Source organism: Hirundo rustica, chromosome 23 (assembly GCF_015227805.2).
Source record: "Hirundo rustica isolate bHirRus1 chromosome 23, bHirRus1.pri.v3, whole genome shotgun sequence".
In the NCBI taxonomy this organism is placed as follows: Eukaryota; Metazoa; Chordata; class Aves; order Passeriformes; family Hirundinidae; genus Hirundo; species Hirundo rustica.
The window spans coordinates 3085539-3362397 of record NC_053472.1 but is presented as its reverse complement, the minus strand read 5'-3'; the positions used below and the strand labels follow the sequence as shown (position 1 = coordinate 3362397).

The 276859-nt window shown below is 53.6% G+C and overlaps 8 protein-coding genes across 19 annotated transcripts; 4 read left to right on the top strand and 4 right to left on the bottom strand.

The window, feature by feature from the left end:
• Positions 1 to 38069: 38069 nt before the first annotated feature.
• On the top strand, positions 38070 to 75811 carry B3GAT1 (beta-1,3-glucuronyltransferase 1). 5 transcript variants are annotated; one of them, XM_040085201.2, is made up of 7 exons: positions 38070 to 38615; positions 58225 to 58343; positions 58502 to 58648; positions 61317 to 61789; positions 66540 to 66836; positions 72302 to 72419; positions 73496 to 75811. In XM_040085201.2, exons 2-6 carry the CDS (start codon positions 58340 to 58342, stop codon positions 72386 to 72388), a joined length of 1008 nt encoding a protein of 335 aa, XP_039941135.1. In that variant the 5' UTR covers positions 38070 to 38615; positions 58225 to 58339; the 3' UTR covers positions 72389 to 72419; positions 73496 to 75811. The 5 variants fall into 5 exon arrangements, with proteins under 5 accessions (XP_039941135.1, XP_039941134.1, XP_039941136.1 ...); XM_040085200.1 differs by having other exon boundaries at positions 61281 to 61789; XM_040085202.2 differs by having other exon boundaries at positions 58225 to 58360; positions 61281 to 61789.
• A 491-nt stretch (positions 75812 to 76302) lies between these two features.
• Positions 76303 to 100463, bottom strand: LOC120762615 (beta-galactosidase-1-like protein 2). Its single transcript, XM_040085187.2, is given in 20 exon segments — positions 76303 to 77013; positions 77436 to 77552; positions 78450 to 78509; positions 78511 to 78565; positions 80863 to 80950; positions 82116 to 82197; positions 82880 to 82951; positions 83326 to 83472; positions 83820 to 83926; positions 84116 to 84196; positions 84800 to 84937; positions 85872 to 85956; positions 87680 to 87744; positions 90737 to 90818; positions 93287 to 93379; positions 93691 to 93799; positions 95224 to 95319; positions 95603 to 95671; positions 95841 to 96038; positions 100365 to 100463. Coding segments are annotated over 20 exon segments (1914 nt in total). The 5' UTR covers positions 100448 to 100463; the 3' UTR covers positions 76303 to 76926.
• Positions 100464 to 102739: 2276 nt separating this feature from the next.
• On the bottom strand, positions 102740 to 110063 carry ACAD8 (acyl-CoA dehydrogenase family member 8). Its single transcript, XM_040085124.1, has 11 exons — positions 109972 to 110063; positions 108544 to 108644; positions 108042 to 108211; positions 107299 to 107408; positions 106984 to 107060; positions 106582 to 106719; positions 105807 to 105942; positions 105608 to 105705; positions 105248 to 105400; positions 104295 to 104397; positions 102740 to 103531 (listed from the first exon to the last, which is right to left on the bottom strand). The coding sequence occupies exons 1-11, from the start codon at positions 110045 to 110047 to the stop codon at positions 103479 to 103481; spliced, it is 1215 nt and encodes a 404-aa protein (XP_039941058.1). The 5' UTR covers positions 110048 to 110063; the 3' UTR covers positions 102740 to 103478.
• On the top strand, positions 104306 to 115252 carry THYN1 (thymocyte nuclear protein 1). Of its 2 annotated transcripts, none has more exons than XM_040085127.1 (8): positions 104306 to 104457; positions 110951 to 111097; positions 112060 to 112280; positions 112712 to 112780; positions 113430 to 113522; positions 114087 to 114182; positions 114794 to 114944; positions 115027 to 115252. In XM_040085127.1, exons 2-8 carry the CDS (start codon positions 111055 to 111057, stop codon positions 115071 to 115073), a joined length of 720 nt encoding a protein of 239 aa, XP_039941061.1. In that variant the 5' UTR covers positions 104306 to 104457; positions 110951 to 111054; the 3' UTR covers positions 115074 to 115252. The 2 variants fall into 2 exon arrangements, with proteins under 2 accessions (XP_039941061.1, XP_039941060.1); XM_040085126.2 differs by lacking the exon at positions 104306 to 104457 and adding an exon at positions 110138 to 110306.
• A 2066-nt stretch (positions 115253 to 117318) lies between these two features.
• Positions 117319 to 126718, bottom strand: VPS26B (VPS26 retromer complex component B). The gene is made up of 6 exons (XM_040085194.2): positions 126443 to 126718; positions 123012 to 123168; positions 121746 to 121910; positions 120231 to 120406; positions 119457 to 119599; positions 117319 to 118975 (listed from the first exon to the last, which is right to left on the bottom strand). Exons 1-6 carry the CDS (start codon positions 126663 to 126665, stop codon positions 118841 to 118843), a joined length of 999 nt encoding a protein of 332 aa, XP_039941128.1. The 5' UTR covers positions 126666 to 126718; the 3' UTR covers positions 117319 to 118840.
• Positions 126719 to 127067: 349 nt separating this feature from the next.
• Positions 127068 to 158004, top strand: NCAPD3 (non-SMC condensin II complex subunit D3). 3 transcript variants are annotated; one of them, XM_040085028.1, is made up of 35 exons: positions 127068 to 127132; positions 128297 to 128451; positions 128780 to 128942; positions 129719 to 129894; positions 129983 to 130156; positions 130641 to 130702; positions 130951 to 131038; positions 132354 to 132487; positions 133164 to 133236; positions 133524 to 133646; positions 133790 to 134042; positions 134589 to 134651; positions 134829 to 134912; positions 137626 to 137699; positions 138628 to 138762; positions 139890 to 140110; positions 141501 to 141692; positions 141960 to 142057; positions 142154 to 142269; positions 143681 to 143788; positions 144721 to 144835; positions 144927 to 145028; positions 147641 to 147879; positions 149736 to 149815; positions 151021 to 151158; positions 151474 to 151607; positions 151751 to 151950; positions 152386 to 152496; positions 152899 to 153057; positions 153792 to 153961; positions 154255 to 154394; positions 154475 to 154552; positions 156998 to 157072; positions 157190 to 157250; positions 157342 to 158004. In XM_040085028.1, the coding sequence occupies exons 1-35, from the start codon at positions 127072 to 127074 to the stop codon at positions 157448 to 157450; spliced, it is 4464 nt and encodes a 1487-aa protein (XP_039940962.1). In that variant the 5' UTR covers positions 127068 to 127071; the 3' UTR covers positions 157451 to 158004. The 3 variants fall into 3 exon arrangements, with proteins under 3 accessions (XP_039940962.1, XP_039940961.1, XP_039940960.1); XM_040085027.1 differs by having other exon boundaries at positions 134589 to 134672; positions 152899 to 153054; XM_040085026.1 differs by having other exon boundaries at positions 134589 to 134672.
• Positions 158005 to 159867: 1863 nt separating this feature from the next.
• On the bottom strand, positions 159868 to 189539 carry JAM3 (junctional adhesion molecule 3). The gene is made up of 9 exons (XM_040085029.2): positions 189453 to 189539; positions 166489 to 166554; positions 165618 to 165731; positions 164636 to 164788; positions 164255 to 164457; positions 163898 to 163997; positions 163439 to 163568; positions 162092 to 162146; positions 159868 to 161482 (listed from the first exon to the last, which is right to left on the bottom strand). The coding sequence occupies exons 1-9, from the start codon at positions 189502 to 189504 to the stop codon at positions 161447 to 161449; spliced, it is 909 nt and encodes a 302-aa protein (XP_039940963.1). The 5' UTR covers positions 189505 to 189539; the 3' UTR covers positions 159868 to 161446.
• A 36208-nt stretch (positions 189540 to 225747) lies between these two features.
• Positions 225748 to 265115, top strand: IGSF9B (immunoglobulin superfamily member 9B). Of its 5 annotated transcripts, none has more exons than XR_005703955.2 (22): positions 225748 to 225826; positions 233458 to 233655; positions 234882 to 235028; positions 236500 to 236651; positions 237732 to 237849; positions 238690 to 238831; positions 238961 to 239106; positions 241416 to 241558; positions 242335 to 242475; positions 243644 to 243760; positions 245366 to 245458; positions 245564 to 245714; positions 246278 to 246401; positions 249104 to 249279; positions 249847 to 250073; positions 250906 to 250990; positions 252272 to 252433; positions 253160 to 253205; positions 254517 to 256148; positions 257648 to 257693; positions 264259 to 264380; positions 264788 to 264802. XR_005703955.2 is itself a non-coding variant. In XM_040085294.2 (21 exons), the coding sequence occupies exons 1-21, from the start codon at positions 225763 to 225765 to the stop codon at positions 265009 to 265011; spliced, it is 4398 nt and encodes a 1465-aa protein (XP_039941228.1). In that variant the 5' UTR covers positions 225748 to 225762; the 3' UTR covers positions 265012 to 265115. The 5 variants fall into 5 exon arrangements, 3 of the variants coding, with proteins under 3 accessions (XP_039941228.1, XP_039941227.1, XP_039941229.1); XR_005703956.2 differs by lacking the exon at positions 264788 to 264802 and adding an exon at positions 256518 to 256843 and having other exon boundaries at positions 264259 to 264350; XM_040085294.2 differs by lacking the exon at positions 257648 to 257693 and having other exon boundaries at positions 246278 to 246389; positions 264788 to 265115.
• Positions 265116 to 276859: the final 11744 nt, after the last annotated feature.

The following is a 276859-nucleotide window of genomic DNA, read 5'->3' as shown; positions in this document are numbered from 1 at the left end:
AAATAACGAAGAGCACCAGTGTGCTCTGGGCTGCATCCTCATCGGGGTCCTCATCTGAACCTTCTTCCAAACAATTCTCCTTGGGACAGAGTTGAACCACTGCAAACTACTCTCCCAATCCCATCACCTCCAGCCTGGCCTGCAGATACTGATGTAACTCTTGGATGGTTGTTTGGTTTGGTGTTTTTATTTTTCCTGTTTTTTTCCCCCATGGGAAACCACTGGATGGCTCTGGTGGGTTTTATTTTCCCTTTTTAAACCGTGAACCAGCCACACCCAGCAAGGCAGCGGCTGCAAACCCTTCAGGTGTGTTACGCCTGGCAGAGCACTGGAAGCCGTTCCCTGGCCGAGCCTGCCGGATGCTGAGCACAGGGTAAATAATAATAATAATAATAATAATAATTACTAATAATGGCTGAGTAGCTGTCTGCAGCTCTGCCATCGGGGCTGGCAGCAGTGGCAGGGGGTGGCTCAGTGTTGCCCAAACAGCGTCTGCAGGCTGTGGAGAGCAGCCCTGGGCGAGCCCCTCTGGGCTGGCTGCAGGAGGCTGCCTGGGGAAGGGACACCCCTGGGCTTGCTCTCGGAACTCCAGGAGGGACAAACATCCACAAAATAAAAATGCTGATCCACAAAATAAAAACTACAAGAGCAGGAAGCCAGGAGAAGTAACAAGTCACCTGTCCCAGGAGCTGCTAATTCCCACCTGACACCCTGAGGCTGTGTTTTCCTCTGTTTCTCTTTTGTTTACAAAAGACATTTTTATAGCTTTAATCCCCTTTTCCTTTGCATTTCCCTCACACACAGAGGCAGTTTTATGGGTTTGGGTTCTCTATCTCATGCACAGAAACACCTGTGCAGAGAAGTGCACAAACAAGGTATTTTAATGGATTTTTATAACTTTTGTATCTGTCCTGAGAAGGCTCTTGTGGCTTTAGTTATATTTATGATTATATATATACACACACACACACATATATATACACACAATCATAAATATATGAAAGCATATATAAGCATATATAAAAGCATATGTAAGCATATATATATTATTATATATTGTATATTATCTATTATTGCATTGATATTATATTATATTATATTATATTATATTAATTATATTATATTTATAATATAATATAATATAATATAATATAATATTATATTATATTATATTATATTATATTATATTATATTATATTATATTATATTATATTATATTATATTATATTTCTCTCCCACACACATTTATGCCTCTTTTTCTTCAGTTCTGTCACTCAAAAGCAGGCCCTGCTCCTTTTGAAAGGCAAAAACTGGGTTTTCCTACCTTTACATTACTAAGATCAAATTAAAAGATGTTTTCTTTTGTTTAGTCCTAGGGGATGGAAATGCTTCAATTTAAATGAAAGTACTGGGCTCAGCAGATATAAATGGATATCATTGTAAATGTAACATCTGTGATATACAAGAGATCACCTAAAAAATCAGCTGGCTCCCTCTTACCTTCAAAGGAAGGTTCTGTTCTCTCTTGTAGTTTACTTCTGGAAGAAAGAAAATGTCAAAGCAACAGAAGAATTTGTGGTGATATCATTTGTTTTTCTGCTTTTCCAAAAGGTACAGGAAGCTGAAAATGTGAATAAACACAAAGAAAAGCTCTTTTTTTTGAGTATCAGATAGCTCTTTGCTTTGCAGCAACTTTGTTCTCTTCAGGCTTTTCAATTTCAGTTAGACCCAAACAAGCATAGCAGTAAGAAAACAAATTTTAAAAAGTATTCCAAGGAAATTGGGGAAAGGAGGGAAGCCTTTTTCCCCTTAAGATTTTGACAAAAAGAGTAATAACCACGTTTTTAAACCAATTTGTCCATAGAAGCTTCATCCTGTAATACTTTTTTTTTTACCTTTAGTACTCACCTGGTGTACAAGGGGGGTTTACATTCTCCATTCCAAGTGGGGCTCCTGCCTTGCTTAGCAGACACCTGTCTTTTCCAAACCAAGACAAGTGGAGAGGCTGGACAGGGATTAACCACAGGAATTCCGCAGGGGTGAATATTGCTCCAGCAGAATTTTTAGCATCTTAGCCTGGGAGAGGACAGGGAGCTGAATCAGTGGTAATACCCTGACGTCACGTTAAATGATCTCAGAGCTCTCTCTGGTCACACTGCTTATACAGTTTAAGGTTTGAAATGGTGCAGTTGCTGCTATCCCAAGATAAGACACAAAGAAATGCTGTCTGTAGCCAGCGAGGGTTACTTCTGTAAATCAAATTATTTCATGCTGCTAGGTTTCCAAATGGACTCTAATTCAATTAAACAGCTTTTTTTTTTACTTTTTTTTTTTTTCTTTATCACCACAGGCAGATCGAGATTGCGTTGCAATTATGAGGGAAGATCTATATTTATAGCGTGGAAAGAATTTGTGCAGGAGCCACGGTTGTCTCTCTGTGCCTGACAGGACGTTTCCATTCTGCACTAACGTTGTGTAACCTTTGGGTAAGAGGAGCAGGCACAAAGTATTTACCAGCACTGGCAAGACAAAGCTTCAGGTCTTTCTTCTTTTGTGCTTAAAATATCAGAGCAGCAGCTAAGCCCCTCTCTAGTTAATATGCTGGTGGCTGGAGGTTGAAAGCTGAAATCCCGCTTGCTGACACGAATGCGAGGAGAAATATCAGGTATCCTGGGTGGCAGGAGAAAAATACACAAGAAATCCAATATCTGCCGAGGAATTCCAGCTCTGCTTCGGCTCTCATTTGCTATCTCCCAGGGTTGTGTCTGAGCAGCCGATAATCCTTCACGGACCTGTCCCCGGAACATCCCCGTGAAGAATTGCCAGCCCGCTTTCCCGGGAGCCACGAGGGAGATTGGCAAGGGGAGTTCATCTCTTTTCCAATATCAGCCCTTCATCAATCCGCTGCTGGCAAAGGTTACGCTGCAAAATCGCTTCCCCCCCCCCCCAGCAGGAGAACAAAGCTTTTGGAGGCATTTCAGTATTGATGAGAGGAGCTGTGTGTGTCACTGGCCTTGGCCAGGGAGCTGTGGAAGCCCAGCTCGGTTTGTCAGAGCTGCTGGAAAAGCTGGGCTCAGCCCTGACTCTGGCAGAGGCTTCCTCAGTGGAGCTCCTCGGGCAGAGCGGGTCTGCCTCTGTGTGATATATGTCCTAAAGTTAATTCGTGTTAAAAGATATAAAATGTAATGCCGTCCCTAAAAGTATAAGTTTTGTTTTAATCCAATATGCTATGAGTTAACTCAGAAGAAAGCAGCTCAGTAAAGGTACAAGAATTTCTCTAGCCTGAAAAGGCATGGGAGGGACACGAGGAAAGCTTGATTGGAATTACCAGAAAGGAGGACAGAAGACTGTCACTGCCAGGAATCGCTGAAAAGAAATAAAAAGCAACGGAAAACGGGGATGATAGCCCGGAGGACCCGATGATTGTATCAGATCCGTATCTAGATGGTCTCCGTCTGGAATTAACATCTCCACACCACACCTGGACCCGACCATTAACAGCATTGTCCTCCTCCGCTGATCCATTCAGACTCTCAGAACTGAAACCTGCATGTTTAATGAGGATGCCTCGGAGGGAGGACCGTCTCATTCCCGAGCCTCTCTCCGCGATCCAGTGTATAAAAAGAGACTGCTGCAAACCGAAGATGTGAACTTGGGGATAACAGACTGGCAGAGTGTGTTACCATTGTTCACCCAGCGGCGACCCTGGGCTCGACGCTGTCCTTTTAATTGTGGCTGTCCGAGACTGTCATTTTGTCTCTCAATAAAATTCCAAATTTTGATTTATCGGATTTGGTCCATCTCATTTATAACACTCTGCTTCTCCAGGTGTGAAAATCACAGCCTGCTCTGACTAAGGACCCTCGTTAGCGCTCCAGATGTGCTGGGATGTTCAGTGCAGCAGTTCCTGATGCTGTGAATTCCAGCAGCGCTTAGCAGACACCATTCAGACATTCCCCCGCTGTCCCTGAGCTTGTCACCTCCTCATCACCATAATCAATGCAATTTACACCCAAAATAATCAATGAGTAGCTATCAGGAGCATTGGGAGCTGTGTATCCAATCTTCTGCTCCAGTTCTCGCTTTTTTCCTTCACTCCAGCTTGCATTGCTATAAAAATATCTGCAAGTTGAGCATAATAAGATTAAAAAAAAAAAATAAAAATATTCAAAGTTCAGGGTGCAGCTTCGTTTAAGGTTCCCAGAACAGCTCAGTTTAAGCAGGCACTTGGAGTCAGCTTCTGTGTTGCTATCACAGAAATATTTTTAATATATTTTTTCAATACTTAAAAAAAAAAAAAGTCTACATGCAGAACTCAGATTCTTCTTGGCTTCCTGGTGATAAGAATTAAGATTAAGGAGATGTGGAAATTGGTCAAGGGATCAGTTGTACCAAATTATAATGTTAAAATGTGCCCTTTTTTTTGCTTTGCTGCATTTTTCTTTATCAAACAGTGAGGTTTTTGCCCTTTGCTAAGGCTTCATCACCCCAACCACCCCTGAAAGCCTTCATCCTATCCTTTGATTGGATTCAGGGAGCAATTTGCCGGGGAAAAAAAAAAAAAAAAAAGGGAGCTGGGGATGGCTGCTGTGATTTGCTCCTGAAAACAAGCACAGGAGGGGACACTGTGGCTCACAGGGACAGTTCGTTCACCTGACACCTGAGGGACCATTTGGAAGCAGGGACATCAGGAGCAGGCTTTGTGCCCAGAAAATTGTCCCTCTGTGATCGGTGGCTGCATTCAGAGATGCAGCAGCACTGCCCTGGGGGGGAACTGATTCCTTCGAAGGAGGAAATGACCTGAGTTTAAAATCATGCTGTTCCTGGCCCCCAAACAGGCATTGCACAGCTCATCCTCAGCTCGGGGCTCTGAGGGAGCTCAGCTGCCCAAACTCCCACAGAGACTTAAATCCCGCACTGGGAGCAGGAGCTGTGTCCTTGGCAGCTGCTGCGGAGCCGTGGTTTGGGGAAAACCAGGATTTTATCCCCCTCTCCCAGGTTCTGCCCAGCACGAGGGATTTGTGAGTGGCCTAGGTCGCAATGCAGGATGTAACCAAAAGTATGTGTTCTGTTATCATCTGCTGAAACCAGGTGTGTCACTGTTCTTTATCCCTTCCAGCACCCATCCTCCCTGCAGGGATCTCTGCTGTTCCTGGCCCATCCAGGCTCACTGCAGGGCTGAGACAATTCCATCCTCCCTTGGGAGATGCTGCAGCCAGGGGAGGAGCCCGGCATTCCCGGCTGGATCACACCTGGCCCTGGGAACAGCAGCACAGCCCGTGTGCACGGGATTGCCAGAGGAGCCCCGGAGCCATCCCAGCACCACGGGAGCTGCAGAGGGAAACTGCACCCTGCTGCAGGATCCTGGATCACAGAACCACATCTGTCACTGCAGGAGGCTGGGCTGGGCTGGGACCAGCACCCTGAGCAGCACCAGCAGGGGGTCAGGCTGGGCTCTGACTCTGACAGGGTTTTCTTTTTTTGGTTTGTTTGGGGTTTTTTGTACTACTGCATTTTTATTTTTAATTTTCCTAGTAAAGAGCTGTTATTCCCATTCCCGTATCTTTGCCTGAGAGCCCCTTAATTTCAAAATTATAATAATTTGGAGGAAGGGGGTTACATTCTCCATTCCAAGGGAAACTCCAGCTTCCCCTGGCACACACCTCTCTTTTCCAAACCGAGACAGTGGGCAGGGACAGGCTGGGGGAGAAGCTGAAGGAACTGTCTCTCCTTTTCCCAAGGATACTTCCAGACGACTGTAGGAGCTTTCCAACCAAAGATTCACAGCCGTGTTCAAGGGAATATTTGCAGCCAGAGAGGTCTGGGACATCTTTCAAGTGCTGCCTAGATAAGCAGTAAATTAAAAACCAATTAAGACCGAGAAGACAGAGGGACAGGATGCCAGGTGTGGGGAGCAGTAGCCCAGGATCTGTTTAAACTTGCTGCTCTCCCTGTCACACTTGGTGGCACTGCCAGCTGTCACAGCAGGCTGCCTGTGCCCAGGGCCTCGAGGTGACAGCACTCGTGCGTGTCTGAAGTGGGCATCTTCTGGAAAAACATCTCTGCTGCCTCATGCTATTTATCACAGAGCCAGCTCTGTCCTCCTCCTCAGCATTCCATCCCTTGCTGTGCATCCCCAGCAGCCCTCCTGGCTCAGGATTCCCTAACCAAAGCCAAATCTCCAGTATTATGAATCCAGTCTCAGGATCATTATTCAGTGTGATCATTTTGATCATTGGGAAGCCACTCCCAGGTTCCTGGGTTTGTTCTGAATACCCGGTAAACAACAGCACCATTCCAAAAAAAATAACCCCAAATGTCACAGGTAACCCAGATGAAGCAGGTCCCTACTGCAGCATTTTCCATCCTGTAATACAGTCTGACTTCCCATGTCCAACCCCATTGAAATCAGCAGGAAATTTGACAAGGATTCCATCTCTCGTGGCCTGAGGGTCACCCGGAGCAGGTACTGACATTTGGGGCTCATCTTCATTCAGAAGGGCTGAATTTATTTATGTATGAGTTTCTTTATTTGGGGTTTTGCTAATGAACAGAGATTCCAGAGTTTACCAAGCTCTTGGAATAAAAACTCCTTAAGATGTCCAGGAGCCTGGGCTGCTGACATGCCTCATATGATCTGTTTTTCAGGACTGGATTATAATTCCAAACACGGCGCTACTTATTCCACTCTGTGGAGTCTAATTAACTGTCAGAAATGCATTGTTGAAGGGATGATGGATTATACCAAGGAAAACATTAATGAAGCTCATTCCAGGCAGCCCATGTGAAGACCAGAGCTGATGTCACTAGCTGCATGGGAAGTCCGTTCCTTTTGGTTTCCAAAGCCTGGAACAGGGTCTGAGTGCCAGTCCCACCCAATTAAGAGCTCATTAGCTGCACCCTTTGCTCTCGCTGTCATGATCAAGGTGATTTTCGCCTTTGTGAGTAGCGGAGGCTGTGGAAGTGAGCACTGACTGGGGGAGTTCCTCACTCTAAGCTGTCAGTGCTCCCTGAGAGCAGAACCAGAGTGAGGGAATAACTCTGCCTGGCCATTCCCACATCCTGGAGAGTCGGGATCTGCCTCCTTCAGTGGAGCTGGGAGCAGCTAAAAGCTCTGAAGAGCCAGTAGAGCATCCATCCTTTCCTGCTGCCATCACACCCTCCCAGCTCAGGTGACACTCTGGAATTGTCCTGCTCAGCTCGTGAGCTTCATGGCTGTGACCTGGACACAGCCCCCTCCAGCCTGGCACTGGTATTTTCCTTTTTCTGTGCAAAAATCCTGCAGGATCAGCTTTTTCCCCCCTCCCTTCCTGCAGCACCACCCCCAGCAGAAACAACCCAGCCGGGGCTGCGCTTCCCCACACAAACTGGGGAGCTTTTTGGTTTGATGCCTTTTTGGGAGACCTAAAAAGCAGAGGCCAGACAAAATGAAGAGAATAAAAAGCAGTTCTGTTTATTGAAGGGCCCTCAGGGACATTTAGGGCAGACAAAGCCCCCCAGGGGCTGCACCCAAAATGGACAATGGTCACGGGTTTGCACACTTTGATCCCTTTGGGCCATTTGCACATTGGGGTTCATCTCCCAATTACAGCTTCAGCTAATGAAGTCATTGACCCCAAGTTTGCTGCCCCCAGCTCACTTTTGTTTCCATCTCTCAGGCCTGAGGCAGTGAGGTGTCCTTGATGGCCAGGCCTGGAGAGGAATTGTTGTGTGTGAGCAAAATGGGGAAGCAGCAGCTCCCACTGTGTGTGGAGTTTGGAGTTCTGCACTAAAGAACTGCAGGGTTATAAACCAGGAAGGTTTAAATATAATAGAGGAAAAATAGAAAAGCTAAAACCCTAAGGCATCAGTCTGGCCATCCATCCTCCCACTGGTGACAGCTCCAGTGTCCCCCAGCCTGCACAGCCTGGTCCCTTGGGTAGGAGCTGCTGGGATCAGGGCAGGGAGCATCCTCTCAGCACTGGCCACCCCTGGGCTCCTGCTGGCCGCGGCTGGACCCTCTGCTGCAGGCAGCCAGCGCTTCCTCAGCCTCTCTGCAGCCTCTCTGTGCCACTCCAAGGCGGCAGCAGCCAAGGTGACAGGGTGTAATTAAGTGGGAATGGATCCCCACACGAACCCAGCAGACAGGGGTGAACATAAAAGCCTGGCAGAATTTTTCTCACCTCATCCTGAGCAGATGGCACTAGATTAGTCCTCTTTCCTTTTTTTTTTTAAGCTTTTAAATAATGAAACCACAACCTGGCTGAAATGGCCTCATCTGGATCATATAATCCTCATCTTCCTCCAAGGTTAAGTGCAGGCTATGTCACCACGAGCTGAGGTGACAGCGTGGGCAATGGCACACAGATCCAGGCTGCAATTCCTTCCTTTCCACCCCTGGTAAAGCTGGGATTGGGAATGCCCCCATTCTGACTGCAGACCTTTTACCAGAATCCCAAATCATCGGGTATTCCACTGCTGCCTTTCTTCCCCATTAGCAGTTCTCACCCCACTCATTAAAAACGCAACAGGCTGGAAGAACAAACAGAGCCTCACTCTAAATTCAGCTGAAATCCCGACCCTGGAGCTGCCCTGAGGCTTGTCAGGGCTCAGGTCAGGGCATAGGTTGTGGTCTGTCCTCTGCTTCTACTCCAATTTCTCACCCAGATATTTAATTTTGTGTAGTGGGATGTCCTGGGGATTAAATCCAAGACTTGACTTGAATCTCCTCCTTCCAGAAGCTGCAGGAAAAGCCTGTCAGAGGCTGTGAGCAGCCGGACAGGAAAGGGTTTAAGGGTGACGCAGAAAAATCTGAAAAAAAACCTAGCGGGATTAAATAAAGCACTGAGAGTTTGACACAATCAGGAATTATATCCTATTAGACTACAGGATAATCCCAAGAGAGGTGGCAGAATGCAGCAGGCAGTTTAAACCAAATTGCTTATACCAGCCTGTGAATACTGAAAGATAAAAGGCAGCAGATAAATTAATTAAAAATCCATAGTTCAGACAGGCCTTGCTTTGCCTCTCACTGTCCCTGGAATTCATGAGGAGAGAGAGAACAGCACAAAGCCAATGGCACAAGGGCAGGGCTGAGGCTGGTGTCTGATTATGGCAGTTAATTTAAAGCAAGGACGCTGCACCACAAAGAAAAAGCGTTCCAGCAAACAAAAGTCGCATCCGAAGGAGCCGTTTTTCACTTTTTTTATGACTGCATTTAAAAGGCAATCTCTGAAACAAAGTTCACCCCACTTACATCTCATCACGAGGACCTGCTGCCTGCTGCAATGAAAGCAATTAATTGAGGTCCTTTACATCACTTTCTCTCATGCATCATTGAGTTAATTATTTAATGACATATAAATCCTAATGGTTCAGAAGGTCTGGGGCTGCGCTGCAGCTACATTGCAAGGCTGTCTTTCATCTCCCTCTTCTCACACAAGAGACACTCCCCTTCCCTGTGAAGAAGGAGCTCTCTCTTTGAGATATTGTTGTGGCAGCCATCAAAAGGTGTGATATGAAATGTTTATTCACACACAGATAGCAGATATTAAATGAAATGAGACATATGTGGTTGCCTGTTTGTTTGGTGTTCCCCTGCTCAACCCTCAAGACGCTTCCCAGTCACTCTCTCTCCTCGGATTGGCTGTGGAATGGGATATGTCTGTTTGATCTGGTGTTTTCACTTCCATTAGATAATGCTTGTCATCAAGGAAACACCACAAATTAATTAATTTGTTCGAAAGACTGAGTGCTTTCTTAACAATGCCTCGCATTTGTTTGGAACCTTTTATGTAAGGCTCTTGGAAAGCTCTGCAGAGCTGAATTAATTAGCGGTGAGGTGGCATTTTCTGTCACGAGAATGTGAGCTTGGCACTTTTGGGCCCACAGCTTTTTGTTTGTGCTTTAAATTGTGTGTTTGGGCCCAGCCCTGGCAGCTGCTGCGGGTTTCCATCCCTGGGTGATGCAGGGACGCTCTGCCCCTCTCACAGCCTTCTGTCCTGGCTAGGAGAGGTTTTTGGGAGCAGTCTGGGTTGGACATTCAGCCTGGTTCGTGTTTGTGAACGAGCTCTGCAGACAGCAGCCCACAGGCTGAGGTTAGGTCTGACTTTGCTCCCAGCAGCAGGAGATGCTCTGAGCTGGGAGCAGCGTTTGGATCAGCTGGGGGCGGACATTTGGCTTTGATCTGCCATGCTTTGCTGAGTCCGGGAGCAAGAGCTGCACACAAACCGAGCCCACGGGCTCAGATTAGTCTTGACTTTGCTTCCAGTGGCAGAGAGATGCTCCTGCAGAAAAAAAAAAAAAACAAAAAAACCCCACAACAAACAAAAAAAAGGAAATGGAAAAACACACATGGCCAGTACGAGTTTCCTCCCCAGAACATTTTCTTTCAGCTGATGCTGCCTTCTTCTTATTTGTAGCCATTGTGTGAACGGCTTTGAATGCCTAAGCTTCACAAAAAAGAGATGTCTGTTTCTCAAACCTCCCCTTGTCAGGCTCAAAAACAATCATTCTTCATTGTAAACCGGACTTTATAACGTGTGAATTATCTCGTGGCCCCTTACAATCAGCTGAAAACCTGGCATGGCTGCATCCACTGTGGCTGGGGGAATTCAAACATCCCTTGTCTGCAGAGGGAACAATGGGCACAGCTGCCTGGAAACTGCTCAGCACCAGCTGCAGGCAGGGCCTGCTCCTCTGGGAGGTGACAGCTGGCGAGGGACAGGGAGAGGCAGTTTGTGACAGGAGAACACCCTGAACTCTGACACGGGGCTGGCACACCTCGGGGAGCTGCTCTGCACCTCCACCAAAGAGTTCAACTTTCATCAAAGTATTTTGTTGGGGTCAAATTGTTCTGTCTGGTGTGATCTTGGTTCCCCACCTGCCTTGGAGGTGCAGAAGAGCTTCAATGCACAGGTTGTGCGCAGTGGGGATTGGGGTGAGGTGGGAAATCGGCAAGATCTCAAAACGAGGAGGACACGGAGTTTTAAATGCCCACCAGAGTGGGGTATTTTCAAGAGCCAAGGATGTCTGCTAAAATAATGAGCCAACCACACGGCACTCAATGCTCTGGTCTGGTGGAGGTGGTGGTCACTCACAGGTTGGACTTGATCATCTTTGTTATAAATAAAATCGACCAGATTCGATTTATCAGAAATTTAGAATTTTATTGTGAGACAAAATATCAGTCTCAGAAAGCCACAATTAAAAGGACAGCGCCGAGCCCGGGATCGCCGCTGGGTGAACACGGATATCAGCTTCTGCCAGCCTGGTATCCCCCCAAGTTCACAACTTCGGTCTCCAGACACCCCTTTTTATACACTGGATCGTGGAGTGAAGTCCGGGATTCTGACGTTCTTCCCTCCGAGGCGTCTTCATTAATCATGCAAGTCCCGGTATCGGGAGTTTGAATGGACCGGTAGGGTGGAACAATGCAGCTGATGGCCGAGCCCGGGTGTGTCGTGGATATGTTAATTCTCGACGGAGACGAGTAGAGATATCCATCTGAAGTGATTATCTTGGTCTCCGGACTTGTATCTCTGTTTTCCATTGTCCTTTGTATCCTTTCAGGGATTCCCGGCAGCGATAGTTTCTAGGCCCCCTTTCTGGTAATTCCAATCATACTTTCCTCGTGTCCCTCCCGTGCTTCCCGAGTTGAGGAAATTCTTTTATTTTGGTTTTTCCATTTTACTTTTACCCATATTAGTTTGAACAAATTTTTAACACTCATATTTATACAGTGAACATTTACCCTTTATAATATGATAACACGAATTAACTTTAGCACATATATCACAATCTTGGAGGTGTTTTCCAGCCTGAATGACCTGGGGAATGCAGCTTGGAAGAGGCTGATTCCCTCCTGCCCAGTTCCAGCCCCTTGCTGTAGGAAGGATCACTCTGGCCACGCTGCTTTGCTGTGCCACATCCTGCAGTGCAGGGACTCCTCAGTTCAACACCATTCCTTCAGGAAAAAAGCTGTTTCAGCCCAGGGGGAAGCTCTGTAAACCTTCTGTTTGGGGACTGAGCTGCAGCCACGTCAGCTGGAATTTCTGTTCCCTGGGCTAACCCTGCTGCAGGGCTCTCCATGGAGAAAGAGGAGCTGGGGGCTTGGGTGCTCATCATCTCTGCTACATCTGCTCCTCGCCCTGCCCTCCTCAGCTGAAAGGAGAGGTGTCCACAGCAGTGGGGATCACTAAATAACGGAGAGTGGTCTGAGTGTCTCACTCAGGTCAAAACATGGAAGAAACAGTGAGAATCCATGAGGAAATGTGATTTTTCCAGGCTGTTTGCACCTATGTGAGAATGAGAAGTCACGGAGTAACGCTTGTACAAATTAATAGAGGGGGGAAAAAGGAAAAATGCATTGTGGACTCTGAAATACAGAGATGCCACAGGTGAGTGGAGAATCTCTGAAATCCCCATGTCTGGAGGCTGTGGAATCATCTTGGGAGAGGAATCCTTGCCCCTCTGGCTGCAGTTGTCCCTCCACATTTGGATTTACCCTCCCTGAGAAGTACCTCTGACAGGGTGGGCTTTTCGTGGGATTTGGTGAGATTCTCCTTCTCCCTCCTCCACTGAAAATTCCAGCAAATCTCTCCTGGTCTGCACCAGAAGTATCGGTCTTTACCCCTCACTCAGCAAACTGCCACGCCAGGACTGATTTTTGCAACAGAATGTTTTCCAGGGCATGTTTTTTAATTAAAAAAAAAACATCCCAAGGACCCCTGCTAATAAAGAGATCAAAGGCAAAGCTTAGCTGGTACAAAGGCAGCTGTAGACACATGTGTCCAAATGAAATGTGAACAGAAATTAGCAAGGAGAGCGAGGATTACCCTGAAAATAATTTGTTTGATAGAACAAGAGCCGTGCAGTTTCAGTAATTATTCCTACAGCGCTTTTGGGGAAATACCCTCTTGTTTTCTGCTCCCTGGTTTCAGCCTCAGCTCACAGGTTCTCTTCGCTTGCCTTTCCTCAGGGAAGGGGCTGTAATTGAGAGAAAGGGGAGGATGAATTAAACGGATCCACTTTGAAAGTGAATTGTAGCTTTTCAGGTTTCCCAAACTCAGGCAGACAAGCTGCCCTTGAGATAAAGCTTTTGCATCTGTGGGGGAGAAACAACTGGCCAGGAGAACCATTTGCAACACATTCCAGCAACACTTTCTAAATTAAGAGCCTTAAAGATTCCATTTAGATTCTGTCAGGCAGTTTCTGGGTGTTAATTAAATACTGACTGATTATGGAAAACTTATTTATGGGAATCCTAGACCTGCTGATGCCTCTAGAAGCATTTTATAACACATCCTACTTAGAAATAATTTTTTGCATTGATTTTTCTACACCCTTTTTATTTTTTTTTTTCCCACTTATTTTGAAGAATGTTATCAGGAAAAGAGAGATTTCTTTCTTAAAAGTTTTCCTGCCATAACTTCTAAATTCTATGGTTCTTACTGGATGAGTAGGAGACTGCAGGTGATAAATCACAGGCTCCCGTTAAACATTTAAACTCTGGAAACGCAGCCACTGGAATTAAAAATGAGGCATAGAAACCTTTTATTCTCTTGATTTGTGGGCACCCATTTTGCTGTGAACAACCCTATTCTGATGGTGCCAGCACCAGGTTAACCATCTCAATCATAGTTAAAAGCTGACAGAATTAGAGATTCAGTGGCTCAAAGTAGTCACAAAAGCAGGAAAAAATTCATGCAACTGCAGCAGGTGGGTTTGGAACTCTGGCAAATTGTCTCAGGAACAGAACTGCTGGGGTTGTCGCTGGGATAGTGTCCTGGTTTGGAAAGACAGGCGTCTGCTGAGGAAGGCAGGAGCCTCCCTCGGAATGGAGAATGCAAACCCCCTCCCTCTGAATTATTATAATTTTGAAATTAAGGGGCTCTCAGGCAAAGATATGGGAATAGGAATAACAGCTCTTTACTAGGAAAATTAAAAATGTAGTAGTACAAAAAAGCAAACAAAAAGAGAGTCAGAGCCCAGACTAACACGCTGCTGCTCAGGGTGCTGGTCCCAGCCCAGCCCAGCCTCCTGCAGTGACAGATGTGGTTCTGTGATCCAGGATCCTGCAGCAGGGTGCAGTTTCCCTCTGCAGCTCCCGTGGTGCTGGGATGGCTCCGGGGCTCCTCTGGCAATCCCGTGCACACGGGCTGTGCTGCTGTTCCCAGGGCCAGCTGTGATCCAGCCGGGAATGCCGGGCTCCTCCCCTGGCTGCAGCATCTCCCGATGGAGGATGGAATTGTCTCAGCCCTGCAGTGAGCCTGGATGGGCCAGGAACAGCAGAGATCCCTGCAGGGAGGAGGGATCCTGGAAGGGATAAAGAAAACACCTTCTCAACCAGTTTCAACAGCTGGTGACAGAATACAGACTGCTGGTGACATCTTGCATTGCCACCCAAGACAGATTGTCACTGGCAGGAAGCAGCTGAGGGAACTGGCTGTGCTTGAGGAGCTGCTGCATTGTTCTGTGGGGACAGGAGCATCTCTGCGACCTCACGGTGCTGGATCAGTGACACAGCTCCTGCTGCAGCACTTCGGGGCTGAATTCAGCCCTGAGGAGCCTGAGTAATTAATGCTGTGTAATACACCATGAAAGGACCTCCAGATGTGACTCAGGCACATGGAGCCCAGCTGAGCACCAACATTTCGCTTGAAACCATTAAAACTGAGCTCAGCAGCACATTCCAAAGGGCAGGGATGACAAACAAAGGTGACTCGAGTAAGTACATCCCTTCCAGGCTGGCATTGGCCCCACAGAGCCAGATGAGCATCCTGACTTTGCAAAAAGCACCAGAGGTGGTCAGACCCAGGTTTAATGCCGCATCCAGGGAAGTGGGACCTGCTCCCTGATCCCAGGAGCTTCATGTGGCTCCGCAGAGGGCTGGGGCTGGGCACACACACACACAGCCACATCCATCATCATTCCCTTTTATTTAATACACAATAACCCTGCCTCTAAGCCTAAATTAATTGCACGGTCGTACATATGAGTCACTTAATTGTAATTGTTATTACCTTAATTTCTACAATTACAGTGGGTAAACAACAGGGCTTCATTTTCCAAGGGACGTGGCTCCCGTTTGGAGCACGTTTGCTTCCTGCCTTGCTCATTTCTCATGGCAGTTCTCTAGAAAATGTCATGTACATCCTCCCAAGTATGGAATTTGAAAATATTCTTATGGTGATGCCTTGTGAGGGTCTCTGGAGCAGAGGCTGGGCAGAGTTAAAGGAATAAAGCAGGGATTTATTAAAAGGATTTTATAGGATACACCTTGGGCACCACAAGAACCTGGCCAGGCTACACCCAAGATGGACCAGGGGTCATGAGTTTTCCCACATTTATAAGTTTTGGTCCATTTCCATATAGGGGTTCACTGTCCATTACACCTCAGGTGATGCAGTCCCACCCTCCCAGTTTGCTCTCCTCAGCTCTCTGCTGTTTGCACTCTTTGGGCCCGAAGCTGCAGCGGTGTCCTTGGTTCTGGGGCTGGAGAAGGATTGTTCTGTGTGACTGAGCTGTGAGGAGAACTGGCCAACACTCTGTGTGAAGTTCAGAGTTATGTACCGACGCGGTGCAGAATCTGGAAAATACGAAAGCTGAACCTGAAGGCATCAATGGTAATAAGTTCTTATGGTAATAAGAACTTTCCCTCCAGCTCTGGCCAGCTCCTGGGTGGGACATGGTGACTGAGTGACACCAACCTGCCCCACAAGGGGACAACTTCACCAGCAACTGATGTCCCCGTGCCAAGAGCTTGCAACTCGTGCCTTCCTTTAGTGCCTGCACGCCGCAGAGTGGTTTGTAAATCCAGATTTACAGATTTTCCAAACACTGACCTTTTTTAAATTTGAATTTTAGAGAAATATTTTGTAGGTCTTGCCCTGGGCTGTTTGTAGAGGCTGGGAGACGTCTCCTGCTGATGGAATGGGGCAGTGCCTCTCCAGCTCCAGGTATCACAGATCTAAAGAGCAGAGTTCACCAATAACTCTAATTCCTCTCCTCTCCCTTCAAGCTACAACCCCTTTAATTACAGGCCTGTAACATTTCTCAGTCGTTCTCACTTCCCAGCAAATAGTTTGGCTAATAGTTGTTGTATTGATGGACCCATCCAGCAGAGCAGAGAAAGAACCAAAGCTCCTGGATTTAAAATGAATGGAGTGTTTACCTGTACATCATTTTAATGGATGGTGAAATTCATTCTCATGATAGACCCATAAATGTCACTTTCTGTCTGCCACAGCAAAATACTCGTGTAACAAATGGCATGCTGCATTAATACCCAACAAGAGGATGTTCAAAGCAGCTTGACTTGCATTACACAAGCTAATAAAGGCTCAACCTGGGATTTTATTCATTCTGTTGGCTCAGGGAGCAGCAGAAACACATGGGTGGAGGTACAGCAAGAGGGAAGACGAATGATATGAAATTAAATATAAACTAGTCTGGTTCCCAGAAACCAGATCCCTTTGTTGAGCTTGGGTTTATTCCAGGTGCTCCAGTAGAAATTATTTTTATTTGTTTGGGGTTTGGTGTTTTGTTCGTGCGTTTGTTTTTGGTGTTTTGTTGTTGTTGTTGTTGTTTGTTTGTTTTGGGGGGGGTTTTTTGTATGTTTTTTGTGGGGTTTGGGGTTTTTTTGTTTGTTTGTTGGGGTTTTTTTGTTTGGTTGGTTGGTTGGTTTGTTTTGTTTTGTATTGGGATTTTTTGGGTTTTGTTGTTGTTGTTGTTGTTTTTAACCACAATCCTCTGTGGGTTTGCTCAGCTTCGAGAAAACCTGGAGACTGATATCAGTTTCTTCCATCCTTCAGTGGAAATGCAGCCACATCCCTGAAATCCCAGTGTCCAGGGAGATCAAAACCCTCCAGGTACACACAGAAGAGCAGTCAGGGCCCCTTTTTTACATCCTGCTCTGCCCCGCTCTCCCAGGGCAGCAGCAGGTTTGGGACACTGTGGGCAAAGAGGAATCAGCAAAACATCTCCAGCCTTTTGCTTCCCGTTGTTTTCTCTCCAGGAGAACTTTTCCTCAGGTTCCCTTTCCTGGATTCCCCAGGGTTGGGAAGCACAAACGTTGTCCTCTCCTGGGCCCAGGGATGGGATGCAGCTAAGACCAGCACAAGCCCAGCCCTGTGCCAGGAGCCAGCTCTGTGCCTGTCCCTCTGCCTTTAACGAGCTCACAAATGCATCCTGTGGGATTTCAGAGGGGTGAAACCAAAGGAAATTTTAGAATTCAAAATTAATTAACAAAGAAGCCAAACCCTCTGTGGTCCTATAGAAATCAAGAACTTTCTTCACCTCCAAGTCACCCTCTAGGCTTTAACAGAATTATGAGAATAATGTCTCATATAAAGGACGGTAACAATAGGTACAAAATGCAGGGAAAAAGAGGATTTCTCTCTTTCTCTCAAGTTCCCCATAAGCAGCTCTTATCTTGGGATTTGGGATGTTCTTATCTCCCCGTGATGGGAAGAGCTGGGTGTTCCATGAGCCACAAACAGTCCCACCACTACTTTGGGGCTGAGGAAGACACAAGTCCTGTGAGAGCTTTCCTGGATCAGCCCTTTATCCCTCCAGAAAGTCGCTGATTAAAGCTGCTCATTTAATTCATAGGAAACTCCCCCCTCCCATCCACTGCCAATTTTCTGTTACGCCCTTGGTTTCATCTTTATTCCCTTTGGTTTAGTTCCAGCTCCCCTGTCCCTAAACTCTCAGACTGGAGCCCTCCTGCTTTTAGAGAAAAATGCTGCAGCTCAGTTTCCAAGCCCTGTTCAGCTCCGTCAGATCATTTAAATATTTAACTGAGCCTGGATGGACCATTTGTTAATTAGAGCTTTCTGTGTTAGAGAAATGGTCCTTAATTTGCATCTCCCAATATAAATATCCCCTGGATACCAGCGCTTAAAGCTGCAAACCCCTCCACAGGAAGAAGCTGTCAGGGACAAAGCAGGATGGGATTCCCCTGCTTCCCAATCCCCAGGATCCATGGCCCCTCAGCTTGGCTAAGAATGGAAATATCCCAAAAGGAGTGCTTGGGTGGAGCTCAGCTCTGTTGTGTTTTATCTTCTTTTTTCGCCAGAGTCAGGTTTAATGTGTGAGATGGTGTTTCTTGTTCAGACTCAGATGTTTATTAATTCTTATCAATGTCACAGTCTCACAAGCTGTGAGTTCTACAGCACTTCAAGCTGACAAACTAAAAATGGCCCCTATCTCTCTCTCTACAAGGTGTTTTAAGCACAAATTGTCCAATTATGAAATGACACCTAAATTATTTTCACTTTTAATCCAATAACCAACCACCCTTGGCCTGCAATGTGGATTTTCCTACCCAATTACAAAATCCCACCCAGACCCGTGAAGAAGAGGGTGAAAAGGAAGGATTCAGCCTCTGCCCTAAATCCTCCACCTTGCTCTATGTATCTATTACTATATTCTAAACCCTTAAACTCTGAGTTTTCCACCCTGTGCTCTCACACACTTCTATCCAAACTCCACACCCACAATCCCAGCGCTGTCACTCCATTTTGGAAGCTGTTCCAGGTCCAATGCAGTGTTTGTGGGGGGTCAGTGCCTGGCAGCACAGAAAGCCTGGAATTCCCAGTGCCCAGGGTTCCCACAGTCCGTGTTTGGATTATCTCAGGCTCCATCACAAGGAGCACCAGGCCCTGCTGGAGATGGGATCTGAGATGTCCACCTGCTCCTGTTTTCTCTCACTGAGCTGTTGCAGGAACATGTTTGAGGCATTGCTCCACTCTGATGGCCTCTCAGCTTTCTGTGCGAGGAGAGCGGTAATTCCACGCTGATATTTCAAGAAATATCGCTGGCTCTCTGTATTTCAGGGCTTTGGATCGCAAAGAGAAAGGGGAAGCGTAATCTTCTTACATTATCATTAAAGGCATCAGCTAATCCTGCTGCAAAAGGTGTGATCTGCTGATGGAAAGGGGAAACCTTGCTGCTGCCTGGGAATGCACCTTGCCAGGTGATGAACACTTCTCCCCCCAGTTCCTCAAAAGCTTATCTGTGCCTGATAAATTCCACATCCCCGCCTCGTTAATGCACAATCCCCACCTGGCAGCTGCTGTGGCCCTTTCTGTAAACATTTGCTTTCCCACTGCTGAGTGAAAACAGCAGAACCGCTGGGGCTGGGATGTGGAAGTGCTGCAGACCAGGCAGGAGGTGGCACAGTCAGGTGGGCAATCATCAAACCAGCCAGGGTCACACACAGGGTTTTCATTTTGCTGCTGACTTGATCTGCTGCCTCAGGCAAAGCACTTCACTGCTTCCTGCTTCCAGTTCCACCCACCGCGAAAATAAATATCACTACATCCAGCTTTGTCCCACTGCTTTGGAAAAACAAAGGAGGTGAGATCTGGGAAGAAGCGTTCGGGCATTTAGCTGGGTGGCAGTGACTCTCAGTGATCTCTGCCTCTTTTCCAGGCAGGATGAGGGAAAGTTTAATTGTTCCTTCCTCACTTTGCAGACGTGGGACTCCTGTGCCATCCCCACAGAAGGGAAGAGGGATGTGGGCAAGGTTTGGGAGCCTCTGGCACAGGGATTTATGGAGGAAATAGGCTCCAGTTGGCTGACAGAACGTGGTTTTCTCCTCCCTTGATAAGTTTTTTACCACTGCAGGTGCAAATTGGTCAGATTTACCTTGTGTTCCCAGAGTTCCATCTGTAGCCACAGAGCAAATTGCTTCTGCTGATGACTTCCCTTTCCTCATATCCTACACACATCAACCATTCTCTCCAGCACTCAGTGGCTTCCAAAAAAAAAGTGTTCCATGGCTTGGAGAGGCTCCGCACCAGGAAAAATCCCGGCCAGAATGCTGAGGGGTGGCTAAAAATGATGTTAATAAAAAGGAATTTCGGGTTTGGTGCAGGGTGTTGAGGTCCAAGCCCAGAATCCTGTAGGGCTGAGTGGGCTGGGGACAACAACAGGATTTGGTCCCAGGGAGTGAAGGTTTCACAGGTGGAGGGTTTGTGCAAGCAAGGTGAACCCAAAGAGGGAGTTTATCACAACTGTGGAGGAGTTGAAGCATCTGAGATATGAATAAGAAATAACCTATGAAGAAACCCCAGGCTGGTAGGGAGCAGCAGCTGTGTGACAAGAGCAAGGATTGTCCTGGACACGTGGCTTGACCGTGCCCAAAAGCAAAGATAACCCCAGGAGCTCTGCTGGCAGCAGAGGGGAACTCTCTGATTTCCACATTTATTTCATGTCAGGGTTCCCCACTGCATCTAAGTGACTGCAGCACAATTGGAAAACAAACACAATTATTTTGGATTTCCCATTCCTTATCTCTGTTGGTTTATTTTATTTTTATTTTATTTTATTTTATTTTATTTTATTTTATTTTATTTTATTTTATTTTATTTTATTTTTGTTCCTTAATGGCTTGTTTTTAGTCAATGAAATGCCCTGAAGGAAAAGAAAGGAAAGGAAAGTAAAGGAAAGGAAAGGAAAGGAAAGGAAAGGAAACCAAAGGAAAGGAAAGGAAAGGAAAGGAAAGGAAAGGAAAGGAAAGGAAAGGAAAGGAAAGGAAAGGAAAGGAAAGGAAAGGGAAAGGAAAGGAAAGGAAAGGAAAGGAAAGGAAAGGAAAGGAAAGGTTGTGATTTCCAGCCAAATGTGTGTGTGTGCCAGTGCCTGTTAGCGCAATACCCTTCTCAAATTTGGGCAGGGATCTGAGTGAAGGAGGCTGATTGAAGGAGCAGGACATGAATTTCCCCTTGTCTGGCTTTTTCTGTGTGATCTGGAATTGAAATTTAGAGTTCACTTTTTGATTTGAGACCTGAAAGTGCCCGTAACCATCGCTGATCTGGATGGACACGCCAGGAACGGGACTCTGGGGAGGAAATCAAACCTTCTGAGCTTGGAATCCACACCTCCATCTCCCGTTGGGTTGGACACAGAGGATTTGTAGAACCCTGGTTGAAAAATGGGCAACAGCTGTGATTAAAAAGAAAAACCCTTTGTCAGCTTTCTTGAAAGTGATTTTATCCCCCATGTGAGGAGAAAAGGGGGGAAGGATGTCTTTGAATAGCTCCCGTGCCTTGGAAACATTTTTAATATCCCTTTAAGTATAAGCTGCAGCATATTTCTAGCTGATATGAATTGCTCTTATATTAAAAATGTAGCAGTGGTGTTTTATGAAGGGGAAACATTTTTAATGCCAAAGTGGTGCTATTTTAAAATGAGTTGCTTTTATGAAATGGATGAGGTGGTTTTATTTAAAAAAGACCATTTGGGAGGGAAAACTGTGGCTGTATTTCTGCCTTACAGTGTAAGACAAAGCTGCATTTTTTACACCACCTCGGGGTTTTTTTGAAAAGAAGGGGCTGGAGCTGAAATTTTTGGGGTTTCCATGGAGTCTGTTTAGGCTCTGCCTGCACACAAAAACACAGTTTTGCATGAAGGGTGTGGTATTAGAAATAGTCAAAGGTGTTTCTTTGGCCCAAATACAAAGTGACCTTGCGGATAACTGCTTTGGAGCAAAATATGCATTTATACTTATAAATGATAATTATAAATCCTTCACCTCTTGCTGTGTAGAGGTTGCTGTGGTAGCAAATGCAGAGTTTTAGCCACGGCCTTATCCTGCCAAAGGAATTCCTGAGGAGAGGGCAGCACCAGCCCCACTTTGCCTCCAGTTTTGGGCACCCCCAGGAGAGGAGGCAATATAAACCCTGGCAAATTCAGTTAAATGGAAAGGGAAGGCAAACTCATCATAACAGCTCTGAATAACAAACCCCAAACCCAACAACCACCCCGAAAACAACAAATCACAGCTGCTTTTTTTCACAGGAGCATCCAGGACCAATCTTCCCTGGATTTTTCCAGTGTTTCCCCCAGGGGAAAACAGCAGCAGCTCTCCCAGCACGGCTCACACCAAGCTCCCAGGACAGTGTGGGTGATTGTGTCTGCACGGTCAAAGGGGTGCAGGATCCTGAGCCAGCCCAGCTGCTCACAGGCAATAGAGACAGCAAAACCTTCACCCCACAACCCACTGCTCCTTCACCTTTCCATTTATCCAGGTGCACTGCTCTGGATGTGCTTGGGGGTGTTACATTGCGTTTGTGCACCTGAGAGGCAGGGCTGGAGCTGTTCTAGCTAAAGCGAGACTTTCCTGCCACCTGGGAGCACCCACTCTGCTCTCAGCTTGCTGAACTGCTCCATAATCCTGGCTTCTCACCTTTGTTTCCTCATTAAAAGCTCAGGTTCTGCTCCGTGATCCTGGCTTCTCACCTTTGTTTGCTCATTAAAAGCTCTCCTTGCTGGAATTACGTTGATTTGGTTCTGTGATTCCTTTCTCACCGTGCTGCTTTCTCTACCCCACCCCTCATCTCTCACTTCTTCCGGCTTGTGGGCGGAGGGAAAACCTTGGCACTGCACCCTCCAAAGATATTTAAAAAAGAAAAGTTAAAAGCCAGGAAAACACTTTTTTTTGAGTGTGCTTTTTTGCACCAAGCTGAGTGTGGCTGTGGCTGTTGGGAAGAAGAGTGAGGCCGATCTGTGCTCGCACAGAATGATTTGGAAAACGGACTGTGGGTGGCACAGGACCAAAGGGAAATTGAAACACTTTTCAGAGGTGAAATTCCTCCTTTCCTAAATGACTGTCTTGGCTTGTTTTAGGGTCTGAGTGGCTCGCTGTGTGCCCTGGAGAGAGGCTGCCAGAGCCCTGGTAATGCTTTGGCAGTCCTGACTGACCACGGGTGCTGCTTCCACCATTCGTCCCAGGAAATTTGTGTTCTTGAGCAGAGGGAGAAATCGTGGGTCCTGTCACCCAACAGCACATTCCATGTAGGAATCTCTCTCCCTGACCATCTGGGCTGGAAATCAAGAGCTCACACGGCTCTGCAGATCAACTGGGTTGCACGCAGGGTTTGCGTCAGGTTAAGTTTCTGCAATTGCTGGAGCTGAAAGGCAAAGGGGAAAAAACTCAGCGGTGTTGGTTTTGCCTTTAATCACTCCTGTGCAAAGGCAGTTCTCTGGCTCCCTGGGGTCTGGCTGGGTGGTTTTGCATATCTGAGAGATGCAGTGTTGGCCTCCCCCTTCCCTCTCCATTATTTATCTATTCCTTTGTGTCGGGTCCAGCTTAAGTTGTGAGCGTTCTCTGGGCTGTGGTGATAATTATATTTATTCCTCTGAGATGGTTTTCCTTGGGTTTTCAAACAAGACAGGGGCCTTTGAGATCCCACTGTCTTTGGCTCTCTGATACCTTTTGAACCATTTGTGAATTTCCAACAAATTTCCGCAGCGTGTGTCAGTCTCAAAGAGAACTCGCCCAGGATGTTATTTTTATCACCCCAAAGGACTGGTAGGATGCTATATTTCTATAAGTTTCATAAACACAGGTGGGAGAGCAAGGGGTGTTAATTCTATATTTCCATAGGCTTTGTAAACACAGGTGGGAGAGAAGAGGGTGTCAATCCTACTGCTGGGGATGAGGGCAAGGTCACCCTTCCAAGAAACCAGAAACCATGTGGGAGACATCCCGAATGTCCCAGGAACAGGAAAAGCTGCTTTGTACCTAAACTTCCGTCCATCTCCACGGGAAATTCTGGGTTTTGTGGTTCCACCACCCACAGAGCGACCTGAGCCTTACATATTTAGAATTTATTTTGTCATGCTGCTCCTTCCGCCGTTTCAGGAATCCGACTGGCATCCACCTCAGCGTTTGCTCAGCGCTTCCCTGAGAAAGGAACGTGTGAGCCCTGGAGGCAGAATGAGCTATCCGTGTTTGGGATGGAGAGGGCGGCGTGCGAGGAGCACGCACCTCGTGTCTGGCGTTTTGGGAAGCGCAGAACGCCCTGATCCCTTCCCTTCCTGCAGACAGAGACGCTTTCTGGGCGCATGACTCAAGTGAACTCAAGGATTCTGTCTGCCTGCCATCCTCGGGGGCTGGCACAGATGACCTCATGTCTGGGATAGCACAGGGCACCCTGTCCTCTGCTTCCTGCACGAGCAAATCCTCTCCCTGCGTGTTCCCAGACCTGACTTTCAGTGCTGCTCCCTGCTGAGCACCCCCATCCCACAAAAAGTTGTGCAAAGCCTTCCATGTTCAGTTTTCAAGGGAATTCCTTTGTGAGAAAAAGGTATGTTCTAGATGTGGAGCGATTACATTTGAATGCTTTGTTCGTTTTAAAAAGAACAGTTTATTCCTTTCCTCCCTTAAGAGCTGCTTGGGTGATCTACTTCAGCACCCATCAGTAAATTCTGAGGGACAAAAAGGCTCTTGGGTGTGAGCTGGGAAGGGACCTGCAGCCTTCCTGCCTTGTGACACAAGGACAGCCATTGCTCTTCTCTGTCAAAAGCTCTAATTCCTAATTTAGGAGGCAATTCTAGTGCAAATTAGTGCTCCTTGCAGATAGAATTAGAGTCTGTGTGATGATTTGGAAAATACAATCAATTTACTCCAATTGTTTGTACATGTCAGATCTCTCTCCAATAATGAAGGATTTACTCCTCGTGCATGAGTACAAACAATGAGCCATTAGCCACGGAATGAGAGACAGAAGCAGCAATTTCGGGGTGCGATGGGCTCCTTTGGAACCTCGGGGCACAGAGGATACTTCCAGGTCAGGGGGGACGTTCCCAAACTGAAATCCCAAACCATGTCCTGTGGAAGGCAGAGGAGGGTGATTCCTCCTAGTCGGGGATGTCCCTCCCCTGTCCAAAATGATGTGGGAGGAGGATGAAGGACACCCAGCCCTGCTGCTCCAGCGGGGGAAGGGAATGCAGTGCTGGGGTCAGGGTGGCTCTGCTCCTTGCAAGGGACACCACGTCCTCGCCCTGTCCCCAAGCTCGGCTCTCACAGCGTGGCTGCAGTGGCCCTGTTCCCCAGCCAGGGGCTTTCCCACACTTCCTGGGCTCCCCAAAGCCTTGCTCTGCCTCCGGAGCTCCTGAAAATTGCAGTTATTGAGATGTCCCGTTGGGCACTCCGTTGTGACCGTCACTAACGATGCAAGAGTGATTTCTGTGCTGCAGTAATTCATCCTTTGAGGCTTTGCCCTGTGAGGAAGCCAGGCTGGACCTACAGCCGGTCCCAAGGGCTCTGGACCATTTCTAACACCAGCAGAGTGTGTCCAGTGCGTCCCTTGCAGAGCTCCTCCAGACTATCCCTTTGTTCCACATCCACCCAAAGCTCATTAGAGGCTACTTGGGGAGTGATTGTTGCTCTAATTCTTAATTTCTGATCTTTTCACGGCCTGATCAAAATAGCTTTTCAGAAAGCAAACAATATGCATATTTCATGACATTCAGCTCAATATCTGTTTAATTGTGAACGCCCTCAGTGAGTTTTCAGGAGCTGCTCCAGTGAATCACTTGAGCTGACAAACAGGGAAACTGGGAATGAATTTCTAAACAACGAGCCCTCATCTCCTGTTCCTCCCCCTCTTCCTTTCACAAATCAGCTCCTTTGCCTTTGCCTGATTTTTTTTCCCAGCAGTGTTTCATGGTTTTGGACTTTGAGCAGCTCCTAGGGAAAGGCCATTCCCAGGAAAAGTTCCCTTTAACCCCCAGGATGGCTGGAAAAGGCTGCTTTATTGTAAAGGTTTTGGTTTCATCAGGGGCTGGAGGCCAGGATGGTTTGTGCTGGCTCCAGGTAGGAGAATCCCGTGCCTGTAAATTCCTGGGGCATGCAGATGTTCCAGCATATGTACCCTTAATGCTGGGGGGAACGCACGAGATGGTAAAACCCACATTATCTGGGATTTAGGATGTTTTCTTGGCAGAACAAGGGATTAGAGGATAGAAAGCCGAAATGACCATCTGTCTGCAGAAAAAGGATCCCGTGAATTCAAATTTCCACGGTCGTTTTCCCTAATTTGCTTGACTTCGCTTGATACCTTCGATCAGAGCTGATGTCCTCGTGCCCCAAACAGTGACAGAGTTCCTTTCCCACACATGGAAGTTCTCTCCTACTCGTCTTTCTACAAGGAGCTCTAGAAACCATTTATCTGCCACTCTGGGGTTTCCCATTGTTTGCAGCTCATCATTTCAGGGCTTCCAGCACCTTCTGCCCTCAGAGAATGAGAGCTGGGTTTGTATTTCTTCTACATCTAGAACTGAGATGTGTTTTCCTCTGGGGTGGGATGACTCACACTGTTGGACCCTATCACTGCACAAGTTTAATCACCAATTCCTGCTGTTTAGACAGCATGTGCTGTCAATTTTTGCCACGTGCTTGTGAATCTGATGGTATTTAATGTTTCCCTGTAGAGCCCCTGCTCCTGGAAGTGTGGGAACCTTGAAGTTTTGGGTTTAAAAAAGCTTCGAGGCCTTGTGGCTGTCGAGGAGAAATCTGGAAGTGTGTTAAAAGTGCTGCCTGTGGATTCACAACCCAGAGAGCTTAAAGCCCCGAGTTTATTAATCTTAAATCTCATTATCTTTAAGAGCAAATTCTATTTTCCTTAAAACAGCAGAGACATAACAGCTGCAAAGAGGCAGCAGATCCTTGGTTCTGTGGTGGGGCTGTGCACTGGGAGGTGCAGAAGCCTCTCCCAACTGATGAGATACTCAGAGCCTGAAGGAAATAAAGTTCTTTGCTATGTTTTTAAACCTTGCCTTGATCCCATTCTTTAGGATTTTGTTCTGAAGGCAGAGAGCCTGCCTGGGAGACCTGGATTCAGGATATCTTTGGCAAGACAAAGAGGTTGCTGGGCACTAATCAGCTCTGCTGGAATGGTTTGGAGCCGTGCTGGCATTAGCATGTGCTCCCCAGGGGCTCCCAGGTGCCTTTGGAGTGAAACACCAAATAGATTGGGGTCCTCACCCCAGTGCAGGCTGCCTTGAAGCACAGAAGCTTGAGATTTATTTTATTTTTTAAATTTTTTTTCTGTACTCTGTGTTCTGCCTTTTCTGCTTTCCTTCTCTTTTAGCATTTCCTTGTTTACAGCAAGGTGAGTCGTATTTACAGCGCCGGGGAATTTGTCAGGAGCTGCATTCTGCTCGTCATCTGTTCCTTGCCCATTTCAGAAAGCAATTAGCAGGCGTAGCATGTGAATAACAAACTGTGCTGGAAGGGGCTGCTCAGCCAAGTGTGCCGAGCAGAACTGCTCCTGTCAGAGCTGGGAGCTGACAGCTCCAACCCTGGACACAGCCAGGGCCAGCAGACAGAGCTGCAGGGAGAGGACAGGGATCCCCAGCTTTGGGGACACTGCTTGGGGACAGGGAGTGGCCATTAGGGACAGATATCAGCTGCAGGGAGAGGACAGGGATCCCCAGCTTTGGGACACTGCTCTGGGGCAGGGAGTGGCCATTAGGGACAGATATCAGCTGCAGGGAGAGGACAGGGATCCCCAGCTTTGGGGACACTGCTCTGGGGCAGGGAGTGGCCATTAGGGACAGATATCAGCTGCAGGGAGAGGACAGGGATCCCCAGCTCTGGGGACACTGGTTGGGGACAGAGAGTGGCCATTAGGGACAGATATCAGCTGCAGGGAGAGGACAGGGATCCCCAGCTCTGGGGACACTGCTTTTGGACAGGGAGTGGCAATTAACATCAGGTATCACTTACGTGGTCTTTCTTTTTCTGGTAGAAGCTGGTGAGTTGTGCATCCAACTCTCAGAGGTGTCCTGAGCTGTTTTAGTCTTATAATCAAAGAAATAAAACTTCTGTGCTCAATTCTGCAGCCTGGGCTCAGATGGAGTGTGTGACTGGGGGTTTAGCCAGGGGAGAGCTAAAAGGTGTGGGTAATATTTCATAGGCACTTTAAAAAGTCATCTACAAATATAAGTTAATATTTCACTTTGTTTGCATGGGATGTTTCCCTGCCCTCAGTACCGCACCGAGTTTGGATGCTGGAATCAATCAGGGCAGGGTGAAGCAGAGGGATTTGAGTCTGCTTCAAGTGCAAATGTCTGTGCAAACTCAAACATGGAGCTGCTACAGACTTTTCCATTATTCATAAATGGGTGCCTTGCACTGAGGTTGAACTTGGTATCTCCAAAACTCAGCCTTTCCTTTATCCCTGTTCTAAACCAGAGGATGTTTTCTGATCCCTGTGGTGAGGGACCAGGAGGAGAGGAAACACCATCCAGATTTTTGGATATTCCCGGTATTTTCCCTCCCTCCCAGGTTTCCTGTGCTGCCCTTCAAGCCAGCAGTTTGAAAAGCGAGCCCACTTCACCCAGCCTCGCCTCCAGCCGCCTTCCCATGAAATAGTAATCCCGGCATTTAGGAAATGAAACCCATGAGTGTCGCCCGAGGGCAGGCGGTGCACCGGGAGAGTGGAGAGTGTTTGCTCAGAGCTGGGGAGCAGCAGCAGGATGGAGCTGAGTGCAGGAGACAGCTCTGAGCCTGATGCTTCCTGACGGGCTCTGGCTGCTCCCTCCATCAGCCTGTGCCCGAGGGAATCCATCCCACCCGGGGCCAGGGTGAGGAAAGGTGAGGGAAGGGTGGGTGGGGAACAGCCCCGGTGTGTGTGGATGCAGAGCCTGGTGTCAGGAAGGATTCCCAGGAGCGGCTGTGGGCACAAAGCCCCCTGTGGTTGATCCAGGTGCGTTTCTGGAAGTGGTTTGCCCGGTGGGAACGATGCTGTGATCACAGAGGTGAGAAATCTTTGTCTTTTCCAGGCTGCTCCTTGCACTTGTTCCTTTCATCGCAAGGGAAAAAAGTTATTCCTGTCCTGCCTGTTTGCTCCTCAGCTGCTGGTGGGGGATGCTGGTGTGTATCAGAACTAATCAGGGTGATATTTAATTTACCTGAACAGGCATGAGCTGCTGGACTGTCACAAAAGCAGAGCCTGGTGTCCTGGTGCTGCAGCTCGGAACCTGAAGGGCAGCGCCGTGACCAGCCAGGCTCCAGGTGAGCCCTGATGATTTGATTCCCTGAACAGCTGCATTTCTCGGAACAGAGAGGGGAGGAGAAACTGGGTCAGCATCCAACACGACGTTAAACTGGGCATTTGCAAGTTTATTAGGTTCTGGGCAGACTCTGGGCCACTTTGAGAACCTCCTTGTGGCCCGAGCAAGAGCCCAGCCCTGTTGCTGTCTGTGCTTGTGTCAGGGGCACTGCAGCAGCTGTGCAAGAGGGCTTTGAGACCCAGCAATAAAGTGGTCATTTAGGAGTTTGTCATTTTTATAACAGTGTGGTGCTTTGAAATGCTGGGCTGAGCTCCCTGGGAGAGGCAGCTGCTGGCTGTGAGTGCCCCCAGCCCTCCCATCCCTGCACAGAAACATTCTGGGAGCTCAGGGCTGCAGGGACAGAGCACCTCCGTGTGCCCGTGCCCCTGTCCAAGTGCTGAGCCCTTCCCTGCCTGTGCCTTAGGATTTCAGCTTTTCTGGTTTCCATCTGTTTGTAACCCTGCAGTTCTTTAGTGCAGAACTCCAAACTCCACACACAGTGGGAGCTGCTCTCCCCCATTTTGCTCACACACAACAATTCCTCTCCAGGCCTGGCCATCAAGGACACCTCACTGCCTCAGGCCTGAGAGATGGAAACAAAAGTGAGATGGGGGCAGCAAACTTGGGGTCAATGACTTCATTAGCTGAAGCTGTAACTGGGAGATGAACCCCAATGTGCAAATGGCCCAAAGCGATCAAAGTGTGCAAACCCGTGACCATTGTCCATTTTGGGTGCAGCCCCTGGGGGGCTTTGTCTGCCCTGAATGTCCCTGAAGTCCCTTCAACAAACAGAACTGGGTTTTATTCTCTTCATCCTGTCTGGCCTCTGTTTTTAGGTAGTCCCAACAGGGCAGCAGTGTCATCAGTGACGATGGGAAGGAGATTGCTGCCCCTGCTCCTGCAGCAGTGCAGTCCTGCAGGCTGCAGCCAGGCTTTGGGGTTTTTTTCCTGCAAGGACTTGGGCAGTTCCTCCCCTGGAGTGTGCTCTGTTCTCAGAGGGAGCACGACATTATCTCACTTTTGGCTGGAGGTTTGTCTCTGTTTCTTTCTAGACAGGAATGAGTAGCTGGGAGATGGGGGAAGGAAGAGGAAAGGATTGTCAATAATTAGAAATCCAGACAATTATAAATGGTTTGGGTTGGAAGGCACCTTATGGATCATCTGGTTCCACTCCATGCCGTGGGCAGGGACACCTTCCATTATTCCAGGTTTCTCAAAGCCCTGTCCAGCCTGGCCTGGAACACTTCCAGGGATGGGGCAGCCAGTACGGCTTAACAAATGTTACATTTCTGTTTATGAAAAGGCTCTTTGGTGAGCTGGTGGCCATTTAAAGAGCTCCCTTAATACAGTGCAGTCTCTCAGAAAGGCCAGCGGTGGATTTGCAGCACCTGAGATGGATGAGATGGCTCCTCTGCTTTCACCAGGAACAATTTATTTACGGGGTGAGGCTGTCAGCCCTGCATGAACGCTGCCAAAGCTGGCAGGTCTGCAGGATGAGCTTTTGTTGGGTTTATATTTCCAGCTCCTTCAGCCAAAGCAACCCTGCTCGGGCCGTGGCTTTGTTCTGAGAGGGATGAGATGGTGAAAAGACAGCTCCTGGTCCCTCTTGCCAGCTCCTCCTGCCTGGTGCCTCGTGTGTTTGGCATCAGGCTGTGTGGGATGGCTTGGAGCAGAAATGAGAGCTGCAAAGGTGTTGTTGCTCGTACCTCCATGGAGAATCAGAGCCTGATTTTTCTCCTTAGCTGGGAATTAGTTGGGGGAGTGACTCACTCTGCTGTTGAAGCAGCTAATGCTGCCTGCAGAATTATCCTGGCCACTGCAGCTTGCACTCCCCACTCACTCTGTTCCAGTTGCTCTTGGCCGTATTTAAGATTTGTTAATTGTGGTTGCTTTTGCTTTGCTGCTTGCTAAGCTGATGAGGGGATCAACAAGAGAGGTGGGAGGAATTGCTGGGAAAAATCAGGGATTTCATGGCATTGCCTGGCCTAGCTTGTGGGCTCCTTTTTTCACCAGGAGAGATCAAACACCATGAGCTTTGGATCTGCTGCCTGTAGCAGATTAATGTTTCTGTTCCGCGGGAACCTATGGCTCGGAAATAATGACCCGGTGAGAGGCACATCAAAATAGTCCATAGAAAGGTCATAATAACAATTACAGGAGCGTAATAAAAGCAATTAAGTATTCACAGCAGCTTATTCCTTGGTAAGGGTGGAGATCTCCCATTTTGGAGAGGAGCAGAGGTCAGGCAGCAGGAAGGTGAGGAGCATATTTGATGTGGCAGGTAATGAATTCCCTGGCTTGAGCAGGGTGAGCGTCCTTCTCATCTGTGCTCGGGGCCGGGTAGGAGCAGGGATCAGCACAGATTATGGAGAATCCTTCTTTTACACCTGCTCTGAAGGCTGTGAGGCAAAAAATCTGCAGGGCTTTATGCTGCGGAGAGGCAGCGAGAATTTTCGCCAAACACCGGCGGTGGTGAAAGTCCTTCGGGGAGAGGGAGCAGCGGCAGGATGCCAGAGCCTCCTCCAGCAAGGAGGGGAAGGAGAACACCCTCCGTGCCTTCAGCAGCTCATTCCTGGGCTGAATGGAGAGGGATGGGAGCATTCCTCACGCCGCAGGCTTTATCTGCCGCGCTGCGGGCCCGTTCCTTCAGCCCTGCCAAAGGGTTTGTAGCCTGCATCCTCTGCTGTGCAAAGGCAACACTTCGCTGCCAAGGCGATGGTGTAACTGAGATTGAAGGCCTGTATGTGTGCAAGACCCTGCAGGGTTTGAAATGGAAGTAGGAGCAGCCGTCCTCAATCTGCTCCTTTTTTTGTTGTTGTTGTTGTACGATTCGCCAGGGGGAATTCCGCGCCTCGGAAAGAAAAGGCGTTTCCCGTTCCGAAGGTAAATGTTTATTGCCACGCTCCTGGGGGCAGAAGTGGTGTTTGCGGGGCAGGATTGATCCCCCAGCGCTGGGTGAGTGGCTGTGTGCCCAGCCCATCGCCTCCATCAGTGATAACGATTCCAGGCTGAAGAGGCTGAGGAAGCAGGCTCGGATTTAAGCGCCCGGCGTTGGGATCCGCAGCAGGGCTGGAAGTAAGAGCCCGGCGCCTGGGTCCTCAATCTTCTGCTCATCACAGCGCCCAAAGTGAACGAAGCCTTTCTGCAATCTTCTGGCGGAGTGGAGATGGGGAAGGAGAGCCGCCAGTGCTGCCTGGGGCTGGCAGATCTCCTGGTGCTGGGCTCTGGGGTGCCGTGGGATGCTGGAGGGACCGGAGTTACACTCCCTGCTATTAACCCCGAGCTGCTCTGTCCGCTCCTCCCCACATCCTGCTGGCTCCCTGCTCGTTCTCTCTGGATTTTTTGTTTAGCAGCAATTTCACCTTTGCTGCCCGAGCCTCGAGCGGGGCTGGGCCAGAGGCAGTGTAATTAAAGTTTGTTCAGACAAAGGCGCTCGGTGACGAGATGCAGTGTTGCTGAATCCACCAGGGGCACAATTAACTGATAAGAGTAAACTAATTGTTATTCATATTAAATTAGGGCACAGGTGATTTGGAAAATCTATAGACACTCCCATATGCTTTGCAATTTTGCATTGCAGATTATGGTTTTATAAGGCTCTTCTGGGATTCGGATTAGAGAGGCAAAGTGTGGAGCTGTATCTAAACTGAACATACTCCTTCCTGATTAACTACATGACAAAAACATAAATGTGACCATCAGAGGATTTATCACTGTTTGCATGCTAATTTTTCTTTTCCAGGCATGAACACAACAGGTTTCGTTGTTTTTTTTTTTATTTTTATTTTTTTTTAATATATCTCGGTGATTTTGTTTAGTGGCAGCTTGGAAAACCCAGACAAGGTGATGTGATTCCCGTGTTGTCACATAATAGTTTGGAGCTGGAGGTTAATAGCAGGGAGAGGGGACGTGGCAGGGACGTGACTGCCACAGGAGCTGGTTCTTTTGTGCAGTGCCCTCATGGTCTGTGAATATTTGCAGGGCTGTGCTCACCCTGCCGGGATGAGGTGAGGCTGCAAAGAGCTGAAGTCTCTCCACACTGCCTGGGAACACCAGGCTGGAGCTTTTGGAGCAATTCTGTATCAGGCTCTGTCGGTTTAAAACATCTCTGAAATGAATATTTATAAACGGGACACGAAAAAAAAGAATCTAAATTGCTTGTGTGATCTTGGGACGTGAGATATTATGATTATTTATGTGCTTCTATGTCTCGCTTTATCAGTTCATTGTGTTGCATTCCCAGAGTGTCACAGGCTGCTCTTGAAGAAGGTTCTCTCTCAGTAAGAGCCAAAGCTGCCTGGAGAAGCAGTGGTGGAAAATGCGGGGACAGCAGAGCAGGAGATGTGGCAGAGGATGCACCAGCAGCACTGGTGGAGTGTTAAGGAAGAGAGAGAAAGAGGCTTGGACTGGCTGCTGAGCCTCCTGACCCCTAAAAACAAAGGGTCTGTGACTTTTGTCATCCTGAAGTCCCCATTTGGGGTTGTCTCAGCACACCCAGAGACGCAGCAATAATTCCAGCAGTGCCTGCATGTGTTGGCTTCCTCTCCTCCCTTCTCAAGCCGTGGCATCCAGCAAAGACCAGAGTTCAGAGTTCCTGACCTGTGTGAGGGATGCAAGGAGGGTTTGGAAATGGAGCTTAATCACAGAGCAACGTGGAGAGAGCTGGTGGAGTTTGTTTGCTGAGAGGGTGCCGCCCAATGAAATTCCAGCCCCTCAGAGAACAGTTTGGTGTAGGATTTAGCACGGTCTCTGAGCAATCTCTGCCTTGGAGCCTGGCCAGGATAACGATCGGGGAAAGGCTGGAGCTGGACAAGGAGTCTGGAGGCTATTGAAGCACTCCTGCCAGCCCCCAGCGGTGTGTTAAACCATTTCCTCCTGGATGCTCCCCTGAGCCCAGCTCACCTGTCTTTAGCCCACGAAGAGTTTCTTCCAGGAGGTGAAGGAGCACCGCTGTCCATGGGGAGCTCCACGCAAAGCTCTCATCTGCCGGGCCCTGAGCTCATGCAGGCTCAGCAGGGCAGAGAGGGGGCTGAGGTGTCTCTACTGGAGGAAATCCCGGTGGAAAAACGCCAGGCTGCGGCTTAATTGAAGGGGAGAGCACCACCTGCTGATACAGCATCGGGGCTCCTCTGGTCTCCTGTGCCTCTGACCTACTCCTGAGCCTGCTGTGAAGCATCCTGAGGGCTGCACCAGCAGATCAGGGGGTGCACACATCCTCCAGCCACTTCCAGAGCCTTGAAGGGGTGGACAGCTCCTCCCTGCTGCCGGGGAAGAAAGTGTCCCCCCGTCCCCGAGGAGGGGAGGAGAGCCTGTTGGTCTCTGGCCCCCGAGGAGCAATAGCCAGGACAGCAGACGATGGCTGGAGGATGTTTTTGCCCATTGTGCAAATGACAGCTGAAGGAGGAGCAAGGATCTGTTCCAGAGGTTGGGATGGGCTGGGGTGATTGAAGGGAGCACCGTAAACAGTGGGATAGGGTTGGATGGAAGGTGAACATGATTTGTTCGTTTGGTTTTGGGGTATGAGCAGCTACAGCCACTGTGGGAAGAAGGGGAATGGTGTTAGTTTGGCAAATTGGCCAGACTTCGGCATTATTTTCCACCACAGCTTCTTGGTCCCTCTTGCCTGCATGCCAAGGTGAGTGGGACCATCAAGTGACAGAGAGACACACAGAGGCACTGCTCCATCCCTCTGGATGAAAATTACAGTGTGATGCCCCCAGAGCTACTTTTTGTGATCAGAACAGCAGAACAACCATGCAATGACACCGCCCTGACATTTCCCAAGGTTGTCCCTTTGAACCTTGAGGGTTCGGCCCTGAACCAAGGTCAGGGTTGGGTCTAAGGAGCTCAGGCTGGCATTTCAGCCCCTGGCCCACCCCACTCCTCTCCCCGTATCTCCAGTCTGGCACCACGAGGTGATGATAACCTGAGGAAACTCTCTGAGGGGAGGTAATTCCCATGTTCAGGCAGGAAAACCAGGCAGTGTGAAGCTGGGCTGGGGCAGCAGCAGAGCCTGAAGATGCAAACGGGGATCTCTCCAGCTGCTCCCAGCACCATGTCTGTGCGTGCCCTGCTGAAACGTGCCCTGCAATTTCCTGAGGGTTTGCCCTCGTGCTGCTCCCTCTGCCCCTCACAGCCTCACCCGGGGAGAGGCACCGCTCGTGTTCGTGCCTGGCTCCGAGCACGGATGCTCCCGGCGCTGCCAGACGGCAAACACGGGGGAGAGGAGAAAAGGGAGCCTCAGCTCTGCTGCCTCACAGGAGAACGCCTGGTGGGAGCGTGCCTGCCCCCACTCTGCTGCTGCCTGGCTGCGGAGCTGGGGAGGGCAAGACAGAGCAGGGTCAAGGACTGAGCCCCAGGGTGGCTGGGGCAGGCACAGGGTGTGGGGCTGGGAGCGTCTCCTTTAGCTTTCCACGTGCCTCCAGCCCCGTGGTAACAAACCTTACGTAAACCTCGCCGGAAGCACAGCATTAATATTTTAAAAATATGACATTCGAGGCATTGGGTCTGCGCTGTATTCTCCAGCGGAGCGTCTCCGTGTTTGCGTGCGCGCGCTCGCGCTCCGGGCTTTGTTTTCCTTTTATAGTGGATTGTTGTGTGTATGTATTTTACTCGGGGTGTTTTGTGCTATAATAAGAAGGGGGAGGGAGCAGGGAAATGCTGCTCTGTTTATACACGCTGCTGTCAGCAGCGATGCTGCCTCTTCCAGATTCACACGCTCCGCGAAGCTCCCTGGATCCGGGCGAAGAGCACACATTTCCCCCCTTTATCCCAGGATCCTGTGAGAGGACTGGCTGAGCCTCTCCTCCCAGTCCTTTCTCCTGGAATTTGGCCCTGGGCAGCGTGGCACAGCCCCATCCAGCGTGCATGTGAAGGTTTGAAGGGACAGCCTTGGGAAATGTCAGGGCAGTGTCTTTGCATGGTTGTTCCGCTGCTCTGATCACTAAGAGCCGCTCTGGGTGCATCATGCTGCAATTTTTGTCCACAGGGATGAAGCAATGCCTCTCTATGCCCCTCCTGGGCTTCCTTGATACTTTTCCCAACGCTTTCCACCTTTGTGAGTCTTCTGAGGCACTGGAGCAGGGCTCAGCCTGAAATATTACTGCTCACCCATAATTTTTATAAATCTCAGTTGCAGCACATCTCCCTGCCCTCCTCCCTGAATTTTTATGAGTTTAGGTTTTGTGGCAGGAGCATTTTTATGCCTCTTCTCAATTTTTTTTTTTTTTTTTTTCCCCTGAAATATTCAACGAATGTGCCCTTTTCTCGTTCTGATATGGGCCTCAAGGGACAGATCCTTCTTATCCATCTCCAGCATGCCATAACAGCCTGGGACACGCTGGAAAAGCACCGGGTCTGAATCCACTCTTTTGATATAAGTGGACATTATGCATTTTTAATGGATGTGGAGCTCAGTGAAACCCTTAGTACTAGCTGAGCTGGCACAAAATTCCCAGGCAAGGAGTCTTTGGAGCTGATCTCTCCCTAGGTACCTTGCAGAAAATGAGACCAAGGACAAAAAAAGGCCACGTTCCCTTTGATTGCAGGAGCTGCCGTGTTTTGCAGAGGAGGTGGCTGAGCAGGAGCTGCCTGGCTGTGCATGAAGGACTCTGGGCTGGCAGTCCTTGCTCATGCTGTTCTTCCACAGCGGGTGAAGCTTGCAGGGAGAGGCTGTTTAAAGCTCCTTCCTTCCAGCATCACCCTGGACAGTGTTTTCGTGTGGTCTGGAGGTGTCAGCTCCCTGCTTTGTCCAGCACAGACTCTGCCAGATTCAGCAAAGCTCATTTCCAGCTGAGGCATTGGTGTGGGGTCCTCCAGCTCGCTCCACTTCAGGAATAAGGAGTATGGGAATCCCTTCCCTGTCCCTCTGCTGATGCAGCAAGAAGCCTCCATGGCTGATCATTTGTGAGCGATGTTTGGGTTTCCAAACTTCTCAGCAGAAATCGCTGGAACCCCTGGAGATGTACAAGTTTAAACTGGACTCTGAACACTGTAGGTTCAGAACCAAAAAGTCCAATGAAATTGGTGGGAATCCCTGTGAGGAACACCGAGGTTGTTCCACTCTATGGATCTCAAATCCCTGTGTGCTCGAGCTTTCCCCAGCCACCAGAATGTGGTGGGGGGTTGTTTTGTTTGGTTTGGTTTTGTTTTGTTTTGCTTTGCTTTTTTTTTTTTTTTTTTTTTTTTTTTTTTTTTTTTTTTTTTTTTTTTTTTTTTACTTTGTTCTTCCTTTTTTGGTAAAGCATAAGTAAATCCGTCTATACCTACAGGTTTCCATGGCACTGTAACCTTACAGAGAGGGAACAACAGGGGAGTATCTGTGGATCTGTGTGCGTCCACTGTGGAACAGGAGGACGTGGTGGTACTTGGAGAGGATTAATGTGCTCGGAAGCAGCTCAGGACAGGGGAAAGGTGCCTCACCCCCGAGCTCAGCAGTGGCTTGTGGCTCAGGTTAAACTGCCCAGCCGTGGCATTTGGAGACACGCTCACTGTGGTGTTCAGGCAGCTGGGAGAGATCTGCTGCTGAGCATGAGTCAGCCCTGCTGGGTCAGCTACTCGAGGGCAGCATCAGGAGATATGACCTTTGCTCTCCCTGCCCTTTCAAGCCCTGCCTCCTCCAAGTGGTCCCTAAGGAGGGAGGGAGCATCCCTGTGGTTCTGTGCATGGATGGAGGTCACACACGGGTCCGGTGTCCCTGCTGGGCTGGGTGCAGATGTCGTAGCTTAGGGGCAGCCCTAAGGGGATGGCAGAGTGGAGAAAGGCGGGTGCTACAAGAAGGGGAGTGGGATGAGACGTAAGGAGTGCTGCCCACTGCTCCTAAAGCCCGTGTGGGCTCAGCTGGGGGCCACCAGCTCAGCCACGGGCAGAGAGGAGCCGAGGGTGCAAGTGCAGCCCAACTCTGCAGGGGAGCCTCACCTTCATCACCTTCCGAGCTTCCTCCGAGCATGCTGAGCCCCCTTGCCAGCCAGAGCTGCCCCATCCCCGTCCCATCCCATCCCATCCCATCCCATCCCATCCCATCCCCATCCCATCCCATCCCATCCCATCCCATCCCATCCCATCCCATCCCATCCCATCCCATCCCATCCCCTCTCTCCCCGAGCCCGCCAGCTCGGTGGGTGCTGAGCGTGAGGAGAGCAGGAACCAATTCCTCCGGGGGCCATCTGGGAGCCTTCCCTGGCTTTTCCTGCTGGCTGTCGCAGGGAGCGGAGCCCCTGCCGGAGCGGGATGAGTTGGTACAGACCATTAGCAGCGCAGGTCCTCCTCTGGCAGGGAGAGGCTTGTGCGCGCTGCTCTGGATACAAAGCAGCCACGCTCTGGCTCCTTCCTCCTGCATCCCGCTGGCCTCCTCCTCCTCCTCTTCCTCCTCCTCCCTGCTTGCTCGCTCCCTCCCTCTCTCCCTCTCTTTCTTTCCCCGACCGCCACGCTGCAGAAGGCAGAGCTGCGAGCCGGAGCCGCACGGAGGCGAGGCAGGAGCGGCGAGCTCACCGAGGATGTTCCTTTGCCAGTGAAACACGGGCAGGGATGCGATGAAGCAGCGTCGTGGTTGCTGCCTGGATTAAGAAAGAAAACATTTTTTTTTAAAAAAAGAAACACACAAAACAAAACAACAAAGCCACCACAAAGCCGGACGCAACAAACCAGGAGAAAAGGGAGGAGAGGAGGAGGCGGAGGTTGCCGGGGGAGCCGCTTTGAATCGTGCCTCTGTTCCCAGGGATTAAAGCATGAATGGGAGCAGCTTCCCGGCCGCGATGGAGAGAGAAGGCGGCTCCGGCTGTGCGAATCAGGTAACTCTCGCCTCCTCTCGCTGCATGGCTGAGCCGAGCAGGACACAGCTCCTTTATGCACAGGGCGTGCGGATGCGTGGATGCAGCGGGCAGGGAACGGGAGGAAGCAGGAGACGCTCCGAGCGGCTTTTCCTACCCCTCCCAGCGCGTTTAAAGGACGCAGAGCGGGTCCCGGGGGCTGCAGTGCCGGAGATCACTTTGCCCCCGCCTTTTGCCCGAGCCCACCGAGCCGCTTTCCCTGGGGAACGCTGCCTGGCTTGGGGGAGATGAGCCCTGCCAGCATCGCCCTCCCAACCCTGCGCCTGCCCCGGGGCTCCCCTCGGGCTCTCGGGGACCACGGTGGCCCTGCACCCTTCCGTGCATCCGTGCACAATCAGGGCAGGGAGAAGAGGCGACCCGGAGTTGCTGTTCCCTTCCCTCGGTCATCCTCTGCCTTTTCTTCGCACCAGGAAGGGATGGGGTTCAGGAGGTGGGGGAGCTGGAATCGCTTTCATTCGTGCCAGCGGTGCTGGGAGACAACTTTGAGGCTGCTGAAAGGGAAAAGCTTCCCAAGTGCTGTGTTTGGGGGGGACAGGAGATGGCTGAGCAAGGCTTCGCCTTCTGAGGAGGGATCTCTGCTCTGTGTTATGGAGTGGGAGTGGGAGGGGATGGAAAACAGCGATTGTGAGGGAGAAAGTCGGTGCTGATCAATGAAGCTGCCCACAAATGATGCTTTCCTCTCCCTGCTGGGCCTCTCTCTGACTCAGTTCCTGGGTCTCTGACCCTGAAACTCCGAATTTCTCTCAGTCGGAGCAGAGAGCACAACTTCAAGCAGTGCTGGGAGGTGTCCTACCCCAGATGTTTGGGCAAGCCCCGAGGAGAGGCCGATGTTTACAGCTGTGGAGCCCCCATCCAGTTATTCCCAGCGAGCAGAGCTCCTGCCTGGCCGTCCCTCACTGCCCTGGGCAGGATCTTGCTGCTGCTCCATCCATTTGCTCCGTGCTGTCTGCCACATCCCTCTCCTCCCCCTGCCTTCAGGAGGCTCCTTGGCATGGGCTTAGGAAGAGTTTGCTTTGATTACTGAAATAATGACGTGTCCCAGAGGTCCCCACAGGTGACAGCACATCCTGAGCCCCCGAGTGCCATCAGTGGCTGTGAGAGCCTGCACGAACATTCAGAGAGTTTGTGGCCCCATGTGAGGGACTGGCAGAGACTCTGGAGTCTCTTGCACTGATCTGCACACTCTTGGGTTGTTGGTGACCCTGAACATCCACATCAGTGAGGGGATTCACCGAGATTTGGCTGTGAGGTTACGAGGGCTGCGATTTCTTGGCTTACCTGGCAGAGGTGGGACTGAAAGGGTGTGGGAAGGAAAATGGAGGCACTGGGGAAAAGATGGGGAAAATATCTTCATTCGGTGTGAAACTCCAAACTCTGGTTTCTGTGCCAGCCTCGGGGAATGTAGAAGGTGTTCTGGTGAAGGGATTCAGTAATTAGGAAGAATGTTCCTCCCAGGAGAGTTAATTCCGTGTTAAGGGCTTTGGAAATGGCCAAAGCCAGCAGGACACCGGGTGTTGCTATAATGGGAAGGCAGCTGATCAATGACTTTATTTTCCTGTTTGAATATTTATGGGTGTGGGGAAAGCAGAGGAAGAAACATGCAAGCAGTGATGTTGGCTCTGAGTGCATTCCCATTCCAGCTGGATCTCAAGTCCTTCCCTGCACCCCTCCACAGGCATTCCTAGGGAAACGCTGTGGGATTCCCAGCAGTGCCCTGACAGCTTCAGGGTGCAGCACAGGGGACACAAGCCTCACATTTTGACTGTCCAGGACAGAAAAACCAGAGGGTCTCCAAAAGGGTCTCCCCCAGTGTGAATGTCCACAAGAGGAGACAGGGAGAACTTTCCCACCCGGCTTCCCAAAGTTTCCTGACCCACTGCGGTGGCTCAGAGTGGACAGTGAACACCAAGTGTCCCAACCCCGGCAGGAGCTGTCACCCTGTCTGTGTCACAGCTGCCACTGGGGTCAGCCAGTCTGTGCCTTGTCCTCATCAGGGCAGCGCCTCCAGAGCCCAGCCAGGCTCGGGGCTGTTGGATTTCCTCCTCCCTGCCTGGTTGTCGTGCATCTCTCCGGGGTTTCTCTGCAGTTATGCACCTGCTGAGGCGAGGAGAGCTGTGAGTGCCTCCAGAGTGCAGGGCTGCTTGGCTTTCAGCATCCTCAGCCCTGCTGCATCCTCCTGGCAGCCCTCTGGGAGATCTGGCCTGAGCTCACCAAGAAACCTTCCAGGACCCGAGTGTGAGCATACACCGTCCCCTTGGCCAAAGCTGGCTGTTCCCTGCCAAAATGATGCTTTCTGAACCCAAAACAGGGTCTCGACCCTTCCAAACCCTTCCAGTCCCCTCCTGTTGCCACAGCAGAAGCCTTGGGAAATGAAAGAACTGTCTTAAAAGGGGCAAAAGTTGCATCTCGTTTTTTCAGAGGGGTTTTTTTGCATACTTGCCTTTGGAGATGATTTTGCTCTCGCTTGCCCTTGTTCTATTTCTACCGGCTCAAAAAAAAAAAAAAAAAAAAAAGAAAAGTTGCGCAAAGAAGCAATTTTTAGTTCCTCCAACAAAACCCAGTGGCCAGATCTGAATCCAGAGGAGGAGTGGATGTGGTCCTTTCATGCATTTCTGCGCATTTTCTCTGGCAGGGATGAGCAGTGCCAGAGGCTGCCTGGATTCCAGGACTGCTTTTCAGCAAGAACCCTGACTTCTGGGGATGCAGCAAGCCTTGGTCAGCATCTCCCTCTGTGGCTTCCTCACCCTCCTCTTTTCCTGCAGGCCTTTGTTTGAAAAGTGAAGTGGGCAGCAGCTCTAAGCTGTGTTTAGCTGGAGGAGCATTTGGTGAGGCTTCAACCCACCCCAAGGCAAAGCTCCTTCTGGAATCAGTCCTTGGAACAGTCCAGTGCCCAGTGGCTGCTTTGTGGGTCTTTTTCTCTCCTGTGATGTGTTGTCTGCTCATTTTTGCCTCTGGAGATCCTGAACCAGTCACCTGCCCGTGTTTTGCTGCTGTGGTGGCAGAAGTGACCCGTGCCAGGCACGAGGGCTGAAGGGAGAGGAGGGGCTCTCCCTTTCCCTCCTGCACTCCTTGACTTTCTGTGTTCGGGTCGGCAAGTTGACATCGGGGCTGGATTCGCCTCCAGGAGCTGAGGAGGGATTTGCTGAGCAGAGGTCATGGGGTGGGGCTGTAATTAATCTCCTTCTCCTGATGGAGACCCAAGGATCACCCCAAGAGCTGCCAGTGACACGGCGTGCTGGTCACCGCAGAATACATCCCAGGGAACGAGAGAGTGGGCAAAGAATTCACAGATCCTGCTCTCCCACTGCTCTGTCCCAAACATTTCGCCAGTTTAGCCCTCCTCCTACCCTTACCCCTCTCCTTCTGTGGGTTTTTTTGGTTGTACCAAGGGACACTTCCCAAAGGACATTGTTCACAGGAGCAGAAAATGATTCCTGGGCAGTAGAGCACCTTGGGGCACACTTCTACACCTGTTTTTTCCATCCTGGGAGGGAGTTCCTTCCCTCTGCACAGTTCTGGGCAGTAAAACACCTTGGAATACACTTCCACACCTGTTTGTTCCATCTTGGAAGTGAATTCCTTCCTCCTGAGCAGTTCTGGGCAGTGAAATACCTTGGGGCACACTTCCACACCCATTTTTTCCATCCTGGAAGTGAGTTCCTTCCCCCTGCACAGTTCTGGGCAGTAAAACACCTTGGGATACATTTCCACACCCGTTTTTTCCATCCTGGAAGTGAATTCCTTCCCCCTGCACAGTTCTGGGCAGTAAAACACCTTGAAGCATCCTTCCACACCCGTTTTTTCCATCCTGGAAGTGAGTTCCTTCCCCCTGCACAGCCCTGGGCAGCTGTTCTCCCTCTGTTCCTGCCCTGCCCGGGTACCACAGAGCCCTGGAGCAATTTCCCAGCTGCAGTGGTGCCTCTGAAATCCCTCCAGCTCTGCTCTCCCTGTGAGCCACGGGCAGCACAAGGCGATATGCCTGGCTGTGACAGCAGAATAAATAGGAAATGCTCGAGATTCCCCTCCTGCCTGGATCTGAGCTCTTTCCCTAAAGCCAGGACAAGAGCTAAGCTTCTCTGCAGGGATTTTGGTGCTGTTCTTGAAGAGCAGTGGAGAGGGAATTGAAAGCTGTGGCTCAGAGGGCGAAGTCTGCTCACCCCCAAAAGGTGGGGAACCCTCTGCTTTAAGTGCTCTGAAATTGGGGTGTCACCTCAGGTAGGTTAAGCTGCAAAGAAAAATAAGAATTTCCAAGGTGGAGCTGATCCAATCTGAAGGAATTCCCCGAAAACAGACCAAATGAACTCTTCCTGTTGTTTGCAAGAAGAATAAAGACAGCCAGCTCTGCTGAGGAAACCTCCCTGCTCATGTGGGGAGCAGGAGAATGAGACACTCTTCACTCTCTGACAGGAGAAAGAGCCACGGGATCTGTCTCTGTTGCCTTGCTGGACATCATTCCTCAATGCCCTGCGGGTTCCTCTGCAGATTTGGCACCTGAAAGGCAAAAAAAAAAAGCCTAAAAAAGGCTAATCCAGGAGAAAGAGCCCGAGTCTGCCTCACCTTCCATTCAGCCCCACAGCAGAAGGATGGGTGCTGAGGCTCTGCTCTGGATTTCATGAATGGACGAACGTAGAGACGCAAGACGGGATTTTGAGGGGATTTGGAAGCCTGCTCCAGGATTTGTCTGGCACACAGAGCTTTTATAATACTTCCAGCATTATCATAGCATAATCCAGCATGATTTGGGGCCCACTTGGGCTCCCAGTGAATAAAAGCAGCACTCCTGTCGCCATCAGAGGGTCAGGGGTCTCACTTTGGATAGGCTGGAGATCGCACAGCCCAGACTCTTGTGCTGGTGGCACCAAGCAAGGGCTGAGATGCTCTCGTGTGCTGCTGTGAGGGGTGGGGCTGCCTGAGTGTGTGTGGGTGCCAGTGTGACAGTGGGGTGGGTGCCAGGGTCACCTCCCCTTGGGCCTGGCTATGAAATTCCACCTTGGAGTTCTGGCTGAGCTCCTTGCATTTCACCCTTGGTGTTTTCCATCTGCTCAGCAGCTCCTACAGCTGAAGAGGAAACTTGTCCCAAGGAGTTGCTCTTCCCAGAGGAGGCTCTGTGAGGGCCAGGAGTGTTCTCACTGGGAAATGTCCTTGGGGGAGTCCTGATTTTCAGGGAAGGAGCAAAAGCAAAGGCTGGGTATGGACACTGCCCTGGTCCCACAGGCTGGGTGATCTGTTATGGTTGTTCCACCTGAATCCCAGAGACTGTGACACAGAAAATAAACCTGGAACCCTGCTGGGACCAGTGCATCCAAGTGAGCTTTTCCCAGCTTCAGCTCATGTCAGCCTCATCCATCCATAAGGAAAAAAAAAAAAAAATTAAAAAAAAATTTAAAAAGCCACCCAACAGTCCTGTGGTAGGAATTTGTCCCATGGAATCCTTTCCCCAAGGTCTTCCTTGCACAGCAGAAACACCTCAGAGTGCCGCAGCATTTCTGGGCGCTCCAGTGCAGGATTTAAGACTTCTGGAGTGTTTTGCTCTATTTTAGGAGGGCTGTGAGTGCTCAGAGTGCAAGGAGACACTCATGGAGCTGGCACGTTCCATCCTGCTCCTGCTCCCCTGCCCAGGCTGTGCCCCAGCACGGGAGCAGCACTGCTGGGAGCATTTCCTGCGCCTGTGGATGGGGGAAATCACCCACGGCGCCTCGCTGGCTGCAGGAGCCGTGGTCTGACCCAGAGCAGGGATGAACTGGGTTAAATCCTCACCACCACACCCGGGTTCATGCTGGAGGGAGGCAGGAGCTGGTTTGTGGAGCTGTGGCTGGACGTGCCCCGGGTCTGTGGTTTCAGTCCGTGCCCTCCCTGCCCTGCCAGCTCTCTGTCCCTGTGGGAGCTCTCTCCAGCCCAGGGGAGAGGCTGGAATTTGTGGAGTGTGCAGCAGAGGAGGGACCCTGAGCCGTGGTCATTGGGCAGACGATGAGGGAGAGGCTGCTCCTCCTGTCCCTCAAAGCCATAAATCCCTGCGGAGGGATCCTGGCCAGAGCAGATCCGCTCTCCTCTCCCTGAGCTCAGGCTGGGAAGGGAGCACCCAGCAGAAGGGATTTTGTCAGGCTGGGTGCAGGACCTGGAGCTTATTTTGGCTCATGAATAACTTGATATTTCTCCTGAATAATAGATGCACGTGATGGTTGCTGAGAGGCAGAGCTGTGAGGGGGCTGGGTGTCGGAAGGAGGGAGGGAGGCTCAGGGAGTCCTGGGCTGAACTGGGAGCTGGCTGGGGGCTGGAAAACTGGCAGAGGTGATGTTTGGATGTAAAAGCGCATGACTGAGGCAGAGAGGGGGCCTGGCTGGTCTTTTTGTGTCTCCTGCAGTCAGCAGGAGTAGATAAGTGTATATTTATATAAAAATTTATAATATATTAGTGCAGCTTGGGCTCTGGGGCTGGGGAAGGCGAATGTTTGTACTGATGCCATTTCTGCACCTCCAAGAGGGGCTTCCTGCGGCTGTGTCCATGGCAGGAGAACCGTGTTTAAATCACAAGTGCTGTAAATAAATCCCAGCAGTTTATGCTGAGGGTCAGCAAACCCAGGACAAGCCTGCCAGGGCAGGTTTGGGACAGCCCAGAGGCTGGACCCGAGAGCTGTGGGGATTTTTTGGGAGGCACTGGCTGCTTCGGGCCTCTCTCTTCCTTGAGAGACAGCTTTCACCTGACTTTCTAGTGGCACATTCTGCTTCTAATTTGGGAGAGAGAGAGAGAGAAGGATAATCTGGCACAAGCCTGCCACCTTTGAGAGGCTGCCAGCCAGTTTATGGCACTCTCCGTCTGCCTGCTCCCTGCAGCCTCGGAGATGCAGGAATATTCCCTCCTGCCATCCCTGGCTGCTGTGGAGGCTGCAGGGATGCAGAGCTCCAGGAGAGGCTGCTCTGGCTTGTGGGGACAGCCAGGGGTTTATCCAGGTGGGCTGTGATCCACCCGGGTGAGCAGCAGCTGTTCACGGAGATTGGAGGCACACAAGTCACTGCTGATGAATAATTCCTCGTGTCTTTCTTGTAATAGTGTCACATTCACCAGGCATGACTCGGACATATTCATCTTCCCAGCGAGTGCAGCTCCTGGAATGACCTTCTGTGAGGCTCTGGCAGTGTTTCCTCCTGTTTGTCAGGTGGAGGAGCATCGTTCCTGACGTGATTTTTAGCAGGGACAAAAAACTGCAAGCGCCAAAATGGGGAGTGTTGAAAAGATGAGTCGGAATCTGTGTGGGGAAGGACAACTCTGCCTGAGACTGGGCAGCAGCCTGGTGAGAGCTCAGCTCGCTCTTGGGTGGCCCAGTTTGAAGCCTCATCTTCCGTGGAGTTAGTTACTCAAAGTCATTAAATCATATTCCTTTAACTCCGAAATTCTCCCAGGTGCCAGCAGCCAGAGTTCAGAGAGGAGCGCTGAGAAGGGGCCTGGCGGGCACAGCTGGGGATAAAACCACTCTGAGATGAATCCCCTGGCAGCACGGGGGTTCTGCCTGGATCCTGCAGGTGTAGATGCTGTCCCTGCCTCCAGCCTGGCCTCAGCAAAGAGGGAAATGGCAATAAAAGGTGCCTTTCTATAAATAAAGCCCAAAGGAGGGGAGGAGGGAGAGCTGCCAGTTTCTGCCCTTTGTGGAGGAGTAACTGGCTGTGGCATTGAGAGGATGCAGGAATTCCCGTCAGCGAAATGCTGCACCCCATAAATCTGTTGCTGCGGAACGTTTTGGGGGTTTTGCAGCAGCAGGAACATGTGTGGAAGGGGAGCAGGGGGATCTGAGCTCTGTCCCTGCCACTGCCCCTTGGCTTTGGGAAATTTGGCAGCTGTGAAGCCGCCGGTGGCAAAGGATTTGTTGCAATCCCCAGAAGCTGTCACCCCACACGTGCACCTCCTTCCTCCACCCGTTTGTCTTTTGAAAATGCTGCCAGCTCTGTCTCTGCCTCGCCTGGCAGTGCTTTTTGTCTGGCTCCAGAAGGCTCTGAAGGCAAGAGGCTCAGAGTGAGTAACTCACCTGAGAGCCTGAGTTGCCCTGGTGCACAGCAGAGCCTGGACAGAACCTGGGGAAGATCCCACATTTGGGATGGGGTCAGCACGTGCCCCCTCTGCTGCTCGTGCTGTGGGACACTTCCAGCTTGTAACGCTTGGGATGCTCCCCAAAGCTGTGCCACACTGGGTGGATGTGGGAAAAGAGAGGATCAGGGAGTCCAGGGAATCCTGTTCCAAGGGCAGCCCATGTTGGGAACCAGCACAGAGAGGCTGGGACAGAAAATCCTCTTTTTCTGTCAGCATGGCAGCGACTGGGAGGAGCAGGAGAGCCCAGATGTCCCCAGTGATGTCCCACATCCCCATCTCCACAGCCAGATTTCCCAGGAAGCCCATTCTGCAGAGTGGCCCCATGCAGCACTTTCAGAGCCCAGGCAGCTCTCGTTCCTCCCTCTCTGTCTCAACCATCCCTTCTGCTCTGGCTCATTATCAACTGAGTCAATGAGTTTAGTAACTCATGTTTTTAAAGATTAGTCATCTGTAGGAATGACATTTGAAAGACTGACAGTTCCAATCAAATCACAAGGGCTGCTCTTGTGCTTGAAGATGGTTGTTTAATTAAAAAGAAGAAAAAAAAAAAAAAAAGAGGTAAAATCAGCCTGACTAATTAAGTGTGGTACCTTGAGATGCAGCTCTGGGAAGGACAGATGTGGTCCTAGGAAGGAGGAAGCTGCCAGGCTGGGGGGCTGTGTGCTGGGCAGGCCTGAAGGGAGTGTGGTGGAGCTCTGTGGACGTTCCCGTAGCCCTGCTCCCTCCTTGGGCCTGATCTGTGCCAGGCGAGGCTGGTGACAGCCGCGATAATAACGCTGTGATTTGCCTGCTTGATTCGAGATGCGCCATAATTACGGCGTGATTACAATATTCTTAGAGCAGCCCTTGCAAACCCCTCCAGTTCCTCTGAGCTCCCCAAGGGCTTATCTGGCACCTCACCTTGCAAGTGAAAAAGCCTGCAGGGGAGTCTGGGTGTCCCTGAGGCACGTCTGCGGCTCTGGCTGTGTCAGATGAGGGGTGTGTGCCTGCAGCCACCTGCGGATCAGAGCTCCCTGCTGCTGGGACACTCTGCGGACCACAGCGAGTATTTGGCAGCAGGATGGTGCTTGGCCAAGCAGGACAAGCTTTTCCAAGGGCTGAGAATGCTCCTGGGAAGGGCAGGGGCTGGGGAGTGATGCTGGCAGGGGGCCAGTGCTTGGGGATGCTTTTCTTCCTGTGACAACCTCGTGCTCACTGAGTTACGAGTTGTGAAACTGTCGGCTTCATTCTGGCTCCAGATTCTGTTTCGATGCCTTATCAGGGCTACCTAAAAACAGAGGCCAGGCAGAATTAAGAGAATAAAAAGCAGTTTTATTTATGGAAAGGACTTCAGGTACATTTAGGGCAGACAAAGCCCCCCAGGGGCTGCACCCAAAATGGACAATGGTCACAGGTTTGCACACTTTGATCGCTTTGGGCCATTTGCACGTTGGGGTTCATCTCCCAATTACAGCTTCAGCTAATGAAGTCATTGACCCCAAGTTTGCTGTCCCCCAAACCCATTTTTTTACATCTCTTGGGGCCTGAGGAAGTGAGGTGTCTGACCAAAGTCGGGAAGCAGCAGCTCACACTGTGTGTGGAGTTTAGAGTTCTACCCTAAAGAACTGCAGGGTCACAAATAGACAGAAAATAGAAAAGCTAAAATCATAAGGTACCAGTTTGGCTCCTCCATTTCTCATTCAGAAGATCTGGATGGGCTTGGGCTTTAAGTGATCCTAAAATTAGGAGAAATGACCTTCTCCAGGCCATGGGATTGTGAGAGCTGGGCTCAGCCAGCTCCTCAGGCGTCGGTGCCTGTGCCACCGCTGTGCTCTGAGCTCCCTGAGCCTTGTGAGTCCTGGCCAAAAGTGGGCAGTTGCTCCCATCTCACCTCCAGAGCAGGCTGAGGTGAGGTGAGCCAAAATAACTCAGCCACAGGGAAGCCAGAGTCAGAGGCAAGCTGTGGCTGGAAGCTGGACAAAGCGGTACATTCATCCTGTGCCTTTCCCTGCCAGAGCCAAATCCCATTTCCTCAGGCAGTGCTGGAACAGCTCCGGGTTTATTGGATTGGCACACGGGCTTTTATGCTGCTAGAAGAGAAGGAATGGTTCCCTGCCAAAAACACCTCTCACGTGGAAGCTGGGCCAGGTTATCCTGACACATCAAAGGTCCCCAGGCAGGCAGGAGTTCATGCTCCCTGGGAGCCAAGGATGATGAGAGCACCTCAGGAAGCTCTGGGTGATCATTTCAGCAGGGTCACAATTTGGCCAGGGACTGGAAACCCACGAGAGAGACAATTTAAAAATGACCTTCCCAGCAGGGTGTGGAGGTTTGTGGCTGCACTAATGGACTGCAGGACTGCGAGCACCAATTGATTGCACTGCAAGCTGCTGAATTACAGTTTGGCATCTGCTTAATCATGCCAAATTCCACCCCCCCTGCTTCCCTTTCCACACTATGGCATCAAAGGGTCAACGTTAGTTCCTCAGTCCCATTAGTGACTCCTGTTTGGGCACCCAGCACGGAGCAGGGATCAGGATTTGAGCCTCATCCCTTTAAAGGAGCCATCTAACAGGGATGGGAGCTGGGAATTTTCTCTCCAGGCTGATGTAGTGGCTGATTTCTTGTCCAGCTTTGAGTGCCACGCTGAGCTTTGCTGGAGATGTCCTGAAAGGCCATGGGAGTGAAAACCTGCTGGAAATGCTCCTGCAGATGCCTTATCAGGGCTACCTAAAAGCAGAGGCCAGACAGAATTCAGAGAATAAAAATCAATTCTGTTTATTGAAGGGCCCTCAGGTACATTCAGGGCAGACAAAGCCCCCCAGGGGCTGCACCCAAAATGGACAATGGTCACGGGTTTGCACACTTTGATCACTTTGGGCCATTTGCACATTGGGGTTCATCTCCCAGTTACAGCTGCAGCTAATGAAGTCATTGACCCCAAGTTTGCTGCCCCCAGCTCACTTTTGTTTCCATCTCTCAGGCCTGAGGCAGTGAGGTGTCCTTGACGGCCAGGCCTGGAGAGGAATTGTGTGTGAGCAAAATGGGGAAGCAGCAGCTCCCACTGTGTGTGGAGTTTGGAGTTCTGCACTAAAGAACTGCAGGGTTACAAATAGATAGAAAATAGAAAAGCTAAAATCTTAAGGCATGACTGTGACTGGCACTGCTATGCCCTAAATCTGTTCCTGCAGTGCTGGGATGTGCTGTGGTGCTGCTGGGACAGAAGGGATCAAGGACTCAGGCTCAGGGTGCAGCAGTCACCCCGGGAACCTTGGCAGCTCCTGTGCAGTGAGAAGATGATTTGGAATAAGGCAGAAATTTCAACCTGAATTTACAGCCCAGACACTCCTCAGCCCAAATTCCCAGTGTGGCTGCTCTGGGTGCTTCTGACAGTCAAAGCAGCTCCTCGCAGCTCCCCCAGCTCCGAGCAGCACCGTGGGGAGGAGCAGGGAGGAGATCCAGGGTGGGAAACCATTGCCAGGAGCACCCTGCCTCCCCCGGCAGGAACAGCCTCCCTCTGCTCCCGGGGCAGGGATCGCTCCTGGCTGTGTCTGGAGCATCCCCCAGCCTGGACATTGCAGAGTCCAGCAGCTCCAGCTGCAGCTCCTGCAAAGCAGTTTCTGCTTCACCTCTGTCTTCAGGGACCGGTGCCTGAAAACAGCTGCTGCTGTTTCCAAAAGTGATGGAAAATTCGGATGCCTTCACTTTTTTTTTTTTTTTTTTAAAACAAAACAAACAAAACACCTCTAAGATATTTGATGTTTGCTGTTGAAAAGAGAATAATCATGTTTTTAAAAGCTAAATCCCTTTCTAAGTTGTTTAGAGAGCCCTGTGGTGCCTTTCTGCAGTGGGAGAGGGCGAACTTGCTCACAGCTCTGCGAGCTTCTCTCTCCCCTTCTCTTTTATACATTAGAATCAGGTTATTAATAACTCTTTTTAAATGGAGCAGGATTTATTTTCTTCCGGGGGTAGGGAAGAACTGTTGAATTAAAAGTGAGTGCTGATGGCTGTGGGGCTGCTGAGCTGCTGCCAGGGGAGGCCAAAGGTGTGTCCCACCCTGGCACTGGGTGCGGGGGGACAGCAGTCTCCTCTCCAGGTCTGCAACTGAGAACTTTGGGAGATGAAATTGAGAATTTGGGACTTGTGGCTCGCTGGGCACAGCTCTTCCTGTCTGATTTGATTTTTTGGATTTGTGAACTTTCCCAGGTGCCAAGGTGAGGAGAGGCAGCTCCCAGCGTGTCCCACCAGCCCAGGGCTCCAGGGGCACCCACAGAATCCTCCAGCATTCATTCACAGAGGGTATAAAAGCCTGGGGCTTCTCTCAGCCATCACCAGCACAAGCTGTGGGGTGGTGGAGGTGATGGAATCCTTGTCTCAGCATCAGTGAGCACCAGCCTGGCTCCTTTTATTGTTCTGCTGCGTCGTACTCGTTTGGCTTCCTTGGGTAGAGGGAGAAAGGAAAGTCCTGAGGAAGCCTTGACAGATTTGGCTCGATGATTCAGCCTTGCATATCCTGGAAAAAAATGCAGTTTGCTGGCCTGCAGGTTGGAAAGGTGAGGCTTTTCCTCTGGAAAAGTGAGGGCTGGTGACGGTGACCTGCCACCTGTTCCCCTGAGGCGTCACGTGGCAGCTCGTGCCTTCAAACCCCTTGGACAAAGCATATGCAAAGCCTGTTATGGAGGAGTGGAATTGAGCCCAAGCACGTCGAAATTGGGTCATCCTTTGTTAATGTCACTTTTTCAGATCCGTGGCAGCCAGCGGTGCACAAAACATTCAGAGCAGTGCAGACCACAGAGGTGGAGATAGAGAGCCTGGGAATGTGTCTGATGCTGGCAGGGCTGATGTGGTCTGAGCTGAGCAGAGGGGACAACTCGAGGTTTGTTTTGTCACCAGATGAGGAGACTTGGATGGAGAAACCCTGAAACAGTGAATTGCTGGAGCATTTCCCCAGCACTCACCCGTGAGCAACCCTAATGAAATTCCACCAACTTTCCCCAAAGAAAAACAACTCCCAGTTGCCTTTCTGTTTTGGAAGTGGGCTGTAAGTCAGGCAGCTTCTCATCTCGGGAGAGATGCTTTTTAAAAAACAGTGGGAAGTGCAGCCATTTACTGGGGAGGGTTGGGTGCTGGAGAGGTTTCCAAACCCCAGATCTGAGTCAGGCCACAGCTTTCCTGGCTGGAGGCAGTGCTGCCAATCCTGGCAGAGCAGAGCATCCTCTGGAAGCAGAAAGGGTCCCTAAAGCGGTGCCATTCCCTGGTGAGGCTGTCCCAGCTTCCAGGAGCTCACCCCTGCTGCCGCCAAGGCTGTGACGTTTTGCTCCTGCTTTGCTCAGCACAAGAAGCAAATCCCAGGTTCAGCCCTTTCCAAAATCACTCAATGAAAGGATTCCTGCCTTTTCCAGCCTTGGAAAAGATCCCTTTGGAGCACAGAGAGGAAGGGCAGTGCCTGTAGTTAAGGAGGAATCTGGAGAGCGCTTGGGCACTGCGGTGATGAGTGCAGCGCGAGAGCCTGCACAGGAAAACAAACACGTTTAGGATGATAAATCCAATCTTTTCAAGCTTTCCCAGGAGATGGGCCTCGCTGTCAGAACCCTGGGATTGTGTCACAGCATAAGAGCAGCGCCACCACACCTCCTGTCCTGATTCTACCATGGAAGGAGGGATTAATCTGGAGAAGAGAAGGTTTCTGATGCTTGTTAAAATTTGGCTGAAGCTCCGAAACTCAAGGGTTTACATGTTTTCCGAACTGGTGGGTGGTTCATTCTAATTCTGGATATGCAGTTTATTCACATACACAACTAATCCTTTTTCGAATCCTGTTAAGTTCTTGTTCTTCTCAGTATCCTGTGGCAATAAGTTCCAGCAGCTAATTGTGCTTGTGTTGAGCTCCCTTGATCCACTTTACTCATGCTTGCTTTAAAATTTAAGTGTTGTTCTGAGAAGCTCAGTTAATATTTTTATTTTATTTTTCTGTTGTTGTTCTGGGAGATAATCTGCATTCTTGATCCTATTTGTGGCAACAGGGCTCAGGCTGGAAGGGAAGGGTGGGTTGGGTTTTGCCACAGCTGTTGCAAGGTCAGGGAAATTTTGTGCCTCAGTTTCTGTGGCAGCTTGGAAAACACAAGGAATGGCTCCGTAGCCAAGGCAAGTGCAGTGGCTGTGGTTTGTAGGTGAAGCTGGAGAAAAATATTGAGTGAAAAAAACAGAAACTCCAGAAGCTGAGCTTCCTTACCAGGCTTTTCCATTATCTCTGAATTTCTGAGATCTTAAAAAAAAAAAAAAAAAAAAATATATATATATATATATATATATATATATATATATATATATATAAAGGAAGAATGCATTATTTCTGTATTCCTGGCCATAGGAATTGTTTTAATTTTTATAAGAAGGAAACAAATACTGGGTGAAGAGATGAAGCAAACCCTCACCCTCCATTGCAACATTGGCTCCAAAATTTGGATTCTCATGGATGAATCCGGGCCTCCTCTAGCTGGAAGGATTCTCCTAGAGGCCTGAAACATTTCTGATCATTCTCCTTCTCTTTGCTGGCCTGCACTCCAAGGTTTGTGCTGCACACATCAGCTCAGGGATGGCTATTCCCCCTCACAGCTGTCTGGGAGCGCTGGCCTGAAAATCCTCTCTCCTTTTGTCCCCTGGATTGGGAGAATCTGAGCTTGAAAGCACCACCCCTGGTTAAATCCTCCAAGAAGCAGCAATTCTGTGTGCTCATTACTCAGTTCTGGCTATGTTCTGCTTAATAACTAAACACTAATTAGCTGCACAGTTTTGCTACTATACTTATAATAGCCCCCATTAAAGTTATGGGGTTTTTCGGCAGTAATGGCTTACAGAGTAATTAACGAGCAAGAGGCTTTTATTGCTACCTTTATTTTTAGCCTGTGCTTTATAAGCCTGTTCTGCCAAACACCGAAAATCTTAGACAGAGGCTTGGAGTGCCCATCCCCTGCCAAGCAGCGTGGAAAGGAGCAGGGATGAGTGTGGAGCACCAGAATCCCAAAATTCCAGCCTGGTTTGGGTTGAACTTAAATCTCATCCAGTCCCACCCCCTTCCCCGGGCAGGGACACCTCCCACTACCCCAGGTTGTTCCCAGCCCCATCCAGGCTGTCCCCATGTCCTGACCCAGCCTTGTCCCCAGTGTCGGCTGTGCTGTGACCACCCCGTGCCTCAGTTTCCCCCTCTGGGCGCAGGACATCCCTGCACTCGCACCCTTGGGGTTGATTTCTGTGCCAGGCACCTGCCTGAGCCTGGATGTGAATTCAGAAGGGGTTTTGGGGTCACAGGGGTTGTGGGGTGAGGTGGGAAGAGCAGAGGGACCAGCTCTGTCTTGTGCCACTCCAGCATCACTTTTCAGCAGGGACCGGACCCAGCTGCTGTGTCAAAAGTGAAAAGAACCAAATCTGTGTTTACATTTCGGGAGGGAAAAGCTTTTGGAGAGACCATCCCGAAGTGTGAGCGTTTATTTCCTTTGCAAAGCTTTTGTTGCAGGTTTCGGCAGTGTTTGTTTGTTATTTCCTGGCTCGTTTGGAGCGCAACAAAGTGTTTGCTGCGTTTGTCTGGGGAATTTTTTGGGGTGTGTTTCTTTCACATCTAGACAGCGTTTTCACTCCAGTAAGATGTATAGGTACAAATTCAAATCAAGCCGTTCTTTAGTCTAACGTTTTCTAAATCACTTCTCTTCAGTGTGGGCAAACCAAGGATTAATGACACTGGGGCTGAGCAGCCCCAGAGGAGGAATGAAGGTAAAACTGACTATAAAGGTTGCAGATCAAATCACTCCTTCCTATGGCAAGTGTCAGAGCCGATGCCAATTAACTTGATTTAAAAAAAGAACCTTCAGTGTTTAATAATCCAGCGTGTTACTAACACGTGGCTCCAGGATTTATTAAAGCTTTTTTATTATTATTATTATTAGATCTGTGCCCTTTCGGTATTGTCATTCCTCGACACCATTGCCCTCTGCCGGAGGATGCGGATCTCTTTCATCCTGTGGCACCCGATTCTTCCCAAAACAGTGCAAAACTCCTTTGTTTTAGGGGGGGTTTAACCCCAAAATTGCTTATGTTCGAGCCAGTGATTTGCGGCTCTCACCTCACTTTTCAAAATGAACAAAAAGAAAAAGGCAGGATATTTTCTGCAGTGGAAAATAGAGTTTGATTGTTTTAATTGGTGTTTAAATTTCTTCTTCCTCTTTCATTTCCCTGGGGAAGAGGAGAAAGGAGAAGTTTAAAAGTGACGATCTGAATGAAGCAGGTTTTGTTTCAAACAATTTCAGTGGGAAAAAGAGACTAGTGTTACGATGGGGAAGGGGTAGAGTGAATGCCTTGAAGAGGAACATCATTTTTCCCAGGCCAATTTTTGTCTCATGCCACAAACAGCAACTAAAATCCTCGCCTGGCTTTGGCAACGAGGGAATTTGGGGATTTAGGGCAAGCCCTCTGTCTCGGGCTGCAAAGCTGTGACTCCTCTCAGCAGCAGTGTAAAATCACAGGCTCCCATGCAATTCCTGGCTGATGTTCACAGGAGGAAATTGATTTCACCTTTGGCAGCTTTGGCCCGTGATGAGACGGGGGAGCGTGGCTTTGTGACACTGAGAGCCCTCGGGGGCAGCAGGGTGCTGAGAGGGAAGCTTGAAACGCTCTGGATGGAGATCTCACAGTGCTCACAGCTGCTCCAAAGGAATTCTCACCACGTCCTTCAGCCAGGATCATCAATAAAAGCGAATCCCTTCAGGAATTTGCAGTGAGGAAATGCTGCAGAGCAGAGCCCCTGGTGCTCTCTGGATGTTACTGGGCAGCTCGGGGTGCAGAGCGTGGCCAGAACTGGGGTCAGGCACAGGCTCCACATCCCTGCCAGCCACCCACCACCCTCTGGGACCCACCCTGGGCTCGTGTCCCTTTGGGGACATCCATGGCAGCCGCTGCGTCTGAGTCGCCTCTGCACCCAGGGCACAAAGGGAGCTCAGCCAGCTCCGGGGGGACAGGGAAGGGAGCACTGGAACATTCCCTGTGCCTGGCAGCTCTCCCTGCTGGGCCAGGGTGGGCTGTGCTGGAGCTCCACAGTGACAGCTGAGTGACCAGGGAGCTGCTGGATGCTCCGGAGCACACGGAAAGGGATCGGCACCGGGGACAGAGCAGAGCACAAATCATTGGAACCTGCTCCTCCTTGGTGCTGAGGGGCTGGGAAGCAGAGCAGCACCCCGGCACAAAGGGGATGATTTTCCATCCTGGCAAGCTCAGCCTGGCCCACGGGAGGAGGCTGAATTGAGCATGGATGGGCAGGAGGCAGGGGAAAGGAAAGTTTTATGTTGGGGCGCTGTGTCTGGAGGAGGCTGGCCATGACAAGCAGGGCGTTTGGTGATGCCAGCCCACTGTGGCAGCTCGCCAGGGGCTGTGAAGGGGCACTGGGTGGCTTTTTTAGCTGTTGTTTCCTCCCAGCCCCTCTCCAGCAGCAGAATCCTGTCCTTGGTGCATTTCTGGGGAAGGTGTTCAGCCTTTCCAGCTGCCCCTTACGGCCCTGTCCTGCAGGGATGCTCAGGGAACATGTTCCAGCTTTATCAGAGGATTCCAAGGATGCCAACACTGCTTGTCCTCTCTTCAGGCACAGTCAGCAACCACAGGGACAGCAGGGCACTGTGCTTTGGCAGGCCAGTGAGAATTCTCTGGCTCCAGGAGCTGGACAGGGATGCAGCAGAAGGCTGATGCCTGCTGGAATAATTCCTCCTCTTCCTCCCTGGTTTATTTTGTCTGAATGAGGGTGCTTTCACCAATTCTGAAAACAAATGAGAGAGCTCTGACTGGGGAATTGGCTCTTTGCTAGAGCTGGAAATTTTCCTACGAGTTTGGGTTTTGTATGCATGGGGGAAAAAAAAAAAAAATCACTGAAACTTCAGTTGAGGGACATTTACATGACACTTTTAAGGACAAAGCCCAACCTATGACCCTCTTCTGTCTTGTTTTCCCTGGTAAATCAGTACCTTTGTGATTGAAGTGCTAATTAGGAAGAACCAGGTTCTGTCTAGCCACTCGAATATTGCTTGATTGCAAGATTCCTTTCGAGGAAAAACCTGTCAGTTCTTGGAGCCGTTTCACTCCAAGTGGGCTCCGTGCTGGGGGCTGGCTGTGCAGGAAATTCGGATCAATCCAATTTGGGCTAATCAGGGATCTGAACCTGGATTTCTCCACGCCTGCCCCACACAGCCAAGAAGAAGCCAGTTCTTGGAAAACATTTACTCAAGTAGAGCAGCACCAAGAGCTCCAGGAGATTTAAGGAGGGGACCCGATGACTCCCAGATCACAGTCAGTGGGACAACAGCGCTTTTCCCGGAGCATCCTGCTCCCTCTGCAGCATCCCTGGGCTCTGCCTGCCTGCGCTGCAGCCCTCTCAGCAGCCTCTAACGCGTGTTCCCACGGGGGAGCAGCAGCGCTAAAGCGCTACCCGTGTTTGCAAACTGCCCACCGAGCGCGGCAGCCCCGCGAAGCGCCGTGCTTTGCTCGCCGGGCTGAAGCACAGCCTGCTTCAATCTTGTATGTGCTCAAACTAAACCATCGTGGCACTTTAATATACTCCAGGCACAGCACCTCCGAGAGGGAGCCAACCTGAGCAGGCTGCTGGAAGCCTGAGCTGAAACGGTGTTGGAGCTGCCCGCAGGATGGGCTGAGCTGAGGGGATACTGATGGGAAGGATGCCTTTTCCCAGGGCTACCTAAAAACAGAGGCCAGATGAAATTCAAATAATAAAAAGCAGTTCTGTTTATGGAAGGGCCATCAGGGACATTTAGGGCAGACAAAGCCCCCCAGGGGCTGCACCCAAAATGGACAATGGTCACGGGTTTGCACACTTTGATCCCTTTGGGCCATTTGCACATTGGGGTTCATCTCCCAATTACAGCTTCAGCTAATGAAGTCATTGACCCCAAGTTTGCTGCCCCCCAAACCCACTTTTTTACATCTCTTGGGGCCTGAGGAATTGTGTCTGAGCAGAATGGGGAAGCAGCAGCTCACATTGTGTGTGGAGTTTGGAGTTCTGCACTAAAGATCTGCAGGATTGCACAAAGCTGAAATCCTCAGGCAGCAGGAAAAACACAGACTCACATTTCTGCGCCCCAGGAGCTGAGGTGCAGCCACCCCGAGAGCTCTGCCTGGCCAAGGGAGAGGATCTGGGGGCTCACAGCGTGTGCTGCTGTGTCAGTGGCGTGGTTGTGGCAGCCCCTGCTCCTTCTGTGGGCTTGGCTGGCTGGAGGGGAAGGCTCAGACTGGTTCCACTGGCTCAGGCTCCACTGGGATGGCTCAGACACAGCGGCACTGAGCAGATTTTGCTCTCCTGACAAGAGGGACTTGCTTGACAAGGGCATGTGAAGGGAAGACAATGCCCTGGACACGCAGGAGGGGTGGGACACTGCTGCTGCTCGCTGCTCAGCGGGGTTTGCCCTTCTGCAGGAGAACTCTGCTACTTTCTCTGCCTACTGGCCTTTGCTCTGTGTTGCAGGTTCCCTTCCACATGAGTCCCTGAGGTTCCTGCTGGCAGCTCCAGCAGTGCCCTGCAGAGGTTCCCTCCTGCTCCTGGGCTCAGCAGCCGAGGCCCCTCCAAACCTGCTTCTGCAATGGGTGGGTTGTGAGCACTGGTAAGACCCACGAGTCGTGTCGCCTTGGCTGCTCTCTCCCTCCTCTCTCGCGTTCTCTCTCTCTGTCCTTGCTCCTTCCTGCCCATTTATTTCTGTTCTCCATGTGCTCTGCTGTTCTGTCTCTGGGGTTTTCACTGTCAGGTAATGAGGAGCTGTGGGCCCAGTCAGTCTTGGAGATGCCGAAGAGACGAGACATCCTGGCTATCGTGCTGATAGTTCTGCCCTGGACACTCCTAATCACCGTCTGGCACCAGAGCACCATTGCTCCACTGCTTGCAGTGCACAAGGGTGAGAGAAACCAAACCAGCCCATGCCAAGCCCGTGCATCCCCCGCTTCGTCCTCATCTCCTCTCTCATTTCATTCCTCCATGGCAGCCATGCTCATCTCAGCTCCCAGACCATGCCCATGCAGGAGCCTCCCCACCTCTGCTGTAGGAACAGCCCAGTGCCCGTAGGGCTCCTTCAGAGGCACCCAACTGCACGCCATGGGATGTGCTCGCTGCGCTTGGAGAGCTCTTTGTGGCCTAAATCCAGAGTGCTGCCTCTCTTTGTTCCCCGGGAGAGGATTCCCTCCCCGCCGGCCTTCGCAGCGCTCTGCACACAAAAGTTATTCCGGCAGGGAAGCAGAGAGAAGAGAGAGCGGAGGAAACAAAGCTGCCACTCGAGGCAGCTGCTCTGGGAGACGGGAGGCTGAGAGCTCTTTTTAAGGCAAGCAGGAAAGCAGTGCTCTTGCACTTGAAGGAGAAGGCAAGAGCCAGACCTCACCTGCCTGCAGGTGTTAAAGTGCTCGGAGAAAGCTCCTGTCACACTCTGCAGTAAATACAGCCCTGGTCCAAATCAGGGGGCTCCAGAAGGTTCTGAGGGAACTCTTTTGGCCAGAAGTATCCCAGTTTGGTCCTGCTCTTGGCAATATCTGAGGGCTAAAAGGGCTCTTGGGGGCTGGAAGAAGCCACGCTGCCTTCTGCCATCTTTCTTCCTTCTGCTGTGGGGTCGCTTGTCTGGGGAAAGGAAGCCAGCTCGGTTTCAGGACCCTTTCATCCTCTCTGGTCCATTTCTGTGAGGGATTCTCTCCCCTTTCAGTGTTTGTCCCCATCCTCCACAGCTGCTTATCCCTTTGCTGGACACTCTGATGTGCAGTTTGGGTTGCAGGAAATTCAGTCTGTACTGAGCAGTTTTCCCTTTCTCCTGACGTCCACCTCTGAGGCTTTGGGCAGGGAAAAATGACTGTGATCCCTTCTGGAAGCTGGGCAGCATTTCAGAGGATGAGGGATCTAAAAGAGGACTTGAAAGATGAGCAAAAACACTCTGCCTCTCTGTACAGCAGTTTGATCACTGCCCTAAAAGCTGTTTTCTGTGAATGGCCTCTGCAGTTACAGCACAGAGACTGCTCCAATGGTTCAGTCAAGGACTCACCAATGACTTTGATGAGACACACCTCTGCTTCTCAGAGCCCCCAGTGGAAAGCAGAGACCAACCCGAAAGCTCTTGAGAGGAATCATTGTGTTCTTGCGTTTCTGAGATGTTCTGCTCACAGGTGCTGAGGGAGATGTGCACCTCCAGCAGCATTTCCCCGTGCCAGGGCTCACAGCTGAGCCTCTGACCTGCAGGCCTTTGCAAACTGTCTCGGGCGCCGTCCTGCCTAATTACATTTGTGTCTGTGTCCAATGCATTTGGCAGGTTTATTTCTGATTTGATTCTCTGCTCTCTGAGAGCTCTGCTGAGCGATGCTGAAGTGCTTTGCAGCACACAGGGCCTGACAGCAACACGTGTCCTGTTCCCTCCCCCAAATATCCACCCTTCTCTGTCAGTGCCATGGGGTACAAAGCCTTCATTTGGTGTAGGAATCCAAGTCTGTGCTGCTGGAAGAATAGCATGCTATGAAAAAAGCCATGGGTAGTCCCCTGCTGGGTCAGCTCTAATGGCTCTCTGTTCCCATTCTTTCTCATCTCAAGTTCCTGGTTAAAAAAAAAAAAAAATAAAATAATCTATGGCTCAAAGTGTTCTGAGCCCACTGGAGAGGCAGCCTTACATCCTGAGTGGGTGTCCCCCTTCATCTCTGCAGACTGTGGCATTCCTGTCACTCTGCAGTGGAAAACGCAGAAGTTTCACCCTGGAAAAGCGGCAGGTGTGTTCAACACTGGTTTTCCTTGAGCTGGTTGTGAACAATTTGCAGGGATTTTATACATTTGGATCAGAGTATCTGATCTTTAGGCTGTTCATTGCTCACATCTGCACCCCTGAGGGGGCAGCTATGTTCAGGGGCTGGAGGGGCCTTTTTGAGGCAGGGGAAAGTCTCTGCAGAAAAAACCCCTACAATTACAGGCTTTCATTTCCACTCTCCATTTCTGGATTTGAAGTGTGTTTTTCCCCACTTCTCTGTGCCTGTCAGAGAGCAGTGGGCACTGCAGTGTCCTGCCCAGACCGTGCTGCTGGGGATCTTCACTGGCCTGGTGTTTTCCACCAGTTTTTTCCCTGCCTCCCAGTCCTGGTGCTCCAGTTCCTGAGTGCAGACCTGTGAGTCCTGCCCCACCGAGTGTGGTGCCAGAGCACTGGAGTGCTTTAGAGACGATGGCTCATCAGTCCACAGGGAGCTATTTTCTTTATCTAGATCTACTTGCTCTACAATCCCATCTCTTCTGGCTGGTTTTTGAAGCTGTTTGTAGTGAGCATTCAACCCAGCTCTCCAGGGCTCTCAGGTGCTGGTTTTCTAGAGGCAGAATCTTCTCTTCTCACGTGTGTTCGTCCCTGATGCCTTTATTTATCCGTGCCCTTCTCTATGAAAGCCTCCACCCGAGCCTGTTTCCTCTCCTGGCACCCACGAGGGTGACCCGCTGGTGGCCGCAGCCCGCCGGCTCAGCCCCGGGGGCTGCCGGACGCCCGAGTCCATGCGGCTTTCTCTTCTCTCCACGCCCTTGCCCAGATGATGGTGGTGACTCCCAGCGTGATCTCGCTGCAGGCTTGGACTCCAAGGAATACTGCCTGTCGGACCGGGACATTGTGGAGGTGGTGAGGACAGAGTACGTTTACACGCGCCCGCCCCCGTGGTCGGACACGCTGCCCACCATCCACGTGGTCACCCCAACCTACAGCCGCCCGGTGCAGAAGGCAGAGCTGACCAGGCTGGCCAACACCCTCCTGCACGTGCCCAACCTGCACTGGATCCTGGTGGAGGATTCCCAGCGCCGCACGCCGCTCATCACGCGCCTGCTGCGGGACACGGGGCTCAACTACACCCACCTGAACGTGGAGACGCCCCGCAACTACAAACTGCGCGGGGACATGAGGGACCCCCGCATCCCCCGCGGCACCATGCAGAGGAACCTGGCCCTCAGGTGGCTGAGAGAGACCTTTAACAAAAACAACAGCCAGCCCGGGATTGTTTACTTTGCTGATGATGATAACACCTACAGCCTGGAGCTCTTCGAGGAGGTAAGAGCCTGCTGGGGGGATGAATGTGGCTGATTGGGCTGGGGAGGGGGTGAGAGATGCTGTGAGTGAGCTGAGGAGGTGCTGGGCATGTTTTCTCCTCAGCTCTGGATCACTCTTGGCTCTAGTCACTGCAGCTGCGCTCTGGTTTTCTTTGGTTACCCTGTGTGCTTCCAGAGTCAAAGCATCCCGTGGGAAGCAATGGGAACCCTGGTTTATCTGTGGCGTGTGATCAGGAGGCAGCTCCCATGGAAAGGGAGCTAATGAGGAGCTGCCTTCCCCTGTGGGGAGCCTTGTTAGGGCTGGAACATCCCCCTGCTGTCCGACGTGCAAAGCAACCTCAGCCATGCTCCTTCCTCGCCTCATCCCGGAGATTTCCAGCTGATCTGGTGTTACCCACCCTCCTCCTCCACCACTTGGCTGTCTGTTAATTCCCGTCTGCTCTTATCTGAGGGATCCTTTCCCTCCCCTGCCGTTGGCCTTTGCCTGCTCCCATCCCCGGGTTAAATTCCTGGCTGTCGGGAGCCTGCTCTGCACAGACCCTGGCTGAGGCAGCAGCGCCCTGTCAGAGCCACCCCTGGGCTGTGTCAGCGCAGCCACGGCCTTTCCAGGACGTCCTGGTCAGAGATGTCCTCTGGCCTTGTCTCTGCCTTGCTGCACACACGAGGAGCAGGAGTTTGTCAGAGATTTTGCTTCCCCTCCTGGAGAAGCAGAGCCCTCCCTGCACTGCCTGGAGGAGGGATGTCTCTGTGCCAGGAGTTGTGTGCAGTTTTTCCCCCTGGAGCTATTCCTATTCCAGCACCTGGGTGTGGATGTCTCCCAGGCTGCTATCAGCAGGCAGAGGGGCTGAGATCCTCTCCTGGAAGTTTGCAGCTCCAGGGCTGAATCTCAGCGTGTCCTGACAATCTGGTTGGGCATGAGCAGGGGAAGCTTTGCCATGGGCTTTTCCACCTTTGCTCTTTGTTGCAGCCCAGCTGGGGCCCTAAATGAGCTCCTGTCGTCAGGGTTGAATGGTCTTACAGTGCCAGGTACCTCACCTGGCTTCCAGCTCAGAAATTACCTGTTCCCTTGCTCTCTTGAGGCCAAACTCTTGCAGCAAGGAACAAGAAAGTAGGATTGCTTCCTTCCCCACCAGCTGCCAGTTTTCATAGCAGGGGTCTCCTATTTATTTCCTCATGCATGCCTCTTTCCTTTCCCTGAGGGCTCTCACTTTAGTTTGCACAGCCACAGGAACACGCACGCTTTGAAAGCTGAAAGTGAACTCAGACTGAATTTCTTTCTTCCCCCGTCCCCTTTGAGGCTGGCTCTGGCAGCATCTTGAGACAGACTCCTCACATGAATAAAGCAGAAAGGGTTCCTTCATTCACTCGTGTGCTGTGCTGGTAGAGGCTTCTCCTCTCAGATATGTCTCTGCAGTTAAGGTCACTGAGCCAAGGAAATGTGCTGTGAAATGCAGGAGACACACATTATTGTTCCCTGTGGACGGGGGCTGCCGTTAGCAGCTGTATAATGCAGAAGGGCAAGTGCCAGAGCTCTTCTGCTCTCGTTTGCAGTAATTAGCAGTGATGAGATTAGCTCTGGGAGATCCCTGATCTAAGAGAGCGAGCTGAGAGCAGAACGGGAGGCTGAGCCTGCCAGGGAGCAGGGCAGGGTGCTGGGGGGGAGTGGCACTCAAAGCATCTGCCGTGGCAACTGCAGGTGGTCAAAGGGGCCCCTGGTGGCTCCGTGCCATTTCTGGGGACCACAGGGAGCAGAGGCACTTTTGCTCACCCTGAGGTCCAAGGAAATCTCTCAAAGGGATTCCCAAAGCGGAGTCACTGCTAACTGAGACATCCTAGGGGCTGCACGCTCTCCAAGGGAGCGGATTGTCCTCTGTGGGTGCTGTGGGGAGCACAGCGTGTCCCTGTGTGTGCTCCACACTCTCAGTGAGTGGATTGTCCTCTGTGGGCGCTGTGGGGAGCACAGCGTGTCCCTGTGTGTGCTCCACACTCTCAGTGAGTGGATTGTCCTCTGTGGGCACTCCGGGGAGCACAGCGTGTCCCTGTGTGTGCTCCACACTCTCAGTGAGTGGATTGTCCTCTGTGGGCGCTCCAGGGAGCACAGCGTGTCCCTGTGTGTGCTCCACGCTCTCAGTGAGTGGATTGTCCTCTGTGGGTGCTCCAGGGAGCACAGCGTGTCCCTGTGTGTGCTCCACACTCTCAGTGAGTGGATTGTCCTCTGTGGGCGCCGTGGGGAGCACAGCGTGTCCCTGTGTGTGCTCCACACTCTCAGTGAGTGGATTGTCCTCTGTGGGCACTCCGGGGAGCACAGCGTGTCCCTGTGTGTGCTCCACACTCTCAGTGAGTGGATTGTCCTCTGTGGGTGCTCCAGGGAGCACAGCGTGTCCCTGTGTGTGCTCCACGCTCTCAGTGAGTGGATTGTCCTCTGTGGGTGCTCCAGGGAGCACAGCGTGTCCCTGTGTGTGCTCCACACTCTCAGTGAGTGGATTGTCCTCTGTGGGCGCCGTGGGGAGCACAGCGTGTCCCTGTGTGTGCTCCACACTCTCTCAGTGAGTGGATTGTCCTCTGTGGGCACTGTGGGGAGCACAGCGTGTCCCTGTGTGTGCTCCACACTCTCTGAGTGGATTGTCCTCTGTGGGGAGCACAGCGTGTCCCTGTGTGTGCTCCACACTCTCAGTGAGTGGATTGTCCTCTGTGGGCGCCGTGGGGAGCACAGCGTGTCCCTGTGTGTGCTCCACACTCTCAGTGAGTGGATTGTCCTCTGTGGGCGCCGTGGGGAGCACAGTGTGTCCCTGTGTGTGCTCCACGCTCTCAGTGAGTGGATTGTCCTCTGTGGGCGCTCCAGGGAGCACAGCGTGTCCCTGTGTGTGCTCCACACTCTCAGTGAGTGGATTGTCCTCTGTGGGCGCTGTGGGGAGCACAGTGTGTCCCTGTGTGTGCTCCACACTCTCAGTGAGTGGATTGTCCTCTGTGGGCGCTCCAGGGAGCACAGCGTGTCCCTGTGTGTGCTCCACACTCTCAGTGAGTGGATTGTCCTCTGTGGGCGCTCCGGGGAGCACAGCGTGTCCCTGTGTGTGCTCCACACTCTCAGTGAGTGGATTGTCCTCTGTGGGCGCTCCGGGGAGCACAGCGTGTCCCTGTGTGTGCTCCACACTCTCAGTGAGTGGATTGTCCTCTGTGGGCGCTCCGGGGAGCACAGCGTGTCCCTGTGTGTGCTCCACACTCTCAGTGAGTGGATTGTCCTCTGTGGGCACCATGGGGAGCACAGCGTGTCCCTGTGTGTGCTCCACACTCTCAGTGAGTGGATTGTCCTCTGTGGGCGCTGTGGGGAGCACAGCGTGTCCCTGTGTGTGCTCCACGCTCTCAGTGAGTGGATTGTCCTCTGTGGGGAGCACAGCGTGTCCCTGTGTGTGCTCCACACTCTCTGAGTGGATTGTCCTCTGTGGGGAGCACAGCGTGTCCCTGTGTGTGCTCCACACTCTCAGTGAGTGGATTGTCCTCTGTGGGCGCTGTGGGGAGCACAGCGTGTCCCTGTGTGTGCTCCACACTCTCAGTGAGTGGATTGTCCTCTGTGGGTGCTGTGGGGAGCACAGCGTGTCCCTGTGTGTGCCCCACACTCTCAGTGAGTGGATTGTCCTCTGTGGGCACCATGGGGAGCACAGCGTGTCCCTGTGTGTGCTCCACACTCTCAGTGAGTGGATTGTCCTCTGTGGGCGCTCCGGGGAGCACAGCGTGTCCCTGTGTGTGCTCCACACTCTCAGTGAGTGGATTGTCCTCTGTGGGCGCTCCAGGGAGCACAGCGTGTCCCTGTGTGTGCTCCACACTCTCAGTGAGTGGATTGTCCTCTGTGGGCACCATGGGGAGCACAGCGTGTCCCTGTGTGTGCTCCACACTCTCAGTGAGTGGATTGTCCTCTGTGGGCACTGTGGGGAGCACAGCGTGTCCCTGTGTGTGCTCCACACTCTCAGTGAGTGGATTGTCCTCTGTGGGCGCCGTGGGGAGCACAGCGTGTCCCTGTGTGTGCCCCACACTCTCAGTGAGTGGATTGTCCTCTGTGGGCGCCGTGGGGAGCACAGCGTGTCCCTGTGTGTGCTCCACACTCTCAGTGAGTGGATTGTCCTCTGTGGGCTCTGTGGGGAGCACAGCGTGTCCCTGTGTGTGCTCCACACTCTCAGTGAGTGGATTGTCCTCTGTGGGGAGCACAGCGTGTCCCTGTGTGTGCTCCACACTCTCTCAGTGAGTGGATTGTCCTCTGTGGGGAGCACAGCGTGTCCCTGTGTGTGCTCCACACTCTCTCAGTGAGTGGATTGTCCTCTGTGGGGAGCACAGCGTGTCCCTGTGTGTGCTCCACACTCTCTCAGTGAGTGGATTGTCCTCTGTGGGCTCTGTGGGGAGCACAGCGTGTCCCTGTGTGTGCTCCACACTCTCAGTGAGTGGATTGTCCTCTGTGGGTGCTGTGGGGAGCACAGCGTGTCCCTGTGTGTGCTCCACACTCTCAGTGAGTGGATTGTCCTCTGTGGGCCCTCTGGGGAGCACAGCGTGTCCCTGTGTGTGCTCCACTCTCTCAGTGAGTGGATTGTCCTCTGTGGGCGCTCCGGGGAGCACAGCGTGTCCCTGTGTGTGCTCCACACTCTCAGTGAGTGGATTGTCCTCTGTGGGGAGCACAGCGTGTCCCTGTGTGTGCTCCACACTCTCAGTGAGTGGATTGTCCTCTGTGGGGAGCACAGCGTGTCCCTGTGTGTGCTCGCCCGCAGATGCGCAGCACCAGGAAGGTGTCGGTGTGGCCCGTGGCCTTCGTGGGCGGCCTGCGCTACGAGTCGCCCAAGGTGAACGCGGCGGGGAAGGTGTACGGCTGGAAAACCGTCTTCGACCCGCACCGCCCCTTCGCCATCGACATGGCCGGCTTCGCCGTCAACCTCAGGCTCATCCTGCAGCGCTCCCAGGCCTACTTCAAACTGCGCGGGGTCAAGGGCGGCTACCAGGAGAGCAGCCTGCTGCGAGAGCTGGTCACCCTCAACGACCTCGAGCCCAAGGCTGCCAACTGCACTAAGGTACGCTCTCGTCCGGGCGCCGGGGGGCGGAGGGGCCGGAGGGGGAAGACACCCCGGGTTCCTGTGTAATTCTGTCGCTTCATAGAATCACAGAGCGTCACGAGTTCAAAGGGACCCGCAAGGATCATCCTGCCCCAGTAATCCCGCCCTGGGCATCCCTGGGAGTGGTGTCCAACCCCTCCTGGTGCTCTGGCAGCCTCAGTGACCATTCCCTGGGCAGCCTGGGCAGTGCCCAGCACTCTCTGGGAGAGGAGCCTTTCCTTAATATCCATCCTGAACCTGTCCTGGCACAGCTCCAGCCGTTCCCTGGGTGTTCAACACAGAGAGCAGGGATCAATGCCTGTCCATGCACTGCCCCTCATGATGAAATTGCAGATGGCTGTGAGCCTCCCCTCAGTCTCTTCTTCTCCAGGCTGCTGCTCTGCATTTGGAGGGAGCACACCCCCATTTCATGGAAGCTGGGAATGGGGGATTATGTACCAAAATGTGTGGAGGGCACTTAATCCCTTTCACTTGCAGGCTGCTAGTGGTTGCATAAGCCTTGAAATACAGTCTTCTCTCCCCTGTAACTGTATTTCTTCTTTACATTACCCCTAAAAATATTATTTCCAGGGTGGGTTTCCCTGTTTCCCTGTGGCCTCGCTGATCCCCTGGAGCAGAGAATTCCATGGGAGAAATTCAATTTATCATGAATTCCCCAATGGGGGGTTAAGTGCTGCGACACGCTGAGGTTTGGCTCTGTGGGCCCGTGTGAGCTGACACCCAGGAGGAACAGCCACAGCCCTCCCTGGCTGTGCAGAGAAGGGCTGCTCACACAGCCTCTGCCTCGCTGCCAAGTCGTCCTCTCCCTCCTGACATCTGTGCAATGTCTGTGCTGTAGGTGCCCACAAAAACCTGGATTTTTTTTTTCTCTGCGTCAGAGATAATACAGAAATGTTTTAGTGGCTGGGGAATTGCTCTGAGCTCCAGGAAGCTCCGTTTGGGGGGGATTTCACTGCTGTCAGCTGACTGATCAGCGCTGCCTGTTCACGTTGCTGGGTCAGGGAGCAGCGCCCCGTGTGCTAAATAACACAGAAACCACTGATGGTTCTTCTCCTGAAGACTTCCCGGTCTGAGATGAGAGATGAATCTGTCTGGGCTGACAGGGAGCGTGGGAGGCACCATGAGACAAAGCTGGTTGGGGTGACAGGCATCAATCACAGCCCATCTGCCACAGAGGTGCTGTCAAGGGCTTTGAAGCTTTTTTTTTTGAGCAGTTCCCTAAATACTGGAGGTGTGGTCGGGGTCCCTCTGAGATCAGAGTAGCACTCTCATTCCTTTGTCTGTTATAAACATCAGCCAGCCTGATTTAGAGAGTCTTTATCGCTTAATTACCCCAACAGAATTGTTCTTTTATTGCAAATAAGTTGTTATAGCCAACAGCCCCAGTGCTGGATCCAGGTCTCCATCTTTTTGGGATAGGAAAGAAAATGTGACCAACACCACTTGCCTGACTTCCATGTGCACTGCTCCAAAGCCATGGAAAAAAACAGGAACCTGAATGTTCGGCAGCGCTCTGACAAGGAATCCAGGAATAAGGAGGAGGAGCCAAGGGGAAGGAGCAAGTCTGGGTTTTATCTGATACCCGCTGTGTCTCTCTGACTCCACATTTCTGTGGTTATGGCTGTCCAGCGCTGGGACAAATAACCCAAACAGCCTCCCAAGAGTGGGGACAGAGATTGGATTAAAATTAGATCGCCGTTCCTGGGCACTGTGTGGAAATAAATGTGTTTCCAACAAGCAGGAGAGATGGACAGGCTGCTTTTATGCTGTGCACAGAGGATTAGGGGTGTTTACTCCGTGGCCAGTTATTCAGTTTGGTCCATCGTCCCTGCTGTAAATAAACACCTGTGCTTAAAGGCTGGGGGTGGGAAATGACAGCCCTGGAGGGACACGTGGAGGAAGGAGAGGAAGGAAAATGTTGTTTCCAGGCAGGAGGAAACAAACGGTGCTGGAGCCAGGGCTGTGACACAGGTCGGGGATGGGGAGGAAGCAGCAGGGATTGCTGCCCAGCATCGGAAGCAGACGGAGTTTCTTTTCTTGGCCGGGCTGGGGAGAGCTGACAGGGGTCCTTGTTGTGGGCTGAATGCTGTCTGCTCCTGGCAGGCTCCGAGCGCAGCTTTGCAGGTTGGGCTCTGCCTTTCTGTTTCAGCCGGCGCCAGCAGCCTCCATTCCCCTGGAAATCTCCAGTTCTGCTCTTACTCACCCATTTTAGCAGGAGAAGACTCTGGGCCAGCAGCAGAGAAGGACCGAAGCCAGCTGTGGCCTGGGGTGCTCTGACCCTGAGATCAAAGCTCAGGCTCCCCTGTCTCTGCTGTGCTCCCAGCACTTGTCATGCTTTGCTGCTGTTAAACATAACCACACACCTGCTTTGCAGGGAGATTTACATTAAAAATTATGATGTGCTTAGACGGAGTCATTAAGGAGGGATCAGAGGAATGCGTAAGATAAGCACAGACATCTGTTCTCCAAAAATGCTGCCTTCTCTGTGTGCACTGCTGGTGCTGGCAATATTGATCAGAATTCAGCCCACAAACGCACACTCCTGCAAAAAGCTGTAGTTTAGGCCAAAGATCACACATCCTGCTTATTTTGTTGGATTTGGGAGCTGCCCAAAATGAAGGAGAAAGTCAAGAAAGTTGGTATTCATTTTTGAGGAGAAAGTTATCTCTCCTTATGAGGAGGGAAAGATCGATTTATCCTGGAGCTGTAAGGAAACACGGCTCTGTTTGCAAGGGCTCTCTGGAGTTCTGCTGTTTGCACATTTCCCCACGCCCCCAAAGCAAACCATCCTCTCTTCCATCCCTTGGCACAGGAGGGAGGTCGGAGATTTGGCATCCCCGTGAGGCTGATGGAAGGGAGGGACATTCTGCTCCCCATTTTCTGTGAACAATCTGCAGTGACCTCAGCCAGGGAGGACTGAAGCAGAGACAGGGGCCCATGGGCACCGCTGATGCCACAGCTGGGGGAACATTTTATGTCAGGATGGAGAACGGGGAGCACAGCTGCCCTTTCAGCCCAATGTCTTTTTTTTTTCTCCCCCATTCAGTAGTTTCCATTTCAAGCAATTCCTGAATCCCTCCTGGGAGGGTTTGTGTGCTGGAAACACCGTAATTCCCTCCCACTGCAGGTTGAACTTTTCTGTTTGCTTTTCAATCTCCTGTTGGGAGACAATGAATTGCTCCACTGTGGACATGAAGCCTGGTGATCTCCTAGATCTGAGTCCTGTGATTCCGAATGGCAGGGCTGGAAGGGTTTTGCAGTAAAAAAAAACCTTTTCAAAAACTTTTTTTTGCAGTAAAAAACCCCTTTATTTTTAAAAGGGAGTCCCTCAGTTGGTCTGTATGAAATCACTGCTCAGGAAAAGTCAGATATTTGGTCCCCCTCACTGTCTGGTCTCTTGTGAGAGAGCCAAAGCTTCTCTGAGGCATAAAACACACTGCTTGTTGGAAAAAAAAAAGAACCAAGCACTGGCTGAAAGGAAAAGCAAATGTTTTTGTACTAAATGGTGATGTACCTCCCACGTTAAAGAGCTCAGCATGAAAAATGGTAAAAGCTGCTGTATCAAGCTGTAAACCCTGAAAATGGCTCCGTTTTAGCTCGTTTAATCTGCCCTTTTTTTGGCATTTGGCTTTAACAGTGCACAAGTGGGATCCCACGGAAGGAGAGCACCGCTGGTGTGTGGTTGTGGCTCTGTGCTCTGAGCGTGTGGAGCTGCTGAAGAGTGAGTGAGTCCCTGGGCAGGGCTCAGAGTGCCAGGAGGGCAAAGGGCTCTCACCAGCTCTGTCTGAAGAGGAGAACTGGCTGCAGGATTTCTCCAGCCCCCCCCGTTTATCCTTTCCCCATCACTGCAGAGCCCTGAGAGCCACTCGTGAGCCCCAATGGGTTTTGCCTTTTCCCGGGCAAGCAGCGCAGTGATTGCGGCAGCGTCGCTGCCGTGGGGAGAGCAGGGCTGGAATCGGGGGTGCCTTTGACGGGCGGGCTCTGAAGTGGTTGTGGGGGACGATGAAATGGATTTTTGGACCCACTCCAGCCAGCAGTCGGTCTGTACTGCTTCAGTGTTAGCAGAGATTTAAGCTCCACGCAGGAGGTGACTGCTCACATCAGAGACGAATTTGGTCAAACAAGCTCCTTGGGAAGGTGGGGGAAGGTGCTCTGCTCGAACCAGCAGGGCTTGAAAGGTGCTTTGTTCATCCTTCAGAAGCGGAACGTGGCCTGGATTTTCAGGAAGGCAGGCGCTGGGTGGAAGAGGTGTGCAGGGTTCGGTGTGCAGGGGATTGTCATGGCAACCAGAGGGAAACCCCACGAGGTGGGGAACAGCCAGGCACAGGTGAGGGGATGCAGGGAACCTGCTCGGAGAGGATAAAGCTGCTCCCAGCGATCCCCGTTCTAGGGGAAAGCAATGAGTATAATTGAGTATTTTAAGCATCTTCCAGAACCGTCTGAGCGCAGCAAGCAGAAACAATTTCCTCTAACAGCCCCCCGGAAATACTCAACCACCTCAGATTTTGCCAATTCTCCTCCACAGATGTTGATCTGTGTGCAACTTCGCTGCCAAGACCGAGGGAAGCTCTTAGGAGAAGCTTCAGATCTGCCTTAAGCAAGCTGGGGAGTGGTTTTAATACCTGGGACAGAACAGGGGGTGGCTGTATGGGGCCAGCATCCCAAAGGGGTTGGGGAGGGGGTTTTTGGGGGGATCCATGGGGTAATGCTGGGTCATTATGAGACAGTGGGAGCTCGTGGGAAGAGGGGAGGGTTCTGGAACCAGCTCCTGCCCCAGCAGCTCTGGGGCAGCAGTGAGTCCTTCCCAGCTCAGTGACACTCCCGTGGCTTTTTAGGCTCTGGAAAGGATTTCAGAGCGAAAAGTGGTGCCAAGGTTAGGGGGCAGAACGACGCCTGCTCCCCGGTAACGGATTTTCAGGGAAGTGCCGAAGAATTCGGGTTACATTTCCCCCAAGCAGAGGCAGGGGTGGCGATGGGAAGGGCTGGCGGTGCCTCTGCCCTCACAACATCACCTAAATGTCAGGAATTCGCATTTCCCCTCCCAGCGACTCCCCAGGCCGAGGGCGTAGGGCGATAACCGAGAACTGTGGGGCAGCAGGGAGGTGATTCCCCGGCTGGCAGGGAGCTGCCTTACCCCATTGCAAGGCTGATGAGCCTTTGGAGGGAGCTGCTCGATAACTACATGGAAGGAGCAGGTTAATGCCCCACGGCAGCGCGCTGTAAAACGGGTAATTTCTGTGCACTGTGCCTTTTGCAGAGCAGCAGCTCTGCCTAAATGAAGGTTTATGCAAAGCCCCTCTCGGCGGTGGATGCACCATTAGGCTCCAGGGTGGCTGGTTAAATTGCACTATTGATTTAATGTGCAGGGATATTTGTTAGTGCACTGGAGAGGTGCAGCTAATGACTTCTGCCGGCTCCTTCAGATTTTAGTCTGGCACACGAGGACAGAGAAGCCCGTGCTGGTGAACGAGGGCAAGAAAGGATTCACAGATCCCAATGTGGAAATCTGACTGTGCATGGCTGAACGGAGACCAACACCAGGTAAGAGCACGGGTTTGTGACAGCAGTGAGAAGCTGCACAAGGGCTGGAGAAGGATAAAAACCCTTTTAAATGTGCTTTTTCATAACCCTGACCTTCCCTTACTGCTAAACTTCTCAAGACCGTTCGTTAATCTCTCTTTTTTAAAGTTAATTTGTTTTTGAGACAAAATGCTAAATGCCTGCTGGGAGGTTGAGGGGAAGAGAAATGCAGGGAGTAGGAGTTTAGGCAGAAGTTGCAGCATTAAGAAAAACCCTTGTGTAAACAAGATTGCCTTATTGCCTTTCACACAGCTAAAGCACAGGGGTGAAGGGTGTGGATTCATCCACCTGCAAACGCCTGAGGAAAGCTAAAGCAGTACCAGCAAAAAGAGTTTTGGCCAGGCAGAAGCTTTCACTGAGGGAAATAATAAATTTAGACCCACACTGAGGGCACAGAGGGGCAGTGACGAGTATGAAGGTGTGGGTTAAAGCCCACCTGAGGTGTTTGCTCACCTGAGGAGAGCTTGGGGTGACTTTTGCAGTGGAAAGGAGCACGGAACACACACTCTGATGACATTTCATCATCATTTGTTCATTGGGTGTTTCTGCAGTGGGTTTGCAGGAGTGAAGGCCAAGCTATTCACTTGTATCTGCACCCAGCCTGTGGAGCTGTCCTTCATCATCATGGGCAAAAAAAAAAAAAATTAAATGCACAACTCCCTTTCACTGAAGTGTAGAACCAGGCCTGGAGGAAGAGGAGGTTGCTGCTCTTGATTGCTGAGAAGCAAGAGCAGGAAGGGTGTAGATCTGCTCAGCAGCAGGGAATTCTTACCTGCAGTGAGCCCCCTTATGTCCCATTCCCCGGGGGAAGCAGGATGGAGCCCTGCCTGCTGCTCTGTGGCAGGGCAGGGCAGGAGGAGAGCCTGCACCAGGCTCTCTGTGCCAGGGAGAGGACTGGCAGAGGCGCCGGAGCTCTCCCAGCGCTGCTCCCCCGGCGCAGCCGCCAAAACCCGGGCTCTGCAGCGGGCCAGCGCTTCGGGGCGGCTCTGCAGCGAGGCGCAGGGGTGACATCCGCGCTGCTTGTGTCTCTGTTGCAGAAGATTTCCTCCCGCACAGCCCGCGAGGTTCCTCCGCACAGCATCCACCCTGCCAGCCAGGCGGGAGCCGGGACCTCTGCCCGCTCCCACGAGTTTTAGCCTCCTGAAAACGAACCGACACCGCATACACGAACCGCCCGGACCCCCCCTGCCCTTCCTGCCGCGCTCGGAGCACCGGCAGACGCTCCGGAGGTGGAGAATAAAGCACAGAAAGCCGGGACTGCTGAGGCTCCGCGTGGGATGCGGCCGCAGCGAGCGGAGAGCCGCCGGGCACCGGCTCTGCTGAGAAACACCGACCTCGTGGCCATGTGTGCGCCAGCCCGAGCAGCCCTCTGGCCCTGGAGGGGACAGCTGCCTTCCGAGATGGCACCCAAGCCCTTAATTTTAAACCGAATCGGTGTTCGCTACGCTGCACAAGATGGGATGGGTTTGGGGCGAGGGGGAGAAGCAAGGCAGGTTAGAACAAACCCTTCAAGCATCGCTGTTCTCTGATGTCCCTCCCCTTTTCCTGCCCCGGTTTCACACTTTGGGGGGCACCCTGATGTTCTTCTGTGGTCGTGGAAAGGTTGGGGGTGGAAGGGAATTTAAAGGTCCTCTAGAGTCCAACCCCTTGCCATGGGGCAGGGACACCTTCAGCTGGAGCAGGTTGCTCCTGGCCTTGAATATTCCCAGGGATGGGGCATCCCCCACCTCTCTGGGCAACCTGTGCCGGTGTGACACCACCCTCATTGTAAAAATTGTCCTTGTATCTCATATATCCTCTTTAGTTGAAAAGCACCAACCCCTGCCCTATCCCTGCTAAAAGGTTTGTCCCCATTTCTCTCACGAGAGCCCAGAGTGGGATGGAGGGACAGGATCAGGGAGCTGCTGATCACCACCGGTTCACCCCCGATCCTGGATGGAGTCATGTCTCCAGCATGTGGTTCTCTAAAAACGCTAGAATAGCTGGAAGTGGGGTTTAATGAGATTGTTGGGGCCGTACACCGTAACATTCATCCAGATCTTGGTCCTGTTTAGCCCTGATTTGGTGAGCATTAGGTGTGGGATTCTCTGAAGGGTGCTCCTATGTAAAGGCAAATTTCCACTCTTAAAATCTAAAACTGCTTCAAACTAGGGATTGGACGCTAAGAGGTGATTTCAGTGCATTTCCCATTTGACTGGAGTGTATCCTTCAGCCCCAGCCCCTTTTTCTGCTGCTGCAGAGCTGGTGTCTAAAGCCACCCTGGAGCAGTTCCCAGCCCCCTTGGATGGAGAGAGCAGCACCCTCGGGAAGGGGATCCTGGGCTCAGGGCTCTGTTTATTCAGCATCTGGTGGTGCTGCCACCCTGGGTGATTCTGAGACTGCCAAACCTGCTGAGATACAAACTGAGGTACCACAGGCCCCCTCTCCCCTAAATTCCCTCCCCCTCCATAACTGTTGTCAAACCTTTGATCACCCCCCCGCCGCTGTCCCAATTCCTTCAAAAATTTTGAAGCACAATTTTACCTTTGAACTGAAGGGAAAAAAAAAAAATGTAATCCTGCAATAGACTTGGTTATTTTTAGCCCTAACACACAGAACTATTAAAATGCTCTGGGTTTGATTGTTGGCTTCACGGTGCAGAAGTCTCCCCTCGGACTAATGACATCGTGTATTTCCTGATATTTCAAAAGGAAAATATTTTTTGTAAGTTAATTTTCTCCCACTGTATATCAGAACCGCTGGGGAAAAGTCAGAGTCTTTAGCTCCCAGCCACAGAAGCCTTTACAAAAATGTTCCTTTTAGATGCAATGGCTGAAGCACTACTTGGAAAGAAAGTGTTGGATGCTGCTGGCTGCTCTATGGGAACAGGTATTGTTACCTTGGATTAAAACTCTGCACTCAAGTAGATTTATTCTGTTATTGTACTGGCCTTCCAAGTTCCCTTCAGTCTGCAAAGCCCACAGCGGAAAGAGACATTTTTCCAAGGACTACCGAGTTCTCATAGCATTGAAATAGTTTCCAACTGATGTCCTCTCCGAGCTGCATGTTTTGGTTCACTAATCTGAATTCCAGTCCCTGCTGGGTTCCAACCTTCCCTCCTTGGAAGGAAATAACTTTCAGAAAAACGCAAAGGACCGAGTCTGAACACAGCCCTGCACATTTGCTCTGGCCACAGGAGCCTGGGTCCCTTCAGTGCCCCAGAGCTGCTGCGGCCCTGGGGAGCAGAGATAGGCGTGACCAGACCTGGCCAGGATGGAGTGTGTTCCAGCTGCACTGTCTGTTCTCACTTTTAAACCAACTGTATTTAAATTTGTTAAATAAAAACGATGGTTTCTAAGAGCCAGAATAGCCTGCACCTCCCTTACAGACACAGCCTGGTGTTGTCTCTCAGAGCCTGAATCCTGGAACTGGCACAGAAAGCAGCGACTCCTTGGAGGTTCTGAAGGATTCACAGCTCAGGTTTGATCTCTCCCTCTCCCTAAGGAGGCTGCAGCTCTTCTGTGCCTTGGAGCTGGTGAGTTTAAAAAAATCACATTTACCTAAATCCCGAGTTTCTGTTCAGCGGGACTGAAAGAGAAAAGAAGCCAGGACTCAAGATCCCACAGCAGCTTTAAGCAGAAAGCAGGGATGAGTTTTCCCACTTGCAGTGCCTTTGCTTCTACCCCCACCAAAATCTGATCCCTGCTGATTTTCCAAGGGGGAATTCCATCTCTAGGTGCTTCACAGTGTGAGCACCGTGGAGAGGAAACTGCAGGACTCACTCGCTCTTTTCTCCTGCTTGGAAATTCTCATTCCTGCCTGGCCTGAAACATAATGATATATGTGATAGAAGACAAAACACATCTCACTTTTTAATTTATTTTTTTTTTTTCCTTTTGAGAGAGAGACGACCTCCATAGTAAAACTTAGTGGAAAAATAAAGCTGAAATTAAAAGTCATTTGACAACCACCTTGCCCTCCAACAAGGCAACACATAATGGCCTTTTTGCAGAGAGTAAAATCTGCCTCAAAGCACACCAAAATGGTTTTCCACACCTGATTACTCACATGTTCACCAACTATTTTCTCCCTACCTAATTATAAAAACGAGGAGGCCAGCGATAGCACATTTTGAAAGTCCCTGGGAAGCCGAGCTCAGCTTCAGGTTCAGCTGGCTTCAGTTCTTTCTCTGTCTCTCTCTCTCTCTCACCTGCCTCCAGCACCTTTTTACTCCCCCACACCCAGCAGATGGTCCAGAACATGCGCAGCCATCCGGGCTGGGGGGCCTCAGCAGTCCAGGGAGACGAGCTGCATCCATCCATCCGTCCATGGAACAACGCCCTGCTTCCTCTGGCTGTCCTCTCCTCTGAACTCACTGCCAGAGGGCAAATCCCTCCCCTGGCTCCAGTGGAGATGAGCATGCCCAAGTGCTGAGCCATCAGGTCCCCAGACATGCAACCAGGATGAGCCAAGCACGGGTCAGCAGCTCTCAATCCACGTACTGGGTCCGTCCTAAATAAGGGATGTCCACGGACTGGATGATCCTGCCTGCTGTGCGCTCCTCAAAGATGACAATCTGCACAGGGAGAGAGAAGATCCCTTCTTACCAAGCCTGGGGGGCTTAAAGTGTTTTTGGGAGGAGGGGAAGGAAGCAGCATTTAGAGAGATCAGTCAGTGTGGGTGTGGACAGTGACCGAGGCTCTGTGGTGCAGGGATGAAGCGGCATCACACCAGGTTTGTCTGGATTTCCAACCTGAGGCAGAGCTGTGAGCATCAGCTGCCATCCTTGCCAGCCCCCAGTGGCTGTCAGAGCCAGGGCCAGCTTCAGAGCAGCACCTTCCCTAATTTTCAGAGATCTGAGGAGGTAGCACTGTCCTCTCCCTCTACTGCGCTGGCTTTCAGCTGAGGGATAATTGATGTTCTGTGCGTGTCCGGCTCTTTGGGACAAGGACCTTCAACAACCCCAACAATAAAGAGCGATCCCAGCAGAGCTCTCACCTCGTTGCCCCCTCTCCGTAGCCAGGGCCCAGGAAGGTAAAGTGTTTCCTGAGGTCCAATCTTCCAGTATCTTCCCAGGTTCTGACCATTGACAAACACCACGCCCTTCTCCCAGCCCTGGAAGCGAGGCAGAACATGGAATTACTGCTGCAGCTCTGCTGCCTCGTTCGCATCCCCGCAGGGAACCAAATCTGCTTTCACACTTGCATTCTTTCCAGCCACTTTCTGCAGGTTTTCTGCTTGCTTTCCCTGTGCAAATCCCTGCAGCCAGGAACGCTTCAACAAGCCCTGTTGAACAGGAGTCACCCTTAATGTACTCATTGGAAGGATAAAGCTCCCAAAAATGCGCGATCTGCGATTCGTGCTCGTACGGGAAATTTCTTCCCTTTGAAGAGACAGGCCTTTATTCCTTCCCAAGCACGGAATATCTGCCCTCACCTCTTCCCCAGGTGACAGAAAAACTGAACTGCTGCTGGCTGGCCTGATTGACAACAAATTTAATTTTCCCAATAAATGGGAAAGTGAGCAGGACAGTAAGGCTAGGCACAAGGCTGGTCCTAAGGGAGGGAAATCAGAGGAGGAAGTTTAATAATATTTAAAATCTCAGCTGAAGTTCCATGCAGCCTCCCACAGAAGGATGACAGGAATGCTAACTCCCATGCCATGGCCACAAAGAAGTGACTCTTTCCGTGTCACTCTGGGGAGGCAGGAATAAAACAAGGCCCTCCTTTATTTTCTGTGCCCATTACTCCTCTGCAATAAAAAAATAGCATTTGTATGCCAGTAAGCAAAGACTGAAGTGGTCACTGGCAGCTCTGCAGGGTCAGCACTGCACATTTTCTCACAGGATCTCTCCAGAGTGAACAGAATCACCTGGAGGAGACTGTCAGACCTCAGAATGATTCTCTGAGAGAGAGCAGGGAGCTACAGACACAGAGATCAGTCAGAGCTGTTACCCAAGTGTCTCTCCGACCAGCTTTTTAAACACCTTGATCAAGAACAACCAGGACTTGCCTGCAGCTTCAAGAAGGTGTCCTGTGGCTGCTGCTCTATCCACAGCCTCCCGCGGAAAAAACGCCGGCCCCACGAAATAATCCGGGACCGTGCTCCAGCCAGACACGTGCTGCAAGCTGCAAGAGAGGGACAGCTCACACAGGGGCCACCTGCCTCTGTCCCCACCCTCCACAGCCCTGGCAGGACAGCTGGGGGACAAGAGGAGGATACCTGGGGCTGTCACTGTCAGAAAAACCCTTCTTCTGACCCACAGACGGGGCCTCCTGAGAGGTGCTTTAAAGGATTTTATTCCATTTTCAGTCTCATGAGAAGGGTGAGACGGTGCAGGCGTCACACCATCACAATCAGAAGCCAAACTATTTCCTAATTACAATATATTATAAGCATTTTTTGGCCTATCAGCTTTTGCCACACAATGCTGTTAATGCTTTTAGGCCAGCCATCTAAAAATACCCCACGTGGGTCCTGCTACAGTAAATCTTCCACTGTTCTATCTCTCCAAAATCTCTGCTCTGTTTGCAAGGCCATCATCTGAAACTTGTTTCCAGTCCCATTTCTCTCTCAGCAATGTCTGTCCCATCCCATGGCCTTTCTCAGCCAGGAGATTTTATCTCAGAGTTTGCACACAGATGCACAGGACTGTGTGAGCCTCCTGCCAGGCTTTGAGAATCCTCTACAAACCCATTGCCCATGTCACCACCTCTGGGGCTTCACAGCAACTGGAAATGCTTTTAACAAGAGCGCGTGGTGACAGGACAAGGGGAGAAGGATTCAGACTGGAAGAGAGCGAGTTCAGATGGGCTATCAGGAAAAAATGCTTTCTTGTGAGGGTGCTGAGGCCCTGGCACAGGGTGCCCAGAGAAGCTGTGGCTGCCCCTGGATCCCTGGAAGTGCCCAAGGACAGGCTGGAGCAGCCTGGGATAGTGGAAGGTGTCTCAAGCCATGGCAGGGCTGGGATGAGAGGATCTTTAAGTTCCTTCCACCCAAACCATTCTGGGATAAAAGCTCTGCTTCGCGTTGCTTGCTGAGGATCCTTCAGATCTGCCAGGGTGCTTCAAATGTCTGTGCCTAGCTAAAGGAGACTGCAGAACTGACAGGATTCAAACCAGACGCTCCTGCCACGGCTCCTGTCGAGGAGCACAAACACATCCTTGCAGGTGTGCAGTAATTGGGGGAAATCTGACATTATTTCTTACCTGTGGCAACGCTTTGGGAGCAGGGCACGAGCAGAAGTGGAAATAAGGAGAGCAGGATCCCACAGAAGCCTCCAGCTTCTGTCAGAACACGTTTTCCCTCCAGCCCTTACAAACTGCATCTCTTGGACTGGGGGAAGTTATTGATCCAGCGCAGCCTGGCTGCTACTGAATTATTCAGCTAAAAGCCTGTGACAGCTCCTTTCACAACACTCCTCTCCCTCCTCTCCCGGGGGGACTGTGAGCTGATTGTGTTTCAGTGCTGCTGGTCAGCAGCCAGGAGCTGAGGGCAGTGGTGACTAATCTTGCTTTTGTTTGGCCGTGGCAGCTCGCTTGCTTTAATGCTCCTCACTGGAAATATTCCTCTAACACCCTTCGGTCCAAAAAGGCTGTGAGTTACCCCATCAATAAGGATCCTTCAGGTAGCCCCAGAGCACCTGGTAAAAGTGTCCTCAGGCAGTTTCAGAATGTGGACTTTTTCCCTTCTAAAAGCCGTTTTGGTTTAACGTGGCCTCTTCTTTCTCTCCCCTCCTACATAAAATGGGGCAGCTGTGGTACCTTGGGGGATGCACGTAAGTTGCTTTCTGGTATTAAAAACATCACTGGAAAGAGTCTCTCTGGATTGTGGCCAGAGTCCATAGGGCATCTGCTGCCTGCAACATTTGCTGAGGATATCTGCATGTGCTGACAGAGGCTCTTCAACGTCCCCCTGCTAAATTTCCTACCTTGAATTAAAGCAAAACAACATAAAAGAGAGGGAGCCATCTGGATTGTTAATGCACTATCAGTAGCTTTCTAGAATTAATCCATCCCTTGCCAGGCTGAATTACTAAACCTATCAGCCAGACTGGTAATTTCCAGAAAGACCCAAAATTTCCAACACGTGGGTGTGAGGGGATCCTTCCCTTTGGCTTTTACCTTCCTGATCTGACCCTGCCGCAAGGCAATCTTTTAAATCCTGCACAGTGGGATTAGATCTCCCCCCTAAATGATGGCATGGATCAGCTGGCACCATTTCCTGCACTATTTCAGGCAAAAGTATCAGCAAGGAACTTATCAGAGCAAAAATCCACCTCCCCGCTGTTACCTCAGCTTGCCTCATTTAGCTGCTCCCTATTAGACACAGCACTGCTGGAAAACAGGTGGTTTCAAATGAGGAAGGGGAAAAAAAAAAATAAAGAAAAGAAAAGAAAAAAAAAAAAAGTTTAAATCCCACGAACCTTTTCATGAAGGCAGGCTCCATCTCCAAACTGTAAATCTTGAAGTTCCTCAAGGGGGTTTGATTCAAGAAGACGTCGCCAATTAAGCCTGCAAGAGCAATGGGGGCAATGAAGAGTTGAGGAACAGCTAAAGCTGATGGATTTTGCTATTTGAATCCGAGGAACAGCAGGAGATGGAAAGCAGCCACGTTCTGCAGTGGAATTAGAGTCCATATGGTGCCATTGCTCATCCAGATTGAGTGGGGAGCATCGCTAAACTCCGGCCTCTCCATCCTCTCCTTTCCCTCAGCTCACCAGAGCCCCTCCCAGCAGAATTCGCTGGGATGTGCTGGCACAGGCAGCAGCTGGGGGTTCTTGGGATTCCTGGGCTTTGCTGAGCTGACCATGCAGGGATTTCTTTTTTTTTTAAAGCAGTCAATCACTTCTCTAACTGGCACAGCAAAACGTAACAGAGCCAGGGCTGGCGCAGGGCTTTTCATCCCAGGATTTTAATGTAAGTCATCATATAATAAGTCATTCACCTCTAGCACCCTTCTGTTAAAGTTGCTCTGCCTGAAGCAAAGCCTGGGTGCTAATGCAGCCTCCTAATCACAGGGCTGAGGCTGCCTGGGCTGCACTGAGGTTTGTGCAACTTTCCTGCACTAAATAAAATCGATACAGTCACACGCCTAACTCCATTAATCTATTTTATAGAGCTTTTGCACATAGTTCCCCACTAAAATAGAATCAGCCCCTTCCAGCTCCACTGCTGTGTGTGATAGGCTTGAGCATTTCAGTCAATTCTGCTCAAGGGGAAGCAGTTCCCTCTTCCTGACACTGTGTGAGCTTTTAAATGGTGTGATCCTCCAATATCAACCCCTCAAGGGAAAACACAGATTAAAAAAGGTATTTTCCTTCTCTCCCTGTGAAGTAATATGCTCACAGAGCAAGGGAAAGGGAGCTGAGCATCACCTAGGAAACCTAGAGCACTGCAAGATTCACTGACAGCCCTGGGTTTAGCTGTACCCTTATAAAATAAACCCTGGTGCAGGGCATTGAGCAGCCACCGCCTTTCCTCCGATCACTCCAGGCAGGGGGTGAGGATGCTTTTTAACAACATTCCCTCCCTCACCCCGTTCCCCACCAACCCCCCGACGGCCAGAGCAGTGCTGGGCCCCCAGCTGGCTCTGTGCAAAGCGCACAGACTGCTCTGCAGCACTCCCACTCTGAGAAGCCTCCGGGAGCGGCGTTTGGGAGCGCAGAACCAAACCCACCTTTCCTCTGCTCGTTCAGCGCCAGCCCGTAATTGACGCGCCCTCGGTTCTCCACCAGGAGCCTCAGCTGCCTGAAGCCCTGCTAAAAACAAACCAGGAGAAGCATCAGCTGCACCAGGCCTGCACCAGCCTCAGCAGAGGTGTGGCAAGGGGAAAAGGGGCATCACAGCTGAGAAACTTGATTTAAAGCGAGGGACTCGCAGCCTTCGCGCACAGAGGGTTTCTGGGTTGTTTCATTTCTCCTCTGGAATTTTTCGGTCCCGTTTGGGTATCACCCACAGAGCCAGAAATGGAGTTTGACACAGGACAGGCTCGTGCCACAAACTCTGCCACCGCATCCGTCCCCTCAGCTGCTCCTGCAGCCACCACAGCTCTGGTGTTGAGCTGTGGTCTCAGTGCCAGGGTAAAACTGCTCTCAGAGCTAAGGAGAGATGTTCCCCCTCATTCCACCTGAGACCCAAAAGCCCCCAAAGCCCCTCAGAACCTGCTTTGTGCTGAGAAGACGAAGCCTGTCGGGATTTAATCTGCAGTAACAGCGTACAGGTTCTCCATGTTTGGCTGTCCTAAGGCTGGCAAATTCTGTGCAGCAGGGGCTACAATTGGAATTTTCTCCGTGGAAAAGCATTCAGGCCCCACTTTTCAATCACAAACGGTAACTTGGCAGTGAAATCTGTGTCTGATTAGGGCACTGAGCTAGCCTGGGTTAGGAGGAGGTGCCTTTGGTGACCCTGTTATCCACGCTCAGAGCAAAGCCCAGGAGTTACCTGTCCCTCAGGAATGGAGAGCTCCACTGTGTTGTAGTCCAGCTCCCCCACGTACACGGTGTTAACAAACACCTGCAGAACAGAGCACAGGAGAACCAGAGTGACTGCTCCTCAGTTTTGTCATAATCACATCAGTCCTGCTGGATTTGGGGGGGAAATTGTCCCTGCTTGACACTAGAACTCAAACGTCCAAAACTGTGTCGCTGTCAGCGCAGCTGGGAATAAAATAATCAAAATATTCTCAGAACATTCGACGTTCTGATGCTTAAAGACGTTATAAGTTTCAGCAGAGTGAAACTGGAAATTTAATTGGAAGTGATAAGGGTTTGGGGCTTAGCTGAGGAGTGGAAAGAGCGAATCACAGAACTAATTCAAAATGTCACATTTTCCCAATTTCCTGCCTGCAGCCAAGCTGAGGGAGCCCCCGAGGAGCCCCCTGCCCCTACCTGTGCCCGGTCCCGGACGTGGTCCCTGGTGTGCAGGTGGCCCCCCCCAAAAATGACAGTCTCATAGAGCACATATCCATGGGGCTGCCCAATGCTGTCGTTCAGGTGCAGATTCTCCATGTTCACAGGGAACTCTGACTTAATGGGCTGCGGAGGAGAAGCAAATTGAACGTCAGGAGAGGCAGCTCATTTCTGGCAGGAGTCCCACTCTGCCACAGGTGAGAGCCTCCAGAGCTCTGGTCCAACCCAAATCCCCTCCTGACCCTAAGGAAGCTACACCAAAAGACCAGAAAAAGGAGCCAAGGACTTGCAAAACTGCAATTCCAAGAGAAGCAGCAGTGAAAAAGGTCAGATAAAAGATCTGCTGCTTTTGCATATCTTTGGCAAAATAAAAAATCCCCCAACCTCATCCTTGTGGGATAACAAGGCAGAGCACAAATTACTCTAAAAGTTGAGGCTTTTTAGGTCTGGGATGCATCAAAAGGCGACAATACCTGTAAAAGTGCTGGCAGCACATCCCAGAGAGAGATGTACTGGTGCAACAGGATGGCTCCATAGGAGGCCTTGCTTTCAATCATGGGAGGCAGAGGAAGGGGCTGGCCTGGGATGAAAAAGGAAAGCGGAACAACGACTTCAGACCAGGCAAATTCAAGATCCCTCCAGACCTCCTTTGGCCCTCCCATCCTGAATTCCCAACCAAGCAGAGCCCCAGCAGAAGGGGCAGTTTAAATAATTCCCAAATTTGAGGGTGTAGGCGGGGCAGTGCCGCGGCTCCCGGGTTTGTCATTACCAATGACCATGCTGAAGAGCTGCCGCAGCTTGAAGAATTTGGACGTGTAGTCCCCAGCCTCTGTCAGCACGGCGTCGTAATCTGGAAAAGCAGCCAAGCAGGCACGTGTTTTAAAAAACATAAAGCAGCCCTGGGATGGCTTCGTGCAAGAAATAAAAGCCCCAGGCGTAATTTTCACGGTATTGTCTGTAGCGTGGAAATGTGCACACTTTAATCGGAGTGAACACCGCTAAACAGCCACAAAAGTCCTTAATTTAGAGAAGAGCCATTCACACTTTCAGAGATCTAATTTGCACGTATCCAGAATTTCACACAGGATAAAGGCAACAATTAACCATTTTAACCACGGGCTGTTGGGATGAAAAGAGATTTATGGTAAAATTTGACTTGGTAAAATTAAAAAAAAAAAACAAAACGGTGTCTTGGATCACCATCTCTCCCTAGAAAAGAGAGATATCAATTCATCATCTGTGACACCTCTATTTACAATTCAGAAAAAGGGAATCCCCCATCTCCTGGAGTGGGTTGGGGATTGGAAACACTCATGTAAGGCCCCTTTCAGACAGGGTTTTATTTCTGTGTCCCACCTCACGTCTCCAGGACACAGTGGTTGTGCTGATCACTTCTCAGTGACTGTCGCTGGCAGTCAGAGCTGCAGAGGCAAGGCAGCGAAAACAAACTCACCATAACTGGTGACATCTGACTTGTACTCATCAGCTTCCAACGCCCCGTTCATGAAGCCAAAGTTGGTGCCTCCGTGGAACATGTAGAGGTTGATGGATGCTCCTGTTTTGAGGATGCTTGCTACAGTATTCACCATCTCTGCAAAAATAAATAAAAAAGGGCAGTGCCAGGGCAGGCCACAAATCTGGGCCAGGAATTCAAATCAGACCCGTTCTGGCCGCTGCTGTGCAGTCACAGTGATTTGTGTCGGGATTTGCATCCTGCCCTCAGTAAGGGGCAGCGCATCTACCCCATGCATTCATGCATTCAAATAATCCTCTCCTCCAGCTGGAAAAGGGTAAAGCTCAGTGGCCACCAGCAGGAATGTTGCTTTTAAGAAGAGGAGTTGCAAGGATTCCTCAAGTCAGACTCCTAAACACTAATGACCCAATTACAAAGACAAATGCAGGAGGATGAGAGTCGTTAAAAGTCTTGGATAGCTCTGTTCTCACTGCTCTTTAGATGCCCTGGGGGTTTGGGTTTTTTTTAGTAGTAGCCTTCTAAATGAGCTTTTAAACCAGGTGATGCCTTCAGTTTTATCTTCCATGTATTTCAGGTTCTGTGCTGCCCAGGGTGCAGCTCTGAGCTCACATTCAGTGTCACTCAGCTCTCTGCACACAGCAGGGACACAAAACAAATCCTGTTCCTGCTGCACACCAAGGACAACTTTCAGCCCCAAAAGCACAAACAGTGGTGGCTGGAGGGAGGAACAAGAGGGATGGGAGCTCACAGCCTGGAGCTGGAATTGGACAATGAAACCCCAATGTGCAAATGGACCAAAACTGATCAAAGTGTGAGACTGCATGGTCATTTGTCCATTTTGTGACCATTCTGGGTCCACCTTGGGTGTAGCCCTGTCCAGGCTCTTCTCCTGCCCAAGTTGTACCTTAAAGGCCTTTCAATAAATCTCTGTTTTATTCCCCAGCTCTGTCCAGCCTCAGTTCCAGCTCAGCCTCCCCAAGGCATCCCAGGGAGAAGGTGCTGCACTCACAAGGGGCTGAAATCCACCCCAAGAACAGCGCTTGGTGCTCACCATCTGCATCAAAGACATAGTGAGGGCCTCCCCAGTTATCAAACCACCCAGTCCAGTACTCCATCACCATCTTTGGCTGGTCTTTCTGCCAAGAGAAAAACAGAGTTAAAAAGGATTCAGGACAGTCCTGCAGCCACCAAGTTTTGTTGTTTTTTTTCCTAGAGAAGCATTGTTCAAATCCAGTGTGGCTTTACAGGAGTTTTCTTCTCAACTGACACGGACAAAAAGGAGCTCTGGGCACGTGAGGAACGAGAAGCTGTGGGTCAGCAATGCCCAGGACAGGGCAAGCAAAGCTTTGTGCCTCTCCTAGTCACAGAGCACGCAATCAGGTGCCATCAACAGCTCTGGATTGCTGCTTTTTGGGAGAGCTGCAGCGAAGGGACAAAACTAACTGTCAGTGTTTAGTTCCTGCTAGAAACACACATTTATAAAAGTCTGCTTATCTGCCACTGCCAGCTGAGAGCTTGCAGGTGCAGGGCAGCCAGCGCTTGCCAAGGTACGGCAGCAGACCTGAGCTGCTTTAATGCCTTTTTAATGCTGCATATGGCGCTGGCAGGGAGGAATTTGCAGGAATTAGGTCTTCATTAAAGGCTCTGCAGACAGAGCAATTGCTTTCCATTTGTCAGTGCCTGCCAGCTCCCTGAGCTCCCTCCCGTCCCCACGGCACGGGCATGGCAGTGTGTGCTCACCTGGCTGCCCCTGCAGCCTCCTGGGCTTTATTTTTGCCCTCTGTGTTTAACAGGGGTTTTGTCTGATGCCACAGCAATTGGCTGAGGTAAGTGGCATTAAAGAAACCCGTGTTTCATTAGGAGAAAACAACTGCCTGTAATCATCGAAACATTCCAGCTCTTGGAAAACACATTTAATCAATCCATCCCCCAGTGAACCAGTCAAAGAAGGGATTTTTATCACCTCCTGGAACAAAATCTACTAACAAGGAAAATATAAAACAGCTCCATAACCCCTACAAACACTTCCTATCTCGTAATGAGCACGGCAAAGGAGGAGCTGCTTGTTTTTGGGGCCGTGTTGCATTCATGGTGCCACCTTGTGTTCAATTTGCAGGGTTTGGGGGATTTTGGAAGACCTAAAGGAGGTGAAAGCACTTCCAGCAGAGCCTCTTTTGGCAGCAGAGGAAAAGAAAACAAATGAAAGCTGTAGGATTGAACATCCAGCATGCCAGCAGGGCTTCCCTCCACAGCCAGGCAAAAGCCAAGGGAAGAGGTGGGAAGAGAATTGATCAGGGCTGGGGGCAGATCCCAACTGCTCACATCGTTCATTTGGAGCAAGCAGAGCACAGGAAAAGAGGACAGGGGGTGCAAAGAGTGAGATAACCTGTCCCTAACCCCAAAACTTGCCATCACAATCAGGATGCTGTTCACACCAAGTGCTCATTCCCTCCCTGATGCACACCCCTGACAGCACAGAGGGGTTAAAAACGCTCAAGTGACACACTAAAACTTCAAAAATCTACCCTGAACGAGGCCCTGGAGGTGAGCACCCATCCCAGTGCGCAGACACATCAGCAGTTTGCAAAGAGCAAAGAGTTTGGGAGAAAGATGATGGAATTTCAAAGGAGAGATCTGACAATTGTGCACTGGGACGTTCTGGGCATCAGCACTCCAGGAAGTCTAAGCCCTAAGAGCTAAACACAGGGCACAGCTGGATGAAAAGCCTTTGTAGAAGGTGCTGGATAACAAGATACTTAAATCCTGCTTCCCTGATTCCAGAAGGATTTCGCCTAATTAGAAAGAAGCCCCAAAACAACACAACAAGATGTGGATGAACAAAGTGTTTCTGCATCTTACCTGCACTGTGTCCAGGTATTTCAGCAGCCCAGGCTCCAGTTTCTGAAAGTTAACTGTGGCCAGTGCTAGTGGGAAAGGAAAAATGTATTCATTTAGACCCATCCAAAATGCCAGCCCAGCAGGAGGGGGCTGCAACACCTTCTGAACCCCCAAAATAACCCCCTCAGAAATTCCCCATCAGCAGGAGGGGGCTGCAACACCTTCTGAACCCCCAAAATAACCCCCTCAGAGATTCCCCATCAGCAGGAGGGGGCTGCAACACCTTCTGAACCCCCAAAATAACCTCCTCAGAGATTCGCCATCAGCAGGAGGGGGCTGCAACACCTTCTGAACCCCCAAAATAACCCCCTCAGAAATTCCCCATCAGCAGGAGGGGGCTGCAACACCTTCTGAACCCCCAAAATAACCCCCTCAGAGATTCCCCATCAGCAGGAGGGGGCTGCAACACCTTCTGAACCCCCAAAATAACCTCCTCAGAGATTGCCCATCAAAGCCTTCACTTGGTATGCAGAATCCAAGTGAACCACAGCAGACAGTGGAATCCTCCCAGGCCATCTTTCAGCTCTAATGTGCAGAGATATTAGAGAGAGGGAGAGAGAGCATCAGAGCAGCTCCTGGGGTGTCGGCAGCTCTAATTTGAGCCTGTAAAGCACTTGGAGATCCTCACTTAAAAGGCACCACATAAAGGCAAACTCATTAGAAAGTCCTGTCTGGATGCCACACTGCTCTCCCAGGCTTCAGCTGCAGGAATCCCTTCCCAGGCAATATCCTACAGCTTTGTCATGTCTGCAGGGGAGAGCGAGAGCAAGCACAGGACAGGAGAACCGCAGAGAACTGGAACTGCAAGAGTTCTCTGTGCTTCTGCCCATCCTCAGGCTGTGGAGTGGGAACACCTGCCTGCAGGACAGGAGACAGTGACGTGGGATCAGTGCCCTGGCCCCTGGCACGCATTTGAACCATTTCTGTATCTCCCAGCCCTCGTTCACGCTGATGTTTCTCCCAGACAAAACTCTGCAAACGCAGCAGCGACGATGCGATCCGGCATTAAAAACTGACTCCTAACAAGAGAGCTGGTATCAAACCCAGCCCCAGTTGTGTCAGGCACAGCACTTCAAACAGAATATTTGCAGAAGGAAAAGCTCACTTCTCACTATTTACACCTTGATTTTAATAGGCTGACCTGTGTAGTGCGCTGAGCTGAAGAACTCAGCGCAGAAAACACGAAAGGAGAACAAAATAAGAGGTGGATTTAGCACTGATGTAATACGTTAGCTGGCAGCTCTGAAGGAGAACATGCCCAGCTCTGCTTTTCATGAAGACTAACAGCACAGCATGGAAAAGAGAAGCAGCCCCCAGAGTCCTTCTCACGGGATGTTCTTCCCACACGGCATCCCACCATGGTCCTTCAGCCTGGAGGGACAGCAGAGGCTTTCACAGAATCCCAGAGTCACCAGGCTGGAAGAGACCTCCGAGATCATCGAGTCCAACCCAGCCCCAACAGCTCAACTAAACCACGGTGCCACATCCAGCCTGTCCTTAAACACATCCAGGGATGGCAACTCCACCACCTCCCCGGGCAGATCGTTCCAGTACTTCATTATTCTTTCCATGAAAAACATTTTCCTAATTTCCAACTTATACTGACCTCCCAGAAAGGTTTTATCAGGTCAGATCAGCCCGAGATTCTTGGAATAAGATTGGCTTGGGATGGAAGGGATCTTCAAGCTCCTTCCACTATGCCAGGTTGATCCAAACCCTGTGCAGCCTGGCCTGGGCACTGCCAGGGATGGGGAGTGATTCCTGCCTCTCCTTTAACCCCTTCCTCACCAGCCTGCTCTTCCGCTTGGAGCCCTGGTTACCCCACACATCTGCTCAGCGGCACCTTGGCTCTAACACACGGATTGTCGTCACATCCAACAGGCAAACTGGGACCGAAGGGGAAGGAGCTCTGAGGCTGCAAACATTCCCTCAGGAGGCCAGGGCAAGGCAGGGATTTCCACACCAGCGCTGTGGCAGGCAGAGAGTGACTCTGTGTGGTCACAGCTGAAAACTGCTGCACACCCGAAAAAGTTCCAAGGGACGAGATCGCCGCGCCGGTGAAGGCCCGTGATGTCATACAGACATGGAAAAGCAAAAAGAGGGGGGAAAAAAAAAGGGGAAAGTCTTTCCCTTTAATCATCTCCATGCCTGAGATTGGAAATTGAACATTACTTATGGCTGAGTGGTAACAGGAGCACTCAAAGCTGTACCCTGCAAACATTTAATGTGGGGGAGCAGTTACACCTCGGCAGGAGAGAGCAGAGGCCAAGGACAGAGTAAATCCCAGCAGAAATGACCTGAAATTCTGAATCACTGCCCCAAACAGTCAGATTTAAGGCTCAGTGAAGCTCAAGCAGCTGCACCTCCATTTCTTCACAGGAAAAAGGAGGAGGGTGCTAAAGCAGCGTTTAAAATCTTACCAAAATTATACTTTATAAAAGGGAAACGGGCATCCTTCTGCATTCTACACACCTGACACCCTCCTTTACCCACCTGAGGTTTTACACCCCAAAACAAGCTTGCTGAGAAGATAATGCTGCCCCACAAACTGTTGCTAGATCTACTGCTTAAATGCAAAATTAAAAAGCAAGGTTTCAATGGACCTTTTTTTCTTCTCTTTTTAATTGCAAAGCATCTACCTTAGGAACAAGTCACTACTGTTAGTAATTGCTGAGGAACATGTTCAATATATATTGAAATGAAGCAATAAGGAGCATTTTCAGCCTCGTAGTCTGGTGAAATATTAAGAAATGCTGGGTGCTGCCATCTCTTGACTCGGTGGGAAGTACAGATGCCCAACCCTCCGCACAGTGTTACATTTTATGTGGAAAATAAACACTCTAAACCTTCCTGGGGAGGGTCTGGATTTGTCCTGGCTGCACCATCCAGCCAAGGGATCCCTCCCACCACAAACTGAACACGCACAGCGGGTGCAGAGGGTGAATTAAAGTCCTGTTCTCCTTCCAAAGCCACGGCCCCCAGAGATCACAGCCTTCCCTCGCCTCTACAAGCACCCACCTCCTTCCACCAAGCCGAAGGACAGCCCATTCTTGTTGTCTGAGGTCATCAGCAGCTCCACAATCCCTCTGTTCAACAGGGCCTAGGTTAAAAAGAGCAAAAGCCGTTGTGTTACCAGAGTTTAGCGTTCGCCGGGATATTAAAGCACGGCAGTGTCACCTTCTGTGGGGACAGCCTGCGACTGGCAGTGCCTTCTAATGAAATGTCACCCCTGGCACAGCTCCCATGCCTCCTGAAGCTTCCCTGCCTACTTTTCCCAGCTTAAAGACAACTGGAAAAATCTTATTTTGGTTCAGAAAGCTGGACTGGTTTCTCACCGATGCATCCAACTTCAGGATTTTAGCCTCTGAGATCAATGCAATAAATAACGTCACTGCTTTCTTCAAAAGAGGGATTCAGGTGGAAGGAGGAAGGGGAAAGCAGCTCAGGCTCCCTGACTGCCTGACAGTGGAAGCTGAAAAAAGGGAAGAGCTGATTTTCCAGGGAACACCATCACAGGACAGCTCAGGTAGGAATGTTTTTCAATAATCAACAAAACTGATAATAATTTAGTGGTGCTTCAATATTACAGGTTTTAAAATCCACCTGCACACACAAGGCTCCTGCCACCAGGATTGCTCTCTTGCAGCTGGTTCTTCACAGAACCAGGGCTGATGTTTGGAGGAGAGATCAGGAAGCCTTAGTTGTTAATTAACCACTCCTTTCGCTGCACCTGCATCAGAAGCTGCTCCTCCCGCTCCTGGGAGCTCTGAGAACAAAGCTTTCGGTCTCTTCTATCTAAATCACTAACGGTGAAACGTGATAAAGCCCTTTGTTTATTGTCCCTGCCTGCTCCAAGAGCAGACCTGGGCACGGCACGGGGTCAGCATTAGAGAAACGCTGCAGCACAGAGCCTACAAACCCAACCCAGAGCCAGGACAACCTGGGGACTTCTATCAACCCCTCACCACCAAATTTATACCTGAGCAGACGCTGGATTCGGACAGAATTCACCTGCTGAGGGAACTGGAATTTCTAACCAATTTTACTGAGGTAGTTCTTTGAATGAGAGCTGCATTAATGCTAAGTTTCTTCCCCTCCTTCTGAGCGCAAATGCAAGAAGGAGGAACAGCAGAGCTGCCCCGAGTTAAATTCCTTCCAGAGAGCAGCAGGAACAGAAGCTCAGTTCTGTATGAAGAGTCATGTCAAGATATCCTTTCACTTTTAGGAAGGCAAGGCCATTGCACCCAAAAAGTGAGGTAAGCACATGGATTAGAGGCTTTGAGCGAGTTGTGGGTGTTTTTTAATGAGTTTATTAACTCCAGGAAGATGCATCTTGCTCAGAGATGCTAGATGTGAATTAATCACCCTGCCACAAACCAGAACAAAGGCTCGGAGCCCCACCTCACACTGGATCCCTGCAAATCCCGCTTTCCCACTTCTTCTGTACTGCCTCAGGTGCAAATTGCACACAATCCCAGAATATGATGAAACAGCACTGCAAAAATCCCCCCACAGGCCTGGCAGGGGAATCTGTCCTGACAAGCCTGAAACAGCACCAGCTCTCTCCTCCCTGAGCCATGAAAAGCACGGCCAAGCCTGCAGGCTGCTCAGACCCCCAGAGTCCCGGTGTCCCCCTCATTTAGAGCTCAGGAAACGGCTTGCTTGGCATTATCTCTGATTTGTTTGTACACACACTTCGTGTTTAGCCTTGAAAGCAGAGTTCAATCACGGCACGAGATGGGGCCGGGGCAGGAGCTGGCACAGCCCTAAGGAGATCAGCGCTCCTGCCGTGGATTTATTTGTGTGGAGAGCCTCTGGACACCCTGAGCAATGGGGTAACCTGAGCCTCAGGGTGCTCAGGGTGCAGCTGGGCTACCCAAAAGGCTTCAGAAGGATCCCCTAATCCTGTAGCACAAGAGCAAGACTGGATGGGTGACCCCCCTGACGTGCAGCAAGACCTTTAAGCGTTCAGCGAGAAGAAATTAAACAACAAACCGTGTGAGACACGCTGCAGATCTCACACAGCTGAGAATGCTGTGAGATCCACCAGGATAATCCAGCCTCCCTGGGCACGGGCCAGCTCCTCACCACTGAGAGCAGCCAGGGCACAGTTTGATCTCTTTTTGACAGGGGTGAGGGAGGCATTAGGCAAATCAGCCTGCCTGATGCTGAGCCCCAGATTACACAAGTTTAGGAGCGTGCTGATGACTTGTTCCCAATCAGCTCTCCTCCCAGGAAAGTCAGCAAAGGGAAACCTTTCTCAAATCTCATCCAGGAGAGGGGAAACAAAGGTGAGAGCTTCTTCAAGGCCAGCTCTGCAATACAGACACTCCCCAGCTCCCTATCACCCTCTCCTCTGGAAGACATGAGAACACTGATTTATCAGCGCTGAGAGGGCCATGTGCCAGCTCTTCCACTCCTGGAGGAAACGTCCAAGGAAAATGCAGCTGGTGCTTCCAAGAGCCTCTCAAGCCACACTCCAAAGTTACACAGGAAAAAGAAAACACCGTACGGAAGGGGATTTATGGGAGAGATTGACACAGAAGCAAGCAGAAGTGCCGCCATTACCATTTTGACATAGGTCATGTAGTTTGGGTCTTTGGCATAGGAGCCGTACTCATTCTCCACCTGCACTGCAATGATGGGACCTCCTTTCTTGTACTGTGGGGCGACAAAAAAAGGGACAGAGAAGGTGTTAAGCAGGGTTTCTAACCACAGGGACCAAAACCAGGGACAGAGAAGGTGCTAAGCATGATTTCTTACCACAGGGACCAAAACCACACCAGCTGGCAGGATGGACTCAGCCCCGCCCTCCCGTGCCCCCAAACGGACACAGAAAACTGCAGCCTGTGCTGATTGCCGGAGCACAAGCGGTGCATTTGTCGTTGCCTCACCCTGCTGCTGTCACCCAGAGCCCACGCTGCCCTGTGCAGCCATCCCCAGCCCTGCAGAGGGACAGGGACCCTGCTTGCCTGGAGAGGGACAACGACGCGCATCAGGCGATCGAAGTACGCGTCCACGGCGTCGGTGAAGCCCTTGTACGTTGTCCTCAGCTGCATCTCGGGGTCCTGCAGCAGCCAGCTGGGGAAAAGCAGGAGGGGGAGCGTGTTAGAGACTCCTGTCCCGCCAAGCAGAGGTGTTTCACCCCCTGGCAGCAATCCCACCTGGGCAGGGATTGTTGGGGTCACCTGGCAGAGCCCAGAGTGCGGCTGGGACACCCCGAGCTGTGAATGACACCACGTGTCCATCCCTCACTCGTAAATAAATCCACGCTCCAACCCCTCATCTCCTCCTGTTCTTGCTGTTCTGCCTTTCAGGCCTAAACTCATTTCATCACCCCTGCCAATAGCATTTCAAGGATTAATCTTACCACTCTAAAGTGAGTTCCCTGCATTCCCAAGGGCACTCTACAACCAAGTGCTCCTTCAAAAAATCCCAATCCTTTCTCAAAACAAAGGCTTCTGTAATTGTTCCCATTGTTTCTACTGCTGATTTACGAGGCTGGGTTCTGTTTGGAGTTAACAGAGAAAAGAGCAATTTGCTGAAGAGCAGAACAATATAATGCTGTAACAATTTAAGGGGAATGAACCTGTATCTTCATTTTCTCAGCAAAATGAGGCCTTAACTAATATCCTTCCTGATCTGAAAGACTCAACTCTTTGCCAAATGTGGCTCTGTGGACTTTAAAAAAAAAAATTATCTCCGCTTTAGCTGGAAAATGAGAGTAGTACTGTTGCTCTTAATTAGAATTTTTTTTTATCTGTCTGATAAAAAAACACATGGGTGATGTAACAACAACTGTCAACAGATGCACTTCTCATAGTCCAACGTGGACGTGGCTTCTGCCTCTGGTCATGAGGAGCTCTGCTCTCAGGATTTAAGTCCCTGACACCTGAACTCTGATGCCAAAGGCAAGCGAAAAGTGAAAAGTTAAAAAAAAAAAAAAATCCCCAAGTATCTCCACTGAGGTTTGTGCTCTGTGCAGGTAAAGAAAACAAGTGGTAACCTGGCACCGGCCCCACTCAGGAACCAGGCAAGTCCCAGTGCTCCCAGAGCCTCCTCCAGCTGTGTTCTTCAGGGAAAAACACAACAGGAGGCTGGAAAAGCTGTGGGGTTTCATTACTGCCAGCCATATAATGCAGATTTCTAGCTGGACTTTTGAAGTGGAGCTGAGATGAAGCAAATTCTTACATCAAGCTGCAAATCCTGCTCATGTTATGCAGAGTCAAGGTGCAACAGCAAGATGGGTTCCCCCGATTCTGTTTTCTTGCTGTAACAATTACACCATAAAACAATTATTATAAAACACTCAAAAAAAAGAAAAATTAGAAGAGCTCCATAAGATAATGAATATTCACTTGCTTTGGGGGCACAGAAAATAAACATCTCCATCAAGCAGCCAGCAGTTCCAAAGCAATTCCTTTGAAGAAGCCTCGCCCGTGTGATCAGGAGCTTGGGATTTGTTTGTCCCTAATGCTCCCCTGAACTGAAATATCCACACTCACCTGGGCAGACCCCCGAGGTCCCACTCTGAGCAGATGTAAGGTCCAGGGCGCAGGATCACCCACAGTCCATTTTTAGCTGCCAGGGAAAGGAAGGCCCTGGGGACCCAGACAGAGGAATTACTGCCTGCCTGCAGAGCCCCCACTCCTAATACTCCAATCACCATCGAATTTAGGTGCCAAAGCAGAAGGGAATTGGTGAAGCAACTCCACTGGATGGGTGCTAAACTGATTAAATCCCCAGGACTCCAGAAGGCAGGGGAAGGAATGAGGCCCCATCGCCTGACCAAGGCACATCTGGAAATAACATCTCCACCCGGCCACCACACACCCCTGCCCTCCAAACAGAGCATTTCACCCCAGAGCTGTCCGTGCCACGTACCTTAGGTCCAGGTTATTACTGAAATCAAACTTCCCTCGCTCCTTTTCGTGCAGGTTCCACGGCACGTACCTGAAAGGCAGCGAAGGATGAGGCGTGGGATGCTCAAAGAAAACCTGAGGCCCCACTCTCCTTTCCTGCGTCTTCTCCCACGGGAACACATTGTTCCGGCCCACTGGAATCAGGGACCAAGTCCCAGTGGTGAGGAACGGGGCAGAGGCAGGGCAGGGAGGGCACTCACGTGGTGAGGGTGTTGAGGCCACACGCTCTCATTTTCAGCATCCGATCCTCCCAGTACTCCCGGGGCACTCGGAAGTAGTGCATGGAACCCCCGAAAATGCGGAAGGGCATCCCCTCCAGCAGGAACTGCGAGTTCTCTGTCTGCAAGCCCAGGGTCCTCCCCCACAGCCCCAGAGGGGTCAGCTCACTCCAGTTAAACCTGGAAGAGAAAAGGAGACATGTGAGCAGCCAGTCCTGGGGAAGGAGTGTGTCCTCCTCATTGCAGCTCACCCGGCAGGACCAGCTGTGACCTCCCTGCTTCCCAAGCAAGGCACACTCTTGGTCATATAGAGCATAGAGGGTGTTGAGAAGGCTCTGAGCCAGTTGGGAGTTCTTCCCAAATGTAGATTTAAATCCATTTCACTGGCTGCTTCCCCCCTGAACCCCCAAGCCACTGTGCCACGCTCAACAACTGACACTGCTCGGGCACAGAGCGTGAAACTCACTGAAATCATGGATGTGAGTGAAATCAAGTTTCCACTCAAATACTCACAAACACCTCCCTAACTTATGGAATTCAACATCTCCCTGCTTTGCAGTAGGCATTTCCAGATACATGTTCCAACAGCAGCTGCACCTCATCCTTGCTACCCCAAATGTCTCGGGGACTCTGGTATCTTCCAATTCAAAGCATGGGAAAAATAAACCCCCCTCACCTGTTCCCCGTGAGCAGAGAACCTTTTCCTCAATTTAATCAATCCCCTGGATTACATTCATCACCCAGGAGAGACTAAATCACCTGTCACCACAAACTTACCTCTGCCCACATCACTGCTTGCATTAATCCTGAGAATGTTATTTGCCAAAAGAACCAGAGCCCCGGGGCCAACAGCTCCTCAGCACTTACCAGGGTGAGCACTCCCGCTGCCACAGCTCCTCTCGGGTCAGTTCCTGCACTACTCACGGCCTTGCAAGCTCCCAGCTCGCTTTGGCTGAACCAAAACCCCATTTTATCAACAAAACACAGAGCAGTGTCACTGCCTGCACCAGCCCACCCCAGCGGCACAGCTCTGAGCGCACACGGAGTCACACAAAGGCAGCTTGCTCCTTATCAGAGCCAGACGTGAGGAATGAATTCCCGGCTCCAGAAAGCAGGGATGACCCGCACCTTTGGGGGAAACATCACAGTGAGAGAAGAGAGGAACACCTAAGCCTCCAGCTGCTGCCTAGGCTATGTGTAAAGCAGTTGTTAGCAGAGGGTGAGGATGCTCAGAGCTCGTGGCTTACAGGGATCGCTAACCAGCAGTCCTCTGACAGGGCAGGGGGACTAAAAGGAGCTAAATCTAAGGCTTGCAGGGTACTGCACGGGCTGGCTGACAAGCTCAGAGGGTACCTGAGTAGCACAGCATTGTCACAGGGCTCTGAGACAACTGGCAGCAGGCAGGGGTAATACCTGGAAAAGGAAGCCAGATGAGATATTCACTGCCTGAGGTCAACGAGACTCACACTGATTTTGTCCAGCCACTCACAGGAACGCTGCTGAGCACTGGGGTCCGTCAGAAGGTGGGCTGATAACAACAGTTCACAATGATGGCGCAGCTCAGGTAGGAGAAATGAGTACAAAACACCAGTCTGCCACATTTAAATCGGGGCTGAGTGAGTAAGAACAGCACGGAGAACGCTCAATGTACACGAGAAACGCAGCCAGAGAATGACGACACGAGCCTGGGAAACGGCAGCGTTGCTCCCCGGGAACTGTTACGAGTTTCAGCAGCAGGAAAAAAGGGTTCTCAAGCCCCAAACAGGATACCCCATGGCCACCTGGCCCTCTGTGCTGCTGAATTACAGACTGTAACTCTGGCAAACCAAACCAGCAGTTACATCTACTTCCATTTTAGGTGCAGAGCCAGAGGTGGAAAGCTCAAAGGGGTCTAGAGATGCAAAACTCCAGTTTTTGAAGATTAGGTCAGAAAAGAGTTTCCAAGTTGTTTCTGAGCTAGGTAGAGCCCTGAATGACCCCTGCACACAGAAGTGCTGCTGAGTGGTGCCAGAATGAAGGCTGTGCTCAGGAAGCACACACACAGCCAGATAAAAATAAACTAATCACTTAAGCTCATCTTCTTAATCCCAGGCATAACTAACCTGGCACATTCCTATCAAGTTTCCTACTTTAAAACTCCCCCGCCCCAGTGCTTTTTCTCCCCAAGAAGGGCTGGTAGAAAGCTCCCAGGCTCCCAAGAGTTTCAACACATTATCCCAGATATCCTGAAACCCACATTTCTCATTAGGATCTGTTCAAGTAACCTCAGGAAGAAACGTTTCTGTGACTCAGCAGAGCTTCATCCTGTTAGCCTGAGCTGCATTGCCAGAGTTTAAAGTGTACCTGGGCTCTGCACTTCCTCCTGAGAGCAATTTATAGCTCCCAGTAGATTTCTTTTTTTCTCACTTCTATAATGACAGAACAGGTTGCAAATAACACACACATATATATATATATATATATATATATATATATTTTTTTTTTTTTTTTTTTAACTTTGTTAAAGGTTCCTGACCTTCTTTGTCAACCTGGGAGTGTTCCAGGTCAGGCTGGATGGAGCTTGGAGCAACCTGTGAACAATGGAAGGTGTCCCTGGCCATGGCAGGGGGTGGGACTGGGTCATCTTTAATATCCTTCCCGACCCAAATTCTAAGATTCCACGATTCTGTGATCTCATCTCTGCTTCAGGGAAGTCTCTTTTGCAAAAAAAAAAAAACACCAACAAAAAAAACCCAAACCAACCACTCCATCACCAACCAACCCCAGAGCAGAGACTCTGAAGCTGGATCAGACGAGTTAGTCCAGTAAGATGGAATAAGCCTTTGTAAGATGGAATCTGAAGTGCAAAATACAACACATGGAAAAGGAAAAGTCCCAATTAATTTTCAAACCAAAGAGCCCCGCTGCTCATGCCTGTGAAACACAAACGTGGCTGAAGTCATCTCTGCAAGAGAGATTTACCTTTGGTGTTCAACCACCCCGTATCCAGAGCAGCTGGGAGAAAAAGCTGATGGAAAAGAGCCAAACCAGGGGGGGAAAAAGCCATTAAGTTCTTTGTTGATGCTAAAGGACGTGCTTCAGAGGACAAGGGACTTTGCTGCTAATCCCTAAACTCCACTGAGACCTCCAAGGGCTTTGCTGCTTATTCTGGGCTTCCTCTGGCCAGGGGAAAGTGCAAGCTCTGAGCTGCCCTGGCTCCCAGCTCTCTGCCCTGCACAGCCCCCGTGCTCAGAGACCATGGCTGAGATAACGACTGCGGAATTCTGTAGCAGTTAATTCTGCATACAGGGGCTTACTCTGCACACCGGGGTCTGTGGATACACTCTTACAAAAGACAGATTCTCCAACAGGTATCAGTTTGCACTAATCCTCCCTAAGAACCCAGGTGGCACAAACCCAAGGCCAGCTGTGCAAGAATTTTGCTTCTAATTACGCAAAGATTTATTGAAGCTTTTCCACAGCTCTGAGGATCGGGTTTACTTCCCACTATGATTTTAAGAACCTGCTATAAAACTTCCAGCTGGCAATAAATAACTGTATTACATCTCCAAACATATCCATGTGCATTTCCATATATTCTCTAGCATGTCACTGTGAGGAACTGAAGAGTTTCTGTCATCTGGAAGCCACAAACAAATATGGGATATGCTCCTCTGGGAAAGAGCATCACCCCCAAAATGAACGTGATCTAAACCACGTGGGATTCAAGCTAGACCCTTAAACAACTTCTTGCTACTAATGGTGGGCTACAGAGGACCAGCAGAAGGAGGATAAGAGGGTTAGACTGGTGGGCACGGGCCATGAGTGCCACACTGCTCTGGGGACACAGAACAGGGAGAGCCAGCCCCGGAACAGGCTGGGGAGAGGGAAACAACGTTGGTGCGGGCACGCCAGTGAGCCCCGGAGCCGCGTTAGATCCGGCGGAGCGATGGATTGGCGAAGGGCACCATCCACCAGCGCCGCGTGATGTAAAACCTCGCCCGAGCCAAGGTCGGCAGGAGAGCAGGAGCCCAACACAGACCCTGACAGCGGGGCTCTCCTCCGCCGGCACTCGCGGTGACGGACAAGAGCTGCGGACATCAGGTGCAACATTTATTTAAAGCTTTGCATAATCCCGGCACGGCGGCTGCGCTACTCGCCGCGCTCCTTCCCACGCTGCCGTTCCGCTGCAGGAATGATGGGAGCCGAGGTCTCCGATCGGAAAACAGGGGATTCTACCGAGCCTGCCTCCCGCCCGTTAAATCCCCGGCGGCGCGCAGGAGGCACGGACATTAATTATGTTAATTACGTTAATTACGTTAATAACCGTTCCCCCCCTCCGCCGACGCCGCCGATTGCATCCATGCGCAGTTCTCCCGCAGCCAGCCCCGCTCCCGGCGGCGGGGCCTGCGCCCGGCGGGGCAGCGACACCCGCCCCACGCCCACCACCGCCGCCGCCGCGGGGGAATCCCGCCCGCCTCCCCCGGAGCGCGACCCCCGCGCCCCTCGCCCCGCGTCGGGTCTCACCTGCGCAGCAGCAGCCACAGCACGACGAGGAGCAGCGCGATGCCCCCGAGGCGGCGCTGCCGCCGCCCCCCGCACGGCCACATGGCCGAGGGACCGAGGGACCCCGGCCCCGCGCCCCCCGGGCCCCGAACCCGCGACCCGCCGGGAGCCGGCACAGCGCGCGCCCGCCCCGCCCCGCCCCGCGGGCCCGCCCCCGCATCCCATTGGTCGTTCCGCGACTTTCGGGCCCGCCCCCCCTCCTCCCATTGGCTGCCGGAGGGGCGCGCGCGCGCGCACCCTCGCTCCCGCGGGGCGGGGCGTGCGAGGGAGCGGCGGGGTCGTGCGGGAACGGCCCCGGGGGGATCCGGAGGGACGGACAGATGGACAGAGAGCCCGGAGAGAGAGCTCGGACTGACAGACCCCCGGGAGAGAGCCCGGAGAGAGAGCTCGGACTGACAGACCCCCGGGAGAGAGCCCGGAGAGAGAGCTCGGACTGACAGACCCCCGGGAGAGAGCCCGGAGAGAGAGCTCGGACTGACAGACCCCCGGGAGAGAGCCCGGAGAGAGAGAGTCCGGACAGAGGGACCCCCGGGAGAGAGCCCGGAGAGAGAGCTCGGACTGACAGACCCCCGGGAGAGAGCCCGGAGAGAGAGCTCGGACTGACAGACCCCCGGGAGAGAGCCCGGAGAGAGAGAGTCCGGACAGAGGGACCCCCGGGAGAGAGTCCTGGGAGAGAGCTCGGACTGACAGACCCCCGGGAGAGAGCCCGGAGAGAGCTCGGACTGACAGACCCCCGGGAGAGAGCCCGGAGAGAGAGCTCGGACTGACAGACCCCCGGGAGAGAGCCCGGAGAGAGCTCGGACTGACAGACCCCCGGGAGAGAGCCCAGAGAGAGAGTCCGGACTGACAGACCCCCGGGAGAGAGTCCTGGGAGAGAGCTCGGATTGACAGACCCCCGGGAGAGAGCCCGGAGAGAGCTCGGACTGACAGACCCCCGGGAGAGAGCCCGGAGAGAGAGCTCGGACTGACAGACCCCCGGGAGAGAGCCCGGAGAGAGCTCGGACTGACAGACCCCCGGGAGAGAGCCCAGAGAGAGAGTCCGGACTGACAGACCCCCGGGAGAGAGTCCTGGGAGAGAGCTCGGACTGACAGACCCCCGGGAGAGAGCCCGGAGAGAGCTCGGACTGACAGACCCCCGGGAGAGAGCCCGGAGAGAGAGCTCGGACTGACAGACCCCCGGGAGAGAGCCCGGAGAGAGAGCTCGGACTGACAGACCCCCGGGAGAGAGTCCTGGGAGAGAGCTCGGACTGACAGACCCCCGGGAGAGAGCCCGGAGAGAGAGCTCGGACTGACAGACCCCCGGGAGGGAGTCCTGGGAGAGAGCTCGGACTGACAGACCCCCGGGAGAGAGTCCTGGGAGAGAGCTCGGACTGACAGACCCCCGGGAGAGAGCCCGGAGAGAGAGCTCGGACTGACAGACCCCCGGGAGGGAGTCCTGGGAGAGAGCTCGGACTGACAGACCCCCGGGAGAGAGTCCTGGGAGAGAGCTCGGACTGACAGACCCCCGGGAGAGAGCCCGGAGAGAGAGCTCGGACTGACAGACCCCCGGGAGAGAGCCCGGAGAGAGAGCTCGGACTGACAGACCCCCGGGAGAGAGCCCGGAGAGAGAGCTCGGATTGAGAGCATGGACGGAGAGCCCCGGGAGAGAGCCTGGGCTGAGACTATGGACAAGGACCCCCGAGAGAGAACCCCAAAAGAGAGACCCCAGGCAGGGATCCCACAGAGAGACCCACGATGGAGACCCCAGGCAGGGATCCGCAATGGAGATCCCAGTTAGAGACCCAGCACAGAGATCTCTGGCCAGGAGCTCCCCATAGAGACCCTGAGAGACTTGAGACAGGGCAGAGACCCTGGCTGGAGACCCCCTCCCACTGCCCAGAGACCCTTCCCAGCCCCAGGACATCCCCTGGGCGGGTAGAGGGTCTCCCCCGTGGGCCGGTGGCTGTTTCTCTTTGAGGCACCGGTGTTCATCCTTTAAGCTGCCCTGGGGGAAATTCAATGTGCAATAAAGCGAGGGAGGGGACATTCAGGGCCTGCCAGCAGCAGCAGAAACTGAGATCAAACAAGTGGAAGGTGTCCCTGCCCACGGCAGGGGCTGGAATGAATTGCGTTTAAGGCCCCTTCCAGCCTAACCTATTCCATGATTCTGCTGCTAATGCCCTGAATACTGCCGAGAAAAAAAGAGGAGCTGGCTGACCTGAAGGGGTTAACAAAGATGTTGCCTAAAAAGCCCTCAAGCAGAACTATTTTGCAACACCTACTTCAGAAATTCCCTGTTACTTCTGTTTAAACACCTGAAATACCACTGAAGGAAATCATCATAATTTCCACTCCAGTAATATTTCCATCACTGCTTTATTGATTCCAAACCCGAGAGGAAAAAAAATAGTTTAATTTACCAAGATTTTTACTCCCCTTACATTGTTCACAGCAATAATTTCACTGATTGGAGGCCCCAGAGTTCAGTATTTCTGGACATAACCTTAGTTTCTTATTTGCACTTTTGTGTTGCAAAGGCTTCTTCGAGATTAAGCACCAAAATGTGAAGGGAATACAGAGAACAAGCAGTGGTTGGGACATCAAGGAAAAGTTTGCTGGGAAAAAAGGGAGTGCTTCTAGCTAAAGGAAAGGCAAATTAAACATATAAGGGATAAAACATTCCGGTTAGAGCCTGTGACCATCTGTTCCCACGGGTGCTGTGAGCAGTTAATTCCTTCAAAATAAAGATTCCAGCGACCCCCATGGGCTCTGGCCGCACCTCTGCATTTCAGTCCCGAGCCAGCAGAGGTGAGCAGCAGCTCTGGCCTTTCTTTTTCCGAGGAGGAGACGTGTGGCAAGCGGGATTTGGAGACAGAGGCTGGCGTTCACAGCTGTGATTTGTGGCTGCACAATGCCAGCCTGGCCACAGCGGCTCTGCCAGGCGCGGCGTGCAGCTGTGCCACACAGCTGTGGGTAAGGCAGCGAGGCTGTTTCCACTGGGCTATCCCCCTCCCCGCTCCCAGGGAGAGAGCTGGCCAGCAGGGGAGGGAAAGAGGCCGAGCTGTGACAGGTGGAGGGGTTTTAAGGCTCCTGGCTTCATCCCTGTAGCAGATTCCTGGCCACAATCATCCTCATGACCTCGTTGGTACCTGCAGCAGGGTGGGGATGCAAAGGAAGCACAGCTAAGGCATGGCCCAATATTTTCCCTCTGGAAAGGCCAAGAGAACTCTTCTGTGACGTGCAGTTTACAGCACAGAGAAGCTCTTCCCACCAGCTGAAGTGGCGTTTAGGAGGGGCTGGGCCAAAACCCAACTGCCACGTGCCAGCATATTGCCTGGCAAAGCTGGTGCTGCTTTTTATATGGGTGTTGGGAGGATGCAGGACCAGGCACCGAGCAGAGCTGGATTTACACCAACTTCTGAGCTCTACATTTAACACATACACAACACACAGGCTGCAAACCCGCTCGGTGTAAGAAAGAGCGTGTCCCTTACCCTGGTTGCAGGTGAGGGGATTTCGAAGCAGGGAAAACAAAATATTTAGGAGGCAAAACTGAGATTAGAAAAGGCCAGATACTGTGAGAGACACGATGTCAAGGAGTGCAACCAGGAGAGGAATTGTTAGGGAGAATGACCACGTGACCAGGAGTAATGGGATGAAACTGGACAGAGGCACTGCTAGCATGACAACTAAATATCTTCCTCTGCTGTAAGGCTCTTAAAATAGCCAGTGACCGCTCCCACATGGCCAGAGCTGCCGGCCAGGGCACTCACACACGGCACACCTCATGCTCAGAGCAGAGCAGGGCTCTGAAACCCAAGGATCAGAGTGGCATGGGAAGGTGGGGACCTCCAGGGGAGTTTTTCTCCTAACCCCACCGCCAGCTTCACTTGTAACAGGAGTGTCCTTTACCTTCCAGGATCTGGTGGACTCTGATGTCTCGCACGAACTGCTGCACGGCGTAATCCTTCAGGTAGCCGTAGCCCCCGTGCATCTGCAGGGCCTGGTTACAGATCTAAGGGGACAACACTGCTGTGAGGTGACTTGTGGAGGACACATCAGCGGCAGAAGCTCGGTAAGCACCCAGGAACCTGGCCTCACTTTTTTTTTTTATTCCTAATCTCATCTCTTCAAAAAGCGGTGCGACTCCCAGGCCCCATCCCCGCCGCTCTCGGTGCTGTCACGTTCCCCGTTTCACAGGAAGGTTTACGCGAGCAGGGAGGCACAGGAACGATGAGGAATGGCTGCAGGGACGCCCAGGGATGGGGTTTTGGGGAATAAAGCGGTTTTTGGCGTTCGCGGATGCAAACCCGAAGCGCCCGACCGCCACCTGGCGGCCACTCGGGGGAGGGGCGGGCAGCGCGCCGGTTCCCATGGAAACACCACATCCCTCGGGTCGGGATAAAAACCACGGGAACGGCAAAAATGCAGAGCGCTGAGCGCGTCAGACAGCTTCTAAATGCACCGGGCTAAGAAGCGTCAAGTGCTCTTTTCCCCGCTTCTTGCTTTCTCTTTACGGGGACATTTTGGTAAGGTATTTTTTGAAGTGGTTAGGATAATTTTCAAAGCGATAATGTAATTTTTCAGCGGTCTGGGAAAGACCTCTTGCTACCTAGGAACGATCACCCTGCAACGTGCAAATTTTCCTTGGGAAATAAAAATGCTCTGCTGCCTGTCCTGTTGGAATTCTCGCAGATTAATCCCGCAGCCTCCACGTGTCTTACAAAACATCCTCAAATGAGGCTCCCGGCTCTGCGCTCGGCTTTGGGTGGCTACAACATCAAACTTCTCCCTGACACCCTGGGCATTGAGGGAGGGGCTCTAAACTTCTGATTAGGATCCCAAGTGGTGTTTGAGGGACTTACCCCGAAGCACTCGTCGGTGGCAAAGAGCTTGGCCATGGAGCAGAGCACGGCCGCGTCCTCCCGGCCGTCCTGCAGCGCCCGCGCCGCGTTGCGCACCATGAGCCGCGCCGCCACCAGCCGTGTGGCCATCTCTGCCAGCCTGAACTGCAGGTACTGCCAGAGCCAGGGCAAAGAGAGGTTCAGCAGCAGCCTCACAGGGGGCTCAGCCACAGCCCCACCGCCTCCAGGCAGGGCTCAGGCCTGACACGCTGCCTTACTCGGGAAAAGCGTGTTCTTGACCTCTCCCTGTGAAGTGAGGGATGGCCCTTCCAGGAAGAGGGAGAGCTCAGCTCTGGGGGGCAGAGCCGCTGCAGGGCTTACCTGGTTGTTGGCGAGGGGTTCCCCGAACTGTTTGCGGACGGTGAGGTGCTCCTGAGCCAGGAGAACTGAGGCGTGAGCAGCTCCTAACGAGCAAGAAGCTGGTGGGAGAAGCCAAGGACACGGAGTGAACGTGAAGCTGCTTCGGACAGGCAACAAGAAGATCCTGCCCTCCTCCCCTGGCTCTCTTTGCCTTGCTCACCGATGTTTATCCTGCCTCCATTGAGGCCCTGCATGGCGATGCTGAATCCCTGCCCTTCGGCTCCCAGCCGGTTGCCCACGGGAACAACGCAGTCCTCAAAGATCACAGCCCGAGTTGGCTGGGAATTCCAGCCTACCTGGGAAAAAACAGAGCTCCTTCCAGACTGCCTGAGGGGCAGCACAAGTCTGACAGAACCACCAGCCTGCTCCCAACCCCTGGTCTCACTGCCAAGCTGGCACAAAGCACCCGTGGTCCGCATGCTTTGGCCTCAGCGTGGGAACTGGAATGGGCGTTTTTGAGAAGAGGCACAAATCCAGTGATCTTGATGGTCCTGAGACTAAAATCCTTCGTTTACCAAAGGGATGGGTATTGGGCAAACTTCACCAAAGCTGGACTTGGCTTGGTAAAACCATGTCAGGCTGGGACTCCAATCCCATTCATGAAGAGATCCCTAACGCTCTGCACAGACACACTGCGACCACAGGACACAGCCTCAAGCTGTGCAGGGGAGGCTCAGGTTGGACATCAGGAGGAGTTTCTCCATGGAAAAGGCTGTCAGGCATTGCAATGGGCTGTCCAGGGAGGTATTTGAGTCCCCACCCCTGCAGGTGTTTGAGGAATGCCTGGATGTGGCACTCGGTGCTCTGGCTGACAAGTGAGGACCAGTCACAGGCTGGACTCAATGCTCTTGGATGTCTTTCCAATCACAGTGATTCTGTGATCTCTGTCCTGCACTTCCCTCAAGCACCCAGGAAGCACAAACCAAGCCTCTTACCTTCCTCTCCTTCTTGCCAAAGCTGAGCCCTGGCATTCCCTTCTCCAGCACGAGGCAGGAGATGCCCTTGGGGCCGGGGCCCCCTGTGCGACACATGACCACGTACACATCGGTGTCGCCTCCCCCGCTGATGAAGGCCTGCAGGAGGGCACAACGAGAAAAGTGGGGCTTTGGGGTGGTTTTGCAAGCTAACCCTGAGCCCACAGCAGCAGCTGGCAGGGTGAGAAATGGAGAGGCAAAGACCCCACAGGCAGAGGCATTTCGGGACCCAGCTGGTGAAAGCTCTGCAGAGCACGTCCTGCCTTGGGAGAACGCACAGAGCAGAGGGGACAGCAGGAATGGGAAGGACAGGGAGACCCAGGCCTCAGCGTGCTGGCAGCTTTAGGAGGAGCAAAGAGGTACCTTGGAGCCATTCAGGACGTAGGTGTCCCCTTTCCTCTGAGCTGAGGTCAGCAGGGAAGCTGCATCGCTGCCACTCCCTGTTTGAGAGGTAAGGAAGCAGCCAGTGAAGCAGAAGGTCCAGAGCCTATGAATTCTCCCTGGGATCATACCCTGACACCTGGGTTTGTACCACGAGCATCCCAGCAACAATCATCTGCCCCTCCCCGACTTCCCAAAGGAATATGGAAAGAAACTTTTCACCTCCAGACCTTTGCAATGCTCATGTCCAGTTAAAGAGAAAGGAGAAGATGTCCTGGTTGAGCTGAGGATGCTCACCTGGCTCAGTCAAGCAGTAAGAGGCAAACTTTTCCATGCTACAGAGCGAGGGGCAGAACCTGCGGCGCTGCTCCTCGTTGCCAAAGGTGTCGATCATCCAAACACACATGCTGGGGTGGGAGAGAAGGAGCAGCATTCAGGACTGAACACAGGCTGTACAGAACATCCCTGGCTGAACAGAGGAAAGCTCCACGGAGTTGAGCCACAAGCCCTGAGGCCTGAAAACGAATTGTTACACCCTCCACTCACCACAGACCCGCTGCCCTATGGAACAGCAGGCTCCTGCTCAGGAGCCTCAATCTCCCCTCCATGCTCAGCCCTGCTCCCTCTCCAGAAAAGTGCACCTGAAGAAAGAGGCAGCATCACAGCAGCCCTCTGTGCCAAGTGACCGGTCACTGGACATGTCTGTACAAGCAGGACAGCCCCAGGATCAGGTGGTGCCTCTGGGCTCTGTCACAGCACAAAGGCTTTTTCCAGGCAGGTTGCTATCTATAGCCAGCTTAAGTGGCAGAGCAGAGAACAAAATCCAGAACTTAATCCCATCTTGCATACCACAAAGCTAAAATTACTCCTTGTGGCCTATTTGTTTACTGCCATCCAGGGATCCTCACAGGACTGTGTGTACTCGAGGTCACAATTTAAATATTTAAATGATGAGCAGCAGCGAGGGAGCTGCCTCCAGCTGGATTTAGAGGCCACAGAGAGGCCAGACTGACACCGTCCACCCTCCCAGACACACTCACTTGTGGATGCTCATGTAAGCAGTGGTGCTGGTGCACCCTGTTGACAGAGCCTCGAAGATTATGGAGGTGTCAAGCCGTGACAATCCAGAGCCACCAACATCTGGTTTCACGTAGATCCCACCAAATCCTAGCTGGGCTGCCTTCCGCATCGTTTCCACCGGGAATATTTCCTGTTGGGGCAGGCAGAGATGTCCCAGTGAATATTCAGGGCTAGTTCCACCTCTTTTGGTATCCCTGGGGTACCAATTCCAGTCCCACTGGGCTGCAGAGTTTAAGAGAACGGGGTGGGTCAGAGAAGAGGTGGTGCCTACACAGACACGCTGCATCTGCAGCAGGGAATCCAAGAGCCAGGTGATTGAATAACCTGGCTAGGAAAGCTTCGAGGTATTCCTGAGGATTTCACCTCCCAGCCATTGCAGGAACCCCTCAGTGAGATGTTAGGGGTCATAACATCCTAAGGGAGGAGAAAGGGAGCAGTGCAACCCTGGTGAGGCTGTCCTACCTTCTCATCCCACTCAGCCATGTAAGGAGCCATCTCCTTGGCAGCAAAATCAAGGGCGACTTTTTGGAATTCCTTCTGATCCTCAGTCAGTCCAGTGGATGCTAGAAAAGCAGGAGGAGATCAGAACACGTCTGTTGAGGGAAAGCAGCACAACCACCTCGTGTACAGCCCGGTTTCAGAGTGCTCCTTAGCTCACACAAACAGTTCAGGGTCTCTGCTGCACAGAACATCCCTCTGCTCCTCGGGAATATCATGAACTGTGCTGAGAGCAGGGGGCTTTGGGAGGGGCTTTCTTGGGACAGAACAAATCCCAAATCCCAGCTGTCTCTGCTCCATGAGACTACATTGGAAAGCCAGGACAGGGGAGCACAGTCCATGGCAGCTGTCCCTCCATCTCACTACGTCTGTGCTGAGAAATATGAGGGATCAGCCCTGGGACTCCAAAGGAGGGAGACTGGGAAGCAAAGAATGAAGCAGCCCTTTGGAAACAGCATCTAAAGCTTTAGTTAGGCTGTACATTTGAAACCTCCTGCTTCGATGGCACATGGATACAAGATTGTTTTGTTAGGTCTTCTCCTGAAATTCATAGGGGTGCTGCTACCTAAATTCTAAATGTTCTTACATTTAGACACCAAAACAATTCACCTGCAAAGTGTTCTGGTTTGGGTTGAAAGGGATAAAATCATCTTTTATGAGACCAAACCCTGTACAACCCGGCCAACTTGGCAGGGATGGGGCATCCACAACTTCTGGGCAACATGTGCGAGCTGGGATTCTGCCAGAGGAACTCCTTCCTAATGTCTAACCTAATCTCTCCTCTTTTAACTTAAATCCATTCCCCCTTGCCCTATCAGTCTGCCCACGTAAAAATGTCGATTTCCTTCTTTTTTACAACCCCCCTTCTTTGAGAGATATTCCTTGATTCACTATCAATTCTGAAAAACGGTGAAAGCCTAACAAAGGTAAAGGAGGGACAGGGAGAGGGAAGGACTTTCCTTGCGGGTCTGTCCCACTGCCGAGCAGTGTCACAAAGGCAAAGGAGGGACAGGGAGAGGGAAGGACTTTTCTCGGGGGCTCTGTCCCACTGCCGAGCAGTGTCACAAAGGTAAAGGAGGGACAGGGAGAGGGAAGGACTTTCCTTGCGGGCTCTGTCCCACTGCTGGGCACTGCCCCATTGCCGGGCACCCTCTGCGGTGTGTCCGCGCCCGCACCGCCCTGACCGGGAGCAGGACACAGGGAGGAGGGACACGGGGAGCAGTGACACAGGCAGCAGTGACACGGGCAGCTTGGGACATCCCTCCGGGCGGGGACAGGAGCTCCGGGGCCACCGACCCGCTGTCCATCTCCCCCAGCCCGCCTCCCCCGGGCCGCGGGGGGGGTCCCCGGCCGGGTCGGGGCAGCCCCGGCGCCGCTCGGGCGGCTCCTTACGGTCGATGCAGGACGCGATCCCCCGGCGCCCCAGCAGCAGCCGCGCCGCCGCCCGCGGGGCCGCTCGCCACGCCATGGCCGTGCGGGGCCGCCCCGCTTCCCGGCTGCCGGCGGCCGGTTCCCGGCTCCCGGCGGAGCAGGCTGGGAGCTGTAGTCCTGCCCCCGGCACCGCCCGCCCTGGCGGGGAGGGAGCGAGGGGAGCCGGCCCTGCCCCGGCCTTTGCATAGCGGGCACCGCTTCCGAGCGCGGCTTCCTCCTCCTCCTCCTCTTCGTCCTCCCCGCCCGGCACCGCGAGCATCCTCACCGAGCAGGACAGGCAGCAGCGGCCCGCGCTGGTGAGCGGGAGCTCGGTCGGAGGGCTGGGAAGGAGGAAGGGAGGAAGGGGAAAGCTTGGCATAGGAGGTGGAAAAGTTGATGCCAGCCGGCCTGGCAGGAGGCAGCCGGCTCGGAGCCGTGCGAGCGCTGCTGACAGAGGGGGCAGGGGATGGGGCGGCCTCTCCGCCGAGCCCCAGGGTCCGCAGGGCTGGGAGGGAGCGCTGGGGACGAGCCGGCGCAGCCCCCCCGGCCGGGCACGGGCACCTGGAGCCAGCGCGCCCAGGTGGGCTCGGCGCTGCGCACGGAAGGAGCCGTGCCCCAAGGGGAGCGCGGGCAGCGGCAGCAGCAGAGCCGGACAGCCGGGGCCGGGCTGGGCTGAGCGCTGGACACAAGCACGGCTCCCTTTTCCAAAGGCGCTGCCCCTCTGGCACGGCGGAGAAGGGGCCGCGCTCAGCCCACGCACCTTGGGGACGGCTCTGCCGCGCAGCAGGAATCCGGCCCTGCTGCTGGTGTCCGTCAGGGCTCCAGGGTGCGGTCCCCGAGCCCTGCCAGCATCCACACTGATAGAGGAAGTGGCTGAGCTCAAGGAAAGATTTATTTGCTCTCCACTGGCCGCACGGCGCTTGCAGCTCTCCGCCTCAGCCATCTCTACTTTCTCTTTCAGTTGCCTGAAGGAGCGGTAATTCCTCCTCCTCCTCCTCCTCCTCCTCCTCCTCTCGTTCATCAGGTGCTTCTCAGCGAAGAGAAGATAATTCACAGAGACCGGAGATGCCTTGGCCGAGCAGAAAGAGAGACAAAGGAGCAGTAGCAGGTCTGTGCTGACATCCTTGACTGATTTAGCGTCTCTCATTTGAGGTTGCAGGCTATAGTGAAACTACAGCCAGCCGTATTAACTGCCTGTCTTTCACGGACAGCGTCTTACAGACAGCATTTCCTGTGCCAAATGGGCTGAGCACCCGAGCGAGACTGAGACAAGTCTGCTAGGTGTGTGATAAGGACAGTGATGTATTCTCAGCACCAGGGGGGTTAGGAAATGCATTTCAGGCCCGTTTATGCAGAGCTTTCAGGTCCTGCAGAGCAGAGTTGGTCAGTCAGAGTGCAGCCAGCGCAGTGCCAGGAGCTGATGTGGTACTGGCTGCAAAAACAAAAAGCCAGAACATGGCACTGCCATCGTGATGTGGTGTTTGAAGTACAAGAAGAAAAAATTGCACAGTTGGCTCATCTGTGCCACTCGTCTGCTTGGTCCACTCTAGCAAAGAACCATCTTTTTATCCTTTAATCACTTCTTAATGATTGGGGGTTTTCTGTATCCTGAAGAAACAAAGGATATGGATCCCTTCAGAACAGGTAGCTCAGTGGAGGTTAAGCTAAGATTTCCAGCTCCTGCAGGAATTGAAATAGTTTGGTTTGCTTGGAGAATGTTCCTCTTACTCACCAGATTCACCTAAACCTACTTCGTTGCCTGCAGCTGATTTCTCAGCAATTAATTAAAAAAATTCAACTACATTTTATGTGGGTAAACATGGTCTATCCCGAGGGTTTTTTTTTTTTTATTACTAACTGGGAGTATTAAACTACCTTTTTGCACACACAAAAATAGCCTTATTTCAGATGCAAATTAGAAATACTCCGAATCATTGGTGCATAATGCTGCTACCTTACCCTGAGCACCTGGGGTGCCCCAAACTCCTGCTGCAGTCAAATGTGTGAAACCAGCTTGGACAACTAAAAATACATCTTGAAACAAAACATTTTATCTCAATGTCTTTTAAGATAAAAAAGAGCCCGATGCTAAAATTGCCAAAACCGAGGAGGAGACTTCGGATAAGGAGGAAGAAGAGAAGTCTGCAAAACCTCCAGCTGGGAGCTCCAAGTCAGGGTGGAAGAACTGGAAGAAAAAAGAATCTGATGGGGAGGAAAGCAAGATCACGTATTGTCACTGGCTGCTGAAATCAGAACCGGAGAGCAGGCTGGAGAAGGGGGTGGATGTGAAGGTAAGCACACTCGAAAAGGCCAGCAGCAGGGTCACTCCTGCCCAGATTTAGTGCCCAGGTGCTGAGGGACAGCATCAGGCAACTGGGATTGTTTATTCTTCTCAAAACCCATTTGTCCTCCTGGAAACAGAAAAACAAAATGTTCTTGTCCAAGGTGACAACCTTGGGGTTTCATACACGTAATACTAGCAGAAATCAGCTCCTCGGGATGCTTGGCTGCTGGTCACAGGAGCAGCATCTATTTCAGACTCTGCCTTTACACTGCTGCTTTGTGAAGGGTTTTCTGTGCGTCCCGTGGGAGACAAAAATTATGTCAAGTTTGTGCTATAATTGAAGGAGCTGCTGGCAACAAATATTTAGGCTCAGTGCAGACGACACTGTCGTGATCAGAAACCTCCTGAATCAATCTTTACCTCCGTTTCATTTGGCAGTTCAGTGTTGACGACTTGAAAGCTCAGCCTAACCAGACAACCTGCTGGGATGGAGTGAGGAACTACCAGGTAGGAAGCACACGGGGGCACTGAAATAGAATTAGGAAGAAGGTGGCTCTGCTCACTGCTTGCTCCTGTGCCTGAAGCATTTCCTTTTGGGGCACTCTGCCTGTTCATGCAGGTGCGTTTTGGCAGGGATCTGAAGTCAGCTCCTGCTTAGTGGCCTCTAGGTCAGAGGTGGATTCAGGCTGGGGAGTATTCTGTCAAATAATCTAGTTTTCCTTTTGCTTAGACCAACCTTTGATACCTTACAGCAAGCCTGTAATTACCCAAATCCTCTGCCAGTGCACAGCTTTCTGTTCCAAAGGAATTCCACGTTTCCCCCTGCTGTGTATGACCCCCGTACTGTCAAGGATTCCCTGTCCCCCTACACATGATCTGCTCTGAGTTGTTTGCTGACAGCTCTCCTGGGCAGGGGTGGATGAGCTGTTGAATTCCCACACACTTTCTGACCAACAGGATCTTGCTCTTTAGCCTTGCTTTTACTTAATTTCTTTCCAACACAAAAACATCTCTATGACAACTGTAGGAAACATTATCTGAGTAATTCTGAAGCACATCTACCTCTCCTCTTGTTGGTTCCTGTTCTTGGCTGCTTATAATGAAGCCCTGAGAGCTTGATGGAAAGAGCTGAAAGTCTCTTGTTTACTCCTGACAGGCAAGGAATTTCCTGAGATCCATGAAACTCGGGCAGCAGGCCTTCTTCTACCACAGTAACTGCAAAGAGCCTGGCATTGTGGCCCTGGTCAAGGTGAGTGTGTTTTGGGGAGAAGTGATACCGAGTGGGTTAGCAAACAGCTCCGTGCTCGTGTCTCAGCACCAAAGAGTGCAGGAGTTACCCAGGGAGGGCAGGGAATGAGCCCAGGACACCTCACAGGGCTGACTCAGCCGTGTGTCCCCAGAGAGATGGAACCAAACTGTGCTGCTTTCCTGCTGACATTTCGGGGCACTCCCAGCCAAGCCAAGTGTTCCACACTCTGATTCCAATCTGACTCACCACATTCTAGCCAGCAGAGCCCACAAGGCAGGATAAACCAGGCCACAGAAAAGCTTTTTCTTTTAAGAGGAGAACTCATCACAAAGATCATCAGCAGCTCCCCTGCTGCATTTCCTTCCACGCTGATCTCCAGCAGGTGATGCTGCACTCACTGTTCTGCACTTCTTCCACCCAGGAAATGTCAAGGAAGCTGTTAGAATGGAGTTCAGGGAAGGCAGGGCTGATCTTTGCACCGGGATTATTCCTTGTCACATCTCAGGCCCTTTGCTGACGGGTGTTTTGAACTGATGGAAACTTTCTCCTCCCCTTCTGCTTCAGATCGTAAAGGAGGCGTACCCTGATCACACACAGTTCGATCAGAAGGATCCTCATTATGACTCCACCAGCAGAAAAGAGAACCCCAAATGGTCCATGGTAATGTACTGTATCAAATACAGCTGTTCAAGCTCTGTGTGCAAGCCAAGAGAAGGCTCCCTGCATCATATTGAAAATCTTAAGCTTCTGTCCTGGCCTAGCTGCCTTTTTCTCTCTCAAGAGAAAATTCAATCCTGTTTTTTCTGCTTTTTCCCCTATCCCTTCCAGAAGGCTGCCAAAATGTATCCCTCTTCATTTTGAAATCTTGGCTGCGGAGCTGGTCTCTCTTCATTTTGAAATCTTGGCTGCGGAGCTGGCCTCCACGCATGGCAGAACCCTGAGTGAGGAAAATGAGCTAAGAACCACTCAGTGCACAGCAAACAAAGCTGTAGTTTTGAGGCACATGGAATTGTAGGGAAGGGAGTGGGGCTGGCTACATCCCACATTTGAATTTCCTATTGTCTGTGACACGAACACACCTTTGCTGGTGCACAGTGCCAACAAATCACCTGCCAGAAATACCTGCAAGTCCTTTTAGCCTTGAGCAAAGCTTCCAGGCCGTTAGTGCGCATCAGTCGCTTGGTTCAGTTCGAAATCTTTATCCCTCAAAGATTTTCCGGGCTGTCTGGAGGCCGTGTCCTTGTCCAGCCCGTGCTCCCCTCCCTCCCCAGGTGGATGTGCAGTTCGTGAGGATGACCAAGCGCTTCATCCCCCTCTCTGAGATCAAGGCTCACCACCTGGCACACAAAGCAGATGGGGGGCCCCTCAAGGACATGATGCTCTTCACCAGGCAGCGTCTGTCCATCCAACCCCTGACACAAGGTGAGAACCTCCCCGGGGCTCCCGGGTCCCTCTGCCACACAAGCTGGATGTTTCGCTTACGGTTTTTCCTTCCTTACCACAGAGGAATTTGATTTTGTCTTGAGCCTGGAAGAGGAAAAGCCACATTGAAGCAGCACAGCTCCCACCCAGCCCGCTGATGCCTCCTCCTCCTCCACCAGCACCATTCTCCAGTTCACCTGCTCAAGCAGCACAAACGTGCCCGTACCAGATCTGCAGCCACATGCCCCTTCCCCGACACACTGTTGTTTTTGCTTATTTTTTCAATAAATAAAGCCTTTTGGAATCAACTGCGGCTACTTGGGTTTTAATGGTAGGAAAATCTGCAGTTTATCTCTTGAGGAAGGAACAGGTACATCCACTTTGTTTAGTTTGGGGTCTAGTGCAGCTCCGTGTACTGCACAGGGACACTTTTCTGCAGGAGGGAATCCCTGAGTTCTGTCTCGAACCAGAAAATTAGGAATCCTTGAACAGCCTGGGTTGGAAGAGACCTTAAAATCATCTCACTCCACCCCCAGCCATGGACAGGAACACCTTCCACTGTCCCAGGTTGCTCCAAGCTCTGTCCAGCCTGGATTTGGACACTTCCGAGGATGTGGCAGCCACAGCTGTGCCACACCTCACCACCCTCAGGGAAGAATTTCTTCCCAACATCCCATCCAAAGTATTCCCTGTCAGGTTAAAGCCTTTCCCCCTCGTCCTAACACTGCATGCTGTGAACAGTCTCTCTGGAGATGGATGCACAAAGCAGATCACAGTGAACTTCCCGCAGGTACAGAAGTTCCCACGTTATTTTAGTTCTGACAGTCAGGGAAATGGAAGAAAATAACGCCAGCCTGATTATTTTTAAGCCACACGGGTCCTCCAGCAGCACAGCTGCCAAGCAGCGACTCAGCTTAAAGAAAAACCAAGAATTTATAAAGATAACAAAGGACAAACTCCTCCAGCAAGCTTGGAGAGCTGCACACTGTGGCTACTTTTAAAGAAAAAAAATCTCTTCATATCGCAGGAAAAAACCCGACCCAATATGAAAACATCAGACAAACTCGTGCTCAGCATTTGACAAGCCAGGGCTGGCTCTTTTTAATTGGAGAGACAAAAAAAACCCCCGAGTTTTAAAATACAGCCATTGAAAAGACGACGAATTAAGAAACATGTAAACACAGCAGAGGGCTTAATTACAAGTTGCACTGCTTGGTTTGGTACTTGCCCGCTCCTCTGTGCCTGGGAGAGAGGCGCTGGCCCAAGCACAGCACAGAACCACTGCTCGAGCAGCATCTGCCCCTTCACATGCTGACAAAACTCTGCTCTGCAGTGCCTGGTCCTGGAGTGACCCCAGCTCCTCTCTGAGGATGCTCAGCACGTCCTGCTCCGCCCCAGGCTAACAGAGGGCCCAGTGCTGAAAGGTCCATCAGACCCGGTAAAAATCAGGATCGTTTCTGGATTCTGGTTCCACACCTAGGGACACGGGGGAGAGGGGACAAAGCAGGAAAAATCCCCCCAAATCAACGTGTAGGCCCGTGTACCTTTTCCAAGGGAACCCCCCAGGAATGACGAACAGATGTTGAACATCTCCTTACAGCCAGGCAATGATCTCACATCCAGTCAGGCAGGAGAAAAAAAAAAAAACAAAAACACTCCTGGAATGCAGAGACAGCTCCATCCTGGAGGTTTCTTTCCCACCACATGGCCTACAATCCAGGGGGAAAAAAGGGAATAAGGGTATAAAGGGAATAAAGGGATAAAGGGAATAAAGGAGTAAAGGGAATAATGGAATAAAGGGAATAAAGGAATAGAGGAATAAAGGCAAGGAGGAAGCTGAAGGAAAGCTTAAGAAGATTGCAAGGGCGCTGCTGTGCTCAGCTCAGCCACAGAAGGATAGTTTGCTATCCCCAAGGGCTCCCAAAGGAGCTCCACTTGTCCCTAAAGGATTGTGCCTTTAGGGAGGGAGGGAGGAGTGTCCAAAGTGACATCCAGGGTCCTTTGCTGTGGCAGAGGTCCCCAGCCCTCGCCTGGCACAGCAAAGTGATTGTTGTCTGCAGTGAGCTTCTGCTCCAGCCTTGGGAAGACACGGCCCCAGCCCATGGGAGGCTCCTCGTGGAGGAACAAGCAAACCACGTCCCTGTGGGGCACAGCAGAGCCATGGGGTGGGTGACACGAGCATTCAGCAGAGATGAGAGCGTCCGTGTCCTCTACAGAGCGAGACTGGCCAGCTCCAGTAAAAACCACAACCTTACACGTGCTGAGGAAAAGATAACTTACTTCGGCAAGCATAAAACACACATTTACCATTTACCACTGAAATACGGTAGCTGTCATTACATAAAAAGCTCCCCTCCCCACCCCAGCCCCACTCCCTCCACCAGCACCACTCCTAAACAAAGCAGCACCTTCCAATTCCCAGCTGTGAGACACCTGCTCCACATTCAGCTGTGGGACAGAGGAACTTGACTCCAGAGCCAGAAAGAAGCTGGACAAACTAGTGAGCCACAAACTCAGGGAAATCCAGACAAATCCCACTTGACAGAGCTCATGTCCCAGCCCTCAGTGCAGGCCTGTCTCCCCCTCGGGTAGGAGGTCTCTCCACCTGCCTGCTGAAGAGGATGGGCACCCTCCAAACTCAGTCAATCACGTCTACAAAGCCACATCTGATTTCTAATGGAGGAGTGACTTCCTTCCGGGAATGTTCTCATGAGTCTACTTAGCTGAAGGCTAAAAGCAGCTTATTTAAAAAAAAAAAAAAAAAAATAAAACCCACATTCAGGTTCTCAGTTCATTGCATGCTCTCAGACCTCGCTGGTGACTTCAGCTCAGGCCTCAGGAACGTGTCTCTGCAATCACAGCTCTGCCACCTTTCCAGTTGCTGCCTGGCTCCTTCCAGCAGCCCACACACACTGTTTGAGCCTCCCACAACTGCATCCACCTTCTGTCCCCACTAATCCTCGTCCCACGGGCACGAGGCGGCAAACCAGACCACACACACGTGTGTGCCCACCCCTGCACAAAGCCTGCTCTGTCCCAAGGACACAGGCACGGGCAGGGCAGCGTGTGCAGCGTAAACCCACCCACAGGAGAGCCCCAAAACTGCTCTCTACACCTCTGCAGCAGCACCTGGGAGCTGCACGGGAGCAGCAGCCGGAGCGTGGATCTCAGGAGCACTCAAGGCGGCTGCCAGGACAAGACCAGGACGGCACAGCTCGTGGCCTGGAGCCTTCCTGCCCCCACTTGCCGCCCACCCAGCAGCACTGGGACCGTCCCCGCTCTGCTCACCCCGTGCCACCTCCTCCTGCATCCACACATCTCCTGGTGGGACACAGCTCCACGGGGCTGGGGGCAGTCCCAGGACCGAGCCACCTCCATCATCCAGCTGCTCGTGGCAAGGGATCCAACGCCAGCACCAAGAGGAAGAAGGGGGAGCAGCGAGGGGGTGACGCCACAAGATTCCGGGCACCACAGTCTCTGATCGCTCCTCTAGCATCCAGCTACCCACCGGGCCGTTTTCCCCCAGGGAAGAGAATGGGGAAATCCCACACCGCAGAGCCCCAGAGCACGCTCCTCACGGCCGGGGAGAAGCGGCAGAGCGCGCCTTCGCTTGCTCTCTCTCCTTCCCCGCCGCCAGGCCGAGGCTCTCGGGGCACAGAGGAGATCAGGCAGCTCCGCAGCCCCCGGACGTCGCCTCAGAGCAGCCGGCCCCAGCCTCCGGAGGAACGCGGGGACGGGGAAGCTCCGGCTGGCCGAGCCCTCCCGCCCCCGTCCCACCGCGCCAGTCCTTCGAAGAAAGGAATGAAGTCAAAGCCGGGTTATTTATTTCTGTGAAGTCTCTGAGCGTCTCCTCCTCGGCGCCGCTGTGCTGGGGGCTCCCGGCGGCCGCCCCGGCCTCACTGCTGGCCGTTGTTCTCCGCGGGCTTGGCGTCGCCGTGCGAGGACGTGCCCTCGAAGCGCTGCGACGCGATGGCGGCTTGGTGGGACATGCTCTTCCTCACGATGTCCCCTTTCCTCCACAGCACCACCTCCTGCGGGGACACAGCCGAGGCTGGTCAGGGCTCCCGAGAACTTCCTTCTGCTGCCCCACCCAGCCCCGCAGGCTGAACCGGGCTCGGGGCTCCACCCACGGCCAGGACGCACCTGGCAGTGCAGCCTGCCCGGAATTTGGGCAGAGGGCTCCTCGCTGGGGTCTGGGCACACAGAGGACATCCACGGCACCCCTGTCCTAGTGCCACCGATAGGGTGAAGCACAGAAGCTCAGCCACCGAGCAGAAAAGAAATCCCACCTTCCAGATCCTTCTGGATCCAGATCCAGAACAAAATTCTTTTCTTCCAGGGAAGGAAGGCACCTTGCAGACTCCTCCCCACCATCACACACATCTGACCCTGCATGGACATTCTTCTAGACCATCCTTCCACGTGATGAATCCCAGATTCCCAGCAGGTCCTTTAAAAGCATCCCCATCAATCATGCACAGGTCGCAGGAGAAGAGCAGCTCTGTTTCTCACCTGCTGTTTGAAGTAGCGTCGCTCCTCCTCATCGATCAGCACCAGGTTGAGGTAATAACGCACAGAGAACTTCTTGTTGATGTCCCTCATGGTCGGAGTGAGCTCATAGCCAGCCAGAAAGAGCCTGATGGGAATGGATTCCCCTGGAAAGGGCACAGAGCTGTCAGCACAGACAGGATGCAGACAGAAACCAGGAGAGCAGCAAAACATGAACTCACACGGCCACAACCTTTGTCACCGTTTCCACAAGTGGACTAACATGAGCTAGAAGACCTCAACTCCCTTCAGAAACCAGCATGCACGGTCTCCACAGCCAGATCCTGCCCTTGCTGACAGCTATTCCAGCTCCACTCTAACAGCACAGGACTCTTTGGGGACCTGCATCAAGACAGCACTGCAGGAAAAAATGAGTAAGGTGACATTTTTCTCTGGCAGGTGACTCTGCTGGGCAAAGGAACAGGGGCACAGGAGATTGGCACAGAGCAAGAACACCACCTCTGCTCTGAGCTCCAGCAATGCCAGCTGGTGGCCCATGACAACTGCGAACTTATAGCTGGTTCTGCCACTGCTTCATCAAAAGAACGAAGTCATTGCAACCCATTCTGCCTCAGGTCCCTCCCATCACCCTGGAGGAGGAAGGGGATCAGATCAATCCCCTGCTCTGAGCCCACCAGGGGAACAGGATGCTGAGCACACAGAAGATACTGCAGGAGTCGCATTCCCACCCCAAAAGCCTCCAGAAGAGGAATCCTGGGGGCTCCTGTGCCCTCTCACCTCTCACAGGTGCCCCATCCATGATCTCGTACTTGGCTATGGTGTCGTTCTCGTGGTACACGTTGGGCCCCGTGCCCGTCGTCTCCCTCTTGATGATGTCTATCTCCATGTGCTTGATCTTGATCCGCACCAGCAGGAAGTAGATCTTCCCCACTATCACATCTTTTAAATGGTACCTGGCACGAGAGGGGAGAAAACACCAGGATCAAACCCTGTGCAGCAGAGCAGGGCTCGGGCTGACGTGCAGGAACTTGCTGGGCAGGCACTTTGCTCTCATCCACAGCAGATGGCAAATCAAACACTCCCACCAGCAACCAGCCCTTCATTTCCACCCTCTGCTCTTTTGGAAACCCACAAGAACATTTAGCGTGAGCAGATAAATTAAAAGAATCACTTCAGGCTGAATATCTGCAAGAAACCCCTGGAAGAGCAAAGGCCCTCCAAACTCAATATTTTAGATCAATTAAAACCAACCCAAATCACAGAATCATTTAGGTTGGAAAAGTCCTCTGAGATCTTCGAGTCCAACCTTTGACCGACCTCCACTTGCAGGGAGATTTGCCAGCACCAGCTGGGAAAGATGCACTAGGAATAGTTTAAAAGAGCTCTTCCCAACTCCTTTGTTGGAGTTAATTCCCACTTCAGCTGTACTGCCTGGTCAGGAGCAAACACTGCATTCTGGAGACACCTGGAAGTACTGATCTGCCTGAAGATTCAGAGAGTGGGAAGTTACAGAAAGAATTTCATGCTGTGCTCCAGGCTCAGTGAGCCACAGCCATTGCTTCCCACTCCTTGATCCAGAGATATGGGGAAAGGAGAGGAACCCACGGATCAGGGAGGATCTGAGCTGTCTCCCAGCCTCCCTGGTGTTGGAATTCTGGAAACTGAGGATTTCAGGCTTTCTGTGCTGCCAGGCACTGACCCCCAAGCAAACACTGCATTGGACCTGAGGCCGTGGAACAGCTTCCAAAATGGAGTGACAGCGCTGGGATTGTGGGTGTGGAGTTTGGATAGAAGTGTGTGATGTCACAGGGTGGAAAACTCAGAATTTAAGGTTTTAGTGTATAGTAATAAATATGGAGCAATATATATGGAGCAATATTGTCCAAGTCCTTCTTCCTCACCTTCTTGGTTTCAGGCGGTTTTTTCTAACTGGGTGGTAAAGGTCCACATTGCGGGCCCTGGGTGCTCATTATTGGGTCAAAAGTATAAATAATATAGGTGTCATCTCGTTACTGGGTAATTAGTGCTTAAAAGACCTTGGAAAGAGTTAGAGACAGCTCCATCTTCTACCCTGTTAGTTAGAGCTCACGACTCTACAGTACAGACTGTGCTATAGATAAGAATTAATAAACAGAGTCCGAACACAAAACTGCGACTCCCACGTATTAATGCCAGCCCTAACACAAAGAAGATAAAAACCTCACACCCTGGAGCACGTGGACACGGAATTCCTTTGAGGAAACCTCTAGCAGGTGGGTGCCCAGAGCCCCCAGCTGCTCCTGAGACACTCACTTGGACTTGTTGTACTCGAACTCGATGTGCAGGCAGTCCTCGATGCCCACTTCCATCTTGATGGAGGAGTTGAGCTCGGGGTAGGTGCTCAGCGTGTGCACAACGATGTCCATCTCCTTGACCACGTCGTTCAGCCTGCGGCTCACGGTGGCACGGAGGAAATACCTGCAGGGACAGTCCCCTCCCATCAGGTTGGCACAGGGGGCAGCAGGGACAGGGGCTGGGGGGCTCGGGCTGGAATACCCAAGCGCCCTTACCACACAGATGCATGTAAAGAGCTGAAACGCATTTGACTGCAAATCTAAATAAAACATGCGATCAGCTCAACAGATCCAAGGAGAAAGGTTCTTTTTCCACCTTGGAACTTTCTCCTTGGCAAGGTTCAGCTCATGCACAGCTGAGAGAAGGGCCAGCATTTCAAGAACAGGGAATGGGGAATGTCCAAAGGGACAGAATAAGCAGGAAACCAAGGAACTGCACAAGGAAGCAGAAGAGCAAGGAAGCTCCTCTTCCTATGTCATTTACTCTCTTTTAGTCCAGGTCTGAACAAAACAAACCCACAACAAAAGAGCCCCCAGCTCTTTACATGAACCTGCCCCTGGAGGAGCCAACACACCACACTGGAAAAGACAGAAAGGAATTTTCAGATAGAAAAGCAAGCTCCTCTCAGCTCCCAAGCATTTTGTGAGCCCCAGTTACCTAAGCCCCATTTTGGGGATCCAAAGAATAGCCTGCACATGTTAAAACCTCTGCCCTTTTGCATGATTACATCAGGCTGCACAGCCACACCTCCCAGTGCAGATCTCAGACTTCTCCAACCCCCACTTTGAATCCAGTGAAAGGATTTTGAGTCAGCTGAGTGCCCTGATGTGAAATATCATTTCTAACATATGAACAAGGCACAAGCAAAGCATCTGTTTGCACACCGAGCACAATTAAAGTTGACAAGACTGATTACAGCAAAAATATCCCCACTGGAGACCAAACCAAACAGTTTATTTTTATTTTGATTTTTTTTTTTGAATTACCAAATAAATTAGCAAATATTTCATTCAAAAGGGGCTGATTTCTCTTGTCACTCAAAAGGGGAAAAAACAAGTTCCATAAAGACCCTGATGCATGGTTGTAAATGAAAGACCTCAAAGGCAGCTTTTTACAGCTCAGCCCCTGAAAATGAAATTGGAGTTCTGTTGCTCCTACATCATCAGAGCGAATATCAGCACTTACACAGAGCAGAACCGGGGTCAGCCAGGGCAGGGGACTCACCGGAGCTTCACGTTCTGCCCCGTGTAGGACTCGTAAGGTTTCTCCACGTGTGTGAACTCAAAGTCAAATGTCTGTGATTGAGTGAACTCCCCGGGCCGGGCCAGGTCCTTCACCAGGGACACGAACTCGTGGTGGTTCCCTCGGTCATAGTAGAGTTCTAGGAAAATGGAAATCCAGGTTAAGCTTAACCCCACGTGGCACAGGAGATTTTCAGCACCTCTCCTGCCCAGGTCATGCCTTCCTTCAACACCATTCACAGAACGTACCAGGGGAGCCTGTGGCTCCACAGAACTGCACTTGTTCCCTGCTCTCCATCAGAGCCAGGTGCAGGACACAACTTTCCTCCCTGAAACAGGATGGAAAAGGTCCACACAGCCTCCTAAATCAAGAACGTGCTGTGGGCTGAGATTACCACCTGTTTTCAATATTAAATACGGTCAGACTGTTTGCAGCTCATGCAAACCCTCCCAATAACTTTCCGCGCTGTATTCCAGGCCAAAGGCATTGCCACTGTGAGGAAAACCACCAGTGCTTGTCTGGAGCAGACAGTGACAGAGCAAAACCGAGGGGACAGGATTATTCCAACTGCTCCTGCTTATCCTTAGACAGCAAAGAGCTAGAGCGGCCTTGAGCTGCAGCAGGGAATAAATGACAGTGCTGACCCTGCTGCACAACCACCCTGTGAGTGGGGAGGCAGCTGGATCCACTGCTCCTCCATGGATAACACATTAATGGCCATGTGAGCACACCCAGGGAAGAGCTCTCACCTCTGGAAGCACTGCTCAAACCAGCTCGAGTGACCAGCATTGCCTCGCTTTTCCCCACGGCCTTCCCACATCAGCAGGAAACCAAAGGTTTCCTCATTTAATGAAAGCAGCCCTCCACACCTCCACCGAGTTTTCCGCCTCGAGACAGAGCAACGAAACCCTTGAAACTCTGCAATTTGCATGAACAGCTTGGGATTACCCAAACCCATCAATGAAAGCTGCCCTTCCCAGCCCTGCGTGTGAGCCTGCGCCTACAGGACACCCACACAGCCCTTCTGCGAGGCAAAGCCTTTCTGCTTAGATGAGGAAACAAAAACCTAAGTCATCACACAATCACAAACACACAAGCCCAGTGTCAGCACTAAACTGTGCAGAGGAGGCTTCTGAGAGGTATTAGAGGCGCTCAGGAACTGCAGTTCTGCCCTCTTTGAGATGCACGATGAGATTTCAGCTTTTAAGTGACGCCTGCTTCTCACAGCCCTTTTGCTCACCTTATCTCTCTAATGGAAATTTTGGCACTCGAGCTCCCCTCACTTACGCACAGCAGCAAATGTCACCGAGCCCTTCAGGCTGGGCAGGTGACATAAATAACCAAGCCTCTCTCCGTGCACTGGATGTGTGTGTCCACTGAGAGGAAAGCGCTCGCTGATGCGACAGGGAGAAGCCACGTGCCAACAGAAAAACAGGAACCAGCCACGGAAAAAAAGAGGGATCGGCCCAGACCATCGTGACACACGATGCAGAAGGCACAAATCAAACTTAAAGCAAGGGGAGTGCTCTGCTACCTCAGAAGGTCATGCTTGGCACCCTTAAGCAGAGTGATGTTTCCCACACCCCAGCCTGTCAAACAGGTATAAGCTGTAATTTCAGGTTTTCAGAGCTATAAGGTTTCCAGACTGAGAAAATATCCTGCCAACATTTTGGTGGCTTGCTCAGGCCACAGCCACCAGAGGTGAAACCATCTGGAATGGGTTCCATGCTCACCTGAGAGCAGGCAGCACCCAGCGCTCACAGTCTGGCCTGTGGTACCTGCTCTGGAGCATCTTCCCTGTAAAACATCCCTCCTGCCTGTTAAATTCTCATCTCCATGCTGACCTCGTGGCAGCAAAAAGTCAGAATATGAGGCAAGAGATGGAAAGCACTGAGAATTTGCAATTTGTGATGCAAACTTCAGTGATTTATCTAAGAGGCCTGAGGGGCACAAGGACTAATGCGCAGCCACAGCAGCTCTAACACACCCTGCTTGGGCAATACAAAGGTGCATACAAAGCACTTAATCTACACAGGCACGGCTCAAAAGTCTCCCCAAACAGGGAGTGAGGAGCAGGCAAGGCAGCACAGCAGAGACAGTGGAGCAGGAAACAAAGTTCATGCTTAATTTCCACTGACAACCGCAGCAATAGGAACTCATAACCTGGCTCCTGGTGAACAGCCTCACCTACACTCCATCATTTACATGCTCCCTTCCTTTCCAAAAACCAGAACCAGGCACAAGCGAAATCAACGAAACTCTCAGACATCAGCACCGGGGTCGGGTGGGAAATCTGCTCACGTTCCCCCACCACACAATTTGCAATGCAAAGGCTGCAAGAGTGATTTTGGGGTTTAGAGCCAAGCACGGAGAGCCACAGACGTGAGGCCTCGCACACAGCCACATCACTGGGAAGGAACATCCTGAACTTTTTTTGGCTTGTGGGACTCAAGGCATGCCCGTGGAGCAGGGACAGCTCCGCTCCGATGGAGGAGTGGGTGTGGCAGCTGCCTTGCCTCTACGAAAGCAGGAAATACTAAACCTGAATTGGTTACACGCGCGGATAACCACAAGTTTTGAACGACTTTAACTCACCCGACCAACCGTGCAGGGATGAGCGGGGTACAGGGTGGGAATCAGCCGAGCTGAGCCTGCAGACCTCGAGAAAGGCGATCCACCCGGGTAAAAGGGACACAGGGACAAAACCCACCTGATCAGCACCCCCAGCATCCCTAAGGGGATCAGCAGGCACACGAGAGAAGCAGGCAGGCAGCTCCTGGAGCAGGGAGCAGCCAGCCTGGGGAGCAGGGCCTGGCAGCAGCTCCGGGCTGACCTGCAGCTGCAGGACGGAACCAAAGCGTGCCCGGCTCGGAGCTGAAATCCGTGACCGAGCAGAAGCGAGAAATTAGGACAGGAGAACAATGACCTGGAAAAGGACTGGAATGCCCTTCCTTCTGCCAGGGCTCAAGCCTGGAGAACAGGCCAGGCTGCCCAGCTCAGAGGGCAGAATAACGTCAGGCAGCCAGGGGAATGCTGCGTGCAGCCGAGCATCACTCGGGAGTGAGCAGGACCTGCTCAACACCACTGGGATGCCAGAGCTGTGGGGCACAGCAATGCCCCCAGACCCCTGGGACCACTGGGGTTACCATGGGGTGCAGTGATGCTCCCTGGACTCTCAGCACCAGCAACGTCCTCTGGATCCCTGGCACCCGCAGGGATCTCAGTACCATGGGCTTCAGCGATGCTCCCCAGACCTTTGGCACCCGTGGGCACGCTGATGCTGCGGGATGCAGCGATCCTCCCGGGACCCCCGGCAGCAGCGGGATCCCGGCTCCGCGCGGTGCAGCGATGCTCTCGGCACCCACGAGGGGCATCAGGAAGGGACACCCGGGCCCGCAGGCCGCCCCGCTCACCGATCTGCCCGATGAACTCCACTTTGATGCCCTGGTGCTCCAGCCGCTTGTTGGGGTTCTTGAGGGTGAGGACCACCCGCCCCGACACGGTCTCGCCGTCGTAGAAGAGGAAGTATTTCTCCTTCTTGCCTTCCTCCGTCTTGTGCTCCACCCGCCGCCGGCTCTCGGCATCGCTCAGCACCAGCTCCAGCTCCGGGCTCTGCCCGAACCCGAAGAAGCTCATGGCCCCGGGATGCGGCGCGGGGCGGCGCGGGCGGACCCCGCGGCCCCGCTGGCGGATCGCGACCGGGGCGGGGCTGCGCGGGGCGGCGGCGGCGACGCCGGGGAAGCGGCCGGGGCGGCGGCGGCGGCGGCGGCGGCGCTGGGGGGGGGCCGCAATGCGGCAGCGCTGCCGGGGCGGCGGCGGCGGGACCCGCGCACCGCGCACCGCGCACCGCGCACCGCGCACCGCGCACCGCGCACCGCGCACCGCGCACCGCGCACCGCGCACCGCGCACCGCGCACCCGCGGCCCCTCCCCGGCCGTGCCCGCCCCGCTCCTTCCGGGGCAGCGGCGGCCGCCGCGATTGGCCCGGGCCGCGGGCGCGCCCGTCATTGGCGCGTTCGAAGGCGGGCGGCGGCGGCGGAGCGATGGCGGCGGAGCGGCTGCGGAGCGCGCTGGGCGGGTGGCGGCTGCCCGACCTGGCCGGAGGTGCGGGTCGGGATCGGGGCCGGGGTGGTACCCGATCTCTGTTCCGGTCTTGGTCGATGTGTCTCTCGGTCTGTTTCCCGGTCCCGCGCTCCGTCCCAGTCTTTCAGTCACTTTCCCGCTCCCGGTCTCTGTTCCGGTCTCGGTTTCGGTCACCATCCGCGTCGCTGTTCCGGTCCCGCTCTCTGTCCCGGTCTCTGTCTTTTTCCCATTCTCTATTTCCCTGTCCCGGTGTCCGCCTCTGTGCCGATATCGGGCTCTGTCCCCTTCCCGGTCCTGCCTCGGTCCCGCTCCCGGTCTCTGTCCCGGTCTCTGTTTTGGTCTTGGTCTGGGTCTCTGTCTCTGTCCCGATCCCGATCTCGGTTTTGGTCCTGGTCCGGGTCTCTATCCCTGTGTCCGGGTCTCTGTCCCTGTGTCCGGGTCTCTGTTCCGCTCCCGATCTCGGTTTCGGTCCTGGTCCGGGTCTCTATCCCTGTGTCCGGGTCTCTATCCCTGTGTCCGGGTCTCTGTTCCGCTCCCGATCTCGGTTTCGGTCGTGGTCCGGGTCTCTGTTCCGCTCCCGGTCTCTGTCCATGTATCCTGGTCTCGGTTTCGGTCCTGGTCCGGGTCTCTGTTCCGCTCCCGGTCTCTGTCCATGTGTCCTGGTCTCGGTTTCGGTCCGGGTCCGGGTCTCTGTTCCGCTCCCGGTCTCTGTCCATGTGTCCTGGTCTCGGTTTCGGTCCTGGTCCGGGTCTCTGTTCCGCTCCCGGTCTCTGTCCTTGTGTCCTGGTCTCGGTTTCGGTCCGGCTCCGGGTCTCTGTCACTGTGTCCCGGTCTCTGTTCCTGTGTCCCGGTCCTGCTCGTGGTGTCAGTCTGTGTTGGCTCTCTCTGTCTCGGTGCTGGTCTCTGTCTCTCTCCCGGTTCTCTCTCTGTCCCGGTATCGGTGTCAGTCCCGGTCCCTCTGTCCCAGTCCCGGTTTTGGGGTGCGGGTGACATCAGGCAGCAGGATGCGCTGGCTCCTGGCACTGACAGCGGCTGCTCTTGTTGTGCCCATGTCCCGCTGGATTTAGATGTTCCCTGTTTATTTTTGGAGCCTTGTTTTTGGAGAAACGGCGTTTTCCGGAGAAATCTCGCCCCCGGTGCTTATGAACCCTTTTTTTTTTTTTTTTTTTTTTTCCCCTCTCTCAGTGTGGGTGGACACGGTGTGGGATCAGGATTTCACGGAGACCGAGCCTCTGGATCCCTGGATAGCCGAGGAGATCACGGCAGATGGGCTCAACACCTTCACCCTCCTGTACCGCGCTCTGGCGCCCTTTGCTGCCGGCGACCAGGAGAGCACAGAGGTGACATCACCTGAACACAGAGACAGCCACTCTCCTGTTCTCTTTGTCACGTCTGTCTTGCCTTGAAATTCGCAAAATATTCAGAGACTGTTCAAACAGTTCTTGCTCTGTGTGCTGGAAGGCTTCAGAAGGAAGCTATTCCCCAATTTCAATAATATAACTTAGTATAATATTAGTGTATGTAGTGTTATGTATTATAAACATTAAGACACTTTTTAAAGCATGTCATACATAGGGAGCTGGTCACGCTGCACCTGTTAAAATCTGAACAATGGCTGGTTTTGGACACGTTTTAATGGGATTTCTCACTATTCCTGTTTTGCCTCAGAATGTCTGGACCTTGTTTGCTGAGAACAGCCTGTCCCACCAGGCGCTGGTGGCGGTGCTGCATCACTTTGTGCACGTGGGCCAGCACAGAAGAGCCAACGTGCAGCAGAGGGTGTTTGGGCTGCACTCGGCTGGGCTGTACCTGCTGCTGCTGGAGATCCCAGGTGAGCCTCAGGATGTGTCCCCTCATGGCTGGGGACAGCTCAGGGCAGGCAGTGTCGGGTTTGTGACAATTCCAGGTGGAACAAGCGGTGGTGTCGGCCTGATCCCCCTGAAATCCTCGGGGGTGGAGCTGAGCGTGGTGTGAGTGCTGAGCAGTGTCGCAGGCTGCTGGCAGCCTGGCCTCCTGTTACAGAGGGGTTTGGTGGCCTCTCTGCGTCCTGTGACGAGGTGACAGAGGAGCGTGCACAGAGCTGGAACCACACAGGTCCCTCTGCTCTGACAGTCAAGGCAGGAGCTTATTCCTGTTCCTGCTGTGTAACCGGGGAGCATTTCACATTTGGATGGGTTTGTTTGTGAAAGCAAAAACATCAGTTGAAAACAACCAGCAGCTGAGCGTTTCCAGCAGGTTTGTTCACGGCAGGATCCCTTTGTATTCCAGCACGCCCTGAAGTTTTGCTGATCTCCGTGGTGCAGCTGGAAGGGGTCAGTCAGCCGGTGATCCTGCTGGAATGTGTCACTGCTGATGATGGTGTTCAAGCAGCTCTTTATTCTTCTCTTGAACTTTCTTAGGCTCTGTGGAGAGCTCATGGAACCACAAACTGATTTGGGTTGGGAGGGACATTAACTCATCTCATTCCATGGGCAGGGGCACTTTCCACTAGACCAGGTTGCTCCAGCCTGCCATTGAACACTTCCAGGGATGGGATGTGATGCCCAAATGGTTTGATGCTCTCTGTATTTTGTCTGGAAGAGGGCTGATGTTGTCTTTTCTGGGCAGGCAGCATAGCCAACCAGGTGTTCCACCAAGTGATGTTTGATAAATGTCTTCACACCCTGACGAAATGCTGGCCTCAGGAGCTGAGGAAAAGGAAGAAGGGACACACTCAAAGCTCTCAGCCCAATGCCAGAAGGAACAGAAAGAAAGGGAAACCGTGCAGGAATGGCAACGCCAGCGTAAGATATTTGTGCAATCTCTTCAGATGCAAATCCCTATTAATAAGCAAATTGTTGGCAAGATGTTTCTCTTTTTCTGCCAATACAGATGGAAGAGATGTTGGAAGAGGAGGAGGAAGAGGACGGTGAGAATGTTTACTTCTCAACAGAAGATCTTCTCAAAGTCCGCAACGCCATCTTCCTTCTTTTGAAGAACTTCCTGAGACTTCTGCCCAAGTTCTCCCTGAAAGAAAAGCCTCAGTGCATGCAGAGCTGCCTGCAGGTAAGAAAGATCCAGCTTGAGGAGCCTTGTGTCTCCTAACACAAACCTGGGGATGCAGAGCATTGCACTGCCAGGGGTTGCAGCTCTGCCTTCCATCACCTGTGGTGGGAATTTGGAAAATGTGGGAGCAGGTGCCTGCTCTGTGTCTGCCTCTTGTATTGAACACTTGCAAGTGTTTAGTTCATGGAATCAGAAGGGTTTGGGTTAGTAGGGACCCTTAAATCTCGTTTTGTTCCACCCCCTGCCATGGGCAGGGACACCTTCCACTATCCCAGGCTGCTCCAAGCGCTGCCCAGCCTGTCCTTGGACACTTCCAGGGATCCAGGGGTAGCCGCCGCTTGTTCCTGGGGGGAGCTTCTGGGCTTTGGGCTCTGCTTTTTTTCTGCTTCAAGGGAGATACTTAAAGGTTAAACCCGATGGTGTGAGACATCCCAGAGCCCTCCCCTCAGGGGACCGAGCTCAGCTTGGCTCTCTTCCCTTGCAGGTCTTTGTTGAGATGACCAGCTTTGAGCCAGTGCTCCACGAGTTCAAGTTTTCAGCAGCAATGTGAGCAAATAATTCTTAATGTTTATATGATGCTTTCAACAAGTAAAGCCCTCAATGCTTGTGTTATTGTGCTGCTCGTATCAAAATGAAAGTGGCAAATTCTCTTATAAAGATAATTTGAGTGTGTTCCACGTGCTAACAGCAAACAGCATCTTGTCAATATTGGATGCTTCGCAGTCAATGAACTCTTTAATAGTCACAGTTACTCTGATGGGAGATGAAGACGTCTCTTTGCCTTCTTTTCTTAGGGATGTTGATAAAGCCAAGTACATTCCTGAGCTGGCCTATTACGGACTTCACTTGCTGTGTTCCCCTCTGCATGGCTCCGAAGAGAAGGTACAAGTTGAACAGAATCTCTGACATCCTCACAGCAGCACGGAACAGGGGCGGTTGCTTCTTTCCTTCTCTGCATGCCGTTTCTGCTTGTAGGGTTTTTACTTTTCACTTCAGTTTCCCTCTTTGTGCCACTGTTGCTGGGTCACACCTAAGATGGTTTTTTCCTCCCCAGTCCTTGTTCCCTTTGGCTTCTTTGCTGCTGCACTTGTGTGCGGCGAATTCTGCGCTCTGCTGAGTCTTACGACAAATGAATTGAAAACAGCGGAGAGCTGCGGTGGCTTTGGGTCCCTGAATCTCAAGGGGGAGCATTCCAGGTGGCTGCCTGTGCCTGGAATGTTGTGATTCCCTGCTAGATGGAGCTGCAGCACCGCCTGGCAGCGTGTGAGGGGCTGGGCTGTGCCGTGCTCCGTGCGCTCGGTGAGGCTGAGCAGGGCCGGCTCTTGTTCAGAGAGCACTCTGTGATCGTGGAGCAGCCAGTTCTGCCAGGAGCTTTCCACCTTCATTTGTTTAAACTGGCAAGCAAAACAGGGCATCTCCCACTCCCCTGAGTGCTGCTGCTCTGCATGGGGCTGCTGAAGGCTGGGTGTGCCCGAGGTGTGTCTGTGAGTCTGTGTGACCCCCCTGGGCTGGTTCTGAGCCTGCAGCCTGGGAATCAGCAGCTGTCTAGTCAGGAAAGCCTGGAGTACACACTACCCTGGTTATTCCTGAGTGCCAGCCCAGCTCCAGCAGCCCTAGGCCTGTGTGTCTCTGCCTCCTTGGTTTCTCAGTGCAGCACCAGCTTTTTGGAGATGTTGATATTTGTGATGACAGCAAGGTGTAATCGCTCCCCTTCCCAGACCTGCCTCATCTTCCCTGCCTCTCCTGCTTGCTCAGGGAACGTCAGGATCATGAGGCAAGCTGTGGTCCCAAAAAGCGTGGCAAGGGAGGCAGCTTCAAAAGTTCAAGTACACGTGGTCATACAAAACACGCATTTAGCTTAAGACATTTGTGCAAAACCCAGTGAGTTTCTTCACATTGCAAATGTTTCTGGAAAAAAAAAAAAGTTCACAAGAGACTTTGGAGGGGGGACTTTGCCCTCTTGGGAGCTGTTAGTGCTTTCAGAAAGCCCTTCTGGGACCTGGCTGAGCTTGCATGAGAGTGTCGCAGCCAGGAAAAATGATGTGTGTATTTAGAAAGTGTCCTCTTGGAATTTCCCTGCTGGGAGTCACGCTTTGACATGTGCTGCTGTTCGGTTCTGAGCTTGAATCAGAATTATCTCATGACCCTGGAGTGCCCATCCATGGAAAAGAGCCTGCCAACAACCTCTCCTTTCCAGACCCTTCGATGTGTGTTCCAGCGGCTCCTCAGTGTCGTTCTGATGGTGGAGAGCAGAGGGGGTTCCAGGTGTGAGGTCCTGCCCATCACCTCAGCTGTGACCAACGCCAGGAACCAGGCTGTGAAATTCATCAGGTGACGTTGGGAGCTCTGAGCACGGCTGCTCCTTTTCTTCTGCCATGCCTTCGCTTTGCTGTTGAGGTGATAAAGGGATGAGACAAACTGGCGCTGGCTTTGAAGTTGTTTGTGCAAATGAGGCTTAATTAAAATGTCTGGAATGGGAATTTACTGAGCTTGCTGGCACAGGGGGAAGAAGGTGCTGTGGAAAGGACCCGTTCTCTCTATTTTGCTTTGTGTCAGTTCTTCAGGTCTTGTGTTTTACTGCTGAGAATTGTGAAGGAAATGAAAGATTAACGTGGAGCTCATTCCTCCTTAGTTCTTTGCTCTCTCCTGCTTAATGAAATGTTTTGCCTATGTTTGTTCCCCCTGTTGGGGATCCACGTTGTTGGAAGTGTAGTTTGTGCAGAGATCCCCAGACAACATATAAAAGTAGACTGAGAACAAAGAAGCTTTTCATGTTACCCTTCTGCTTGTTACAAAAGTATGGGAAGGAATTATTTTGTGCCTGCGAAGGCAGGTTAATGTGGGAAATGAGGGTGGTTCTCTGAGCATCTCTTGCTGCACTCATGACTCCAGAATCATGGCCACTTTTCCTGACTTTTCAAATGCATTCCAAAAGGAATGTCCTTGATTTTTCCCTCTGCTCTAAACCAGCTTTGTTCAAATCTGCTTCATTCTCTCTCCTGTGCAGTTCTCTGGTAGATGAGCTGAAAGAAGCTGTTTATCCTGTTCTGCGAATATTGCTCCAACATATCTGTACCAAGGTATGCCAAGCTCTGCTGCTTCTGGAGCTGGACAGCTCGTGTGGATGCATTGGAATGTCAATTCATAGTTTAGGAAATCTGTTTTCACAACCTTTTGTAAGGAATGAAAACTCGTGGTGGTGAAGTAGCAGCTGAGGAAGCTGTGATGATTCTCCCGGCTGTTGTTGAATGTGAACATATCAGCTCATTAGATAAAAAAAATACTTCTCTTAAGCCCTGAAATGCCTTTCTGGCATCCAGAGCAGAGCAGTGAAGTATCCCAGGGTGCCCTTGCCCTTGTCTTTCAGGTCCCAGACAAGGCTGATTATCGCACCTACGCTGCCCAGGCCCTGGTGACCCTGCTGGACAAACTCCCTTGTGCAGAGTTCGCTGAATTCATCGCTTGGCTTTATAAATACTCACTCACCAAAGTAAGTGCATCTCCTTGATGCTTTGGAGATGAAGGGCTCAGTCTCAGCACTGAATAGCTCCATCACTGCTGGTACCCAGAGGCAAGAAAACTCCGTGTTCGCTTCCATTAACAGAGCACCTCGGGTGCTTTTTCTTCCTGCAGGTTTGCTACAGAGTGTTTGCTCTTGATGTAGCCTTGGCTTTGTTGGAGCTGCCAGAGAGGAACCCAGGAAGCTCCTTGTCCCTGGATCGTCAGAGCTTCCTAAAGCACAAGTTTTTAGTGCAGGTCATGGTGTTTGGCCGGTGCTCAGACAAAGCCCCCGTGGTCCGGAGCAAAGCTCTCAGCAGCTTTGCCCATTGTCTCGAAATGAAAGCTGCTGCTACCTTGGAGAGCATTCAGGACTTACTGCACAGCTGTGAGTATTGTGGGCACATGAGGTAATGAAAATCATTCTTGAACTTTCAAGGGAATAATTGCTGGGAGGTAGGAGTTGTCAGGAAGTTAAAAGCTGGCACACAGAGTCCTTACGTTTCGTGTCATAATGAGCAGTAATTCATGAGCCTTGTTACTTACGAAGCCTCGTCTTGGGGAGGGATTTATTCTTGTGTGTCGGTTCTAAAGAGATTCCTCTGCGAGGTCCCTTTGAAGGATGTTTACAGACAACCGAAATTGCTCATTGGGAAGAAAAAAAAAAATTAAAAAAAAAACCAAAAAACCAGCAGTTCATTCTTGCCTGACAGCTGATTAAATCTTGAGTTGCCTTTTGCTTCTGCTAAGTTGCTCTGTTCATGACTGGCATTCCGAGCTCCCTCAGGTGGGGCGAAGGCCAGATGGCACGGATCAGAGCCTGCACGCTGCATCCCACGGTTAGATCGCTCGCCCGAACCAAACTTGCACTGACAGAATAGCCAGAATTAAAATATTTTGTTTGATCTCCTTTTTTATTTCTCTCTTTTGGCAGCCTCTGTCCACACAGTGTTGGAAGCAAACGCAAACACTGCGAGTGTGACAGTCAGTGCAGAAGGTATAGAGTCATTCTCTTCCAGTAAGTCTCAGGCTTTTCTTGGCATGCCATTTCCTAAAAATACACCTATCTGTTAAACCTAGGGCATGCACGGGGCTCTCTGTTTAACACTGAACCATCTTCTTGCCAGGTGAATACATACCTTTATTATTCTTCAGCTTTTATCTTTTCTTTCAGCTGCGTCCAGCCATCCGCTGAAGACCTTACCAACTTTCAAAACTATCGAGCTGACAGACAGCAGTGACGCTGCTGGGCCTGATGGTATGTCAGAATTAAAGCAGCCTTTTCAGATAACCTGAAATTAATTGAAGTCAGACTTCCTGAAGTGTATTCATTGTCCATTTCTCAAAGGAAGTGGAGAAAACACTTAGGGGTGATGAGGGGGGTGGAATTGCCAGCCATAAAAAACCCCCCTATTTCCACTTAAGTCTGAAAAATACATTTAATACTGAAATGCTGGTGTCTCTAGGTACTAATGTGGTGGCAACACTTGTTGGAGAGCAGGTAATTTATTCTTCCCAAAAAAAGGAAGGAATTAATGCGGGATATACCGCTTGTAGCTCCATGAATTTCAGGGTAATTAAATCTCTTGCTCCAGTGCACAAAGAACTGGTGTATTTTACTGTGTAAAGCACAGCACCTTTGTAGGCAAGGATCTGTTTCTGTGCAGCATCAGGCTGAAAGCAGAGTGTCACGTGAAATGTCCTGATGCAGCATGGCAGGCTGCCTCTAATTTGTTGATAGCATGAAATCACCGTGCGAGTTGGCTTTTGTGGCCGGGCTCTTCCCCCTTTAAACCTCTCCCTTTCTTTCCCTCTTGGCGTGGAAAAGCTTTTTCTCCCTAACCTTTCGGCCCCTGCCGGGATCTGCGCTCTCAGCTCTCGCTGTTCACCTCCCCTGAACTGCTGACAGTTCAATTCTCTGCTGGCTGCACGTCCTGCAGCGCTGCCTTTGTTCCGCGCTGCTCCTCGCCTGGGATCTCCCTCCCTATCTGCAGGAGCCAGGCTCCAATCTGCCCCCATGGAGAGCTCCTTTTTTTTTCCAGCACGCTCTGCTGCTAAATTCCCTTCATCTGCTCCCTCAGATAGAGAAATCCTCCAGGCCACTCAAGGTATTGTGCATTTCCCCGCTCAGTTGCGGGCTCCTCGTGCCAGAGGATGCCTGGGTTTGTCTCCGATGCCCAGCTGAGCACACGCTTGGCACTTGGCAAAACAAATTAAGGAAAGGCTGGGATGAAAAAAGAACTGTCTGGAGCTCCAGGAGATGCTGGAATCCAGGGCTCTGCGAGGCAGTCAAGGTGCATTAGCAAAGCTGTCTGGCACATGCCTGTGCTTGGCTTATGCCTGTGCTAATTTTGCGCTCCTCCGAAGACCAAACAGCTCGTTGGTTTTTAGAAAAGAAATAAATCTCGGCATGGGGATAGTCAGAACATGCTCAGCGCTCCGGGGCAGAGATAAGAGGGGTGGGGATAACCACGGTGAGGTGTGCACTGCAGAATTCCCTCTGCCCACCAGCATCAAAAATTCCCTTCCCTTGGGAGTTCTCAGCTCTTTAGAACTTGGGGGGGTTTTTTGGTTGTTCTGTTGTTTTTTCTTTTTCCTTTCTCCTTTCTACACCAGAAAAATCAATGTCAAAGTGTGATTATTCGGTCGCCTTCACGAGACTGGAATATTTTCGTGGCAGAATCTTGCAGTGGAAAGGTTCTGTGCTCTTCCTGTGCAGCTGCTCTTGGGATGCACTTAGCTGCCCATTAAGAAAGCCCAAATCAAAGTCCCTTTGCCTCCTTTTGGTAAAAATGTATTTTTAAGCTAGTTTTGCTTAGTTCCCTGTGACTAATCCTATTTTTTAATGGCAACAGGATGGATGTCCATGTGAATCTCTAAGTAACAGATCTCCAAATTTGGCATATCTTTGGGAAATCTGACTTAATGCTGGGAGAAATCTAACAAACAGCAATAAATAGAAGCCTTAAAAGCCATGGTAAAATGCTTGAAGTCCTTATGGCCAGTTAATAGCTCAGTGATTCAAAATGTGAGAAATAATTGATCTGTGTATTCCGTTGTGTGTCATTTAATACCTTATTGCCTCGATGATGTATTTTCTTCCTGCCAACGTGCAGAAACAAGTACGAATATGGCTGTGCAGAGAAAAATCTGAGCCCTGATGTGGCATCCAGGGAGGAGAGATGTGTTCTGGTCTCCTTGCAGCCTCTGAGGTGGTTCTTTGCAGCTGCCATTCCGCAGCCTCAAGGAGTTGCTAAATGGAATCATTTCCCCTCTGTAACGCAACTTTGGTGCTTGATGCTGGTGTGGAGCTCTGAGGCAAAACTCCCAGGAGGTTGTGGGAGTTGTGAGCTCTGCAGAGCCTCCCCTGGCTCTGTGCTGGCTCCTGAGCTCTGCCCAGGTAGCTCTTCCCACAGGTGCCAGGGTTACCTGAGCTGTGCCCAACTCTTCTCATCAGCTCTCAAGGTAGCCTGACACCTTTTGTGTGCACAAATAGGGGTCAGAAATTACAGAGTCGCCTTTTTAAAAAAAAATTTTGCTGCATTTCCCAAGTGATTTGTATCCATTTGTGAAATCAAGATGCAGTTTCAAATGAAAGAAGTGGGGAAGTCATTTGGGTTTGTTTTTCCTTCTGCCTTAGGCCTCGTTCCAGATTGTATTGTGCTTTGTCCAGACCTTCTGAAAGCTTTGGGGAACCATTTGAGTTGGTTTTTGCACTGAGTTTGTGCTGCTTTAGGGTGCTGAGGCCCTGGCACAGGGTACCCAGAGAAGCTGTGGCTGCCCCTGGATCCCTGGAAGTGTCCAAGGCCAGGCTGGAGCAGCCTGGGACAGTGGTGGTGTCCCAAGGGTGGCACTGGATGGCTTTAAGGTCCCTTCCACCCAAACCATCCTGGGATGGTGTGGTTCCAGCTGGTGCTGTGGGTGATTCCTTCTTCTTGGAGCTAATTCCTTTTTATCCTCGTTTTGGATAGGAAAAGAAGTCATGGCCATGCTGAGAGTGAGAGCTGGAGATGAGAAAACCAACGTGAGGAAATCTGCTCTGCAGGTAGGGTGAGGTTTGCATCCTTCCCTGCTCTCAGTGATTACCCAAAACTGTTAAATAATTAATTAGGCCACAGCTCTGCTGCAAACTCTAGTCGCTTTGCCCACTTGTAGCTTCCTGCTCTCCCTGCAGAGCCCCCTTAAAGGCATTAAAGATCTTGTTTACTAGCTCCTGATAAGTAAATAATGCAGGCATAATGATGGAAATTTCTCTAGTACCCTTGCTGGCATTCTGTTATTCCGTCATTTGCAAGGAGAGGCTCTTGTCAAATGTCAATAGGCATTTCAATTAAGAGACTTCCTCATAAACTGAAGCATATTAGCTGCTCAGTTTGTTATGACCTTGTTAGCAAAGGGATTAGGTTGTATCCAGCCTCCTTTTGAGCTCTGTGCTGCTTTCCTTGCTGCTCATTTCTTTAATGAAGTCATTAGTTTTTAAAGGGAGATGCTTCAATGGAAATTTCCTTGTTTTAAGAAAGAGGTGTCTGCTGCTGACTGCCTTCCTCTGTTAGTCCTCTTCACCCCAGCTCTTCCCCCTCAATTCACACACTGATTCGAGCTTCCCAGTTGGGGCTTTGCAATTCACGTTTTAATGCTTTCTGATTAAGAACAAAAAATAAATCCCTTTTCCTTGCTGCCAAGTAAAAGCCGTGGCTCTCACGAGAGGCACGTTACTTTCGAGGGCAAGTTGTGACGTTCTCCCTCTGCAGCTGCTGTTCCAGTGACGACTGGAATGATGTTTTCCGTTTCGTTTTGTTCATTTTACACCTCTGGTTGTGCCCGGCGCTCTCACGAATCGTTAACGCGCCGCCTCGCTCTCGCTCTGGGCGCGAGAAATCTCCCGCGGGGGGTAAATTGTCATTTTTCCTCTTTGCCCCCCGGTGCCCCTGGCGTGGATTCCCCGCTGAGCTGTGCTGCTGTTTGCCTGGCAGGTGTTTGTGAGCATCCTGAAGCACGGGGTGATGCCCTGCACGGCCGAGGACCTGGGCGTGCTGCAGGAGCGCTGCCGCGACCCCGCGGTGTCGGTGCGGAAGCAGGCGCTGCACTCCATCACCGAGCTGCTCCTGGTGAGGGGGAGGCCTTGGAGGGGCCGCCAGAACAGGGGCCAGACAAAAGCCATGAGAATGAAGTGGGTGTTTAGTAAAGGCTTTAACAGATCCACCTCGGGCAGTCAGAGCCTCCCAGGGGCTGCACCCAGCATGGGCGATGAGTTTTTCACACAATTATCAGTTTGGTCCATTTGTGTATCAGGGGTTAATGCTCCAATTACAGCTTCAGGTAATGAAGTCATTCACCCCCAGTTTGCTCCCCCCCAGTTCACTTTTGTTGATGCTTTTTGGGGCCTGAAGCTGTTGGGTGTCTTTGGGTTCCAGCCCCAGAGAATTGTTTTGTTTGGATAAAACGGGAGAGCAGTAGCTGACGCTCCGTATGGAGTTTAGAGTTATTCACTAAAGCAGGATTTGAAAAATATAAAGGTTAAAATCCCAAGGCATCAAGGGGAAAGGGAATTCTGCCATACCTGGGCTGGGGGGAGAGCAGGAGGGACCTCAGCAATCTGTTCTTCCCTCTGGGAGTTGCATTTTGTGACTCTGCTCTAATTCTTTTCGTTACCTTTTGACTCGGAAGTCATGACTCACTCTGATACCTACTTGTGATTTATGCAGAGTGCTTCCAACTGTTGGAAACACTGATTTTTTTTTTTTTTTTTCCTGACTGTTGATTTATGTGTCATGAAGAAAATGTTTATGTTGCTGGCCTTCTCAAGTTAAAAAAAACCCTGAATCACTTTCAGATGCAATGTGTGGATGATAGCAATGCTATATTTTTCTTTCTTTCCTATTTATTCACAAAGGGTTTGTAACTCGAGCTTGGAGCACAGGGTTTATATTAAGCAAAGCTCTTTTTTTTCAGTGCTAAATCATCTGCTGTACAGCCTTATTGCCAACCTGTTATAATTCTTTACAGAGTCTCAAAACAAAGTGTTGCAGTACTTTAGCAGAAACGCCAGGTATTTATCATAGAGATGATTAAAGACCTTGTGATGCTGAGTTTCCCTGTCCCACCTGCTGCCACGCTGCTGGGCTTGATTAAAATTCGAGTTTCAAAGTTTGTAGCTGAACCTGGAGGCCTTTGCTGGTCTTACCCACTCTTTTGGGATCCCCTAATGATTTAAAAATGTGTTTATTCCTCTCAGTCCCAGCACAGCAATGTCCTGGTGCAGAAGGCCTGGCTGAACGGAGTGGTGCCCGTGGTGATGGATGCAGAAAGCTCTGTCCAAGAAAAGGCCTTGGATTGCCTTGATCAGCTCTTGCTGCAACACGTAAAACGTTACAATAAATCCAGGAGTGATGATGGGAGGCAGGAGCTGGCATGGGATCTGCTCTCCCTCTTGTCTTCAGAAAGCCAGGAGCTGAGGTAAGTGCCTTTTTCCCTTCCCTGCCTATGTTAACATTCAGGGATAAAACCCAGAGGGGTTTTTTTCTCACTTCTAATCCCATTAGAATACACAACTTTTCCTTTACAGAAGGAAATTACCTATTGACTGGAGGACTAAGATAAGAGTCTGAGTTTGTCTTCTCATTCCCTGTGTGGCCACAGACTGTGAGGCAGCACAGCTCACACACGCTCTGTTAAAATGCACCTGCTCTCTGCTGGGCGAGGACAAGAAACCAAATTTTTCTCGGGGGTTTCTTTCAAGCTGCCTAAATTCCCTGCTCGAAACCCTCAGTATAGTTCTGGAGGTGGAAGCTTCCACGTTGAGGTGCTTGTGCTGCCCTCCAGCTCCCAGGACAGGGCTGTTGAGCATGGACAAGGAGAGTTCAGCTTTGCTTTGGGTCAGGTGTTTTCACTTGCTGCTCCCGTTACCTGTGCTCTCTCCCAGGACTGAAATGCTCATTGTTGCATCCCGTGCTGGATGCTCTGATGGCACATGAATATTTAAGTCAAATGGAGGAGTTCCTCTGACAGGAGTGAGAGAGGATATATAAAGCAAGAACATCACCTTGTATTAATTCACATGTACAATATGTTACTTGTCTTGTGACAAATCGAATTATCCTGCCTGCCGCAGAACGCCGTGGGAAGGAGAGGGAGAAATGGGATGACACACAGCATGACAAGGACACAACATTGATTAAAGACAGCTGTATATTTATTAGTCAACAGGGCATAATAGCTCAGAAATAGCAGATGAGGCGCTGGTGGTGGGGAGCTGTCACTGCTCTAATTCGGGCCATTTTCTCGCTGGGTTTGCACATTCCTGGCACCTTCTTCCTCCTGACCCCGCAGGACCTTGAGGAATCTCCCAGCTCTCCCAGCGTGGAGTAGATAATCAGTGCAGAAAAATGAGCAGGCTGTGATGCCTGGCATGGCTCTGCTGTCCCTTCATCCCTGGGAGTCCTCAAGGCCAGGCTGGATGGGGCTCTGAGCACCCCAGATGAGTGGAAGCTGTCCTCACCCATGGCAGGGGGTGGAATGAGATCATCTTCAAGGTCCCTTCCAATTTAGGCCATTCTTTGACTGGGTATTAAATAACAGCTGCTGGAAAGTCTTGGTTACAAACTGCTGGAATTATAATTTCCTGGTGTGCCGTGGGACCAGTGGGACTTTCTGTCTTACTGCCCCAGATCCCAACATCCGTGCAGGGATGCCAGGTGTGCGGTGAAAACAGGTGTAAGCGTGGAAGTTTTCAGCGTGAATTGTGGGAATGCCGGGCAATAGCAGCTTTGTTGTGCTGGCCAGTGAAAGTTGGATTTTCCTGGCTGTTTTCTTTATTCCTCCCTGAGCTCTCCTCTCCTCCCTGCAGCCGTTACCTGAACAAAGCCTTCCTTATGTGGGCCAAGCAGAACAAGTTCACCTCCACTTTCATCAATAGCGTCATGTCTCACGTGGACACAGAGCATTCCAGGGCAGCTTGGATGCTGCTTGCCAAGGTGGCAGGTTCTTCCCCCAAGCTGGATTATTCCAAGGTCATCGAATCCTGGGGCAGCGTCAGCAGGTCAGTGTGTGTGCTTTGAACTCCATTCCGCCCGGGAGCCCTCAGTGCCCTTCCACACACGGCCTTTTAGCTGCTGAAATCCCAGCTCTTTCTTCCAGCCGTGACTTCTGCAGCTGGAAATCCAGCAGAGGCCTGGAGATCCGTGCAGTATCCAGCTCCTTCCTCAGCCTCTCTTGAGTTTCCATTGGCTTTGACGTGCATGTCCCAGATGAGAGCGTTGCTCAGCTGCGGTTTGGAGTGCCTCAGCGCTCGCTGTTGGTTTTCCAGGCAGCAGGACACGAGCGGTGGCACCGTGGGACACGTCCTGTGTGTCATCGGGCACGTGGCCAAGCACCTCCCCAAGAGCAGCTGTGAGGGGCTGAAGGGTGAGTGACCCTGGCCCCCTGCAGAGGTTTTGTGCCCCCATAAACCCTTGAAAAGCTGGGGAAACGCTGGGTTTTTTTGTGTGGTCTCATCCCCAGAGAACATCCAGAGCTGGCTGAAGGAGTCTCAGTGTCCCCTGGAGGTGATCAGCCCGGCTGTGGAGACCCTGCAGAAGCTCTGCCAGGCCTCTGCAGCTGCACCAGAGGAGGCACAGGTGGGGCTTCAAATCCACCTTTTAAAATAGCCTGTTCCCCGCTCAGGGGGTGTCTGCTGCTGTCTCCAGGCTGTGAGATGATGAGTTTAAAAAAAAAAAAAAGGGCTCTGACTCCAGCAGCTCGAGCCTGCTCTGCTCAGCTCGGTCTCTTTGCTGCACAAGATCCTGAGGCTGAGCCTGGCCTCGTAAGAAATCTTCTGCTCTCAAATATGTTCCCCCACACACACACACCTCTGAGATGCCTTGCTTTTGCCTTCTGTCCGAGTTTACAGAATTCCTAAAGGAAATTCCCCAAAGGAAACCTGTTGCTGTGCTTGGTCCAGTTTGAAGCCACAGATTTATGCTGTGGTCTCTGACTATTCTCCATCAGAGCTGCTGGAAATACACGTATTTCCTAGACCCCTTCCTGGAGATCAGTCAGGGAGTTAATAACCTGCTGATAACTTTTTTCTGCCTCCATTTGTTTTATGCCATGGCTCTGTTCTGCTCCCATAGTGGGACGTTGGGCTGTATTTTGTTGGTAAAATAAAGATCTCAGCCTGGACACAATTGCAGAGAAGCTCAAATTGATGCAGGTCTCTGTCCCTAATGCTTTCTCTTCGTGTCTGTTTTATATTTCTCTTTCAGTGTAGGTGACAGCTATTTTATAATAAGCATCCCAATCAAGTTTAGTGAATAATGGGCCGACCTGAGCGCTCTGTGCCTCAGAAGCCAGGGTGGGGTGATGGTTTCTGGTTTATTTAAACTGACAATCAGAAAATCCTCCCCTGTAGCTACAGCCAGCACGGAGTGTTGGCTTAAATTAAAGTGCAGATGTTCCTGTAGTTGGTCGCTTCATCAGATCTAGCAGCTATCATTTATACTTGTATTTGGTTATTAAAATTACCACTTTTAGCTGGTAATTTTAACACCACTTTCTTGCTTATTTTAGCTGGTGGAAAACCAGAACTGATGCTTTATATTCCCCACAGTGTGGTAGATAATCAGCTTTTCCCGTGTTTCCCCTCCACTCTTTGGAATTCACATCGTGTTTTCTTTGTTAATGGAGCTGCTTTTTTCGAGCAACATCTAAAAATTCCCACAGACACCTCCAGTGTGTTGGGTGCACATGAAACAGTCGCCTAAATCCTTTTTGTTTAAGTCTGTGTGATTTCTATAACGAAGTAAACTTGGGCCTGTGGATCATTAAAAGCCGGATTTTCCAAGGTGTTTTGACACTTGCACACATCCTTTGATGTGCAGGGAGAATTTTAAAGCTCTGAGGCACTGTCAGATTGATTTTAATGGGATCCAGATTATTAAAAGCACATAAGAGACTTTGATATTCGGGATTCACGTGCGGACAGGTATTACGGCTGCCTTTTGTTTAATTAATAAAACGTCGAATTGATTTTGTTTAATTACGGAACAGGAGCTGCTGAACCAGGTGTGTGGAGATTTGGTATCCACCTGTGAGAGCTACATCTCCAATATAGTCCTCAAGGAGGATGGAGCAGGGCAGCTGCAGGAAGACCTCTTGGTAAGTTTGGGGGTTATAATTTTAAATAATCCCCTTCGCGGGTTGTTTAAAGGGTGCAGGTGTGCTTGGAGCTGCTGTTCCTCAAACTCCATGCCAAGAACTGGGATAATGGGAATGTGCATGGCCTGTGTTTGTGGTGAATTCTTGTATTTAAGGGCCTGGGAGCCCACAGCAGTTTTACACAGCTCCAGTTGCTTTAAGGATATGGCACCCCATGTATTTTTAATGTAGACGTGGGTTTTTTTCCTTGCTTTTCCACTCCACCTCCTCAGATGTTTGGGAGAGCGGCTTGTGAAAGGCATGGAATGCTTTGAGAAGTGTTTCGGTTTCATTAGATGTGGGGGGGTGTTGGAGGATGTTAAACACACCCACCCAGAATTTCTGTTCCAAAGCCTCCCCTTCTGTTCTCCAGCCAGAGCCTGGAAAGGATTGAGGGAATTTTGAGTTGTTTTCAGAGGAGAACCGACTCCTGCTGGCTTAGCAAGCCATATGAAGAGCAACTGAGGGAGCTGGGGTTGTTCAGCCTGGAGAAAAGGAGACTCAGGGGTGACCTCCTCACTCTCTACAACTTCCTGAAGGGTGGTTGTAGGCAGCTGGGGTTGGTCTCTCTCCAGGCAGCACTGACAGAATGAGAGGGCACAGCCTCAAGCTGCATCAAGGGAAATGTAGGTTGGACAACAGGAAAAAGTTTTTCACAGCAAGAGTGATAAAGTACTGGAGTGATGTGCCCGGGGAGGTGATGGAGTCACCATCCCTGGATGTGTTTAAGGACAGGCTGGATGTGGCACTCGCTGCCAGGGTTTAGTTGAGCTGTTGGGGCTGGGTTGGACTCGATGATCTCGGAGGTCTCTTCCAACCTGGTGATTCTGTGATTCTGTGAACCTGCAGCTCAGCCACTGCCTTTTGACTGCAGCGCTGCTTTCTCTCTGCAGGTGAGACACCTCTTCCTCCTGGGCGAGGCTGCCCAGCTGTGCCCGGCCAAGGTGGGCAAGCACGTCTTCCTCCTGGTGCAGTCCATCCTGGCCTCTTCTGGCAGCAAGGACCAACGTGAGCCGCTCTCCTCCTGCCTCCAGCTTGGCCTTTCCAGGCACCACAGTGTGCCAGGCCGTGTTTCCATCCCTGACCTGTTCTTTTCCAGTGTCTGCCTGCACGGACGGTGAGGAGATGCCCGGCTCCCAGGCGCAGCTCAGCGGCTCGGCCATGCCTGCCGTGGTCAGGGCTCACGCGCTCATCACTCTGGGTAAGTGCCACCCTGCCCTAGGAACGGGCCTCTCTGGGGCTCAGCACTGCTGGTGGAGCTCTGCCCAAAATCCTGGGGAAAAGGAGGCTCAGGGGGGACCTTGGCATTCTGCAATGCCCTGAAAGGAGGGAGGAACCCGGGATCGGGGGACAGGACAGGAGGAAACGGCCTCCAGCTGTGCCAGGGCAGGTCCAGGTTGGACAGGAGGAAGAATTTCTCCATGGAAAGGGTTAAACACTGGAAGGGGCTGCTCAGGGAGGTTTGGAGGTGTCCAAGGAACACCTGGACGTGGCACTCGGAGCTCTGAGCTGGGTGACAAGGTAGGGATCAGCCACAGGTTGGACTCAGTGATCCCAGAGGTCTTTTCCAACCTAAATAATCCCATGTAAAGCTCTGGCAGTTGTGACAGAGAGCCCCATTGCTCTGTTGGCATTAGCCCAGCTCGGAGCTTTTAGCAATGCAAATATCCATGGAAACAAGTTGGGCAAACCAGCAGAACCCTGCCAGCTCTGCTGCTCCAGGTGGTTAATGCATTAATAGTGATCAATAATTGGCATTGTCCCCCCGAGCTGGGCTGTCCTGGCACTCAGAGCTGGGTGCTGAAGGATCGTCTCACTCGCAGTGAGATGCTCCAGAGTGGGTGAGGAGAACTTGGTGCTTTTGATGTGGCTTAGAGCAGAATGACTGCACTCAAATCCTTGTTCTCCTCAACGGGAGTGAAGTGCTGCTTCCAGAGGAGCCTGGCCAGCTGCACTCCCAGGATTCTGAGGGATACCAAGTGAAAGTTTTGGGTTTTAATACTTCCGTGGTTAGGAACAAGTTTCTTTTGCACACAGGCAGCGTTATTCTTCCCTTAATTGCTTTGGAAAGTTTAATACTTTTGTGCAGAGCTTGGGAACAGGGAGAAGCGATGTTAGAACTATTGCAGGCTATTTTATTTTAGGCTGGTTCAGTGATGCTCTCAGAGGTGGGTGTCTCCCTGCTATGCCTATGACAGCTGGGGCTGTTCTTTTTAGCTGCTTTGAATAATACCCTGTACACAGAAATAGTTTGGTGTGAAGGAGGGAATTTGGCATAGAGACCCACTCTGTAGGTCTAAGGGGAGTTTGGAAGAACTTGAAGTACCATCTCCCTGAGAGATCGTGCAGATTGCTCATCAAGTTCCAGCATGAGCTTCTTGTTTATTCCCTTGTTTACTTCCTGGTTCCTTCCCTGGCTCGTTTTGAAGCTGGGCTGGGCTGGTTGGAGAGGAGAATTTACTCCCAGCTCTGCTACTCTGGTGATGCCTTGGAGTGGCCACCTGGAACAGAGGCCAGACAGAGTCAGAGAATAAAGTGGGTTTTTATTAAATGCCCTTAACAGATCCACTTTGGGCAGTCAGAGGCTGCACCCAGGATGGGTGATGAGTTTTTCACACAATTATAAGTTTGGTCCATTTGCATATCAGGGGTTAGTGCTCCAATTACAGCTTCAGGTAATGAAGTCATTCACCCCCAGTTTGCTCCTCCCCAATCCACTTTTGTTTATAATTTTGGAGGCCTGAGGCTGTTGGGTGTGCTTGCACCACAGGCCCAGGGGATTTGCTTTGTCTGAGCAAAATGTGAAGAGTTAACTGCATTTTATATGGAGCTCCCAGCTGTGGGGAGACAGAGGCAGTCTAAAGGCAGTCCTGCCCCCGAGACATTGCAGCACAGGATCCAAAAACCACAAAAGCTGAAATCCTAAGGTGTCATTGTTAGGGCGGTCATGACACACAGAGTGACACCATAAAAGTTCAGGAGGCTCTTTATTACAGCCCCATGCTGTCTTTTTTACAGTTTTTACAAACCTCGAGGGCACCTTCTAATTGGTTAATGGCTTTCTTGTTAATTATTCTGTTGGTTAGTAAAAGGTATTTTACTTGTCCATCGAATCTATCTGTTCTTGGACTGTTTCCATATTTTCTTTACTGATTCTCATGGGACAAATCCCTTGTTATTACAGGTGCACTTATTTTTCACCCTCAGAACAGATTGTTGTGTTAAAGGAGCTTCTCATTCTCAAAACAGCTTCATGTGGGAACTTCCAGATTGCTTGTTAGCTGCACTTAGAAGAAATGACAGGCCAGCTTTCTACCCTGTTCCTACACTGAGGCACCACTGGTGTTGCTCCCCACAGGAGGAGCTGGCCAGGGAGTGCGTCTTCCATAGAGCTATGCACTAGTGCAGCACAGGGTCTGAAAAACACAAAACCTAAAGCCCTGAGGTGTTGCTCCCCTCAGTGAAGCTGTGCCTGCAGCACGAGGAGCTGGCCAAGAAGGCCATCTTCCACACAGAGCTATGCACTAGTGCAGCACAGGATCTGAAAAACATAAAAACTAAAGCCCTGAGGTGTTGCTCCCCACAGGAGGAGCTGGCCAGGGAGTGCATCTTCCACAGAGCTATGCACTAGTGCAGCACAGGGTCTGAAAAACACAAAACCTAAAGCCCTGAGGTGTTGTTCCTGCAGGGAAGCTGTGCCTGCAGCACGAGGAGCTGGCCAAGAAGTGCATCTTCCACACAGAGCTATGCACTAGCACAGCACAGGGTCTGAAAACCACAAAAGCTGAAATCCTGAGGTGTTGTTCCCCGCAGGGAAGCTGTGCCTGCAGCACGAGGAGCTGGCCAAGAAGTGCATCGCGGCGGTGGCGCGGGAGCTGCAGGTGTCGCCGGCCGTGGCCGTGCGCAGCAACGCGGCCATGGTGCTGTGCGACCTGTGCGTGCGCTACACCTCGCTGGGGGACAGATACGTGCCCAACATCTCCCTGTGCCTGCGGGACCCCCACCCCTTCATCCGCAGGCAGACGCTGATCCTGCTCACCAGCCTGCTGCAGGTGAGGCTGCTGCGCCGCTCTGGGGGCTTGCCCCGTGGTCGGGGACGCGCCGCGGGCTGGGTTGTTCTGGCTGCTTTTGCGGCCGGTGTGGAAAAGGAAGTGCGCTTTCTTGGTTATAATTTTTAAAAAGTTTAGTAGAAGGGGCAATTAGGAGGCGGAAATGCAGCAAATAGTTGAATGAATAAGTCTTATTATTAAATAATAGTTAAAATTGAAGCAAATCGTTAAATTCGTAAGCGATTGCAATTAGCCAAGAGCACGACTTACTGACAAAGGTTTGGTTCCTTAAAAGCACCGGCCTGCTGCGTGTTCATAGATCCCCATGCATGATTCAAACATTCCTCTGGAGTTTAGATGTCCTTCTGCTTAGGTTCAACGCCCCCTCCCAACCATTTGACCTTCATATCAATCTTCTTGTGGCTCATTCAGTCTCACATCCCCTGATAACAGGGGTTCAGTAAATTCCTCCCCTGAAGCTCTGGTCACTGCCATCCTCATCTGGATAAAATAATCCAGGAATGTGGGGAGGTTTCTGATTATCTTTTCCGTTCTCTGGGTTCTATGAACAAAAGCAGTCTTTATTTTAATACCTTGCTATAGCCTAAGAAACATATCTATTTGTCGCGCTACTCTTTCTAATTTTCATTAATAGCAGAAATAAAAGAAACTACATTAATACAGCAAAGCCTTCCAACATTATACATAGGGCATTCATTTTAACATTTGCAAAAAGCCGACTTTATAATGTGTATTTATAACACTATGGTATTAGCAGGAATGTTTTCCAACTACCATGTAGGAAAGAGATCACCAATCTAATAATTTTTGATAATGCTCTGTTAAGCTGAGTTTCCTAAATAGCTTCAAGCAGCTTTAGAGGAGGGAGGCAGCTTTGGCCAAACTGTGCGTGCATCTTCACACCCTGAAAAATGGTCACGTTTCTGCTGAGCTTATTTGGGCCTGTGTGCAAACAGAGTTAAAACTCTGCCTTCAAATCAGCATCAGTCTGTCCTCTGCATTTGTACAACCTGGTGGCTTTGTAGTGAAACTTGCAACACTCCTGTCCCGACAGCAAGAGTTTATTCCAATTGCAGTAATGCCACAGTATTGACCTTGTTGGTGTTGGGTTTTTTATTGTTGAAGGAACATCAGTTTCTGTATTGGATCATGTAGAAATTATAATGTTAAAAAAAAAACAAACCCCCAAACCAGTTCATAGTCAAGGCAAAGTGGGCTGAGCCTCGGTGCCTCTGCGCCGTGCCTGATGGCTCAGAAATTAATTAATCCTAAGTGAGGGGTGTTAAAATCTGGGTTTAGTTACTGGCTTTTCTGCAGTCACATCAACAACACCCAGCTCTGTTGGATAATGAGGTTATTTTTAGTCAGTGGTTGCCCCTTTTCTCATCTCGGTTCCTTTGAACTCCCTCCCGTTTCACTCCTCCATCAATGGCTGTAACAAACACCACAACGCCTTTTTTTTTCCTCCTGCTGTCTCTGCTGATTGTTCTGGAGGTGTGAATGTTGAGAGGCTGGAGATGTTTACCCGCCCAAAGTTCACTTGAGGGCGGGTTTGGAGTGTTTGGCTCTGAAAACAGTGTTGAAGAGCACACCTGCCATGGGGTGGCAGAGCAGATTTTTCATTTTTATACTTCATTCTTCATACCTGGGGTAAACCTCGACATGCTGCTGTGGCATTTATGTTGCTTAGAGCATCCCCCAAAACACTTGGGGTTGTTTTGGGGTTTATTTTATGAGCCTCTGGCTGAGGTTTTACAGCTTGTGCATTTGCCTGACTACAGTTTGGAGGTTGACACTGAGTTTTCCTGGTTTGGGTTGTTGATTTCTGATTTTCACAGGAGGAGTTTGTGAAATGGAAGGACTGTCTCTTCTTTCGGTTTGTCAGTGTCCTGGTGGATCCAAACCCAGACATTGCCAGGTAAAAATCTCAGCTGTGAAATGATGGAGGAGTTGAAGGTCAGAGATGTCTCAAAACCTGTCTCAGTCTTGGCACCCTCGCACTGTGAGGAGAAATTCCAGTGCTGAAGCAGATTATCCCACTACCCTCTGTACTCCCTTGAGGGTCTGCAGTGGTGGCAAAGAGGTGTTGAACCTTTCTCCACTTTTAAAAGTCCCAAAGTGTGTCCTTGGCTGTCCTCAAAACGTGCAGCTCTGCTCTATTTAGGACTCGCTTTTCCAGAAAAAAGGGAATTTTTGAGACAGACCCTTATGAAATCTTCCTCGTGGTTTTCTGACGGGCTGTGTCTCAGGTGCTGGGTCTGTTTTAGGACCAGGAGTAAATATTTTGTTGGAGTTTCCTTTTCCTTATATTGCGTGCCTTGCCTTTGCAGCCTGCTGCCACATCTTGTAATTGTCAGAGGAGTGACCTGTCAAATGATGTGTCAGAGGAATTATGCACTCTGATTTTAAGGGCACGTTTATGAAGTTTTTGGAGGTTTCAAGGTCTCCAGCTGCTGTGTTGTGTGAGAAATGAGTAGGGCAGGTTTGGGAGGTCATGTAGGGATTGGGGATACAAAGGAGGATTGGACACCTTGCTGCTCCTTTCTGCCTGGAACAGTCAATCTGAGATGGATATTTCCAGAACCATCAACTTTTATGTCAATTCCCACTCGCATTTCCTTTTCAGTGTGTTTTTGAGATCTCAAAATGTCTTTCCAGTAGATGGAGACATTGCAGCATCCTGTTCCTCCCATTTCTTTGGGAGCCTTTTCCTTTGCATCTGCGTTTAGAGGCTGCATCCAGACAAAACCACATTCTTCTGGGTTTGCCTTGCAGCTCTTGCAGGACCTTTGGTGAACAACTTGTTGCTGAGCACTGTGTCTCAGCCACAGTGGAGCTCAAGTTATTTAAAGAATTAAAATGTTGTGCCTGGATTCAAGTTGAGGTTTATTTCTGACTCGGTTTGCTTTAATGGCTGTAAAAGTAAGGAGTGCTGTGAGTGCTGGAAATGTCTGTCCCTCTGACAAAAGGATGGACGTCAGCTGGCTGGGCAAGAATTAAATTTGGTGTTGAGGGAGACTCGGCAGAGGAAAACCATCCTCCTGCCTTGAGGGCCCTTCACAGCTTCAGGAGTGGCTTTTGGAAATCATCCAGTGATGGTTTCTTTCTTCTCCTCCCCTCCAGGTTTGCAGAGTTCTGCCTGGTGCATCTCTTGCTGAAGAGGAACCCCGTGATGTTCTCCCAGCACTTCATCGAGTGCATCTTCCATTTCAACAGCTACGAGAAACACCAGAAGTACAACAGGTTCCCCCAGAGCCTGCGGTCAGTGGGGCACATTCCTCTCTGATTTTTGCTAGATTATGGGCTGCAGCTCTCCGTGGCAGCGCAGCATTCGTGTCACTTGATAATTATCCACGCCACAGAGCGAAGGGAGCCGGGGGAAGCGGTGGCTGAGTTGTGTCCTGCCTTCCCTGTGACACTGCTGCGTGTAATTTGTGGGACTGTGTGCTGTCCTGACGGGTTTATGGCTTTTCGAAGCGACGTGCAAATATCCCCGGCTGATTTAAGGTCTCGTTATTCCTGGGAGCTGGCATAATGTGTTTTGGGCCTCTGTAAAAATGTCGTGCTCTGCCACAGGGAGAAGCAGCTCTTCTCTCTGAAGGGGAAGGATAACAAGGAGAAGAGGATGAGGATCTACACCTTCCTGCTGGACCATTTCACGGATGAGCAGAGGTTCAGCATCACCACCAAGATCAGCCACAACATCCTAGGTAAGGGTCTGCCTTTCAAAATTCTGGCAAACAAAAAACTGGGGCCTGTGTGAACGCTCCTGATCCAGGTGTTTTTATCTTCCTGGCTTCCCCATCACTGCTGCTTCTGGAAAAACAAATTATTTCCTGCCTGTGTATTCCAGCTTGCTTTGTGGATGAGGTCCTTCCTCTGGACCTGGAAGGCAGCGAGCTGCTCTCAGATACATTTGCAGTCCTCAGCTGCAAAGAAATCAAGCTCTCGAGTATGAGGTCCAGACCTGAGGAAGACATTCAGCCCGATGAAGATGAGATGGCCATGGCCAATGCTGTCATGCAGGTGGCCCAGAAAAAGCTCATCTCGCAGGTGAGGGGCACCTGGTCTGCTGTGGGGAGAGGGCTGGGCAGCTCTGTGTCTTGTAAAGCAGAACATGAAGGCAGAATCCGTGAGGGATGCTTGTTCTGGAGCTGCAGGGACCAGAAATGCATTTCCCCAGGAGCCAGGGGAGCTGTGCCGAGCTGCATTTGTTCCCCACCCCTCTCCTTGGTGAGGCATTTGAGCGGAACAATGATTTTCCTGCACCTCTGGGCAATTTGCCTTCACTGTGAGAGCTGAGTGACTTCAGTGATGCGTCTGAAAAGGCTCCACTTAGGTTAAAAGCCTCTGTGCGTGTGTGTGGTGTGAGAGCAGCCTTAATTACAGTGATTCCCTGGCTGTGGAGGGATAGCTCCTCTGCTTGGGCCTCAGAGTGGCTTCTCCTTGGCTGCCTCGGGTAATTGTTCATGCCTTCTTCACAAAAAGGTTCAAAAGAAGAATTTCATCGAAAACATCATCCCAATAATCACATCACTCAAGTCCTTGATGGAGCAGAAGAGGATCCCAGCTCTCAAGGACCTGATGAACTGCCTGCGGGTAAGGGGAAGCGTTTCCTCGCTGCTGCTCGTGGTGTTCTGATCTCTGCAGTTCATGTGCTGGGTGTGCAACCACACCAGAGCCAGGAGCCTTCTTAGGAGGGAGGGATTCACAAGATAGGATGTTGTGACACTGCCACTGTGCTAAATAACGTGGGAGGTGGAGGGATTGGAGATAAGGCTCGCTGTGGAACGTGGGCAGGAGGAGAGCTCAAATGCTGGGAAGCTTTTCCACGTTCCGGGGAACAAATCGGAGCTGAGACTCTTCAGTCTGTTAAAAACACCTCTGCTCTACCAACTGGTGTTTCCTTTTGCTCCCAAGCAGCTGTGATCTGAATGGGGATGTGAATCAGTAGCCGGGGGAGATTTCTGAAAGGGTCCAAACGTTCCTTGTTGGCTGCAGGAAATGATGCAAGATTACCGAAACGAAATCAAAGACTTCTTTGCTGTGGACAAGCAGCTGGCAGCCGAGCTGGAGTATGACATGAAGAAATATGAAGAGCAGCTGGCCAGGGAGAAGGAGTCAGACCAGGAGCAGCTCCCAGCAGCCCACGGGGAGGTGGTTGGTGCCGTTTACTCTGTGCATGTCTCCTCTGCTCAAATTTGTGTGCTCAAAACGGCCAGGCCCTGCCTGGGGACCCTCTCCCAGCGCTTGGAGCGGGATGGTTATGAAGGGTTTTCATGCCTCTTTGTACTTCCTGACAGCAGCTTTGGTTTCAGAGTCATTTAATGGGCTTAGAACATCAACAGACAAAGCCAAGAGGAGCAGCAAATGATTGGTGGAGAAAGAATTCAATTTAAAGGGAAAAAACGAGTCTGATTTGGAACTGGCTGGGCTTAAATGTTGTATTCTCTCTGTTCCCAGAATGATAAACCGGTAGCAAAGAAAAGAGTTCACTTTGTTTGACTTCAGGTGTCTACAAAGTGGCAATTCCAACCCGTCCTAGTCATGCAGATCCTCTTAAATTCAGTGTAAAGTAATAAATACGTGCCTGTGTCAAATGTCCTGAACTCCTTTAGATCCCTGCCTTAAGATGAGATGACTTCTAGCCTGGAAGTTCGTTTCTCTGCAGACTTTAGAAGAGCACTTCTTATAGAGCACACTATAGACCTCTAAACTAGGACATTTGTGTCCCTGTTCCCTTCTTGGTAAAAATTTGGGCAGTAAATTGTTTCTCCCCAGCACCCTTTGCATCCATCAAACAAAGGGCAGTTCTTATCAGGTCCAAGCACCTTGCAGGGTTTTCTACTCTCGTCCCCGTTGTCAGACACGACCTTTTCTCCTGTTTCCCACAGCAATCTCCATCTCTGGAGAGAGCTGCATCTCCTGGTGGCCAGAATAATCACAATGCTGAGTCCTCTGGGAGTGGGAGGCTGTCCACACCTGGGCCAGTCCCTCCCTCCGTCCCTTCTGGGTTTGCCACACCTCGTGCTGACCCTCTGAAGCAGCCACTTGTGGGTCGCAGGTATGGGCTCCTCTTTGTCACCTGGTATTTTATTTTATTTTGTATTTTGTATTTTTATTTTTTACTTTTTATTTTTACTTTTATTTTGTATTTGTATCTGTTTATAGATGCATAAATCTATATATTCATGCTGATCCGTTCTTTTGAGCGTGGTTTGAAAGTCACCGGGCGTCGCAGCGTAATTATTTGGTGTTTAAGATGAGGAGGGGTCGGGAGGGGACAGATCTCCCCTCACGCATCCCATCGGGGCTTTTAGAGGGAAATTCCATGTCCTGTGCTGTTTCTGGCCCTAGGGCAGCATCCCTGAGCACGCTGGCCATCCTGAACTCTGCCAGGAAGGCGCTGGAGGACAGGAGCAAGCAGCGCAGCAAGAGCGTGGGGAGGAGCTTGTCGGCTTCCTCCGAGGCACCTGGCACAGCTGGCAGCCAGCAAGGTGGGCACCGCTGCTCTGGCTCTGCCCTGCACCAGCCTGGAGCTCACTGCAGATCTTAATTGCTCCCTCGTTGTTTCCAGCGTCCTTCCAGAGCCTGAACCAACAGTCCGGCGGAGAAAACGCGGCTGTGGCGGGGCGAGCAATCAGCACCCCGGAGCGTGAGTAGGAACTGATAGCCACGGGTTATTTATTCATCTGAGTGCTTGGAAAAACGCTCCTGAAAGCAGGGGTGTGCACGGGGAAGCACAGCATCTCACAGGGTCAGTGCAGGAGGGATGCTGAGGTGCCCTTCCTGCTTCCTTCCTGGAAGTGCTGAAAGAGGAAGGTTGTGGTGGCTCCTCACCAGCCTGCCCTGCCCAAAGGTGCGAGGCTGAGCCCTTCCTTGGCTCTGGAAGCACGGCTGAGCCATGTCAGGCTGACCTGCAGAGCCCTGCTGCACGGGGGGATCCTCAGGGTCGCGTCCTTGGTGCTCTAAGTTGTCCGGACAGGGTCTGGGGTGAGCTCCTGGAGCAGGCACAGGGCTGTGCCAGCCGCAGGGATCTGCTCAGAGGGATCAGCAGCCTGCACAGTCACCGAGTGCGCGTGTTCCACACTCAGAACTGCAGAAGGAGTGGTGGGGTTTGGTTACTGCTGTGGAGATGAGAGTAGAGATGCACAGAGAGCAGCGTCCAGTACACAAACTGTGAGTGTTTGCGTGTGTCCCCTGCAGCTGAACCTTCCAGGGACAGTTCTGTTGGGATGCTCTCTGACAGCCCTGCAAGCACCAGGGGCACTTACAGTGAAACCCAAATGGAGCAGGAGATCCCCTTCCTTTCCATCCATTTGCTGCTCAACTCTAGATCACCTCTGCTGTGCTGTGAGGTGCACAGAACTGTGAGAGCACTGCAGGTGTGAGTGTGTGGCAGCTCAGCTCTCCTGAGGTTTGGGGGCTGCTTTGGGAAGGAGCTGGGATCTCCAGGGAGCTGTGGCAGTGCCCCTCACACACGGGAGAAATCCCTGACAGCCCTGAGCAGGCACCGCTGCGCAGCCACCGGAAAATCTGATCCTGCCCTTCCCCGTGTGCTGGGCTGCACTTGTCTGCCTCGATGTTTCTCTTTGCCTGAGCAACAAGCAGAAAAAAAAAAAGCGGGGTTTTGTGCAAAAAAAGTGTTTTTAGAGAGCAGGATTCTTTGAGCTCTCCTGGAAGCTCGCACGGCTGTTGCTCTTAAAGCACCATATGGTGCAAAAGGAGGGGAAATGTTAATCTGCAGTGGTACTAGAGCTGGATTCCTGCTTTGCTTCGAGGCAGCATGTGCCCTTCAGCAGGGAGACAAACTGTACGGAGCGGGATCATCACTTCAGTCAGCGTGTGCTGAGCCATCTGTATGGTGGCACAGGCTGACAGACAATCAGAATAAAACATTTTATTCCTCTGGTACATCATTCTGAGCCTATTGGAGAGGCAGTTCTTTGTAAACAGGTTTGTACTTGAGGAGCTGGGAGCAGCTGTCCCCTCTTTCTGCCTCGTTCAGCTGTTCTGGCTGTGTTCTCTCTTCCCTTCTGTCTTTGGGGCTCCTCAGCTCCTGCTTGGTGCTTTGGGAACAGTTTCAGTGGATCTGGGTGTGTGGGGGTTGTACATAAACACACGTTGTGGAGACACCACCTTCCCATACTGCAGGGGAAGTCCTACTTCCCCGTTTTTTTTTTCCCCATTTCTTTTCCATTTCATCTTTACCATTTCTTTCCCCTTTCTTTCCCTCCCTTCCCCATAAACGTCTCCTTACCAAGGTAACTCCTTCAGGCACGCACTGCACAGAGTCACTGGCACAGGTCATTCCTGAGAGATGCAGGGCAGAGCTAAGGCAGATGGATCAAGTTTGAGTTCTGCTCTTAAGCTTCAGTGATTCCCTTCCAGGACAGGGCAGGAGTTAAAGAGCAAACCCAGTTGAGCTGTGAAGTCCTTCTGGCTGAGTTTCCAACTCCTGCCCTATAAAGCACTTCCTACCTTAATTCCTTGTGAAAGGTTCTGGGAAACATGAGCATAAAACAGAGCGTTGAGTTAAGTAAAATCTGAATATTGTGACATCGCTCCTGAGATAAATGACAGGAAAGAGACAGCTGACAACCAGGGCCTATTCAGGCAAGCTAAATTCTACCTAGCTCCCCTGTCAAGTGATTCCTCTTGTCTGGCTGCAGGCAGCTCCTCACAGAGCAGCTCCTCAGGGCCTTTGGCAGTTTTCAGGGGCCCCAAATCCTGCCTTGAGCAAGCAGAGCAACTGGTTTGGATGGAACGTGTTGCTGGGGAGATGGCAGAGGAAGGGGTGGCTGTCCCTGCCAGGCAGGACAGGGGGCACAGGAGCAAGGTCCCACACTGATTTCCTCCAGCCAGGGAGGCTGTGAGGCTGGAACTGGGAGGTGATGTGGCCCGTCAGACCCAGCACAGGGGTTTGAGGCTGGATGGGAGACACTGAGGTCTGGGAGACAGGGATAGATACGTGTGTTTGCAATTAACTGGATTTACTTAGTCTGTGACACTCGAGTATTGCACAGCAGCATGCTTTGCCTTCTGGCTGTGTCACAGGCTGCTAAGATGTGATTTTTTTTCCATTGTTTTTAATTTCCAGAGACCATTAATGACTTGACTTTTGGTGCTGGGGTCAGTTACATCAGCTTGACGCACACACCCGGTTCAGCTCCAGGCAAGTCATCTCTGTGATTCTTATTTGAGGGGAGGGGAAAAAAAAAACAAAACAAAACTCTAAATCACCAGCTCTGTGGCATTTTGTAAAACATGAAAATACATGTATTGTTTGCAGTGAAGACAGATTCTGAGGATGGGCCAAGGGATATCATCTGTCTGACATCGCCAGAGAAACCGTAAGTTCAGCACAGGCCTGGGACAGCCACTGCAGGGGGAAAAGGCTGGGGCTTGGGAATGCAGGGAAATCCTTCTGCTTCCTTCCTGCAGCCCATCCCGGCCTCGGGAGTGGAAGGTGGAATCCCCAGCCAGGAGGAGCAGCCAGCCAGCGCCCCTGCGCCGGTCACAGCGCAAAACCCCGCTGAAACCCGCCAGCTGAGCCCGGAGCTCACGGAGCCACCCCTCTGGAATCACACTGGCTGTGAACTCACGTCCTCCCTCGCCTCTCCTGAGCTGGCTTTTCCCCAGAGCTGTCCTGGAGATGGGCAGAGTTAGCACACAGATGGGTTGTAAGTGCTGCCCGTCACAGCTCGCCGGAGGGCTCGGGGCTGCCAGTACAAAAGGAGGGCGGCTTTTCACTCTCAGGATGTGTAATTTGTCCGTTTGGAAAAGTAAAGGGCGTAAGGCTGCCACAAGCTTGGCAATAAGTGCATTTATCGCAGCTTGCAGGGCAGAGAGAGGCTGGGTTTGCTCACCCAATCCCTCATTGTCCCTCTTGGTTGTATAATAGAGTTGCTTTAATTTGAACAAAGGTAAAACAGCTTGTCACTGCCACACCCCTAAATCTGGTAATTGCACGCTACATCACCTCTTATTTGTTGTGCAAACTCCTGTGTGTATGAACAGCCCTAATGTTCTTTTTATATGGAATATTTCCATTCTTGAACTATGTTATTTCCGACTATTAGCATTTGATGAAAATAAATGGTTGCTGAATTAATTCCACCCACGGCGTCTCCCCTTTTCTTGAGCTGACAGAGAAATGATTTTTTTTCTTTCCCCTGTAGATTTCTACAGCTTCTCAGTCTCTTCTACCACATCACTGGTATCTTGGGCCCTCAGTTCAATTAATTCTTTTAAACAGAGACTCTGACTTGACTGCAAGCAGGGTATGAGTGACTCACTCACGGTGGGTAAATGCTTGGGCAGGTCTCTTGTTTATCAGAAATATCCTGGGTACATCTGACCCTTCCCGAGTCTCCCTGATGGCCACGTGCCCCTCACTGAAGTTTTTTCTGTTGTTAGCTCTTATCACAGAGCTCATGGCCCAAGATCTCACCGAAGCTCGGAGCTGGGGTGTGTTTTATTCCTGCTGGTTTGTCTAGCTCAGACACGAGCCCCGGGCACGGAGCAGGATTTGCTGCAGGAGTGGAAACAGAGGCACTTGGCCTCCTGCACTGCAATCCCATCACTTGTCTCCACTTTCCTACTCTCCTTTGAAGATCAGAGAGCCCTTCAAGTGAGGTTAAACTTCATTCCCAAAGTCAGAGAATGTATGGAATGGCTCTGGCTTAAGCGATGGTCAACCATGGCCAAACCATTTCTTTTTGTACCTTCTCTCTGCCTTAAGCTATTAATTAACCACTTTGAATGGCAAATTGGGATGGTTTATTTCCTACTTCTTGTTTTGTCCTCGAGCAGTATCTGAGATGAGCCCTGTGAGTTTTAACCTGTCTTCTCCAGAGAAGAACCAGGAACAAATGTCCAAGAATAAACTGGAAAACAGCCCTGGACTTTCTGTCAGCTCCATCCACTGTGAGTGAGTGCTCTGACAGGAGAGACTTTTTCTTCTTCCACTGACTTGAAACCAGGAGCTTCCCACAATCTGGTCGTTTGAAAACCACCACCAAGCCCAAACAAAAACCCCTACAAGAATACTTCATAGCTCGGTATTTATGTAAAACATTCTTGGCAAAGTTAAACGTCATACATTAGTACAAACCTGAATATTATTCACAACAATACAAGGAATTCCCTCCCTCAGCCCTCACGGGCTGGGTGGAGGGGGGATCATCTCCCCTTTCTCTCGTTAGAGATGCCACTGTGCATTTTAGAACTGGGAAAAAAAAAAAAAAAAAAAAAGGAAAAAAAAAATTGCAGTTTGGATTCCTAGCTCTGCTGGTTTGTCACACGAAGGCTGCTTTTGGTGGGGCTGCAGGTTGTGCTCCCAGGAGCGCTACCCTGGTTCTCTTTCCTCCCTCTCCTTTATTGCAGGTACCCTGAAAGCAGCACAGAGGAGCAGCGGAGGGTGCAAAGGAATGTCAGAACAGTTAGAGGCAGCAATCAGCGTCGGGTGGAGGGCTGGCATTGACCAGAGAGAAGCTGCAGGACAGGGGTGGTGATGTGTGAGTTACACACACCTGCTTGGGGCTGCCCCATCCTTCTTTCCTTCCCCTGGCACAGGGATAAGCGGCAATGCTTTGTGTGGGCAAAGGGAATGCAGCAATGGCACGTCCAGCGAGAAACAAAGCAGAGTGAAGCAGAACACGGAAGAATGTCAAGTATTCAAAAATACCGTATACAGGAAAAGTTAAGACAATTCATATTGGAAATACAAGAACACTAAATTCTGCTACGTTTAAAAAAAAAAAAAAAACAACTTCCTAAACCACAGCACAGTCCTAGTGTTGCATCCACATCTTGCAGCCTGGCCTCGCCCAATGCTGTTCAACGCTATCAGCACGGATATTTTGGGAAACACACGTTCCCCATCATTCTCTCTGAAGCCAAGAGAACCAAATTTGGTTGGTTTTGCCTTTTTCTTTTTTTTTTTTTTTCTTTTTTTTTTCCTTTTTCCTTTACCATCTAGATAAAAATTCCAGCTGACACTATACAAGTGCTCTTGTGTCGAGCTTTTTGCTTTCCCAACCCCAGGAAACAGCGGCCTTGGCCGTGTGGTTTAAACCTGCCACGCTGCTGTAGCTGTCACACTGTGTTAGTGCTTTAGGGAACTTGCAGAGGGGCAGCAAGCACTGAAGTCACTCTGTCACCTCTTTGGAACCAAGTCCAAAAGCCATCCCTGGGTATTTCTTGCAACGACAAAAAACAAAGTGTTGGTCACCGGCAAGAAAAGTTTGGTTTTTTTTTTCATATAAAAAAGGCTGATGGCTCCTGCCATAAATTTACAAAAAACTATCCCTGAGTGACTCTGTTCTGTGTCTGGTAAGACCTCTTGTTACAAGGAAATGGCTGAAGCTGGCTGAAGAGGAAAGAGGTGCTGTTCCACCTGCAGCTTTTTGTTACACTTTGCACTAATACTGATATGCTCTGACACTGCCACACTACAGCAACGTGTGTGAGCTCCTCTCTCGTCGCTTCAACAGTAAAAAAATAGCTCCGTTACTCAAACACCGCTGGCATCACGTATTTACACGTTTAAATAGAAATGTTACCTTTTCTGAAGTAATCAAAATAGATCTTTGCAAAAAAAATTTGGAAGGTGGGGCTCTACAAAATAAACGGAGAAGGTAAAAAAAGCTGGAGGATCTCTCGGTACCTTTTATGGCAATCTTAGCCCAGGAAATTATTTGGCTTTAATTTTCCTGAAAGGGATGTCTTAGCACTGGTTCTCTGCCTCGCCTCTAAGCCTCTTTCCCCGCGGAAGGACGCAGGAGCCAAGCCTGCTTTGTGCAGATTACAAGGAGGGGTTACCTGCGTGCAATGAGCCCTGCCCAGCAGGGAGCAGAGGCAGTGCCCCTGCCCTGGGGGGCGGCGTTAAATAACAGCGTTTGGGGCCGGTCACGGGAGGGCTGAGGGCATTTGGTGGTGTTTTCACTGTCACCGCTGGCTGGGCACCGGGCACAGACACCCCGCCCCGTGCACCTGAGCAGTCAGAGCCGAGCACAAGATGTGGCAAAGTCACCAGCCAGGCCTGGGCAATGAGCTGCTGGGAGGAAATCCCCTCCCAAATCTCACTCTTGGAAGTCCATCTACTGCTGCATCAGCACCTTGTTTGCGTCCACTAGTAACACATTACCGGCGATGCCTACTACACGTTTACCTAACGCCGTGCCCCCGCTTGGCTTGCACCTTGTGGCTGTGTCCCTGCAGCACAAAGAGAAGGCAATTCCACGAACTTCCACAGCCCAGTCTCTTGGGAAGTTGGATTAAAACCTTTCCTTAGTCCAAGGACAGGTTTGGGTGATCCTGTTGGTATCTCCGGAGGCAGGGGAGACGCGAGTTGGGCAGTGAGGAGTTACTTTAAACTTTGGCAAAGAAAAAAAAAAAAGAGATATACAGATAGCTAGCTATCGAGTTCTTGTGTGTTCCAAACTCTTCCAAGCGCACTTAATTAATCTTTTGCTCTTGCTTTGAGTTCCTGGAGGAGGTATTTTCACACTTGCTTTTTGCTGGTTTGCACTTTCCTTTTGGCGTCTTAGATGACAAATGAAGACTTGTGTCTGAAGTCACCCTGCAACGAAACAGTTTGGGATGTGGGAAGGATCCAGCAGCTTTCCAGGCTGTTCCTGCTGGCCCCAAATGGCAGATCCAAGCTGCGTAACCATCAGGATTCTGCCCAGGCAGCTCCCATTTCCCACTGGGAAGGAGAGGGAGGCACCAGTTCCATCAGCCAGGGGCTCCTCCTCCCGTCCCCCTCACACACCAAGGCGTGGCAGGGATTTCCTCATTCCCCCACCGAGATCTCTGCTAATGAGAGAGGCTTTTTCTGGTCTTAAGCTCAGCGATCTCCTCAAATCCCAAAATACAAATTCTCCCGTAAAAGCATCACGTCCTGCCCAGTTAATCCAATGAAAGTCATCCCAAGGGGGTCAGGCCACGAGATAACTTGGAGCAGAGCTGCCTCTGATAGCTCCTGGCATCAGTCACTTCAGGCAACTCAAACTGTTCATCATTTCGAAGGAAATGACTCAGCCTTCACCCTCCTGTTCTCCCTCTGTTCCCCAGCCCTGCGAGAGTGGAGCCCACTCTCACAAAGTCTGCAGGCCCTCAAAGCGCCTCGTCCCTGCCCACCCTCCTCCTCTCCTGCCAGAGATGGTAAATGCAAATCCTTTGTGGTTACCTCATCATCTGTCCGGATATAGTTAACGCCATCAGGCTTTGCTGGAGTCTTGTAGCTGAAAGAAAGGGGAGAATCTCATTTCTGGGACAAGAACACTGCCGGGAAAGATGGAAATGAGGAGGAGGAGCTGAGTGAGAAGCAAGCAGAGAGAAACCCAGTCTGTTTCTCAAATGAGAGAGGTCTGTGTTTATTCCATCATTTACCACGACTGGGATTTTGTCTGAATTTCCCTTCAGCACGGGGTGAAAAGATTGCTGTGTGTTTCCCTAGGACTCTGCAAAGAGATAAAGTGATTCTTTGCTGAGCTCTCCTGCTCTGGTGCCTGTCACTGCCTTTCTGTGCCTCCTGTTACGTTTCTTGTAGCAATTATAAAGTTCATTTTCATCCTTCACTGCCAGAAGCCTTCAGCATTTTTCTTAGTTACAAGGAAGCACCACTTGTTTGCAATCCCACAGGAACTCGGGATTTATACACGACTGTCAAGTCCAGTGTATGCCAAGCCTCAGCTGCATTTAAATGGGATATTTAGAGCTTTTTCTGAAAAACAAATGAAACCAAAGAGAAAAACAAGACGGGGCTCACGCTGAAAAGCAACATTTAGCACAGAACAAATCTATCTGGTGAGAATCTTGGCTTTGCATATCTTATCTCCTCTCCAGACTCTGTAAGGACATCGAGGCTTGTCTCTGATGCTAATGCTGTTGTTTTTAACATTTTCATGTGCGCTCCAGAGCGGCTGTTTTTCATCCCAAATTTAGGTCCTCACAACTAGTGAGACTTCCTGTAGAGAGCCTGCTCTGCTGCATCCATTCCCCGTGCAAGTCCTGATGCTTCAGACTAATTGTGCAAGGAGCTGTGATCATTAAACGACGGCCCTCGTTATCCCAGCAGCACAGGAGCTATTGGACAAACACCTGCAGGCATTTCACTGTGCTGGGCCCTCCTTTCCCGTGCAAGGAATGAGGGTATCAGAGCACAGCTCTCATCCACACCACAATTCCATCTTAGGAAAACGCCTTCCATTCCTGGAAGTGTCCCAGGCCAGGTTGGACGGAGCTCTGAGCAGCCTGGTCTAGTGAAAATTGTCCCTGTCCACGGCAGGGGTTGGAGCTGGATGATCTCTAAGGTCCCAATTCACTCTGGGATTCTGTGGTGATTCCATGAAATAAACCTGGATGCTGCAGGGTTTTACAGCAGGGCATTGGATGCCTCGAGGACTGGCTTGGCCTGTGGACTTTGGTGAGGAATTAGGCATCGAAATTCCTTTTAGCCACTAATTTTTGGCGCCCTTCTGACTCCTCCATGCTACCTGAGGGTGCAGGGATTTATCCAAGCAGCCCAGCTTACCTTTCCCCACTCTCTTTGCCATTTGCAAAGTATCCCCTTCTGTAGGCACAGCAGATCCCAAAAGTGATGAGCACCAGGACTGCCAGGACCACCAGCACTCCCCCGATTATCCCACCGATATTGAGGTCATCTGGCAAAGAGAGACACCAGCACCCAGCGTTTCTTTAGGGCAGCAGCAACATTCCAGCTTCACACACACCAAAATGCCACCTCCCAAATGTTTTAAGCAATAGTTCACAGGGAACTAGCGAGTCCCTGACTTCAAGATTAAATCTGCTCACGATCTGACGTTTCCCTGCGCTTTCGGATTATTTTTATCTCCTTATATCTGGGGCTATGAGAAAGCAGGGAAGAATTAATGCTATAGGATGTCCCCTCCTCACTCCTGATGGTGATGGCAATTTATTTATGGTGATACATCAGCCAGCATTGATGAAAACTGCACGGAGAGCCACTCACAGACTTCCATCTCCTGCTCCTCACACTTGGCAAAGCCAGCGTCGTTTGTTGCTATGCAGGAGTAACGACCTGTGTCACCTTTGTGCACTGCATGGAAAACCTGGGGAGGGAAAAGGGGCAAAAGGCAAGGGATGCGACATGAGAAACTGCGAGGGTGTGAAAACGTGTATAAAAATGCATCTCTGCTAAGATCTTCTTCCATCAATCTTCCCTCTCCCAACTCGCCCAGACCCTGGCACGCCTCACCTTCCTCAAATTATTCCTTCCTTGTGCAAGCCAGGCAATGTTTTCCTGAATTTACAAGCGACCTTAAAGATAACCTCAAGCGAGGCTTGATCAGATCTGTCAGGGCATTACCAGAGTGCCTGTGGCGGGGTTCAGGGTGTAGGAGGAGTTGTGGGATTTGGTGCTGGATTTGCTGTCGGGTGACAGAGGTTCGCTGTTGCGGTACCAGCTGTAGGTGGACTTGGGGAAACCTTCGTTCTCGTGGCAGTGAAGAGAGGCTGACTTGCCAACAGGGACAGCTTTAGGCACAGAGCATCTGGGAGTCATGGGTTTCACTGCAGGAAGACACAAAACCAGGTGAGAGGCACCAAATCACTTCTGCATCCTGTGCTTTCTTAGGCAAAACCATCCAAACTTTCCATCGCTCCCAGCTGGTTTTAAACCTCCCAGGGTGGCTCTGGAGATGCCCACAGCCCCTTCTTGTTCCCGTTGCAGAGGTTGTGGGTTGGGTACCTTGGACTGTGAGCTGGATGTTTATCTCATCGATGGTTTTGGTGTCGGAGGGCGCGGCCACCTCGCAGCGGTACGTGGCCGTGTCCATCCTCGTGGTGTTCTTGATCACCAGGGATGTCCTGCTCAGAATCTCTGCCCGGGTCGCAAAGTCTCCTGACAGGCGGGAAAGAGAGAGGAGAGAAGCAGGGGGATCAAGGCTGACGGCTCAAGACTAAAATCCAGACTCGCTCTGGGTGTGCAAATTAAGCTGCTGATCTCAGACTCTTTTCCAGAGTCAAAGGAACTCCATGCTTGAAAGCCCCAGAGGAAACCAAAGCTGCCAACCACGTAAGAGGATGAATTGGGAAGCATCACTCCAAACCTCAAAAACTGTGGCAAAATCGAACTTCCAAGCCAGCCTCGGGCCCTGTCTCCTTTGGAAGATTCATTTGGATGTGGCTCCTGCTCCCATCTGAAGTGCCGGAGTGATTCCAGATGGACTCAAACCCTACTGGCACTGCAGTTCTCCTATCAAGCCAGAGGCTGCTTCTAATGCATCTCTCAGGATGCTGCAAATCCCTGAGCTGCCTCAGCAGGGAGCACTGGCAGCTGGACACGCAGATCCCTGCTGAGGTGCAGGTGGAGCCCTCAGATGTTCTCCGGAAAGACAGGAGGGGTCAGTGCCTGAGAGCTCAGACACCCAGTGACCACGCTGGGACACACAGCAGGGAAGCTGCATCGCTCCTTCCCTACCCCAAAAAATATCTCCTAGGCAGGATCTCACTCCAGCTCCTACTGTGACCTGTCAATAATGAGGCAGGGAGGAAAAAACATCCTGCTCCCTCTCCATCCTGCACTTCAGCTGCTGAGCTCTGCTCCAGAAGAAAGCAGCCGAACAGCCAGAGCTCCTGCCTTTAACAGGCTCGTTTGTTCCCCATTGTCCTGCTTCTGAAATCTGTTTGGAAAGCTGTTTTGGACATTCGAGAACGAGGAACCTTCATACCCTGCATTTTGTTGTCAAAAAACACGTAAGAGGTTTCTCCATCCCGGATCTTCTTCCACTCGATTCTGGGATCTGGCGTCACCGTGGATTTAATGATGCAGGACAGCTCAACACCTAGCAGGAGAAATGGAGGCAGTCCAGATTAATAGGAAGCAGCTGTGTTTTTGCTCTGCTTTGAGCACTCTCACTCAGTGTTTTATTAGGAGATGCTGCCCACAAAGCAGAGCCTTCCCTTTCATCTGCCTCACAAACAGAAACGCTGCTGGGTTCCAGGAGCTATTGGAAGATGGATTTTGGCCAGCAAAAACAGTCCAACAGCTATCAGCTACGGAGAGAAACGAACACCCTGTTCTCTTCAGGCTGGGGCTTATGGCAAACAAAACCTTTAGTCAGGTTTTGTGTGAGCTCACAGCCCCGTCCTCCTGAGCAGAGCCACACCGTGAGTCAGGGATGCAGCATCTCCCTGGGCAGGGCCTGGGACAGCAACTCCTGGGGAGAAACCCAGCAAACCCTGTCCCCTCTGCAGCTGGCACTGGCACCCCATGTGCCCTGCAGAACCAGGCACCCCAGCAGGGCTGAGCAGCCTTCCCAGCGTCCCATGGCATGTCTGTAGGAGGGACAAGAGAAAATATAAATTTCTCTCTCTGTGTATTAATTGCGAGGCAACTGCTTTTCCTTCTTTTGGGACCCAGTTCAAAAAAGCACTTAGAGACTTGCAGAGGACCTCGATAAACCATTTTAAACAGGGAGACACAGACATATTCTTAGGCACTTCTCTGAATCCCAGGCTCTCGTCATCCTAAGGAACCAGTGAGCAACGAGCCAAACTCTCCTCCATTGTTTGGCCTGATGCAGCACAGGCAGCACTCACTTTGGAATTCCTGCACCACGGGCTTGGTGTTGCTGGATGTCAGCTCCACAGCCAAGAGTCTGCAGCCTGGAAAAACAAACAGAAGGTAATAAGAAATAGCACAGCTCATAAGTCACCCGGCTAGGAACAGGCTGCCTGCTGAGAAATCATCCCGGCCAGCTCCCAGGACTGACTTCCCCAGACAAAACCTCTTCCTGCCTACCAGCACAGCTCCAGCAGGACTGAGTTTATTTAGGAGTCGTGGCGTAAATACAGGAAAATATAATTGTTAGAAGTAGCAATTAAAGAGGAGGATTAACATAATGGCACAAAGGCAGTGCCAGCACGAGCCATTTCCTTGCGCCTTGCGCTTATTTCGATGGGAAAGGAGCTGTGCTAAAAAGGGAGTGAAAGTTTTATTTCGAGAATTAACTTGATGGTCAGGAAGCAGAGCAAGCTCCGGAGATCCAGTCAGTTCCTGGGAGATGGAATGGGCCAGGCCTGGCCTCTAACAAATGCCAGTTACACCAGTAAGTACTGCAAGTGTGGTCATGTAAAATGTGAGGCAGTAAATCACAAGCGGACTGTGATCAGGAGAAAACAGGAGTTCAGCTCCAGACCCACACTGGGGAGAAAGCTCGGCCACGCAGCGCTGTGAAGCTCCTTACAACACTAACTTGCTTGTTCCCTTCCTGCTCTGAGCGCCAAAGAGTTCCCGATTAATCCAGTCATCTTCTCTCTTTTGCACGTGACCTTGGTTTGAAAAATCTGCCTCCTGTGTCCCTTCTGCTGTGCACTCAGAACAGGTACCAACAGCACTCACGCTCTGCTGGGTGCCCAATTCACCAACAAGTCTCCAGAGGGAGCGGGAAACAGGCAGGGAGCTCCCTGGAAGAGGAGAGTGAGGCAGACAGAGATTCTGGAGCTGGGTGTTCTGGTTCTCCTTCTCATGGTGTTGCCAAACCGGGCTGCTCCAAAGCCCTTACAGGAGGCTCCATGCTACAACCAGAGCCAAAATAATCATCTGCAGGGGCCTGCCATGGCCACAGGAGCAGCTCTGCTGTGACAAATCCCATCAGATTTGATCCCTTCGTGCAAGTCTAAGGGTGCCCGCTGAGCTTGCTGGGCATTGATCAAAGAGCAGGTTAAAAATGATACAAACACAGCCTCAGGGACATGAGATGCAGCTAAAATTGAGTAAAAAGCCGTAACAAACATGGATAGAAAGCAGGAAAGGCAGCTGAAGGCAGATGTGGAGAAAGAAATGGTCTCCAGCATCATGACACAGCTGGAAATTCCTGTGCTGGCTTTCAGGGGGGAAAGCTTTTGGGCAGAGATTGACAGTGCAGGGACAACATCCCTGCGGTGGAGTGGCAAGGCAGCAGCCTGAGAAACACCCAAGAGCTGCGAAGTCACTCCCACTGAAAGCTCGAGGGCCTTCAACACCTAAAATCCATCCAGCAACGTTGAAATGCTCCCTGCTGGTTCCTGCCCCTCGCTGTTTGTTAAATGCTGACACTTTCCTGGGTGCCCTGGTGCCCCAAAGACCACCAGGGAGAGCTGGAGTTTGGCAAGGTTTCGAAAGCTGCCTTTGTGCCCAAAATCATTGTTTCTCACACAAAAACCACCAGCTGATGCTAACTAATAGCTGGCCCAGCCAAAACTGCTCCTAGCAGGACTTTTCCACCGTTCCCCCTTCTGCACTGGAGAGGGTCATGCAGCAGTTGGGAGAAATCCAATATTGAACTGAGCTGTCAGAGCTCTGGAGTTTGGATCTCTCCAGCCAGGAGCTGGTCTAAGCAGTAATTTCTGCAAGCCTGTTTTGAAGCAGAGTCCATTTTCATAAGAGCTGCTGCCCTCCCTGAAAGCAGGGAATTGTGCCAGACGATGCCAACGCTTTCCCTTCCCTCTGTTCATCAGGGAATCATGGAATGCTTTGGGTTGGAAGGGACCTTAAAGATCCTCCAGTCCATGGGCTGGGACACCTTCCACCATCCCAGGCTGCTCCAGCCTGGCCTTGGACACTTCCAGGGATCCAGGGGCAGCCACAGCTACTCTGGGCACCCTGTGCCAGGGCCTCAGCAGCTTCCCAAGCAGGAATTTGTCCCAATATCCAATCTATTCCTGTTCTTTGCCAGCTGGAATCCATCCTCCCTTGTCCTGTCACTACGTGTTCTTGCAAAAAGTCCCTTGATCCTCCAGGTTTTCTGTCTGGGGCTCTGATCCTTGGGAGCATGAACAGATTCCACTGATCCCAGCAAACCCCCAGAACATGGGAAGCTGCTAATCCCCAAGAAGACAAGGCACGATTTTGGGAAAATCCTTTGGAAGTCTTTGGACGTGTTTCCAACAACAGTAAAACTCGGCATCTGAGTGCCTCTGCTGTGAGACTGCTGCTTCTGGAACCAAGAATTTAATTGAGAGCCCAGGTCTGAGCGCTCAGCTGATCTGAGGGGATGCTGGCTGCCCTCCTGCTCTGGACCAGTTTTAGTTTTGTTATGGATTCTTGCTTGAAAGATATCTTTTTCTATAAAAATGCTGTCCCATCAAATAAGACAGTCCTACATCTGCTGTAGTTAGAATATCTGTTCAGCTGAAGGTGGGCACAGCAAAACCACAGAGTAGTGGCTCTGTGGGAGTTATGGCTTTAGAAATATTCACTCCAGGACAGTGGGACTCCGTCAGACTGCAGCCTCGTCTCATTTCTCAGAAACTGCTCACAGCAGGCTTTTTCTCACCCACTAAACACAAGAGATCCAGGTCTATCCCTCAGGCACAAAGCAGGATGGCAACAAATTTCAGACAGAAGCTGAGTCCTCGGAGGCTGTGTGAGAGGTTCTGACATTATTACGTGTATTGACCGTGGGCAGAGATCAATGTGGCTGCTTAAATCACCGCTAAGGCAGATTTATTCCTCTCTGTGTGGCAGAATACTGCAAGTAGTATGTTCTAAATTAAAAGAAGGTGACAGCAAAGCAAAACAAAAAGCTGAACTGACCATACAGACTGTACAGAGAGAGAGAGGAATGCCTTTCTAGAACCGTGCTCTGCTGGCAAGGGTTGTCTCTTTGTTTTGTTTTCTGTTAAATCATCATTAGTGCTTAAACCACCTTCTAAAAGGTGTTCCTCTAGGCTCCTTCCAGCCCAGCACAAACAAGCAGCAAAGGCTTTGTGCTATGTAAACCTCACTTCAAAGACTTCAGCACCCAGGGTTTGGAGAACAGCTGGAATTGCATTCCCTCCCCAGAGCAGCATGTGTGCCGCAGCACAGGCACCCACCACAGCCGTCTGTTCCACATCCCTGCATTCCCACCAGATCCGTATGTGCGGCATCTCCCAGTTCCTACCAGGTCTCCATAGGCTGCAGAATCCCAAATCCTACCAGATCTCTATGTTCTAACCCCCTGAATACCTACCAGCTCTCTGTGTGCTGCAGACTCAGCCAGACATATGGCTGAATCCCAAATGTCATCAGTTCTCCAAAATAGAATCCAGGACAAGCCACTGAAGTCTATAGCATATTCTTATGGCACTTTTTCTTTTTTTTTTCTTTTTTTTTTTTTTCAGCTAAAAAGATCCAGCCCATGCTTGTTACTGTGACTCATGGTATCTGAATCATTTTAAAATGCTACACTGAAGGAAAAAAAAACCCAGCTTTATAGACTACTCTGTGTGTTAAATCTCCTTTCTACTGTTCAAAGCCAAGCCTGACCTTCCATCTCCTTCCATCTCGATGTCTGTTTGAAAGCTCTAGGCATTAATTTGAAGAGGAGGTGAGGTTATGTGTTACAGGGAAAGTGGCAGGATGACCAGGAGAGAGTTTGGGAGAAGTTGCTGGCAGCATCCTGCGCTGCAGCCTCGCCCGATGCCGCGCTCGCAGTTATCTGATACGGTAATTTTAGTTAATGCGCTCTCAGGCACAGGCAGTACAAAACCACGCAGCTGTATTTAAACACCTGCCCACCAAAGCAACAAAAATACGCCTTGCTCGAGGTGTCCATCATCGCCGAGCCCTTGCTGGATTTGCAATTCAAAGCCGTGTGGGAACGCCGCGATAAACCGCGCGCCTTGTTAAGCATCTCTCGCTTTCTGGGTGGCTACTCGCCGCAGCAGCAGTGAGGGACACGTTGTTGGGTGCTAAAACACGTCAGCTGTACCCTCTGCAGGTCAGCACCCTCAGGGCTGCCCGTCTGGAGGTGCCCCTGGAGCGTCCGTCCGTCCGTCCGTCCATCCATCCATCGTCGGTGAAAGGAGCGGCGGTGACAAGGACAGCACAGCCCAGGCACAGAGCAGCCCAGGGGAGCTGGGGAGAGCAGCCAGGCTGACCCCAGCGCTGGCCCTGCCTCTCAGGGGGGTGTGTGCAGCAGAGGAAGCTGACCGTGAAATGTGTGGGGAACCTCCAGAGGAAGAGCGGAGGAAGCCACGCAGAGCTGGACTGGGTAAGGCAAGGAGAGGGGAGGCTGCGTTCCTGCCCCCAGCTTATTTTGAGGAAATCACCATAAGCCCTTTCAGGAACATCTGACCATCTGCCTGGAAATAGCCATCCTTTTGTCTCCCAGGGCTGCAGGCTCTTTATCCCCCCTCGTCTCTATTCCCAGCGCGTCTCGTTGCAATTCCACAATCAGACTTGTGCCAGGTGGTGCAGGACAGACAGGCACAGGAATGAGGGGCCAGAGTGTCTTAGGCACAGTTTGGTGAAGTCTTTTTTGGGCTTTCTTTGCCCAACCATTTCTGTGTGGAACTTCACGAACAGCACACGTACTTGCGACAGATAAAGACCGGACTTCTAAAGGGTGAACGAATGTTTTGTGGCACTCAGTCTTAACTTCCACTCCTTCCCTCCAGCCTGAGGAGCTGGGTTTGCTCTGGCCCCCTTGGAAGCCCCTTGGAGCTGACAGCAGGGAGCAGGCAGGCGGATGGGCCGTGCTTGCCCGGTGCCCCCAGAGAGCCACGTGCCTTTTTTTATTCCATTTTTCCACGGCACCTCCCTGAGCTCAGCCTTGACTACTCCGGGGTGGGCTGCCCTGCCGGAGAACAATGTCGATGTGCAGGCAGAGATTAGTGAACAAAAGCTTAGGAGTGTCTCCGTTCAAATTAAGTAACAGATGGACCTGGTCTGTGTGGGAGCTGATAACGGTTATAAAAAGGCCATCACCAGACTGCGGCCAGCCCACCCTGGAAAAAACCCACTCGGTCGTAAATCCTCTCTGCTGCTTGTGAGAGTGAGGCTTTATTTTTACCAGCTATCATAAACCAGCATGACTTATTTTAAGATGCATGGCTTGGGCTGCTCAGCTAAAAGGGTGCCAGCTCTCTGAGAGACACCTCCCAACAGAGATGTGCCCGCCTGGGCAGGGAACACGAGGCAGGATTGACCCAGAGAAGGCAAATGCAGCCTTACAGAGCAGTGCTTGGCATCCACGTGGCTCTGGGCTTGGCTCTCCTCCTCTCTGAGGGAGCTCACTCGTGGCACTTCTGTGAAATGCTGATCGTGAGGGGGTCTCTGGTGGTCCCAGCAGGAGCAGGACCCCAGAAGATGAAGCTGTGTGGAACAACACCGGGTATTTGCAATCACCTGAAGGTGTAAGGACTTGGGATTTTGCCCTTAATTCGCTCTCTTCCTGCTCACCAGGACAGAAGGTGAGGAGATGCCTGACTTCAAACAGGGTACGTGCAGTTCTGGAACAAAATCTTAACCTCTTTAAATCTCCTGATTTAAATCTCCTGACTTAAACTGGGACCTTAAAGACCTGATTGCATTTGCTGCAGAGAGGGCTCATTAGCACCCAGGCCATGCACACAGGCTTTCTTCTTCCTTTTCTTTTTCTTTTTTAGTTTTTTCTTTCCTCCTCCTCCTTTTCTTCTTTGTTTTCCTATTTTTTTTTCTTTTTTCTTTTTTCCTTTTAGACAGCAGGATTTACTGTTCTGCCTCCTAACCAGGCAGCAAAGCACACCCACCCTGAGAAGTGGAACAGGTTGCTCTCAAGGAGATATGGAACCCTCTTAGGTCAAAAGCCTCTCTGCAAAGCAGCTCCTTGTGCAGCCAAACATTCCTCCTGTCTCCCAGGCAGGCAGGGAAGCGTAGGTGTTGCCTGGAAAGACCACACAGATCTTTCTGATGGTTTCCCCGAGCCTGGTTTCATCACGTTGGGCTGCAGCTGCAGACAGACTGTCTCAAACCACCACCTGACCAAGGGCTTCTGCAGCTCGGAGTTTCACAAGCTCTGCTTGCTGCGGCGCTGCAGCCTGGGCAGAGGTGAGGTGTTAAGGTCCTGCAGATCGGCACCCTCACAGAAACGGCCCCACTTTATTAAAATGGGGTTTCCTCTGTCCCAGCAGAGGTGGCTGGAGGTACCAGCCCCACAAAGGGGCCCCCACGCTGCTGCCATCAAGGAGAAGATGGACATTTATCCTACATTTAACACCCTGCAGATGTGGCTGTACAAGCCTCGCCCAACATCTTAATCTGGGCCTGATGTGGGCCTAGCTCTCCTGTTTTCCCAAGCTCATCCCCTGGGCTCTGGCTCTTCTCCTGGAAAGGACTGACTGTACGAGCGAGTCGGGAAGGAAGCAATATTTGTGTGGATGACTAATACCCAATACTTAAAAGAGATTAGGATGGAAGCAGCAAGGGCTCGAGAGTTTCCAGCACGTCAGATTGCATCTCTCTCTGGAATATACTCAGGCCAACTTCAGCTCAGAGAGAAGATGGAAAGAGCTGGAATTTGCCCCTCAAAATCAGGGATGAAGAGTAGTGGAGGGGGAACAGAAAGGAAGCATGACCAGGAAAGCTGTTATTTACCATTCCCTGCATTCCTGAATTGCTTCTTCCTTCCCAACAAACCTGAGGCTGAACCGAAAGTCTCATTTCCCTCGTGTGAGCAACAGGGAATAGGGCACGGAGCTTCTGCCAGGGGATTAGTCCTGCCCAGACCCCTTCTTGGCCTCTGGGGTCAAGCCCCTCACACAGATGCTTTGGGCTTCCAGTGTTAGGCTGAGTCTCCAAGAAGGAAAAACAGGGGCAGGTGGCCTTGCTGTGAGCTTCTCCTTACAGCTGCACCAAGGTTTTGGTAAAAAAAAATGAAGGAGAAATCCGGATCACTTGGCCAGGAATGCATCAAACCAGCCAGGATGTGCTCAGTGCTGGCCTTGCCATTTTCATTAACAAATGGGCAGCCTAATTACACCTCCACACCGGGCTGGCCCACAGCCAACACCAGGGAAACCAGTGCAAAAAACGGGACAGGAGGGGATCCCAGGAGGGCAGCTCATCCCCACCTCGGCTTTAGGGCATGGAAACCCCAGGGATGCAGCTGGAACCCCAAGGAAGCCGAGGGTCTCCCGTGCAGTGCTGTACACTCCTCAGCTGAGCCTCAGCCCCTCCACAGTCAGCATCCTCTGCAACTCAGTCAGGATGTACAGTTCCAGCTCACTGGAGGAAAAAAAACGAGGAACGGAAATCACAGGAAGAGCAAAGGCACACGCTATCTCAGGCAGCAGTGGGTACGGCACTCTGTGACCCGTTTGCCAGATGAGAACGCCTTGCAGCAGCAAATCCCAGGAACAAAGATGGTGAGCACCGGAGAGCAGTGGGAACGTTCGCACAGGGCAGATCTGAAACCAACCCTTCCTGCCTGCTCCCACTTGCCTCCCATTGTTTCCTCAGCCAGCCCTAGGAACTGCCATGCAGGCACATCCTACGTTATTTCTCACTTCAGCAAGTCCCCTTCCTCCCCAAAGTGGCAGATGCTGGTACCGAATTAGTGCAAAGTGGGAGGGAACCAGCAGATAACGATCCCAAGAGCCAGGGGCAGCGGTGTTCCTGCTGTCCTGTCCCTTCCCCCTGGCAGCAGACAGATGCAATCCAGGACAGAGTGTGGTCAGCGAGAAGTGACAGGGATCTATGGCCAGTGTCAGGGAGAGGGAATGAGCTGCAACGGGAAAAGGGGAAAGTTCCTCTATTTTTGGCTCAAGTGGGAATTTGACTCAGGGATTGCTGAGAATCTCAGAAGCCACGGTGACGCTTTCCAGGCTGAGCGCCAGCCGAGGCACAGACTTGATCTCAGCAGGTATTTGACTTCCCTGGGAGCTGGGATGCTCGGTACCTGCCTGACCCTGGCTTCTGATGAGGACACACATCTCAGAAGCTGCCTGCAATGCAAAGACAGGAAATAAGCGGATATGCTATCAGCACCAGGCTTTGCAGTGCTCCTTAGTGTCTGGCTGTGTCCCAACCATCAATACAGAGACTTGCAGGGGTTTAGCCTATAATCCTCTATTCCTCTGTCTGTGACTCTAATCTCCTGATCCTCCCTTCTCCTCCAGCCTAGAGCTTGACCAGCAGAACACGGATCCGAGGTTCTGCTTATTGAAGACCAACCATGTCATCTTCCTGTGGAAAATGGGAGTTGGGAAGAGAGCAGCCGTCATCAGAGCCAAGAGCCGGGAGTAGGCTGGAGAAGGGAACAGGAGAGGGCGTGAGCAAGCACACAGAGAAATCATTTATGACAAAGCTGAAAGCAGCTCTCATTTTAAGAACATTTCCTCCAATTTTACGGGGTAATTTTCTGCCTTTTTCCCCCCCCGCCCCATGCGCGTGTAATTGCAGCCCCGGGTACAAACCGCAATTGTCTCGCGTTCGAATGAAGGCTGCAGGAGCCTGGCTGCAGGCACCCGGGGAACATCCCCAGCTGCCTGTGAGCACACCAAGAGCTCACAGCGAGCCCACTGCCGTCATTCCAGGCGGGAGAGGAGCTGGGGCCGGCCTCCGCCAGGCAGCTTTGAAGCTTTGCAGCGGATCTGCCAGAACAAAGGACGCGGCCCCACGAGCGGGGAAAGGCGCTCAGCGATTTTAGGGGCAGCCCTGGGTGGCAGGAGCAGAGCTGAAGAGACTTCCCTGGTTAACATCAGCCCGAGCAAGCACAGGCTGCCAACCTGCCGCAGGGTTCAGGGGAGATTATTTTCTTAGGAAGTGCACTGGGGAATTAAAGGGAGCCCAAGTGAAGTCACAGAGAGATAAAGATGACAAGCGTGACACGCGGAGCTATTAGGGTGATGCCAGCATAAATGAGCAGGGGGAGAGGGAAGGGAGTAACGCTGTGTCAGAGCAAAGAGGACAAAACCCATCCTGGCTCGTCCCAGCCTGGATTCCTGACCAGGACGAGTCTGTTTAATAGAGCAGACACGAGCCTCGGCACGGAGGGGTTAAAAGATTACTCGTCCTGGGGGAGTTGAATTAGCCACATATCTGGGAACCAACTTCTCCCAGACCCTGACTTGTTTTTCTCCTTAAACATCATCTGCTGCTATTTTTAGCAGAGAATTTTCTCAGCCGAACGCTCCCAGTTGAGCGCTGGTCAGAGGCCCTTTTCCCAGGGAGGCACGTGCTGGTCCCTGCTCCAGCTCTGGGCCTCTGTCCTGCCATCCCTGGGCTTCGTGTGTCCCACTGCCAGCTCTCTCCTGAGCCATGGGGACAGTCCCCACTCCGATTTAACATATTAAACGCCCTCAAAAAGCCAGGGGAGGCTACAAAGTCAGAAACAGCTAGAAGGGATAGACTGGACTTGGTAACTTGCCTGGAGGCTTTAGCAGCATGAATGGCAAAAGAGGCGGGGAAGGAGATCGAAAGAAATGATTAGGCTGACATTAATAACAGGATCTGCTTCTCAGGATTAAAATCTATTTGGATTTGTTCCAGCTCCTCCGAGGGAAACCATGGAAGCCTTCATTGTTCATAAAAGTTGCGACTAAATTCGGACTTTATAAAAGCTTAAGGAAATACCTCTCGGAGGACAACCCCGCTGGAAACAAATGAGGTAACTCCCTTCCTCTCCTCTGCTTTTCTTGGGGCCTTCATTCCTCCTTGGCCAAAACCCCAAGCTGTCCATCGGGGCCTGGCTCCTGGCTGCTCAGCCTGCAGCACTGCTGTGTGTCTGCCTGGCTGCAATTAGCAGTGTGTCACTGGATGGCCACGCTGCTTCTCAGGGAGGCAACGCTCAGAGCTCCTTTTATCTTGGATTTAATACCTGCCCGCCAGAGATCAGCACGGAAATCAAAAGGCCAGCACAGGGCACGCACACACACACGGACAAATTGAGTAAAGCAGGGGCAAACCCTTGGCTTGTCTGTGCTGATGTGCAGCTCAGGCTGGGGGAGCCGGGAGGATTCAGCTCGGGATGCTGGGGATGAAGCACAGCCGAGCCACAGTCAGGAAGGTCCCTGGAACAATGGCCCCTTCTTGGTCAGTGTATCTGTTCCCTGTGTGCCTTGGAGGCATGTCAGCGAAGCAAACAGATTGGGAACATATTTGCACTCCCCACAGCAGCACAGAAGCCAGCCCTGACACAGAGGAGCAAGCTGGGCTCTTTGGCTGCTCCGCGCCTCGCTGCCAAGTGCCCAGCTCCGCTCGAAACCTGTGCCCAGCCCTGCTCTGGCACGGGGAGAGGACAGGCAGGGAAATGCTCTGCTCACAGAACCTGGCAGCTGCCTGCAGGACAGGGGAGCCAGGCTGAGCTCACCTGTGCTCCTCTGAGGCTTCCCAGGTGACACCAAGCCTGGCACAGTGTGGCTTTGCCCCACTCCTGGCCACGCTGGAGCAGCTGGGGCCCAGGGCAGCAGGAGCCCAGACAGCACACAGATTCTGCAGAAGGCCTCATTCCTGTGGCAAGAGCTGCCTGCAAAAAGCTTCCCCCAGCCCTGCAGGGATGCCAGGAGCTCGGGATTTCTCTCCTGACCTTCGTGTACGCATTCCAGCACATGGCACTTAACCTTTGAGGCTCCTTTGAAAATCCCAGCGCCAGCGTTTCACGGATGAGTGTGCTTCCCCTCACATCTGCCCCCTGTATCAGATGCTGCCAGCGCCTCTCTCTCTCTCCTGGCTCTGCTCCCAGCTGAAGGACAGACAATAGGCATTTGAGTGCAGTCTCCACTTCCCCTCCCAAACAGCCTGGGGAGATGGCATATCAGAGACAGCGCTGAGAGCAGCGCTTGCCAGCCAGCCACAGCTCTCCAGACCCCGGCCTGCCTTCTCCTTCCCCTTCCCCTTCCCCTTCCCCTTCCCCTTCCCCTTCTCCTTCCCCTTCCCTATCCCTCTCACAGCCAAAAATCCACCGCTGCAGAGGTCACTGGGCATCCAGACCAGCTCTGCTGGGCCAGTCCTGCCACCCTCCAGTTAGCCAGACCAAGGGAGCCCTCTCCCAGCACCCTGCTGCTGCCAAAATCGACTGGATCATCCTGGATTAACAACCTGCCGGCCACAGCAGTGGCCAGTGGAGCTCTCCTGGGCCTCTCTGCCGCGCCAGCTCACTGGGAACACGCTGGACACCTCCTGGAGCTCTCCTGGGCCTCTCTGCCGTGCCAGCTCACTGGGAACACGCTGGACACCTCCTGGAGCTCTACTGGACCTCTCTGCCGTGCCAGCTCACTGGGAACACGCTGGACACCTCCTGGAGCTCTCCTGGGCCTCTCTGCCGTGCCAGCTCACTGGGAACACGCTGGACACCTCCTGGAGCTCTCCTGCTCACTCTCAGGAGCATCTACCTGTAATTAAGTGATCTGGGTTCCACCTGCAAGAGGTTCAACCAGGGTCTGGTGAGAGCTGTCCTGGATTCTCCTGAAGAACCATTTTCCATCTTTCTAGAAACAGCTCTGCTTCTGGAGCCATTCAGCCTGCTTGGCGCCATTCCTGCTGCTTCAGAGATAACAACAGAGGCTGAGCAAAGCCTGTCTAGACAGCATTTACCTTCCGTGGACTCCCACTGCCACATCAAAGCACCTCTTCAAGCAAAACTGCAAACTGGCCAGGCAATGCTCCCCAGCCCTCCTGTGCCTGCTCCAGCCAGAGGCAAGGACTCATCCCATCAAGCTCCAGAGTTTATCTTTAATCCAGGCCCTTCTGATGACACGAAGAGAGGGAGGATGAAAAATCTCATTACAGGCACACCAACAGAAGTCACCTGGCTTCCCACTACCTGGGTGGGGGCTGCTTCCCTTCTGCTCAGAGCCCAGCTCCAAGCTCAGATCTCACCTGTCTCCTCTGGGCAGGCTGTGACCCCCCCAGCTCCTCTCCAAAGCTACCACACACGTGTCACACTTGTCCCTCCAGCTCAGCTGCTGGACCCCTTGCGTTCCCAGAGCCACGTGTGTGAACGCTGGGCAAGCTTTGCTACAAGCTGGGGAATCACAGAACATCTTCCTGTGACGCCCGAGGAAAGGGAGGTCAGCACCCAGCTCGCCCACCACGTCACACTCACAGCACGTGGGAGCACAGGTAGGTGCTCAGGACACCTTGAGACCAAGGAGAGAATTTCAGGTTCCTCGAGCACGAGCCAGCTGAAGTCCCTGCTGTGGGGAAGCACCTGGCACTGGCATCGAGCACTGACCCCATGCAGCCACCACGAGAGCAGCATCTATCTCGTTATTTTAATCAGGGGCCTTTGAAATACCTTCTGTGTGAGAGACAGCTAAGAAAATCCCGTCTGGCTTTATTCTGTCTCAGGCAGAAACAGCCTTTATTTAGCAAACTGCTGCTAACAGCTCTGTCTCATTAGTCAGTGTTTAGGGAACCAGGCTGCAATTGTTCTGAAGTCTGGCATTGCAGAAAGAGCCTTGATAATGAGGTCTACAGGAGACGATTCCTCCTGACAGCCCCACAATGACCTAGAAATCCTACTTAATTCCCTGTCAGGGAAAAGTGCTGAGTAACAGCGAGGTGCAGAGGCACTGGGGGCTGATCCGAGAGGGAGCTGCAGCCTCTGCTCACACTTGGGGCTGGGATGCAAGTCCAGGGTGGCAGAGCCAGCCCTGCCCAGCTGCAGCAGCTCCCCAGAGGGAGCCTGAGGGGCAGGGACATGGGGCTTGCTGTGGGAAGGTTTGCAGCCTCATCTGTGAGAGACCTGGCACCACGCAGAGAGCTGGGAGCAGAAGTCCCTGACAACACAGCAGGAGGAGTCATTTGGCAAATCGACAGCAGCACCTGGATCTGGGCTTCTCAGGGCACGAGGCAGTGCCTCCTCTGGATCGTGCTCGCCTGCAAACTGTGCCAAAACCCTGCCAAGGAACTCCCTGGTTCAAACAGCTCCACTCTTACCTCTGCTCCTGGGTCTGGAGTGGCTGGGAGCTCACCAGCTCCAGTGCTCCCAGCACAGCCCGTGGAAGGTCCTGCTCTGGAGCTGCACAGGTGCCACCCCCAGAATGGGGCACGCACAGTGGGTGTGCCCTGAGGTGCTGGTGAGCATCTGACACGTTCTGCCCCAGCTGCTCTCCCCTCATGCCCTCGGAGGAGCAGGCTGGGGCAGGCTCAGCCCACGGACACCCCACTTTCAAGTGGTTTGTTTTCCACAAGCAGCGCGTGGACGTGGCCAGAAACCTCTGGGCTGGGTGGCCCAGGGCCAGCTGGGCCAGAAGGTGAGGCTGGGGGATGTAGCAGGAATGTGAGCTGGACACAGCTGACCTTGAAGACCACCCCCAGCACAGACCCTCACAGGCATGTGCCTGCCACCTGTTCCAGCCAGCAGACGAGGGGCTAAGGCAGGAATTCTGGAGCTGAATGCAGAGTCTGTTCAGGAGGGGTCTGGGGACTCCCACCCACGTGAGGCTGAGGGTGCAGTGTGGCAGCCCCTGGCACAGGAATGCATCTCAGCCCGTCACGCGCCAGGCTGCACCGCTGCTTAAAGCACAGCTCAAATGTGCACAGGACTGCTGCGAAAAAAAGGAGAAAAAAAAAAAAAAGAAAAAAAAAGAAAAAAGAAGAAATGTGCAAATGAAATCACCAGCCGAAACAGCGTCTAGAGACAACCCCAGCCAAGTCCCTCGAATGTCAGCAGCAGAAGGAGGGCTCAGAAACGGAGAACCCGGCTCAGTCTGTGCCGGCTCTGCTGGCACACGCAGAGGATCTGCCTCGGAGACAGGAGGAAAAGACATATGCTGAGAAGGGAAGGCCCAGCTTTATTTTACCAGCCTCTGTTCCCACCCAAGATGTGCTTTATAGACTGCCTTGCAAAGCAGGAATTAACTCCAAAGGTGCCTATGCATCTTCCTTGCTGTCATCCCCTTATCGGTTATCTCCAGCCTGCTCTGAGCCAGAAGATGAAAGGATCCTAACACCACTTATCTTCCCACTTAAGAACACGCTCTAAAGCTTGCTCTTAAAGAACAGGACACTCAAGCCTGGGGAAGCAGCTGTAAAATCTGCAAATGGGCTTCCCTGCATTTCTTTGAAGGAGCTACTGCTTCTCAACGAGGGGCACAGATACCAAGAGGAAACTTTGGGAGGGAGGAAAGAGGGAAGTTTTATAGCCGAGAGAGTCTTTGCCTCATGTCCAGGCCGTGGAGCTGAGTGACAGATGTGAGAGTTACGGCAGGAGGACGAGGCAGGAATTGAAAAGCTCTGGGGAAATAGGGAAGCAGCCAGAATGATGCCATATTTGTCACTCCAAAACCACGCTCTCCTCAGGACTGCGCAGTGTCACGGCCAGCAAAGGTTAGGGATCCCCTTGCATGCTGCAGGCAGAGCTGCTGCATCCAACCCTGCTCCAGGACTAAACCTCGAGGCCAGGACCTCTCCCACACAGCCCCGTGTCTGAATTTGACCCGCAGCTCCCCTCTTTGTCGAGCCGCTTGTAACCGCGGTGAACCTGGCTCCAGCTTGCTTTTGTCATTTAATAGCTGAGTCAAACTGTCACAACAGCCAAAACGGGATCTGTTCCAAATGTCTGCAGAAAGAGGAGGATCGAGGAGGCTGCAGCAGAACACCAGGAGCCTGCCCAGGCAGGGAGAACAATCCCTATTGTGGACCAGCAGCGGGATGCTGGTGGGCGATGGTCACGCCTTGGGACGTGGGGAAGGAGCCTCCAAATCCTCCCGTGCTCAGGAACAAACGGGAATCCGGAGTCCCCTCTGCCCCCCTGGCAAAGCCCCAGCCCTGCAGGATGATCAGCCCTGATCTCAGCTCAGCTGTTGGCTCGCAGGATCCCAGGAGCAGTTGGCACTGGGAGAGGGGGGTACCGGAGTGCCTCGGGAGCTGCTGCCAGCCCCAGAACGGACTTCAAAGGGCTCATCTCGCCCTGCTGTGTGGGAGAGGACAGCTGTGTGCTGGCCAGGCCCATCAGAGCATTCCTGATGGCAGCAGAGAAGGGCTGGTACCTGGTGTAAGCTCCCCTCCAGCACACGCGAGCCAGCTCCAGCAGGCAGAGCTCCGCGCTGCCCTGAGATTTATGGGATGCTGAAAACTGGCCAAAATGAAGGGAAAACACCAGCTCCAGAAGGATGTTTACCGACTCAAACAGCCAGTTCTGCTCAAGGGAGAGCCCACGAGGCTCAGTAGGCGGTTACAAGGCACTCTGCCAGTTCAAAGGCACCTCCATCAGCTCTGAAGGAGATAAGGCATCTCCTCCCTGGGAAATCGGAGCAGCCCCATCCACACGCACTACGTGCAACCTCAGCAGAGCAGCTAGAAGCAAGGAGGGAGGGAAACCAGCTCCTCCTGTGCTGTAGGAGCCTCTAGACCAACAAGGAGATCCGCGGTGGGCGAACCCAACCTGTTCCACGGCTCATGTCTCCAGCAGCAAACCACACTAACAGGGGCTGCATTACTCCTTCCTTTTGCTGGAACCTGAACCCCTCAACAACCCCTTCCTCCAAGGGCTCCCACAGGCTGGGGAAGCCAGGGCTGGACCAGAGGTGCAGAGCACAGAGCTGGGACTTCCCTTTCCAAGATGCTCAGGACCTCCCTAGCACCGAGCGGATGTTTTTCCAGGCTCTAAAAATAACCAGCTCCAAACAACGTGGCGGGCATGAAGAAAAATTTATCCTCAAGCTTTCGCTGAAGATCAATACGGAAGAAAAAGATTAAAGCAAAGACTTAAGTGTGTATTAAAAATAGCTGTTGATAAGTTTCCCTTTGAGGGGATAAAAGCTGTTTGACAGAAGCAGCAAGAGCTGCAGGACTTTGCAACACCTTCCCTGCCGTGTGAGCTGCCGGAAATCATTCAGGAGAGTGTCAGCAGCCAGAGCCTCGGGAGGAAGTCCATTAGCAGGCAGCAATCTCCTTAATGGACCCTGGGGTACACGGGAAAAGCTGCTGCGGACATAGGGGCTCTTTCCAGCGCCGCGGTTCACGCAGCCAGTAATCATCCCGAGCTCCCAGGAACGCTCCTCATCTTTATGGCAGCCTGATTAATGCCTTTATGGCAACCATGGATTCATCTTTTGGGGAGCTTCCAGTGAGCGAGGGCACAAATTGGGACAGTGAGTTCTCGCTTCTTCTTCCTTTTTTTTTTTTTTTTTTTTCTGTCAGCCCCCAGCAAAGAGCCAGAAGCTGTTCTGTAACGCAGGTAAACAGCAGCAGCATCCATCAAACCTCTGTTTTCCAAGGATAACATCCTGGCAAAACAAAAAACGCTGTCTCCACGGGTGATTTTGGGGCTGAAAGATCTTGCCCATTTAGACACAGAAAAATCATTAAGTTCTCTGCTGTGCAGCCGCCTCCACTCGAGGTCTGAGAGAACGCACGGCCACCCCGGAGGGATGAAAAGTGGCAGGAACTTTTCTACTGGGAATAAAAAGCAGGACTGCTGTGCAGAGCTCTGTTTGTTAAAAGGAAAGCCTGGCTCTCAAAAGAGCTCTCCTCCACGACCTTGCCTGCCAGCCTCATCCCGTGTTGCTAATGAAACACAACTCCTGACTTCCTTCGGATACGCGGGATTTTCATGGGCTCCTTCAGCAGCCACTGAAGGACCTCGTGCTTGTACATCTTGAGACACGCTGGGCAAGAGTGTCAAAAATGGCAAATTAATTTGATGTCTCAAGGGGAGAGAGCAGGGTGATTTCCCTGCTTTCAACACACCCAAAATTTTACAAGTATTTTCCTCCCATCTTTCAAAACAGAGCCTCAAAGTGTCCCGATTTAGGTCCTCTCTGTCAAATACCGGCCACTTAGATAAGAAACTGCCCAAAAGTTTATTAAGGCAGGGATTTTCAGAAGAGGTCATGGGCATTAGAAACCCAGCCTAGTAACAGGAACAAATCCCCTTAGATTTCAGTGGATTTCTCCAGCTCAGCAGAAAAATCTTACCTAGGCCACCGAAATATATTTTTAATAGCGTGATTAAAAATCGTGAGATGTTGCTGAGCGTTGCCCACTGCTGCCTTTTAGCCACGTGCCAAAGCCTGAGTGAGTCCCTGGCATGCTGCAGTTTTAAAGCTCAGGGTCTTCAAACGAGCCAGCTGTGCCCGAACGAATTAAGAGGACTCTTAAAAACCACACTGATCTCACATTTGTGTTGTAATAATCAGGTACATTGAAGGCAGTAGGTTCGAGCGTGTTCTGGCTTTAACGCCGAAATCCCTAGGATTTATGACTTAAAAAAAAAAAAAAAAAAGAAAAGAAAACCTTAAGCATTATCCGAACACAATTTAATTTCATCTATTGGAGCTCTGAAAAACCTTAATTTCCCCTTTGTAACCAAGTCTTAAGCCCTGAGCTCCAGCCCATGAGGAGCACCACAGAGCCCAATACCTGGGATTACTTATACTGACAAGCAATTCTTGCGTGACAGAACAATTCCCATTAATTTTTCGAGCTTATCTGAACTACCTGTGGGCTGTCAGGTTACGACACGTACGTGGTTTAGTTTCTCTCTGATTAGCCAATGCCAGCCCAGAGTTGACTGGATTCTCATCTGGCAGGTCTCAGCATTTCACAGGTGAGTTTATGGGAATCTGACCCAATCACGCTCTCAGGAGCTGCAGAAATTTCCAAAATATTTGTTGTTTGGGGGGTTTTAGGTTGGTTTCTTTGTTTGTTGGTTTTGGTTTGGTTTTGTTTTTTTTTTTTTTTTTTTTTGTGCGTGTGTTTTTGTTCTGTTTTGGCAGGGGGTTTTGGGTTTTGTTTTGGGTTTTTTTTTCTTGTCAACTCCCATTCATAAATTTTGCTCCTGCCTCTGCCTGCTCTCCTCTCTGCCTGTCCTCTGCTGTGGAACATGCACCTAAAGCACTTTCCTCCAATCCCCAACACAGCAGAGAAGCACCTTTGACGAGGCACTGAGGAATCCCTCCCCAAACCTCACTTTTTGCATATTGGGTTTTTTTTTCCTAAGACATCCGAAGGCCTGGCTGAGGATGTTGCTCTGAAGAACAAGACTCCAGCTCCGTTTGCAGCTGTCTTGGTGCTGGACAGCTGAAGTCCTGCCCAGGAGTCACACAAAGCTTCCTCAGAGTGGCAGCAATGCCATCAAAGTGATAGCAGGACCTCAGCTGGGCTGTCCCTGAGCAGAAAACATCTTTAAAATATGCCTCTCTCCATGTTTATCCCGCAAGGAAGCTGCCTGACCTCTGAAATGAGAAGCAGGAGGTTGTGAGGAGTCGATTATCCCTGAGAGCAGCGTCCTGGTGAAGCCCAAGGAATGGTCTCCACGAACTCCTCGCTGTCCCGTTCCTCGCAGATTTATTTTGCTAAATCCCCACAAAAAAAAAGAACTGAGACTCTCCAAACAACACCTCTCCCCTCAGGTTATTCCTGTTGGTGCTCTGAAGGGTCACGAGCAAACAAAGACCTGAGCTTTCCAGCCAAAAAAAAAAAAGTCCAGATTTTACGTTATTATTTATTCTTCTGAAAGTGAAACCTCTGATTTCCAGCAGGGAGTCGGAGCACTGCGAGCCAGCAGGTATTTCCTCTGCCCCAAGCACAGCCATCGCCAGAACTGCACCCAAACAGCAATCCAGGCCCTTTGGGGGAAATTTCAGGCCAGAACGTTCATTAGAGCAATTAAAGCCATTAGCTGGCTCTGAGGCCAGGTCCTGACTCAGCGAGGGACTGGGGTTTGGCGCACACGCCCTGAACTCCTCCACCACACACAAGTGATGTTCAGCGTTTAGCTGGGTTTTGATCCTGTCTCGTAAAAACACGATACCCCCTGGGGGCTCTGAGGGAAGGCAACCAGCCCTTATCAATTGGGGAGAAGACGCTGCAGCTCAGATTCCTGTCGACGGAGGAGCCAGATTGGGAATGTAATTATCCTAATTAATTTCGTATCTGGAACTCATCTCTTTTTAGACAAACGGCAGTTTCCAAGCAGGCTTTTTTTTTTTTTTTTTTTTTTTTGCACAGAGAAGTGGTTTTATCTTGTTGAGGGGCATGTTGGCAACACAAGCTCTTGCTGTGCAGACAAGGACTCTCGAGGACTCGGGATCCTGTTGGCCTGTGGAAATCTTTGCCTTTGCTAACTCCCTCCCACCACTCCAGCCTGGCTCCTAAGGAGTTCACGAACCTTCTCCGGATCATCAGGGCTTGATGCAATCAACTGTGAAGCATTAGCTCTAAATAGACAACTGGGAGGCCGGTTCTGCTTCAACACACAAACACTCACGGCAGAGGATGAGCAAGCAGCCAGCCCAATTTGCAGGAGAAACTTAACTAATAATCCAGGCAAGGAAAGCAGGAGCGAGTGGGGGCTGACCATTGCTTTGCCCTTTGGAGATGGCTGAAGTTAGGGGCAAACTGGCAGGAGGCCACCCACAGCTTTTGTCCTTGTTCGTGGAGCTAAATGCAGCAGCTCATTCCGCTTTATTTACTTGTTTAGGTGATTTTTTGGCAACTCCGAGCGTGTCCCTGGTGCAAATCCTCCGTGTGTGGACAGATAATTGAAAAACAACCGCAGCAGGCCAAGAGACCCAGAATTCAACTTCTACAGGGAAAATAAACACTGAAAGAACCCAAGCTCACAAAGCAGAGCAACATCTCAGCCCACAGACTAAAGCAAACATGTTTCCCTCTTTGAATCTCCTCGTGTTTCAGCAACCAAGAAATTCTCGGAAATATTCGGGGCAAGAGGGAATGTGCTGGTGTCACGTTCTTCGTCAACAGCTGTAAAGGAGATGTGCATCCAACACTCTTTGGTGGTGATGCCAGACCCTGCTTACCCAAAAAGGAACACCAAGCCCTTCCTAGGAATTTTTTGGAAGACGTTATTAAGCCTCTGATTTTGGCAGGGCTCTCAAAGCCGTTTGTCCCGGTTTTTTACTGCCTGTTGAAAAGAAAGCGATACTGCAAATACTTCCCACCAGAAAATACCAACAAGCAACTTATCATCACCGCAAGAGAGCTAACAACATTTCCACCGAGTGGTTTTTGGCACCGACAGCTGACTCAGAACAGTTGTTGGTGGCTGGGACAGATGGACTTCATATATTAAAAAAAAAAAAAAAAAAAAAAAAAGGAAATGAGAACTTCTACTCCGTAGATTTTAAAAAGCCTTTTGCGAAATCCAACCTATTACAAGCCCTCAGAATTAAACCAAAAGGAGATTTGAATATAATGAGCTTTAAAACTGAAATGTGCCTGGGACTTGCCCGTATCTCCCCATTAAGGACTACACGGGATCAGCATGTTCTATTTTCCACAGGAAATACTTGAGAGTTCTGGGAGGGTCTCCACAGCTCTGCCCTCAGCCCAGCACGTGAAATCCTCTAAAATCCAAATATTTGTTTCCACGGGGAAGCTGGCAAGGAGAGACCTGGAGGCAGAGCTGATGTCAGTCCTAAGCCCCGCTCTCCATCAGCGCCGCCGAGAGCTTCCGCTGCTTTAATTCTGACCGTGGCATTTCCCTGATGTGCAGAATCTTCAGAGGCTTTCAGTGCCTAGAGCTGGGAATGCACTGAACGCTCCATGCTTGACTGGCTCCCGTTCCATGGCAATGTTTTAAGGCCACGATCAAGAACAGGGGCTACTCTGGCAGTAACGCACAGGAGGAGGGAGGCAACCCCAGCTCGCAGCGCTCGGGAGTCAAAGCAGCACCTCAGAGCCTAGAGCAGGTCACACTTGGGATCTCGGCATCTTGTGGGCTTTCCTTTTCATGCCCTTTTTATTTTTTTTCTTTTTTCTCCCCCAGTAATCAGTTGGCACAAACACATCCTTCCAGTCACACTCCCATCCCACTATCCAGCACCAGCCCTGCGGGCTTTGGTACATGTCTAATTTTAAGTACTGCTGACAGCATAACCCTGCTTTAGTGGGGTGCCCCCAGTACCTCAAGTCAGGCGTGGCAGAAGAAACCCTTTGATTCTCAACCCCACTCTGCCCAACCTTTTGGGCTTATGACCCCAAACTTAAACATTACTGGAAATCAACACAGGATGAGGCACTTTGACTTGGAATCTAATGGAAAGCAGAGCCTGGTACCACTGGGTTCACTCACCAGGTAAATGTTCAGGCAGAGGTGTGAAACCAGTGGGGTTTGGGTGCTTTTAGCAACTACTGTCTGTCTGAAGAAATGCAGAAATATCTGGAGGTTGTTCCCATTCTTCCCATCTTTTAGGCCGGATTCAACAGGACACTTGGGCAGTGCTCACGTAACACAGGAAGGAAACGGGGCACCTTTCTACCCTGCAGCCCCCCTGCGAGGGAAAGTCGTGTCAATCTGTGGTTTTTCCCATTCACAGGGAGCAGCTGAATCCAGAGTTAGCACCGGGCAGATGCTCTGGGATCAGGCACTCCGGATTTCTCCCACTGAAGTTGTTTCTGCTCCAAGCCACAGCAAAGCGAACACCAGAGCGTGGAGCGCGTGACAGCGCTCTGCTTGCTGGGGATGAGTGTCAGAGTCATCTTCGCACCCCTCCGCTGACTGATTGAGTAAACAGTGCCCGAATCTCGCTTTACTTGAGACCCAAAGCGACTCTGCGAGCTCTCTGGAGTCACTGGAGGATTGTTTTTTGTTCTTAGATAAACTGTTTGAAATATTTCCATTCGCTTCAGCCTTGAGCTGACCCAAAACAGCGACTGGTGAGTGTGTACACACTCAGCCCCGTGTATTTTGGTACTCAGCTGTGGGCTGGTTGTCAGCCTAACCCCACTCCACCCCATCTTCTCCTCCTGCCATCTGGGCAGAGGGGGGATGACAAGGCGAGCCCACCGGCTGCTGTCCCCCTCCTCATCCCCCCAGCTATTAATAGCCAGACAACAAATGAGCCCAAATTCATTCCTGAGCGGAATCGGCAAATGTTTTTGCAATTAAAACTGCAAACATTCATGCGGGGCCCCCCGAACAATAGGAGCCTGTGCCTGGTCTTGAATAGGCACTAGTGTCCGCCCTGCCCGCCTGCCGAGCCTGCACATTCCTGGCACCCTCAGCCCTGGACCCGCTCCTTGCTGAGCTGGGTTTTGGGATGTTTCCCCCTGTCCTGTGCTGCGCTGTGCGTCCCACACTCCCTGCAGCATCCGGCGGGTCCTGCTGCCTGCCGGCCGGCCCCGAACCCCGTGCGCTGTCCCGTCCCCATCCCGGCGGCTCCCGCGCTGTCCCCGCATCCCCCCGCGCTCGGGCCAGCGCATCCCTGCCGGGCAGGGGCAGGGCAGGGCAGGGGCAGGGGCAGGGGCAGGGGCAGGGGCAGGGGCAGGGACAGGGACAGGGGCAGGGGCAGGGACAGGGACAGGGACAGGGACAGGGACAGGGGCAGGGGCAGGGGCAGGGGCAGGGGCAGGGACAGGGACAGGGACAGGGACAGGGGCAGGGGCAGGGGCAGGGGCAGGGGCAGCGCATCCCTGCCCTTCCCCGGGATCGCAGCAGGGGCAGCGCATCTTCCTCTTTTCCTGGGATCGCAACAGGGGCAGCGCATCCCTCCTCCTTCTCTCACTCCAGGATAGGGACGAGGGCAGCGCATCCTTCCTCCCTCCCTGCCCCAGGATCCCGACCGGCCAGCGCTTCTCTCCCTTTCCCTGGGATCTCAACCCGGGTGGTGCATCCCTCCTCCCTCCCTGATTTCGGGATCGGGACAGAGTCAGCGCGTCCCTCCTCCCTCCCCTGACTCCGGGATCGGGACGGGAACAGCGCATCCCTCCTCCCTCCCCTGACTCCGGGATCGGGACGGGAACAGCGCATCCCTCCTCCCTCCCCTGACTCCGGGATCGGGACGCGAGCAGCGCATCCCGGTGCCCGGGTGGCGGGGCCGCCGGCGGGCGGTGCGGGGCGGTGCGGGCGCTGCCGGCCGGTACTCACCGAGCAGGGACAGGAGCAGGAGCCGGAGCAGCTCCGGCCGCCGCAGCGCCATGATGGGGTGTGCGGAGCCGAGCCGAGCCTGCGCACTGCCCGGGCGGCGCCGGCCCGGGGGCGGGGGTGCCGCCGAGCCCGGTCCCGGCTCCGCGGGGGCACCGGCCGGGGGGCGGGCACGGCACGGCAAGGAGGGAGGAGGCACCCACCGCACCCCCGGGCAGGGCGCGCCCCGGGCCCGCCGCCTGGGAGAGGGGATGGTCCCGGCAGTGGGAGCGCCGTGAACGGGGAGAGGGGATGATACCGGCAGTGGGAGCCCCGTGGAGAGGGAGAGGGGATGGTCCCGGCAGTGGGAGCGCCGTGAACGGGGAGAGGGGATGGTCCCGTCAGTGAGATGTCCGGAGGGTGAGAAGAGCGGCTGTTCCTGCCCCTGGGACCCCCGCTTGATCGGGACAGATGAAGATCCTGGCAGTGAGACCCCCGGCGAGTGGGGAGAGGGTCGGTCCCGTTAGTGGAACCCCCAGCCTGCGGGGAGAAAGAGTGATCCCGCTCTTGGGACCCCCGCGGGTGGGGAGAGGGGATGATCCCACCAGTGGTGCAGGGTGGGACTGGTCCCAACCCCTGGTTCAGCTCTGTGGAGAGAAGGAAACTCACCCCGAGTAAGGCGCCGGGAGGATTTTAATGTTTTTGAGCCAGGATGTTAGTGACATTTTGATTATAAAACCCATCCAAGTTTTGCTCCAAAGTAGGTGTTTCCCTCTTGTATTTAACAAGAACCTCCTAAAAAGACATTTCTCTGAGAATTTGCCCTCAAAAGCCAACTCTCATTGGTCTGTGAATTTCGCTATAAACTTGCAACAACTTAAAGTAAACAAGAAACGTAAACAAGCAGCTGGACAGAGAATGCTGCTCTTGAGGAACTTCCTGAGTCATAGAATCACAGACTGGTTTGGGTTGGGAGAGACTTTAAAGATCATTTAGTTCCAGCCCCCATGGACACGAACACCTTCCCCTCGTGCTGGACCGAATCCTTTCTGACACGGCCAAATGTTTGATTGAGTGATTTTGCCCTGAAAAATGGCTTTGCACAGAGAGCATCCCGAGCTGCTGTGTGGTCCTCAAAAGTGCCCCAGGACCTTTTTCTTTGATTAACAGAAAGCAGCAAAAATTATCAGCGTGGGACAGCGGCCCCGAGCAGAGCGAGTTCTGAACGCTGGCTCTTGCGTCACTGCCAGCAGAGTCTGATGAGGATGTAATTAAGAAGCTGTTGAAGATCAAGCAGCTGGAATGAAAATCAGAGCTCTCCTCTGCTCTGTAAACCAGCTCGGCAGAGCTGGCAGAAGTTAAGGGATGTAAAAATGTATTTAACCTGATAACGGAGCAGATCTAACTCGGGATGCTAATGAGTAGATTTAAAGGGCTGATCTGAGCCCGGTGAAATGAATACAGGGAGTCCATCAATTCTAATGGCCAGATGGGACAGTTCCCTGAGGATGAAGGGGAAGGAATCACCTAATAAGTCTCTATGGCTTAAAACCTGACTCTGGCTATCTTTGGGCTGGGTCCCTGTCGAGTAAGGAATCATTTTAACACCGTGCATTTGGGCTGCCCTGACAGAAGTAAAATGTGATGACAGCGAATATAATCAGCGATAAAGTGCAATCACTGAAGTGTCAGGATCCTCTTTAGCTTCCAGCAGCAGCTTGATCAGGGCAGAGAAGAGATGAGACAGAAGAGACAAAGAAGAATGGGAGGTCTCTAGCTGGACTGCAGAAAATAATTTTAAAAAAAGATTATTTCAGTTTGGATGGTGCTTGGAGCTACCTGGTCTGGTGGAAGGTGTCCCTGCCTGTGGCAGGGGGTGGGACTGGATGACTTTTGAGATCCCTTCCAACCCAAAGCATCCTGTGCTGCTGTGACTGGGGATGAGCCGTGCTGGGACAGCCGCAGGAGGACTGTGCCGAGGTGTGTCAGCTCCCCCAGGCCATCTGGGCCACTCGAGGGGGAGCTGGGTCTGCTCTGAGGAGCTCTCTTAAGCCTCGATTTCCCTCTCCAGGCTGCTGGAGCTCAGCCTAGGCACGCCCTGAGAGTGTGTTTGTGAATAATCCATGCAGGCAGAGGCTCTGGAGACAACTGGCAGAGCAGATCTCACCTTCATGGGAAACGCCAGGACGTAAAACCTCGGGCATCATCTCAGATATCCATCCTGCACCAAAGGGATGTGCCAATTGCTTGCCTCAGGCTGACACAGCCTGTGCCAGCTCTTCTCTTTGTGCTGCCTCCGTGGTTTCATTGCAGCCAGGTCCTGCCTTTTCAGCTGCCCTGGCTTCTGAGGAGCCCTGTGAAACGTGAAACCCAGCAAGCTCAAGGAGTCACAATAAATATACAGGAGCTGTAGCGCCCATCAACCTGGGAAGGCAAAGCACTGCTGTGTAAAACATTGATTTTCACACACAGATGGAGCTGCCTTTCCCTTATTTAATGTTCAAACAAGTAACTAGAATAAAATCCGTGCTGAGGGCAGCCCTATGTGGCACAGGGATGTATTTAGAAATGAGGAAGGACCTCTTCCTGTGATTTCCTTGTTCTCTGAAGGGTTTTCCAATCCATGCTCCAAACAAGAAGAGGAAGCTGCAGGATGATAGGAAGGGAGCCCAGGAGCCTTCCCGAGCTCCAGGACAGCCTGTCGTGGACAACAAAATGTGGGGTAAGGCAGAGGAGCCTCACTCCTGGCACTTGTAAGAACAGAGGGAGGGTGATCAAGGACTGAACAGGGAGAAGAAAAAAAAAAAAAACCTTAGGGATTTCTGAAGGTTGTAGGGAGCGTGTTGTACATCAGGTGTTTGGGATCTGAAGACGACTCAGACAAAATGGATCCTTTTGATGCTTGCAGTGCCCGGAGGCCCAAACTGAGTTTCAAGCCCTGCTGGGAAGAAGCTGCTCGAACCTGTAATAACAGGCTGTGCCTGTCACGATGGCTTTTCCATAGCAGTCCACATGGCAGGCAGGAATGTGATTATCCCAAGCACCGGGGCTCCCAGGACTCTGCCAGAGAGCTGTGCCGTACCTTGTGTGCGGAGGAGCAGCCTGTCTGAGCCCTCAGGGCTGGCCATCTGGAGCCTTCCCAGCCTGCAGCTTCGCTCCAGACCTCTTTAACTTGGATGCTGTGATTGTGGCAGGCCACTGCTGGCCTGGGAAGAGGGAGGTCCTGGCAGACAGCTCCACCAGAGAGAGGGTTTGGCTGCTCTCAGATGTGAGAGCTGCTTGTGCTGTCCAGGTGGGAGCGGCAACACTCAGGGGGAATCTGTTCTGGTAAAGAAAAAAAACTTTACACAAAAGAGGAGGGTTCTGGGCCACTGTGTTCTCTCAGGGGAAAAATGCCAGCAGATGTGATTTTGCTGGATGATCTGAAGTGTCTCTAGAGCCACCTTTGCATGTGACAGATGGAAGGTCACAGGTGATGTGCGTAACTGGTGACAGAATGGCCACCAGAGAGGAAAAGTCTCCCTGGAGCTGCACTGGGGTGAGCAGGAGCTGTACCCCAGCCGTGGCTGAACAGGCCTGGTTCCCCTTGGTGGGACAGGACCCCTCAGTCTGACTGGGTGGGATATTGGGAAGCCAAGTCCTGCCTTGTCCTGGAGGATTTCTAGGGTCAGTTAGGATTTCTAGGGTCACTCTGCAGGTATGTGTTTGAGCACATCACTCCTGATCTCAGCAGATCATTCTCAGATCGTTCTCAGCAGCTCTAGGAAGAGATGCAGGTGTCTGGCCTGTGTCCATCCCTCTTTCACACCGCTCCTGCTGCTCGGGCAGCTTTTTTATGGATGGCCTCGTGCTACAGTGCCTCTCACTCCTAGCTGAAGACAGCAATCTCTTTTTTAGTCTGCTGGAGTCTAGACAAGCTGTTGATTCCCTGGTGTCACAGACCGTGACCCCACTCCTACACCAGTCCCATCATTTCCCCCCAGTTCATTGCTCAGGCATATGCTCATCTATTTTGAATCATTTGTATGTGTGAGGCTGAGTGGCTCCTAATCTCGTCTCCCTCCCGGGGCGTCAGTCACACTGGCATGTGCCTTTTCCCTGTCTGCCTCCCTCTCTTTATGGACTATGGGTATTTTTAACTCTACCCTCTAATTAGAGGCGATATTCCCGGGATATTTTGTGCGCAAGGACTCTCACATCTGTGGTCAGCAGGGCGGGCAGTGAGCACTGGGGACTGGCCATGCCTGGAAACCTTCCTGCTGCATAAAAACAATCCAGCAGCAGAGCCTGGGATGTGGGGAAGGCCTGCATTCCTCGGGGGCTGCCTGCAGCAGCGTGCTGGGGTGACAGCTCCACCGAGGAGCCAGCTAACCCCCCGAGACAGGGCCACAGCTGCCTCCTCGTCCTGCAGCACAACGCTGTGCCTGCTCAGAGCTCCCTGCAGCTGCCTCCGAGCTGCACACTCATTTCTCCTGACCTGGAGCAGCCACATCCCTGGAGACATCCCTGAGCTGAGCTCCCTTTCCCTGTGCTGGTCCAGGCATGGAGAAGACAGCGACACTAATTAGAGGTGGCCTTGAACCAGGTGTCCTCACCCAGGACCTTGTCTCTTTGTCCTTCCAGCACCCTCCATGATTCCCCAGCTCAGAGACACCAGGCAGCCGTGCTGTATGGCTGGTGTGAGCAGGGCTTTGCTCTCCCTGCCCAACAAACAGCATCTGGCTGGCCCAGGGCAGCCCCCGGGCAGCCTGTGGCGTGCTGCACATCTCCTGCTCACAGCCAAGCCCTCACTGCCCTGCCACAGCCCCCAGCAAACCCAGGCCAGCTGGTCATTGCACGTCACAGCGACTGCGCCCTTGCCAAGGCGAGCTGGGGATGGCACAAACTCGGGAGTGGCAGGGTGGGTGCTCGGGCTGGTGACCCAGCTCAGGTCTCGGCGCTGCTGGGCACATCAGCAAGAGCTGCTGCCCAGGCTGGGGCTGCGTGGAGAAGGTGGATGCAACTCCCTTTCCTCTGCTGGGGTGTGGGAGCAAGGGTGGACCGTCAGGGGGAAGGGGAGGCTTCCTCTCTCTCCTGATCCCGTGATCCTGTGCAGATCCCGGTGCACAGGCACACTGAATAACTTAGAGATAAGGCTCTGCCGAATTTATCTCTGCTCTTGAAAGACAATGAGGAACACAGAGGGAAAAACATTTGCTTGGGGAGAGTGAGGATGTTCTGCAAAGCTCAGGGCTCCCGCAGTCCTGATCTCAGGCTGCTCATGCCCTGGGGCAGACGGAGCTGCTCTGCTTCCTCAGCATCATGGCAGGAGGGGCAGCCTGGTCTTCAAATCCAGCCTGTGCAGGTGAGAGCAGCCTCCTTTGGCAGTGCCCCTCCCTGCAGACCCACCTCCCTGTGATCCCCCGTGCTCCTTCCCTTCCTGAGTCACTGTTTACTCTGGCTCCCAGGGCTCCTGCTGCTGCGCTGGAGCAGCCTTGTCTGCGAGCTGGATTTTCCAAGCCCTCCGAGGTTGTTTTGACACGCCTGACTAACAGTCCAGTGTCAGCCAAAGGTCTCCCACCACCCAAGCAGCACCTTGCTCGCCAAACAGCCCACGCCCCGGGGCAGGCAGCTGGCCATGCAAACACCCCCCACACACTCTCACACCTCTTGCACTGCTTTATTGTTTACTAAGTGCCTTGGGTTTCGCCATCCCAGCTCTTCTCCATGTGAATCCCTGGATAAAGCTGGTTTTCATGGCTCTTGGTGGGAACCAGTCGGGTTCTGCATCGGCAACGTGCTCAAGTGCTGCAGTTGCTTGGAAAGGAGTCAAGGATTTGATGCTTGTTGGTCTCTTGAGTCCCTGTTGGTGCTCATTTCCCTCTCCCATCTACCTTATCCAGGTGATGGCATCCCACATCTTTGGATCTGAAGCAGTCACACAGGAGGGATTGTCTCATGAGGAGAGCTGCTCAGGCTCCCTTGGAGGAGCAGGGATTTCTTGATCTGAGGCCTGGCTGCTTTAGGATTTTGGGTTTCTGGAGGGCTGTGAGGCTGGGGGGAATTTTTATGTGTCACTGAGCACCATCCCTGGTCCCCTCCCTGGGCAGCCTGGTGGAAGCAGTGCCCTGCTGCCTTGCAGTGGAGTGCAGTGCTTGGTTTGGAGGAGGAGCAGGGCCTTAATCTCTGCCAGTCGAGTGGTGCTTGCAAAGACGATTAGACATATGCCAGCTAATTCATAGTAAACAGGATGGAGGGAGCATTTGCCACTTATAAATGGCTGATGAGCAAGCCCATCATTGCTGTCACTGCTGGGTAATACATGCTGACATAAACCCAGTTGAGCTGCAAGTTTATCATTGCTAATCCTGCTGGTCCGTGCCTCCCTGTTCCATCCTCCTGGCATGTTTCATCCCCTTTCTGTGTTTTGTCTCTTTCTCCCTCGCTCCTGGAATTCCATCATGGGGGCAGGCAAATTCCACGACATCCCCCACCCTCTTCCCAATATATTTGTCTGCCGAGGAACGTTTTCCTTTCTCCTGAAAGTGTCCCTGTGCAGATGGAAGCTATGGGGAGATCTTGTCACACCAAGGTTTTGGATAGACTTCCCAGCCTCGCTGCACCTCTCATCACCTTCCTTTGCCTCTCTGCCCCCCTTGGTGCTTCCTCAGGTAGAAGTTGCCTGAAGGGGGCAGAGAGGCAGGTGAAGGTGACATCGTTGCCCAGGTCCCTTCCAGGTGTGCTTGTCTCCGATGTCATCGATGCTCCTGCACCACCCACATTGGGTGGGGTTGGGGCTCAGACAACGGGCTCAGGCCCCTCATGGGTTCTGCTCGGCGCAGGGTCCCACCCAGCCTGGAGTTTATCCAACACTTTTCTCCAAACAGATGCTCCTGGGGGCTCTGTGTGAGCAGCACCGCAGGAAATTTTGTCTGGGAACCACCCTGCTGTTTGGAGAGCCACTGGCCAAGCCAAACACCTCCTTCCAGGGGGTGGAGGGGAAGGTGAATGTCCACGGGGGAGAGCAGTGGCCACAAAACCTGGCTGTGGGAATACAGAGCTGGATGGCACCAGCCAGACACGGAACCAGTGCTCAGCCTTATCTCTGCCCCACTGAAGGATCTGGGCTCACTCCAGAGTGTGGCAAGTCCAGCTGGGATGCAAATCCTGCTCCCTCCGTACCTGTATGGGTGCTGCAGGACAGCAGTGGAAGCCAGACTTGTGACATTTTTCCTGGAAGTGCTGTTGGCTTTCCTTCCCAGTGATGATACAAATGTCCAGGCTGTCCTGGCCTGACCGAGCCACCCACGCAGAATATGTGGCTTTTTTGGTGGCACTCTCAGCGATGTCTCGGAAACGTTGCCCTGCCACGCTCCTTCATTCAGTTAAACTCCCTCCCCTTGGGGAATCATGTGCCCTGCCTGGCCTTCATCCCTCGGATTGGATCAGCTGGAGAAAGGAGGTCAGGGACAGGAATCCCATGAACCCAACCTCACCCCTGGAGGTGCATTCAAGTGGTTTGGGGCAAGCGAAGGGGATCCGAGGTCCCTTGTGCTGAGCGGTGGCAGAGCATGCTTCCCTGGGGAAAACCCTCCCTGGGAGGGCTGAGGGTGCAAAGCCTTGGAGCACCTCTGGGATGAATTTCTCCAGCCCAGGAGTTCCCCCTTGTGGCAGGAGGCTGGGGCTGGTGCGGGGATCTGCCGGAGAAGGCTCTGGGTGTGCTGGCATCTTCCCGAGGATGATGTCTGCGGGTGCGCGGTTGCCGCTCGTCGGGCTGCAGAGAACCGGGCTGGGTTTGCCGTCCCTGCGGCCACGGCGGTGCCTGGACGGGCTCGGCCGAGCTCCAGGCTCCGCATCTCCCCCGGTTTGCCCCTCACCTGGCAGGGGGTGATGCTCCAGGACACCCGGCGCTGTGTCCCTCTGCTCCCCGTGCGTGCGGGCAGGCTCGGTGTGAGCAGCCCTGGGTGCCGCGGGCTGTGCGGGATGGAGAGCCCGTCCGTGGTGGGTAACCCTGAGCTCACAGCGCTGCAGCAGAGCTGTGTGACACAGCCAGGAGCCGAGACCTGGCCCCTCCGTACCCATCTCCGAGCTGGTCAGAGCCCGGCCTTCCCTCCCACACAGGGAATAGGGAACGAGATGCTTTGCATCTGCCTGCTGACGTTTGTGGCTGCTGCTGCTGTAAGAGGAGGCCTCCGCTGGCTCCCGCGCTCCAGATGAGGCTCCGAGCAGCCTCTGTGAGCCCCGTGCCGGCCCGGGGAGCCGAGGGGAGCCGCTTCCCGTCATGAATCAGCACCTCTCTGGATGCTGAGCCGGGCTCCTCGCGGCGCGGAGGCGGCAGCTCCCGGGCGGCATCGATGTTTATTAATGACTGTATTGGGGATGCTGTTTAGTCACCGCTCCCACGGAGCCCGAGAGGCAGCCGCAGGGGGGGTGGGGGAGCGGCTCCTCTGTCCTCAGGGGACATCTGAGGCACCCGGGCACCCGCGGGAGGGCTCCGCGCTGTCACCGCCGCGGCTGGCACACGGCTCGCCGCCTCCGCTCCCGAGCTGGGGAAACTGAGGCACGGCGGGCGGCCAGGGGTGGCAGCAGGGCACGGGCGGGCCGCGCTGATCTGACGGGCAGAGCGGCAGCGGGCTCTTGCCTGCATCTGGGGCATCCGGGGGGATTTATGGGTGTGAGAGGGCCGCAGGTTTGACTGCAAAGCCACTAGAGGATGAGCGGGGGTTTGGTGCTTTAAATGCTGGGCAGCGTGGGGTGCGCTCCGGGTGCGCGGCGGGGACGTTTTGGCACGGCGAGGAAGCAGTTTAAGGGCTGGGCGCTGTTATTAAACTCTGTGACGGGCGTTTTCCCACTCCGCCATCTGCAGCGCCATGAAACTTGCATGAGGTTCGAGATGAAAAGTCTATTTCTTTGAATGAAGTTTTAATAAGAGCAAATTGGAAAAAAAAAGAAAATAGTGCCTCTTCCCTCTCCCCTCCTGCCCCCCTTCCTTGATTGCTGTTGGGTTTATTCTGGTGGATTAAACCCCTTGTGAACTGGCGGGAGCCTGCACTGGGAGCTGGGTGTTCAGGGGGTCTCTGCAGGGGATGGGGGTGAATTTGAGGGCTGTGAAAGCTGTGGGGTTGCAAGGGAGGGTGCTGTCCTGGTGCTCGGCGTGCTGGGGGGGTTCACAGCCCGTATCAGGGGGTCATGCTGACACGGGCTGCGGGGACTAAATGACCTTTAAAGGCTCCTTCCGACCCAAAAATGGGGGGCTCAGCCCCTCCTGATCGATGTGCCAGATCCCTCAGGGTGCTGGGAAGGGCTCAGCTGCGAGCCCCGTCATTAACCCTCCCTTTGAAATATCTCAATGGGCTTAAGCTGAGCCTCTGCTGGGTGGAGATGGGCTGCGGGTGGGGGGGATGCTGCCGGGGGGCGTTCTCAGCTCGGGGCAGCACAGAGGGCAGCTGGTGGCCTGGGGGAGCCGGGGATGGTGCCGGTGTGGGGTGCGGAGGGTGCGGGACGCTGCCAGAAGGGAATGCTGCCGGTGTGGGATGCTGCTGGGGGTGAAAGCTGCCGATTTGGGGGGCTGCTGGTGTGGGATGCAGCCGGTGTGGGATGCAGCCGGGGCAGGGTGGCAGGATGCAGCCGGGGAGGGACGCTGTCGGTGGGAATGCTGCTGATGGGAGGGAGATGCCATCCCTGCCCGTCTCCGGGCGGGGCGGGGCCGCCAGGGGGAGCCTCCAGCCGCTCCGGGAGCTTCATCCCCTGCTGAACACCATCATCATCGTCGTCATCATCAGCACCATCCTCTCCGCCGCCCCGGGGCTGGGACGCGCTGCCGGGCTCCCGCGGGATGCTCCTCCTGGAGCCGCGGCTGAGCCTCGGCGCCCTCAGCACGGTGTGAGTCCCACCCTGCCCCAGCCCCCCGGGTGCCCGGGTCCCCACGGCATTTCCAAGGCGGCAGGTCCAGCCCCGGGGCCCCGAGCGATGCAGAGGGCAGTTTCAGCCAAGTGGGATGGCGAGGGGAGCTGCGTGGCCCGGTTTGTTCTCCGAGAAGCATCAGGTCCAGCCAGCAGCCCCTCATTGCCTGGGGAAGGGCTCACAGCATATGGAGGTGCCCAAGGTGCTGCCAGCGCCGGGATGGGCTGAACGCCCCGGAGCTGGAGCCCAGACCCGCAGGAGCCTGCCCTCTGCTCCTTCTGTGATCAGCAATTCCCAGGATTGGCAGGAAGACGGTGGGCAATGCCTGACAGCAAGGGGAAACTGAGGCACAGCCCAGCACTCGTGCTGGGGACAGGGAGAAGAGCAGGTTGCAGCCCAGCGTGGCTCACCTGGAGGTGCCAGCCCCAGGAGCTGTGCCCAGGTGTGCTGTGAGCCCTGAACTGGGCTCAGCCCCGTGCCAGCCAGGCGGGACTGGAGGCTCTGATGCTCTGCAGCAGCCCCCAGGCACAAAGGCCCCTTCCCCTGCTGACCCTCGTGGCCACACGTGCCAGGAGCCAGCGTGTCCCTCTATGGGCTGTGACACTGTCCCGCTGCAGCCTCACCCGCGGTCAATAAACCATCTCTCTGCTCTTCCTGCCTCTGCCAGCTTCTGTTCCAGTGCTGGAGGGCTGGCACTGCCCCCGCTGGGAGAGGTACCTCCAGCTTCACCCCTTCCAGCAACTGGGAAGGCCGAGGGAGAGGTGAGAAGGTACCTGGAGCTCAGGGAGGGTGTTAACATGGGTGGCATTCTTGGAAAAAAAGCAGGCACAGATTTAATTCTCTCGGCAGCGTGGGCTGGATCCTGCTGCCGGATCCTCCACCATGGATCCTGAGTGCCTGAATTGTCCGTGGAGGTGGTGCTGCATCCAGTGCCAGCTATTTTGGGCAGGTGTCAGTGCCCTGCTCCTCATCCCCCCACATGCCCCGGCTGCTCCGTGGCACCATCCCTAAGCAGGGGGTGGCTGGGGACTGGAGCAGCCCCGAGGAGCACGGATGAAAGGCTGGGAAGTGCCCCAGGACCAGCCAAAGGACAGAGCAGGGTGAATGGCTAGTCAGTGGCTGTGTGTCCCTGCCCACCGGGGTGGCCCTGCTGGCTTCCCCCTCTCCAGATGGCTGTGGATGTCTGGGGATGCGTTTGACACCGTTGGATGGGTAATAAATAGAATCAGGCCCGCTGCCTTTTGTTTTGATTGATTCCATTTGTTCTGCATAAGCAGCTCCTTCCCCTTGCCAAGGCTCAGCTCCCGGGGAAGGAAGATGCTGAGAGGTGAAGGGGCCCAGTCTGGCTCTGCTGGGAATGTCCCCGAGGCTGAACTCTGGAAGGAGGGACACTGAGGAACCCAGCCAGGTCTGCCTCTGCAGCAGATTTTGGTTAGGAAGGGAAACTGAGGCTGGGAAAGGTGATGTGCTGTGCCCTGGGGATGCAGGGGTGCTTCTCAGCTCTAGAAGCTCCTTCACTGGTGCTGGGTGGGGATGAAGCCACCCAGACTGGCAAGCAAAGGGTGATCCAGAGACGTCAGCCACCCCGTGGGGTGACTGGCGCTGCTCTGCCTCTGGCACAAAGGGAAAATGACTTTATAAATGAGCTTGGGATGAAAATGAGCACAGGAGCCGGGACTCCTGGCTTCCCTTGCTGGCTTGGTTGGAAACCACAGCCTCGGGCGAGTCTGGTGCCTCCCTGCCTCAGTTTCCTCAAGAAGCAGAGGCTATTTATCCATTGGGAGCTGGGGAACCGGCAGGTTTGGGATCAGGAGGGATGAAAGCTTGGAAGCTCAAAGCCAGGGGGGCTGGTCCATGGGCTCCCCGTGGGGCGGCACAGCAGAGAGCCCCAGCCGGGGGCGATGGGTGGGGGGCTGGAGGGACCCCAGAGCCATCCCCCTTCTGGTTCCCCACGTGTAGCCCCACTTCCCTCTCACCTACTTTCCTGGAGCCCCCCGTCCCCGGCAGAAGGAGGGATGGGGTTAAAATCCTCGCCCCACCCCGGTGCTGCCGTGCCCCCCGGCTGAGTCAGAGGGCCGGGGGTGCGTGTTCCTGCACCGCAGCTGAGCTGCCACGTCAGGGGGAGCGGGTGTAGGCCCGAAGGACACAGCTGCCTCCTCTCCGCGTCCTCTCACTGCTCCCTCTCCTCCTTCTGATCTGCCTCATTATCTCCTGAGTCATCATCGCTCCCACCTCCGCTGCAGCCACCGCCGCCCGCAGCCGGCACCGCGCGGGGCTGGAGCTGCCGGAGAGGAGAGGGGAGCTGCGGGCTCCCGAGTGCGACCTCTCGGTCCCCAAAGGTGTCCCGGTGCTCGGGGACGCGGAGCATCTCCCCTGCACGTCCTGCTGGACGCTCGGATGGACACGGGGGAGCGTGGCTGCTCCTGCCCGGCACGGAGAGATCCCCGGGCACGGTGCTTGTCTTGCAGTGATGCTTTGGGGCTGGCAGTCAGGCTCCGGTGTGCCAGGCGAGGCTGCAGGCTGCTTCCCAAGCCCTGCACGTAGCAGGAGGCAGGAATAGAGCCGGTCTGCTCGCCGCTGCCCGAATAGGTCCCGATCCAGCTGCTGGCATCACTGAACACACGCTGGCGCCTTGCAGACCCTGGGTTTGGCACGGGCAGGCTGTGGCGGATCCAGGACACGGCTGTGCTCCCCAGAGAGCCCGAGGGATGCTCGGAGATTTTGCCTCCGAAGGTGCAGGGATGAAGCGAGGCCAGGGCTGGCTCCATTTTGCTGCCGGGATGAGAGGCACAGCTCCGAGCCGAGCGGAAATCCGAGGAAGCGCCTCTCTCTCCCCGTGGCACTTGGCAGCCTCTTCGCAGCACCAATTCCTCTTGCTGCTACCAATTTGTGGCTTATTAAATCTCATCTGAGCTCTCCCGGTTTTCTCTCGCGGCCGCCGCTCCGCTCCCGGTGCTGCCTCTCCCCGGCAGCCCCGAGTGCCCACAGTGGATGTATTCCGGGGGGGATGGCAGCCCCCATGTCTGCTCTGGGCTGCGTGGGCACAGCAGTTTAGGTCTCTTGTCAGAAGGTGTCTTCTCCCAGATCTGGGAATGTCTCCGTGGCTCGTCGCCGGCTCGACATGACCGAGGGCTGAGCTGGGGTGGCTCGCAGCCAGGCTCTGTCTCACAGACCGTTCTGGAAGTGGCCTGGGTTAACCTGTCCATCACCCACAGATTTCTGCAGATCTCAGCCTGGGCTCTTTCCCCCATCCCTCTCTGCTTTGTGCTTTGCCTCAATGGCTAATAAACTAGGTCAGGAGTCCTGGAGGCCAGGGAGCAGAAGCTGGGTGGGTGGGTGGTCGCCTCCCATTTGCTCCCACTCCCTTTCTTCCTTTTCCTCCAGCCCCATCCTCCTTCTCGGGGCTGCAGAAGGGTGAGAGCTGCCATGTCCATGGGCTGATGGAGACCTTCCTTCTGATCAGGAAGGTATTTTCAAGCAGTAACTGGATTTTGGCCCCACAGCCCGGCCATCAGCTGTGGCCAGCTGAGCCAGAGGCTGTGGAGAGCCTGTCCTGGTGGGAGCATCCGTCGGGTACAGACAACCTGGAGAGGGTTCCCCACCCCAAGCACTGCTGTGGCACTGGGGCATCTGGTGGGGCACCTCTGGGGTGGCCGTGGCCATGGCTATGGCAAGTGGGGAGGTGCTGGAGCTGCGTGGGAGTCGCTGCAGAAGGTGACAAGCTGCTGAGTGACAGCTACAAGAGCCCCCCGGGCCAGCCACACGCTGCCGGAGGGTCGGGAAATCAAAAGCTTGGGAAAACTGATGTCTGCAGGCTGCTCTCGGGAGGAAGGGCTCGGCTGGGGATGGCGCAAAGGCCGCCCGCCCCCAACGCGCCGCGCCAGCGAGGACCTGGGGCACATCGAAACAGCTCCGTCCCTTGAATCACTCGGCTCCCAAAGCCTCAGTTTCCCTCCCAGGGGATATAGCTGAGGCCCCCGAGGGCTGTGGGGGTCCCGCGGCAGCATCCGGTCACGCTGGCCATCCCTGGAACGCGCCGGCATCCCTCCGGGAGCGCGGTGCCTCCGAACAGGCGGCCCTTGTGCGGCGGGGCCGGCGGGCGGCTCTGAGCCCCCGAGGGGAGCGGGGAACAAGGGCGGCTGTGTGCGCCCAGGGCACTGCCTGGCCCGCTGCCCTGACACGCATTCCCGACACGGGCAGCGCTTTCCGGCGCTGGGATGCGCAGGGAGGGGTGCTGGCTACTATAAGGGGCTTGTTGTGGGGTTGATGTTTCTTTTGCCTTTTTTTTTTTTTTTTTTTCCCTTTTTTATTTTATTAGCAGCCTTTGGGTGCCTTTCTGAGCAATTAATCTGGGTCATGACATTCGCTGAGCAGATCGGAGAGCCCGGGGCTCATTAGCACCCGGCCGAACGTCGCTGGAGAGATGCTCTCGGCAGCTCCGCGGCTCCGCCTGCTTGTTATTCCGGGCGAATCGTGGGCTGCGGCAGCTCGGAGCCCCCTCAGCGCAGACCCCACCGCACTGCTGTGGGCAGGGGGGGCACTGAGGGGTGGCCGGGGTCCCCTCCTGCCGTGGCGGTGTGGCCGGAGCAGCCGGTGATGTTGTGCTGGTGCTGGGGTCCACGATAATTAGCAGGCAGCACCGTGCTGCAGGGCTCAAGGACTTTTGGGGGTCTCAGCCTCCCTCCTTCGGCTTTGGATTGACTTCATTCCCTGTCCATCAGCTGCTGGAGCCCTCAGAAGTGACCTGCAGCTGCTGCTGCGTCGGCACCAGGAGCCGTGTTTGGTCCTGCCAGCCCTTTCTAGGAGCTGCTGCTGCTCCGCTCCCCTCTCCTGCCTGGGGAAACTGAGGCTGGGGAACTCACCTGGCCCAAACCCAGTTTCCCACCCTGCCAGCAAGAGAGGAGTCATCTCTCCTCGGTCAAATCCAGTACAGCTGTCATAGGGAATAGGTCTGTGATTCCCCAGCTAGGAGTCACCTCCACCTCATGGCTGTGTCTTTGCCCGGGTTTTGCCTTGGCTTTCCACAGTTCCCCATGGCCATGAGCTGCACCCGAGCTGCAAGCCGTGGCCTTAGACCTTCCTGGGGCTTTCACCCCAAGCCTCAAGCCTTCCCCCCATCCTGCTGCTGACTTCCTACATGGCCCAACCCCATCCACAGGCCTGGGGAGCAGGAATGGCGAGGAAGCTCCCTGTGCCTGGCTGGCTGTGGCGCAGCATATGTGCTGGGATCTGCTCCCTGCCTGCTGTTTATCCGCTTCCTTCGAGTTAACTTATGTTTCCATTGCTGCCCATCTGTCTCCTTCTCTTCCTCTCTTCTTTCCACTCCTTCCGTGCTGGCAGGCGCCGGCGGAGCGCGGGGTCCCCGTCCCCAGCAGCTCCGGGTGACCGTGGGGAGTGACAGGCATTCTGTGCGGGGCAGTTTTTGGGGGGATCCCGGTTTGGATGCACCCAAGGCTGAGCTCTGGCAGTTCCTTCCCTCCACCATTAAATCCGGTAGGAATTCCGTCTGGAGGATCCCCCTTATCCATTAAAGCTGAAGCCGCCGGAGCTGTCTCGGTGCCGGCAGCTCCCTCTCAGCCTTCCATTCCCTCCCTTCCCTCCCTCTTCCTCGGCTCTCTTCACTCCCCAGGCTCAGCGAAGTCGCTCCCATCCATCCTGTGCAGAATCTGCTCTTCAGATGTCTGCGCCTTCCCAGCTCGCGGGAGGGAAACCCGGCCCCGCTCCCACCCGGAGCCCGGCTATTAGGGATACCCAGGCTTCTTCGGGAAACACAAAGGCATCAAGAGCCGGAGCCAACATGCACCTGCTTTTCTTGCTGCTTCAGAAAGCCCTTGTGGCTGCTGCCTCCCACTTCTCCAGCTTTTATTTATAGTCTGTCTTGCTCGCGCTGGGGATTTTTGCTTTCTTTCTTTCCCTCTCCCTGGCGCAGCTGAGCTGCTGAACTCGTAGCGCTGCCGAGAGGCTTCTCCCTCAGCTCGGCTGCACGGCCATGGAAAAGGGACTGGGAGAGAAATTGGATCCCCAGAGGAGCATCCCAAAGCCTCATCACCGTGCCCTTCATCAGCGCTGGTCAGCCCTGTGCGTGGCCGGGGGCTTGTGCACGAGGTCACTTCTGGTGGCAGTGACCCACATTTGGGGCTTTGCTGGGCGCTGTGGGCGTGACTGTCACCATCCTCGCTGTGGCACCAGGCTCTCAGGGCCCCTGCAAAGGACAGAGCAGGCCCTGAGGAGGGACATCCCTCAAGCATCTGTGCTGCTTGTCACATCGGTTTGGTGACACCAGTCTCCTGCCTGCTGGGAACTGGGCTGAGACCCAGCAAACTCGTGCCACCCGTGGCCCTTCAGGGAGATGCTGGGCAGAGATGGGGCTGCTGTTTTTCTCTTTGCCAGCGCTGTCCCTTCCCCAGGACACGGCAGGATGTCCCTCTGCCCAGGAATGTACAGAGGAGCCCTCAGCCAGGGGACACTAGCATCACCTGTCCTGTCTGGCAGTGGTGTCAGTGCTGTGACAAGCTTGGGGACTGGCTGCACCAGCCAGTGCTGCTCCATGTGGGACACTGCCAGCCTGCCGTGGCCCGCAGGGAAGCCCCCAAGGGCTGTAGAGTCACTGAAAGCCAAGCTCCACTCCTTTGAGCAAAAGCAAAACACTCACCAAGGCCGCCCACTCTGCTCCTCCTAGGGAGGAGTTGGCCAGGGGACACGGCGCAGAGAAGGGAAGGGAGAGGGGGCTGAGGACCAGAAATAACAGCCAAAAATTACAAAATAAAATCCAATCACAAGGCGAGAGGCTCTCCATCTGCCGTGTGGGTGCCGGAGCAGGAGCCACCCGCCAGCCCTGCACCGCTGCCTCAGCCCAGGTTCCACCAGTGCCAAGTGATTCAGCACTGGGAGGGAAAGATGCCCTGGGGAGCCTCAGGGCTTGATCCCCGCACCCCAAAATGTGCCCCGAAGGGAAAGCCAGGGGTGAAATCCCTCAGCCTAGGGGCAGCTGCTGACAGGAGTTTTGGGATCCGGGACACTGGGGTCAAACCCTTCACCCCTTGGTGTTTCCTTGGGAAGGAGGAAAATCCAGGTAGGAGCAGAGACTCCTTTGTTCCATGGGAGCCACGTTTCCATGGCAGCCAGTGGGAATGTGCTTCTCCACGGATTTGATGCCTCGTGGGGTCCAGCAGCACGATGAGGGGAGCACAGAGTGCCCCTCCACCATGGCCATGGCAAACCAGGGCAACCAACCAGCAGCGCTGCCCACGTGTCCCCAGATGGGCACAGATGCCACAGCATCCTTGGCAGAGGTGGCATCACATGGCACGTAAGCAGTGAGTGCCACCCCTGAGGTGTCGCTCCTGGGATGCTGCTGCAGCTGTGGCTGTGCCAGGAGCACCGTGTTCCCGGTTAATGCCGTGTTCCTGGCTAACACCGTGTTCCCAGCTAACGCCTATTCTCAGCTAACACTGCGTTCCCAGGCTAACGTCCTATTCCTGGCTAACGCCTGTTCCCAGCTAACACCATGTTCCTGGCTAACGCCTCTTCCTGGCTAACTCCCTATTCCCAGCTAACACAGTGCTCCTGGCTAACGCCTGTTCCTGGCTAACTCCCTATTCCCAGCTAACACAGTGCTCCTGGCTAACGCCTGTTCCCAGCTAACACCATGTTCGTGGCTAACACCTATTCCCAGCTAGCACTGCTATTCCCAGATAACACCGTGTTCCCAGCTAACACTGCGTTCCCGGCTAACTCCCTATCCCCAGCTAACACAGTGTTTGTTCCTGGCTAACGCCTATTCCTGGCTAATGCCTGTTCCCAGCTAACACCACATTCCTGGCTAATGCCTATTCCCAGCTAATGGCCTATTCCTGGCTAACTCCTATTCCTGGCTAACACCACATTCCCAGCTAACACCGTATTCCCAGCTAACACCGTGTTCCTGGCTAATACCATGTTCCTGGTTAAAGCCATGTTCCTGGCTAATGTCTATTCCCATCTAACGCCTATTCCCAGCTAATGCCATGTTCCTGGCTAATGCCTATTCCCAGCTAATGCCATGTTCCTGGCTAATGTCTATTCCCAGCTAATGCCATGTTCCTGGCTAATGCCTATTCCTGGCTAATGCCTATTCCCAGCTAATGCCATGTTCCTGGCTAATGCCTATTCCCAGCTAATGCCATGTTCCTGGCTAATGCCTATTCCCAGCTAATGCCATGTTCCTGGCTAATGCCTATTCCTGGCTAATGCCTATTCCCAGCTAATGCCATGTTCCTGGCTAATGCCTATTCCCAGCTAATGCCATGTTCCTGGCTAACGCCTATTCCCAGCTAATGCCATGTTCCTGGCTAATGCCTATTCCCAGCTAACCCCTATTCCCAGCTAACACCATGTTCCTGGCTAATGTTTATTCCCAGCTAACCCCTATTCCCAGCTAACACCATGTTCCTGGCTAACGCCTATTCCCGGCTAACACCACGTTCCCAGCTAACACCGTGTTCCCGGCTAACGCCTATTCCCCGCTAACACCGTGTTCCCGGCTAATGTGGTGCCGGCACAGGAGACAAAAGCGGCATTACTCACTGCCGGGGAGGAGCGGCTCCGAGCATTACTCAGCCCCGCCAGCAACTGGGTCTATTCTTTGTGCATCAACCTGGGGGACCAGGGAGGAGGAGGGCAGGGGATGGGGGACTCATTTTTCCTACGGAGACATGACCGCCCACTCCCCTGCAGCCCCCTCCTTCCCCCGGTGTCACCGGAGGGACGTCAGCCAGGGAGGGATGCTGGTGTGGGGGCTGTGCCAATGCTGGTGCCTCTGGTTCTCCATGTGCCGCTTCCTCAGGGTGAAATTGGAGATGATTGATCCAAGGAGAAGGTGGAGGAGGCTCATGTGGCTATGGGTCGTGACCTCCTGCACTCCTCTCCTCCAGGTATCTCCAGGTGGCTGGGGGGTCCCCAAGCCCCCCAGGCATGGAGCACTGGTGCTGGGGGTTTCACTGGAGTCTGGTGGATCTGGGCACAGCTCCACGAAGGCACTGGCATCATGCTGGTGTGGAATTTTCTGGTGCGGAATTTTCTGCTGATCCGGGTGCACACATTGCCCCATTGCTGGGGAGGGTAGCCAACACATTGCCCCCCTTCTAGAGGAGATTTTGGGGTTAAAGGATTTTTTAGGGAGCTCTTGGTGAGGTTGATGCTGGGATGGATGGATGGATGGATGGATGGATGGATGGATGGATGGATGGATGGATGGATGGATGGATGCACTAATGGAAGAACACTGGAGAGGGGAGGCAGGGGTGAGGGATGAGCCGCTGGCGGATTTGTAGCCACGGATGCTGCTTCTTAATGGAGGAAAATAATCAATGTGGGCTGAAGGGGGGAAGAGGATTTTAAGTGGGGGAGGATATTGCTGCCCTGAGTTGGCATTCCCATGGATGAGGGGAAGGAAGGGGGACAGTGTTCTCAAAGGCATGGCCATGAGCAGGAGCAGAACATGGGATGGGGAACGATGCAGGGGCAACAACTGCCCTGATAGGAAACACCTGGATCCTCCTCAACCCAGGGGTAACCCCTGCTGCAGAGCATGAAACTTTAGGTAGGGGAGGGGACACCCCTTCCATCATTCCAACTTCTCTGCCTTGGTTCCTGCCCTTTCTGGTGACCCTGTGTCTCTCCCGGCCAGGTGGCTGGGCTGTGTGGTGGGGGTTCTGGTTGCAAGAGGATGTCCCCTCCCCTGGGAAACCAACCTTGGTGTGTGCACCAGGATAGGGTTGGCAGAGCCCTACCCCCAGCAGGACCTGGATTTCTGGTAGGGATTCTGCTTTGAGCTCCAGGGAATGCAGCTTGGAGAGCTCTGGGCATGGAGCGGCTGCTGCTGTCTGTTAGGGGAGCCCTGCTCCTCCATGGCTTTGTAATGGGCAGGAAAATGTGCTGCTGTTGCTCAGTATGCAGGGAAATGGTTTCTTGCTCAGTTCCCAGACACAAAAGGTAATTTTGGGCTGGACCAGACTTTTTCTGGCTTGTTCAGTGTTGCAGCTCCTATGTCTGTCCACAGGGTCTGTGCAGAGCCCTGGCAGCCGTGTGTGTCTCCACGTGGCTTTGCAGTCACTAATGAACAACCCCCGTGCTGTGCTCCCCGCTCCCAGGGAGGAAAACCTCGTTATCCAGGGAGATGGATGCGGTGGCGTGTTCCCAGATACCCCGTGGCAGAGCCAGGCTCCAGGTCTGGATGCCTGGGTTACAGAGGTGCCTGGGGGGAAGCTTTTGTTCCAAAATCAGTAGTGAATTTAGGGGATTCGCATCCCACCACCCCGCTGCAGCACCCCTGGGGGTCTCCTTATTCTCCTCATCCCTCGTGTTGCTCCTGTAAATGCGCCCTCAAGCCTCTACAAAACAATTAAAACCGCGGCTACCCATAAAAATTAATTGTGCCGTGCAATGCTGCTCTCTGGCCAATGAGCTTGTCCCCACCTGACCCTGACGGGGGGAACCCCATCCCTATTGGAGCCCCTCCAATACCTGGGTACCTCTGCATGTGGTTGCCCCAGCAACTGTCAGTCTCCTGCAGCATCCATCACACCCAACATTTCGGAGCCGTTATCGCGCCTCGGGTGCAGCGGTGATGGAGCGGTGCCGCGGGATAAGCGTCACCCGCCTCACCTCGCTCTTTATCTGGCCGTGGTCATGAATACCCGCTGCCTCCTGCGTGTCCCCCTGCTCCGACCCCCTCCCGCTGCTGTTCACAGGAAGAGCTACCCGAGCAGAGACCTGTGTCCCTAGGAGACTCGGCAGAAAACCAATTAGGAGTTTCCGAAGCGCGGTGTTGTTAATTGCCTCTATCCTTGCAAATTAATAAAGCGTCCAGGCCGTCGTTTGACTCTGCCTGTGCGTGCGTGGCCTCAGGTGCAGCCTGGGAGTGTTGCAGGGAGGCTGAGGGATGGGAGGAGTTGTGGGGTGATGGGTAGAGGGGAACTGCGGGTTGTGGAGCTCGGAGGACGGTTCGTGGGTGCCCAGATGCTCTTCCTGATCCGTGCCCAGCGTGTCCTCATAGAAAGTGGTCTGAAAACCATCCCAGATCTTTCCTCTACCCATTTTTCCCCCCGCCTTTATCCTGCTTTCCCTGTTCCCCAACATCTAACCTGGTTCATGCTGGGGCATTCCTGCTCCTTTTCTGAGTCTGCACCATCCTTGATCCGTTGCTTTGCATCATTTAAGGGCCTCATTTTAAAGGCAAAAATATGCTGTTAAAATAGAGTTGACTTTTTTAGTGCTAAGCAGGTTCTGAGGGTCAGAGCTCGGCTGGGGGGAGCTGCAGGTTTCTGGGGCTGGGCTGGTTTATCCAGGGATGCTTGGTTCTCCTTAATTAACTCGTGAGGCCTTTTCTCATGCTTTACACAAGACACCACGGTTTTGGCTCACAGCATCCCTCCCGAAGGGAAGCCCAGCGTGGGGCTGTGGAAGACACCCGCCCAGCTTGGAGTGCTGTCCTCATCCAAGGTTTTGCAGGGGAAGCCTGGAACAAGCGTGAATCAGCCATTCTCCGAGCATAAAGCAGAGTGAGCACCAGCATCGCCCCCCTCTCCGCCCCGGGGGCTGCCTGGGATGGCTCCCTGCCTGCTGCAGGCAGCTTTCCTGCAGGGAATGCATAATTTCCTTGGACCCCCTCAGGCAACCGGCTGGGAATCTCCAGATTTCCCAGTTTCGATGACAGCGTGGGGAATTTGGGAGCAGCGTCTCCTGCCCTGTCTCGCTGCTCGGGTGATAAAAGGCGAGTGACAGCCGTGGATGTTTTGGGGGAGGAAAACATGTAGGGCAGTGCTGCTGCAGGGAGGGGATTGCTCTGAGTTCCCTGTTCCCAAAGGATGCTCAGGCTCTGCCGGGCTTTCCCAGCTGACCAAGGATATGCTGGTGCTTTCCCTGCCACGGCTTGCTCTCCAGTGGGACTGACCTCGGCGATCAGAAAGGTGCTGGTGGGTCCCTGCAGGTGTTTTCCTCCATCCCAGAGGTTGCAGGGATGCTCTGGCTGTGCCTGGAGCTGCATCTCCTTGCCAGCGCCTCTAAAGACGCTCGTATATTCAAATGCTTCCAGGAGCTGGGGCTCTGCACTTTGTTCCAAGGAAAATAAATAAATCAAATCATCTGCTGGGATTTTCTTGCTCCCGTTTTTGCTGGTGAGGAGTCAGGCCCGGGTGGGAGGGGAAAAAGCGAGTGGCGGCGGGGGAAGGAGCACACGGGGATGGGGCGATCAGAGGTGGGTTCCTCTCCCGGTTGGGATCCCAGAGCACGGAGCGGGAGCCCGGGGGCCGCAGCGATGCCCCTGCAGAGGCTGTGCCGCCCGGCAAAGCCTCGTGCAAGGCCACCGCGTCCTTGTCCGCGGGGGTGACGCAGGTACGTGTGCCTGCTGTCCCCGCGGCTCCGAGCTCCGTGTCACCTTCCCCGCCGCGGTGCCGGGAGCCGCGGCCGTGCGGTGACCGGAGCGGAGCCGCAGCACAGCAGGGAACCGGCATTTATTTGCTGCGACAGCTTTGCAACAGATTCCTTGGCGGAGCCGACTGCAAACTGCAATCCTAAACTGTCGGACGGCTCCTTTTTCCAGCCTGGGAGTGTGAGAAACAAATTTGTTTGGGTTATAAAAACATATTAAAAAGCAACACATTTTGTTTTGCAATATACATAGCTCTTCATGCCAATTTTTTTTTCTTCTTTTTTTTTTTTCTTTTTTTTTTCTTTTTAATGACTGCCATTCTAATCCCTTCCAGACAAAGACGTTTCTTAATAACTTTTTGTGGAGGTAATTGCTGGGGAGCCGTTTCAAAGTGGCAGGCAGGGAGCTGGGGGTTGCACAGCTGCGAGCGATGGCTGTGCGTTGCTCAGGTATGGAGGGAGGAAGGATCAAAAAGAGCTCTTGGGTGTCTCTAGCTTTGAAAAGCTTCCATACCTGGTGATGCCTCGCACCAGGATGCCTGGAGCAGCACAGGGAAGTGGCTTTTGCTGTTCACATGTGCCCAGATGGTTGGCACCTTGGTGTGCATGTGCTCTGTGGTTTTCTGGTGGTTCTCTGACTTTTTGGCTCTTCCCAGATCCTGGGTTTGGAGTGTTTGGCTCTGAGGAACATCTTATCAGCACCAGCACCTTCCTCTCCTCCTCGACCAGGGGATAGCAACCAGATAACGTTCAGGACCTCCAGCAGAGGGTTTCCCTGGTGGGAGCAATGTGTTAGGGATCCCTGGGAGCCGCAGGTGGGTTTGGATCCCAAACCGCTTGGGGTCCATCAGCTCCGCATCCTTGGGTTGATGACTGTGGAACGTCCTGGGGTGTCTCCAAATCTCTTTTGCAAATGAAGGGGTCCAGACTTGTTTTTCCAAGTCGGTGTCAGCTGCTCTACAAATCGAGGTAAATGCCTGTGGGTTGTTTTTTTTAGAAATGCCACAGTTTGATGTGTAATTAAACCGCTCCATTTAATTAGACAAATACCAAAGAACCTTCAGAAACATGACTATTTTTCTATATTTACCCCTCTTGTATTTTTCTTAGTGACTGTAGTTCCAATTAAAACAACCTCCCCTACTAAACTGTTGGCTCGGAAACCCGGGAACTAAAAATACAGCAAGACCACCAAGCTGCCCTCCCTACCCCCACATCTTTACCTTGGACTGCTGCCTCTGCATTGCTTTGCTCCCTGAGAGCTTCTCCAGGCACTTGCTGGAGCTGGTGGTACTTGACTTTGGCTTTGCTCCATCGTTTCTCCTACCTTGTGCTAAAAACTTGCTGCCTTTGGGCAGAAATATGCCCAGAGCAGCCCGATTAGGACGGAGGAATGGGTTACTATGGGGATGGGAAGGCATTTGCAGCAGGTTTTCTCCCACCCCATTAATTTGGGGAGCCTTTGGAGGTGGTTTTATCCCGAAAAGCCCTGCTTGATGTGCCTCCAGCTGGGAGCTGACGCTCGCTGTGGCGGGGCTGGGGGGAACAGCTTGCATCCACTCCAAACATGTCTGTGCCATCCATGCGTTTGCAGTATAGGAACAATAGCCGGCCTGCCAAGCTAAACACGAGCTGTTCCCGAAGTTATTGGCATTTTGCTTTCTGCCAAGGGTCTGGAGAGGAGGCGGATAAGCAGCCATCAGCTCCGAGCTGCAGCTCGGAGTTGGGAGAGGGGCTGTGAGGAAAACCCCTTCCGATCACCCAGGCTGAGGCAGCAGCTGCGGCTTTGTGCCTGTGCTCGGGGAAACTGAGGCACAGGCCCTTGGTTTGTGTGCACTGGGCTCCCCCAGGGGCACCTCCCTGCCCGGCTTTGCCCCAGCTGCTGAGCTCAAGCCCCAGGCACTACGCCTGCTCCTGGCTCTGTTTAACGGGGAGGTAATTTCCCAGAGGTGCCTGAAGTTGCCTTAATGCGAGCTGTCAAAATGATGTACAACTGTGCTGGGCTGCCTCGCTCCCCCTGCCTCTCTGGTGACAATTTTGTCAAAGATCCTTTTCGAGATGCTGTTTTGATGGGGTGCTAATGGCTCCCTCCTCATCAGGCACTCGCGATGTCCCCGAACGTGCCGAGTGGAAGCCGCTCGTTTCTGTGATAATTAAGAAAAATTATAATAACCGGTTGAAAGGAGAGCAGCTGGGGGTCAGTGCTGCTGGGTCGTTGGCAGCTCGGTGATGCTCACAGCCTGCAAAGGCCAGAGGTAGCATCTCCTCCGTGGGCTGGGATAAACCAGGTTTTTGGGAGCCTTTGGCATCACAAGACGCGCCTCCGAGGGTTTGCTGGGATGGGGCCGCCCCCAGAAAGAAGGAGCTGGCTCATCTTAATAACATGAGAGCCTAAAAATAAAAATCAACAAATACCAGATTATCGAGATGGGATTAATATCAATTTTAAACACCCCCCAACATCAATAATGACCCAACGTAGCCCAGCTAATGAGATTGGGAGCCTCAGCAATCAAGGCAGAGGATTAGAGATGATCAGAATAAATCCCAAATGATGAGGGACGTTGCGAAAGTCTATCCTTGGAAGACCCCTCTGGTATGGACCTGATCCTGGAGGATGCTTGGGGCTGACTTTGCTCGACCCCAAGGCTGGGTGATGTGACCTGGATGAGGGTTTGGGCACAGGCTGCAGTTCCTGGTGCCTGCTTGGGTCTTGGAGCCCAAAGCCCTGTGACACCTCACTTTAGCACAGCGTGGTCAAATCCCACCTGTCTGGCAGCATCCCGTGGCTTCCCACCTCCACCACTGATGCCTCAGACTCCAAGCCTGGATCAGGATACTGGGACAATTGCACATTGCCTAAAACCACTTTGCTGACAGCCTTGGATAGCCCCAAACATCTTCTCCCACAGCCACCCATGGTCTCCAGCTGTGCTCTCCCTTCCCAGTTCCCAGCTTAATCCCCATGCGTGTTTTTAATGCCTCTGCATGTCTCTAAGCTCCTCTATACCCAGAAGCCAAATGCTCCTTGTAGGATTCAGATGTCTCCCCTGTGGATTAGATGGGATGGCTGCAAATTCCTTGTAATTTGCTCACGCGGGGTCTATTATCTGCTCCTGGGAGGCACGGGAGGAGGGGGCTCAAGGGTGGCCCCCCTCAGCTTCCCATCTGTGTAACACTGGGCCAGGGGGGATTTTAGCCAGTGATTCCTTGTCCGGGCTGTGGTTCAATTATTCGCACTGCAGCCCTGCTGGTGGCAGCTGGGCAGCACTGGAATTTGTTCCTTATGTGGTGTGATGGAGGATGGCCCATCCCTGTGCCAGGCAGGGCTGGACCAGAGCATCCCCATCCCATTCAGGGCTGGACCAGAGCATCCCCATCCCATTCAGGGCTGGATCAGGGCATCCCCATCCCTGTACCAGGCAGGGCTGGACCAGAGCATCCCCATCCCATTCAAGGCTGGATCAGTGCATCCCCATCCCATTCAAGGCTGGATCAGTGCATCCCCATCCCATTCAGGGCTGGACCAGAGCATCCCCATCCCATTCAAGGCTGGATCAGTGCATCCCCATCCCTGTACCAGGCAGGGCTGGACCAGAGCATCCCCATCCCATTCAGGGCTGGATCAGAGCATCCCCATCCCTGTACCAGGCAGGGCTGGACCAGAGCATCCCCATCCCATTCAAGGCTGGATCAGTGCATCCCCATCCCATACAGGGCTGGATCAGAGCATCCCCGTCCCATTCAAGGCTGGACTAGAGCATCCCCATCCCATTCAAGGCTGGACTAGAGCATCCCCATCCCTGTGCCAGGCAGGGCTGGATCAGAGCATCCCCATCCCATTCAAGGCTTGACCAGAGCATCCCCATCCCATACAGGCTGGACCAGAGCATCCCCATCCCATACAGGGCTGGACCAGAGCATCCCCATCCCATTCAGGGCTGGACCAGAGCATCCCCATCCCATTCAGGGCTGGACTAGAGCATCCCCATCCCATTCAGGGCTGGACTAGAGCATCCCCATCCCATTCAGGACTGGACCAGAGCATCCCCAACCCCATTCAGGGCTGGACCAGAGCATCCCCGTCCCATTCAAGGCTGGACTAGAGCATCCCCATCCCATTCAGGGCTGGATCAGTGCATCCCCATCCCATACAGGGCTGGACCAGAGCATCCCCATCCCATTCAGGGCTGGATCAGTGCATCCCCATCCCATTCAGGGCTGGATCAGAGCATCCCCAACCCCATTCAGGGCTGGATCAGTGCATCCCCATCCCATTCAAGGCTGGATCAGTGCATCTCCATGCCATTCAAGGCTCGACCAGAGCATCCCCATCCCATTCAAGGCTGGATCAATGCATCCCCATCCCATACAGGGCTGGACTAGAGCATCCCCATCCCATTCAAGGCTGGACCAGAGCATCCCCATCCCATTCAGGGCTGGATCAGAGCATCCCCATCCCATTCAGGGCTGGACCAGAGCATCCCCAACCCCATTCAGGGCTGGATCAGAGCATCCCCATCCCATTCAGAGCTGGACCAGAGCATCCCCATCCCATTCAGGGCTGGATCAGAGCATCCCCATCCCATACAGGGCTGGATCAGAGCATCCCCAGCACACAGGACCATGGCATCCCTGTCCCATGCAGGGCTGGACCAGAGCATCCCCAGCACACAGGACCATGGCATCCCTGTCCCATGCAGGGCTGCCCCACTGAGCTCTCCCCCTTCCCAGGGTAGCTGGCTCATCAGCTGCCCGTGTTGTTAAATATCGCTGCTGCTTAATTCAGGTGACTGGGATGCAGGCTGGATTTGCTGATTCAGCAGGTTGAGGGAAAATCCTTTCTTTTATTGAAAGACAGTGGGAGCTGGGCAGAAGCAGGGGAGTTTTTGGGAGGGAAGTCCTTTCCTGCCAGAGATTTCTGGCTGCTCAGGGCTGTGTGCTCCAGGAGTTTGATCCTTGCTGCTGGTTGTCTCACGTCCAGCAGCTGGAGGACAACAGAGCTGGTGCTCTCAGGTCCTCGGAGGTGTTTGCCCTCTCCCGCTGGATGCAGGGATGGAGAGCATCAAGCGAGGGCATCCCTGTGCCTCCCACATCTCGCCACGCGTGGCGGCATCCCCCACCCCCGAGGCTGCCGCCGCCTTCCCGGGGCGGGGAGCCCGGATTTGTCTTTCTAATGCCTCAATCAATGGCATCGATTGGGCTGGAGCAAAGGATCGATCGTAATTTGGTCGGAGGGCGCCGGCGCCGGGTGCGAGAGGAGTAATTAGAGCAGCAGAGGCGGCGCGGGCCGGGGGGTCGGCACGGCCGCCGGAGCCCATCGCCTGGGGACGGACAGAGGGACGGACGGGCAGCAGGGAGGGCGAGGGGCTCCCGCTCTTCCAGCAGCCGAGATGCCCTTCCTGGCACCCAGACCCCCACGCTGGGCTGGCAGGAACGGGGGGGTTGCAGTACAAAGGGAAGGATGCTGAAGCTGGGTGTTTCCCAAACGTGCTTTCCCTCTCCGCTGGAGCAGCCCCTCCAGCTCCAGAGAGCAATTTTTCCCAGTCTGGGCAGAGGCTGGATGCTGGGAGGTGCCTGCAAGGGAGGGAACACACTGCACTACCCAAGGAGAGAGTGATGGGCGATCCTGGCGGGAGCTGGGTCTTGCTACAGTTGGGCAAAAATGGGAGAAATTTCCCTTGCAGCTCAAGGGAGCGGCAGCAGAGCCCTGAGCCGGGCTGCGATGCAAATTTCCCGGCTGCAGCTCGGCCTTCCAGCCTGCAATTCGCCGGCACATCCCACCCACACGGCTGGAGCCTGCTGCTTTCCACAGCCCTGCCTTCGCAGGGGGCTGCGGTGAAAGAGACCTTCTCCTCTTCCCCGGCAAGAATTATGGACCATCTGGATTTCAAAGGCAGCTGCTTTAATTGGAAGCTGCTCCTTGCAGTGGGAAAGGAGGGGGCTCGTGCCTGACAGACACCCCCAGCTTTGTCCTCCCGTGCTGTCCATGGAGATGCGGGAGAGTCGCATCCCAGCCGGGCCCTGCGGGATTGTCTGCACACAGCTGGGCTTGGGAGCATCCCAGGGGTGGTCCCCAGAGTTGGGTGGGTGGAAGGGAAGGGAGAGGAGGATGTAAACTTGGGGAAAAGGTCAGGCTTGCTATAAATAAGTGACATCCGGGGGAAAGAAATGTCAGCGTGCAGCAGCAGCGACACACCAGTGCCCGAGATGGGGAGGGAAATGATGCTGTCTAGGGGATCAAATCCAAGGAAATCAGGGCTGGGATGACAGGGGAGGGGGCTCTCCTTGAATGTGGTGGGTCAAAGAGTGGCTGCCGTGCTGCCCAGGCTGTCATTGGGAGTGCTGACGCAGACAGGTGGGACTGGGGCACACATCAGTCACAAGCCTCTCAGGCTCTCAGCACTTGCAAAGTTTTCCTGGTGCTGTCTGACAGGGAAAACAGGCTGGGGCTGAGGCTTTCCAGCTGCTCCGCTCCCAGGACCATTTTCAGTGAAGGCAGACAGATGGGGGAGAGCTTTCCATGGTCCTCCTGTGTCAGGAGGATGTTGAGGGGTGTGGGCGAGCACCCTGGATGGGGAATGTTTTTGGGGAGAGGGGAGCATCAAGCAAGTAAGATGCTGTGCTACCCGTGCCCACAGCCTCTTGAGGGCATTCCCTGGAGCTCTCCCGGCCTTCCAGGGGAGGGAGGCGTGTTCCTGGGGACTGATTGCACATTTGTCCCAGAGCGGTCTGACTCGCTGCCGAGTCATCTTCCCGCAGCCCTGTGAATGCAGGGCTGATTGCTGCCTGGCAGGGAGGGAGCCTGGGGAGGGGGAAGCTGACTGGGAGCCAAGCCCAGCTGCGGGAAGCGCTGCCGACAGCCGCTGCTCCCGGGCCGGGCTGGCTGGCCGGGCTGGTTTCAGTGGCAGCTGAGCACTGGCCAGCTCGCCTCGCTGGTTTGTGCCCTCGGTTGAAGGGATGCTTTGGGGAGCTGTGTGTGCCCCACATCGCCAAGAGAGACCTGGGGGGCTGTCACCTCTCCCTGTGTCCCCTGGGAGTGACCTGGGGGCCCCTGGACCCACAGGCTGGTGCCCCTGAGTGACTTCTGGATGGGGATTTCCTGCCCATGGCTGGCTGCGGTATCACCTGCTCATGGCACCTTCATCCCCGAGCCTCTCCTGATCCAGGGAGGGTTTGGGGACGTTGTGGTGATGCCCTGAGCTTGGGGACAGCCTCCAAAGCCACCTGCCCTGAGCACGCTGTCTCCCTCAGCCCTTCATTGTGGCATTTGGAGGAGACATGGGAGGGTCAGAGCCTCTTTCACTGTGCCTGGCCTCCTGTGCAGGAGCAGACAGCTTGGAGGGCTGTGGCCTCGGGCAATCCTGTTACAGGTTGTCAGGCTGTCCTTGGTGCGAGTTGAGGATTTGCCCACCTGCTGCAGGGCAGGGAGCAGCAGGAGCGGGGCTGGAGGGACACGGGGGGGTCCCTGAGAGGTTGGGCTGTGCTTCCCCCATCCATGATGTACCCCGGTTTTGGGGTATACCTGGTATGGCCATAGGAAAGGTGATCCAGCAAGGGATGGTCTCTGGCTGTAGGGTCTTCAGGGGCCACCCTGAGCCTCCCACCCAAGATGATCACTTTGAGGGAGGAGAAAAACTGGTTCAGCCTGGGCTGGGAGGTGCGAGGCTACAGACCCTGCAGCCATCATCATCTCCCCATGAACAAAGGCGGCTCTGAGGCTCCCCTGCCTCTTGGCACTGCACAAGAGATCCCTTCTCTCCGGCAGCAAAAGCCTGTTCCAAGCCCGCCCCCCCTCCTCGGGAGAGCTGCAATGCTCTTCCCTGCCCTCGGCCTGGCTCCTGCCTGCCTGGGGTGCCCTTTCTGGGGTGCTGTGGGGTCTGGCTGTGCAGGGCACCCCGACAGGCTTGTCCCCCCCTGCAGCAGGGCCAGCAAGTCTTGGTTTATTTTGGGGGGCAATGCTTGGACTGCCGAGAGTCCCGCATTCCCGTGCTCCCTGCCTGGCACCAACAAAGCTCCTGGGGGAACAGGGCTTGGGGTGCGCAGCCCCCCCAGTTAGGGTGGGACTGGGCTGGGGTGGGCTCTGGCCGCGGACATCGGGGGGCCCCGCAGGGCAGCAGCAGGGAACGGGGGAAGGGGAAGAGCTCCTGCGCCGGTAATTACGGACGAGGTTGATGCCACATGATCCGGGGACGTCAGCAGAGTGTGTCACAGCTGATGACACGCTGCATGTGCAGGGGCTGCAAAGGATGCCAGGGCTGGAGCGCCGGGGCACGGCGTGTGCCCCACGGTGCTGAGCCAGCCCGACCTTCACCGAGTCACCTCTCCTCCCCAGCCTGCCAGGGCACCTCGGGGCTGGCCCAGCCTCGCCCCGCTCCCTCCGGGAGCTCAGCTGTTCCGGCACGGCGGGATCCCCGTGCCTCAGTTTCCCCCGGTGCAGGAGAGCCGAGCAGCTGCCGTGGCTCCGCGCCTCCCCCCTCCCCGCGCAGCAAGGAGAGCGGCACGCTCCTGGCTTTTCGGGGATGTTCTCGGGGAAGCCGAGGCAGAGTGTGGTTACTCACGGCGATGACAGTGCCGATGACAAGTGCCGCAGCCCCCAGGAGCACGTGCTGTGCAGGGAGGTGTGTTCCCGGTGCCAGAGAGCCCCAGTGAGTAATGGGGTGGGCGGCAGTGCTGGGTGGTGCTGCCGGGCTGCAGGGGGGCTGCAGGGTACACTCTGTCCTCTTAGGGAGGAGGAGCGATCCCCACCGGCCCCGGCAGGACTGCGTCCCTCCATGGGGCGGCTACCACACCACCGTGGGGACAGCCCGCTTTGTGTGAAGGGTGAGGTGGGTCCCCGGGGAGGTCAGCAGTGTCCTGCTGCCCCGTGCTTGGGGGAGCGAACACCAGGTCCCGGTGGCTGGGCACTCCCAGCGACCCCCAGGCTGCATCTGCCCCAGCCGGGATCCCACGGAGCAGCACAAGGCTTCCCCTGGCTGGTGTTGGGACAGGGATGCTCCACGCCGTGGAAAGACATATTTAGGCTGGAGGAGCGGGTGATGAGATAAGGACGGGGTATCACGTTACCGCAGTCGGATCTTTCTTTGAGGTTAACGAGACAAGACAGACAATCGCTGCTGCTTGATCCAGGGAGTGCTGTGTGAGTCTATTAGTGGGCTGATGAGTAATTAGCTCTGTTGGAGACCTGCTAACGGGAGGAGAAAGTTGTTACCGTGACTCAACTGACCCTTCTTCACACGAGTTTAGCGTGTCTTTTCTGAAATACCACAGGTGGATCATTCCACGACTTGGATGTGCAGCCAGGATAGGCATGGCAGGATATTCCTTGTTTGCCATCTGGAGTCACGCGTGTGTGATGAGCCACCGGCGAGGGGAGAGAGGACGAGGAGGGAACGAGCCTAACCCCAGCTGGGTGTGAGTCGAGCCCATCTGCCTGCTCGTCCTTTGAGGGGGCTTGTTTTGGTCTTTCCAAAGAGCAGGCTCGCTGTGCACGCAGCGACGCTGCAGGCTGGCTCAGCACTTCCAAGCTCAGCTCCCGAGTTTCCAGAGCTCCTGCGGGCCCCTGCCCTGCTGCTCTTCCTCGCTGAGGTGGCAGGGATGGGGTGGGCTCTCCAGGTCCCTGCTCAGAGAGGGGAGGAGGTGACAGCTGGGCCATGTGGGATGCTGTGAGACACCAAGTCCCACTTTTGGAATGTGGGCCGTTCCCTCCGAAGTACAGGAGGCAGCTCTCCCGGGAGATCAGGTGTTGTGAGACTCGTGACTCCACCATGCAAATGCTGGAGGCTGTGAATAATCATGTACTTGTGCAGGGAGACTCAGCCCCGTGTGGGTTGGAGCATCCCTCGGCCAGGTGGGAAGCAGCTGGGTCCAGATTCCTGCTTTCCTGGACTGGTCACCAGCAGTGAGGAGTTAGAGGGAGAGAGGCAGTGATCCATACCCTGGCAAGTCCCATTTTCAGATCAGCCCTTCTCCAGTGTTGAGTATTTTTGCTGCCCCATATGAAGTCTGATCCAGAAGCTAGCTGCTCCAAGTGCTGGAATTCCCTGGTTTTCCAGCGTGAGTTGTAGCTCATTCTCACTTTCATTGTGCCACTTCCCAACTCAAAACCTCTGTTCCTGCTCCTGAGAGCCAAGTCCGAGGGAGAATGCAGCAGGGCTCAGCCAGGGCTGTGTCTCTCCCAGATGGATGTGTGTGATGGGGAGAGCTGCATCCCCCGGGTCTCTGGTGCTAATCTGAGTACTCCTGCCTCATCTGTCAGAGCTTCTTTGAAGAAGCAATGACATTTTTATCCCTCTTGTTCTGCAGAGCGGTGAATTTATCACTGGGCAGCTGTCAGGTGACTCGGCTGGGCACGGTGGGCTCTGCTGGCCCTGGGTCAGTAGCACAACACACAGGTATGGCTCAGCTCAGCAAAATGCAAGAGCAGCTCCAGCTGGGAATGTGGGGCAGGAAGGTGCCAGCTCCAGGGCGACCTGCATCCCATGGGAGCTGCCGTGCTGTGCCCTGCGGAGATGGGGACAAGACATTTGTGTGGGTCTGGGGGCTGTGCCGCTGGTTTGGTTCCAGCTCATCCCCTTGGCATGGAGAGCTGCCTGCCTGGGCAGGAGGTGGCCATGGCTGGAGGTGACCATGGCTGGAGGTGGCCATGGTGGCCGTGGCCATGGTGGCCATGGCCAGGGACCGAGGTGCTCCTTGCCTTGTCACTGATTCCTTCACCCTCTCCCGGCTCTGCCACCACAGACTGACGTGCAAGTACAAGGAGTGCCCTGCTCATGTAAATAAACCCAGCTATAAATAGAGAGGGAGAGAAGTGTGAAAACAGTGGGGAATGGATTTCATGAAACCAGCAAATTAGTCTGGGAGAAACAAGGGTGTGAACTGACAGCCATGCTCCAAACCAAGCCCATATTTCCAGTTTCTTGAGGGATGTTGGCGTGGCCCCTGTGCTGGGCTCAGCTTAGGGATGCACACACTGGGATCAGGTCTGGGCCCTCCCATCCACCATGGATGCTCCTGATGCCTCCCGGGTTGGGCTGTGTTACCGTGGGTGCCATCAATGCCCTTAATTATTTTTCTTTTCCTCTTTGAAATCGTGGCAAAACCCAGGCAAAGACATGGAGATGATCTGACTGGTGACACGGACTCCAGCTAGACCAGAACGCATCGCCTCTGTCTGGCTGAGCGAGGGCAGATGGAGCTCTGCCAGCCTTGGGCTGGTTGCTGGGAATTTTTGGGTGCTTTGAAGGTGGCAGGACCGGCGTGGGGAGGGTGCTGGCCAAGGGGTTTTACCCTCCTGGGCCACTCCAAACCAGACTGTCAGGAAATTGGAGAGCAGAACTGCCCCAGCACAAGGGTCAGCCTCAGCTGTGCCAATCCCCCGTGCAGATCTGCAAGCTTTCACTTCAGGCCTCAGCACCAGGAGCTGAGTCAGGCTTTTATGAGGTCTTGGAATTTGCTAGGGAAGCAAAGTGCCCGGGAGCTCGCGTGAGCTGGGGTTGGGCTGGGGGATGCTCTTGCCTCCTGCCCAGGGCTGTGCCAACATCTGATCCTCCGGGAATGTAATTCCAGGCAGAAGCTGTGGGATGTTTCTCCAACTCCCACGTCCTTTGCAAGAGTTGGGGTTTGGGGTTTTTTTTGGTTTTTTTGCTTCTTTCCTGAACGTGCATGGGAAGAGGTGGGAAGACCAGCAGCTGCTCAGACCTCTTCCCAGACACTCTCCCAATGGGCAAGGGGAAGGCAGTGAGTGCTGGGCACAAAGCGATGTCTCTGTGTGAGCCTGTCCCCTCCCGGGCTGGCTGTCATTAGAGGAAGTTCAGTGGCCCATTTTCCATGGCTGGCATTTCCTGGGGGAGCCAGCCCGGCTGTTTGCCCATCTGGCATTGCCAGGTCTTTGCAGGGAGGGTGGGTGGGCTGAGATGGGGGAGCACAGGGAAACTTCCTGTTTTCTGCCCATTTTCCATAGAAATGAACCCCAATTCTCTCTTTTCAAGTGGGCTGTGCCCAGCAGGGGACAAAGGGGACAGGGTGACAAGGAGCTGTCACAGTGGGCGAATGGTGCAGAGCAGGAGCAGGGGAGAGGGCACAGGTGGTGTAATGACAGGAGGAGGTGATACAGCTGGTGCTAGAGGTGACACTGGCACTGAGCCGGTGCCAGGTGAATGTGACACCAAGCTGTGGTGGTGGCAGTGAGGTGACTGAGCCGTGCAGGGTCCTGGCAGAGGTGACAGCGAGCTGCTGCAGGGGGCAGGTGACACGTCTGTCTCAGGCTGGTGGGGCGATGACCCTGGACCTCTGCCAGGGCACAGATGGTGGCAGCTGTGTCACCCCCGGGTGATGTGCGGTACAAGGCTGCAGTGGCACCAAGCAGCTGGCAGGGAGGTGACCCCGAGGAGGTGCAGGGTGGCAGGGACAGATGGCATGGAGCGGGTGCAGGGGGCAGGTGGCTCAGCCCCTGGTGGGGAGGTGACCCTGCCTAGCCACAAACTGTCACTGGCGTGTCAGAGAAGTGGTGCGTGGCAGCAGGTGCAGGTGGCAGCTGGGGACAGGGAAGTGACACTGCATCAGGGGAGGGGGACACATCTGGGGACAGGGAAGTGACACTAAAGCTGTGCAGGGCCACAGCTGGGGACAGGAAAGTAATGCTGAGCTGGCACAAAGGATGCATGTGGGGACAGGGAGTGACACTGAGCCGGAAAGTGATGTTGAGCTGGTGTAGGGGACACATCTGGAGACAGGAAGGTGATGGTGCAAAAAGGCAGGGGACACATCTGGAGACAAGGAGGGAACAACGAGTAGGTGCAGTGACATTTGGGGATGGGGAGGGGATAATGAGTTGGTGCAGGGGCACATCTGGGGATGGGGAGGTGACACTGATCTGGTGTGGTGACACATCTGGGGACAGGGAGGTGGCACTGTGTAGGTGCAGTGACACATCTGTGGACAGGGAGGTGACATTCAAAGTGCGGTGACACATTTGGGGGTGAGGAGGTGGCACTAAGCCAGTGCAGGGGCACATCTATGGACGAGGAGGTGGCACTGATCCGGTGCAGTGATGCATCTGGGGTCAGGCAGGTGGCACTGAGTAGGCGCGGTGACATATCTGGACACGGGGAGCTGGTGCAGGGGTACACCTGGAGGCAGGGAGGTGACACTCTACCGGTGCAGGGGCATATCTGGGGACCGAGAGGTGACACTGATCGGATCCGGTGACACATTTGGGAACAGGGAGTTGGCACCAAGGCAGTGGAGGGGCACATCTGAAGGCAGGGAGGTGACACTACACCGGTACAGGGCACACCTAGACACAGGAAGGTGACACTATACCGGTAACAGGGCACATCTGGGGACAGGGAGGTGACACTATACCGGTACAGGGCACACCTGGGGACAGGAAGGTGGCGCCGAGCCGGTACAGGGGCACACCTAGACACAGGGAGGTGACACTATACCGGTAACAGGGCACATCTGGGGACAGCGAGGTGACCCTGATCCGGTCCGGCGACACATCTGGGAAGGGGAAGGCGGCACCGAGGCGGTGCGGTGGCGCGTCTGGACGCGGGGAGGTGCCAGCGAGGCGGCGCGGGTGCCCAGGCGGGCGCGGGGCGGTGCGGGTCCCGGCGGGTGTCCGTGCGGGGAGGTGACCGTCCGGGCGGAGGTGACCGCGCCGCTCCCGGCAGTGCGCATGATACTGCGGCGCAGGGGCCCCGTGCGCGCCAACCCACCTTGAACCGGCCCGGGCCGCGGCGGCGGCCAATCACCGCCCACTCCGCCGGGGCGCGGCCAATGGGCGGCGGGCGGGGGCGGTGCCGAGCCGCTAAAGGGCGCAGGCTAGGCTGCACCGCGCGGCGGAGCGCAGGTGCGGCGCGGCGCGGCGATGGGCGCGGGCATGGGCGCAGCGGCGGGCGGCCGGCTCTGAGCCGCCCCTCCGGCCCCGCCAGCCCCGCCGAGCCCTGCCCGGCCACGGCCGGTTCGGCCCGGCCCCGCCCCGCCCCGGCCGGGCCGCCCGGCGGGCGGAAGATGCTGCGCACCGGGGGCCGGTAGTACTATGATTTGGTATGTGGCCGCTTTGGTAGCAAGTGTGCTCGGCGCCCGCGGGCTGCCCGTCCAAGGTGAGTGCGGCCGCGGGGTGTTCTCGGCCGGGGTGAGCCCGGGAGGGGCGCGCCGGGGTCTGCGGGGAGGCGGCGGGGCCGCGTCTGCGTGTGTGTCGTCTTCCCCCTTCTCCCGGTGTAGCGGATGCGGCGGGGGGATGCGCATGGACCGGGAGGGATGCGCGCACCGGGGTGGGGGGCATCGCGTCCCGGCGAGAGGGTACCGGGAAGAGGCTGGGGAGGAGGGTAGGAGGGGGAACTGCGGCTGCGAAGGGGGTTTGCGGGGTTCGCGTTTTCCCCGCTGCCGGTGCGGGGACCGAGCGCTTCCCGCTGCGGCGGGGCGCTGGCGATTCCTTCATCCCCCGCTGCCGGGGGGAGCCGGGAGCGCCCGGCGCATCCTCCCTCCGCAGGCGCTCGGCGGGGTTGGCCGTGACCTCCCCGAGGGCAGCGGCTGCAGCTGGGGAAGTTCGGGAAGCCGCGGTGCGGCGGAGCCTCTGCCCAGGGGTTGGAAATTCCCTTTGGGAGAAGGCGAGCGGATGCGGGTCCTGGCGGGGGGGGGGAACGCGGCTGGTTGAGTGTCCTCCTTGATCAGGGATGGGCAAGCTTTTCTCCGCGTTCAGATTTCTTCTCTCATCCTGAGGAAGCGCCTGCGGCAGCTGCGGGGGGTGCGGGCAGCGTTTGCCCTTCCCTGCAAGGGTAGCCCGGCTGGGCAAGGAGAAATGCGGGAGGGATTCGTCGCCTTCCCCTGCAGCGCCCCGGCTGCGGGTTTGGGGGTGACTTTGCTCTCCCCCCGCCCCCCCCCGCCCAGGAGAGGCTGCCCTCCTTCTCCCCCCCACTGCAGGCTGGCTGCTGTGCTGTGGTAAACTGAGGCACGGGGTTGTCCAAGGTCAGGACGGAGACGGCAGCAAGGAATAACCCTCATTTTCCTACTCCGGCTTCTTTCCCCTCAGCTGCCAGCCCCCTCCCACTCCTCCGAGCCGTCCCTGCAGGTAGAGGGGAGCTGCCTGCCGCTGGTGTGGCGCCGTCCCCCATTTCTGCCGCTGGTTCCTCACTGGGCACATGGTTATCCCTGCGTCCCGGTGGTCCTTACCCGGGATGAGAGCCTGGAGCCGTGCCCCGGGTGTCACCCACCCTGCCCGCGGGGATGCGGTGGCTGCCGGCAGCAAGCGATGCCTGGCCGGCAGCCACCGCCTCTCCCCTGCCCGTGGTGTGGGGGGCGCTGCCTCGGGGGCACGGGTGGGCTGGGAGGGGACACATTCCGGGGTGCTGCAGCCCCCCTAATTCACAGCGCTCCTCGAGCCCACTGGGTCACATTTGTGCCGTGCCACAGTCACTTGTCCTCCGCTCCTGGAGGCAGGGGGGTGTGTGTCAGGACGGAGCCGTCCTCTGGCGGGGGTCGGGATGGGGCTGCCCCATTTTGGGGGTACGTAGCCCCTCTTAGTGAGCCGTGGCCGGCTGCTGCCTGCCCGAGCTGCGTGCTGCAGTGTGGTGGGGCAGCGTTTGCAGCAGCGCCTTGCACAGGGATGCTCTGCCGGGGAGAGGAGCAGAGCAGCGCGTTCGGCATCTGGGAACTTGGAAATACCCTGGAGCCGCTCGGATGGAGCTGGGGAGCTGGTGCCGGAGTGGGTGGGTGCCGGGAAGCCCCGGCACGGGGGTGCTGTGCGTGTGGAGCAGCGTGTACGTGATGAATGAGCGTGCCGTGAGTAATGCGTGGGTGGGTGCCGGGGGAGGGGGTGCTGCGGGCCGGCGTGGCCCCCGCAGGGGCAGGGAGCCCACGGGAGTCGCCCCAGCTGCTGCAGCCCTTTGGTCCCAGCACTGTCCCGTCCTCATGGGGAGTTGTCACCCTGCATTGCTTGGGGACGGGGCTTCGGAGGAGAGCTGGGGCTCACCGTGTGCCGGTGCCCTCGCTGGGGCTTTTCCTCTCGCCGTGGCCATCCTCCCACACCACTTCCTCTTTGCTGAGCAGAGAAGCAGCGGTGCTGGCCCTGGGCAGCCTTCTTGCCTGGCTCTCCGAGGGCTTTCCAGGCGTTAATCGGCTCAGAGAGGGAAGGAGGGTGCGTTATCCTCTCTTATGGCATGGGGGAGGAGAGCCAGGACGTGACCGCGCCAGGAGTGGGTGTCAGAGGAGGGATCCGGCCTCCTGGCATTCCCAGCAGTGCCGTCACACCGAGGGGCTTTTCCTCTCTCTCCCACGAGCGTGACGCTGTGGCACCACGCAGTGAGCGGGGATGCTCGTGGATCCGGCAGGAGGGTTTGCAGAGGGAGGATTCGGCTCTGCCAGCCCCGGGCGAGGGCTCCTTGAGGAGGTTCCCCGGGCACCGCGGCGGGCGATGCTCCCGGCGCTGACCTTGGCCGGTTGGAGTGGCTCGGCATGGCGGTGCCAGCGCTGCATCCCCTGCTCGCTCCCGGCACGGAGCTCTTGGGTTTTGCCTCTTTGGCTCTGGAGGAATCTGGACCGGGAGCCGCTGGATTTGGCACGTGCGGCTTTGGCCCCGCGCTCTTCTGGCAAGGGGATGGTTTGGCACCGGGAACAGCCGAGGGCGTTGGCCGGGCTCCCATTTCCATCATTCCCTGGAGGATTTCTGCTCCTCTGGACCTGTTGGATGGGAGCGCGCGGGGCAGGGAGGGACCTGAGTGTCTCGAGCGATGACTTGGCTTGCCTGTGGGTCCTTGCGGCGATGCTTTGCTGGCTCAGTTGCCTTTTACCTTGGAAGACGCAGCTTTGCTGGTGCTGGCTGAGCCCTGCAAGTTCCTCTCCAGAGCTGTGGCAGGGCGGCACAGCTCCCGTTCACCTCTGGTCCTCCGTCTTGGAGGTCGTGCCTTCATGCTGGACGAGGAGCCCTGCAGATGGGCAGGCAGTGGGTCCAACCCCATGCCGTGCCAATGGAGGAGTTCTTCCTTCTCCTTTCCCCTGCGGTAGGAATCTCCCGAGCTGGGAGCCCTGAGCGACCAGCTGGCCTTTGGAAAAACAACTCCCTTCCTCCCGCTCCTCCATGGAGAGGCTGGCGTTGGTGGGAGGGCTGCCTGAGCCAGGAACAGCGTGATTCAGGAGCTGCTGGCGGGCAGCTCGGAACTCTGCCTGCATCCCAGTTTCCTGTCAGAGGGCTGCGAAGGCATTAGGATGGTACCCGCTGCTCCACTGGGGAGGGTGGTGCCAGCCTGCACCGGGGTACTGGTGTGATGTGGGGCCGGGCTGGGGGCACAGCAGCTCTCCAGCTGTAGGAGATCTCCTCTGGGATGGGTTTGGTGCTCCAGCTCCCACCACAGCTGCTTGCTCGGCCCCGTGGTGCACAGAGGGAGCTCACGGGGAGCTCACAGGTAGCTGCTGGTCGTTGCTGGGAGATGATGCCTCCCACGAGGCAGCTGCCAACACCGGATGCTCAACACCGGGCTGGTGGCGATTAGAGGGAAAGGGAACAAGGGGTACCCAGGTAGGAGGAAGTTGACCTCAGGGAAGTAATTTTCTTTCCTGCTCCATCCTCTCAGAGCACCAAGCTGCGCTCCCACATGCTTGCTGAGCCGCTGCCTGGCCAGGCACATTCCCGCTTGTGCCATTCCAGGGAGCGAGGACCCCCTGTGGGGCAGCATCCCATGCATGCATTCCCCTTGGAATGCCAGGGCAGCTGCCTGCCTGCCTGGGGAGAGTGGTGGTGGTCCCACAGGACATCCCTTGTACCCAGGAACGGGGTTCTGAGTCCCCATCTCACTGTGAATGGGGCACCAAGCCACCCCTCGGAGCTGCTAATCCTTCTCCTCCCTGGCCCCGCGTGACCTTGAGGCATGTCACTTGACCTGCGCGTCGCCCTCCATCCATCTGGAAAATCGGGTTTAAAACGCAGGAATCGCACTGAAAGCCCAGATGCTGCTTTCCAGCTGGGGGAGGGGGTGAGGGCTGCACTCCCAGCCCCAGGGCTTCCCCCCTTCAGGGGACAGGCAGATGCTTTTGAGGGGCTCTGGATACCCCAAGACAGGCTAAGGGACTGGTTTTGTAATGCGGGGTGCAACCCCTGCTGAGATATTTAGGGGGCTACAGAGTTGGGGGGCAGGCAATGTCCCAGCACCCCACACCCTGCCCTGGCAGCGGGGGTCCCTGCAGCACGCTGTCCCTGGCCCCCACCCTGGGCTGCAGTCGCGTCCCTCTTCATTTCGTGGCAATGGCTGCCTGCTCTCCTTCCCTGCTGGCCTCCATATGCCACGCTGGTGGCCTTGTCCTCAGAGATCCCTGCCATATCCCGCCTCCACCGATGGGAGCGGGATGTGTCAGAGCACATCTTATCTCGGCTCACCAGGGAGGAGAGGTCTGCAGGCTCCGGGCCTTGTGCCTGCTCCCTCAGCTGCCCCCATGGGGGCACAGGGCGGGCATGAGTGCCTGGGCTGTGGGGCAGCATTGGAAACGGATAGTGCTGCCTCTGTTAGTGGGCTGCAAGGCAATGGTGGGTCAGGACAGGATGCCCTCTCTGCCCCAGGGCATGGGAGTCCACTGTGCCGGGCAGGAAAGCTTTCCCAGGCGTTAATTCCTTTGGAAACCCCTCTGCCATGGCCATGTCCTCACAAAGCACCTGCAGGAAGGGTCCTGCTTCAGTGAGTGACGCTGCATGCCTTCAGCTTCACTGAGCCCTGTGGCACCTTCCACCTCTGCCCTCAGGACTGGAGGATCTGGATGCCCAGATCCAGGTGAGGGTCTCCCTGTCCTTGGCATCGCCATCCTGGGGAGCCCCGCGGTGGCACCGTCTCGGTGGCGGCAGCCTTCCCTCCTCTCCCTTTGGGATGCTGTTCAACTCCACCTCCGCATCTTGTATTCTTGCCTCCTGGCACGCGGCGTGCTTTTATTTTTCCTGGATCTGCTTGGATGACGAAGCCTGTTGATTACTTGTTTTTCTTTACGAGGCATCCCCCAGCTTCACGTGAGCTCCTGCACCGAGGCGGATTCGGGGTTCGCGTCCCTGCCACCGCTCCCTGATGTTGACCCCGTTTCCAAACCGCAGATTCAGCCTTGAAACCTCTCTGAACTTGGCTGGGAGAATCAAGTGGGTTTAAAAATACCCCGTCTATTTGTGCTCTGTTTCTTCTGGCGTCTGCGGGTTGTTTTCAAGCGTTTCCCTACAAATGTGGGGGTGAGAAAACACTTTGAATCGAGAGCTGCAGTCTCCATTGCTCGCTTTCTTCAGGTTCTGGACTTGGAAGGAAAACCTTGTCAGGGCTGGGACCGCAGAGTTGTGGGTTGAGAAGTTGAGGAGACCCAAAGAGGGCTTGTGAGACATCTCCCCATTGCTTTCCGGTGCTCTGGAAGTGGGGACAGGAGGGCATGGGGCGGGTGGCAGCTGGGGAGAGCCGGGGGCCGGGTCTCCGCCGTGGCTGCCAGTCGGCCGTGCGCTGGGGAGGCGATGCTCAGCCGTGCGTGCAATTCCCCACCGGCCTCTCGATCAGACACCGGCGCTGCGAGCTGCTGGGGATGACCTATTTTCCTGCACCCGGGCAGCCCTGGCCAGGCGTGGGTCCTGCGGAGCGGCTGGCTCGTCCCCTCCCCGGGGACGTCACCCACTGCTCTGCCAGGGAGCCAGTCAGGGCATCCTGGCGTGATGTGACTCCCTGGCGCCCATCCCCGAGGTGTCTGGGTGGCCTCTTGGGAAGCGAGCTTGCTCCAGCTGGGCAAACATCAGCATTCCCGGCTCCAGTTGGTGGAGAGGTGCTGGAAACCAAGATTCCGTCTTGGTAGCCCAGGAGCTGCAGCGCTGGGGTAGGTGGGGGGCTCGGGAAAGGGGTTTGGGCGCTGCCGCTTCCATCTTCTCCTGCTGGTGGGTCGAGGGTGTCACTCTGAAGGTGACGAGGTGCCGGGGACCTGCTCGCTGGGTCGAGGCGGCCGAGGAAGCGCGTCCTTGGATGCTCTTGAGCACTCAGCACGTGACAGCTCCGTCCCCGATCAGCGCAGCAGGACCACGGGCAGGGATGGGGGCTCCCAGCCCTGCGGCGCAGCCCCCCTCACCCTCCCGCATGGGCACAGCGGGGTCAGGACGGCTTCTCACAGCTCACTGCCGGGGTGGCAGGGGAGGGCTGACACCGTCCCTGCTGACAGGGTGCGAACGGGAGCTCATCGGCGATGCGGCGCTAACGAGGGATGGATGGAAAAGGTGCAAGAGCGTTGTCGAGGCGGTGCAAAGCAAAGCGTGTGCGGGGGCGTGCGAGCGCACCGCACGTGTGTGCCCGGCCATTCCCCCCGCCCCGCCGGGCTCCGGGCGGATCCGTGGCCGTGCAGGACCCCCAGAGCGGGGCCGGCTGCCTGCAGTGGGCGTGCAATGCAGCATCCGCTCCTTGCAGATGGCTCACGGCTCTGCACCCCGGCGTCACCCGCCCCGCCGCCGCCAGCCAACCCTCCCAGTCAAAGAGCCACCCGTGCCCGGTTTGCCGGTGGCGTGGGGGCTGAAGACGCTTGGGTGCCCATCAGGCCGTGACCCTGTGCAGGGACACACCTTGTGCGAGCCGCGGCCAGCCCTGCCCGCTGCCCTTCCCGCGGGGACGCTGGGCTGGTGGCCCGTGGGGTGGCACATCGCGGGCCTCTCGCCGGTACGCGCTTGTGCCAGAGCCAAAAATAGCCGGTGATGCTCGGCTCCCGCGGCGGGGAAGCGGTGATGTCACTCGCCGCCAATCACCGGCGGCCCCGAGGAGCAGCGCGGAGGAGTGGGAACGTGCTTCCCCGAGCATCCCTCCCCGAGCATCCCCCCCAGCACAACCAGCTGCCGCGGGTGCAGGAAAACGGGAGGCCCTCCCTTGATGGGAAGGGCGATGTGGGTCTAAACCCAGTTTTGGGGACCCCCTCTGTTTGGCTTTCCCCACAGCCGCGGGTTTCCCTCTCTCTCTCTCTCTCTCTCTCCCTCTCTGAACGCCGTGCTGAGGATGCAGCTTTGCTGCTGCTGGCGGAGCAGGATGACGCCAGGCTGCAGCGAGCAGGGCGGCACAGCCGGGGTGGAGCAGCCTCGGAGCCGAGACCAAAGTCCCCTGTAATTACCCGGCTGGGAGGAGCAGGGTGACAGACCCGACGCGCAGGTCGCAGACGGGTTTCAGGCTTGGGGCTCTCGGGGATGCCCCAGGACGTGTGGGCTTGGCTGGAGCGTGGCGGCTCCGGGTCCCAGCTCACCCTGGCACGGGTGGGACAGCTGGGTCCGTGGGCTGGCACAGCAGAGGTCAGGGGTCCCTGCATGCTGTCCTGCTCACTGGAGGATGCAGGGCCACAAGCTAAAGCAGCCTTTCTCCTGCCACAAGGATGCAGGGTGGCCCAGATGGTGCTGCTATGTGGGGAGCAGTGCTAGGCATGCTCGGTGCCCCTCAAGTGAGAGCAGGGGTCCCCAGAACCCCTGTGGGGTCACGGGGCATCACCCTTGCCCTGGTGCAGAGGTTGGGAAGCTGTCCTGGAGCACTGGGGCACTGATGGCCACTGTCCTGACTCCTGTGGTAGCCCAGGGTGGCCTTGGAGCTGAGTATACGGGCTTGGGACCTCCTGTTGTTTTTGGAGCAAGGGTGACCCACGGGCTGCTCTTGTTGGAGACAGACGGCTGGGGATGAGCAGTTCTGCTGCTGTTGCTCTCCTGGGCATCCCGGTTCGATGCTGGGGTCCAGCAGTGGGATCAGCCACAGATTCTTCCTTTGCCCCCTCACAGGTGCCCTCGGCTCGAGGGAGGAGCCCGAGTTCGTGACCGCTCGCGCTGGCGAGAGCGTGATCCTGGGATGCGACGTGATCCACCCGCTGACGGGACAGCCCCCTCCCTATGTCGTGGAGTGGTTCAAGTTCGGCGTCCCCATCCCCATCTTCATCAAGTTTGGGTTTTACCCTCCCCATGTCGACCCAGAGTATGCCGGTGAGTGCTGGGGGCGCAGGGGGACGAGGGGAGGGCGCCGGGTCCCGGCTGCGGCACGGCCCGGGATGCGCGGCTCCGCTCCATCCGTTCCCCCGTCGGAAACCGCGCGGGCTCTGCCTCTCGTTGCTCGCTTTCCACCCAGTTGGTTTTAATTAAGCAGCAGCGTTAGGAAGCCAGCTGGGCTGCGTGGGACGGGAGCAAGCGAGGCAGAGAAACCCGGGGTGACGCGTGGTGGCGGTGGCTGCTGCTGCCGCCGCTGCGCCCCAGAGCAGCTGTGAGCCCAGGGAGGGATGCTGGGGGCACCGTGGGGATGGAGCCAGGGCCACGTGCTGGGCGGAGGTGACAGGTTGGAGCCGCAGAATTCCTGTGGCTGCTCGCCAGTGTGCTGCCTGTGACACGTGGCCGGTGTCCTCTGGTGGGATCTGTGAGCTGGAAACCAGCCCTGAGAAGGTTGGCGTGACAGGACTGACCCGTTGTGGTGTCCCTTTCCCCGTGGAATGCTGTCCTGGGAATCCTCCCTGGGTTTTGTGGGATTCTCTGCCCAAATAGCTCCCTAGGAACTGCTGCAGCAGGGAAGATGCACCAGCCCAGCTGAGCCTTGCCAAACTCAGCTCAGTTATGCGTGATCCCACTGCACCGGGGTGGAGGCTTAGGCTGCTTTGTTCCTGAGCCAGTTTTTGGTGCTGTGCACAGGGTCAGCTCGGGGCTGCCCTGCTTACCGGGAGACTCCCAGGTGGGGAAAAGCTTTGGGGCACGCCTGTGTGCCGGCTGTGCCGCCGCCAGCCCCCGGCTGGGAGCAGAAGGCCGGTGTCGCTGCGGGCAGACATCACTCGAGGCACCTTGCCTGGCCCTGGCAGCTCGGCTCTGCCGTCCCCAGACGGGCGAGTGTGTCACCAGCCTGGCACCACCAGCCTGGCACCACCGGCTGCAACCGCGCCGTGCGGCTCAGCCAGCCCCAAACTGGGACGGTGCCCACACAGGGATGGGGTGTGCCCTTGGTGGTGTTCTGGGGGCTGCTCTGGTGTCAGGTTGGGGGTGTCCCCTGCAGTGATGCCCTGGGGGCTGCTCCAGTTTGGGATGGGGTGGTCCATGCTCTGGGGGCTGCTCCAGTTTGGGATGGGGTGTCCCCTTTGGCCACGTGCTGGGGTCTGCTCCAGTTTGGGAGCGATGGTCCAGGGGCTGCTCCGGTGTTGGGGACACGGTGCCAACGCTGTGCTCTCCCACAGGCCGGGCCAGCCTGCACGACAAAGCCTCCCTGCGCATTGAGCAGGTGCGCTCCGAGGACCAGGGCTGGTACGAGTGCAAAGTGCTCATGCTGGACCAGCAGTACGACACCTTCCACAACGGCAGCTGGGTCCACCTCACGGTCAACGGTGAGCGGGGCGGGGGCTGCGGCATCCCTGCCGTGCCAAAACGGGATTTCTGGTGGATGCCAGAGGTCTGGTGGATGCTGGGCCTTGATGGCATCTGTGCCTGGCAGACACGCGAGCCTGAAGCCATCCAGGCTGGTTGCTCCAGCCAGGGCGTGACTTCAAAAGGGACAAAGTTTTATTAGGGATTCCTCAGTTTAATTACATGGAGCTTGTTTAAAGGAGAGACATCAAGGTCCGGGGCTGGGAATGAATCTCCTCTCAACAAACAGATCAGAAAATCAAATCTTTGTTTTCTTGCAATTCAGATTTTCTCAAATTACTTTTTCATTTTATTACGGCTGTATATTAAACTAATTAGCAAATTGTCATTCTCCGCATCAGGAGAGAGATCTTTATTTTTAGCCCAGCAGCAGCGCTGTGCCTCTCCTGCTGCAGCGGGGTGGCTGGAGAGATGCGGCCACCGACAGCTCCTCGCTGGTCTTGCCTTGACCTTGTGCAATTAATTTAACCTTTGGGGGGATGGCTGTGCTGTGGCACAGAGCAGAGCCACCTAATTGAGCCCAATTAGTGAGCGGGAGCTTTGCAAGAGGGGCCGTGCAGGCCACCAGCCCCATCCCTGCCTGCTGCCCTGCCTGCCACTTCCTGCTTTACCCCAGGCTGCTAATGAGCTCCGAGGGCTTGGGAAGGAGGGCAAGAGGAGGAGGAGGAAGGAGGAGGATGGTGGTGCCTGGCTCACCTCTGCCACGTGCACGGATCCTGCAAACCGCCAGCTGGAGGGGCTGGAAAATGGCTCCAGATGCCCTGTCCCTCCCCTTGGCAAAATGGGCCAGTTTTGGGGCTTTTATGCAGCACGGGGCGTGCAGGGGCTTAATAACAATATAATAACCATAATCCTCCCAGCCCGGGGAATTATTTTTAGGGCGAGGGCTGTGGCTTTCCCCCAGCGCATTACGATGCTTAATTTTCTTAAGGGGGGAAAATAAAAATCATTTGGGGAGAAACAAAATATAATTCCTTTTCTTTTCTTTTTTTCTTTTTTTCTTTTTTTTTTTTTTCCCCCAAGCAGATTAAATTGCCAACCTGTCTTCCTCTAAAGTGGGCTTTAACAACCGCGGGTAATTAGGGGCGGGCTGTAATCCTTGCCAGCCTCTTTCATCAGGAAGGAGCCTTTCGATCTGCACTGCGGTGTTTTCCCATGTTTTGACAATAGCGAGTTAATGTGCTGCGGGGTGGGGGGAGGACGTGGTGCTGGTGGGGAGAGCAGGGGACAGGGCTGGGGTGCCGTGTGGCACCTCTTGGTCGGTGTCCCCAGGGACACTCCGTGTCCCTGCAGCCCCGTTTGCCCTGCCGTGGGGATGTGCAGGGTGTCCCCAGTGTGCAGGCAGCAGCTTCCCCTGTGTCCCCGTGTGCCCCCAGACCCGCCGTGGCCGCGGGTGACCCGGGGGGTCACGGTGGTCTCCTGTGCCCGCAGCTCCCCCCACGTTCACGGAGACCCCGCCGCAGTACGTAGAGGCGAAGGAGGGCAGCAGCGTCACCCTGACCTGCATGGCCTTCGGGAACCCCAAGCCCATCGTCACCTGGCTCAGAGAGGGAGACCTCCTGGGTGCCAGTGGCAAGTACCAGGTAGGTGGGGGAGGGCTGCTCTGGGGGCCCCTGGGCTGGGAGCTGGCAGGGACATTGCTGACAGGACCACGGTGGCGGCGGCTCCGCCGTGCCTGGAGCCAGCCGTGCTTTATCAGCACTTCTCCTTGGTGAGATGCCCATTTTCCCCCACACCATCCCTGCTGAGCAGGAGCCTGTAACGCTGCCAGCCCTTGGGGGCAGGCTGGAGACCCACCCCGTGCTGGGGACAGCCCTGCTCCTGCACCTGACCTGCTCCCCGCGGACCCAGCCCAGGGGCCGAGACCCCGCAGCCTGGGGTAGTGTCCCCCCGGCAGGGATGGATGCAGCAGGGCTGGGACAGGGGAGGGTTGAGCAGGGAGGATTTCCCCTCCTCCCCTCCCCTTCAGGACCCTTTTTGCATCCCAGAGGCTCCCAGGCAGAGATTCCCCCCTGAGCTGTAATTGGTAAATCAGGCATTGGAATCAGCGCAGGCACTAATGAGAGTAATTAGGAATCATTTGTAACTAATTGAAATAGAAGGATGAGGCAGAATGAGGTGGGGGGGGGAAGCCTGGCTGGGAGGCCTCCCTGTGCACGGGGGTGCTGCTACCCCAGAGGTGACAGTCCCTTGTCCATCGTTCTGCTGTGTCCCCAGGGAGAATCCATCCGCTCCTCTTCCAGATGAGAGGTGGCTCCACAGAGAGGACAGGGGCTGAGCTGGGCTCTCCCCCTCATCCCCCAGCAGGTCCTTGAGGGGCAGGGAATGCTCCAGCAAGGCTCCTTGGGAAGCTCCAATGGCGCTGGGGCGCTTGGCAGGAGCGATTTGGAGCCTGCTGCCTGCCAGTCACTTCTGGGAGATGAATGCGCTGGGATGGTTATTTATTTATTTCATGATTTTTATTTTTTTTTTCCTTCCCCTTGGCGTCGAGCAGAAACGCGTGTGTAGGTTTATTAATATCCCAAGTCTTGCAGAGCGGGGAAACCCGTCTCTCATCCGGCCCTGAAAGCGCCGGCAGCTCTCTGCCGTGGGAAGCTGGGAGGGTCTTCCCCCGCCCCCCTGGGGGCCCCTGCCCACGCTCCAGGGTCTTCCCTTGTTCCCAGGTGAGCGACGGGAGCCTCACGGTGCTCTCGGTCAGCCGGGAGGACAGAGGTGCCTACACCTGCCGGGCCTACAGCATCCAGGGCGAGGCTGTGCACACCACGCGCCTGCTCGTCCAAGGTGAGACCTTCCAGCTCCTCAGCATCCCCTGGCAAGCCAGGACAGGGGGATCTCCACATGCCACAGGGCTGTGGTGTCACCCTGGAGCAACCTTCAAGGCCTGGCTTGGTGCTGGCTGCCCCATGGCTCCACATCCAGTTTGTAGGATGGAGGAATCCGCTTAATTGGGGCACGGTAGTGGCCGTGCTGATGAGCGGCTGGGCCCTGATGGCAGCTCCGTTTTGTTTGGGAAGCGGGGAAAAGATTGAGGCTGTCATGAAGCGCCTCGTCAGACAGCGGTGATGCATGACAGGCATCCTGCTCCTTGCTCCCTCTCTTATTAAATAAATCTTTAATTAGGTCAACAGCTACCGGCAGAGAGAGGAGCACAGGGTGTCCTCTGCTCTGCTTTTGTGGCAGTGGTGAGCTGCTGGCTCCTGGCAGTCCTTTCCCCCTGGATTTTTCCTCTGGGTGATACTACCCTCCAGGAGTGCTGAGGATGAAGGGAGGCTTGTCCTTGTGTGCCCTGGGAGAGCCACCATGAGTGTGAATCCCCTCCTCAGAGTTGTAGAGATTAGGGAAAGGGTTGGGAATAACAGGGTCACTGTGGTTCTCAGTCAGCCCAGAGATTAGGGAAAGGGCTGGGAATAACAGGGTCTCTGTGGTTCTCAGTCAGCCCAGAGATTAGGGAAAGGGCTGGGAATAACAGGGTCTCTGTGGTTCTCAGAGGATCGGGACAAGCCCTGTCCCAGAGCCCTCCAGCAGCTCCCAGCCAAGATGCTGTGATGGAGCTGAACTCGAGCAACTTTTGTGGGGACACCTGTAGTGGTGGAAGCGTCACCTTCCTCTTCCCCTCTCCAGGACCTCCCTTTATCGTTTCCCCTCCGGAGAACATCACAGTCAACATCTCCCAGGATGCGCTGTTCACCTGCCAGGCCGAGGCGTATCCCGGGAACCTCACCTACCTGTGGTACTGGGAGGAAGAGAACGTCTACTTCAAGAAGTGAGTTTATAGCTGGTGGGGCAGCGTGTTCTCCTCCTCCTGCTGCTCCTGGGTTGTGCCGGGAGCTGGGACTGTGTCGGGCTTTGCCCCCGGCTCTCCTCGTGATCCTCCCCTCCTCTTCTCTTGCAGCGACTTGAAGCTGAGGGTGCGGATCCTGATCGACGGGACGCTGATTATTTTCCGTGTCAAACCAGAGGATGCTGGAAAATACACCTGTATCCCCAGCAACAGCCTGGGCCGCTCGCCATCAGCCTCTGCCTACCTGACAGTGCAGTGTGAGTGCGGGCATGGGGCTGGGATTGGCAACACCTGGCTCCCAGGCAGCCCCGGAGGCTCTCTTGTCCTGGTGTGACACCGGGCTGATGTGACAGCAGCCTTTGGATGAACACGGAATCAGCCTCAGCAAAAAAGCTTGAGAGCGTCCCACGTGGCTGTGGGAGACAAGAAAGCAAAAATGGTCTGAGCAGCCTGAGTGACACAGCTCAGCTGGGACCGGTGTCCACCTTTGCTACGAGCGTTTTTTAATTAGCTGAGCATCCTCCCGTGGCTGCTCCCTCACTGTCCTCACCCTGCTGGGAAGCACCGGGTCAGGGCTCTCAGTTCCAGCGTGTATTTTTTGGTGTTCATTTCGGGGGCTCTCTCCTGTGGCCGAGCTGCGGGGCTCGGCGTGTCGCATTTTTCAGGCGGTAAGTGATCTAAACAAGCGGAGGAGAAAGGGCTGTAGCAGGAGCGTTGCTTCCCACGCTCGTTCTCCCGGGATCCCCGGGCGGTAATGGGTAGTGTGCCACCGGCATCCTGTGGCATTCCACAGTAATGGCCTCAATTGCCGCCGCTCCAATTGCAATATTGCTCTGCTCGAAAAGGCTGCGGCGCTTTCATTTCATAATGAAAGACAGGCCTGAGCAAAGTGGGCTCTCAGCGTGGGTTATCCAAGGTTGCCTTAGAGCTGCTGCTGCTGCCTTTAGACCTGGTGATGGTTCGTAGGGAGCTTCTGACAGAAGGGCTGGCAGGTCCCTGTGGGGACAGATGAAGGGGCAGAACGGGCAGGGGGATGGTGCGATTGGTGCTGTGCCCAGGCACAGGCGTGATTTGGGGCTTGGATGTGCCCAGCTGGGTGGCTCTTGGGAAAGCCTGTGGCCTCAGGCCATTAAATCTGCCCTGCCACTAATCCAGGGCCGCTTGTCAGGGCTGATAGCTGTTAAAAATAGCTCTAATGGCAGCGAGAACAGCGCTCCTACAATCTGCCGCTCAGCCGGGCTTCGGCACAGGGAAGGGTGCTCGGCTTTTGATGCCACAAACCCTTTTCCTCATGAGCAAACCTCGTCCACGCCGGGGCTGATGCCGTGGGAGGGAGCTTCCCGTCCTCCCAAGCAGATGGGGACACCGCTCTGGGTCATTAGTGGGCCGGGCTGGCCCCTGGCCAGTGACCTAGTAGTGAAAGGCTCGATCCCATTACCCTCTCCCGCACTGCCAGAGTCCTTGATTACATTTCCTAAGAGGTGGGGTTGAGCAGAGGGGGGTAAAGCCTGCTCCATATGTGGCACTGGGCAATCTGGGTTATGGTGCCACTGCCGGGGGGCGCGCGGTTTTGGGGAGTGGTTGGGGTGACGTGCTGGGAGCAGAGCTCCCAAAACTCTGTTGGTTTTGCCCCAAGAAAGCAGTAAGGAGAGGACAACCCCACATCTTCCATCCCTTCCTATTAAGCACCTTAATGTTTATCCCCCGCTTTGCATCAGCAGTGCAGGGATGCTGCACCCCAAAACCCCCACATTTACCCCGTAATGCAGCGTAAACCCCATCAGGATTCTCCCATAACCTCGTGCTGCCGGTGTCTAGACGAGATTGTAGAAATAGTCACTCTTCTTAATAAAAATAACATTTTTTAAAAAAAAAATCTTCTTATTAAAGAAAGTCTAGATTCTCTTCAACCCACTCGCACTTAATTAAAAAGCTCTTAGAAGTGCTGTTAATGACACATTCTAGACTGGAGGATTGCGAGACACCTCTCTGTGTGGGTGGTGCAGCGTGGAGGGGGGGTTGGATCCGTATTTTAAGGTTTTTTGCATCCTGGAAAGGGTGAGGTGGCTGCTGTTCAACATGACCCGGCCTCGATGAGGCACGAGTAAAGCAGATATGGGAGATAAAGGACTCGTGGCAGCCTGGACACAGATCCCTTTTCCCATCTGGGTGTGTTTTAAGGCTTGGCAGTTGAAATAGCTTTGACTGCTGGTATTTAAAACCAGGCTGTGCCGGGTGTTCATCACACCTGGCACGTGTGGTGCTGTAACGGAGCAGCGCAGGCTTCAGCAGGATGCAAGTCGGTGTGGAATTGGAAGCAGGCACATCTCACATTTCTTAAATGTAGTCTTTAATGAGCCCCAGGTAGGAACACCCTGGACATGAACAAAGCCTCCCAGAAATGCCGGGTATCCTGATGGATTTGTGTGTAGCAAGCCTGGCTTAACAGCCAGGGCGGTGCTGGGTTTGGGATTCATTACAAAAAGTGAGGTAGCTCCTCTGAAGCCAGGCTGGGAGGAGAGACGGGCTCTCTCCTCGTGCTAACGTGGTGCTGCTGCCCCCCCAGATCCTGCCCGCGTGGTGAACATGCCCCCCATCATCTACGTTCCCATCGGGATCCACGGGTACATCCGCTGCCCGGTGGAGGCGGAGCCCCCGGTCACGCTGGTCAAGTGGAACAAGGACGGGCGTCCCCTGCGAATCGAGAAGGTAACGGAGCCCCCGGGGAGGGGAGGTGTGGGCACAGCGGGGTTCGGATCCTCCTGTCCTCAGCAAACACCAGGGAGCACCACCAGGCACCCTGTGGGGCCCTTTCTGTTGGGAGAATCGCATGGATGGGATGGCGCTGCTTTTCCTTATCAGCTGTGGGCAGAGTTAATTCCAGTTCTTGTACAGAGCTCACAGTGCCTGTGGACATTGTGTCTCCCACACCTGATGCTTTCTTCCCCCTAAAGTCACCTCCTGATGGCCCTGGTTTATTTTTCCAATGGCAACTGGTGGTTAGAAGACCCTTTTAACAAACCTACATCTTCCACTAATCATGGTTTGAATGTCTGAGCAAGGATATTAGCCATTAAATATTTAAAGAAAACGCTCAATATTTTAAACTTTTTGCTTAAATATTAACGGTTTGAAGTTGTAATTCCATTTAAAGCTGTTGCTGCTGTGGCCTCCTGTTCCTTGGTGCCCTCAGCCCTCCAGGTGGAGATTCCTTGCCGACTCCAGAACAAGTTTTATTTAGTGTTAGAGTCTGATCTTAAATCTTTGGGGCTACGTGAAGGAGCCTGGCTGTGTTTGGACGGGCTGATCGCCCAAGTTTCCTCTCTCTGCTGTTGAGAAGATGCTTTGAATGTTGGGAGTGGGATTGAGCATCTCCCAGAGATATGACAGCCACCCTGGGTGTGGGTGGGGGGCTTGGCTGAAGGGGAAATAAGGAGCCGTGGCGGGTGTTGGATAAGTGAGCTCCCTGCTTCTCCCTGCTGCAGTACTCCGGCTGGAACCTGCTGGAAGACGGGTCGATCCGGATCGAGGAGGCCACCGAAGATGCTCTCGGCACTTACACCTGTGTGCCTTATAACGCCCTGGGTACGATGGGCCAGTCTCCCCCTGCCCGACTGGTACTGAAGGTAACTCTTCTGCCCAAATCCCGTGGCTTTGCTGCGAGCAGTGTCCTCCTGTGCCGGGAGCAGCTCCCGGGGCTGTGTGGGGAAGAGCTCCAGGGTGAGGGTGTGTCTGTGCTGTGCTCGGAGATGTGGTTCCCACCAGCGCAGGCGAGCCCCCAGGGCGCCCTGTCTGGCGTAGCTGGAAATAGCCTGTCGGAGCAGCAGCACGGGTTTTGACGCCGGGCTGGGGTACCTTGAGGAGACATCTCCCTGAAATGTCCCCTTTGCCAACAAAACACTTAGCCCTGCTGGCCCGGGCTTGGGTTCAGGAGGATTTTAATAAATGGATGGTTTGAGCTCCACGTGCTCCGGCTGCGTGCAGCGCCTGGGGCGCGCCGGGCTCCCAGTGCGGTTCCCGGCGCAGCTGGGGTGGGAGCTGCTGCCTCTTCCCTCCCTGAACACGGAGTCCTGTGCCTGGGAGGGAGCCGTGGTGATTCATGGTGTCTTGCCGAGGTTCAGATGATAACGCTTTGTGTACCAGACACACACATCCGCCGGGGCGGCTGCTGGGGCGAGGAAATCAGGTTGATGTGACGTGGGTGGGTTTCTTCCTGTTTCGAGGAGGTAAAAAGCAAGATGCTGCTCAGCCTGGAGAAGAGAAGTTGTGTGGAATTGTCACAGGAGCTTTTCCGGGGCCTGAGGGGGCCTGCAAGGAAGCTGGAGAGGGATTCTTTGTCAGGAACTGTAGAGATGGGATAAGGGGTGATGGGACCAAGCTAAAAAAGGCAGAATTTAGGTTAGATATTAGGAGAAAGCTCTTCTGTGTGAGGGTGGGGGAACCCTGGCACAGGTTGCCTAGAGAAGCTGTGGCTGCCCCATCCCTGGAAGTGTCCAAGGCCAGGTTGGAGCAATCTGATAGTGGAATGTATCCCTGCCCATGGCAGGGGGTGGAATGGGATGAGCTTTAAGGTACTTTCCAACCCAAACCTTTTTGGGATTCCATGATTCTGTGCTCCAGATTTGGAGAGAATCTCCCTCCAGGTGTGTAATTCGGTGTGCCATCGAGGCTCCTTAGCACACAGTTTTCCTTGCAATGCCTCAAGCTTACCATGGATGGGGATTGGGTTGGTTTGGAAAGGGGTGATGGGAGTTTGGGCAGGATGACTTTCCCTGTTTCTCTTCTTGGCTGCAGGACCCCCCCTATTTCACGGTGCTACCAGGCTGGGAGTACAGACAGGAGGCAGGGAGGGAGCTGTTGATTCCTTGCGCTGCTGCCGGAGACCCCTTTCCCATCATCGCCTGGAGAAAGGTACCCGGCCTGCCAGACAAATCTGCAGTGCCTTTGGCTTTTGGTGAATATTGCAGACAGAGAAGCCACACTCTGTCCCGGTAAGAACAAACTGCAGGTACAGCTGCTTCGCTTTGGGCTGAGCCACTGCCGTCCTGTCCCGCAGGTGGGTGGGGGAAGCCCGGCTTGTGGCCACCGAGTAATCCCGGGAAACCGACACGGCAGCATCCGCAAAGCTGAAACGCTGCCCCCGACCCCGGCCCCCCTGCCTCGCCAGCACTGCCCACAGGACACCCTCCTCCTTGCCTGGCTCCCAGGCGGTCACCAGCAGGACGTGGCAGCCGTGGCAACGCCGTTCTCGCAGTGCACGCCTCCTGTGGAGGGAGGGGATGTGTCACCACAGCACATCCAGGGTCTGTCCTCTCTGGACCGGTCAGCAGCTGCTTTACTGCCCCGTGACTTCAAAGACCCTGGGAAGAAGCTGTTTCTATGATCCTGAGCTGGATATAAAGATTTCAAGATGTCCCTTTTCACAGAGCAGGGTGTGGTGGCACAGCTTGGGAGCAGTGAGGGCTTTCCGGTCCTCCTGCAGCCTTCCCCTAGCTTCCCACCTTTACTTAGGAAAGAGGAGGAGGAGACCTCCTGTGCTCTTCATCGTGCTGTCAGGAACTTCTCTCCAGGCCTTCCATGCCCTTCTTAGGGCTCTTGAGAGTGAGCTGGGTCCCTCTGTCACCCAGTGGGGCCATCCCCAATCCTCGTCTCTTGAGCTGCTGGATCTCTGGGTCCCTTTTAGCAGCAGGAGGAGGGCTGTGACTTGCACACATTGCAAGTGACCTGCCTAAAGCTTGTTGGCTGTTGAGTCTTTTTCTCCATCTTACTTTTCTTTCCGTGCCCTCACCAGTCTCAGTCAGGTTTCTTTCCAATCCCACTTGTGCCTTCTGGTGCTCCTCCTTGTTTTGTGGGTCTGGGCTTATCTCCTCCAACTCCAGTCAGGGCTGGCTTGGGCCGGGCTCAGATTGCCAGTGGCAGAAGCCAGCTCCCTCCTCATCAGCCCACCAGTGCTGACCAGTCTCTTGAAGGACTCCTGGGCTTGCGCTGGTAACCCTGTGTGTCCATGGGCTCCTCTGCTCCTCCTTCTTTGCATCAACCTGTCGGTCCTGGCGTTGATCAGCAGAGTCCCCCACATGAAGAACAGCTGAAGAGGACTTGGGACAACGTGGGATTTGCACAGCTTCAGCTGATGGGCATAAATGAGTTGTTACAAGATCCATCTTTCCGCTTGGCTTGAGAGATTCCAGGCACCTCCATGCACGCCATCCTCCCACATCCCCGCGGGGCCCTTGCTGCCCAGAACCTCTGATGCGAAGGATCCTGCCTCTCCTCTGCTGCTCACTTATGCTGAGGGGCAGTTTGGGCATCTCCTGGGGCAGCCTGTGCCTTCCCCATCCCGGGAGGGGGTTTGCTGGGACGGCCGCTGCCCCTTCCCGCAGCAGTTTCAGCTTCGGATGCCGGAGGTCGAGCCCTGGCGCGGGGCTCGCTGTCCGCGCCAGTGCCGTGGGGTTTCCCGCTTGTGTGCGAGCGCTGAGCAGCAGCCTCCTGACGCATGCCTCTCGCGTTGCCCCCCAGGTCCTCTCGGAAACGGGGGAACCGTCTGCCTTGCCACGACCGGAGAGACCGGATCCCCTGCCGGTGGCCGGCGGTGTCCCCTGGGCCGCGCAGGTAGCTTAGTGACCCCGCCGCCGCCTCGCCCTGCCCCGCGACCCGCCGCTGAGTCACGTTTGTTCTCTCTTTGCCCGGCTCCCCCCACCCCGCTCCTTGCCCAAGGTAGGGAAGCCCAGCAGGAGCAAGCACAACACGCTGCCCGGCGGGACCCTGCAGATCCGCTCCCTCGGCAAGGACGACCACGGCGAGTGGGAGTGCGTCGCCACCAACATCGTCGCGAGCATTACTGCCAGCACCCACCTGACTGTCGTAGGTACGGGCAGGGGGGGCAAGGGGCCTGGGGAGAGCCCCCCAGGCGAGGAAGGAGATGGTGGTGCTCCCTGTCGCTAAGAGAACTGCGGTGATGGGATAGGGGGCGGTGGCTTTAAGCTGAGAGACAAGGTTTAGATGGGATCTTGGGAAGAAATTCCTCCCTTTGAGGGTGGTGAGGCCCTGGCACAGAAACTGTGGATTCCATGTCTCTGGAACTGTTCAAGGTCACGTTGGACAGGGCTTGGAGCAACCTGGTCTAGTGGAAGGTGTCCCTGCTTATTTGTCCTGGTATAGAGCAAATTTGGGAACCCCAGGACACCGTGTCCCTTCAAGTTCCTTCCAACCCAAACCACTCTAACAGCAATGTCTCCTTTAGATGTTATTTCCTGGTGGAGTTGTCTTTCTCTGTGCCGTTATTTTGGCCACCTGCCCTGCTGCTGTTTCCAGCAGAAATGACCTTGGCCATTGGCTCGCTGCAAGAGGAGTCCCCTTGGACCGTGCCTTGGAAAAAGACCCCTTGAACCCCGGTGCTGCTCCCCTCTGAGCTGTCCCCTCTCTCTGCAGGGACAAGCCCTCACGCCCCGACCAGCGTGCACGTCGTGGCCGCCATGACCTCAGCCAACGTCTCCTGGGAGCCCGGCTATGACGGTGGATACGAGCAGACTTTCTCAGTTTGGTACGGCCCTCTGTGAGTCATCCTGGCATGCTTTGCTCTCTGCTTCTTTTCCTTCCTAGCCAACCTGAGCTTCGAGCAGCGGGGGGGGTGGGGAGGGCGGTGTGCCCGGCTCCGTGCCTGCGGGCCTTACAGGGCTGAGCTCCCTCGGGGCTCCTCGGAGAGATGGGTGGTGGTGGGATGGTGTAGTTCCCGTATTTCCTCTCCCTTCTGTGCTGGCCACTGCCTCCCTCTGCCCCAGCAGGTTTTTCTCTGCTTGTGGTACATGGGAGACGCTTCGCATTCATGTAGCTGTGCCTCTGGCATCTAATTTCAAGATAAACTGTTTATGAGGCTTAACAGCCAGGGAGAGGATGGAAAATGCAACCTTTAGAGAGTGTGTCCTGGAAGAGCTGTGACTAAGCAGAAATGTTCTCTCCCTGCTCTGCGGCTCCCTGGAGGTGGTTAAATCCCAGCTGAGATCATGACTAGCCACTGTGAGATGCTGGCACTGGAGCTGAGCCCCTGGGGCTTTGCTCCCTGTAGCTCCTGTGCTCCCCAAAGCTGGTGGGTGCATCAGGGCCAGGCTCAGCCCTTTGCCTTTCCCCTGGGGCAGGGGAGGGAGAAATGCAGCTGCAGCAAGGCTGGGGGTTACTTTGGGCTCTGCTGTTGTCATCTTCCTATAAGGAATCCTATGGAAATGTGGAGGGAGTGATGCCTTCCCTTTCCAGGCTTGGGCTGGCATTCTTCAGCCTTTCCTCTTGCTCTCTCATTCTTTTCTTGCCTTGATTTGCCCTGATGGAGGCTGCTGATAGAGAGGAGAGAGGGAGACGCTGCCTGTAATGATTTCTGCTCTGCTCCAGCCCGGGGCTGGGCTGTCTGTCTGGAGATGGGAAAAAGGAATGGATTAAACAGAGGGGGGAAAATGAGGGAGCAAGCTGAGCAGTGCAGACCTTGCTTTGATGAAAATGTCCTTGGGAAGGAGTGGTTAAACCTCTCTGCTCTGGAGACGCGGCTGCATCAGCAGCTGCTCTTGCTCTGCAACCTGCTCTCAGATTCCTGCCTCCTCGTGGCTCTTCCAGACTCCACAGGGAGAGAGCAGCCGGCAGGGAAGGGTGTTTGCACCAAGCTGGCATTAAGGAATTCTCAGGGAGCTTTGGGATCTTTGGATAGGGAGGCAGTGATCTGTCTCGCCCTGATCCTAGGATGTGATCCCTGGGGGATGTGCTGTTCCCTAGGAGCAGGGATCTGGGACACAGCTGGCTCATGCAGTGCCATCCCGAGTGCCATCCGTGCCCTTTCCTCCCTGCTGTGGCTGTGGGATGCTCCAGCAAATCGTAGCTCCATCTTCTCGGATTTGTGCTCTCCTCCCGCGCCTGCGTTGCAGACGCTGAAAATGCAAACCCCGCTCCCCAGGCGTGGCTGGGGCCACCGCAGCATTGCAGCTGCACCGCATCCTCCCTCGGCAAGGGGATCCTCCCAGTTCAGCGCTGCATTTACCCTCTGCTTTCCTCACCCTCAGCCCCTCTCTCGTGTGTCCCTGCCCGCGGCAGTGCCGGCAAGGAGGGATGTGAGGGCGGTGGGGTTAAACACTGCAGGGAAACCTGCCTGGGAGAGGGGCTGCCCTGCTGCCCCACGGTGCTGGGGGATCCTGGGATCTGTACTCCCAGCTGGAGCTGCAGTGATCCAGAGGATTTCCTTGGGTCTGGTGGAAGCACATGGTGTGTGCATAGCTCTCCACCGACCTGCTCGTTTCCATGGCTTGCTGTTGCTTCTCTGCCTCACCTTCTGCTCCCTGGGCAGCAGCGTTATTTCTCTTTACTCCATCTTTTCCTGCTGGGTGGATTCACCTGGCTGTGTGCTGGTGGCTGCAGATGCACCCCCCTTACCTGTGCAGGGCAGACATCTGCACCAATCCTTCTCAAATCCTCTGTGGACACACCAAAACCTGCAGCTGGGGGCTGAGACTCCCTTAAAGCATCTTCCTAACACGAGCACCTGTGCTTGCAGCGTTGCAGCAGCGCAGTGGTGCTGCTTTGGGATGTTGGATCCTGGTGGGATTAATGGCTCGTGGAGGTGGCTGCATGCTCCTGGGTGGCATGCTGGGATGGTTCTGGGAGCGTTTTTTTACCCTGAGTCTGTGGTTAGACCCCAGCAGAAAGGTTCTGTCCTGCACTCCCTGCCAGTGCCTCCGCTGCTCTGCCAAACCCTGAGTGGTGCCCCAGGCTGTGCTGGCAGCCCCCGACTTGTGCAAACGCGGCAGGGATGGGAATTTAGTTAAATGTCTCTCGTGGGATGACATGTACAGGGCTACAGCTGAGGGAGAACTTGGCTCTGGCTCAGGAGATGTCGAGGTATAAATGGGAACAGGGCCTGTCTCCTGCGTCAGCCGTTCCCTTTGCAGCACTCACCAAAACGCTCCAGCTCCCACTTTTGCCCATTGCTGGTGGAGATTGCGTCAGAGCGGGGCTGTTGGCGCTGCTGTTATCCCCGACCCAGCTCAGGGCAGAGGGGAGAGCTGGTGGCAGTGCCCCTGAGAGCTGCTGGGACACGAGGGGATGGTGTCCTGTGCCAGCTCCTGGGTGCCGAGTGGCTGCCACACGTCCATCCACATCACTGCTGTCAAACCAAACCATCGCTCGGGAAAGCTCCATTTTCTGCATAAGAAGTTAATGCTGCCTCTTTGTCCTCCCTGTCAAAGACAACCTCCCTGAGGATGCTCCCTCTTCTCTTGGCAGGATGAAGAGAGCCCAGTTTGGACCCCATGACTGGCTGTCTCTCCCCGTGCCAGCTGGTTCCAGCTGGCTACTGGTGGATACCTTGGAACCAGAGACTGCTTACCAGTTCAGTGTCTTGGCTCAAAACAAGCTGGGCACCAGCTCCTTCAGTGAGGTGGTCACTGTGAACACTCTAGGTAGGTCCTCCTTGGGAAGGGATCTGGGGGGTCTGTGGGGAGAGGGGGCCCTTTGCCTTGCTCCATGTGTCCTGTCTGCTGGGGATGGAGATGGAGAGGAACAGTTTCCAGCCATGTAGGAGATAGTTTGTGGAGGGTCCTGGGTGAAGCTTGCAGGCTTTGTTGTATGTGTGAAGCTCTGGAAGGCTTGTCCTGAGAGGCAGCACGGGAGAGCTGTGCTGTGCCAGTCACCTTTCAGATCTTCCTTAAGTTCAGCCGGGATGAGGAGATATTAATAGAGCACGAGATCACTTGTTACAGCTCAGAGCCTTTGGGCTCTCAGGTGGAGGTGGGAGGAAGCAGGAAGGCCTGGAGTCACGGCCTCATTAGTCCAGTGCCGTTTGAAAATCCCCTTTTCTATTTCCGTGGTGAGAGACCAGACTCCCAAGACGTGCCCTAAACTCCTGGAATGTGGGAACAGCCAGAGTGGCCCTTCTGCTGCTGCCGGGGGCACGTGTGGAAGAGGATCTCCCGTGCTTGCCCTGCCCCATCTCAGAGGTGTCCCTGCCCCTTCTGCTCTGTCCCCAGCATTCCCTGTAACAACTCCAGAGCCTCTGGTGTTGGTTACCCCACCGAGGTGCCTAACAGCCAACCGGACACAGCAAGGCGTCCTCCTGTCGTGGCTCCCTCCCGCCAACCACAGCTTCCCCATCGACCGCTACATCATGGAATTCCGCGTGGCGGAGAAGTGGGAGATCCTGGATGATGGCATCCCGGGCTCCGAGAGCGAGTTCTTTGCCAAGGACTTGTCCCAGGTGAGCAGGGGGCTGCCCACACCACGCCCAACTCAATGATCTTTCCCAGCCTTCGTGGTTCTGTGATGATATTGCACCATCTGCTGCAGCTCCCGGGAAGTTTTGGAGTGGCTCGGTCGAGGAGCTGGGCAAGCGTGAGAAAAGATAGAACATTTTAATAATTTTAGTGAATGGTGTTAAGTAATCATAATCAATATACATAAAAATTATAAATAGCATGTTACTCTTCAATTACTCCCAGCCAGCATTTGGCAGAGTTGTTATAAGCTGCTTTTATAGGAACACAGCTTGAGAAAATTACTGAAAGTTTTGATAAAGTCACTCTGGTACCCTTCAATGAACAAAGCCTGGGAGAGAAGGATGTATTGTTGAGGTTGCAATGTAGGATTATGGACCACAAGGACATTTTGCAGAAACCAGAAGCTAAAGAGACTAACAAAGTCTCAGCATACATTAGAAAGTCCCTACAGGAGGAAAAAGATACTAAAAAGACTAAAAATATGCACTAATTAGCATGAGAAGCGAGAAATCGATAGCCAGTAGAGGATAGAATACTGACTAATGAAAGAGGATTGTCTAATTTAGAACCAATGAACAATAATTTTTGTTTGATGAAAAACGTATAAATAGATGAAAAAGTTTCCTATCTGTGTCTGGATGGAGGCCACGATGTCACTGCCCACACGCCCCCTGGGCAAGGATAAAATCCTGACTCGCTGACATTGAGATGGTGCTGTTAGAGGGTTTTATTTATCCTGGGGATGTTGGGGGGTCTGGTGAGACGAGGCTGGAGGCTGTGTGAGGGCCCTGACAGATGTGTTTGGTGTTCCAGGACACCTGGTACGAGTTCCGTGTGCTGGCGGTCATGCAGGATCTCATCAGCGAACCCAGCAACGTCGCTGGCGTGTCCAGTACAGGTGAGGGCCGGCTCCTCTCGTCCCCCCTGCCTGTGGGGCTGCGGGCTGGGCTGAGGGGGCTGCAGGGCTGTGATGGGTGTGCTGAACACGCCGCTGACCCCGGGGTGCCTCCCGATGGGAGCAGGCAAGGACAAATCCCCGGAGCGCCGCAGAGCCCAGCACGCCCCGGCTCTGCGGTGAGCCCGGAGAACAAAGCTCCGAGCAGGCACTGGCGCAGCCTGGAAACGGGAATGAAAGGTGGAGAGAGAGGGAAACGTAGCACTGCAGTGCAGAGTCCACAGGGAAAAGAGCTTTGCAAGCGGGAGACTGCAACGTGCTGCAGCTGGCGCGTGTTCCCTGCACATGCAGCTCGGAGGATGCTCCTGCAGCCGAGGGGCAGGCAGAGGAGGGTTGTGATGGCGCTGGGGAAGGCGAGGACAGCAGGAGGGGATGGGGATGCGGCGAGCCCGGATTTTCTGGCTCTCGTGGAAGACCCGGCTCGGCTGTGCTGCGATGCAGCAGTCTCTCTCTGCCCCCAAGTGGTGCCGGCGTGGTGAGGAGAGTTTGCTGCAGCCTCGCTGCTCGCTGCCCTTGCTCCTCACGCCCGGTTTTTCTGATGGGGTTTGGCAGGTGCCCGGCCCCAGGCAGCTGCTCTCCCAGGCTGAAAGCCCGGGCTCGGTGCGGGAAACGTGCTGATCCTGGATATGGCACGCGGCAGGAGCACCGAGGTGTGCAGGGTGCGCATCTGCACGTGCCCGCAGCTGAGGTCTGCCGGGGCTGCACGCGTGCTCCTGTACGGCAAAGGTGTGGCATTAGGGTTTGGAGCCCAGTTTTCATTGGAACGCTGAAATGAAGCACTGGCAAAGAGCTTGAATGAAATAGCTTGTGCTGCTGCAGCGCGTTATTCAGCCAGGAGGTGAACTGCAGGTTTGCTGCAGTTGTGTGTGTTTAGACATAAATATGTATTTGCTTGGTGTGGAGGCTGCTTCCCTGGGTGTCCACCAGCTAACACAGGAAGGTTTATCGGGTTGCATTGGGCAGTTTGGTCTAGTTGAAGATGTCCCTGCTTATTGCAGGGGAGTTGGACTAGATGGACTTAAACACCCCTTTCCAGCCCAAACTATCTTAGGATTCTGTGATCTGGTGTGAGGTCACCACATCCCTTGCTCTCCCTGGGTGGGCTGCCTTGGAAGTAGGGTCTTTACAGACATTGTCATTCCTGGAGACTGTCGCTGCCTCCACACTGGGGCAGCTCCCCGGGGAAGGCAGCAGGTGTAACGCTGAATTGTGTTCTTTCCCCAGACGTTTTCCCTCAGCCTGACCTGACGGACGAGGGCCTAGCCCGCCCGGTGCTGGCTGGCATCGTTGCCACCATCTGCTTCCTGGCTGCTGCCATCCTCTTCAGCACACTCGCCGCCTGCTTCGTCAACAAGCAACGCAAACGCAAGCTCAAGCGCAAGAAAGGTGAGTCCATCCCCGGTGTGCTTCTTCCCTCCTTCCTGTCTCCTCCTCGTTTCTCCCCCCTGCTTGTGTTGTGGTCGTAACCTTCTTCCCTGTCTGTCTCTTCTTCGTCCGTGCGCGTCCTCAGGTGAAGCCCTGACTTCCTCCCTCGGCTGTGCCTGAAAGCGCCCGTGGTCGGGAGCGGGAGAGGCAGGGTGGGTGAAGAGGCGCCAGAGAAACTAGCCTGGGAATTCCGAGGGAGCTCTCCCACGTGGTGATAACTCCTAGAGCCGGGGGCTTAGGGCTGGGCTGTCCTCTGGGATGCAGATGGGGGGCACCGCTCACCTCCCGCAGGTCCCCCCGGAGCTGGGCTCTCCAGCTGCTCCCAGCCCGGAGCGGGCAGTGCTGGGCTAGAGGAGACCCCAAAGGAGACCCTGCTGCTCTGCTTCCCGAAATCTGGGACTGCAGCCTCCATGCAGGAGCGGCTGGTAGGGAAAAGGGTGGCTGGGGAGCTTGGAGAGGGCAGAGAAGCGGCTCCGTCTCCTCCAGCCTGCGGGGCTGCGGCAGCAGGACGGGCAGGACCCTGTGACCAGAGCTGTTTGTTGTCAGCAACCATTAAAGCACTGGAGCAATGAAATCTTGGCCTCTTGTTGAGTGTCTTTTGTTGTCTTGATGTTGAGTCTGTCTTGTCTCTGTGGTGTTGCGCCTCCTCAGCGTTCTCTATTCTTTCCCCTTTTTATTCTCTTCCAGACCCTCCTCTCTCGATAACCCACTGCAGGAAGAGTTTGGAGTCCCCGTAAGTATCTGTCTTAGTTGCAGCACCAGGCTGTGGGGTCTTCAGGGTGCCTCCCTCCTACAGTCGTTGCAAAGCTCAAATGGAAATATCTCATCCTTATTTGGTTGCTCCTGATGAGTTGCGTTTGGATGTTCCCTGAACTTTTGGGAACACAGCAGTTCGCAGGAGACAAATGGGCTTTGGAGCAGAGAGCAGCAGGGACAAATGCAGCAAACTGAGCTAAGAGATGACTCCGCCTGGATCTGTGAACATTTTCCAAAGCTGGAGTTGGCTGATGGAACTCAATTCCACACCATTTGGAAGGGGCTCCTTAGGACAAGGACTAGCCTGCTGCATACGGAGTCCTTCCTGCCAGCTCGGTGTAATTTATGAGTCATTCCCTGTTGGCTCTTTTTTTCCTGGGAGATTCATCTTTTCTCCTGAAGAGTGCCCTGCTGAAGCCTCTTTCCGTGTGTGCCCAAAGGTGGTGGATCGTGGTGCTGCAGAAACCACAGCTCTTTGCAGAGCCCTTCAAAAGCATGCGTACTGCAAATCAGCAGGAGCATCTTTCCGCTGGGAGTGCAAGAGTCTGGGATGTGGATACCTCATTCTTTGGCTCCTGGACTGTTGCAAAATATCCTGGTGCTGGTGGATCTGAGTCTTACTTGTTTTCAGTTCACTGCACTGAAATAACCTGCACTGTCTCTGTTGGATCTGCTGTCTTTTGCCTCTCAGTCCTGTTTTGTCCAAGGATTTCTGGAGAGAGATGAGGGAACTATCCTGGTGCTGTCTTGCCTTTGAGGCGCTCAGCCTAAAGTCTGAGTGTTGAGAATGGGAGAAAGAGTTGGTCTGAAATGATCCATCAGCATCTCCGAGTGAGATGCTGAGTTCTGTGGGAGGGCACATTTGCCTGATGTCCCTCTTCTCAGGGCCTTTCCTGGGCATGGATAGCTCAGGTGGACATAAAAAACGTCAGGAGCTGGAAGCGAGCTCTGAATGTGTCTTTTTCCCCTGTGGAGGTTGTTGCAAGGTGTTGGTGGAGATTGTTGCTAGGTGTTGGGGTGTTGGTGGAGCTTTTTGCAAGGTGTTGGTGTGAGCTTTCTGCCCCGAGTGTTCTGAGCTTCCCTCCCAAGGAGCAGGGATGCTGTGCACTGCTGCTGGCGAGACTCTGCCATACTGGTTAGCCCCTGCCAATTTCTCCCAGAGGCTCCTCTTTTGAGAGCTGGTAGCACTTTGTTTTCCGGATCCAGAGTTGTTCTTCTGGGCCAGGAGGCCTTCTTTCCGCTCCGGGTGACCGTCCCCTCTCTCGGTTTTTTCTCCCCTGTGGTCCAGGTTGTCTTCCGGCAAGGTGAGTCCCGAGAGCATCCGCACGCTCCGTCCCCCCTCGGAGTCCTCTGACGACCAGGGCCCGCAGGCCAAGCGGATGCTGAGCCCCACCAAGGAGAAGGAGCTCTCCCTTTACAAGAAGACCAAACGAGCCATCAGCAGCAAGAAGTACAGCGTCTCCAAGGCGGAGGCCGAAGCCGAGGCCACCACTCCCATCGAGCTCATCAGCCGCGGGCCGGACGGACGCTTCGTCATGGACCCGGCGGAGATGGAGCCCTCCCTGAAGACACGGCGGATCGAGGGCTTCCCCTTCGTGGAGGAGACGGACATGTACCCCGAGTTCAGGCAGTCGGACGAGGAGAACGACGACCCCGTCGTCCCCACCTCCGTGACCGCCCTGAAAGCGCAGCTCACCCCTCTCTCCTCCAGCCAGGAGTCCTACCTTCAGCCACCAGCATACAGCCCCCGGTTCCACCGGGCGCTGGAGGGTCCCGGCGCCCTGCAGGCCACCGGCCAGGCCCGCCCGCCGGCCCCCCGGGCTTTCCACCACCAGTTTTACGGTTACCTCAGCAGCAGCAGCCCCGGGGAGGTGGACCCGCCGCCCTTCTACATGCCAGAAGTCAGCCCGCTGAGCTCGGTCATGTCCTCCCCGCCGCTGCCCCCCGAGGGGCCCTTCGGACACCCCACCATTCCCGAGGAGAACGGGGAGAACGCCTCCAACAGCACGCTGCCCTTGGCCCAGACCCCCACGGGGGGCCGGTCCCCCGAGCCCTGGGGCAGGGCCGAGTTCCCCTTCGGCAGCCTGGAGCTGGCCCCCGCGCCGTTCCCCCACCAGCTCCAGCCCTGCGAGGGGCCCGAGGGCTCCCAGTCCACGGGCTGCCTTCCTCGGGGGCCGCCCCCCTCCTCCCTCCAGGTGGTCCCCGCATCCTACTCGGGCATCCTGCCCCTGGAGGCACCAAAGAGCTGGACCGGCAAGTCACCGGGCAGGTGTCAATCCTCCGTGCCCGCTACCACCAAGTGGCAGGACAAACCTATGCAACCCATGGGATGTCAAGGGCAGCTAAGACATACCAGCCAAGGTATGGGCATACCCGTGTTGCCTTACCACGAACCGTCCGAGCCCGTCGGCCCCAGCGGCACAAGCACATTCAGCCTGGACACCAGGTGGTACGAGCCCCAACCCCGACCTCGGCCCAGCCCTCGGCAGGTCAGGAGGGCTGAGCCCAGTTTACATCAGGTGGTGCTACAACCTTCGAGGCTTTCTCCTCTGACCCAAAGTCCCCTGAGCTCCCGCAACAGCTCCCCGGAGCTGACCGCCCGCGCCCGGCCCCGCCCGGGGCTCATCCAGCAGGCGGAGGTGTCGGAGATCACGCTGCAGCCGCCCGCGGCCGTCAGCTTCTCCCGCAAATCCACGCCGTCCTCCACGGGATCTCCGGCGCCGAGCAGCCGCGGGGACAGCCCCAGCTTCCGACCGACCACCGCCTTCACCCCCGTGGGCACCGGCTTCTCCAACTCCCAGGGCTCCTCCCTGCCCGTGGACACCATGGATGTTTTCGGAGACATCCCTTCTCCGAGGAGGGCTGGCGAGGAGATTCTCCAACCGGAGCCGACATCCACCACCACGGTAGCCACCACAGGGTAAGTGTGTGAGCCCCATGGTGACCCCCACCCCTGGCCCCTTCCTGGCTTCCCCCGCCCTGCCTTACCCGCTCCCTCTGACTCCCTCCCTGCCATCACCATCCCAACTGGTAGGGTCTCTCTGGGCACGCTGCAGCATCCCTTTTGGAGACGGCGTCCCGCGGGCTTTGCTAGGCAGAGGCTGGTGCCACGGGCATGGGTTGCATGGCCGCCGCCCGAGAGCGCTGGGTTTTAGGCAGGCGACCTTCCCGGTCCCTTGGGAATCTGGGAGCGCCGTGACTCGGGCTACGGGCCGTCTACCAGGTGTACAAAGACCTGGCTCGCTTAGGTAAGTGTCCTGGTGTCACTGGAGGTTGTTTCCTCTTCTAGCTGCTGGCTCTTGGCTTTCTTCGAACGTTAGGGCCGCCGCCGCCGCGCCTCTGTCTTCCTCCTCTTCCTTCCCGCGGAGTCTAGAGAGCTTTAATGCATGACAGAAACAGCTATCACGGTCACCGCCCCACCTGCAAAAGGGATGCTGCAGCCCCAGGACGCGGGCAGGGAGAGATCAAGGACTTAGCCACACCAGCAGCATGTCAGGAGAGGAGGAAAAATAAAAATAAACTAAGCCCAGCGGAGATCGGGAGGCTGCCGGCACGCTCAGATCCTGCCCTAAAGAGGGATGTGGCTGCACTAGACAGTAGCGGCTGGTTTTCCAGGTACCAGGGTTGCTCCAGGCAAAAGCGTCTCTCTCTTTCTCTCTCTCTCTTTCTCTCTATTTCTCCTCTTTCCTTCCGTCTTTCACAGCACCTTAGACCCCGTAGCCGTGCTTTCGTCCCATCCTTTCGTCTCGCTTCATTCTGGCTTCTTGTCTGGTGGGGTCGAGCCCCCTCCTCCGGCTTGTGGCAGAGAGGAGTCGGGGGCCGGGGGCCGCCAGCCCCGTGGAGCCGGCGCGGTCGGAGGCGTTCGGAGAAGAGGCTGTGTTTTGGGGAGGGGGGAGGAGGCAGCGTTTCACCCCGCAGTGCCCTCCGCATTTCACTCCCGCCCTCTGGTACCTGGAAGCGCTATGGCCTTAGCAAATCCCTCCGGCACTGAACGGAAGGAAGGAGGGCTCAGGGGAGAGAGGATGGGGAGGGAGAGCAGCTGGACGAGCCTGAAATGACTTCTGTGTGCCTCTGGAAAACCCAGCTACGGAGCGATGCACTCAGGGCTGTAGTCACAGGTCCACGTCTCTAGCAGGGCATGCCAAGGAGAGCCAGCTCCAGGACAGAGCCGTGTTAGAGCAGCACTGTTGTCCGTGCTTTTATGCAGTGTATCCATTCGCTTTGTTGATTATCGTTTTTGTTTCTTCTTTTCCTTTCTCTTCTGTTTCTTTCCCCCTTTCTTCTCCAGCCTCGTTTCGTTTGTGTTTCAGTTTGGTTTCTTTCCCTCCTTTTTCCTTTGGAGTTGTTGACGTGCTGATGTGTTGCGGAGCTCGGCTCCTTGCGGGTGTTGATAACTGCTTTGTTTTTGATTAATCTCAGCTATCTGGGCAGTGTTGTCGAGACAAGCTTCTCCTCAGCTCAATAGGTAAGGGTGATCCATGTCCGAAAGGATGGTGTGGGTGCTGTGGAGGGTGGCCGGGAGCGGGGCATGACAGGGGACACGGAAGGGGCTTTTCCAATACCATCTCTTCCTTTAAAGGGGAATAAGGAATGCGAAAACGCTAGGAAACACCTCTGGACGCACAGTCTCTGTGGCTTTTGGGTTTCCCCTCCCAGCAGCACACGCTGCTCCCCTGCCTTCGGGGCTGGGGTTTGGGATGAGCCGAGCTGCCGTCTCCCTGGGCCACCCTTCCTTTCTTGGGGGATGGTGACACACGTGGCACTTCTGGCCCTGGCAGGGTGCACGAGGGTTGTGTGGTGTTAGGGAGGTGTGCGTTGAGGTGGGGTTGTCCCAGATGATCCAAATCAGGAGGAGCCCACAGCCACCCCCTGAAGCCAGGAAAAACAGCCACCTCTGGAGCTGCCAGCTGCAGACAGCGTGCTCAGAGCGGGCTCCAAAAATCAGTCTCCAGCTGCAATCCAGCGCATGGAGAATTTAGTTTCCAGCAGTGTCTGGATCTCTTCTCTTTTTCCCAAGTCTCCTCAGTCACAGAAAATGGGAGAAGTCTTTCTCCCAAGATGGATTGTGTGCTTGGCAGCAGCAGAACTATGGTGTCAGGCTGCCAGAAAGGTGTTTTTTCCTTCCCATCACAAATGTAGTCATGGGAAAATCCCTTCATCCCTGAAATTCTCCTTGGAGAAATCCTTGACTCCTTCTGACCCAGATGTAGTTAAACAGCCCTAAGCAGATCTTGAAAGTCTCTTCCAAGAAAATTCTTCGTGGGCTGCCTTCATGGGGCCGGTTTCCTAGATAGCCATGGCTGTTTCTGGAACTGGGATGGAGCAATCTGGAGATGGTTTTCAGACCTTAGAAGCAGAAGAATATCACTAAAACTGCCAAATCCAGATGGCATTATAGTAATTTGTGACCCAGAGGATTGGCAACACTGACCTATTTGGCCATCAGCCAGGCTGGTTATGAAAGCAGAGATGGGATTGGAGATGGGCCTGTTTCTGAGGGCCTGGCCATACCCAAACTTCCTCAGGACAGGTCTTACAAAAGGTTAAGCTTTGCTGCCTTGGCTGGGGAAGGGGCAAGGTCCTGGCTGATTCTCTGCAACAGCCTGAGGAGCCCTGTTGGGCTGGGAAAGAGACTCATGAGAGGGAGGTGGGATGCCTGGAGAAATCAGGGAGATGCTTCCAGGAGAGGGGAATTCCTCCAGCTGACCTGGAGGGTTTGTCCTGGGGTGGGGAGAGCAGGACTGGCGAGGAGGGCGTGTTGGATGTGTGTGCTCCATGGAGGAGCCATCCTCTTGGCATGACAAAACCCATCCAAATCTCTTGAGCACTTGGCTGCCTTCCCCTTCTGTTTTTCCTTGCTGATCCCAGAGCAGGGCATCCCGTGAGGAGCAAAGCTGGCACCAAGCCTTGGTGAGCTCTGGGCCGTGCCAGGCGTTTTTGGGAGATGGGGAAGCCCTCAGGGAGGATTTGGCTGTTTGTTCTTGCTCTGTGGCACTTCCCTGCTCTGGCAGCGTTAGGGACACGAGCAGACGTGGCTTTAGCACAGCAGAGATGGGTCTGAGCTCGTATCTGAGCTTGCTGTGGCTCTTGCCCAGGTCCTGGCTGGCTCCAGTGCTGGCTGCCGTGGGCTGGTGGATTTTGAGGAGCAAGGTGACACTGCCCAGCAAGATGGGAGCAGCTGTGTGTCCTACTCCAGGATGCTGCTGGAAGATGCAGTCACAGGAGCGACTCCAGAGTCATTATCCCCAAAAAGGGGGAACCAGAAAAATAAATCTCACTTCAATAAGCGAGGAATCCCATAGAGAGCCCAGCCAAGTAATTTCTTGATAATTTGGGGTCATAAAATTGTCAGTGCATGCAGAGCACAGGGATTTTATACCAGACCAGCCAGATTTCTCTATTGCAGCATTAAAAGAGAGGCAGCATGTGAGCTCCATGCTGCAGCACGATGGCTTTTGCTAGGTGAAGCTCAGGTAGTTTTTATGGATGGGCAGGGATAAATGATGCCATTACTGAGCCAGCACGAGGAGCTCTCCCGTCTCCTTCTCTTAGGATGCAGCACGCATCTCGAAACAGGGAAAAGGGGGCTGTCGCCTCCCTGCAGGGGGAAACCCAAAAACCACAGATGAGGCACCAAGCTCCCCTGCCCCTGGGCACGGCAGCCTGCCCTGGGTGGCCTCCCCAGGCCCCTCTTTGCCAGGGCAGCGCTGCCGGTGCTGGGAGCCGGGGCGCTTGGCCGTGGCGTAGCGTTGAGTGGCGAAGGGACGTCGGCGCCAGGCGTGCGGGAGGAGCAGCAGCCCTCGCTCCCCACTTGAAAGAAAACAGGTTCCCCTTTAAAGACTGTCCATGTGCTGATCCTCTGCATGTGTTCCATGCCTCCTTCCGCTTGGAGAAGTTGTGAGTCCGCTTGTCTGAGTGCGTTTTTCTTTTCTTTCTTGATTATTATTATTATTATTATTACTATTATTTTATTTTTCTTTTCAGTCTCTTTAATTTCGTTATATATTTTCTCACTCCTGTTTTTCATTTATCTTCCTCTCTCCCCTCCCTTTCGCCCTGACTGTATCCCCCCTTTTCCTGTCCAGCCCTGCCCCGTTTCCCTCGCCTTCTCTCCTCTCCGTCAGCATGGTGGTGAACTCCGTTGTGTAGATGAGTTGTGGTGTGTGCAGACCTGTAGAAGGGCACCCCTTCTCTGGTGTGCTCCCCGCTGTGACCAGCCCCTTCCTCCCTCCCTGCTGGCCGTGCCTTGGCAGCAGCAGCGGCTGTCACCGCGGTGCTTCCCTGGCACCTCCTGTGCTGAAGGATCCCAAGCGTTCCAGGGATGGAGGCAGCAGCCAGCGCTGCCTCGGAGCAGAGTGGGAATTCTGACTTGCAGGAGCCTCGTGTAGGAGAACTGAGCTCTTCATGTGAGGAGGATGAAGGGTTTGAAGGACACAGTGGGCTCCTTTCAAGTGGATACTCTACTTTATTCAAGTGGATGCTCTAACATGCCCAAGCTGTTCCCGGTGGATGTCTTGGCTCAAGGAGAGGAGGAGACGGGGAGGGTGTGTTGAGAACTCTATGAGGTTAAATACATGTAAATATATGTATAGTATCCTTGAATCTCCTGGACCCTTCCTTTATGTGGGTTCCTCTTCTGAGTAGAGAGAGGTCAGTGGGTCTTCTGTCAGGGGTCTTTTCGCTTTTATCTTTGCTTTGTACGTGGAAGGGCATTTGAAGAAGAGCAGCTGAGATGTGTGTTGGGCTGGATACTTCTCCTCTACTTCCTTTTCCTGTCCTGGGACTCTTGAAGGGTCCTTCAGCAACTATGTTGCCTCTCCAGTACTTCCCAGTCCATGCAGTCCAGACACTTGCTCGTGCAGAAGGGTTTTCCTTTGAAGACTGGAGGAAAACTGCTGCTCCAGGTGCTGGTGGTGCCTCGCAGGAGGTTGGTGCCTGGAGTCCACGTGGGCTTCTCAAAGCTCCTTTGCTTGGCTCTTTGCTGAAGTTTCCAGAAGTTCGCCTGCCTCCCAGAGCATCTCATCTGTTGCTATTCAAGATCTCCCTCGTGCGTGGGCAGCTGCCCAAAATGTGAACTCTGAGGGCAGGAAGAGGCTTTTGGCTGAGCTTAAAATGAAAATTAATTTGGAAGGATTGGCACCCTTTGAAGAGATAAAGGGTGGGTAGAGCAGATAAAATTTGGCTGCTGAGCAGCGTCGTTTTGTCCTCTTGTATCTCTTCCTTGCCAGAGGTCAGACAGTATTTATGGTGACACATGGGTTCAATGCACTCACTGTTTATGTTTGTGTGTATAAATACGAGTTCAATTACGGAGAACTAGTGGAAACGAGCTTCAGGCAATTTCCTCATAATCCCTCATGTAAATCTGTTTAATTTTGTCAGCATGCCACAACAGCTTCTTCTTAGAAAGAAAAAAAAGAGTGGAAAGAGCAAGAGACTTTTACAGGCTGAGCTTTAATAATAGTGGCAGAGCTGTCTGGGTGGTGGGAAGAGGTGGTAGAAGGAAGATGCTGGTGGGCAGGATCACGGAGCTTGGTGATGTCCAGAGCTTGGCACACGTGAGCTCCCTGGATGATGGAGCTGAAGTCACCATTAGCCAAGCACCTGCAGGAATGTAACCCCTGTGCATCCCACAGAATGGTGGCTCCAAGTGGGAAAAGCCTGTCACTGGCCATTCAAGCAGGAATTGCTGCGGGGAATGCCACGCTGTGACCCCTGGGTCCAACCTTCATCTGGCATGTGTGTGGCTGGCTGTGTTGGTTCAGCTCAGAGGGTAGAGCTGTGCTGGCAGCATCTCTCACAAGAGGCTGGTTGCACTTGGGAAGGTGTTTGAGCTCTGCGAGTGTAAAGGTTGTCTTCCTGACGAGGAAAAGCTTGGATCCAGCCAGTGGGACTCCCGGCATGTCTAATGAGCTGCTTCATCTTCGGCTGATGTGATGCTCTGCTGGGAGCTGGAACAGAGGCTCTCTAGGAGCTCCTCACACCTTGACGTCTCTGTTGCGTTGGGAAACATGAGAAGGAGCTTTTCTGTGCCCAGTGTTTGGGTTTCTGTTGCGTCTGCTGCGCCTCAGCTGCTTCTTCACCTCACACTGCACTTCCCTGGGTGCTCTCCAGCGCTGCCAGCAGAACTGAGAAGCTTTGTAACCACACTCATCTTCAAAAAAAAAAAAAAAAAAACCAAAACTAAAAAACCCTCCTGCTCCCCAAGGGGAAAAATCTCCAGGGAGCTCCTTGCCTGTGCGCTCCAGCTGAAACTTCAACGCTCTGGAGACGCTTGGGATGTCGGACGGGAAGCGCTGCTGTCACATTGTGCTCTGCTGTGGTGGCACACGTGGCGACCCACGGGGGAAAGCCTGCAGGGTGTCTTCATGCCAGCCAGGCTCTGCCTGGACCCCAGGGGAGATGAGGAGCTCCAAACTCTCCATGGGTGGATGTAACCGCAGCCTGGGAGTGCGGTGTCTGTGCTCCAGCCCCTTCCCTGCTGCTCCTGCCAGCAGCCACGGTGTTTTGGCAATGCTGGATGGGGCACACCTTGCTGACAGACAGGGGGACATCATCCTCAGTGATTCTGTGCCCGAGCAGGAGTCTGAAGGCACTGATGTTGCCTCTTGCAGCCAGCTGAGGTGGCTCCTCCTGCTGCCCGTGGCTTGCGGGCTTTGCTGATCCCCGCCCTGGTCACAGATGGATGCAGGAGCTGCCATCAGCACTTGTCCTCTGTGCAGCTCCTGTGGCAAGGTTTGGTTGCTGACCTCTGGTGACCAAGTTGTGAGAGCAGAAGAGGGTCGTCTCCTCCTCTGAAAGGTGCCAGCACGCTGGTTAAATCTCCTTTCCTCGTTGGAGCCTGGCTTAAAGCGTCGGCTTTATCACAGTGAGAGGTGTTCTGTGGAGCCTTCCCGTCTTCTCTGAACACCTTGTCTGCAAGTGGCTTGGGTTTATCCCAGATGCCCTCAGGCTTCTTCTGTGGCCTTAGGACTTGGTGACTCTTGGAGGGTTGTGGAAGTAAAATGGAGAGGGGGAAGGAGATGGGAAAGCAGCAAGGAGGGGAATCGCTGTGATGTGTTATAGATAAGAGCTGGACTGCCCACTCTGCTAAGGAGAAGGTTTTCCTCTAATGCCCTGCTCTCTACAGCAGTCGTGCTTTCCAGGCCTTGGATGGGAAAAACAGGTACAGTGAAGGAAATAAAACAAAAAAAATCTCTTTGCAAAGGGGAGGATACTGCACCTTGAGCTGGTTCCTGTGGAAGAGTTCCTCAGGGGGTACAGCTGATAAACTATCCCTTGCACCTGCTGGCTCTCCTGCAGGAAGCACTCCTTTGCAAACGCCCTCCTTGTCCTTGCAGTAAAACCTCGTCAGTGTTTCCATTTGCAGCTCCCGGCCTCTCACTGTTCCAGGAGCAGATGCTCCTGTGCTGTCGCGTTTCTGTTGTCGCTTCTCACAGGGACCTGGGAACGAGGTACCTGTCCCAGCTCTGTTGGTGTGTGCCCTTGGTGTCCCTGTCTGTTGTGTGGCCCCTGGTTTTCCTGGCTGTGGGAGCAGGGCCAGCAGGATCCTGCCTCCCTGCTGTTTGTGGCGCCGGTGTTGTCCGCCCCGGCTGGCTCGTGGTGCCCGTCTCGATGCTGCCGTGCCGCTTCTGCCTATCTCTTTCTCTTCTCTACTCCATCCCAAGGGGTTTCCTACCACTTCCCAGAAATGCCTTATCGGACATAGGATCTGCCCCGTCCTGTTTTGTTTAGCAGTGTTGGCATGGCAGGCAGGTGAGCTGGTGGTGCCCATGTTGGACGTGGCCAGTGGCACCGGCCAGGTCGCGGTGCCGCTCGAAAGCCTGGAGGAGACGTAGGGGGACGCCTCACTTCCTCCATCCCGCGCTCTGGCACGCCTGGCTGGCCCTGCTCCCTCAGCCCTGGGTTTCTCACCTCTTCCTTTTCCACGGCAGAGCTGGCTGGGATCGGCCGATCCCCCTCCGGGGACGTCCAGAGGCCCGAGCGTGGCCGGGAGCCGCTGATGGCGCGTGTCTGCTTTTCCTTCCTAGAAAACGTCCATCTCCGCCCGGGGACGCTGCTGCACCTGAGAGGCTCGAAGCTCTGAAATACCAGCGGATAAAGAAGCCCAAAAAGTCATCCAAGGGCTCCTCGAAATCCAGAAAACAACCCAGTGAGTGCGAGGACCTCGCGGTCCCCAACAGCGTTCCCTGTGTCCTGCTGTGAGCAGAGCTCAGGCAGATCCCTCCCGGCTCCAGCGCTGGGAGTCTCCAAGCCCGTTCCTGGATGCTGCCCTTGTTCCCTGCCTCCCAAAGGGTTGCCTCCCTGGGCTGCTTGCCTGCAGGTTCCCCCTTCTTTGCTCCTCCAAACCGAGTCCTTCCCATGCACCTCCCGCATTTAGTCATTCGTTTGGATTTTGAGTGTTAATTTCATTTTCCTCGATGCCCAGCATTCTCCCTTCTTGCCATGCTGTGGGTTCAGGGCCAGGCTTGCTGTCACCTCCCTTTCTCAGCGAGCAAAGCGCTCTGCTCTGCCTGCTGCTGGCCCCAGTCCCATCTGCCTTCTCTCCCCCCTTCCCAGACGGCTCTGCCTCCCAGGTTCAGCACCCTCCCAGCTCTCAGGTACTGTCGCCTGACGAAGCTGTCTGCCTCCGCAAGAAGAAGAGACACCCTCGTCAGGACCCCTTCGCCCGGCTCTCAGCGCTGAAGGACGACCTCTGCCACCGGCAGCTCCCTGAAGACCAGACAGCCATTCTCAACAGCGTAGACCACGATGACACCAGCGGACACGCCACCCTGCTCTAGCCTAGCGCCGGTCCCAGGAGGTTGAACAGGAGCGGTGGAGGGAGCTGGTGTCACACCACGGGGGGATGGAGGTGACGGGAAGGAGGGGGGGACACCCCTGCGTTGTCACCTCGCTGAGGGGTTCGGCGGGGACGAGCTGGGGGGGACCCGGGGGATGCTTTGGGGAGGATGCTTTGGGCTGGGTGCTCCTCAAATCCACTTCTCCCCCACCCCAAACAGTTTGGGTGAGGTTGGGAGGGGGGTGTTGCACCTCGGTTTTGGGAAAGATCTCTAGGCTTCAAAGGCATGGATGGAGCTTTTGACATCTGCGTCCGCAGCGCGCGTTTAGGGGGGAAGTGTGGGATTGAGCAGCTGGCCCTCAATCGCCGGAAGAAATTGAATGACACAGGGTGTAATTAAGTGACAAGAACCTTACAACCCAGGCAGGAACTGGTAATCCCGTGAATCTGATTATGATAAAAACATGACCAAATATTCCCAGGAAAGCTGTAATTGTGAAAATCTCCCTGCCTCCCCCTTCCCAGCCTCCTTTGCCGTGAAGGTAACAGCAGCAAAACCATCCGTGACATCTTTCCTTACCCTGTCTCTGAAAGGGAAAAGCCAGGAACACCCCGAGCCTTGGAACCGATGCGAGATGTGAGAAATCACCATTTGTCTGCGCGCAAACGCACTCGAGCCTCGGTAACGCGTGCTCGGTGCCGTGCGAGCGCGCGGGCACGGGGCTGATGTGATCTGAGGGTGTTTCCCCCTCCAGGCGCGGCGCGTGCCAGCTTTGATGAGGTTGGGTTTGGTTAATTAACTCTGTGTACCTCAGGCGAACGTCCTTCAGGGTGATGCGATTTCTCACTGTGTGACGTTTCATCTCTCCCGGTAACTGCGAAGCGGGGAGACGCAGGCGTGCAAGCGAACGGGGTTTGGCTGCGTGGTCCCCCAAAGCCTCCGTCGGCAGGTGCTGAGCCCCGGGGAGAGCATCTGGAAGTGCCCAGCTCTGCGGATGGACGTGGATGGCTCCGTGCAAAGCTAAGCCCAGCGTTTTGCGCCAGCTTGAAATACGTTGCTGCTGGTTTCACCCTTTTCCCCTTTTTCCTCCTGCTCCGGCCCGGATGTGTCGGCTCTGACACCCGCCGGGGTTGTGTCCCTCCCTTTGCCCCCTGTTCCCCTCGGTAATGCTGTTCTGACTCTTCACCAGAATGTATTTCCTCTTCAGAATAGGGTAGGTTTGGTGGCTGGTGGTTTTCTGGATTGCATAGGCCTTTTTTTCTTGGTTTGTTTTTTAGCAGGCAAGGTGTAACCCGAGAACTGCCGGGCTCACTTTCCTGCTCTGCCTCCACTCTCTGACTGCGTGGCCTTGGGCAAGTCACTTGACCTCTCTGTGCCTCAGTTCTCCCATCTGTAAAATGGGGATAAGTCATATTTGAGCACTTTGGACAAGCACTTGGTGGCCTACAGACTGCAAGTGCTATGTAAATGCTTAGTGCTAATACCAAGCAATCCCTACCTTTAAAATATTTAGACTTGGTTCTTTGTTTTTTTAGTTTGAAGTGGTAAAGATCAACCACTGCATCCAGGTTTGCACAGTTCTTCCTCTGTGGTAAAGTGCTAAACCCTCCAGCCTGCCTGGGAATAAAACACCGAGTGTTTCATGTAGATATCCTTGCTTTGAGTGGATTCAGGCTGTAGAAGAAGCGTCAGGAGAGCTGGAGAGCCTGCAGGCATGTTTTTAGCCCTAGGCTCTCTATTTGCAAATGAAACTTTTGTTTATTCCCAGGTAGAATTGCCAAGAGATTCTCCGCAATCTCGCCTTTAATTCTGCTTTGCCTTGGTTTTTGCTCTTGCTGCTGGTTGAACCTCCAAGGGCTGAGACGTTTGGAGAAAGACGTGAGCTCTCGGTTGTGATCCGGCTCTCTGACCACGCCACACTTTTAGGTCGGAGCCTGTCGATTGCTCTGCCTCGATATACCTGGTTTTAGAGGTTGTGCTTCCTCTCCCAGCCGCCTGCTCGGGAACCTGTGACCACCAAAAGCAGAGCACCGTGTCTTTTCCAATCTCCATGCCCTAAGTAAGGTTTGAACCACTGGACAACGAATCCTCTAAATCGATAACCAGATATTTCTGAGCTTTAACAACTTCATGTAGGTGGTCTCAAACAATCAGCAGGCTTGTCTCGGGAAGGAGGGAGGCTCTGGCAGAAATGCCCCTCTCTTTCCAGCCTGCACCAGGGCTTTTTATTGACATGACGAGTGACCTGATGTAAGAACCTCAACTCTCAGAGTGAGAACTCAACCTTGCTAACAGTATGACTGCGAATTTCTTTTCTTTGGGTGTGTTTTTAGGGTTTTTTTTCCCTAGAACCTGCTCGGATCTGAATTGATTTAATGCCATTCTCCCGCTCGGCAGCGGGGAAAACTCTGCCTGGCTTGGGCAACTTCAGCTCGCCGGTCACTCCAGCTGGGCTGCTCCTGACGGACAGGACAAGTGACCCTCGGGGCCAGGGGAGGTGTGGAGGCTCTGTGCTGCCTGTGCCATGGCCAACTTGCTCTTCCTTTTGCTCTCATTGCCTCAGCCTCTCGAAAGGAGGGTTGCTTTTCCATTTGAGTGCTTTCCAAACGATTTACGACACCCGTTCGGATGGGCCAGGCGCTGTCTTCAGGCTCTTGAGGTTGCTGCCTCAGGACTATGCCCCATCCCATCTTCAGGAGCTCTAGAGGACTTGGAGTGCCGGGCAGGTTGACAGAGCATGCTGGCTTGCTGGGTCAGTCTTTTGAGAGTTGTTTTCCTTTTGCAGGTGTTTTGAGCCACTGGGCTTTTCATGGTCTTCGACCTTTAGAGGCTGGAGCTGCAGCCCTCTCTCTTTCAGCCGTGTACCTGCCACGCTGCTGGAGTGGGAAATCCCGCCCGGGCGCCTCGTGGAAGCAGCTCCTCCCTAAAACCATCCTTAACTCCTTTCTCTGCTAGACCGAGTTACCTTCCGATAGACTCGGGCCGTGCTTTGGCTGACTGGCTCGCCTCTTGCTTTGGCAACCTCCTCGCTTCTCCCAGCCCTTTGGTTTCCATGCCCTTCAGGGTTGCTCCTCTCTCCTTCCATGGACCTGGAAACATCGAAGCCGTGTCAGACGATGCCCAACACTTCCCCCATTTCACCCCCGTTTGAACTCCGTGTCGCTTTGGTGGTTTGCAAACACAGCTGCTGCTGCTGCTGCTGCTTCTTCTTCATTTTCTTTTTTTTCTTTTTTTTTTTTTTTTTTTCTTTCATGCTGCAAAATATATCTCGATATTTTATCTTCCTGGGCCAAACTCTCTTATTTTCTAAGCTGGTCTGAGGTAGACAGCTCTTTCTGTATCAGTAACCGTACAATTCCTCCTTGCACGTTGCGAATGTGACGTTCCATCAGCTCCCTTGGCAAATCCTGGCCCGTGGTGAAAAAACCGCCTCTGAATCACAAGGATATTTGTCCCTGGGCTCTGCTGAGGTGTCACTGCAGGGGTGCCAGCCCAGTTTTGGGGGGTCCTTGCTGGTGCTTCTCCCTACACGGTGGCCATGGCAGGAATGCTCCAGCGCCGGTTTCAGGGGTGTTGAGGAATTGAGGCACCCTGAGCTGGGGGAGGTGACATGGAGAGGTGGGTACAGGGTGCCACTGAGATCCTGTGGAAAAGAGGGGGTCCTGGGGCGCTGTCCCTTGCAGTCTGTCCAACAGTGAGTCCTGGAGCGGGCAGGGAAAAAGGGCAGGGAAGGTGCTTTGCCTCCTTTTCCAGCAGGACTGGCTGAGCTCTCATCCTTGTGTTTCTAACCTTTGTCAGGCAGCCCCAGCGGCGCTTTGGTTCCGGGCTGTTGACGTGAAGGAAAATGCAAGTTAGTGTAATGGGGGAGAGAGAGCATTCAGGGCTCGTTTGTGGGGCCCCGTTTCTGTGCCTGCCACTAACAGCACCCACAGGCACAGGGAGCGATGAGTTTGTGGGATGAGGGAGCAGGAAGGTCCCAGGGGCTCTTCCCAGTCTGAACCTGGGCACGGTTTGCAGTCTGTCCCCTGAACTGAGAGGTCTCCGTGAGCCCCTGTGTGGGCAGGGGATGCTTTTCCTGGAATTATTCTCATTCCTGCTGCCCTGTGCCTGTCACCTGTGACTTGGAGGCTGCTTTGGGGCTGCTCTGGGACTCCAGGCTGTTCATCTGGTGTTTGTCACCTTGTCAGCTGGCTCAGTGCCCCCCGCTTTGGAGGAAGGCTGGAGGTGATGCTGTTTAGATATATAAATGTAAAGGGAATATAAAGGGAGTAACAACTTGCTGTCCCTGCCTCTGGGGGTGCTGAGGACACTGGATTTGGGCTCAGCAGCCCAGGCACGGTCCTGGCAGGGCTTAGTCATGTCTGGTGGCATCCGGACACGACACGTATTGCAGACTCATCGCTGCTCCCACCTTGCCGTCTGCATTAGGACAAAATCCGCCTGGCATTTTGGTTTCTCTTCCTGCTTCAGGCAGTGACGTAGATTTGGGCGTTTTCGGAGTTTTGGGTTGGTTTCAGCTGTAGCTCTTGTCTGGAGGTATTTTTCCATGAGGCTGGACCTTCAGGGATTTCCACACGTCCCACATGGGCTCGCTGCAGCCCCAGACTGAAGTCAGGGCTTTTTTGGAAGGCGATCTTCTCAAGGAACCGGAGTAAAACCCACTGTACATATGAGATATAAATAGATAGGGAAGCATAGGACAAAGGTAGATAGGTTTGCAGAACTCAGTAGATTTGCATGTCGGGGTATGTGTGTCTCTAGGGGAGAGTTTAGAGCCGTGCTGGAGCAGGGGATCAGGATGGGTAAAGTGGGGAAGGGGCTGGGAGCAGCTGCAGCCTGAGGGGAATTTGGGGATGGAGAGGCACCGGCGTGACCCGCGCTGCGGCCCTGCTGCACACCACAGATCTCTCATCATTTCATCCCCAGCTTTTAGCTTTGCTTTCTTCATTGTCTGTGGCTCACCCCTGGGCCGTGATGGGACAGGTCCTGTGCTCTGCGTGTCCGGGGCACGTGGGGCGTGACAGAGGACACGACATGGGAGGGGGATGTCACATTGCCCCATCTCTGGGGCCATCGCTTAAAGAAAATGCTGCACCACGCAAAAACCCTTCCCTCCAGTCCCTCTAGATGCTGCTCTCTGGTTACTCATGTGAAAGCATTTTGCTTTGCTTCTGTTCTTCCCAGAAAAGCGTGAGTCAGAAGGGATGAGAGAGGGATACAGCTAAATTTGTCCCCTGAGCTGAGGAATGCAGCACCGGCTGTGCCAGCCAGCCCCGGCAGCGCCTCCCGGGAGGGACAAGATGTTCTTGACAGTGTCTTTTTATTTTAAACCTCATTAGCGGGGCTTTGAGGATCTGAGGCAGAGAGAGGATTTGGTCACAGTGATGCCAGAGCTGGTTCTGGCCCAAGGCGTGGGGACAGCCTGATTCAGGCTGGATTCCCACTGCTCTCCCAGAGCCATCCCTGTGCTGTCTGGGCATGGGGTAGCTCTTTTAGAAAGCAGGATATTTACTCTCATTTCCCCACTTCAGCTTAGTTTTGTTGGTTTGGGGTTTTTTTTTTCCCTGTTTCTGACTATCTTGACTCCTCTCTGCCCATGTTTGTGGGAAGGAGAGGTGGGAAGTGCAGTTGTTCCTCTTAGAGGTCTGTCAGGGAATGCTTGATCCAGGAACTGAGGGCTGGGAAGCAGCGATCACACCGGTGCCAGCAAAAGAAGAAACAACACTGCACTCAATTCCCATCAGCTGGCACATCCCCAGGCAGGGAGGATCAGTGTGGTTGTGGGAAGGGCCTGGAGATGGGAGCCTGTTCCCATGACTGGGATGAGAGGGAGCCGTGTTTGCCCGTTTTCCCCATTTTTAGGTGTTTTGGCACAGCTGGCTGAGCTCTTTTCCTCGTCACTGCGTGGCAGCAGGACGAGCATCCTCAGTCCTGGCTGACTTTTGATACGTGCATGGATGGAGGAAGGACCTGGGGAGGGGGTGGGCAGAGGGGCTGGTCCAGGCTCAGGGGGGTTGGATGTGGCTAGCATGCATTGTAGAGGTAGATAAGGATTTTTATACTGGTTGCAGTGGGGTGGGAGATGCAGGATGCAGGGGCTGGAATCCCCCATGGAAGACAGTTTGCCGAGATTTTGGATTTACCATCAAAACGACACTTTCTCTCCCAGGAGAGCTTTTCTTCTCGTTCTCCTGAGGTTGCAGGGATGCAAAAGAGGGTGCCCATCTTCCTGGGTCTGAAAGCTCCTTGCATTTCCACCCACTCCCCCCGACCCAGCACTTAGATTAAAATAAAACACACACACGCACGAAAAAAAAAAAAAAAAATACTTGAGAAATGAGCCCCAGTATCTCTCTCTAAAGAAATGATATTGGTGTATCGAAACTGCATTGTATATAAAATTAAACAAATATATATTTACTCTCTATTTTAGAAGGGGGGGAGGACAAATATTTAAAATAATTCGTTAGTGATAGGTGTCAGAAACTTCTGTGCAGCATGAGAGAGGCTGTCAGAGGTGGGGAGAGTCTCAACAGCGGGAGCAGAGCGAGTATTTTTACATTATATTGCGCTTCAGCTTCTCTGCTTCTCCATCCACCTATAAATAGGCAAAAATATATATACAAATATATATATATATATAAAAATTATATATATCTAAGTCACATAGCTGTTTTATTTTTGTATCCATGCCTAGTGCTGTCCGAGCAATACGGTGGCGAGGGAGAGGAGGGCTGGGCCAGGCTGGCGGGCTTGCAGTGCTCCGGGGGATCCGCCCGCTCCGGAATCGCTGTTTCAATAGGGAAAAACACTAAAAAGGGAAAAAAAAATCCCGGGATAGGGAAGCCTGGGCTCGCTGCCAGCTTGCCCAGGACCGTGGCGAGGTGGTATTCCCACTGAGGGCTGTCTTGGGCTTTTTTTTTTTTTTTTTTTTTTTTTCCCCCAGAGGAAAAAGACAAATTTCAGCTCCGAGGGCGCTCAGGGGGGATTAGGCAGCTGCAGCCCTGGGGGGGTGGCACAGGCTGGGGACACGCTGTGGGGACAGCGTCCCCATGCTGCTGCCTCCCTGGGTGCTGTCGGTCACCTGTCCTCGCGGCCCTCATAAATCTCGAGGGTTTCTGAAACCCTCTTGTGGCTGGTGGAGCCCCTCAGAGCCACCCAGGTGGAGCGGGGAACCTTCTCCGTAGGGAATGTCAGCACCTCTCCAGGAGTGTCCCTGGCCAGAGGGGCTTCCTGGTGTCCTGGGGGCTGCTGGTGTCCACTGAGGCAGGATGTGGGGCTCTCCTTGCCTGGATGGGTGGGATTTGAAGCTCTGGATGGGATGGCAGGCTCTTCCCATCCTTATGGATGGCATGTGAGGCCCTCCTTGTCCCTATGGATGGCATGTGAGGCCCTCCTTGTCCCTATGGATGGGATGTGAGGCTCTCCTTGTCCCTATGGATGGGATGTGAGGCTCTCCCTGTCCCTATGGATGGGATGTGAGGCTCTCCCTGTCCCTATGGATGGAATGTGAGGCTCTCCTTGTCCCTATGGATGGGATGTGAGGCTTTCCCTGTCCCTGTGGATGGAATGTGAGGCTCTCCCTGCCCCTATGGATGGGATGTGGGGCTCTACCTATCCCTATGGATGGGATATGAGGCTCTCCCTGCCCCTATGGATGGGATGTGGGGTTCTCCCCATCCCCATGGATGGAATATGGGGCTCTCCCTGTCCCTATGGATGGGATGTGAGGCTCTCCCCATCCCCGTGGATGGGATGTGGGGCTCTCCCGGTCCCTACGGATGGGATGTCCCTATGGATGAGGTGGCTCTCCCTGTCCCTGTGGGTGAGGTGGCACCGAGCCCTGGCGCGGTGGGAATGTGCTGGGGATATCTGGGGCTTCTCCTGCAGGGCAGTGTGGACCCGCCGGATCCCTGCCCTCGTCCCCATGGGCTGTGGGGGTACAAGGAGCTGGTTTGGGGCTGAGCAATGCCAGGGAGCTGCAGACCACCCCTCTGCCTTCGCTGGGGCACGATTCGGGGATTGTCTTTGGGCAGTGGCAAACGGGACTTCTCTCCCCTCGGTCTGTGTCCCCCAGTCCTGGGCTCTGGGAGGATCCAGGTGATGCTGTTCGGGCTCAGATGTCCCCGAGGGGACGGTGGCACAGCCCTGGAGTGCTTCCACCCCTCCAGAGGCAGGCAGAGGTCCCTCAGCGTGGCCATGTCCCCGTGGCTGAGGCACGAATGTACTCCCGGGAGCTGGCCCCTCGCAGCGGCGCCGTGTCCTCTGTAGGTGTCACCTGTATTTTCCATATTTCTCTCTTCTTCGTCGGGTCGGGGTGGGGCTGGGGTGGGGGATGTTTCTAATATCCAGCCGAGATTTGTTCAGCACCAATTCTTGATATCAAAGCAAAGCATGTTCGATGGGACTAACTTGCATTTATTAGCGGTTAAATACATTAAGTGAGTATTTTATATGTTGAAAACAAAAACAAACAAACACACACATTAAAAAAAAAAAAAAAAAAAAAAGAAAAAAAAAAACAAAAGGAGAAAGAGAAAGGGATGAGATTTCTCACCGCTCGGTGTCCGGGCTGGGGGGCTGCCTTGCCCCCCACCGGCGGGGCTTTGGGAATTGCTGGGGGTGGGCAGGGGGGGCGGGCAGCTTTCTCCTTTCCCCATCTCCCCTGGAATCACTTACAGAAAAAACAAAACAAACAAACAAAACAAAAACAAAAATAACAAAGACAGGCAAAGGAAAGCTCGAAATGTTTACAAAGCACACTTCCCACAGTACCGTTAACCCTCTGGATGCCAAACAGACACATCGGGAGCTGCTCCCTCCCCGCGCTCCGGGGGGCTCAGGGCCGGCGGCTCCCGCGGCATCGTCCCGCTTCCCGTGGTTTCTTTGGTTTGTTTTTTTTTTTTTTTTCGTTTTATTTTTTTTTTTGGACACCATCCCCGCTGCCTCCATCCGCACACACCCGCTCGGAGCTTGCTTTCCAGGGCGGGGTTTGCTTTCTGCCCCCCTTCCCAGGCTCTTCCCGCTCGGCTGGGAGCTGTGGGAAGCGCCTGCCTCTGCTCGGGGAGGTTCTGGCTCGGTGGGAGATGCTGGCACTCACTCCTTGCCCTCCCAGGTGCACTTTAAGGCCAAACTTCTCTTTTTTTCCTTCTCTGGGGCTGGCACACAGCAGGCAGGGGATGCTCCCGTGGCCCCAGGGGGTGCAGGACCTTCCGCACGGCTGTGCAGGCTCCGGTCCTTTGGCGTTTCCCGTGTGGGAAAGCCCTCTGGAAATCCTGGAAATGCTCACAGCTCCCTAAGGTTCATCCTTGGGGCATTTGGGGATCACGCCTGCCCGCCGGCTCCTCGGGGAGCAGCCCTGGGTCCCCCCGGGAGCATCTCCAGCTCTCCCATGGGAGCCGACCTGGCTCTCCGGGGGAGCCCAGATTTTTTAATCCCCTTTTAATAGGTTTGTAGACTCTCTGAACCCTCCTAGACCTCCATAGGTAGCTCTTGATTTAATCCCCTCCTAACCCCATAGTGTTTTCCCCTAAGGCAGGATTTTCTTCCGGACCCAACGCGTCTCTGGTTGCGTGGGACAACTTTTTCCTCTTTTTTAAGAAGAATTTCTTGCCTCTGGATATAAAGACTAGACCATCCAACCTCGTTTCCATCTCTTGACTGTCGAGTATTACAATGTATAACACACGTTAGGGTGCTCTTTGGTGCTGTTTCAATGGTAACCAGTGGAACTGACTTTTTTTAAATAACAATAACAATAAAAGAAACTTTAGTGCCGCTGGTTCCATAATGTTTGTTGTTGTTGGGTTTTTTTTGTTGGTTTTTTTTTCTTTTTCTTTTTCTTTTTTTTTTAAGTTTTGTTAGGATTTTTTTTTTTGTTATTATTTTTCTTTTTTAAGTTTTACTAAACAGTGAGTAGATGCTGGGTTTCTGTGGTGTTGATTTTAGTGACTGGTGGCTGCTGAAAGCTGGGCGGGCTGTGTCACAACTTGGCGGGATTTGGGATCGAGTCGCTTCCTTTTGGAGCTGCACACAGCAAAACGAGCATTTGATGGGAGCCCAGACGGCAACTAGAGGGTTAATTTTTGAACTTTCAGGTATGTTCCTCAGAAGAAAATAATAATAATTAAAAAAAAAAGAATAAAAAAAAAAAAGATAAGAGAATCAAACCACTATTTTTTCAGTGAGCGCTTTTTTTTTCTTTTTTTTTCTTTTTTTTTTTTCTGTAAACGATTTACAAATAAATCTGACATGATGGTGCTGTACCAAAGCCTTATATGAAACTTATTCCGCTCTCTCTATAATCTCTCTGTATCTGTATTGTTGCTCTCGGCCTCCGCCAAGGCCAGGAAATGCCAGCAGGAGGGACCGGTGGCCGCGCTCGGCATCGGCATCCCTGAAATTCCCCGCGATGGGAAATCGGCATTCCCCGGAATTCCCGGCCCCGTGGGGAGGGAAAGCCAAATTTCAGCATCGCTCCCCAGGCGTGCCATGAGGGGCGCAAGCTGGGGGTCCCTCACCCCAAACTCTCCTTCCGACTGGGTGCTATCCTGCCCTGGGCAGGGATCCGAGACCTCTCCGGGAGCACTGCCCGCTGCTCCCGGCATCCCCGGGATAACGGCCCACCGAGCCCCCTCCTCGGGGGGATTTTACATCTTCCAGCTCAGCCCGACCTCCGCAGCGCTTAGCCAAGGCAGACCCCTGGCTCTTGCCCTGCGAGCCCTCTCCCAGCCCTTCCCCAGGGGCCGGCCGGGAGCCGGGGCTGCTTTGATAGCTCTAAGCAATAATCTCACTCTGCCAAGAAAGCTGGGTCCTTTTGGCTCTTGGACTGTTGTCGGTTGATGAGTAAACGCTAATAAGCCAACAAAAAAAACCCCACAAAAACTGGAAGAAATGAGAGTTTGAAGCCCTGCCTTACTGGGAGTAGCCGGTCCCTCGGTCTCTGCCTGTTGGGATTTTAAGGCCTGCTGAGTACTTAATTTATCGCTGGTAACATTGCATGTTCATAGATTGACTTCTTGAGTTGTTTGGTTTGTTTGTTGTTTTTTTTTTTCCTCTTATTTTAATGTACCCACTATAAGAAATTCTGGCAGTGTTGCAATGTTACGTACAACTAGCCAAGCTGTAGGAGAATGATGGGTTTTGGAATCGATTAACTTGCTCCTCATGTAACATTACCCTGCTTCAGAAATGTTTTGTATTTTGATATAAATAAACATTTGCTAAAAAAATAAAACAAAAATAAAAATAAATATATCTATTAAAAGGCTTGATTGCTGTCATTGGTTTGGTCGGAGGGGCTGTGGGGAGGGGGTGGGCTGGCCCTGAGGTGTTTGTGGGGGATGCTGCGCTGTTCTTTGCCCTAAAACATCCCAAGCTGCGTTGTCCCCCTGGGATTTGCAGCACGTCCCAGCTGGTGCTCCGGGCTGAGGTGGATGCTGGGATGGACACTGACGCTCAGGTTTTGGGCAAGAAGTAGGAGGGGAGACGGCCCCAACGCCGTCTGACAGGGCGATGATGTTCAGTGAGCCCTGTCCCTTGCTGTCCCCTCCCAGAGCTTCCCTTTCCCATCCGCTCCTCCAGCCAGGCTGACCCGCGCTCCCCTCCCCTTTACCTGCTGCTTTTGGAGTTTCGGGCCGTCTTTTTCGCGCTGATTCATCCCTCAAGAGCCTTCCCCCCGATAATAAAATCTCCGTGCGGCCGTGGAGCGTGTGCGGCGCTGCGCGATGTCCCCGCGCTGTCCCCAGCCTGGCGGGTGGCCGTGCCACGAGGTGGCAGTGCCAGCTCGGCGGCTCCCGGCGCTGCCGATGCGCTTGCAGGGAGAAGAGGATGGGGCCTCGACCGCCTC

Excerpts from the sequence above, each read along its gene's own strand:
- JAM3 (XM_040085029.2), bottom strand. The coding sequence starts at position 189,504 with ATGGCGCTGCGGCGGCCGGAGCTGCTCCGGCTCCTGCTCCTGTCCCTG. Across the intron at positions 164,789-165,617 it reads TTTTGACAACAAAATGCAGG|GAGACTTTGCGACCCGGGCA; the intron begins GTATGAAGGTTC and ends CCCGCCTGTCAG. Across the intron at positions 163,569-163,897 it reads GGAGCAGGAGATGGAAGTCT|ATGACCTCAATATCGGTGGG; the intron begins GTGAGTGGCTCT and ends TCTCTTTGCCAG.
- B3GAT1 (XM_040085200.1), top strand. Across the intron at positions 58,649-61,280 it reads ACTGCTTGCAGTGCACAAGG|ATGATGGTGGTGACTCCCAG; the intron begins GTGAGAGAAACC and ends GCCCTTGCCCAG. Across the intron at positions 61,790-66,539 it reads GCCTGGAGCTCTTCGAGGAG|ATGCGCAGCACCAGGAAGGT; the intron begins GTAAGAGCCTGC and ends GCTCGCCCGCAG.
- IGSF9B (XM_040085293.2), top strand. The coding sequence starts at position 225,763 with ATGATTTGGTATGTGGCCGCTTTGGTAGCAAGTGTGCTCGGCGCCCGC. Across the intron at positions 237,850-238,689 it reads CACGCGCCTGCTCGTCCAAG|GACCTCCCTTTATCGTTTCC; the intron begins GTGAGACCTTCC and ends TCCCCTCTCCAG. Across the intron at positions 242,476-243,643 it reads CTGCCCGACTGGTACTGAAG|GACCCCCCCTATTTCACGGT; the intron begins GTAACTCTTCTG and ends TCTTGGCTGCAG.
- NCAPD3 (XM_040085026.1), top strand. The coding sequence starts at position 127,072 with ATGGCGGCGGAGCGGCTGCGGAGCGCGCTGGGCGGGTGGCGGCTGCCC. Across the intron at positions 129,895-129,982 it reads GCAGGAATGGCAACGCCAGC|ATGGAAGAGATGTTGGAAGA; the intron begins GTAAGATATTTG and ends CTGCCAATACAG. Across the intron at positions 138,763-139,889 it reads CCATCACCGAGCTGCTCCTG|TCCCAGCACAGCAATGTCCT; the intron begins GTGAGGGGGAGG and ends TATTCCTCTCAG.
- ACAD8 (XM_040085124.1), bottom strand. The coding sequence starts at position 110,047 with ATGGCGTGGCGAGCGGCCCCGCGGGCGGCGGCGCGGCTGCTGCTGGGG. Across the intron at positions 108,645-109,971 it reads GATCGCGTCCTGCATCGACC|CATCCACTGGACTGACTGAG; the intron begins GTAAGGAGCCGC and ends CTGCTTTTCTAG. Across the intron at positions 108,212-108,543 it reads TGGCTGAGTGGGATGAGAAG|GAAATATTCCCGGTGGAAAC; the intron begins GTAGGACAGCCT and ends CTGCCCCAACAG.
- THYN1 (XM_040085127.1), top strand. The coding sequence starts at position 111,055 with ATGCCTTGGCCGAGCAGAAAGAGAGACAAAGGAGCAGTAGCAG. Across the intron at positions 111,098-112,059 it reads AGACAAAGGAGCAGTAGCAG|ATAAAAAAGAGCCCGATGCT; the intron begins GTCTGTGCTGAC and ends ATGTCTTTTAAG. Across the intron at positions 113,523-114,086 it reads GCATTGTGGCCCTGGTCAAG|ATCGTAAAGGAGGCGTACCC; the intron begins GTGAGTGTGTTT and ends CTTCTGCTTCAG.
- VPS26B (XM_040085194.2), bottom strand. The coding sequence starts at position 126,665 with ATGAGCTTCTTCGGGTTCGGGCAGAGCCCGGAGCTGGAGCTGGTGCTG. Across the intron at positions 123,169-126,442 it reads GGAGTTCATCGGGCAGATCG|AACTCTACTATGACCGAGGG; the intron begins GTGAGCGGGGCG and ends CCATTTTCCTAG. Across the intron at positions 120,407-121,745 it reads TTCGAGTACAACAAGTCCAA|GTACCATTTAAAAGATGTGA; the intron begins GTGAGTGTCTCA and ends CTCTCGTGCCAG.